A 239054-nucleotide genomic window follows, 5' to 3' on the forward strand; every position below is an offset into this window, starting at 1 on the left:
AATGTTAGCATGAGGCTCACTAAAGCCAACAGCGCTGTTGTTTATATATCTGAAGGGTTTTCCACAAAATGAAGATCACTGTAATATCAACTGGTATCAAGAAAAGCAAAAGTGGTGGATAAATAGAGTTTGTTGTCACAAAAAATCTCATACACTGAGTTCTGACGATCTAACCCTGAGCTTTGGGCTTCAAGTGCGAAAGTTTAACCTTCAGTTTAATGTATGGCTACTGTATAAACTCTGGGCTCTCCAGTGCTAAAGTTTAGGTTAGCCCATGGGCTTAGAAGATGCCAGTGTCAAAAGCCTCAGACCCAGAGTTCAATCTAAAAGACACATGAGCTGTCTGAGATTTTGCTATGGATTTGTTGGTTGTCTCTCGTACTTAAGCTAGAAGACGATAGTGGACTGTGGGCTGAATCTGGCCTTTCGCTAAAATTATTGATGTCTGGAATTTTCCTTTTTCAGCTCACAGCTCAAAACAGAATATTTCATAAATCTGTGCTGGCTAAAACTATAAATTTAAGGCCCTGTTTAATTTATCATCTGGTTTTGGTGATCAATACCTTAATTGTGGAGAGATTCAGGCAAACCGAGCCTGAGCTGCATTCTTCACCAGACTGTGAACAGCTCCTACTGAATGAGGTCTTGTAAACAGACTACATGAATACCACCTGAATAATATAACAGCTTTACTGAATAAAACTAAACCAGATCTCTAAAAATCAAACACAATTTTGACATTATTTCACCATACAGTAGAGAGACTGTACTTTTTTGCCAGTGTCAATCACAGTTAAGACAAACACACACTTTTATTGTTCATTCTTATTTGAAACTCCAGTTTTCGTGATACATTTAAGTTTGATCAATCACAGAGATCATGTCTGATCCCTCCACATCTGTCAGAATGATATTGTGATGGCTACATATCTAAGCTGCAGAAACCAGGGCAGCTGAAGCTTCAGTATCAAGCAAAATCAACCAAACAGTCGTATAAATCAAATTTATTTGCAGAAGAATATTTAGGCAGCCTAAAGTGGTCTGTTGTCTGCAGCTGTAAATCTGTGTTGTTATTGCCTCTTATTCAGTGGAAATATAAATAGATGCCAATTTCAAATTGGATCATCAAACGTTTTTGGAATGGATACCAAGCTTGAGGGTTTTTTTTTGAAGACTTGTCTCAAGAAATAGAAAGATGCAATCAGAATAAACCAAGCTTCTACTAATTGCTGAAATCCCTTTATCATGAATTGTCTGGAATTTGTCTTTTTCATGTTATAATCAACAAGTTAAACAAAAATGTTTTGCCACAGGTTATTAAAAAGCGATAAATGGGAACACTGACAGCTTAAGGCCAAATACCCAACGGTACTAAGCCATGGTATCAGTGGAGATCCTGTTTTTGATTTGGGTATAATTACACGTGTTGTCTTGGACTTAAGGGTTGTCCAATATTCTAGGTCTGTAACCGAAACCAGTCTTTGGTTACATTCACATTACAAGCAAATGTAGCCCAAATCCTTCTTTTTTTTCCTTTTTTTTCAATCAGATTAAGACATCTTTTATATGTGGGCCTAAATCCATAATGGCATATCTGATCACTGGTCATGGGACCGTTTTGAAAACAGTCATATTGTAAGTGTGTTTTCCCCCATACGTCCATGGTTTTTCCACATTCTACTTACTGTGCAGATGCAGATAAGATTGACATTACAGATTGAAACCACAGAAGGCTGTTGTAGCCATACCGCTGATGCAATAGGCTGCTAGTTGCAAGCCAATAGAACCCGACTACCAGCTTTCTGACGGAGACAGCTTTCCTACATGCTGTGACACAACACTCGTCTTCCATGCGGAAGGTCTGGGGTCGCAAGAGGTTCCCACCACCAAATCAAATGGGATCAGATTCCTTTAGGAGCCTTCAGGATAAGAGAGTAAATCCGGAATCTGAGCCAAGTCCTCAGTGAGGGTGCATCTCAAGCCTATTGTAGACAGGAGGTTCCAGACGTAAAAGTGGATTCTTTGTGACAGCGTTGTTGTGAGGTTGTGAGGCCTTCTTATTTTAAACTTGAGACCTGTAATATTTGTTATCATTGTGTCATTTTTTTGATGTAAATTGAGGGAGCAAAAGCAGTATCGGCTCCAAATATCGGCTCAAGAAAATCAGCAGTCCATAATCGGTCATCGGCTAAGGGTGATGGAAAAAAATCGGTATCGGCATCGGCCCTAAAAAATCCATATCGGTCTATCCCTATTTTGGAATGTAGCCTCGGACATCCTAAAGTTTTGGAGAAACTGTTTCTTCGTGAACCCTCCACATTGCAGCCCCACCACTCCTGACTCCTCTCCTGGCCACACCCACAACCCCTCTCCACATAGCTGCTAGCAATAACGGCTAATAGAGCGAGTGGACCAAAAGCCCATTTGTAAGACAGGCCCAAAACAAATGCCCATTCTTTAAAGAGCCATTTCTCCAAAAAATAGCTTCACCCTCTCCCAGAGAAAAGCGCATGTCTACCCACTATGTAGAATGACGTCATCAGACTTACTATGGTGATCATTGGGTATATGAAGCTTGTCCTGTTTTGCAAATGTGGCATTTCTTTGGTTGTTCCGAGGTGTATTTGTGTGACGTTATTGGTTGCATGTGAGGTGCTCCGTTCTCACTAATGTGAGATATGGGTCATTTCAAGCATGTGTTGCGAACAGCCTAGGCACGAAAGTAGGATCTGGGAGAATAATCAGAATTAAACATAAAGCCTTGTTATGTGAATATATCTATACTGTCAAAATTGAAGCAGCCTGTTTGCACATATGCCACAGTGTTTGTACTTTAGACAACAATGTGTGGTCTATAATACACCAACATAAATCCTGAAATGTATGCACTAATATAAAAAGTGAGTGTTTACCAGCAATTTACTGCAGGTCTCGAACAGCAGCTAAACACGCTGGTTGCTAAGTGACACCTGCTGTAAGTCATGCTCAGACTCTTCCAGTCAGTGCAGTAATATTTAAATTAGCTGCTGTGTGATGTATGACAGGTGCTAAAACAGAACTATCCCATTATACACGCTGTGTGGCACCGCTATTCCTGGCTGCTACAGGGTTAACAGGGTTAATGCAAAAAGTGCTGGCTTTTGTCCTGAAGGGAAAATGAGTTTTTCTGGTGAAACATCACACAAAAAAACTAAAAAGATCAAGTGATACTCGTCTGACCAGCTTTGCAACCTGATTTCCAGCACCGAGTTTAGCATCGAAGCCTAATCAGGTTATTTATTGTAACACTGGTAATGAGTAAAACAAATGCTTTAATGTGAGGCATCATACTGTGAATACTAAAAAGCAGTTTACCTCTGGGACTTGTCAGTGAGGTGTGCATAACAACCGACTGATGGATGTCTGCCGTTATTGATGGCTTCAAAAAGCTAACCTGTTTGTTCTAATGGCACCACGGTCTGATGAATACATATCCAGTAATAGAATGTGCTTGTGTGTGTGTGCGTCTGTGAGATCACATGGCTCATGAGAAATCCTCCATAGGGATAGGTTCCAGCAGATTGGGCTGCCGTTAGGGGGAAAGCACCGCCACATCCAAGAATTTAGTTCTGAGCCTCGATTTCCTCTCTGGGCGTACGGCGGTGTTTGTTTTTCCTAAACATTGTTGACTTTCTGGGGTGTGTGTGTGTGAGTGTGTGTGTGTGTGTGTGTGCACATTTGTGTTTATATTAGTTTTTCATAGATCTGACACTAAAACTGGGTGCCTGGCAGTAATAAAAATTAAATCCCTGTCGGCTTCTATTCCATGAAAAATAGATTATCCCCTCGGTGGGTAACTGACAAGGTTTGTGTCAGGTCTTTTTATTTCAGGTAATGTCTACAGTGACACAACTGATAGTGCCGACTATAAATAGCATGAATACTAAAGCCAACACTACTTCATTTACTGTGAAGTGCAGTAATTAATAGGATCCAACATCATGTGTCTTTATATCATGTCACGAGTCAAGTAGAAGATGTTAGCCAATCAGGTAAAGCCAATTAGGCCGAGGTCAAAAGGCCATTTGAGGTTATTTATGCATGCGGCTGTGCCCAGCTCTGTTTATTCACTCTTTCAAATATTTGTTTTTCAAAGACTAGCCTCTTTCCCTGCACTTAATGCGACTTTCTTCTTTGGCCTCATCAGCAAATATGAAAAAATAAAAATAAAAAATCAGGCCCGCTGGGTATGAAGTAGGTCAAACTGTTAGTAGTTAATTTGGGCTTGGCTCAGACGGGCTTGAAACAGCACTTATTTTTCTGTTCACTTAACTCCCTCTCTCTCTGGATAATAGATGATGCTGTCCAAAGCCCTTAATCTTATAACTTTGCAATATTCCAAACTTATATATTTTTTCGAAACCATAATTTCATGCTCCTGGTTAATATGAAGAGCAATTATTTGTACTGTGCGGCGCGATAAAAACACTTTGTTCTCTGCTTCATTAACTCAGGATGGTGTAATCTGGCATATGAAATGGTGTGTCGCAGACACTGAGGGCTCCGAGTGTTGTCACTGCCATTACACATGCATTGTTGATGTTGTTTCCAACCTGTCCTGCTGTGTGCGCAGCACTTGTCACTCACTTGTCATGGCATTTCAGACTCAATATCCAATCACTTCTACCACCAGGACACTTCAGTCATATCTCCCTGTCTGACGTCATTCAGTATGTGAACTATGAAATGAATGATAAGGGAGAGCAGGATCCTGGACTTCACTATGTAAATGATGAGGGACAAGTTAAATAGGTATTTTTTTTTTTTTTTGAAGCTTACAGCCTTGCACTCATGCTGCTGACCTCTCTGCCCCCCGCACTGATAACACAGTGGCTCATTAACAGGAGTTTGCTCTTCATCAGCACGGCAGGTTGATATGTCTCACGTAAGATAACTGCAGTTCTTTGTGTCATGACTTGATGAAACCATTATCACTTATGTAGTATGTATTTCATAGTCAGAGTACACAAATTGTTGTGTATTCAGGTTACCCCGGATAATCCACAGACCTTGTTGTGAGTGGTTTATATAGGAACTATTTTCTTTCTACCAGACTACACCCAAAAAATTGTTATCACCACCAGGGGTGTGCCATATCATCTCATTCACAATAATACTGGCATAATACTTAATATAATATGAAAAACTCATACCGTGATACTCGAGATATTTCAACTTGTTGACATATTACGTCATACTGTTACCCACGGCACCAACAAGCATGGCTGAAAGCGAAATTATTACCGACTCTGCGGTGGTTCCAAAAAGAGGAGCAGCTTCAGTAGCGTGTAATAAACTGTGGTGTTCTGAATGCTTTATGAACAGCCCTGGACTTCTCTGGCAGCAGCACAGCGTCTCTCTCTCTGCTTTCTCGATGTACGCGCACAGGATTTGGGGTCTTCAAATGATTTTGTTTGTGGTAGATTTTATTTTGTTGAACTATTTATACTGTATACAGAATCTGAATCTCACTCTGAGCTACTGTTTACAAACAGTATTTACAAACTGAAGAAATGAGAGATCATTTTTATTTAGTTTTTACAGAATATTTGAAGGAAAACTGTAAAACTATATCACTTATTTTGTTGCAATGCTATTTTTTTAAAAAAAATTACTAATAGAATATGTTCTTTTGCTAATTTGTTATATCCTTAAGAATATCATTATTGCAAAAATATCCCAAAATATAGTTATTGGGGATGTCCCGATCCGATATTCGGATCGGTATCGGCCACCAATATTAGCAAAAAACGTGCATCGGCATTGGATTGGACTGCATGGAAAAATGCCGATCCAAGAACTCCGATCCAGTTTGTCATGGATTCCGATCCATGTTTTCCGGCCAGCTCCGCGATTCAAGCAGTCCATTCCAATGATCCGCTCCAGCACTTACTATCAATCCACCATGCCAGCATGCAGACACACATGGAGGGAAGGGTAGGAAGAGTAGTGGTCAACTTAGTTAGCTGACTATTTGTTTTCTGCTCTGGTTTTTTGAGAGTGATATTTTTATTTGGTTTACACTCTTACTGTTTAAGTAAAGAGCACTGATGGCATTGTTTTGGGCACAATTAGTGAAATTGGAGCCATGGAGGGACTATTGCTTGTTTAAACAATTGTACAATATTGTGTGTGTTTTTTTTGTCCCCTCTGTTGGTCCCAGGAAACAGCAGCAGTAGGCTGGCACCACTGTTGCCAACTCCTCAGTAAGAAAAGTAGCTATTGGCTGTCCTAAAAGTCGCTAGAAGTCGCTAAATGACGTCATCGCCTAATTTGCATAATTGTCCATATGCATGTAATTGTAATGGCTGCTTTAGGAGAGAGGAATAATGTTGTGGGAGAGACAAAAACTGAGTAAAAAACACCCTGAATATGTTTAGAACTACAAATGAACCTTCTTTCAGTGATTTATATTAGACAAAGAAAATTTTACATTTACATCCCGCTTGGACTGTAAACCAGGTTGGGATCAGCCAGCGGCGGTTCCGCGCATGCGCGATTCACTTGCAGTCTGGATGTGGAGGGGTTAAAGTCTCCTGCTCTGACTGCTGCTGGGAGGGAGGACTGGGCCGCCTGTGAGTGCTTTGAGGCGAGAGGGGAGCCCACGGCAGCATCCGCTGCTCGTTGAGAAGAATAAGAATGATACGTGCTCTCACAACAGAATCTCCAGAAGTCTCCAATAACATCAGAAAAAGTCGCTAGATTTGTCGCTAGTCGCTTTTTTGAAAAAGAGTCGCTAGAGGGGTCTGAAAAGTCGCTAAATATAGCAACAAAGTCGCTAAGTTGGCAACACTGGCTGGCACTGACACTCCTAAAATAACTGAAAAGCAAAGGCTGCATTGCTTGTTAAATGTCAACAATGTCTTGTGGTGTTCATCTATTTTTTATTTATTAAGGGGCCAAAGCAGCCAAAGCAAACCAGCTATATTTTTTATTTAATGTTGATGTTCAAGTTTAAAGTTTGTTTATTTAACCCTGTTCACAATAAACAGGTCAGTTTCTCATACCAACTGCTGTGGATCATTCTAACTAACCTGATTAAGTAGTTGTTCTTGTTAGAGTAATATCGCTTGATCAAACCTTTTCTAACGTGACTGACAACAAAATAAGTGTATATGTATAATACGCGCTTGGATCGGATCAGTATCGGCCAAAACTCAAGGCTGTAATATCGGTATCGGATTGGAAGTGAAAAAGCTGGATCGGGACATCCCTAATAGTTATATTATTTTAGGGCCATATTGCCCACCCTGCATCTACTCATGGACCAGAGGTTCGTAACAGTGCAAGATATAAACACTAATGGCGTTCTCGTCACACACATTACTCTTGGATGGATTACTCGCGAATGCAGGCTTGCACAGAAATGCCACGCATATCACATGAAAGTGCAGGAGCAGTGCTTTCCACTGATACAACACACATCATTGTGCTGTCATCCCATCATGCTATAAATCCAGATTTATTGTCTACAAAATAAAAACCTGACAAATTTCTTCAAAATCCATTATACAGATCTTGTTATCAGTCACTTCATATAGTGAGGAATATCGTATTTTACCACGTCTTAGGCTTGGGTGTGTTTCTCCCTGTCTATCCACATTTGTAGTCCAGCTTTCAAGATGCAAATATCTCCATATTGTCCAGTTGACACTCCATCAAACTTTGTATGACAAGACCAGCCACTTCACCTTTGCGCACCCAGACAACTGTAGCGTAATTATGCATGCTGACAGGGCCGTAGTCACCATATACATTAAGGGGGACATGTGCCCCCCCCAATGCCCAAAATGCCCCCCCAATATATAACTGAAACTGAAAAACAACAACAAACTTTGTTTACTCCAAACAAAGTGGCAAATATTATCTTGGAGGACATCATTGCACTTGGTTGACTATTTTTCTATTATGTTAGATGTAAATATTGCATGTTTCCTTCAGATAAAACACATTTTTGACTTGTGAATGAGTCAAAGGAATTTCTTGCAATAATGAAAAAATACTGGCAATCATTTTCCGCCTGGCACAAACCACATGTTTTGGACAGCTGTGAAGTGACAGAATGTTCCAGCATCATGGTTCTTATATTGCCAGATTCCAGAGAGTCTCCCCTCTTCATATATGGCAGAATATGTCATTTTCCAACTTGCTATGGTGAGATACATGTAAAAATGTAAGAATTTAGTCACACAGATTTGTTTTTTCATTGATATAAAAATTAATATAAAATACAGGCACATAGAAGGACATGAAATGATGGCAAATGATCTGGTTAGCCCTGACTGACCTGAAAAAAACAAGATATAGCATGTGTATGTAGCCTTTATAATGACTGTGATTTGAGCTTAAAAGTAAAGGCAGTAAAAATACCCCAAAAATGCCTAGGGCCCATAGGGTTAATATAGCTGTATTTTTTTTTATATATTTAATTGGTTGTATTATGTTATTTGTAACCCAATTGGTGTTATAAATGGATGAGGCTGCATGTTAAAACATTTCAGTCTATATTCATGCTCATGACATGAGACTGCAGAGAATGCCTACTGCCTAACTTCTGATCAAGTTGGGTGATACCACAACATTAAGTTTACTTTCCATTGTTTGAATCATGCAAATTAAACCATGATGTTGTTTATTTGTGTTACATAAGGAACTCAAATTAAAATGTGTTACATGATATATAGTTGTAAAGGTAATTGCAGTCATTTGATACAGTTCAGTAAAACTAATTTGACCTTAGAAAAAAGATTACATGTTTACTAAACAATCTTAATAGGACATTCATGAATATCACAGTGTAGCTTCTATTTGCATGTTTTAGTCATTTGCAGAACAATCTGAAAAAAAATCATAAACTGATACAGTTCATGTTTTGTCGTGCAAGAGACACTGTGCACTGTGGACAGAATTAACTTTTGATTAACAAAAACAGACAACCATTACAATAATCACGACAGTAACAATTTTTCAAACACAAAATATGAAAAATAAGATCACTGTGAGTCACAAAAATTAAAAGCTACACAGGCGACAGTCTTTGAGGTGATAGATTACCTCACTCAGAGATGATTCAGAAATGAAACGGCTAGAACCTGAGGCTATAGGAATGAAAATGAAAATGAAAATATCATATTTTAAGACTGAATTAAAACCAAATAGAGCATTTCTCACAGTCACTTTGGGTTTTATAGTATCAGTGGTTGGCTGTCAGTTTATGTAACACTGTTTGGATTGTCTAGCATCGCTGTTATGCATTAAATTAGACATTTAATCAGGCTTTACTGGCCAATTTGATGCTTTGCTACTCATTATATAACCATAAGCCTGAATGTAGAAAGCAGTGTTTTATAGCGTTAACACCATATTCCCATTAAAAGTTAACCAAAGTTAAACTTTTCATTTATTTTAACTACTATATTTTAAAAACCAAAGGGGAGCAACACAATACAGTGTGATACATGCACAATGCACAAAGTATCTTTTCACAAAATGCACAGACAAACTCTTGCACCACACTGTTCTCAGTATCACCCACATGATTCATGGTGATATGTAGCCCACACAATAAAGATTGAATCAGCCCTTAAATTTGTCAGTTGCATTAAATTCAAAAGAGTATTGACGTGATTTATGAGATCCCAAGTTAATGCAGGCAACAGGGATGCCACACAGATGGGCTGTAACTTAGACACTAAGTGGCATATATTGGTTTTAATAGACTGAGAACTGTCACTAACGGTTGAATCCTTTGATTTAGAGCCTTTTACAGCTCCAGGTCTCAGGTGTTGCTTTGCTCACAGTCAACATTGCCAGGGATGAATTCAACCTTTATTTCTTTTTTTTTTCTTTTTTCTACTGCCACATTAAGGCTGATGTGTAAAAACAACCATATAATATCTATCTGGTTAAGAGGTGAGGTATTTTATTTTCTATATCAAAACAACCTGCATGCATTACCAAGCTTATACAGTACCATAGCTAAATACTGTATGAATAGAAAGGAAGCAGCTAATTAAATGAATAGTTCACCCACAGAATGGTTATTTGTATATCAGTTACTTACCCCATGTTACCTTGAATTTGTGAAGAAAACTTTGTCTCGCATGCCTCCACAATGAACAGAGTATCGAGAAACCAGAAAACTGTTAATGAATTGAAGTAAAAGGGGGCCACCTTAAACAAGAGCAAACCTACATCAAAACATCAGTTTACAAACTCACTCACACAACTTGTTCAGTATAATCCAAGTCTCAGTCAGCTAGTCGTATGCTCAGCACTTCCCAAACACATCATTTTCACCAGAACTATATTATTTAAAACTGCTGCACACGAGAAGCATGCCTGTGTGAGCGTGTGCATTTGAACTCTGCTTGTGCTTTCTATTAAATAGAGTTCAAACGCAGTTTCTTTCCCAGGCATGCTACTCATCTGTGCGTGAGACTGTTATGTGGAGATGTTTTAAATAGGCCTAGTAATGTTTTCCTGAAAATGCATGAGTTTGGGAAGTACTAAGCTTCCGACTGCATTAATGAGACTTGGATTACACTGCACGAGTTGCATTTGAGATTGTGAACTGATGTTTTCCAATTCGTCAAGAATTTCCTCCATTTTTTTAAATTTTTCATTGAATGCAGAGGCACGCTAGAAAGACTGATCATTGATCATTTTGTGGATTAAATATTCCTTTAAGTTAAACCAGTGAGTTAACTTATTACATCTTGACACACATACTACGTATGACATGTAAAAACTGGAATGTTGCTAATGCTAAGTGCAATCTGATATTAGCTGCATGCAGATTTAGAGAAATGGTTAAGCCGTTGACCAATCAGAAACAAGTATTTTCTGTTGCCATGGTACATTGAGTGATCAGAACAGGTACTACTGTTTGATACAAAATGCATAACAGATCTTCATTGTTTTATGTGACATTTTGGCAATGTCATTTACATATATGGAAAAGAAAACAAATAATAGACACACCAGTATTAGACTTATTGATTTTATTATTTTGTTGGTTGTTTTTTTTGTCAATAAGGTATTAATAAGATCAGCTTTTGGGTTGCCAGGTTGTGAAAAAAAAAACTTTCTGGCTGTTGAATTACTGATGAAATCAAGTCATCAACAGTCATCTGTAAAGGGTAATCAACCAGCATGTTGTTTGTTAATAGCAGTAGCATAGTATTTTTCTTGAGAGGAAAAACGGTGGCAGGGTGGCAAGGCGTTGGGGAGCGCTTCATCCCAGCTCTTCATAAAAAAAGCTCTCCAAGCACTCTTTAAAATAATGCTTTACATGTGGGTTTTGTTTCTATGACAACAATATCTTGACATTAATGTTCGCTAAAGTCAATGGTAACAGAGATTGACTGTGCAGTTAGCAACAAGCTTACAATGAGTACAGTGATTAAAGCATAACACTTGCCAGTGTCTGGCTGAGCTGCTCCCACAAATGGGCTTTACTCTTTTTGTTGTGATAGTTTGTCCTACAGCTCAATGTAGACAGTAACCTAAGGAACAGCAATGAAAAACCAGTGATACTCAGTTTACGGCCCATGGGCCAAATCTGGCCCCCTGATGGATTGCTAGTTGGGTCCCCAACCATTTTTTAATTCACAAAGAAAATAAAATGATTAACACTTGTTTTTTTTGTACTTCTACTGTAATTAAGGTACTGGAGTGCATTAAAAAACACTAAAGTACAGCTTAATTATTTAAACAAATAGTGCCAAGGAGGTTCCCTTGGACCCCCTGACTAAGGTCTTGGCTAAGCCGTGAATGTCTTAAAGTCCTAGAAATGCCACTGCATACACCTAATCTGTGAGGGGCCACTGCGACTGGCCCTCGGCCTTCTGTCATTTTGCAAAAGTGGCCCCTGGGCAATGCAAGTTGATTATTCCTGCCATAGACTGTAAAAATAATGGACATCGCTATCAAGACGTCACCCACTGGTTTGTCGAATCTTGTTATAAAGTCAGCATCTCAGTCATCCCCATCTTTTTTGGAGCCAGAAGTGACCATATATTTGGGCGAGAGGCTGGGGCAGTGGAGGAGTGTGGGAAGGATCTGACTTAGAGGCCAAGGACACTATAGGGCAGACAGCCTGCCACTGAAAATGGACCACCCTTAATTATGCATAACTTTAAGCCAGGGGTCGGCAACCTTTACTATCAAAAGAGCCATTTTTGCCCTAAAATAATAAAAACAAAATCTGTATGGAGCCACAAAATATATTTTAGCTTCATAATGAAGGTTACACAGACTATTAAATCTACATTAGCCAGTCAACATTAGCAGTAGGTCTAAATGAGCATTCATTAATAGGTTTTACTACAAGGTGGCTATTCTGCAGTGGGCAATTTATGATTATTTGGAACTTTAACTTTGCAGAGTTGGCGGTAAAAGCAAATTAAGCTATCCTCACACTGTTAGATTCTCTATTCTCCTCAGAGACTTTATTTTTTTGGATTTGGATTCCATAGGTAGCTTGGTTAGGAAGCCACCGCCCTTGAGGTTTGACAAAATTTGGAGTTGACGTAATGTTTAAACTTTTTTTTCTTTTTTTTTCTTTTTTTTTTTTTTGGTGCACAGGTGCATAATTCCTTTAGGCCTACAACAATGATAAACAAAGATTAAAATGCTATTCATTTCCATTTGATTTTTTATTTTTTTTTGGCAAAGCCACAGGGAGCATCTGAAGAAGGGCTAAAGAGCTACATGTGGCTCCAGAGTCACAGGTTGCCTCTCCCTGCTTTAAGCCTTAATCAAAAGTAAACCGATGAGTTATTTAAAAATTCACCCCATGTGCAGTTGACATGGGTGGGGAAATCAGCCATAGAGATCAAAACTGTTTCTTGTACCAGGCTGTAAACATGTTTATTTCTGCTGTAAAGTTGGGCATTTTAACGTGGGGGTCTATGGGCATGGACTGGCTGCTGGAGCCAGCCTCAAGTGGCCATTTAAAGAACTGCAGGTTTTGCCACTTTTGCGTAGGTGTCATTTTTCAGCCCTGGAGGTTTCCGCTTGGACGAAACCAGCGCCTCTCTGAGAAGTTCAGAAAATTTAAACAGGAAGCACATGGAGCCACCGCACGGAAAAGCAGGCGTTCTGAAAAAAGACACTGGGTGTGGCGCTTTTTCTTGAGACAGCTGCATGCGGATACATATGCTTTCCTTTCATTGTGAAATTCTGAAAGTGACATCACTTAACTGTAATGCAGCCTTTAAAACCAGGAAAAGAAAACACTAACGATAATTTCATATCCAAAATCAAACGTGATATCTAGTCTCATATCACAGTATTCATATAATACTGATACATTGCCCATCCCTATTATAAACCATTTATTACGTAGTTAGTAATACAATACAGCATGCAGACAAACTTTTGTATCAGATAGGGTCACCTATGTGACTCAGAGATATGCAGCCCACACAATAAAATCAGTCTAAGTTAAAAATATCCCATGTATCATATAGGAGAGATGCAGAAAATGTCACCGACAAATTGTATGGACACAAAGTCATAGCCCTGAGTCAAGTTTGTGCTGTGTCATATAGTGAAATAACAAGTTTTATAAAGCAATTTTTACTGTTTTTTGGATTGTGTCACACTGTCTGTGTACAGGTATTTGTTTACACCCATTGCAGCAGCCAACCACCTATTTTTTCTTTTTCTTTTTTAATTAGCTTAGCCTCACTGCACTGCACTGTCGTCTAGACCTTAAACACACCCACACAGACACACACACACAAAGCCTTTGTCTGGTCTGTGTTTGCTCATATGCAATATAAAATACCACTGTTACTTATGTCCTCATATGTCATCCAGTCTCATAAATCCCCCAGTCCTATAAAGGGGGTGCGGAGCAGACGCATGAGGGAGAAAAATGAACTCCATCAGGAAGCTGGATAAAATTTCTCTGACACATACAACCTTGGTCCAGTAAGAATATCTCCGTATCCTGCTGACATGTGATCTTCTGAATCTATTTGGGACAGCTTGTCTCGCTGAACTCTAAACAAGTCCTTTCAAGCTGCATCATTCATCAATTTCAGCCCCGTTTGTGGGCTACAGATGATACCCCACAAGCTCAATAGCTGGCAGACATTTAACAATATGTCATTCTCAGACAACCTACACTTAAGGCTTTTACTAATCCAACGCTCCAGGTGATGACAACATGAAACGCTTAAGGCGTCGAGCAAAGCTGATCACATACTATTGTTACCATGACAGCACTTAATCAACATCCATCGCGGGTGAGCTTTACAGAATTGTCATTACCGTTCCTGGCGAGTGAGTATGTAACTCTGCCGGCGAAGGCACAGGTTTTTTTGTTTTTTTTTTTCCTTCTTTTTAGGCTAAATCTGTCTTTGTTTGTGATGATGGTACAGTGCCGCCGAAGCACTTTTCTGCTGATGGAGAGGTTCAGCAGATAAATGATGAAAGGGATTTTCTGAGAACCGCTGTTATGGCTCTTTGAACTATTTTTACTGCCTTATTTTTCATGATTGCTGGGAGGTCCAAGTCTTCTAAGACAACCTCTCTGCACAGGCTTACGGAAAATTGTGAAGCTTGTTTACTTCTGGATGAAGATGTGGTACGGTGAAGTAATTGAGGGGCTGAATTAGATGTCCCGGAGTTTTCTGATTCTCTGCTGTGAACCATATTTACTGAGAAGCCCTATTCTCAGATGCACGCTCGGTTAATCTGATGAATGGTTCCTGTTTTATGAACAAAATTACTTTAATTGTAGTGAAACGATGGTTTGATGGGGTAACCTGCTTAGGATGTTTTCCTCCCTCGGAACAAAAAAAAGTGCAACAAAGTCAATTTATTATGTGTTGAATGAGAAATTAATTTATATTTTGATTCAACAATAATACATTTGTTTTAATGCATCTATACACTGACTGCAAATGAAGTTTGAGACTGTTTTTTCCTGACTTGATTTAACTTTCTTTTTCTACCTTTTTATTGTATTTTTTCATTACTTAATTTTTAAATGTTTTCCAGAACTATTAGAGATAACCAAGCAATTGCAACATAAATTAAATGGATTCTTTAAAGCCTGGAGCAAATGTGCTTGGCCATGACAGACACTTAAATATAATGTTTATATAACATTCACTCTCTGCATGTTCTTATACAGAAGAATACACAATTATATGTTTTACTACTTTTCTAATGGTGCTGGAAAATTAGAGAGTAAAGCAGCAGTTTATTTATCAGACATGATCTTCCTCCTAATCAAGGAGCAGACATTGGGCTGGTTGCAGCAGCTTTAAACTCGAAGTCATTGGAAAAGTCTGTCGATCTAGTATGGAATGGGCTTTGCAAAGAAAATCTTTCTAAAGGTCTGGAACAAAGAGATATCCCGATGTTCTGAAACCTGGCTCACAGAGTTCTCCTTTACTTTATATACGGAGAAAATACAATATGAGATGTCAGGGAGAGCAAGCTGGTTTAAACAGATATGGGAACCCTCAGTGACTTATATTTTTAGTTACACATTAGTCTTTATATACTTCAAAATACTTATATTTTTTGTCTTTAGGGCAGCTAATGTTCCTTATTTAACCACTGTAATGTTTTGTCTCTTTTCTTTCCAAAAAAAGTTCTAAGTAATAGTTGTTTTTGTTTTTTTTTTTAATGAAAGTCCATTTCTGGCAGATTACTTTCTTTTTACTTCCTCATTGTTTGGGGTCCTACAGAATAAGTGCAAAGTTAACTATTTTTCTTATTTTTCTGAAGCACTATTAAAATTCAATTAAAAGGTGTGACTACACATTTTGACAAATAAACGCCTGTCTCAATTAGACGCACAGTCTGGTTGCCAAGAACTTCATTTCTACCGCTACCGCTCTGACATCTCTCCAAGAACTTCATAGAAGTTCTTTGTATGAATAAAACAGGTTGCTTGAGCTAACATTAGTTAGCCGCTTAGCTCGTACTTACAAATGTAAATGTTTAAACTTTTGAAGATGCTATGTATCGTTAGCTCGGTTAGATTCTCAGTCCAGTCGTTCAGATCATTTTACTGGAACCATGAGCAGCAAAAAAGGCAGGAATTCACTGAGATTTACCTGCCGGGTAAACAAGAAAAATGAAAAAAAAAAGAAAAAAAAAAAAAGTGGTGACTCCCTACCTCTGAAGCAATCATATAGTCAGGACATGTGTCCATTCCTCCATTACCCAGGAAGATATTCATATTCCTTCATATTCCATCAAAAGAATCAAAAGGGTTTTTCATGAAAATGAATCCAAATGATAAGTATTGGTGTTGTGTCGGTATGCCTGGTGCCGCAAAACAAGGCACTCTCTCTCTGCTGCACTGTCTCTCAAATGAATGATTAATAATTGATATGTTACTCCAAGCCTACTTTTTATACAAGTAATATTCATACTGGTTTTAATAAAACAGTTTCATTGTATTTCCTGTCTTTGATAAGCAACAGTTTTGTATCAAATCAATTAAAGGCCTGTCCTAATAGATGCCTGTTGAGTGCAGTGATATAAGCAGTTAATAGTCTGGGCTGCTAATTGAAGTTTTAATCATTCTTTAAATAGCCAAGTAGTCAATCACTGACAAAGACCAGAATGTTCTAAATGTTCTAAATGTGACGTTACCTGTTTTGGATCACTTGCTGTTAGACCTCTGAAGAACACACTCGTATAAAACTCCAATAACATTCAATCATTTCAGATACCTTTTGGGGATTTGGAATGGATAAAAAGTATTGTCAACATTTAATAACAGACAAAAAGCAGATGGAAAAAATATTTAACCATGTTTTTGTGTCTGTGAGGCCCTAAATAGAAGTGATGAGTCATTCTTTTTTGTAGTTAACTCATGAAACACGTTATCAGATCAAAATCGTGTTTATATGCATGTTTGTTTTTGCACTGTTTAAAAGGGACATAAAAAGAACCTTTGAATTAATTTTAATTAACCTAATTTTTACAAAATATTCCTTTTTATATATTTTATGTGCTCCTTGAAACAATGAAAAAAAAAAGCATCTTAATTTCTTTCATCTGCAGACCAAGCTGAATCTGTTATGTACAGCACTCTGTCTCAGTGGAGCACCATACTGTATGAGGGCATAATAGAGCAGAAATATGATCCCCCATCCAACTCAAGAATGTGCTTTTGAAACGGCTTAATCGGTAGGGCTGCCATCTATTACAGTGACATGGAGAGGACTCACACCAGGAGAGACTCGCCCCAAAAGGAGGCTCAAGTATTTCCTTTGATGAACGAGGTCTGTAACATCAGTGCCTGTTGACCTGCACCATGTGGTTAAGCTCTTCTGCTGGGGTCAGTGTTTCCAATTTCCATTAATATTCTGATGTGATGTATTCGGTTTAAGAGTTGTGAGTGCCGTGTTCAGTTTGTAATGGCTTGGAGAAACTCATTATCTCAGCTAGAAATCCCCCAATGTCAATATTAAGTGGGATGTGAGGCATTTTCAGCGGCAGAATTTGTGATCTGTGCAAGTTCACCTTCTGTGATACTATTCAGAATAATTTAATTCATGTTTATATTCACATCCAGGAGCTGAGGATACAAACTGTATTAATATCCTCTGCAAAATATAACCTTATGAAAGAAGTGTGAGTGTGTTTGTGGAGATAACAGAAGAAGAAGAAGTCAGGTAAGCCTCTTGTCTACCTTTACCACTATCCTGCATCAAATTCAAGGCTGCTGCTTTTTTTTTTTTTGAATTGGCTTGATCAGTAATGCAGCCATCTGTCATTTTGGCAGGTACAGTACAGGACTCATGAGTGCAGCACTCAAAAGGAATCCGTCGTTATTTTTATGAAAGACGTCATCCGCTCAAAGTTAGCAGCACCTGTAAAACTTGCCATGTAGGATAAAAATAATCACATGGCCTTGGGTACATCCTACAGTGTGTTCTGTTTTTTTTTTCTTCACACCACAGCGATGCCATGAAAACATGTGGTTTGTGTTAAAAGAGGAAATGGAGATCAAATCTTTACACAGAGCTCAGCTAAGTTAAAGATGAACGTTAAATTCTCCACTGAGACAAATGTAATGTGCATTTGAAGTTTATACGCTCCACAGTTAAAATTTAAGCACAGTGCAAGTCATTTTCTTATCTCAGGTAAATCTTTTATATACAGATATATAATAAATGTTTCAATTATACTACATTCATTGTATTACAGACAATACTTCTGGTTCCTCTGACACTTTTCCTTTAGTTGAAAACACGACTTCATATTTCCTCTGTGGTGTTTCTTTTAGCCGGTGAGGTTATTTGCTGTAAATGTCACCTGGGACGCTGAGTGACAAAATAATGACAACCTTTTTTGAGGCAGAGCAATTTCCCAGAATTGAATGAGCAGGATGTGTGCAGAGTGAACAATATGTGCACTCGCCTCCCGATTGGTCTCTGTCAATACCGCTCTGACATCTCTCCAAGAATGTGTTCAGACAAATAGATTGGACGTCTCACAAACAGACGCCGAGAGGCAAAATAGAGATTTAAACACATACGTGCGTTGTCCACTGGCCCCTGTTTATTTTGAAACTCCCCTTAGATGAATGCAGTCAGAGGCAGAAATGGATCACATTAAGGCAATGTCAAAATATGTTGAACCGGGTTTCTCAGAAATGCATTTCTGCTGGAATATACTGTAATTGCAGCATAAATCAGAACAGAGAGCTTGCTCGTACTGTACCTACGCATTCAGAAAATATTAGTTAATTAAAGTGTCATTGAATCGGGTGGGTTGTGTGACAGAAAAATCCATTCATTCCATTAACATAGTAACTGTATCTATTTGCATGTCAAATGTCCAGGAGAGTATTGAGTTGTGATGTGACAAATACATGTCTCACTTATTCCTGTTATATGATACTTTTTACCCATGTAGTCAGTGAAGGTCGTTACATATAGGCATTTAATCCCAATTTATATATTTTGAGTCCATATGTTTACACCATTCTTTTTTACATTATGTTATTTTTAGAAGTGTAATCTGTCATGTCTTTTTTTTTTTAAACGACTTCCTCCCCCCCAGATATTTCTTGGAGGCTTGAACATGTGCTAGTGAAGGCAGGTGTGTTTGTACATCTCTGGTGTTAATTAAATGGTTCACCGGTTTTGAAAATGAATTTAAGTAGTGACACTCAGGATTTTTAAAAACTGTGTAAAATGTTACAAAATGATTACTGCTGTGAAAGGAGAGCACATTAGCAGACATCTCTCAAGTTGTTAGCAATGTTTTAAGATTATACTGTAAAACCAGCACATTTGCAACATAAGTGTACGGAGATCTGATCTTCATGAATACAGTATATTTACTACCTGCTCCCAGGAAGGTTAGGTACATTAACGTTACAGTGGTTAAAGGTATTGTGGTGCAAGTTCAGTAATGGCCAGTGGTAGAAGAAATATACATATTCTTTTGAATAAAACAATAAACCTGTGAACAAACTTTGCCGCAAGTAAAAGTCCTGTATTTAAAATGTTACTTAAACTGGCAAGAGAAAAGTTTGTTTGCTTTAATAAATCATTATAAAGTAAATGTTAATTGCTGAATATAATAGCTGTAGAGTAATGACCCCATTGGTGTTTAGATTGGTTCCCTACAAGCCTCGCTTTTACTTTGCAATTCTATCTGCCACTGAGTACGAAATCTCACGGGAAAATGTAGGCTGACTGGTGATCCAGTCAGGCTGGGCACCATTTCAATCTGCTTTCATGTCATCATAATGGGCTAATTGAATGAATTAACTCACACTTTTGTCCTGCTTTGTTGGTAGTTGTAGGAAAACTGAGAGCGATCCAGCTGTCTTTGCGACAGCGGTGTCAAAGATAATACCAGTTGGAGACAATAGGAGGAGGTTGGCTGTTTCTACACTTTAAAGGAGAATTCCGGTATTTTGCACTTTGAGCCCCATTTCTGGGATGTTTATGATGAAATAGAGTGGCTAAGACCAAAATTTTGACGACTGCTCCTTTTCTGAAACCACAGTTTGCTACAATTTTTATGTCAGAACATCAACAAACACCACTGACCACTCGGTGAGTTTCATGGCTTTGAAAACAAAAGTTTAGGGTGGTTTTAGGACAGGTTCACACATGGCCACAGGCAGCAGTGTTAAGCCAGGCAGGGGAAAGAAAATGAGCATTCATCACTCTATTTCATCATAAACAACACAGAAATGGGGCTCAGTGTGCAAAATACCAGGCTTCTCCTTTAAGGTACTAAATGGTAATAATACAAATGTTAGTATCAAAAAATAAAAGTACTCACTTACTGTAGGCCCTGATCACACAGAAAGCATTTTTTAGGTTGAAACATCAGGCACAGTACACTGCCTTTTTTTTATACATATATATAATTGAATGCCACTAGTAAAAAACACTTATTGTTGCCAGGCAACCACCCATTACCTCCTAACACTAACCTTATCGTAATCAATCTATAGTTTATTTTTTCACATTAATTGCTACTAGAATGAACAGGCAGAGGGTACCTGCTGTAGCTCTGGTGGAGGGTGAGAGGCCGTCAGCAAATAGTTTGTTGGGCACAGAGAAATGGAGATCTGTGTGGGTACGTGAGACCCTATAAAAGAGAGTGGATCACAAGGAGTACCACCAGTTGGTCCAGGAGCTTCACCACGGGCATATTTGAGGATGACTCTGGGGCAGTTTGACGACCTGTCATCTTTCATTGGGCCATATAGCTCTGGATATCCAGCAACTGCTACCACCAGTCTCTCATCCATTGTTTACCAACTGTAAACTTGTTGTCATGACCACCACAGAGGGCAAGCCTCTCAAATCATCAGATTGGACAATGGGAAAAGAGATGATGTGGGGCGCTTTTCCTTACGCAGGTAGAACAGCCTTTGTCAGTGTTGTTGTATTTTCTTATATCATTAGCGTCTTATCACTGATGCATTAAAGGTCCAGTGTGTAGTATTAAGTGGCATCTAGTGGTGAAGTTGCAGATTGCAACCAACTGAAACTTCTCCTGTATGCCAACCCTGTAGAGTGGCCAACGTGAAAACTCAAAAATCCAAATGGCCCAGTTTAGAGCTAGTGTTTGGTTTGTCCATTCTGGGCTACTGTAGAACAATATGGTGGTCTCCTTGGAAGAGAATCTGCTCCTTGTGTAGATATAAATGGCTCCCTCTAAGTTAAAGAAAACCTAGTGTTAGGTGATTAAATACTATTCAAAACACGGTTGTCACTTTTATTTTTCATCTCTGCCAATACACGTCCCTTAATTGATTCATTATTTTTTCAACAGAAGAGCAAACCATTCTCTGGTGGCAGCTTCTATGTTGTGATGATTTACCGCCTTTCTTTGTTTCATATCATTGCAAACTGATCTTTGAGCTTTGAATTGTTGATCAGACAAGAGAATACATTTGAAGTTGTTGCTTTGGACTCCAGGAAATTACAATGGATATTTTTCACTATTTCATGATGTCTGATTAAACAAATGATACTTTAGTAAGTCAGAAAGGGATTAACAGAATAATGGACAATGAAAAAAATCATTAGTTGAAGCCCTAATTTATAATATCACTTCATCTTTGATATATATAAAAAATAAAGCTATACTACACTGGAATTGTTGGTTACTGTTTGTTAAGAGTATCACCAGCGATAGCCAACCCCAGATTCACTTCCATTTGCTATATTTGTGTTTTTCGGTGCTGTCCACATTTTTCGTAGGTTCGTCTTGGATGCCTGTTGTTTTCGGTCTGTCTCCTGGTCGCTGTCTTTTAATAAAGTCCTGACCTCGCCTGTGTGCTGTGCTCAGGAACATCCCGACTGCAGCAAAACAAGAGGAAAATAGGAATATACAGGCAGAGGGCAGAGTCTCTGCAGATCAATACACCGACACACACTTCCTATAGGTCATAAGTAATGACTTGGAGGGATTACTTTTGTATGAGGCCATTGTTTGTTAGGAAAATCCAGTGTATTGTACCTTTAATAATGTAACAACCATAAAAAAAGTTCTATATTTGCCTCTGAAATAGTGAAAGTACCTCAAATTGTAGCTGAGTACAGTAGTTGAGTATATGTACGTTGCTGGTAATGGCAGATAGTCTATCTCTCCTTGAAATAAACAGCATATGTTCGTAGCTGAGTGGATGGCTGATGACAGATTGGCAAAATGTAAAAGAGATGAGGAAAATTAGGTAATTAAAAAAAGTATTATGGATGAACTTCTTTGGTTTTTTATCCCAGAATCAATGTTCAGCATTTAGAAGTAAAACTCTTTTCAAGTATTCCTTTTTTTTAAGAGATTGATCTCAAGTAATACATTTCAGGTAACATTTTCCCGAGGTTGATACATGGCATTTTGAAATGAAGCTCCTCAAATGTTAAGTGCAGCTAGCCTATGTGTTACTCGCACGCTGTCAGATCCAGCAGCTGTAGATGAGGTTCTCCTATCAGAGTCTCAGAGCAGCACTGGGAAGAACTGACACAAAAGCAGGGAGTCATAAAACATTCAACATCATTCAAAGTCTCCTCTCCCATGCACGCTTAGACAATGTGACATTCAAAACAACAAGAGGATGTCGGTCCAGGAAGCATATTTCAGGAAACCTTTTTCTTTTTCCGAGAATAATAAAATGTAGAGGAGGTGGAAAAAGAAACTCGAGGGGAAAAATGGTTTGGCTTGACACTTTTTTACTGTCACCCATTGTCTCGTGGAGAGATATGTTAAGCGGCATGTTCACGTTTCCAAGTTGGCTCCAATAAAGTCATAATATTATTCTTTGTCGGGCATACAGGATTTTGAATTAAGAGGCTTCCATTCAAGAAGGGGAAAGGAATGCAAATGCTGTTTTTATACTGAATTTCACTGAGAAAATCACACATCATTTAGATGTGATTAGATACCGCTAGAGTTTGTCTCTCTTTGAGTTTTCTTGACATTTACATTCAAAATGGTAAACAAAATGTATTCCATGTGCAAATGCATCTCCTCAGAATTAAAGTTTGCATTGAAATGTGACATTTGCAGAGTTCATTTTCCTTCTTTATTTCATTGTTTTATGAGGTCTTTAAAATGTAAGTGCTCCTTTTTCTTCCTCCTCACCTATTAGCGAACACAGCTGTGAGGCAATTCTGTGGGAGAGGAGAAAAAAAAAATCAGGTTACCATGTGTTGAACTGTTTAAGCGCTAAGCAGCGGGTTTGATGAATTACAAGTCAGTTAGTCCATTTTGCTGACAGAATGCAAATTTATTTATGACCCTGAGACTGGGAGAAAATGAAATCATCATATATTTCCACATGCAGTGTTTTAGATTAGGGGAATCTATTTGGGATGGAAACACATTCTATGAATAAATTGTTTGAATTCCCTTTTCGAAACAACTCTCAGAGCACTGCACTCCAACATTGCCTGTGCCCCTTTCAACAGTCAAGCTCTTGAACTCTCAAAGAATGTGAAGAATCTGCGTGAAAGTAAAAATCTTAATTTAAGGGCGCGACAGGACACACTGTCTTCCTCCGAGTCAGGAGAGTTGTTACTTTTGAATCAAAAACACTAAATCAAGTTTAATTTTTAGAGTGTCTGCTTTTGATTTATAGTCATGGAATAAAACGCGGCCCATTTCATATGATTTGGTGGTTATCCCATTTTACATTTTCATCAAACCACATTCTCGGGCCATATCTGTAAAATTGAGAAATCATCAGAGCTGAAGTAGTGGGATATTGGAAGTTCAGCTTCATCAGCAGTCTGTGCTGCTGAAATGAGGGACCTTCATCCTCACCCACCCTCCCCTCCGCTTTCTTCCTCTCTGTTTTTTAAACTCTCCATCTCTCGCACTCTCATTTGAGTTTGCTCCTCACTCAACTGCACAAGATGTGGTGAGATCACACTAAGGCTATTTTATCTCCGCTTGTGTGAAATAATTTAATTAAACAAAGTCACAGCTATGCATAGCCTATCCAGATCATAACATTTTTATTGGTGTATTGAGAGCTCCAGCGACGGATACAATGATCTGGAGTAAAAGCCTAAGTGTATTACTAATGTAGTGATGATGCTGGCTTTTATAGTACTTATAGATAACGCGCTTTAACATCGTTATCGTGAATCCTGAGTGAAGCATATATATATATATTTTCAGTGTCATTTCACAGAGAGTGGAGGATGTGGGTCCCCTATCCATTATAATCTACAATAGAGTGAAGGGCCCACTGGAGATGTTATAATGTTAAAGTAATACCTTCTCATCCGACATAACTGGGATTTGTTTGGCTCCCAATTAATTTCCCCAACCCCATATCAATAATATTTAATTAAATTGATACACTATTGATCATCACACAGTCATTTTGCATGGTAATTAATGGCCAAAATGCTGCGGCATGCAAATCTGAACCTCAATTTCATTCTCATTGGACTGCATCCTCATAAGTGGTTTGCAATGTAATATGCAATCCGCTGATGGCTTATTAAGATCTTTACAGTCATTTAATCTGAGACTGTGGTCAATTATATCTCTCTGGAGTAGCATTGCAGTTTAATTTGATATAAACAAAACAATAAGCTGTGAAGCTGTGGTCATGGTGGAAGTTGATACACCCTCTCTCTGTGTCTCTGAGTCTGTGCTGGAATGCAGACGGTCGGAGGCTGCACTGCTTCCTCCTCGAGGGACCCTCAGTGTTGTTTGTAAACAATAAATAATATTAATTTCATGCTGGACACCTTCATTGGATCGATGCTTATCGACCAGACGAATCAGTTGTCTTTATAGGCTGCATATGTTGAGGGTGTAATTGCGCCGTTTATGGAAGGAGCCCAGACATGGCAACAATCCGTAACATACAAATGAGCCTCATGTTTTCTTAATACTTATCGGTCACCGAGTCTGGTCTCTTTGGATTATAGCTGCCGTGAATAATTCAAGATGATACAAGAGAAATGGTGGTTCTGTCTTGGTTCAGTGATTGATTGCAGGAGAACAAGCCGCTTCAAGTCTCAGGATATTGTAACTCAAACCAATGACGGAGAGAAAATTAATTACAACGCCACAAATCGATGAACAACTAAATGTGTCAACTCCCCAAAGAGCTGTGATTGTTCATTGTAGTCTGATTGAGGCAGCGAAGGGGGTCAGGATGCCGGACCCAGAAGCATCAGCAGAAGAAAAAGGTTACGGGAGAGGTTGAGCCCTGCCTTGACTCAGCAAACACATCACAGGCAGAAAACACACTCTAATAATTCCTTTAAAAACAGCTGAAGCTGAACTTGCTCCCTGTGAGAGGATAATACAACTGACTATGCATTTATACAAACATATTCAGAGTATGCATTTATACATACACATTCTCACATCCTCATTTGAAATGCATGTAGTTTGGGGTGCTTTTTCAGGCACACACTGTGACTGGAAGAGACGCACTCCAGCTTGCACCGCCTGATAGGACACAGAGCAGATTAGCAGAATGAGAGAGATCATTACGAGCAACCTCACAAGTGACCAAGGCTGAGTCATTCTGTTGCATTTAGCTGCTGTGCCGCTGCCTTCCTCCCCACCCCTCCACATTCACAGTGCCCATCAGGATTTGATCGTAAACTATATGGCTGTTGGGGTTGTGTGTGTGTGTTTGTGTGTGTTTCTTTCTGCATGTATGCGTCTTGCGCTTTGTGCTGTCATTCTGACTGCGACTTTGACCTTTAGCAAGGGATGCTGGATGGAGAGAAGGCTTAATGAGTTTGTATAATAGCTGAGCTCTATCTGAGGAATCATCCATCTACATGAGCCCCATAATTAGCTGGTAAGACAGTGGTCCAGCTCTGTGCTTCCACTTATTATTCTGCTGACTATTATGTGGGAGGGGAGAAATGGATAAACAAAGACACAAAACCCCCATCTGAAGTGTATTAATAATCTGCTGTCGATTCTGGCAGCGTTGTAAAAAAGGCACGGCTGAACAGTCTGAAAATCACTCCACTGACACCCCCCAAGAAAATAAGGAAAAGCTATCTGGAACATAAGTCACATCCTGGTCTGAGTTTGCTGACAGGTGTACACTCTCATGGGAGTGCTAATCCTCCTGCTTCTTCATCTGTGTTTGTCCGTCACTGATGTACTGCAGCACACACACACTCACACACACACACAGAAAACCTTAAGACAAAGCAGAGGCATATGCAATTGAAACTCAATGACATGCAGATGTGATCTGTGTAAATCTGTATGCAAAGCACCGCTGTGATTCCTATCATACAGGGCTGGATGTCATATCCATCATTTTCATGTAAGGCAGGAGATATGAAAAGCACACTTTGCGAGGATGCGGATGAAATAATTTCCATTCTGTCGTGCATTGCCAATATGTGGTTAGTTATGCTTATTCAAGATATGTAAATGTTTGCTTAAGAAGAAGGAGAAAAAAAAGAGAGGATATAACAGCAGGGCGCGCTCAGGACGCTCCATTCCCAGCGAGCACGCAGGATCCGCTCCTGGTTTTGCTGCTCCGCTCATCGCAGCGTACACCTTCCCTGACTCCTCAACAGTCCAGCATTGCTGTGCAAGCAGATGTTCTTCCTCTGATGCCAATTCTTACCGTTTTCGCATTTTTTGGAGAGGGTATTCTTTTTCGCGCGAGGTGCTGCAAAGTGACAGCAAGCAACAGAAAACTGGCTCCCTCCTCGGCTCAGTGACAGAGACGGGGAGAGTTGTGAACGGATAGCTGCTTTGGAGACGTACATCACAGTGAAAGAAGAAAAAAAAAAACCCGCGGCGGAGAGAGCAAGGCAGCAGTTCATTTACCACACCTGTGATGCGTTGTTCTGAGCAACGAAGACGCACGACCGGGATACAGATGGCCACGGTACGGCAGGAGGATATGTGTTAAGGAAAAGAAAAGGACTTGGGCGTTGTGAACAAGTGCTACAGAGGACACTCTCCGGACCTTAAAAAAAGCCCTTTGTGCCGGTGTTTCTTCTTTCTGCCTTTTGAAACTTAGGTGATAAAAACCTACGAAGATGCCCTTACTTCTGGGCCCCTTTGTCCGCGCCACGCTCCTTGCGCTCTGGCTCGTCTTTGCTGGCTTCACCTGCACTGGTGAGTTTCACTATTATCATATATTCCCCCTTTTTAATTATGCTGTTTAAACATATGTGTCGCGAGAAAAAAAAAACACACTGTAAGCTGCACGTGACAAGTTGTTTGCTTTTTCCTCCTCGAAATGCAGCCGCGCGTGACGGCGCACGTTGTTGGCAGTCCTTATTGTTCTAATTTGCTAGCACTAACACTCATCAATTAGCCTGCACCTTCAAGGTTACGCAGGATAGTGTGTGTGTGTGTGTGTGTGTGTGTGTGTGTGTCGCCTCACACATGTCAGCCAAGGTTAAAACTTGAGGCAAATGTCAACTATCATTGTCATATATTTTTATGCTGGTGATATATTTATTATAAGCAGCGCCGCGCAGTGTGGAGCGTGGATTTTAAACCCACTGTCGTGACTGTAAGGGAAGTTGGAGCTACACCTGCTTGAAAGGAGCAAACCTGCACTATAATGTTTTAACACGGGCCCGTGAACAATAAAATGCGGTGCTCAGTAACATTGCGCTCCTTTCACACTGCCACATAAATAACCTTCTGTGCGTTTTTGCGAGTCTCCCTCCAATAGAAGAAGAACATCACCTCGCTAATCATTTAGTTATTAAATCTTTGTGTGGCTGCAGAGCGCACCGGGCAAACCGTATATCCACAGCCTGTATTCATCCATCTGGCTGGCTGCAAACAGGATCATTCAACTCCACGTTTCTCCCCGGCCAGGACTCGTTCCTGCTGCATTTGCAGTATGGTGACAGCTTTACGGAGTTGGTAGACGACCTACTCGCACTGATGAGTTACATTTTATGATGTAGCCTCTTGGCCAGACACTCCCGATTGCATGCAAATGTGCTTGGATGTACAAAACAATCACCAACAGTGGGGTGAGCTCAAGTGCTCTAACTGGGGGATAAGTTTCCCTCAGCAGCCTGTTTGTTAAGAGAGTGTGCAGTTTCACATTTCATTTCTGCTCAGATTTTTCATTTCAGAAATCAAATATGCTCATAGACAAGAGTCAACAACACTTTCGCAGATGACATTTAATTTTTATGACACCCCAACATGACAGAATGCTCGCCATTGACCCTTAATATAACAGGTCAGTCTGTAGTGCACAGGCAAGCCAGTCAAATCAATACAATCAATTGCTCTGTTGCCCATAATGCACCATTTCACAGTTCAGCCCTTTTTTTTTAAAAAAAAAAGAACACTTTCTTTACTCACTCTCCCTGGCGCTAAAAATCATCCAAACATGCCAAACAGCTGGAAGCAGCTGGTAAGTATATCCAAAACACGAGAGTTTTCACACATCATTTGCCTCGCGCTTGTTTCCGAACTGTTAACCTTGCTTTGGACAGAAGGCAAATATGTTAAAGTTGGTGTAATTGTGTCTCTTGCTCCAGGACACTGAGATGATGAATTAAGAGGGCTTTTCTCTTGCATTAATTAGTGTATAATTATGAATATATTAGGATTAAATAAACAGTCATGCTCCAGGGACCTCATATATCAAGCTAAGTAAGTGGCAGTGCGGTGGTATTTACAAGTCGTTTTATGATGCATGTTGAAACTGATATATTTTGATTGGGTGGCTGGGTTATATGGATGGCATCGTGGTTCAGTAGGGCGTCATCACCTCACAGCGTGAAGTTACTCTGCCTTGGTTCATGTGGGGATTGCTTGTTCTTCTTGTGTTTATATGGGTTTTCTTCCACAGTCTGAAGCTTTATGTTAGGACTCTAAATTCCCATATCTTTGATAATATGTCTGTTTCTTTGTTTGCTCTGTGATAGACTTGTGTTTCTCTGCCTTTCGCTCAGTGCATGCTGGGATAGGCTCCCAGCCTTCTGTGACCCTGACTAGAGCGAGCCAGTTAATAAAACAGATAAATACAGGGATATAGGTAAAATCTCCTTTTATTCTCTTCTGTCCTCTGTATCACATTTCCAAGCAGACCCCTCTCTCTTTTTCACTCACTCTCTATCGTATATTAGGTCAGTGCAAGCGTCCTTATGAGCTCCCATCACGGCTTACAGGCTACTTTTATAGGACAGCGTGAGTTCCAGAAATGGATCGGAAGGTAATTTGGTAGCCAATTCTTTCGACATCAGGGCTGGGACAGTCTCAGCTGAGATCAGTCGAGCTATCCTCTGTAGAGAGGCAAGGCGCTGACTCGGCATTCGTCTGTATCAAAAGCCGACTTGTCTTTTTTGCAGGGAAACATAACTCAGTCAGTAATAAAGGTAGGCCTGTCAATCTAGATTTGAGCTAGCCGAGCACTTTCCCTTTCACTGTGTTGTGAGTGATCTGACGGGCCGGACGGAGGGGGTAGGTACGCTTTCAGCCTCTGGAACAAAGAACTGTACTGCTTTGCCTGTGTGTGTGCACAGCACTTGATGTTTTCAGTATGTGAAGTGCGTGTCCGTGTGTGTGTGTGTGTATGTGTGAGTGAGTGAGAGAGGGTGTTTCCACAAGGATTTGCATGTGTGCATTTCTGCTGCATGTGTTAGGTGTACGTCTGCAGATTATTCCTTCTCCTGTTGCTGCTGTTGTTTGCCATTTATTTAAACTTGCCTGTTAGTCAGTTTCCTGTTTTTAGTCCCTTGTTACTTCCTCCAGAAAAGATCATCAAAAAGCCAGCTATCCATGCAGAGAGAATAAATCCTGGTTTTTTCTTTGTTTTTCCCTCTGCCCAATGAGAGCGTTGCCAAGCAATTGTTGTCTGGTTCAGCAAGGGAGCATGGGATTTGGTATCAGGTACCTTCCTACTTGTGTGAGCAGTCACCTCGAGCAATTTCCACGGGGTGTAAACCTTGTGATGATGCAAGGAGATGGCCATTAAATGACAACGAGCAGAAATCTATTGCATAATGCGGTGATTTGCGAGTCCCCATTTATTTGTACAGTAATATAAGGGATTCTTTTGCCAGAAGTCTCTCATCATTCTAATGTGAATCATCCCAGAGTTGTCTTTCTGGCAGCCAGTTTTGTCTCTCCTCATTGACTCACTAAAGAATGCGATAAGGAGAGCGAAAGCTGAAATTAACATAATTTATTGGGGGAAATTGCCTTCTGGTCAAAGGAATTTAAAACCACTTCGTTTCTGTCCCATAGCTAATGCATGGCAAATGATCGCCATGTATTTGCAGGGATATGGTCTTATACCGGGAAGTGATAATTTACTACCAGAAAGAGTTTTTGTTCTCTCTAGTCATGGGAGATGAATTCAAATGGCACAGACAACGGGAAGACTTGTGCACTGGGGGAGGGAATTTTTATATAGAATTATTTACTTTCTCAACAGCTTATACTCACCCAGTAAATTAGCATGATGTACAAAATGCAGAATATATCGTGCAAGGAAGCAATTACACTTAAGGAAAAAAAAGCAGGGTAAAAAAATTAAAATGATTTCACTCCTCAGGAGTACAAATGTTTGTTATGGATATGATGCCGCTTACAGAATTTGAATCGGACAATATGACAGTGAAAAAGAGAGTCTGGATTGCTTATTTGCGGCACAGAGCTGATCGAATGTACTGCTTTTTTAAATTCACTTTCCATCATGTTAATTTGTCTGAAAGAGAAAACACAGACGAACTGAATAATCGTCTTCCTGTCCAAGTTTTGCTAAATGTAATTTCTTCAGTTTGAGTTGCTGTGATTAATGGAGGCAGAGATAATAGTTCAGCATAAATGAATAAAAGGTAAACAGTGCATGTCAACACAGGTCGGCATTAAACAATGGAGGAGCATGCTCCATTTGGTGACAAATGCCCAGGCGCCTTATCTTCCAGAAGGCTATGTCCCTGCGCTTATCATTTGCAAATGGCAATCTTGAGGAGTAAAGGAAGGACACAGGCGTTGCCGAGGACACATGGAGGATGAACCTTGCAGAGGGGAGGAGTTAGGTGTTATTTTCTGCAGTCTGTGCAGAGGCCCTGCGAAGGCACTATATCTCTGTCAAACTCTGCCCTTTTGTTTCAATTACCCCATTTCTATGATTCAGGTCTATGTGAGAGCGCTTAGGGGTTGAAGTTGGGCTGTTTCCCTCCTGAAATGTGGTGCACCATAGTCACTATCTGTGCTTTTCTATCTAGGCAGCATAAAATTGACCTTTCACCTCTGATGTTGGATGGTATTACCCTATGTTTCGATGGGAAGCTGGACCATAATTCACAGAAGGCCATAGAGGCTGACAAAGTATCAGCAGTTGGGAGATTGCCCTCAATCTCTACTGTTGTGTTTCTGTCGCTGCTAACCATCGTGTGCCAGCACTCATATAGCCTCATATATCCAAGTGCCACCAATGAGAAGTCAGGATGAGCTTGTTGAACTGAGTCTTTTCTCTGGAGGGTCTGATCGAGTGTTCTTTTTCCTTGGTCATCTCTTTCCCTCTTTCTCTCTCGCGGAGAGAAAGAACATGCGATGATGACCTTGATCCTTGGATACCACTCTGCTCTCCTGCTGGGAAAAAAAAATCACCTCAGCAAAAACAATGTGACGTGAAGGTCGATGTCATAGAAGTCAATCATAATAAAAGATACTAAAACTGCCAACAGTCACTTTGCTGTAGTTTCCTTCTGTAGAATCTCTTGGCCGTAATTTTGCCAATGTTTGTTGGCCAAAAAGAAAAGTATTGCAGACAGTTTGATGTGTGCTAGCCTTACGCTAGTGGGTATAGCTGCGGCTAGAGCAGCTATAGGGCCGGGCAATATAACAACTACGTATGATATATCGATATTTTTTTCAAGCAAGATATCGATTTAGACAGTACTGTTTATATCGATATAGCCGTTCTTCCAAAAAGCCATGCCAGTGTGCATCTCTCCTTTCACACTCTCCATACAGCTCCACCCCACTCAAGTTCTCCAGCAACACAAAAAGAGACACAGTGCTGCTAGTCTGTTTAACCTGTCTGTTAATTAGTCTATTGTGCGCCATTGGTCTATATGTTGCACATGCTACACTAAATCAGGCTGTAAATGACCGCAGTATGAATGCAGTACAGCGCTGCCCTGCATGTGTGGGAGACAGAGCAGCTTGATCGTGTCAGGTGCGGGTTTGTTTGCTAGTTTGTGTGTGAGGTGGATCACAGCGCATCTCCAGTCTTCATGGTAGTTTTAGTCTATTGTGTGACACTGGGACAGCACTTGGATGCAGATGACAGATGTATTTAGAAAAAAATGCAGCAACACTGACATTTCATATACAAGATGTATATAATTTGGACAGTGTCTCATGCCCCTTCCCTTCCTGGCCATCTCTGGTGATGTTCTGTGCATGAATAAGATTAATAGCGTAAATAAATGAAAATATTTTAGTTATTTTCCAGTACTGGATCAATTTGAAAGGCCAATAAAAAATGACTTTCTAACTCCACCCACAAAGATTTTTACTTGTTTCAAACTATAATGGATTTAGGCCTACTTGATACCTTTATACTCATGTTATACTTTTATGGCCTTTGTAGCTCTAGTTCTATGTGCAAAAAGTTAATGTACAGTCCTGCTATTTATTTTATATCATTTTTCATTTACATGTTGTGCAGCTGTATTTTTTCAAACACGTCTTTGCATTTTATTTTGATCACAGCCTGTTTTTGATAAAAGTGCCTATTACATCTCAAATGTGGCTTTGACATGCAACTGAACATGCAGCCCATTTCCTAGAAAATACCCATATATATCATGTATCGTCATCCAGCCTGAAGATACAGAGATACAAATTTTTGTGCATATTGCCCAGCCCAGAGCAGCTCCATGACTTGACCATCAGCAATATGGCTCAGCCACCATACCTACACAGCTCCGTTAGCTCCTTCAGCACAAGCCGTGAAGAAAATGCTAAGTTAACGTTAGCTATAAAGTGTTATAAAGTTTAAAAGAGAGGCAGTTAAGGCCAGGTAAGGTTACATCTTGTTACTTATTAGGTGAATCATGTCTTAATGTGTAATGAAAAGTAAATAAATTAGGTGGATTATTGTTACAATGATAGCTAGCTAAACATGCCGTCAAAATTTTCACTCAGATAAACAGAGCTGTATAATCTGCTGAAAAAGTTAAGTTTTTCAACATACTCGAGATGAATTCCAGACTGAAGTTTAGCAACCACATCACAGAGGTTCCCACAGGAATGAATGGACTTGTAGTTGACTCACATACGTACACAGAGGTACGCGGAAACGAGACGTTTGATGCAGTATTTGTGTGGAAGGCCTGTCTCTTTTTTTCTTTTTGATAATGTTTGTTTTTAGTATACATGATGTGCTGTCTGGCTGCTCACTTTGTACAGTGAGAATAGCAGTGTGTTAGGAGATGTTTCCAGAATCCTTTCCTGTTCTCTCAGTGATCAATACTCTTCTCCAAATGGTTAATTGGCCATCAGTCACTGTCAGAGGAAGCGCTTAGAACCCCAGAGGTGTCTTGGTGCAGCTCATAATAAGAGAGTGTCCAGTCCTCTGGGTCCTCTCCTGGCCTTTACTTCAGGCCAGGTGGTGGCAGGGGAAAGCGGATCTGAATGCAATATGGAGAGCCATAGATTAATAGTTCCTTAGTAAGGCCACCAGGGAGCGATGTGAAAGCCACTTCCACTTCATCATATAGTGGACTGGATGGAAAGTCAACAGAGCATGCGATGGGAAAGGAACTTTAAAATGGTGTGAAGGTCATATGATGTGGACTGACATTTTGTGGATTTTAGCAGAGTTATATTGTGTAAAAATCCTTATTTTTCATCATTAATGATCTACAGTAACATTTTCATGTAATATTCAGGACAAATGATCCCATTTGAATTTTCACAAGGCTACTTTTCAGCAGCTTGTAGTTTAAAGTTATAAGATAATGACACTTTTGTCTGCTACTTCAACCTTGAAGCGAAAACACACCTCCAACCAAATGTATGGCTCATTGTTATGCTTATGCCGTTTAGCATGGCATGTAAAATACATAATTAGAAATCACCTAAGGCTACTCTCACAGCCCTGCTGGCGCTTGATTGGCAGGGTATCTGAGGGAGGTCTGGCTCAGCCGGAGCCAGAATTTGTCATCTTGAAGTGATTTTGTTGACAAGACAGGAGGCACAGTGACCTTTCCTAATTATGTGTATGTGTCCAGGCACTGATGCCTTAGGCAAGCAATTCAACTGAGTCAACAGAGCGCTGACTCTCAGAGCACATTCAAGCCCAGACAGCATGTTGTGTGATGTAAGGTTAGAATATGCTGGGTTTAGCAGCAAGCCTGTTAATAATTTAGTATTGATACAACATTACTAATGTCATTTATGTCACCTTTTGCTCATGGATGTGTAAAGAATCAAACTGAAAGATCAGATCAGATCAGACGCCTTCTTTTTGTCACCTCTGTCTTTGACTTGTACCTGAAAGCATCACCAAAAACCATCCTGATGTTATGCAACTCAAGTTGATTTGCACAAAACATGAACCATTTATCATGCACGCTAAATGTGCGCAGTGAGAGAACAGCCTCTCTGATCTATGTAGGTCCCTCTGTTATTGTTTTTCCCAAACAAACCATTTCCCGATGTGAAATGAGGTCTGAACATTACAGATTCAAAGCTTAAAGCTAAGCAGCAGATTTTCTTGGCAAGGCCATCAGGAACACCAGGCTCACGGAAAACACATTCAAGTCCTTACTCCAATAGAATTAATCATGACAACACAGCCACCATTGAGGCTAGATGCTCCCTCTTTTTACAGCATGCCTTGCACTTGATTATGGCTGCTATGGATTTAAATGTCCAGTGACAATGCATTCATGTTGAATCAAAGTGCGTTTTCATACCTGCAGTTTCTTGTCTCCAGTACTTGGATTTCAAAAGATGAGTACAGAGCAGCTCTGCTCTGGCATTGTTTTTGTTAATTAGCCGCTGATTTACAATCCTGTGTTTCAGGCACAATTAATATTGATGAATAGCGATATTCAAGGAATGGAGTATTATTCAAAGTAACAGGAGAAATGACACTGATTTCAGTCTTAAAATGTCAAAGAGCAAAGGGCATTTTAGTCTGCATTATATGGAACCTACAGTCTGGTTTATAGTCAGAGTTAACTGCCATGTGACTAAAGTATACTATATTATATTTTACAGGAAATATTTACAATAGAGCCTCCATACGTTGTAATTTTTTAGATGTTATGCTGTCTCAAATGGTGATTCTGAGCACTCTCAATTTTTTTGTAACTCTATCTCAGACATGAGCTCTAGCTCTATCCCATGAAATATTTCATGGGGTGGTGTGTTGGGGCCACTGAAAATCTTGAGCGACACACCTAAACCAAAAGCTGTTACTGAATTTCAGAAATGCAGTTGAAAACTACGTCAGTATGAAAAATGAGAACCAAGACATACTTTGGTATCTTATTTTACAGTTGACTAATACCAATACAGTTCCAAAACAATCCTGTTTTAATGTGTTAGGCGATTCATAATCAATAAGGCTCGGCTGTCAAATAGGCTGGTTGTCTGTTTTTCTATAAAAGACAAATATACAGCTTTAATTTGAGGGAGTAAATTGATTGTAAGGAGTAAAACATTTACTGGGAGCAAGCTTAGTCAAGTTGAAGATTAACACCACACAGAGGCCTCCAGTTATTTTTGATCTTTTTCTTTTTTTTTTTTTTGACGGGAAGCCAGGGCGGGGCCATGATTTCAGGGCAACCGTGGCCTCCCACTGGCTACCCCTCGGCGGCACCACTGCGTACCACCCTTGCAAACATGTAAAGTTTTCTCCTTTTCCCCGTGGTTGTCAGTGGGCCAGTTTAGTAAGTATTGGCCTACTGTAGGCACTATTTACCGAATCATTAGAAACTCATATTGGATTTGTTCAGTTAAAAGCTGGCAGGCAACTAGATCCAATATGTACTATTCTCTTGGAGAGAACATCTTGCCATAATCCACTTTTAAAAACTGACAGTGGTGAATGTTTGATCGAGCCTACGGGAGCAACTTCTGAACCAACTGTCGAAATTAAAAATTTGTTGAAATTAAATGCTCCTCTGTCAATTGCTGGTGTGCCTAGTTTTCCAGTAATTTTCTGGGTATGTTAACACTGGGTTTACTAACCAAACGTTTCACACTGGTCTCCATCCTTTCACTAGTTTTACATTGTGTTTATTTATGTACAGTAAGTATTACTTTATATTGCCGTATTGACGTTTAACTTAATTCTTTGTTTCTGCTTGCTTATTTATTTATTTATTTATTATTTTATTTTTGTTATTATTTTGCCTGAAGGGAGACTGGCAATTAAGAATTTCATTGTATGATGTAAACCACTGTGTTTTTACTGTGCATATGACAATCATCTTCTCGAATCTTGAATCTTGAATCTCTTTTCTCCCCTGTGAGTTCATATTTAAACACATCTAAAGCCCTAATTGCACGGGACTAGTATCACCAGGGGACCTCATGTGATTTAGAAATTACCCCCCAATAGTATACGTTTTGTGTGGCTCATTCGCACGGGATGAGCGAAGTCTTTGTATTACTCAAATTTACTGGCATTATCCCCTGGATATGATGTGCACAATCATTTGTAACTTCATGTCACACAACACAAACACTACACATGAACACTAACAGTGATGTCGGGAGTTAAAATCCCTTTATTTTCCTTTTATTTAAAAATGGTAGTTAAACAGAGCCGATTCTGTCATCCATCTCATCTTTTGAGATTTTGCTCTCCTGATGGATTTGAGCTTGCTCTTTCTGCGAATGGGTCTCCATGCTGTGTAGCGAGATGAGCCTCCTGCACCCAAAATGCTGTCAAAACTTTCTTTTATAATTGCAATGCCGCCTCCATAATTCCCAACTGGGAAAGAGGCAGAGAAGAGGCATGGAGAAAACAGAGGACTTTTAATATGATCCCAAATCACCAGGATGCTGATTTTAAGTAGGACTAATATTATCACATGACCTCTGATTGGCAAAATATGGCAGGTAACTTGTGGTTTGACTATTTACTTACAGATAGCAGAGTGTGGGATTAAGATCACAGATGACCCCTGCAATTATTACAAATTGCAAAATCCAGTTAAGGCTGCAACTAAAGATTATTTTCATTGTCGACTAATCTGTCAATTATTTCTTCAATTAGTCGACTAATCATTTCATCGAAAAATGTGTTAAAATGTTGAAAAATGTCTGTCTTGCCCAAACCCCAAAATTATGTCATCTAATGTCCTGTTTCGTACTCACGCCAAAGGGTTTTAGTTCACTGTCATGGGAGAGTGTGTAAAGCTGCCAATATCTGAACGTAAGAAGCTGCAGTAAGAGTATTTTGGGGTACTTTTATAGTACTTTTCTATGAAAAATGACTCAAACCGATTTAGACTCACAAGTCAGTCTTTAGACGCTTTGCTTAACTAAAGACTGACGTCTTTCTCCCCGATTTTGTGTTTAGATGGGCGGATACAATTTCAGAGTTTAAAAAAACTCCCTACGTTGCAGAACCAATAGTAAATCTGCAGGGTGGTCCTTCGGTGGCTCGCTGAACTCTTGTGCTCGTAAACATAGTCCGACTGCGTTAAAAGTTTTAAACAAAGTCGCTGTAAGTTCTTCATTTCCACAATCTTGTGGACTGAGCACACGTTTGATAAAACGAGAAAAGGGGGAGCGCACATTTCTGGGAGGGCATGTCCTTTTCAAAAATGCAAGAGGTATTGCTTTGTTGCCAGCCATTTTCTCCGGTGTGTTAAACACACTTTAGAAAGGAGTGTCCCCAGACTATCAGAAGGTGGAGATCTCTGATGGTCTGGTGGCGAGACTAAACCGATTAGTCAACTACTAAAATAGTCACAGATTATTTTAATAGTCGATTAGTCATTGATTAGTCGACTAGTCATTGCAGCCCTATCTCCAGGTAATATTGGTCCAATGGGAACATGTCCTAATTGTCTTGTCTTGACAAAAATCAAGCATTTTCCAGAACGTTCCGCTGCATCTCAAGGTTTTTAACAGCTAAAGGAGTTTGCTTCATTGTCATTGAGATGGCTCTGTTGTTGTTTGGTAAACCTCAGCATGGAATATCTGTCAAATTACAACAGTTGGTCATATTAGGATGGGTAATTGTAACCTTGTCTCTATTCAAGGGTGGTCTTTGGCACTGGATGTGAATAATTAATGTTTTTGTGTGTGCAAATTCCAACATGCAGGGTTGTGTCTGCCAGCATACAGTCTGATCTGATAGGAGATACAAAGCATTGCTCATTAGGAAAGACATTCACATGTTCACAGGCAAAACTAAACTTTGCGTCTCATTTATTTTTAATTAAGCCTCAGTCATGTACACAGTATGTTGGTATACCTTTCATTAGTGCACAACAAGTCCAGGGTTAAGTCTGCCGGGTGCAGTCATTTGACAGATATACACTGACATCAGCAAGAAATTTGGTGTGGGTGGATGGAAGATATATTGCCGTTCTTGTTAGTGTTTAAGCCTCCTCTGTCAAAAAGACAGTATGATGTCACCATACTGTAGTGTTTCCACTCTGGCCTAGCAGATGCTACTTTAGCTTAATTGGACACTGAATAATGTGTATTTGCTGGTATGCTGTTTATAGACTTGAGAGTGCTTTTACAGATTATTGATTGTAATTTTGCCGTTGCTTCTTTTGGGAGTTGGCACTGTTCAACTCATTCAGTAAAAACAACAAAGCTCAGTTCAATTTGTTCATTTAATTAGTTTGCCTAACACGCAGTCGGGGCGGGCCGACATCTGGTGACCAATAAACAAGAATATAAGGAGTTATTTGTTCGATGTGGCTGTCATTTAATGAATGTGAGCTGGTGTCCGTTTTCAAGCAGTGACTGAGTGTGCGCTGGCCTCTGACCCAGCTCGGTTCGTACAATATTGTTAACAGCTCCTCTAAGTTTATTCATCCTTTATTTCTGAGTAACTGTGGCAGATATTTTCTCCCAATTCAGATCATCTCATAACTCATAAAAAGATGATGCTTTTGAGGATTAACGATTCCAGATTTGACAATCTAACTGGAGCTGAAGAATCAATTGGTATGAACCAGGTATAACTCAGTGAAAAATTATATGGTACATTGAAGGGCTTGTGGATTTGGTTTTAAATATCCTAATAAACTCGTAGACTGATCTTAGCTTAACATGAAATATTTCTGATGTTTGCAGCATGTTCGGGCATATGCACACAAACAAGTCCTGTGGGGATCACAGATTCATCCCAAGAGTTGTCACAGTGTCGCCAAATGTCTATCTGTGCTTGATCTAATGGTGGTGCTTTTAATCATGAATACTGAGCAGCACTGTAAGTCACTCCGGATAAAAGTGTCTGCCAAATGTAAGTGTAATTGTGATGACAATAGCCGATGGAGTTTACAGGGAGGCGGAGCAAACCGGGTCTAGCTGTTTTCCCTCTACAGCTGTGTTTTCATTGGTGTCAGGACATTAAATCTTTGCTCCTGATGTTAGTGACATGTCAAGAGTCAGCAGGATACGGTCGTTTTTCCATTTTATCCCAACCACATATAACTACACGAGACTCTGTCCTTGCTTATAAGAATCCAATGTGAGGACATGTAGACAACAGGCAGTTTGGATTTCAGTTTCAATTGCAAAGGTCCTCTATTGTTTCCCCAGATGTACTGTAACAAACAGGGACATATCAACCTGTTTCTGTAGAGTCAGAAACCACAGGCCAGTCAAACCAAAATCCCCTTATCTTTACTGGAGTATTTCCATCAGACAGACTCACTCGCGCCTACGCTTAAGTCAACAGATGGTTGTTCTTGATGTCTGACAAATTTTGCAATCATCAGCCTTTAAAATTAATATGACGATTAATCCTAAAAAAAAAATAGGTCGTTTAATCTTCTTGTCTCTACTACTATAATTAATTGATTTTTTTTTTATTTTATTTTAGCTTCTGATATAATAGTTAAAAACTTTATTATAAAGCACTTTTCAAAACAAAGTTACAAAGTTATTTAAATGGTTGAACCAGGATTAAAACACCTCGAGATCTGGGCAACGAAAATCAGGCAAATTAAGTAATGAGTAAATAATAATAAGTGTATTGTTGCATAAATGCCATTTTTCTGTAACCACTTTTCCTCTTAAGGGTTTTTGGCTGGAGTGGATCCCAGCTGACACTGGGCAAGAGACACAGAAATATTCATATTCACACCTATAGGCAGTTAGGAGGGAGGAAGTTGGAGAAATCCCACACTAACACGGGGAGTACTTCAGCCTCCACACATAAGGGCCCTGGCCAGCCAACCGGCTCGAACCCAGAACTCTCTTGCTGTGATGCGACAGTGCTATTCACTGCACCACTGTGCTGCACAGAGAGTAAAAAAGACAATAAAGATAAATACTAACAGTAAAACAAATATGTGATGTTGGCAATAAACTGCCCAGAGGACTGAGGTAAAAAACAAACAATTAAAGTAACACACAAAAAAAGTGATTTTTAAGATGTCACCGATTCTTTAAACTTCAGACCCTCAGGCTGGACGTTCCAGAGCTCAGGGGCCGGCTAACCTTCAGTTTTTAGCTGGGGCTGAGGAACAGCCAGCAGAGCCTTGCCTGAGGATCTGAGGCTGCGCTCAGCTCATAGGGGAACAGCAATCCAGCAATTTAGCTGAGGGCTGTACCATGAAGTGCTTTAAAGGTGATCAGTGAAATCTTAATCAACTCTAAATATGACCCTTGGACTTTCAGCTCGGCTCTTGCAGAGATTTTTGGTGGCACGCTTCTTTTGTCCAGCCTTTGAGGCACCAGGGGGCTCCACTGTGCCAGAGTGATGTGGTGCGGCATCGAGAGGGAGGGAGGATCAGGCCCCCTTAATCTCTATCAGACATGACAACTTTATAAAGGCGCATTAATCCACAATGAACAGGCTCTCTCTGGAGGGTTCGGGGACGTTTTTTTGATTGGGAAGCAATGTCCGACTTACATTGGGGCTGCACCCTCCCGAGGGTCGGGGGAAGGCGATCCCTCTTCTTCTTTCTATATTAGTGTCTAATGAGGAAATGGAAAGAGGGAAACTAATAAATTACAAGACTAAAGAAAACAGATACAGAAGGAGGAGAGAAAGGGAAGGAAAGTGAAAAGTGTTTTTTCCTTTTCTCTTTAGGGTTGATCTGAATAGGCCAACCTAGCTGCCCCATTCTAGGATCACCACCTCCCCACCCACTTGTACCAGCTGCTGAGCCTCACTTCATTTACCTCCAGAGCCCTACCTTTGTATTTGGTAGCATATTAACACATCCACATCCACAGAACAGCTAATTATTAGACATTACTGCATATACGGATTGTTACATAAACTGTACTCAACGTCTCTTACCATTTACATTTACATATTTAAACCACTGTAATAGTTTTGTGCCTTTGACACATCAAATGAGTTTATGACCCATATATACTTGAGTGATGTAGTAAATATGCAGTGTGTGTACTTGTGTACACAAAGTGGCTTCATGATTGTCACTAAAGAAAAAAGACTTCGTTAATATGTGTTAGACTGTCTGTGACTGAGTAACCTTTTCCTTTGTTGCTGCTGGTCCTCAGTTGGAATCTCAAGTGTTGTTATGAATCATCTCATTTTCTATCGTTCACGAGTTCCCGGAGCCAGACTTCAGACCACGTCCCTGAATCACCCCCGTAATGTGTGATGGAAGTGCCACTGTGAGAATTGGGAGATTGGACAGTCCATACTTAGCTATTTAAAATCATATTTCTGGTTTTTAAATTACTCGACTGAAAACTTGGACAGATTGGTTTCAGGCTGAATCATCACAAAGCCAAATGCAATTTGGCTTATTTTCTAATTTCTTGGTCTACAACATACACTGCATATGGCTTTGCTCTGTCATTTTCACGAAAGTAATGATTAAATAATAACTTTTCTGGCTGAGTCAGATTGTTGTTGGAAATGTCACTATTAAACTTTTTTTCTCTTAGATATTTTATTTATTTATTTTCCCGCAGAAACGTTACACTGTGAAATCCTAAGCTTTTTACTCACAAGAGCGGAGGAAGTTTTAAGAAGATCATTTGCTACACACAAAAAAAGTATTTTATCTTGGTGCACTGTGCTACAAAAGTCTTCAAGTCCCTGTCCAGATTTGAAAGAGAGGATTTGTCCCACTCGTGTTCAAAGGATCAAGATAAAATTGTGAAACAAACCAGTCCCATGTAAAAAAAAAAAAAGGACTTCCTTACTTGGATAACATTTCTAAGATCTCACAAAGGCGCTTTTCTCTTGCCTGGCAGCCTTCAGCTCTCCTTTTATCAAGCTTGTCTTACCTTTCAGATTCCATTATATTAATCAACAGCATACCTTAGCTCTCCTCACTCATTAGAGGACACAGAGCATCAGACAGTAGATCATTTGGAAATAGGATTTTTGTCTGCTCTTCCATATCTCTGTAAAACTCAGACTCAGACTTCAAATGGTAAAAGCACATTTCCAGCACTGAGCAAAGTAGCACTCTTTGGTTTGGATTCACGTGTCGACTTTTTTCCAACATAAACTCAAGCATTATCTGTGCCCATCCTCTGTAACAGGCTGCCATTTTGTGTTAAGCCAGCACTGATGCATAGAGCCTCCACAGCCTGGTGGAAATTGCCAGTGCCTAAAGCAAACAGTAGGGCCCGAGGTCCCACAAGTACGAAGCAGCCAAGTAAACCCATTAACTGCCTATAGAGTGGTTTGTGGTGTTGTCTCCACGTGACGTTATCCACAAATGAACCACAAGCTGATTTACTTTGTTTGTTTGGCTGTGTTAAATAACCACAGAGGAGTCAAGACAACACTTCTCATTCTGTATCTGCTGGTGGAGGAAATAAATGTGTTCGCATTATGTAACCATTGTGATGGATGGAGCTGGGAAAAGTTCTCTGCAGTCGTACTTAATTTATAGTGTGAAAAAAACGTGTTGTGTATTACACAGTAATGCTGGTAAATCACAGCATAAGCATTTCACTTGGAAGATATAATTTGACAAGTCTGCAGCATTTCATTTTGGGGCACTGAGGCATGATACTTCCTTACACTGAATTCTTCTCTCCCCTCTCAACATATGATGCCCAACTGTACAAATTATTTGAATCGCCAGAAGGTGTTTGATTTATGCTGAGTCTGAGTTATCAGCTCCAAACAGGCCATGTAGCTCTTCTCTTATCATCCTGCCCAGCCGCTCGCAGAGTTTCTGCATGTTTTTTTGAGCTGAGCCCTAAATGTGATGACAATAGTCATGAACAGAACACAAAGACAAAAAGTGCCACTTGCAGCAAAATGAGAGCCTCCCCCTCTCGCCTAATTTTTGTGTCGGATTCTCCTGCAGTATGTTTGACAAGAAGGGCTGGCAGCTTTACGCAGTGGCACAACTCAGGCTGTCGTGGGTGCTGCCCACCCCGACCCCTGTCACACAATTAGCTTCCTGCTTTTCAGATAGCTAGAACAAAGGTGAACCCTGGGAGCCGAGGCTGTGTTCAGTCAGGGTGAAGGGGTGTGTGTGACACTCTGATGACTCCGGGGCACTTTCTTGACCAGAGGAGTCGTTGGCTGTCACTAAACATCACTGTCTCCCTCCCCACTAATGGCATCTCCAGATTGTACTATGAGGAACAAAGGCTGGTTGTATGAGATACTGAGGAAAAAATAGAGCGACCCCATTTGGGCTGCAGGCTGTGGTTAGTGACAGCGGCTGTAGACCTATAGAAGTGTCATGACAGATATGAACCAAGGAACAATTATAGGGCCATGTGCTTGAAGCTAAGCTGGCGGTTCCTTCAACAAAAGGGAGGAAAAAAAGTGTCAAATGAATAGCACAAACTCACACTCACACACACACACACACACACACACACACACACACACACACACACACACACACACACACACACACACACACACACGTACAGACAGTATATTCACATGTGTGTGACTGTCATTTTTCATCTTGCTAGGCTGTTAAAACTATTAAAATTAAGCAATGATAAAGAGGGAAATCAAATGTTAGTGTTATGTTTCCCCCCTTTTCTGTGTTATTTTATTCATGAGGTTAAATTCAGAAGGTGAGCGTGTTAACAAAACAAAACCATATGCAGAATAACAACTAAATGAAATGTTATGAAGAATAATTTGTAATTTTCCTGTGGCTACGGGAAATAAATAAATTTAATTGACAGAGCTGAATATTTTTCCTGATAATCGCTCGCTTCTGAATTAATTTTTATTATATGCAAATTTGCATTATCCTGCCAGTAATCAATCTAAAATGGCTTTTTTTTTTTTTTGTAACGCTGTCAACAGTAAAATATGAGTTAAACAGCAGGGGTGTATTGACTTGATCTTCATTCAATCTTGGTTGCTGTCACAGAGTCACTGGGAGGCAAACTAAATGTGTTTAACAACAGATAGAGAATTTTTCTGGTGTGGGCACTAAACACTTTAAGACTGTGATGAAGCATAACAGCATTAAGAGCATTTTTAAACTACAGTTGCTAATTATGAATCCATAAACTTAATCATAAACAGCTTTTTGCTATCTCTGTGGTCCTGTCTTTTTTGCAGTTTTAATACTAAGAATTATCAGTGACTGTTGGATCCAAAGCTAATTGGATTAAAAGACAAGCTCATTTGCCAAAATTGTTCCATAAAAGTGTTCATTCTCTGTATTTTAAACAGCACATATAGCCCCAAACTAACAGGAGAAACTGTGATTGACAGTAATGCACCGGTGCAGCTGTCAGTCTCTGCAGGAAGTAGTCGAACTCGGTGTTTACCGCCTTTGGTAAAGTATCTCTTGTTTTTGTCCAAGGTTGACTCATGAAACAAAAAGCATTCTCCAGTGTAGTCCCTCTTTGAGAAATGCCATCTCTCTGTTCCTTTTTTATTTTGAGTGGTAATGTTATTTTTCCACATTGCTAATTCAAGTCGGGGAATATTGTGTGCAAAGTCTGAATGTTGAATGTGCCATGTTTCTGCAAACCATTGCAGGAGTACAACACTTGGCATCAGCGTTGTCACACTAAATCTCCATCTCCATGACACTTGGAGTCAAAACACGAGCCTGGAAATGCAAGCCCTCCCAGTGTCAAGAAATATTTCTCATTTCTGGGCTGGAGTATCTCATAATTCTGACAGAATTTTAAGTTATTTGATCATTAAATTATATGTTATCAGAAAAGAAAGGATTGCAGATAGAACCACAAAGTTCGACCCGTTATTTTTCCCTTCAAAGGCAGAGTCTTATCCCGTCACTCTCTATTTCCTAGGTCACAGCATGTATGGCGGTCCATGTGTCTAAGTTTCCCTATGGAAGCTGCAGAGTCCCACTGGTTTAGCTGTAATACCCTGGTTAATTCCCCCTGCATGTCGGGTTATTGCTGTCAAAGCTCCTGTGTCAGTTTATCCTCAATTCTGGCTTATTCTTTCATTTTCACTGATGGCTTTATTACTCTGTGATACCATGAATGCCCCACCCATCAACACACATGCAGAGATACAAACAGATCTATTTGACAGTGTCTGGTCCTGTTCATTTATTTCTTTCGGTCTCTGAGTCGAGATGCAAAATGCTTCCAGCAAGACAAGAAAGTTTGAATCCCTCTCTGTGTTTCTCAGTGCAAAGTGGTGTTCATGATATGTTTATAGAAGCAGAATTGTTCACACAGTCCCCACCCACACACCCACACATTTTGTTATTCACCATGAACAGTTGGTAGCGCAGCGGTAGAAATTGAGGTTTCTGAGTTAAAATTTTCACCCCAGTTGGCAGAGTTTGTCATGGAGTTTGTGGGTTTAAATAGCAACTGATGCTCAGTTAAGCGTCTCATTTATAATTTCCACAGTGTGAGGGCTGAAATTCCATCTTACCCAAAGTGGTGTACACTGAAGAGATGTAGCATGTTCGTGAAAAACATAAGGAACTAAATCATACGTGTTCACTTGCACAGTCTCTACATTATGTGTCTGCTTTAGTTTTCCCATACATGGTGCGACAATGTCATGATTGTATTGACTTAAAAGAATCAAAATCTTCCATCGTCATTAGTGACAATTGGAACATAGATAATGAAAGTGGTATTTATAACATCACAGTGGTTATAAACACGACCCTCTCCACCGCCTCTGTGTATAAATGCCACCCAGTGATAACAGAGAGGAGCAGGCATCGCTGATATGACTTCATTAAATAAACCCTTGACCCCTGAGATGCTGGATTGATCTATTTCCTCTAAGTCCCTTTACTCCACCAGAGAATGGAGATCCCGAGCACAGATTGTGGCTGCACTATCTCCCTATCTTTAATTTAGAAATGCAGGATGACTGCACATGGGTAAGATGGTTATCCGCACTCAGTGTCTGCCTTGTCACTTCATGCATGTTAGCTCTGCAAAAGCCTCCTTTGGGACCACATAACTGTCTGTGTTGCAGTGCTCTAAAATAGTTTTCTTTGTCTGTCCTTTCCCTAATGACCGCTGATAGTGGTGATGATGTCAGAGATCCTTTCTGAAGATTTCCATCTTGGTTCTGAGGCCTCAGAGACCAGACAGCGGAGGCTAACTAGTCAAGAGAACAGCTCTAGTGTTGCAAAAGAGGAGTTCAGCGCACTGACATGAGCAGCGCTGTGTTAAAATGAGCTTTTTATGCCTTTTTCCTCCGGAGAGCTGCATGTTTGCATTGCAGCAAAGGGGTGAACACACAGGAGCAGCTCCCCTGTAGCTGCGTCTTGATCAAGGACACTTCTGCAAGGGTGTTGGTATATCAAAGCAGAGATGGTCTCTTACCACAGGGCCTCCCCAGCCTCTAGAATTATGTAGGTGGATTAGGGGAGGGTGATGCTCCTCATTCTGGGTGATGGGGAACTTTAACTTTAACAGACTCAAATGCTGTTGGTCACAGCAAAAACGCATTTCACCACATATTTGACATCCGTTTGAAATCCCTTTTTAATGGAATAGCACATACTGTACCCATGATCTTATCAAGCCTTGTAAATTATTGCAGTTTTTACATAATCTGAGTCAATTATATGCTACATCATAAGCCTGATTGGCCAATTTATTCACTGAATATGATAATTCACCAGCTTTTTCTCAATGCTGATGAATGTCTTCAAATGCAGCTCGGTGTTGGTTCTGCAGAAGGCTCTGTCTGTAGCTAAAGTTGATACAAAGTCTGCCTGTCACGGAGCATTGACGATGATGTCTCCAGGGGTTTCATCTTTGCTCTTTACATTTGCCTTCCAAACAATTGAAAGGCAGAGAAAACAGCGCAATTTGTCTAAAAGGAAGCGACTCCGATCGATAGGATTTTCATTACAGTTATGTTTTCATACTGCAGCAGAGGCAGGGTGCCGAGCTCTGATGAATGATACATTAACGTTCCCATCCCCTCTCTCCCCTGTGTCAGGCCTTGGCTCCTGAGTCCTGTCACTGCGATGATGCGGGAGCGCCGGGATGAGTTTGTGCGCTGGGACCTGATTCTCCTCAATGCCACGTCCCCAGTCAACAGCTGTCAGTTTTGTCATTGTAGATTTCAGGCGGTGTCGTGGCTTTGCAGGGGAGGGGGGGGGATACCAGAAGCCATGATCTTTCTGAGAGCTGCACGTTATTGAATTATCCCTCACTCTGTAGTCCCACTTTGAGAGGTGGAGTTAAGCAGCTTACCTGTGGCCCTGAAAAATACGTGACTGCAGTGTTCATAGTCCAGCAAGGAATTGAGTTTCCCTCCTGGTAATAAAATTCATATTCATTATGCACTTTGTGAGCTACAGGTACTAGATGACCAAAAGAGTTTGGACACTCCTGTCCACACATGTTTGTACTTTTTGTCTGAGGCAGTTTTGCTAAGCCCTTTCGTTCCAATTAAGAGAATCATAATGCAGCAGCATCCAGTAATACTTCAGACCAGTGGTTCCCAACTGGTGGGTCACAGCTCCATTCTGAATGGACTACATGTCGAATTTGTAAAAAACACTTTATTTTGTAGTACAGTGAATTTCCAGCATATAGCTTTTATTTTGAAGTGTCGTTTCCTGCTGTAGAGTGAGTGACTAATGGACTGCTACTTGACAGAGACAGCAAACTAGCTTGACGACATGGTATGACACTCAATAGACCTTTTTCACAGCAGACATTTTGCCTCGTCATTGTAGGAAAAGCACAGGTGTATTAAATGGCATCAATGATGGCTGCATTCCACTCATGACAGGCTTTGACACTGTGCATGCTGGCACACTGGAATAGCTTACTGGGACACTAATTGGAACTCAGCCACTGTTAATGTTATCAGTTTCACCTGTGCTTTTCCTCCGATGACTAGTCAAAATGTCTGCTGTGAAAAAGGTCTATATGCTTTAGACCATTGGTCCCCAACCTTTGTCTTGTGGCCCCTTAAAGTAGTGGTGGTGGTAGTAGTTTAATGTAGATGGTTTATACCAGGCAAAAACAAAAAGAGGCAAGAGGAGATAACATCATCCAGTAATTCACAAGCAGACCCTCAGGTTGGGAACCACTGCCATAGACAATAGTACGCTTCCAACTTTGCACTTCCTGCACAAAGTGAGATCCAAAAAAAGAAATTGTTTTCAGAGTTTGGTGGTGAAGAGCTTTGCTGGCCTGTACAGAGCCTAGAATTTAACCACACACTGTATCCTCATACAAGGGTATGATATCTAACTAATTAGCATCCCAGAAATGCATTATCGCAGTACATACTTAATGTAAAGTTACATAGGTTAGGTTTAGGAAAACAATCATGGTTGGGTGTCATCACGTTATGTACTTAACATGATGTTACATAGGTTGGATTTAGGAAAAGAAACATGGTGACAATATTCCTTAAAATAACTCAGTGTCACATGGGATACGAACACCAGTCTCCTGGGGGAAAGTCCAGGGTTTGTTTGACACATCCATCACCCCAATCTGCCTCCTTATGACGACTTTCACTCCTTAGACTCCTTCCTTTTTTACTTCTGTCATTGCATTTGTCACATGATTTCAATCTTCCGATGACGTAGGTTATATACATCTTCTGGTGCATTACTCTTCATAGGTATATGTGCGAATGATGCATAGCAACAGCCCGAACCACACTGTACGGCCTTGGGATGAACTTCAACTGCTTAACATCAATAGCAGACCTTACTCGTGCTCTTGTGGCTGAATGGGGGGAAATCCCTGTAGCCTAGTTCTAAAATACTGCTGTGATTTTGTAATAATACGTTCAACAGACACACTTAGGTGTAATTTAATGTACTGTCCACATACTTTTGGCCATGTGGTGCATTTGAGTATTTCGTCTAATAATAGGGTGACAGGCCCTGGCGTGCCCCTTTTTATTTTTGTTAGGTCCCCACTCATCACCTACATTAATTTGCTAACCACTACATCGTCGCATTAACATTAGCATGTACTGTCACAGCAGGCAGGTTTTAAAATGAGACACTGGAGAGGACACTGTGGTAACACCACACAGGAAATGCTGATCAGCACCCATGACAGCAGAAGGTGTAGGTGTAAACCGCAACAGCCCAGTCTCTAAATCCAATAAACCTCCCGGTGATACAGCTGTGACAGGTCAGCCAGATAATGCAACACAAAGGGCAAAACAAACCAGGCTTACTCACACAGGGTGCCTATTGCTCATTACGCCCTTGGCAATCACAAAACAAATGACCACAGGCCTACAGGTGCAACCGATACACTCTCTTGGCATATAGTCATTTACATTATCATCATTTATCACGCGTGGTGTGGCAGCCTAATATATTGGTTAGTGTTTGGTCTGCGTTTTATGTATGCACATCGCAAAACAAGGGGATATTGCACTCACTCTCACATCTCACTTTATGGACCACCACACTGGTTTTGTTGCTGTCAATAGCGAGCAAGCAGCAGCTGTGAAAAATTGTCCAGCTTAGAGAGTTTGCTGTTTCCTCCTCCTGCTCTCGCCGCTGTGCATCTGTGCACCACTTGTGTTTTAGGTTTAATTGTAATTTATTATTATTTTTCTGCAGCTGTATGTGTTTAACTATCCAGCCAGTGATTAACGATCCAGCTTTGAACTTGTGCTTTTCTGACTCGTGCGCATAAAATCTGAAGTGGGCTAATTAGGTTGTATTTTTACACAGAACAGGAGGCAGACACGATTGACCGCCGACATGCTTATAAAAAATGTATTTATGTCAGTAGATTGTTCGGAGCTGATCCAATAGTGTAGAGGAATTAGTGAAGCATTCAGTAGAAAACGAATCGTTGTGAGTTAACCATTAAGACAACAAAGAGAATTCTAGAAATCTGTAAATTAAAGAAAAGTGCAAAAGTGCTGGGGATTTAAAGTTCAACCTTGAGAACCTGTTCATAACTGGAACCAGTTCCAAATTTAAAAAAAAACAAAAAAAAAACTTGCATATGTCAAGAAACATTTTTGGTTCCCCTAATATATTCCTAAGAGCAGTGTTTGACCCACTGAGCTTTCATGGACATTTTGAGGTTACCCAATCATCAACATGCACATACACTGTAGCTAAAAAGATGATAGTTTGGTTTTTCATCAAAATGTAGCACAAATTTTAGCCACATTTTCAGAAAATTGGCAAAAGAAAGAGCAAGTTTATGCATTTTTCATCCAACAACTGCTATGCAAATGGAAAGAATACATGAACTTCAGGCACTCGTGCATGGAGCAGGTACAAATGCACTTGAATTAAGTCAAAAAACATGGCTGCTTACATTAAAACACCGACCAGTTTTGAGCCAAAGGTCTTCATCAGGGCGCAAAAGGGTGGACAGAAGTCGATCATTTTATAAACTTGTTATGCAAATATTGGGAAATGGCTTATCGAGATGAGCAATACATGGCGCTAATTCTCCAGTCAGAAGCCTGCAGAAGAAGGCACAACAAAATGTCATACTTGGCACCAGTATAACGAGTGAAAACAGTGGATGTAAAATAACCACAAGCACACTGGACAATGGAAATAGAGGGTTTTGAACAACTGATATTACAGCTCTGTGCTCTTGGAGGAGTTCTGGTAACAGCCCTGTGTGCATTTAAGCGGGGTAAAAGCCATCCAGAGATGCAAAAGAGAGCTTGCAATGGCCAGTGCAATTACAGCACATCGTGACGGTATTTCACAACCATTTCACCAACACTTCTCCAGCTCCCTGAAGCATAAAAACTTCTTTGTTTGCAGTAATTAGAATTTTTTTTTTTTTTTTTTTTTTAATTTTTGGTGTTTCCAATCAGGTTTTTTTTGTGCGCTAATTGATAATTTGTATAACAAAGGGTGGATGGAGACACACATAATATGCCAAGAATTTAAACTAAACCAGAAGAATAATCAAATTGAAAAATCTAAGTAATATTCAACACCAACAACAAGCTAAATGGAGATAGAAATAAAGTGGAACTATTTCTCTTGGAGGAAATAGAGCTGCTATATTTATTCTCATATGGACAAACACAAAAAGTATCGTGACACATTTGCAAGGTCAAAGAAAAGTACAGCGAGAGACTTTTGAAGCCTGTAGTTTGACTGCTCATCGTCATCTTGCTATTTGGAGCTAGAGGACCTAAATTCAGGCAGAGGGGTGACACAACCAGGGTGGAGTTGAGGTAGCAACAGCAACCACGGCCAAGTGTTAATACCTGAGAAAACTGCCAAATAGGCAAACACCCCAGAATATAGATGGGTTTTCCAGCGGCCATGCCCATTTGTGCTCTTGTAACTAGGGATCAAGTCATTTCTCATCACATCCAAGAACTCACTTATGGTGCAATCTTGGTTACATTGTTGCTGCTCTTAGCAGTAATTTCTCACATGAGCGCCCATGTCATGTTAGCACGAACCATCAGTCATCGATCAACCTGTCGTGTTGTTAAAAGGTTGTGGGAAAGTGAGGTTGCGTCCCATACAAATTTACATTGTTTTTGAGCAAGGTGGTGCTGAAAACAGATTCATCATTTATTAATCATTAAAGTAAGTGTTCGTTGCAGCACTAACCATGACAACCACAGTGTTTTTCATGCATCCATGAATGGTTGTGAGGCTGTCTCAAGCTACACTGTTGCCAGTAATTCAACATCTGCTGGCAACAATTGATAGCATCAGAAATACAGTAATTTTCTATGTAATATATTTTTTTGCATGATACCAAAAGTGGTTCCTCTGAGGCAATCAGATACCCCTTAGATCTCTTTTCTCTGGTCAATAACTCAACCAGCTCTTATCGTTAATGATCAAAAAGGAGAAGGTGTGCTTAGAAAGTGTGATCCACCATTGTCTCCTGGATGGGTATCCTGCTCTGATGGGTTGTAGTCCATAAGTGATAGACAGTTCTGTTGCAGCAATCTTTCATTTCTACCTTCATTTTAAAGACAGGTGAGGCAGTGAGCTGATGGAACCGCACTTTTTTCATTACTGTCTCACAGTGCAGTTTCCCTGTCTCGGCTCATTGCTGGCAGGACATGAACCCAACTTCTATGAGATCTGAGTCGTTTAGTTCATAAGCTCTCTCAGTTTTTGTCCTTTTCTTGACATCGTTTGTCAAATAGTTTGATGAATCCTAAACTTTTATAATCCCATTTTTCTTTTTTTTGTTTCTTACCCTTAACCTCTATGTAGCACTACAGCAGAAGGTGTTTTTTCCGAACAAGTTTCCCTCTCCCTACGACTACAAACACACTCCGAGTGTTCCTGATAAATTCTGAAAGCAACAATTGCCTGCTGTGGAAGAGATTAGGCCAAAGTACAGTATGCTAACATCTAATCTGTGATGATTTATGATTCTTGTTTATTATTTCCACTGAAGTCCGGTTTTCTTATCATGGTGGTTCTAGAGTAAAAATGCACGTTGCTTTTTTCTGATAAGCTTAACTTCTGCTTTTCCTTTTTATTGCCCTCATCACTTATTTATTTACCTTTATTGTGGTGACTTGTGTTGTCCTCACTGGAGGTAAATGGCAATAAGAGGCATAACCACATCTACAAGGATCCAGAGCATAACTCATTTCAGAGAGGTTACAGGGTTTATTTTGCTTTTCCACTGCGATCTTATCACCGGCCCTGTGACTGTTTTTTCTTTTGACCTTATTTGAATTCTGAGATAAGCATCCCTCCAGCAAAATTGGACCAAATTAGTCTTTTATCTGGTGTGTTTTAAGGGAATGCTTTGTCACCATGCCTGTCTGCTGAATACAGGCTTGTACAATGTAGATGTGCTCAGCTGCTGGCTCGTCTGATTTGCCCAAATTCGTTTTAGTGGCTGTCTACGCTTATTCAGGTCACAAGAGTGAACTGACCTCAGTCTGAATGTCTTTTAATGCTTTATCACACCGAGCAGAGAACCAACAAATTCTATTTTGCTTGAAAGGGATTCCAACACATTACAATGTGGAAACAAACAGTAGGATTTGTTGAGAAGTGTGTAAAAGCTTAGTACACTCCGGCATTACATTATCTCATTTATCCAAATCTGTCAGGAATTTGTTTTTTCCTTGGCTGCATAAAATATTCAGAAGCCTGAAATGTATTGAAATTATGAGCTGATGCTCAGTAGGAATGACTTACAGTACATATCATTTAAATTCTCTTAGATGCACAAATAGGGAATTTCATAGCAATTATGCACATAATCAGGATGTGTTTTGACATTGCCATGTCTCATTAACAGAGTTGTGATCAGTAAACTTAAGATTAGATTAGTTCGTGAGGTGCATTGCTCTTAATTTGAGACTTGTAAATCTCCCGACATAAAAATGTCTGTCCAGTGTTCCTTTAAAATTAATGGCAATAATCAATATGTGTTTAAACTTTAAAGTTATTTAATTCAAAGAGCATCGGGCCTCATCAACCAACCATTCTCAAGAATACATTTTATTCTTGAATTCACTCACACAGTTTTCATAAAGATTCTGACATTCTCCAATGTATTCTTATTTGGGATTTGTTCTTGGTAAAAACACAATCTATGCAGACTTGAGTGCACTCATGCACATTTTGTGCAAAATAATTAGGTGTTGCATTTTAAATAATTCTGTTGTTTAATATTATACAGTTTAAATTACAATAATTTTCATACTTAATGATCTTTTTTTAATAATTACTTTGATTAATCTTACAACAAGCAGTACAGTCTTTTAAACAGACACTACACTGACACTTCAGACCACATCAGTTATGTTATTGGGAACCGTGGCATCTAATAATTAGTGATTGATCATGTTAGGCAATATCATGGGTGGTGCGGGCCGAATAACTTACACAAACATTGCATTAAATAGTCCACCTTCACCTTCTTCACCTTCCTCTGTCTCTCTGTAAAGACACACACACTTCGGAGAGCGCCGTGACACTCGTCTCTGTCCTCAGGCCTGACATTGTATTGCTATAATGCATAAAGTTGGCAGGTCAGGTTCAGGTGGTTGATTAACGTGTATTCTTAACTTCCCATGCATCTTTGTTTGTGTTACTATATATCCACTACTGACGTCACTACATGTGACATTATTTGGCATTCACTTCCTGCAAAAGTACCTCCAGAACTATTGATTTTTTTTGTTTGTTTGGAGTTCAGTGCTCCGTCCGCATTCTAGACTTGATTCTCTCAACTTTTCCTCCTTTTCTTCTATTTCAATTCAATTCAGTTCAATAGAACTTTATTTATCCCCAAGGACATTCATGTGCCAGAGAGTGCTTCAAATTACAGTAATAGTAAGTACAGTAACCACCACAATTTTAACAATTCACAACTAGTAACAAGCAGACAACCAGTGGGTTCCCCTGGTCAGGGTCACTCATTGGGCCCAGTTTTATAACAATAGAGTATTAACAACAGAGTATTTCTGTGTGTGCAATGCTAAGTAGGATCAACCGGCACATGCTTTCAGCTTACAAGGACAAAGGGATTCATCAGCATAGGAGCATAGGCGCAAACTGTTCTGCTGTTTAAGAACATGTGGACTTATCTTAGAAACTTTCTTAAGAAAAAATAAGAAAAAAACGGGAAGATAGAGGTAGGAGGCGGAGTGATCTTATGCTTTATATCATTTTGGGTCAAGTGGGATCAAGAAACGTCAGGCTGTACAATAGATTTCCACAAAGGCTGAAATGACTAGTTAAGGATATGAAAACTACAGCAAGAAAATAACAATAGTAGTTGTCCTTTTTTCCAAACTATTGATCGATTAATGGAAACAGTAATTGCAGCAATTATTTACCCTCGTTTCTGCCCTGTATTAGTCACCAGTCCTTATTATTTCCTGTTTCAACAGTTCTGTGGCATTACATAATGGTGGTGGTTCTGTTACAGAAATGTTGAAGTTCCACTCGAGTATGACATCATTCTACTGGCAAAAGGCCCGCGACGCTGATGTGAGACAAGCTGCGAGGCGAGCCACCACCTTGTGCCGAGCACTTTCCGAGTTATCTGGTGCTGAGGCATGGAATGAGCAGATAAAACAATTCTAAAGGGGAAATGATTCTGTCCGTAATCAGATTTATTTACGCAGCCCACTGAGGAAGATTGATGTCTTATCTGTGGCTGCGGATTTCAATTCTCTATGCTACGATGCAGATAAACAATCAGTCTGCTGTCTCCAGAGCTTTTTTAATTGTGAGTTTGTGCGTGTGTGTGTGTGTGTGCCTATTAGCATGTTTTGTCTATCAGCATGTTTTTGACAACCGAGACAGTGATGTTTCAGAATAAAGTCACCGTCTCTGTCTCCCCAGCTTCTTCCATGACTATTTTTCATGGCTGTTAAATGCCAGACATATGCTCTTACATCTTTGTGACTAGCAATTGAAAAGTGGAGCTCAAGCAGAGATCAAACCACCGCTGTTGCTCCTGTCTAGCTGGGAGACATGTTTTCTCCTTTCTCGTGAGTATGAAAGGAGTAAGCCACCATTTTGACTCTGTTGTATGTCGAAATCCATGTTGTACTTTTCTTACAGTTTGCAGCGCAGTTGTATTCAGCATCCTGAGTTCCTGTGCCTCTTTGGTTAGAGCTAAATGTTAAAATGTTTTTTCCTACACAGTGACTAAGTGATCTGCTAATATGGTTTGTCAGAGAACAACAGCGGAGCACAGTATATCTGTTCACTATGAGATGAGGAGCTCATTGCTTGCATGTAGGCCTATTATTCATTTGGCACATTATGTTAATGACTGTGCCAGGGATGTAGACTATTTTAGTGTTTTTACTATCATCTAGTTATGTGGTATATTGATACTCAAGTTCAGGATAGTTTCCATGGTAGCCACTATATTCGATGGCGGTGGCTGCAGTCTGTTGCATTGGGATTTACTATGTTGTATTGGGAATTAGGAGGGGAAAGCTCTCCACATCTTAAAATAGGCCAGTCGAGGAAGGTGTGAAAAGCAAAAAACTTGGCATTACCTGCACAGACTGTTGCTCAGAAGCGAACAAATTGCACAAGCACACCTTTCCCCCCCTCATCTCTCACTCAAAGCGTAAATGTTGACAGACAGCTCTCACATTTTTTGGGGAATAAAAGATTTTGTTCCTTGCTATTAAGTTGAATTCTTATTCCTGAGGAATAAACTACAACAGAGCGGTAAGCAAGATCTGAGAAAGATTGCCCACCCACCCCTCCCCACTAAGACAGCTCGTCTTATTATCTCCTGAAATGGCAAGGTTACAGTACCTACAGGTGCAGAGGAAGGTGAGTGTGTTAGCTTTTTATCTTTAAACCAGTCAACCCTAACAGAGAAGCACAGCCACTGAAGTCTCATCAGACTCGGCGAGGAATAAACATTCTCTTATGTACAAGTTTTGCAATTCAGCTGAGCTACTTAGATGGAGAAATGGGAGAATGTTGAAATATATTAGGTGTGTTTAATGGACCTGGAGAAATACTGGGAAAAACAACCTTGGTTACCTCTGGCATTAATATAAAATTTATGAGAAGGATTTAGGCCGATCTCCTGCAGAGCCTTGAGAAGACGTTGCTTTGTCAGTCAGCACACGTTTAGCATAAATCTCTCACTTCTCCTTTTTCTGCAGCCACCTTGAATCTCCCAGCATTCACTCCTTCCTGCTGTTGGACGTGGCTCCGGTTGTCACCATTTTCTTTTCTGTCGAGGTTTTAGAAGTGTTATGTCTCGTGTCTTTTTATCTATTCTTCAAATCAGATTTTTTTTTGTCTGATATCTAGATGACCATGGGGAGAGTGATCCAAATTTTCATTTACCTCATTTGACATAATATTTTCTTAATTCATTACTGTCTGTGATATTATTCGCGAGTGCAGATTTTTTATAACAAAGTAACAAGTTAATTGCAGAAGCGATTATGTTGTCGTTTTATTTGACACATTTTTCACATTTCTAAAAAGCCCTGTTAGATTGCTGCTTTCCTATACTTAATGCACTGTATGTGATTATTATCATTTATTTAGATTTTATTAATTTGCATCCTTAAATGAATACTATGCAAGATTGTCAGTTACTGTTTATAATCACACGCCAGCAAAAGCCAACCCCAGATTCACTTGTTTGGCATTTCACCCTGCCTTTCGAGTGATTACGTTTGTATGAGTCTATACATTGTTTTTTTCCGGTGTATCTTTAATATTTGCTTTCATTATATTAATGCTTGTGACTTTGTCTTTTGCCATTTATTATTAACGACGTGTCAAAAATTGGACATATTGATTGAGCCCCATTTGCATTCACATGAAGGCGGTAATAAATTGAGCCATTTTCCTTAGTACAATAGTTAGGCTATCTGCCTGTTAATAGGAGGGACCTTTTTACAGGTGAGGCAACTGTCGTCTGTCTTAATGTGATTCATGGCTTTTGTGAATGGTCTCTAATGAGCAGCATATTTCAATCAGCTCAAGGATCAGGAGCAGGGCCCTCTCTCCCTCCTGCTGCTTTTGATGGTAATGGAAATTACCAAGCAAATGGTGTGGTACATTCCTTTCTTAAAAAGTTCACAAAGCCACTTTCACAACTATCAAAGAGGAGTTTTTCAGTCCAATTACCTTTTAGTGACCTCCATAAATAAGAGCCGGTGGAAGGCCTTCACATGTGACTCTGGTTTTCAGAGCCGTCATTTACTCATGGACTATAAATGCCCATATCTTGTATATGTCTACACATTGCTTTAAAGAAACTGTATGCTTTTAACTGTATTTAAAAATGCACTCAATGAAATTCCAGTTCTAACACACTGAGCTTTAAGCTACAATCTTTGTGGGCCAGAATTCAGCCGTGAGAGAAATGCAGAGCTATAAATGTAACACGATTAGATATTCCTGTTTAGTCAGTCTTGGCATGAGATGACCAACAACATACATCATCAGTGTCGAACAATTCCACCGGAGAATCTGGCAATTAAATCACGGGAATAGCACCGCATGTACTGTAGAAATGTATTGATTTATTGATGCTTCTTGTGTCTCCGCTGGTTATGCAAGCATTTGAAAAGACACATCAGAGAGGCAGGGGTGATGATATTTAATAGAGAACCATGTAGTCCCTCTAATGAGTTCACCGTGCTATTTATACATATATTCTGAACTTAGCAAAGGCAAGCCTTTTGCTCCTTAGTAGTCATAAATGGTTCATCCTACTCACTTTATCACCACTGGTGCATATTATCCAGAGCTCAAAATGGCTGCTGTCGGAGGCTTTGTTTGCACGCCGCCTGTGCTGTATGTAATTGCGCTCAATAGGTAGTAAATCCAGCCTCGTAAATCAGAGACCCCTCCACGGTTATGAATATGATCCAGCTCGGCCTCTGTGAGCAAACATTTACCCAGGTCTTGTGGACCATGATGCACCTGTCCCACAGAGACAAGCCGGGGATCAGGACCCGCGATGGGGTTGCTCTGTGCTGCTGGAACTGGTTCAAGGGTTTGAGCTTAAAGCTATTATTAGGACAAGGTATGCTCTATGGATTTGTTTTTACTTGGACTCTCAAATGACCACTAACACCCACTAATCCCAGTGTTTAGCTAAAATGTTTTTATCAGCAGGCAGGCTGATATTAATGGGAGGACACAGTGTTTCCAATGCTGGCCTGACACCAAACGACTTTTCAGGCAATTTCACAGTCACAGACAAATTTCCAGCGTCAGAATAAACAGTGGGACGCATGTGGACACATGAGGAATTGTTAATATGTCATAATAAGAGAGTTTGGCATAATATTTTCCACCAGGAGCAGGAAGGGGAATAATCTCAAAAGGAATCTAGCTGAGTTTGCAAATAGTGACCCTGCAAGATCTCAAGTGTTTGCAAAATCTCACAGTGTGGGACTAAAAGCTCACATTGTCTTAAGATGTGAAAGGGTGCCAGACTTTAGTCTTTTTAATGTCTCCTAGTGGATGGAAGCATCACAGTAACAGAAGCGGAGCCTTATTCAGTCTCAGGGTTTCAAGGCGGTCAACTCTCAACTGGCTTAACAGCAGTTCTACTTTTAATATGTTTACTGTTATTTCACCTCATCAGTATGCATGTATAATTGCTAACACCATCTCGTAATATTTACCATCTCCCACAATGCTTTTTTTTTTTTATTTAATTAGACAAATTGCACTCAGTCAGTCGGAGAAAGCAAATGGCATAAAACAGAAGTAAAGTTAATTGCTTCAGAATAAAGCCAGATCTTTTAATTAACCTCTTTGATGAAGGCAGTCACGTTGGAGTTGAAGGAGACACATGTCAAGAGCATACCATCAGGTTAAGAACAAAACTGATTTGATATCACAAGCTTCTCGATATTAAAAGCATTCAGCCACTTCTGTGTAATGCTGCTATTCATTCTGAGCATCGAGCGAGCATCCACGAGAGGCAGCCGTGATTAATTTACATCCGTTAGAGCTGGAAAGAGCCAACAAACACCAGGCAAGAGCCTTTTCTTTTGCACTGAGGAATGGTTTCCTAATGCCTCTTAATGCACATAGGTCAACCACGTAAAAGAAAATATCATAAATCAAAATTGCCACCATATATCTTATATTCAGGCCCTCGGGTAAATGCTGTGCATCATAATCTTCTCATAGCCACACTTTCGCCTGAGGGATGTTGCTTCCAGAAGTCATATCACCCCGTTTGTAGAATTCACTTCAGGATTTACGGCTCCTGATAAGAGTCCACTTTCCTGGTTTGCAAGAAATGACATTTACTCTATATACAGAGGTGGACACAATGATATGAAAAAAAGGACAAATGCACACTAAGTTTCACTTTATAATAAAATGCAACGGTTTAGTATGGTGAAGGGCTGCAATTAGACTGTTTCCATGACTCATTAATCTGATAAAAATGAATGTAATAGTTTTAATTGTTTGATTAGTCATTTGGTCTATATAAAGTGTCACAGAGTAAGACACACTACCCTCATAATTTCCTAAGGCCGAAGGTGATGTCATCAAATTACTCGATTTTTATGACCAACACTCTTAAATCGAAAAATATTCAGTCTGTAGCCACGTAAAACAAAGAAAAGCAGCAAATACTCACAGCTGAATTACTGAAATGTTGGGGATGTATTTTCTATTATCCATAAATCTGATAATTGTTTTACCACTTAATTGTTTAAAATTAGTGAGAAAGGTCCAACTTTGCTTGTTTTTTCCCCCCGAAACAGTTGAAAATCAAATATGGTAAATGGATTTGCATTTGTATTGCGTCTTTCTAGTCCTCTGACCACTCAAAGCACTTTTACAGTACATGTAACATTCACCCATTCATCTCACACTCACACACCGGTGGCCAAAGCTAATGTATACAATGCCACAGGCCACTCAGTTAACCATTCACATGCACTCCCGCACTGATGGAGGACTGAAGGAACTGGGGATTAAACGGATTTCCAACCCTGAGCCACAGCCGGCATTTAAATACAATGGAAACAGCTTGGATCTAAAAGCTTTGGACTGAATCATTCCTATACAAACTCTTAAATAATTTCCTTATAGTAATCAAATAGTCCATTTACACTGTTCATTTTGGGTCTTCTCATACATGACAACATATGGGGAAAAAAATATGAACTACAGTAATAGTCATGGCTGGTAGTGATGGAGACAGGAAACGATGCAAACTGGGAAATCACCTGTGGTTCAAGCCGCCCTTGTGAAGTGGATTTATAATGCAAGGTCACGTAGTGCCCCTCAGATTTTAATTAGATTGAATTGGCGCAAGAAAAATGAAGAAAAAGAAAAAAAAAATTCTGTTGTAGTGTACATCTGTTCACAGAGATCAATTTAACCTGGATAGACATGATCATTATAAGCAGTTTCACTGTATATTCAATTTACAATGAGGTAAAATAGCGAAACGCAGCAAACTGTCACACTGCAGAAGCTGAAACCAGGAATTTTCACTTGAAAGCCAACTTAAATGATTGATTGATTAAAAATATTTGATGATTATTTCTCTGCTGAGTCACTAATTGATGAACTGTTTAATCATTTCTAGTCTCTATCAAGGCACTTTTAAAAATTTGTCCAACTTGTGGGTGTCATATTTTCACCGTACGTCTATAAAACAAACACCAATGAGTGAATATTAGTATAACTGCTGTTATAAATGCTGGTATGATCCCACAGTCCCAACATCTATCTACAGATGTCTACGTTGACCGGGACTCACCCTGCTGACCGAATGACTGAAAGACTAATGAGATGGACAAGACTGAAAGCATAATGATGTCCTTAGAACCCGATGAGGCTGATGATACAGCTGACTTGAAATTGCTGTAAAGCCAGCAGGTGAATATTCATGCTGTCCCGGTCTCCCTATGAAACGTCCTGAATTCCCAAGAGAAATATCAACGCAGTTCTTCAAAAGGTTGAACTTGGTTGCACTGCTCCAACCTTCCAAGTATCTTATCAAATAGCGAAGATAATAAATTGAGTCTGGCCCAGGAGGGGGAAGCAAGCGGGACCTTTCTGTATTATTAAAAAAGTAATTTCTATAATTCACAAGTTTCTGGAGGTTAAAGAGAGTGAAATATGATTGACATGACTTTTTTTCTGCAAATTTCATGGAAGAGCAGTCAGAAAACACAAAACCATTGTCAGTCTATGAAATAACTGTCTGCTCATTCCAATAGCTGCTTAGCTGGAATGGAGGCAATGAGAAAACAAGTCATAAAGCAGGGAGAATCCCTCCTAAGGCTGTTCCAGTTGTGACGCTGCGCTGTGTACACCTGTTTCTTGAGGATTTGAGGAAGAAATTGTTTCTGGTTTAATATGCTTTGAGAAGATTTTGAGTTGCTGAGCAGGATGCTCGTTACAATATTTACTGTCTTGTTAAAATTTGCCAAGAGTTTGAGAGGAGCACTAAAACTTGCACTATTGTGTTAAAGGGACAGTTCACCCCAAAATCAAAAACACACATTTTTCCTTTTAACAAGATAGTTTTGGTGTAAGTTGCATCTACTCCTGGATAAGAGGCTCATGACTTAATGAGATGTAAACATAATGACATCCTCCTCGGCTGAACTGTATTGTTAGCTAACTCAGTGGTGCAGGTGAGCGAGCAGTAAATGCATGCTTCCTTCTGTGCGGTAATTACAGTTGTCAGGTGTAGTTCAGTAGAAAGAAAGTGGTTCCTGCATGAAAGTGTTCACAGCAGGGTCTGTGGATTATCTTAAATTGTAATTTTGTCAAAGAAACATTGCTGTTGAGTTTTTCAAATGTATTTTTGGGTGCTTTGAATTGATTGCCATCTAGTTCCACTACATACGAGAGAAGGCAGACATCTCTATGACCAATATCTCCAACACTCGGTAACGCACACCAGAACAATCTAATCCAAAGAAAATTTTGGTCAACTGAAATTCTACCTACTCTTTAACCTGTCAATTGGTTGATGGGAAAAAAGTCTACAAGTTATCTCTAGATTAACTAAATTGGCCACTGTGCACAGAGTGCACTCTAACTGGTGGCACTGTGTCCACTAAAGCATTTTTATTTACTGTCACACAGCGCTACATTAACACTTCCCCTTGGCAAGTAAACTCTGTCTTCAGGCATGTGGAATGCCTCAAGAGAAAAATAAACGTGATGTCCATTGTAATATTATCTGCAAAGTGAGTGCTGTAATGCTGGGAGTGTCCAGCTGAGCATTGAACAGGACTGATGAAAAATATCTGGAATACCAGGCCCTATAGAAGGTAACTCGGGGGCTGACAATGTCATATACAACATAACTTTACTAACGTGAAATACCTCTGTAAACACTGCATGCAAGACATTTACTAATTCCTTCCATTGAAATATTTTTAATCCAACCTTGAACTGCAATGTCTTTATGGAGACTTAGAAATATAAAGTTATAATGGTAAATCTGACACTGAATGTCCTCTGTGATTTATCTGTTTTTCCGATTTAAAAGGGTTGAAGCATGTTCAGCTATGAGTAAAATGCTGTGCCCGTCAATGTCACCGGCCATTCAGTCACAGTGGAGAAGGGGTGAGGCAAATACAACAGAGATGAACTGTCACGTAGGACCTACAAGGTCTACAAGTGCTGAACAACAACAACTGCCATTTTCAGCTGTGAGAAGAAACACTTTGGTGGACACATGCCTCATTAAAGATTGACCAACCAATCAACTAGCAAACCAGAGTATGACAGCCCTACAATCTAGATTGATTAATAGCACTACAGGTAAGGGGGAAAATATGTATTTTTGATTTTTGAGGTGAACTGTCCCTTTTAATTTAATTGCAAATTCACTTAGTGGGGACTCCTACTTTTTCACCTACTTATCTCAGGAAGTCTACCAAAACCTAGGAAGGTATGAAAGAAAAAAAAGAGTGAAGGTGACAACAAATAAAATGATGGCAGAGTGGTCAGAATAGTGGATGGCTGAATACCTTCAAGGTTAAGTGACATTTTTTGTCGCAACAAGAGAAAATGGCTTTTCTAGATAATCCAGTTTATGTAATCGACAACACAATCTGGGTCATGTAGTTTTATGATCCAGTTCTGGTTCTCCAGATACAAGCATAAATCTCTCTTCAAGTCCATATCCTCCCCTTACAAAATACAATGTTTAGGCTGCACAAAAAAGCTCTTCATACTGAGGTCAGCTTCAAAGGTTTACAAGAAAGCAAACTTTTGAGATGCTATTTATGAACTGTGTTCCTCCCACATGAATATCCCGCAGAGTTCTGTCACAGGCAGATTAAAGACATTGATTCACAATGGAGGAGAAGGGTAAAAATAAATGCATCACATAATATTAAGTCAGGGGTGGTGCAAGAATCACTGCGCGAGAGCATATTTGCTTTGTTCATCACATCTTGTTTCACTCCATGGGCCCAATCTGTCCCCCTGCAGATGGCTCGAGCAGAGGTTTGCCCGGGTGAACGGGTGCACAGGGCAGGTGGATTCAATCAAGCCATCTAATGGAATGTAAATCTAAAAGGCACCAGGACCCAGGGATCACGTCCCGCATTTAGTCATGCCCTTCGCATGGTGGCTAAGTGCAGGTGCACATCAGACGACACCCCAGTGACACAGGGGGTGAGGGAGCGATTATCTGCATGCAGAATTCAACAATCGAGCCAGAGAGACTAGAGGGTGGTGAGATCATAGTCGGGGTTATCCAAAGCTTGTGTGAGCTGGTGCGTGAAAAAAAAAAAAAGCTTACTACTTTAGTGTGCCACCTCCCTCCAAACTGTGGGTTCTTCGTTATTGTTCTTTGAGGTGAAATGTAATTACGCACACTTTGGCATGGAGGCTTCAAGTGATCCAGAGGTGGAAGTAAGCCAGCTCAATGTGGATCAGGCACACCAGCCCCAAGGAGGCCTTCGCCGACTTCAGCCTTTATGCGCTACTGAATATTCCTGCCCACTTCAATACCCCAGGGTTGTATCTGTTTATCCTGCAATGCTGATAGCACAGCATCAGAGGGAGTGAGCGCAACACAGAATGGATGCCTCTGTGATGTTGAAATGTCTTCGTAGAAATGTCTACATTTAAGGTGGTGTATCTGTGGCACAGAGCACCTAATGTGGCATGGATGGAGTGCTTAGCTGCATAGCTAAGCACACATATCAAGTGGGGTAAGAGGCGGAAGCTGAGCCTGCAAGACATTTACAAGATAAATATTACATTCAAGACAAGAACTCTGCATTCCTAAGACGTAGGCGGCACAGAATGTTTTCGTAGTGGCATTTCTGTCAGAAGAATGCCGAGGTCGTTATACATCTCCACAACCACGCTGACACGGGTTGTCCTGTTTCTGGAAGAGGAAGATTCGCTGTATTGGAGATCTTTAGTTCTGACTAAATCTCAGCCACAATGAAGTGATGGAGAGACATTGTTAGCCAGCAATATCCATCTATGGATTTACTCCCCCAGTTGCACTCTGCTGCAAACCACTTTACTGTGGGGACATCCTTGGTTGTACAGTAGCACACTCTGCTACATCATATTGTATTTGGTATCCCGATCATTTGTTTTTAATAGATTCATTTATAAATGTAGGTGCTCTGCTCTTTTTTTTGTTATTTTACAACATTTTGAAGGGAGAATGTGAAAATTCCGCTGTAGTTAAATATGTAGTATGCACAGTGCAAACATAGCTTTACATTATGTCTAATTTTAATGTAAAATCACAGTTTTAAAAGGAAAAATAAGACGTGTACTTTTCAAAGCGCTGTCAGTCTGCGCTGAATGCAGTGATTTCTCCAACTAGCCTCTTCACTGAGAGCTACTTTTGAAAAAATGAAATAAAAAGCTGTTTGGTATGCTTCTCCCACAGCCCCATCCATTTGGACTTGGTTTAAATGTGTCATTTTTGACTATCCATCTGTATAACTGACAGGATTTAATCAACAAGTCTGAACCAAAGAGCAGTTTGAACAAATACCTCAACATGTACAACCACACAATCCTTCCGTGAATTCTCTGATAAGAATTATCTATAAGTAGCAGACAGTGGTTGCCGGGAACAGACACCTGTTAACATGTGTAATGGTTCCTCTCTCTTGCAAAATTATTTAAATGAAAACTCCTTCAAAAGTACATTCAAATGACTACTTCTGGCTAGAAACACACATCAAGTTATAGCTAATTATTAAAATGATAATGTTAGTTGTCCAGAGCTTCCATTGAACAGCAAAAGTCAAACTAAGCCATCCTTTAACCCTACTAGTGAGGTCTAGGTCTCAAATGATATCTGTGTTAATTGCTCACTTACTTAGTTTATATCCAGCATGGTGAGGTTCAGAGTCCACTACTGGGGTTTGAGACTTAGGGCCAGATTCTCAAAGGCTTTTGCAGTAGTTTTAATGGTGCAGATTTGACTAATTCTGCCCAAAACACAAGTGCTGTGTTCATTAAGTGGACACACCAGACTGGAGTTGCAGTTTGTGTGTTATTCATGTGAATACCTGCAGAGTTTGCCTCTCTCCTCATTGCATATATATTTAAAGGCCCAGTGGCTTGAGGGCATCTATTGTCAGAAATGGAGTAGAATATGCCTAACTATGTTTTCTTTAGTCTATAATCACCTGAAATTTACAACAGTTGTGTTTTTGTACCTTAGAATGAGCCGTTTATATCTACATACAGAGCAGGCCCTCTTGCAAAGAGTCCATCATGTTGTTCTACAGTAGCCCAGAACAGACAAACCAAACACTGGCTCTAAATGGGGCCATTTGCGTGTATGCTTCGGCGACTGTTGTTCTTCTACATGCTTGGCACATGGGAGAAGTTTAAGTTTTGCAACCTCACCTTCTAGATGCGACTAAATCCTACAAAGAAATAACAAGAAACATGTTTACAGTGGTCAATTAAGTGTTCTGCAGTATTTACTTACCTCATGCGATTTACAGTGTCAGTTTTGCAGTGAAAATTCTTGACTTCTGAAAAAGAGGCATGAACACATCACAGATGGGATATACAAGAGCAACAAATGAAATTTGCCTCCTAATGTTTTATTAACTAGTCCATACCCATTGAGTGCACAGTTTCACATTGTGTGTGTTTGGGATACTGACAGTTCCCGTGATTATGTACAGCATACCATACCATGACTTAGTCATACCAAAAATTAGAAAAAACAAAAACATTCGGCCACAGGGGGAGGCACAGCGATGGGTCGCATTTTAGCCATTTTTAAGCATTTTTCTGTTGTTATAGCGCCACCCAGTTGCCAATTAGAGTTAAATGTCTCCAGTGACCTTGAGGCGTCCTGTTCTACATATCTACCAAGTTTAGTAAAAATCAATATGGCGGTTAGGCCTAGATAAGAAATTAGCTCTCTAGCACCCCCATTTTGTTTGATGGGGTCAATAATGGAGGGGTCCCCTCAGATTATGTGTGGTCATATGCCTACAAAGTTGTGTGGTGATCGGTGAAACCCTTGAGATGTTATACACCTTTATGTGATGAGCCACGCCCTCCGCAATATTCATCGCCTTATAGAAGCTCAGTTTTAGTAAGTTTTCCAACTTTTGCCAAGAGGGAACTTTAGATATTGGTCCCTATATTATGTTCACAGAGTTTCATGCAGATCGGTCAAACTTCCTAGGAAGAGAGCGATTTTAAGTGTTTGTCCAAAATTTCAAAATGGAGGAAAATCTGTATAACCAGAAGTTATGGGTTCTTGAGGCAAATTTGTTCCTCATGAGGAGAGGCATCTCTGTGCAAAGTTTCATGTCTCTACGACATACGGGGCATGAGATATGTCCATTCAAAGTTTGCAATTTCAATCGGTTGCTTTAGCGCCCCCCTTTGGCCATTTGATGTAATATTGCTTCATTCGCATCCTCCCATGACCCTCTACCACTGTGCCAAATTTCACATGGATTGACCTGAAGTCAGTAAGGAGAAAAACGTGGAACAGACACACAGTTTTCGTCATTATATAGTAAGATTCTGTATTGATATATATATGCTAAAGATGATATCTTTGAAAAGAAATATTGCACAAATAATATTTAACAGTGTCTGTTTTAGTTCTAGTTGGCTAAAGTCGATATTTTGTAATGAGCTTCAATGCTTTCTTTTTGAGCTTAGTGATTTCATAGCAGTCCCACCTCTAAACTTATATGGTCAGCTTCACTGGCAGAGTGTGTCTGGAGGGCAGCACCAGTCGCAGTAAATGAGCTGACAGCATAACGCTGATGCCCTAGTAAAAGCAATGGTGAATGCAAGATTGTGGCTGCAAAGTGAATGAAAGAATCTGCATATTTTGGCTTTTTTCTCAATGAATAAGGACCATTTCTAAAATGAGAATATGAACTTTCTCCGTGCTAATCAAGATGTCGAGTTAACTGAATATTTTTGTCATTGTTTGGATTATTTTATCAGGGATGAAAAAAAAAATCTGAAGGCCATCTGTCATTTTAACAGATTAACCAATACTTTAAGTAAGTCACACCCTTGTCCAGCTGTGGGCGTGTGCATATTAATTAAAGTTGTTGTCTACTCTTGTCTTTGATCTCATATACACGACCTCATTCTCTAGCAAGCTGGTAGCTATATCACTAAGTACCAATGAAAATATCAAGGCAGCTGAGTGTCTGAAGTTTCTTTACACGGTCAGTGTCTCTGTTCATCTTGTCTCTCTATGCCCTCATAAAAAGGAGTGTAGCAGTGCTGCAGCTCACCAAAACAATGTTCCACCACTTTTTTCACCATGTGAGAAAACAGAATATTTGCAGTTCTTATAATCCTGAAATTCATATACATTTTCGAGCTCTTACATCACTAAAGCGTTGTTGTTGTTGTTGTTGTTATTGTTGTTGTTGTTGTTGGTAGCTGCTGGCAGTAACTCTATAGCTAGCTATAGACTGAGAAGAAGTAAAGATGAAAAGGCGGAAAAACATCCTTTAATTTTCTGGCAATAGTTGACTAATGTTGAAAATGGATGAATCAAATTAAATGCTATCAAATATGTCTCATTATTATTATTCAAACATAAAAATTCAAATGACAGGTAATAATAAATTATGACAGTTTTTACGACTCTGTCCATCAAAATGATGGATAATGAGAGTCTGACACAACCTCTGGTCTAATCTCTCTTCAGCTGTATGTACGTGAGAATATTGTGATCAAGTACCGTACTAATGTTCAGTTAAAACTTAAGTCACCCACAAAGAGCTGCTGGCCGCAGAGTTATTGCTGTCATAATAAGCTGATCGGGGTCTCAATGAAGGCCTCTTAGTTAAAGGCAGTTACTCGTAGTTACTAGTGTTAGTCATGTTGCTTCCCTGCATTACCACCCTGCATTTGGAAGAAGTTAGTATTACATCTCCTTGAGCTTGTGCATTTATGTCCTCATGTCTGTGCTAGCAGAGCATGAGAGGATAAAGATACAGGGCCTACAGCGCCTCCACTGGTCAAAAACTCTGTAGTGTACCTTTAAAGTTTTAAGGTCATTTAGAAATACGGGAGATATTTATATTTTTAAGACTTTGTTGTGGTTCAGACTTTGATGGCAGCTGTAATGTTTCAGACTCAACACTGTCACTCTAAAGCTCGTTCATTTATTTTTAGTTAAGTGCACTGTCACTCTCTACTATGTGTCAATTAACTGGAGTGTCCACAAACGACCTTGGCCAACATCCAGTTTCTTTAGCTGTCCAGTCTGAGCTGGCACCGTGCCAGCCTCCTGTGCTCGTTGTCCAACCAGAACCAGGCAGCGCGTTAGGTAGGCCGGTCCCAACACACAGTCTGAGAGCCAGCAGGCTACCAGCAGCCTATGTTAATGTCCATATGTTCATGATTGCACTCGGCTCTTATCTCCCCTGGACACGGAGATGCTATTCAGTCATGTGTCATCCAATAGCCATCAAAAGTTAGCGGGGCCAGTTGGGACTGTTACAACACCCTGCAGGATATGGCAAGGTGTTTACACTCATGTTCAGTTGAGAAACTTAAAAGTATATCTTGAATCAACCAATTTCAGTTATGTGATGGTACATTTACTGTCCAATCGGTCACTGGCCCTCCTTCAAAGAATACTTCACCCACAAAACGATCATTTGTTAATCAATTAGTACTGCTGTGCTACCTTTAATTCATAAAGAAATTATTTTTCTTGCATGCCTCCACAGAAAATGGTGATCTGTATCATAACAAGCGTTTAGACTCTCACACAACTCGTGCAGTATAATCCAAGTCTCTTTCATGTAGTCGTATGCTCAGTGCTTCTCAAATGCATGCGTTTTTGCAGAAAAAAAAGATAATCATTGAAGTCTGGCCTTGAAGAGAGCATAGATAAATAAAGCAAGCATAAGCAAAAATGCATGTGTTTGTGAAGTATTGAACACACAACTGGAGAAATGAGACTTTGATTATACTTCATGAGCTGTGTGAGAGTTTGTATAAGGATGTTTTGATAAAGTTTTGCTGCTGTGGTCCCCAATCAATCAATAAATCAATGTGTTTGCCATTTTCAGTGGAGGCGTGTGAGAAAAACAAAAGTTTTATTCACAAAGTCAAGGTAACACAGCATGACTAATTGATTTACAAATGGTGAATTTCTGTTTGAAGTACTCCTTTAAATTCTGTATTTTTCGTTTCACCGTTTCCCCCGTTTCTACTTATTCACTGTTCCAGTTTCATCAGCCCCTCAGTCTTCAGTCAAGAGGCTAATTTTAGAAAAGTTGATTGCATGTGTGTAGTAGTCTATGTAAAACACATTCTGAAGGCTCGGAAAAGGATAATGAGGTCCAATGAAAAGACGGTGTGTAATTGGCAGTTTATTCACCGTGCCATGAAAAGGCATGGATAGCTAAAGCATGAACGTTTGGTCCAGCAGCTGCCTTATCCACTTTGATCATCCTTTACTTCTAATGTTGCATGTTTTTTTCTTCTTTTTTTACATTATGGTAAATAGCCACAAAGCATAATTCTGCCATTTATGTTATTTCATAAGCCTCCTACATGTACTTTGATGTCTCTTTAGCTACTGTTCAGCAGGCAGGTTGATGCGGTCGTATTGTAGCTGGATGGATTGCTCTTTGGTTGATTGCTGAGCTATTATGATTTGATACATTTGAGTGTTTCATGTTCCAAGTTATTTAACTGAATGCCTCCTCTTGGTCTTTCTGCAACTTTGATACAGATGCATTTTATGATTTGCCAGGTTCTGGCGCAATGATTTTTGGAGAGCCAACAAACGTGGATGTGCTTTGAAATGCAGAAAAAGTGTGTTTTGTGATGAAGTATCGTGTGTAATTACTCATAAAAGCTACTTAGTTACCGTAATGCTTGTAAATGTGATTTGTTTCTTCCACCCTTTGTGTGTATTTGTGTGTGTGTATAAGCAAGATTCCTGCCACAGGTTGGGTATGAGTAAACAGCCCTCAAGGGGAAACACTTAATTTCTTGGGGAAAGAACCACATTTCTCTGCTCACATATCATATGGCTTCTCTGTACGTATCACTCCCAGTGGCCCAATCAAAGCAGGTTAGCACATTCAGACCCACACCTTCACAATGTTTGATACTGGGTGTGATCACAGAACCGCACACTGATATTCTGTGCTGTTTTTTTCCCTTCAGACCAAGTTTATTCACTCTATACTTTACTCTGTTGTAAAGTGGTGTCCATAAAGATCACAAACACGCCCACGCAGTGCCCATCCTCAGGTGATAAATGCCTATCATTGATCTCCATCGCAGTGTAACTCGGTGCCCATTGGAGCTGATCCCTCACTGTTATTCTTACAGCGGCAGCCATATGGTTAGCACTTAGTGCCACCTGCCTCTGGTTCTAACCAGGGGAGATGGGGAATATGATGCAGGGGTGGGGGGAAGAGGGATTGGCAGGTTTGGCTGCCATGAGAGCAGGAAATCACAAAGTCTCCAAACTGACTTAATGGACTTCTTCTGGTTGGCTGTGCCATACCACATGAGGGCTTTGGCTCCAACAGCAGCCTTTTAGCAGTGGAACCAGGGTCTGCAGCAACATTAGCAGGGTTATGTTATTCTCTGTGCCTCTGTGTAATGCTGCCGCACACTACTATTATTTAGCGTACCTTTGGCTCTCTTTTATCCCATCCTTGCCCCTAGCCACATGAAAAGCAAACAATTATAATACCCTTAAAGTACTGTATAAACACAGAGCACTTAAAAATGAATCATACTTATTTGCACTTCAGCTTCTTAGCATACAATTATTTTTACCAAGTGGTGTCTGGTATAAAAGTCATCTCCTGTCTTGGCATATTAAATCTTCACTTACAGCAGGTGTATTTTATTTACTTGTTAAAAAACAACAGGATTCTTATCTTGAAACAACATCAGTCAGCAGAAGATGTGTTGAAAATGTGTTCTCTTCTTCTTTTATTATGTAATCAGATAAGCTACAGTATAGTAGCATACGTTTCCATATCTTTAAATGATTCTGTTGTTTTCTTCCCAGTCTTTAAATGAAGATAAATCATGCTGTCTGTGTACACTGTGAATTTCGCTGCAGAAGAGTAAAAATATACTGTTATCTTTGCCTCACATTTAAAAATCCCTTCTCTTAACTCCCATTGTGCACACTTTCTTTATCAGGCTCGGTCATCTTTACAATAACAGTCCCTATCTTGGCTTCCTGACTGTATTAGAACTGGATTTTGACCCCGTGCAACAGCGTCGCATCTCGAAATGTGAGCTGAATCAATACTGGAGGCAGCGAGCTGTCAGTCAAAAGACAATATCACTTCTGATGCATTAGTGTGCGTCAACTCCTTCACTGGTTATCAGCATCATATTGACAAATCACATCTGAAAAGACAATACTGAATGTCAAATCAAAGACGCTTTCTATTCACAAACGGCTTCCCGGTGCACACACGGAGAGGGCTGCTCATCAAGCGGCGACGCCACTACAGTAACGTTGTGTCATTAAAGCAGCGATTGCCGGACAATTTCTCTTTTATTCAGTTTGAATGATATAAACCAACATCTAATAGGCATCTCTGGAATCTCATGGTCGCAGATGTGTGTTACAGGACAATGCTCGATAGTCTGCTGCAGTAATGAGCAGAGACTCCTGGCCTCCTAATTGCTTGCTGGGCCTGTGCATGGCTCATCAGAGAGGGGCTTAATTGGCCATCACTACCCAGGCAAGCATGAGGCTAAGGCTAGCCCTGTTCCTCCCTGCTTGCTTTTACCAAGATGCTTGCAGAATAAGTAAGCAGCTCCATTTATTCTGCATTGCTGCCACTAATGAACACAGTTTAGCCCGGAGGTCTTGATCATTGTGTCGCACTCCATCTTGGTCTTAGTGTGTTTGGTGTGTTTGTAACCGCAGTTTGCTGGAGTTGTTCCAGTGTTTGGTCTTTTTTTTCCTTACTGTTAAGCATCAACGTAATGAAGTGCTTCCCGGTTTTGGTATTGGGGTCTCTAGTGCAAAGCTGACTCGCTGGGAGATAAGTGTCTTCAGCTGCTGGCAATCAATTTATTTGCCCTCTAATGTTGAATACGTGTGCGGAATGAATACTGAAAGACATGGAAAGATGGAAGAGGGAAAGGGTGTTGAAATTGCTGTCTATGTGCGTTCCTGTTCTCTCTGAGAAATGATCCTTTCAGAGGGACTACACAACTCTTCATGGGCCATTACGCTATCCTGAAAAATACAATCACACATGAACATGGAGCCTATTTCAATAGATGCTCAGTTATGTTAAAACATCAACAAAGAAATGACATGATTTTTTCATTTCCACACTCGAGCAATTATGCATTGTTATTACTTTTTGCTCCGCCCTGATAAGCCAGATATTGTAACCTGTGAAAAAGTTTCTGATTGTTACAGAAAGATATGGTCTGAGTGTGTTTCACCCCACACAGGCATGTGTCAGTGTTGATTTTTAGAGGGGGAAGACATTCCTGAGCCTGTCCTTGGAGAAGTTGCCACATCCCTGAAAGAAAAAAGACACCCACACATAATGCAGTATTGATTGGTGCTTAAATCAGTTTGATAACAGCTTTGTCAAATCAGCTCTTTTAACAATCAGATTAGAGCTTTTAGTACAATCGATCGGGGAGGGATTTCAAATCTTCAAGATGACAGTTACAGAGAAGCGCATAGCTAGAGCCTGGCCACCCATGAAAGGGATCTAAGCCTGCATCCACTGTTCACAATCACTTTTCTTCTACTGTGCTGCTGCTATACAGAAAGACAATCTGAAAGCAATTGCTGGAACAGAGGGAATATAGTGAGGAATTATAACCAGCCTTGTGACCTGAAACAGCAGTAGCTGCTCCAGTAACAAACTCCAAAGATTCTCTACAGTACATCACACAGATGTGGCAGCCTCATCTGCACACATCAGAAGATGAAAGTAACATTATTTTACTCTCTGCTCCCGGACAATAGAGGGCATGCAACAGGGATCAACTTGTCAGTTCACCGCGTGTCTCCCAGAACAATACCATGGTATCGATTCTTGCAGCTGAATTTGAATTAATGTCATGCGGCGTGACATCCAGATGAAACAAATGCCACTTGAAATGCCACGTACTGTAAATAAGGACAACCCCACAGCGGCCAAATCATTACAGAATAAAACTCAGTCCGCCGAGGTTGCTACCATTTACACTTAAAGCACAAGGTGTTGTGCTGCTGCATCCATTGTCTAAGTATGCAGGGTTAGCATGCACCTGGGATAAATTAAAAGTAGCTTTATGAGTCACCACATCAGTTGGCAAAATGGAGCAAGAGAATGGAGGTATTCACTGGTAATTGCTGGTATTCTCTATATTCGATGTTGAAAGGTACTCTCTTGAGCTATAATTCTGGTTGCCAAGTCAGCGAGAGGCGACTGTGAGACTGTGCTAGCTTGTCTCTCGGGCTTCTTAATTGGCTTTGTTATTGCAGACCTGTGCAGGGTGAAGGCAGCAAGAGAGAATCTGGGCTTTGGTTTATAAGATATAGAGCTTTCGACTGTGACCCTCCTCCCAGGGGCAGAGTGTTCACAGCTGCTCTCTCTGGAGAAGGTGACCTGGCTTTGGATCCCTCTCTGTGCTTCTCCCAACGGACCAACTCCCCCCCTTCTCTGCCCTCCCACCCATCCTCTACCGCCCCTTTTGTTTGCTCCTCTCCTCTCAGAGGTCATCTTCTACACCATCATTGAGTTTCTCCTGCACCCCCCACCCCCTTTTTCTCAGCACCCATTCGCTTGGCCCAGCAGGGAGTCGCTAATTCTCTCCGCTCTGCAAATTTCCACACTTTTCCGGCGTGGGATGCCAACACCTCTTCAGCACCTCACTCTGGCATCGCCACCCCTCCCACCAACACACTCTCACACACACACTAATGCATATAAGACAAAATTCTCCACACTGGCTCGACCCCGCACTCACTGGGCTTTTAGAAGTGAGAGAACACGAGTGGCGTACGTGACAGTCATAACAGAATAGCCCTGTATTATTCTGGGTCCTGCCACCGAGGCATTTGACATATTTACTAACAGTGATGTTCACTGAGCAATTCTTCTGCTGACCACTCCTTTCAAAAGCTTAAGAATAAATGACTCTCTGGCACTAGCAGCGAGCTCTCAGTGAATGATGAGGGAGCATGTATCAGTGTGTGTGTGTCTGTAGTGTTTGAGTGTACAAGAGAGAGGAAGCACAAAGTGGGTGGTTTACTATGTTAGGGCAATGCAAAAACATGTGCAATCAAATCCCTATTGTAAGTTCATCTTGACCCATTTTCTGTTACAGCTTATTATCATTAGCAGCCATGAAGCTTTCATTTCACTGTGTACCGCTGTGTTTCCTTGTGTGTGACTCATACAATATATGTAGGCATGAGAAAAAACCCCCACATAAGATACATTTTTAATTGAACTTTGCAATGACATGGGCTTCTAAAGAGCTTTCAAGTAGACATTAGTGTGCATGTGACTTGATTATGCAGCATTAGTCTATTTATTACGAGGAAACTGCTTTTGAGCTGTCACAGCTAAGGCTGTCTCGCTCCTTGTAAACACAGCTTTGGAGTCCATTTGTGGAATTAAAGTTGCAAATGAGCGTTCCTAGAACAGACCAAGACAGGGGTGTCGGAAGCAAGATAGTCATTGCACCATATATTAATACTTCTCGTACGAGGTATTAAGAGATCTTGATGTCTTGTTCAGTTTAAGCCACCCAGCATAAAATACAGTTAAATTCCAAAAGATGAGAAGCGCTAAATTATGCTACAGAGATTAATGGTCTTATTTATGAAGGATTTAGTTAAAGGAGCTGTATAGGACATCCAGAACATTAATTTAGCAGCAAACAACTAGTTCTTATGTAAAAATACAGTGGAGTAATGGCAATGGCAGTGGAGCAGGGAATGAAGTCATGCTTCCTATGTGTGCATTGTAATAAGAGCTTTCTCTGTTGTTTGTTTTGGTAGCCAGTCTGGCCGCATGTGCATGTTCATGCACGTGAGTCCCTCCATTCATGTCCTAGTGGCCACCTAATCACCACTGCTCTGCACTTCACTATGATGGTTACCGCCAATAACACAGTCTCAACGCCTGCCCTCCACTTCCCTCCCAGGTTAACGCTGTTAGTACTGTCAGCACTGTTGCTGTTGTTAGCACTGTTAGCACCATTAGCATGGCTAGATCTACTAGCCAGCATTTCAGTTCAGCCAAATCCATGTTTGCTTGTCACGTCAGAGGTGAGAGCCATGTGAGGGAAATCACTCATTCTGTGAATGTGAGTCACACATGTGCAAGTTACAAGGAAGTATCAAGTCTTACGCCTCTACCTAACATACAGTGAGTAAGCAAACCCTGGTGGATGGAGCGTTTAGAATAGTCCACATATACCACAGGAGACATCGACATTCAGGGATTTTATCAAACCCTGATTGAGTCTAAAGAACAGCTTGCTGTTAATCTAAAAATAGGTTGAAGGTGTGCAAAGGTACCTAAAAATAGAGCCAGGGCGAGCGGTTTTTCATGCAAGCGACAACATAGCTTGGCCTGTTACCTGATGCACAGAGCAGGTTTGGACATTTTCATTGGGAAAAGCTGAAACAATCTGATGTTTGCTTGTTCCTATGGCATCAAGATGTCAACCTTTTAAGTTTCAAGCAACTCCCAAGTTAATCTGGTGAGAATCAAGCTAGTCAAGTCGAGTCCCTGCCTGCAAGCAAGATATGTCGTGTCATTACTCAGGTCAAGTCATGAGTCAAGTCATATAGATTCTGGTGATGCAAATGTTAACTTTTTAGCTAACCTTTGACCAACCAAAGACACATTCATGTACCTTTGTTTTTAGTTTTGCTAGTGACGGATGAAGTTGGATGTTTTGGTGGTTGTGTAACTTAATTTTTTAGCTACAGACCTTGCTCATCGCTGTTCTTCTCTTGCTGTTATCGACAACATAATATTTGAATCCAATTTTGTTATTTTTGGATAACCCCCCTCCATGACAAAAACATATCTCAGTATCTAGCAGAATGCTAATATTTAGTTAGGGTTAGTCAAGTCCTTTTCTGTCATCTGTTTCAAGTCCACATCAAGTCTCAAGTCATGAATACAAGTCAAAGTCAAGTCTTTTGTAAGTATTAGTTAAGCAAGTGTCAAGGCCTTAAATTTGTGACTCTAGTCTGACTCCAGTCAAGTCTGCCTTTAAGACAGAATACTAAATATATAAAATAAGAACATGAACTCCCCATAAACCCACACATTGTTCCTTTTACATTTATGTGTACAGATTAAAATGTGTTACCTTTAGAGGTGCTTGTACTTTGAAAAGAGCCAGGCTAGGTGTCTCCCCCCTGCTTTCAGTCTTTACACTGAATTTAGCTAATCACTAATCTGCCTTTAAACATAACACACAAGCATGAGAGTGGTATTAATCCACTCTCAACAAGAAAACGAAGACGTGCACCATTTCCCAAAATGTCAACAAGTCCTTTAAATGCTGTAATGCAACATCAGATTTCAATTTTTAAAAAGAAGATTTTTGTTTAACTTCAACCACATGTAACACAAGGTTTTAAAAACCAAACTCGCCAGAAAGAAAACCTCCATTAAAAACTGAAGAAAAGCCGCCGATTGAAGTGGTAGAAGCTGTAATTACTGTACATACTGGTGACAATAAACTCAGAGTGATGGGCACAGAGAGTATGGTTGCAAATGGATGTCAGCATTGATATCGTGCCTCTAGTGAATACTACTGATGTGCATCAGCAGTCACATCTGCAGAGTCTGAATACAGCTAGATTTCAGCTGAAAGGCGTCTCTGAATGTTTGGCTTTTCAGCTGTTTAGGGCTCTTGTTGCAGGCTGATAAAGAATCAGAACCTTTTTTATAAGGTCTTGGTTGTTCATTTGGTGGAGTTTTGGTACATGTTGGTGTGGTTACAAAATATGAAACCTTGTTTAACAGGCGTCAGGTATTTAAATGCTGAAGTGTTTCAAGCTTTTGGTCGTGCAATCGAATGTACAATCCATGAAATATCACACATTTAAAACTACTGAGTACATCTTACTCTAAAAAACCCCCGAAAAATCTCTGTTCGTTTTTACATCTCCTGCATTCTCTCTGTCTAACATTTCAAAAAATCCTTTTGTAATTAGGTTCCTGCTCTAGAGTTCCCCTTTGTTCTCCATTTCTACAGTGGCTTCCTCCTGCCACACCAGTGAAACCAACCACAGAGGTGAAAGCAATCATCTGAAAAGCACTCAGCGAGGCCAGAAACTTGATCATGTTTCAACTAGGACACATTCATTACAAAGGCAGCATAAGTCTTCATTAATGAACTGGAAAATGGCAAGCAATCAAATCTGCGCAACATATGGAAAGAAGAGCTAAGGTAGGACTGATTAGCTGAGTATAGGGCAAGAGGAGGGTGGAGGGTAGGAGGAGTTTCAGTCGAGGAAACCACTGGTTTAAGGCCTTTGAGCTTCTGTCCTGTGTTAATCATGACCTCACATTAGCACGTTGTAATTCACTTTCACAGTGTCCCCTGAACAAGAGAAGCTCCTCCATTAGACGTGTGCACCGCCAGACAATAGGCCTGTTGAATGGTTTTCAGAATCACACTACAAAATTCCTTTAAATTTCTCGAGCAGTGCTTCAAGCGCTTATTGAATGCAACGCTCTCATCCAGAGAATAGCCTTTGTGCCCAGCCTATTGTGTGAGGCCGATATTTAGAGCAGGCTGGCCTAAAGAATCAATATCCACTGTCACCAGAAGAATGACATGTCTTTACTGAATATGCCAAATAGAGCAGTGCCAGATAACAATTTGAGCCCAATTGTTTGGTTAAGAGGACTGATCGATGTAAGTGGTGTAAGGTTTTAGTATTTGACTCCTCAAACAGATGTTGTGTTATGTGTCGTTGAATACGGGTGTGAAGTGTTGGTAATTTTTGTACGTTTTATTTTTTTTAATGAATATATTTGATTAAAACATGAATGACTATACAGTAATGCAATGCATATAACAACATATCAGGGCTTTGAGCATATTATTCATGTAATGTTTGACTAAATACATTTATAATAGTGGCATTGCATTTTGTGCCGGCTTACCTCTGCACTTGAGAGGTAAGCAATGGATCTAGATGACACTTGTCTTGTGGTACCCAAAGCACCAAACAATACATTTGAAAAGCTCAACAGCAATATCTGTTTACAGAAATCATGACCCGGTTACTCGAGATAATCTTGTTGTGAGCAGTTTGATATAGGAGCTATTTTATTTCTACCGAACTACAACTGCCAACCCAGTCTTAATTTCGTTGTCGACAACTATGTTGAAATTTTTTCTGCAACGACCTTTTTTCCATGACGAAAATGAGACTTTGTCAAAAACTAAAAACTATGCTTCATTTTCATTGATGAGATGAGACGTGATGAGAATGTTTGTGGTGGAATATCGGACATTGAAAGCCAAGAACGTCTGTGTTTACGATTGTCTTCAAATGCCGCCTGAGCGTCAGGCTGGTAAACTCCGGTAAATAGTCTGCGCTAGGATGTTTCGCTAGCCAGCACCTTGATTCTAATTTCGGATACATGAATTAGCCCTACTGGATTAGTTCAAAGATAAAAATCATATGGAAAACATGTTGACTAAAAGTTGACTAAAATGTCATGAATTTTCGTCAACTAAAATGTTTTGAGTTTTCGTTAACTAAAACTATGAAGGATTAAAATTACTATAATGTGACTAAAACTTGGTTGGGGTAGAGTTACTGCCTCAGGCAAGAGAGTTCAAGTATCTCGGAGTCTTGTTCACGAGTGAGGGTAAAATGGAGCGTGAGATGGACCGACAGTTCAGTGCGGCTTCCACAGTGATGCAGATGCTGTGCCGGACGACAAAGCTTTCGATTTACTGCTCCATCCACGTCCCAACCCTCACCTATGGTCATGAGCTCTGGGTCGTGACCAAAAGAATGAGATCGGGGATACAAGTGGTGGAAATGAGTTTCCTCCGTGGGGTGGACGCTGCTTCTTCGTGTCGAAAGGGGTCAGTTGAGGTGGTTCGGGCATCTGATCAGAATGCCTCCTGGGCGCCTCTTGCTGGAGGTGTCCCATGCACGTCCCACTGGTAGGAGGCCCCGGGGTAGACCTAGAACACACTGGAGGGATTGCATATCTCATCTGTCCTGGGAACGCCTCGGGGTCCCCCAGGAGGAGCTGGAAAGCGTAGCTGGGGAGAGGAATGTCTGGGGTGATTTTCTCGGCCTGCTGCCCCCGTGACCCGGCCCTGGATAAGCGAATGAAAATGGATGGTTGGATGGACGAAAACTGATGAGCATTTTCATCTCAAGACTAAGACTAAATCAAAAATAGCTGTCAAAATTAACACTGCACCAACTGTATCACTGCACAAAAGGAAGCACGCATCTACTGCTAGCTCACCAAGCACCACTGAGCTAGCTGGAGGAGGACACTATTAATGTTTACATCTCGCTCTGTCTTTAACATGAGCCTCTTGTCCATGAATAGATGCACGATAGTTACTAAATAAAACTGCTCACAACAAGTTGTGTGGATTATCTTGAGTAACTGGGTCATGATTTCTGGAAAGCAACATTGCTGTTGAGTTTTTAAGATGTATTTTTGATGCTTTAAGCACCACGAGCTGAGTGCCATCTAGTTCCATTATATTCAAGAGGGGGCATGTTTACGGTCGATACCTCCAACCAAAACAATCTAGATTGATAAAAAGCATTACAGGTAAGAGGACAAATAGGTATTTTTGATTTTGGGGTGAACTGTCCTTTTAAGCGTCAAAATGTTCCAGTGTATAACTAGATGTTGTTAAAGTAAAATGCACGTGTGTCATTCCAAATAAAGAGCAATTATTGAGAGATAAAGTTAAATGTTAAGTGGTGTCTTTGACACAAATACTCGAGGCAAAAGTGATTCAATCGTGTTTTGCAACTGTACTTGTCGTAGACAGCACTACCCTTCATCATGAATAATCAAGGGGATTTTTACATGGGCTTTTGTAATCCACTCAAATGAGAAATTAAATATTCCATTTTCTTTGAGAGAATCTCCTGCATATATTTGTTATGCAGAAAGTAAATTGGTGTGCATATCAGCTCCCAGCTGTGTTGTTGTCCATGTCTGTTCAGAGAAATCACAGCAGGAGACCCCATCAACATCATGGTACTAATTTGATTTATGGCATAGTGTATGCAAATGCATTGTTTGAAGGGGGCGTATTTTTCAACAAAAAGACAAAAAATGCTGAGAGAATAAATTCACTTTGCATTTTGAAAACAACTTGGGATGATTAAGCGTTTTAGTTCTATTAGAAATGCACAACACAAACACTGTACACATCAGGCAACATCAAAACACTTTTCTTTTCTTAATGCTGCAGACAGTAGGTATGACCGTTCTAGCCTGCAGTAATCATATCTGTAGGGAAGACGGTTAGTATGCAGAACATGTGAAGACTGATTGCATTCTTATGCAGTGAAGCACATTACCCAACCTTTGCCTTCCCCTCAGAAGCTATTCATATCCCTGTTTTGATTGTTAAATTCATGTCAGGGTTTTGTTTTTTTCCACAAAGCTGAGGCCATTTACTCTCAATAAGATTCAATTTTTCCTACGCCTGAAGACGCACAGAAAGCCTCCAGGCACCACCCCTGTCAGACGCTTGTGGAGGTATCCAGCGTTTTGCCAATCTTAGTACAGACATGTATTCTTGCTTTAGTGCTGCTGCTGGTTCCTAACACTTGTATACTTTAATTCGCCGCAGCTGTTTATCTTAAGAGGTATTACTGCTCAACATGTTAGGGTTGGTTATGTTTTGCACAGAAGTTAGAGAGCTGGTGCAAAAGCTGCATATGGACACAGATTTATTCCAGTAGTAAAAATAATCAATACTGTGTCAGCTAAAGTGCATCCCTGCAGTTTAATAATAGTGTTTCTTGCATTAAATTGTTATTTTTTGGTGGTATTCTCCATAAAAGTCGAGATCAAAGTTCTGGGTCTCGTATTTTAATGATACATGGTGTGAATGTACAGTCAAAGTGGAGCAGAAGAGCCGATCTTTTGAACTTTTAAACAACTAATTATCTTTTTCTCCGACACTACACAGTCATTGTTCTTCATAAGCTATATTGTGCAGGGGAGCTTGTTAGGAGCTGATGTTGTTGCTAAAACAAACATCATCACATCATTTGTAGAATTCATACAGATCATTAGCAAGTATGAAGCATTACATGATGTAAAGTACAGCCATAAAGTAGGTGCCATTGAATTAGTCAGAAACTCATCTCCCACACATACTGACCTTTTTAATAGGTTAACCAAAAGAGGAAAGGAATTACTTTTGTCCTACTTTTAGTTTCTGTGCAAGAATAATTGCATAAGTCTTATTTGAACATGTCCATAAATAGCGGTGCATTGATTAGTTTTGCCGGATTTAAACTCAAGGTTTAAACAGAGTAAATATGACAAGCTGGAGTTTGGAATACTAAAGTTATTCTGCACATAATCTGCCATTTGTTTCAGACTAGTGTTGAATTTCAATAGTAGTTCAATACATACTGGAGATCTAGCAGGCTTTGAATTTTATGAGAAAATGCTTGTGGAACTAGGAGTTGATGGACTTGTTCAGACTGTCAGCTCAAATCTGTTTTTAGCATAACCAGATTGCATCCAGATCGATTTTAGAAAGTCTGGACAGCAAAAAAAACACATGCATTTTTTGCAAATCAGATCCAAACCACATTTGGAGGTGGTTCGAGATGCGGCTCCAATCAGATTTCTACAGATGCATCTCAGTCTGGCAACTCAAATGGGATTTCCAAGTGTCTTTTGTATCACTTGCAAAATAACACACAACCAAGACATCAAATCTAACGTTCCCCAAGTGTTAGGCAGAATCCATGCTGCTGCTCGAGTGTTTGGAGGACAACATGGAGAACAACAGTTCTTGGATAGATGGCTAGATATTAATATCATATCATAAATTGTTTGGGAGAAAATGATGTACCTTCATTTCTCATGCTTGTACATTGGAGAGCATGAATAATAGACTAGAAAAAAACAGCTAGATAGTCATGCCTATGTCGTTACCACAGCAACCCTTGCAGATAGGTTGGTGATGTCTGGACACAAAAATCTGATCACTTGCAAACAACAGTGCAGACGGTCTTTCTTAAGGATCTGATCTGAGAAACAAAACTGATTAGCCTGCAGTTTGAACGTAGCCAATATTTGGAAGTTTTAATGATGGGTCTGAAATATTAACAGTATCATGCTGCAATTTTTCACAACCTTTGCAAGTTCACAGATTCCTGCTTTTCCTGGTGCGCTTCCCACACAGCCACGTTATCCATGCCTTTCGCAATCCCATCATTTCCTGTGCGGCATTTCACAGCTCTGTAGATTATGAAATGGCAAGGAGGCGATGTCGTATACCGCACTGTGACTAAAAAGCATCTGGTGAGGCTGCTCACGAGGAGCGTCGCGCTACATTTGTTACTTGTTTTCCCTTTTATCAAAACAGCTCAACATTGAAATGATGGACACACCGTAGATCGTGTCGCAGGAGGGGTTCACGTGAAGTATAGTGAAGGCAAGAAGTTGCACATTTAATTTGGCGCATTGACTTGGTAGCAGGAAAAGATTGCAACATGAAAGCACAATCTCTCTGAGTGATCGCACCAAGACAAAGGTGCTCTCAGTTCTGGGCTGTCGATACCGTCGTGCTCAGCTGAAAGATAAGTTCCTTCATGATGGAGCTGCATGCTCTGTGCTCCTCCGCTCGCTGGGCGGTGGGGCTGTTTCAGGACAGAGTCAGTGAGTAATACCGCATGCTGGCTCTCATTGCAGCCGATTACTTATCTATTGATTGAAGCCAGCGTTGTGCAGATGGATGCCTTTGGAGTGTGACAAGTGCTTTAACAACCCCGGAACCTAATGCTCCTTAACGTCACTCTGGGTCCATGTTAAATAATGTCCCATCTCTAAGTCACCAGGATTCACTCACGGTCAATCCCAGCAACGGAAAAAGGAATCCATCTTGATTGGTTGTCTTCAGGCCAAAAGATCTATGGCCGCAATTACATGTAGCCACTCCTCGCTGCAGCTGTGTGAGATGTAATAAATAGCATTAAGGACTGTGAAAATCCTTTAAATACACTTTCCTCCTTCTCTTCCTGCTTGACAGTTAGAAAGAGCAATGAATTCCCAGCGATCGTTGGAAGCAGCCTGTGAGAAGCAGAACGCTGTTTCTACTGCTTATCACTTTCACTTAAGCTGCTCGGGAGATTCAGTCTCGCACGTACTCAGATGTGTACACTCACCCACACACACACGCACATACATACACACACACACACACCCCATAACGCAGTGCCAGCCTTTTTATTGTTCATACCGGGCTGGGGATAAACCACATTGCAGTGCAGCACCCGGCTCTTTGTCCTGTTGACGGTTTCTCTCACATGGAAATGTACCTCAAGACAGCTGAGTGCTTTACTTACCGATGTGCTTCTGCATTTGGACATTTTCAACCAAATGTTTTCTTTGCTTCCTCCTGTCAGGTTCTGGCATAGGTCCATCACAGCTCCCTAACAAGTAGCCCGGGGCCAGCCAAGCCAATCAGTTGTATAATCTGTAAATGTTAAAGGCTGACACAGCTCGACGGATGTTTTAAAGTGAGTCACGACTCATCTGAAACATCAGGCTTAATATGTTTTTAAGTCAAGTTGTAAAGCAGTCTGAAATTCTGGCAGCCGATATTTTATTTGCGGGAGCCATTACTGATGTTTGTGCAGTTTGCACCAACGGAGCTTCTATCAAGTTTATTTTTCAGATATCGGCAGAATTTCAAACATAATCATCAAAGGCCGGATGACCCCGCTGCCTGCATTTTTCATGTGTTGTCTGAGAAAACAAATCATGAGTCTTCTCGTTTATAGCTCTAAGTTGACCTTTTTTTCTTCACCATGCTTTACATAGATAGATGAAAACAGACCGGATAACAAAGCAGAAGCCGAGAAGGGGCCTGTTATCTTCTCCAGTGCTGTAGCCTCTAAAAAACCATTTCCATACCAAGGGCATCCACACCCAGAGCAAGGAAGTTTTTCTGTCTCTTGTCGTCAGCAGCACCACAAACAGACACTTAATTCTCCAGTCTGCAACTTCTGTCATTGCTTAATGTGTTGCTCTCACTAATGTTTGTAATTTGACATCTGACAAAGAAATGTTTTGATTAATTGGAGTCCCCTGGCACAAATTGATTTTGCTGTTTGAAACGCACATGTAATGCCAGACTAGGTATGCGTTGTCCTGTAAAAGCATCTTTTCTCCTCACCAAACTGCACAGATCAAACTGTCATTGTATTTGAATAATTGTGACTGCAGCGTGGAAGATGCACTTTTATAAATAACAGGTGTTTATTTCCCAATGAAGATGTCAAATCTGTGGAACAAGGGAAAGGCTGTTGTGTATTTTTACTGAACTGGCTTTGCGCTGTTAGCCCTTTTATTAAATCTTCTAATTCAAGCATTATTAATTTTCAAACAATTCTTACAGGGATTCAGAGAAGGAGGATATTTTTTTTTTTTTAATCAAACATCAAAGCAGCTCATTTTCATAGAGCAACCCTTTGGCGTAGAACCCACAATAGGATTTCTGTGTTAGTTCAGGATGTTATTGCTTTCTTGTCTCATTTTTATTTTTGGCAAGATGACAATTTCTTTCAAACTCTTTTCTCACACAATTTTTGCTCACTCGAGGGTGCTTTCCATTTGCACTTTAGCAAAGCGCAGGAACAAACTTCCTCTGAGTGTGACTGGTCTTCACTTAACCACAAGCTTGAAAATAGCTGGACGCCGTGGCCTGTCTATAAAAGAATACAGTGATAACTGAATATCCTGCCGAACTAGACCATTTGCCATCTCCACTCTCTCATTTACCAAAGATTCGCCTTGATGATTTCCGCCTGAAAATCAATGATTCTCTCACTTTCAGAATAGCGGCTCCTCGGAGGGTGTTGGCTATAGGTTCTCCCAGTGGCAATGATTTCAATCAAGAGCAGTGTGAATTCTCGGGCCTCTCACAATAGAATGGAGCACTGTAATAAATTGGACAAATAAGTTATTTCTGCGGAGAAGATGGATTTAAATTGATTCATGTTGCGACCTCTCAGCGCGCATGCTTTCTAACACACATGCAGCATGTAGACGGATGTACAAACACCGTGCATGCACACATATTTGCTCACCGGCTCTGCAGGTGCAATTGCTGGCAACATTTTCCTTTCTGCTTACATTAGTTCAGAATACTGAGAGGCTGAGACTCTCCGCACCAGAATAAGGTGGTGTTACTAAAGGCTATTCCCACATACATTTCATACAGGCGCCTAACAATGTTGACCTTTATCAACTTCAGGACTGCATTTGCAATACTTGCAGCTCATAGCGTCAGAGGGAGAGAAATGAAAGGAAGGGAGAGCAACAGCAAGAAATCCGGCAACCTTCAGAGACTGTAGGAGAAGGTGGGCTATGTAAAAGCTGCTGCTGTAAATCTGCCAGAGAGGTTGGAATGGTTTTCTGCAGTGGTGCACTGTTTTACTTAAAATTATTCATCCCTTTAGAAAAGTAATCACATTACCATTCACTAAACGTTCTGATTTTTGACATATCACATTACTTTACTGTAATGAATTTATAAAAGTCATGATCACAAGATATTGCCAAAAGTAAAACTTCTTTTGTTGGTTAGACCTCAGGCTGTCTGGGTATATTAATCTGTCCACGATTATTTGATTTCTATTTTTAATGACTTAAAGGTCCAGTGTGTAGGATTTAGTGGCATCTAATGGGGAGGGTACAAACTGCAGCCAACTGAATCGTCTTCCAAAGTACGGTGGCTGATGGGCAATAGCTACTGACTACATTTACACACATTTATATTCCACTATAATTCTGAATGATAATATTCTGAATTGAATACATGTTACGAAAACAGCATTCTCCATTTGGATATTCTGAATAAGGCTTTACTCTGAATTTAACATTTTCCGATTAAGACGTGGGATTTGCTGGTATTATGTGGGTTTTAATAGCATGTAAATAACTCATTGGGAATGCGCATCTCAACTTGAGGTTTTACTGCAGTTTGCGACATACAGCCTCTTTCCTGTTACGGTCAGATCGGTGTTGTCATGGATATTTTGTACACTAACCAACTCGCCAGCAGTGTGCAAAGCTGGGGTGGAGATGCATGCCCCAAAGAAAAGCCCATTTCTGGTTGGAAGAAGAAACACACCTACTTTTTACAAGTATGAAAGACTTAGATATTGGCCTGTTTTTGGATATGTGCAAATATCACTATGCTGACCTTTTCAAGAAGGTGGTTGAAGGAATGAAAGAGGGAGGCTGTGTTCACTAGAAACTTTGAAAAAATCCTGTTTTGATGCAAAGAAGCAAAATGACACGCAGCTTCAGCCATCTACTTCTTTATTTTGACAGGATAAACAACATGTCAGCGCACGTGAATTGAAGTATTCATGAGACTATTCACGAAACAATTTAATTGGCCATGTAAACATCTAAGTAGGAATATTGTCTTTCTTAAATGAGGGCAAAAAGGGAAATATTTTGTGCATGTATGAACCAGTGGACTCAAGTGATGTCTGCGTTGTGTTGATATAAAGAGGCCCAGACCGTGGATATCTTTGGTTGGCGATCTCTGTTTATTCCTGACAACACGTTGAAAAACAAAATCCTCCGTCAATCACAACCATACAAACTTGAGCCCCTACACAAGTTAAGTGACACAAGATTATGTGCATAACAGTGCTACAACACAGAAATTACTATGAGAGCAATGCCGACAGCAAAAGGGGAGAAGCAAGGCGTGAGACACTCCTTTGTAGGTTGGGTACACCCAAAGGTGAAGGTAGGGGCACAAAAACTGAGAATCAAGCGTCCACACATTGATTACGGAGGCCTAAGCGTGTCAGGTAATAACAACTGAAACAAATTTTGTGTAATTACTATATTTGATATTCCGAATGTACACATATTACTGCTGCACAATTGACCCTGTTAAATGTACATATAGTCAGTGTTTGGTTTGTCCATTCTTGTCTACTGTGGAACAACATGAGCAACTTGGTGGAAGAGGACATGCTCTGTAGGTAGATATGAACAGCTCACCCAAATTTCATAAAAAAAAACAAACAAACAAAATGGGCCTTAGTTTCAAGTGATTATAAAGTAATGAAAACATAGTATGAATATTATACACCATTTCTGACAATTGATGCCCCTAAATCCCACACACTGGACCCTTAACAATGTCATGAGCCTCCATAATATAAAAAAAAAATGCCAAAGTCTCCTCAGAACACCTTATTATAACATGTCAGCATGAGCCTTATGTCAGAAGCCATTGGTATTGTTTTCAAGTCAGTCGTCTGACATGTTTGTCTAAAGGGCAAATTTGTACAATTAATTTGACAGCTAAGGGATGCCATGTAATGGCGCTTTAATCCTGTGAAACCACTGAGAACTGCTGGCAATTTTAATCCCATATTACCATTCAAATAAGAATGTGTTATCCAGCAGGACTAATCTTCAATCGTAACCAACAACGTGTCCAGCAAATGTCTAAAAAGCTAAAGCCTGGACGGGGCTTGATTGGACTGTTGCTTTCCTTCCCTGCTGAGATGACAGAAATCTTGCAATATGACTAGCACAGGCATGTGAATGTGGACAAGGATTAGCAGTGCGAGTGGCCCTGAATTGTTGAATAGAATCACAGTGAGAGGCAAAGGGAGCTCTAATGTCTTGATGTGTTAAAGGCAAAATGGGAGCTGTCCATGACTCCCAGTTTTTACCAAATAGGTCATGCAGTCTTAAAAGTGCATCTAAGCCTGTAGTCTTTGGCTGTGCAGAAATCTTGTTGCAAGCCGTTTTTTTTTTTTTTTTTTTTATTAATGGAGGACTTGCTGCTCCTAGCCAGGTGGAAGCGGAGCAGTAATAAATGTGGCCCAATATATCATCCGCAGCACATTACAGGGGAGCTGGGGGTGATTATTCATGCCGGCAGGGGCATGAACAGACCTTTCAGGGGTTCATGGGCTCAAACTTTGAAAAGGGCGTCTCCCTCATCTTTCTCAACAGGGTAGGTAGAGTCTTCCCGTGTCTCTGGTGTTGTTGGCTCGACTTATGTCGTAATGAATGCGGCGAAATCCGCAAGACTCGGTTAGTGGGAAATGTGTGTTTTTTTGTTTGTTTTTTCAGCTGATTACTTGATGAGTCTGGATTGGTTTTCACATGTATTTATCAAGTTCTTTTGTTTTCATGCACTTACCATAATCATCATTGAATACTTTAACCTTAATCATCAGTGTCAAACGCAGCAGCATGCAATTTGTAGTGTTTATGTTGCATTGTTAACTCTTCGCACGGCGTTCGTGCAGACCATTCTATTAAGACTCACTGAATCTTAAATCCTAGAATTAGCTTCTCAGATGGGTGCAATCAAGACTGCAATTACCGTACTCGCAGTGAATCAACTTTTCCCCCCATCAGCCACATTCTTGGACTCAATTAAAGCCGGCACTTCTACAGTCATTTAGTCAGAGGCCAGGAAATGATGGCATTGTGAGCAGCGGGACACGGGGTGAAGGTAGATGGGGCGTTATGTTTGGAGCAGCCTGTGTTTACCGTCTGTTTGTGGCTATCAGGGCACACACAGAGACAGATGAGGGACAACAGCTGGCCCTAATGCGTGTTGGGTAGGATCAGCCCGGCCCAGTCACAGCACATCAATAGACCCATACGTTAGCTGACAGGGAGAGCACTAAACTGTGCTCGTCTAGCAGGTGTCATGGGCCCGGCCCCAGCACAGGTGATAGAAAAATAGGCAATCTGTCTTCCCACTGGAGGGGTACAGGCAGGGGGGTCGGGTTGCCACCGGACATCAGATCTCTGATCCTTCACGACACACACACACGCACAAAAAAACAAAAGGACTGTTTTACACAATGACAAACATTCATAACCTCGACCAGCAGCACTTCCCTCAAATAACTGCAGGGACTAGCCAGGTGGTTGCCCTGCCTCAGTGTCAGGCAGGATGTGCAACCCAGTCCCCACAATCAGTGTTGGCATTGTATTTTTCTGCAACCAGGGATATGTTACATTTGTACATTTCAGACATAGAAGATAGGTTAAAACTAGGGATGTCAGCAGTGAACCGTTCGGTTAACCACCAAGAATATTTTTGATTGGTAGTGCATGTCTGTCATGTTCAGTTTTTGATTTTAAGATCAAGATCAAGATCAAGATTAACTTAACTGTCCTACAGAGTGGTAAATTTGTCTTGGGACCTACACCCATACTGCAGCCATAAAAATACCCAACGTATATCTCTTGAGATGACAATTTTCATGACATTAATGTTAGCTAGGTAGTTAGCGCAATGCTGCGTTAAAAGAGGGTTGACTACACAGTGTAGCAACAAGCTTACACTGGTATGGCCATAAAAGCACAACACTTACCAGCAACATCCAGTGTCCACAGGTCAATGCCAGTCCTTGCAATCACAATAGTTAACGCAAATTCAACAAAAGTCCGCACTATTTGCAGGGGCTTGCAATTTTTCAAAAGTCCCATGATTTTTCCGCGTTTTCCGGCCAACCGGAAGTCATCATTTGAAACGTCATCAGACGCGTCATCAAATGTGCTAATGGCATTGCAGTATGGAGAAACGCTCTGTACTGACATAAGAATTTGCACTGTTTAAATGCATACAATGTGTTGAATTTATAAAAATGTTATCTTTACAGAAGATGTAGCTTACATGTTGTTTTACAGTCACATTGTCTGCTTTGAGAGCTACAATATTCACTCAGGATTTTTTGCAACATTATTGGAGTCCATGTTTTGAAACTAATTAAATAAAACTAAAGAAGAGAACTATAAAAAAAATGCTATTTTTTTAATATTCAGTATGATTATTATAGCAAGTGATTTCATGGAGGTAGTAATTTTAAAAAAAATCATTTTTTTTTGTCTCCCTTGTCATTTGACGCAATTTCCTGCAAAAAAAAAACACATAAAAATTCCACAATTTGTATCGCAATTTTTGACAAAGTTGGTCACAAATTCAAGGTTTTTAACCGTGATATCCTGAAGGGACTGGTCAGTTTGCTCTCATAAATGTGCTTTTCTCTTCTTGTTGTGACAGTCACCTAGCTACAGAAGTGGTAGTGACGTCACCAACGCCTTTCTGAAAAGTTCACTGATTTAAAACCAGATGCATATGCTCACTCCTTATTGGGAACAATTGAAAAAAAGATGCTGTAGCTGAGAAAAAATAAATGCTATGTGGACACAGGCCCGTAGGAAAACATGTTTTGGTGTAAAATCCCCAGTTTGGTCACCACGGTGGTCTGCTGCTTGTCAGCTGTCTCACCTAGGTGTCATGCCGTCCACCATCCCCTCCTCCTGATGAAACTCAGCTCATATACATGTAATCTGAAATGTGTTACTGTAGAAATGTTTATGATTTGTATGAAATGTTCAAATGTCTCCTCATGTTATAGCTATATTGTATGTTGCAATCTAGATGTCTAACTGTTTCATGAAGCCTGTCTTTTACTACTTAGTCTCATGTCACCATTTAGGTTCAAAGCATCTTGTTCCTGCAGATGACCTTGTATATCATGACGTACAGTGACAGCCTATAATTTGATCAGAATGGAACAAAGAAGGATTTTTTTAATGGCATTGTCGGGAGCATTGTTTGTTTTGAAAGCTCCATAATACTGGAAATTACAAGTTTTACTGACTTGTTATTTGTCCTCAAAAAATGAAACCTGTTGAGGAGGAGGGAGCCATTACAATTTAAATTTTATGAAAGTGACTTTTAACAGATGATTACATCCTCTGATGTGATTATTTTTTCAACTACAGGTTACTAATATCTTCAAAATTACTAGTTCACGCATAATGATAATAATAACAATAGTATGCATACTTGCACTGTTTTAATGGGGTAGTAGATCTAATGCTCTTGCCATTTACCCCGGACACAAATTTATGCAGCTCAGACAGGATAATAACCACAGTACATTTATTACAAATGTGGATTTAATTACAGAACTAAAGCAGCAAAGCACTGAGTAGATCATACCACTGTATTTCTTTATCGGTGAGGTTTCATCATTAATTTTGGAAAGAAATAAAGAGTCTCTGATCCTAAAATCTGAGAACAGTGGATACAATCAGCTTTTATCTGCTGAGACATGGTGACAAGTGCTTTAACAATTCAGTCATTTGTCCAGAGGATCTTAGATATTGTGGAAATAACATGACAGTGCTGTCTGTGAAACATAATTCTGTCTGAAATATCTGTATTTTGTACTTTGTTGTTTACCACTCCTCCTTTCCTTTGTGTGTGTGTGTGTGTGTGTGTGTGTCTCATATTTAGCCACAGAACAAGTCAGTTAATTTACAGTTTTTATAATAATAATATAAGAGTTAATTTTATTTACAGTGCACAAGAAATGCAGGATTTTGTCTTGATCACATTAATTAGCTTCACAGGTAAAAATAATTTGGAGTATGTGCTGACACTGACACTCTTTACCCTCCACATCTCTACATATATCTTCCAGTTGGCTAATGATGACGCTCAGAGATTTTTTTTTTGGTGACATTTTCCACCACAAGCACCCGAATGCAACATCAAGACAGATTTTTTTCCAGCTGCGATCTGGTCCTGACTGTATTAACCACATAATGCTGATGAGAACTTGTCAAAAACATGTGCTGTTTACTTTTTGAAGGAGATGAAAAATGGCTGATGAGCCACAGACCACACTCATGGCGCACTTTTGAAAAGACAAAATGCCACTTACCATCCACAAAACCAAACTCGGAGCTGCTTGTCTTCTTGTGGAGTGACTGTGCAGACTCCTCAGCGCCAGGTGTAATAGATGAAAACATTTATTTTTTAGTGAGCACAATAAAATCACTTCATTTGCACTCTATCAATTAATTTGCACTCGGTAACGTTTGGCAGCAGCACTGTAGCCCAGAGGTACTGTTTGTTATTTCAGTTTTTTTTCCTCCCTTTTCAATAGTGTTAATCTCTTTTATTGTTACTTTTATGGATTTATTGGTGGTTTTTAATCTGTCCATTGTCTGTTCTTGTGTTTTTGTGATGTTGCAAACCAAATTCCAGTATAGGACAGTGATGAATTGGGTTGGGGGAAGAAAGAAAGAATTCTTAGTTTTGTAGCTAATGAGATACATGTAAGTAAGGCAGATTTGGAGTTGATGGAAGGCATATTTCTTTACCACCAGAAATAGGCTAACAGTTTCCCCTTGTTCAGTCTCTGAGCTAAGCTAAGATGAACATACAGTCTGGTCTTTAACCATTTCATTAAAATGCGTTCAAAACGTTTGCCTTGCTAAAGAAGACACTTCATGTTTTACCCTGCTTGTTTTGTGGATAATGACAAAGGGGAAATACAGAAAAATGGCCTCCTGATGATTTAACTTAAAGACTGGGGGCTCAATCAGATCATTTAAGGTATCTGCAATTATGCATGTCAATGCACGGATACCAAGCAATTTAATAACAAACTTTAGACCCCCCCCACCCAAGGTCGGTGATGTTGTATTTGAGATTGAAGTACTATATTTACTATTTGTGAATATCTCCGTATATGCTGCAGTCTAGAATTTTACTTTTTTTTTTTGCTTCCTGACATGGAATTGGGTTAGTAGTGTACAGCAATGGCATTGACTCAGTACTCACTATGGGCCAATATGCAAGCTCAGATACCAGACTCAGTATCCAAAAGCAAAAAAATGGTATTTAAACATGGAAATGCTAGGGAGGGTAAAGTAGAAAAGATGTCTGTTTCCGCTTAAAACTCAAAATGAAGTCGACAACTCTACTGGCTGATTTTAGTTTTTGGTACAATATTTAAAAATGAATAAATAAATATCTTTGCAGGAGTGTTGGGCCATATTTTAGTTTTGTCTGTTCTGGTTTCCTCACTGTCTTAAATCCTCGTCTTCACTCCTGCCTCACTTGACAACGACTGGCAGTGGTCTGCCCACGTTGTCTCTAATGTGTGGGTAGGCGGTTACCTGGAAGCCAAACAATGTCCTGCTGCATAGGCTGAAGTGGCCCATTATTTAGACAGAGTGTATCTTGAAGTGAAATAAGGCCTGTCACGCTACATTTAGTCTGACTAACATTTCCCCTTTTCAAATTCCAAGCTGGCATTAAAACCAAATTCAACGGGTGGTTCCTGCGCACAAGGCCTGTCAGAGTCGTCACCTGCCTTGCATTTCAAAGCAGCTCCCCAAAAAATACCTTGAGTGCCACTCCATTATCCAAATGACATTCAAATGCTCTCAGAGTGAGCCTATAGTTTGAGACTCCCATTTCCCTGCTAGTTTTACAGTCAAACAAGAAAAGCCCTAATTGCAGTTCGTCACAAGGACTCTCTTTTCTATATCGCACGCAAGAAAGAACAAGGTGACATGCTGACTCAATTTATAAAAAGCGTTCTTATTAATTTAGATAATGATCTTTTCTGCCGTTAAAGCACTCCCCCTTCTCATTCTTCACACTTTCATACGCATTGGTTGACAGCCCTGATAAGATGTCGCCACAAGACTCATGGCTTGGATTGTAGTGGTATATTTTCCTGGAGCAAAGTGCCTCTTTTCAGATATTTATTTCCAGTCACCTAATGCTTTGCTATTGTTCATGCACATTATTGGGTTGGATGTGGAAGCCATTTCTGTCCCTGTAATGTAGAGCGTGGCCATGGAGGCTCTTTATGGATTTGGAAAGGCAGGGAGGAGGAAAAACCCAGACCAGCTATTGTTGCCATTGTTGAAGGAACTCAGGAGAAAGGTCTACTGTGCTCAACATGTACACTATAATAACAAACACGCTGACTTTGTCCTCTTGGTGTTTTTTTTTAGTATTCATTGTATACACGGATGACAGATTGAAAGGCACAAGTCTCAATGGGAAGATCTCAAGGACAGCTTGAAGAATTTGTATATTGTGCATAAAGCCTTAACCCAACTGGATATGTGTGTGAGGGGGACAAGAGGCAGCTGACCATTGTGTCGATAAATTCAATTTCCCTCGGTGTCAGATGAGCCCACTGCAGCTAGGCCTCTGTGTTACAACTGCGCTGACAACTTTGTTGCACTGACGGTGACTTGAAAACAATTCATTTACAACCGAAATGGGAGTACTTAGGTGCTTACCATCCAGAAAAACACATTTATGGTGATTTTTTTTTTTCCAGGTGGATTTTATTGACTGTAGCAGAAAGGCACAGTCTGTGGAGCAGATTTAACTGTGAGTGGCATCACAGTCACCTGCTTTACTCTGCTGTAATTGTAGTTTGTCTATTTCTGAAAGTTTGGAAATGTTATTACATTCTTTCATATTAAGCAAACTGCACGGTAAATGATTTTCAATTTCCGCCACTGCACAAGCTTAGTATGATGAATTTTTAAATGTCATTTCAAATTTACTACAGAACTGAACCATTTTAAGTATCTTACGTAGGGTCACAAGAGCAATCATGTCAAAATATCACGCCATATTGTTGACCTAACTTAACACTTTACATGTCCACTACTCAATTTCAAATGGGATTCTCAAAATTAGTAAATAAAATTAGATAAGAGTGCAGAGTAGAATGTAAGACGAGAGATGAAGATTAAAATTCGCAGCACCTCCCGTACAATGAGAGCAGCTCCCTTGTTATCAGACGGTGCATGTCTTCAGCCCTTATTTGTGGTGAGGTGTTATTAGCAGCGTAGCGGCGCTGTCCCACCTCATCACATCATCTGTCAGAAGATCATCAGTTGCTGTAACAGCCCAGGAGGAGGGTTCCTGTGTGCTGCTTATCTGCCTCAGACACACGCAGCCTCTTGTCCCTGAGAGAGCAGGAAAGTAACGAAGCATATTACTCAAAAAGTAGAGTGAGTTTGATGTACTGACACTTTGATGAGTATTTGAGTATCTCCATCGTTTGCGTCGCTACACTGGGTGCGTTTACATGGACATTAATAACCTGTTTGTGATTGGGTTTTTGGAGTATCCTGCTTGTGTGAATATAGCCTCATAAACAGGTTACTAATGTCAATGTAATCAAGGGCTGTCCTAACCTTAGAATTTTGCTAGTTGACCAGTAGTCGTCATTTAGGGCCATTAGTCGACTAGTCACCTTCACATTTATGATATTAATTTAAGTATTAAATGATATCTTTTGGGTGGGGCAACACAATGGTTTGAGTTGAAGGTGTGAGAAAGAATAGTATCAGTAACATTGTTAACACTGTGCTACATTACAGAGAAATACAAAACCATACTAATGAACCTTCATTAATATAGGCCTATATTTTATCTACAAGTGCACATCACACACTTAGTGAGCCGCCTGTTAATGACGCTGTCGGCAAAGCAGTAATGATTGTGCTAAGTGGCTAATGGACACGTAGCTACTTACATGTTTCAGATGATATGTCATGTTTGTAGTCGACCGATAAAGATGAGTTTACATATCACCTTGGGTTCGTTTACCTTCTCAAAATGATCCCACACTTTGGATTTCCTGCCCGACATGTAATTAACTAGTCTGTGGAATAACCGCAGGTCGGCTGTGATTGGTTTGTAGCATGACTCCTGTCCAACTGCTGAGCGTGGCAACTTCCTGTGTCTGTCCTTTCAAATTAAATTCCCACATGTTCCAGTCATATCGGTTTTGATTTAATTAGCTCCCAAATAGTTTCATGTTTGTTTGTTGTTGTTTATTCTGTGACTAAGCGACCAATGAAATCTTTCAAACTAATGACCTTTCTGGTCGACAAACGTTTGGTCGACTATTAGGGGGAAGCCCTAATGTAATCACACTCAATGTCATTCTGTTATCTTTCCAAGAGAATCACTGTATTCTTTTGCATTACGAGTTTTCACACTACTCACTCTGCAAAGAGTTTACATACAACGTATATATAAAAACACATAAATATGATGCATTGTAAGAGTCTTAAACTACCCAACAGTACAGTATATGAAGCAGTTAGCCCAAGCACCACCAGGACCAGCTACAACACTAGAGTGCTTCTGGCATGTTAAATCAATAATTAAACATCATAAAAAAGGGGCCATTGTTTACTTTTGATATAAATATTTTATTGTACGTTTACCTTTGATAAAGTACTGGGGCACTGAAAGGATTTTAAGGTCTAGTGTAAAGGATTTAGGGGCATCTATTGGCAAAAATTAAATGTTATATTTATAGTTTTGTTTTCCTTTGTGTATAATCACCTCGAAATCAGTTACCCTAGAATGAGTCATTTATATACAAACAGCCACAGAGAGGAAGGGGATGTCAGACAATATTGAGAGACTAACACATTGTTTGCTTTGGTCTTTTTGGGTAATTGTTAAGAATTATAGAATATCACCAGGCTTATCCTTTAAATACACTCTCACCATTGGGAAATAAACAGTATATCTGTGAGTGACTAAATTCTATTGCTCCTCCTGCTAATCACAATTTCTTATTGCCCTTAATTTCCCTCCAGATTTAAAGCATTAAAATGTTATAAACCCACCGACATGCTATTTATTGTCAAACACTTTGTCTTGAAGTATCTCTTAAAAGGAAATTGATAAGGTAAAATAATCCATTTACTTTCTGGAGACAAAGTGTTAGGAAATGTCGGTCACAGGTGTGGGGAATTACACCGTGTAGGCATCAGCAGTCAGAGCCTAAAGTAGCTTAAAGCCTATAACATTACATCTGATCTGCAGGGTTAAGGCAGAACAAGCGCCGTGCTCGAGTGTGGCACCGTCTCTCCCTCTTCCTCTCTTTTATACCAGCTTCAATGTTGTTAAAGCAAAAGAAATTAGACTGTCTGGGAGACAAACAAGTAGCAACATCAGCTCCATTTTAGAAGAGGTTATTTTATTAGGGCCGCGTGGTGAGCAGCTGGTCCTTCTCTTATCCTGTTACCTTTTTTTTTTTTTAAATCTTATGTGCTGTTTATTTCAATTTCACCTCATTGACGTCTACAGTGACTGCACATCGGCCTGCATCATAATTATTGTTATTATTCACTTATTGGTGCACAGGGTTTGATGTTCTAAGGGTGCTATTTAATTTTCATCATGTGTACTCTAAGTACACGACTAGGTGAGAAGTCATGTACATATTAAAGGAGTGATTACCAATGCACAGATAAAGGCCAAGTAACATGAGTCATTCTCAAGTGAGGAGGCTAAGCTGTTGAACCAGCTGCCGTCACTGGGATTTTAACGGGACATTATCCGGATCAGTGTTGTTGTTGTTGTTTTTTTTTTACATTAGCTGGTGTGAATGTAGCATGAGGCTGCTGTCACACACTCGGAGCTTCATTTAATTCCAGAGTCGGTGCTTCACGTGTAGTTCTACTTCCTTAAATTGGCTAAGAAAACCCATTCATTCTTGGAGGTAGATTAACCTGAAATGGAGGAGGAGGTGTGTTTCCAGTAATGAAAGATGTGCTCCTTCCAAAACCGATTTGTATTCATGCATTGCTAAATCACAGACGCCCGTGTGTCTTTGCTTTTGGGTCATGATGTCAGGAGGACTGGAAGGAGCCAAAAATAAAAAAAAAAAAAAAAAAAATAAGCACGGAGAGAATAATCACAAAGCTGTTCAAGTTGAAATGAGTTCCCTCCTCTTCTCGCTGCTTCTGCCTTTTACTGCTACACTAAACACACGTGGAGTTAAGATGTGCTTTGGTTTGCTTTGCAGGGATAGTCAAATCAGATAACCAGCTGTCTTTTATTTACAGTCAGGTTCATACTTGCATAATTCCCGGTTATATTTCTCTCTCACATCCGCAGGCTCTTGATCCGAGTCCTTGCCACTCGTGAACATGTGACATTGTGGTAAACACTTTTGTCTTTTGATAGTAAAGCTGCCACATGTCTTCATTTCCTACAGCTGCAGCATCCTTTATTCTCATCATATTCATGGATTATAGGAGCTGGTGTTGGCATTTGATGTCAGTCTCTGGAATATGGATGTAGGAAATGAGAGATGTTGCAGATGACATATGGATTTGTGTTCCCATGCCTCATTAAGTGAGCAAAAACAATTTTTAGCCATGCTAGCGGCATTGTTCGAGGCATGACGGTGTCCGCCGGTTGGGTGGTCCACCAATTTGGTCCAGACTGAAAAATCTGCTGTTGGATGGATTGCCATGAAATCTTGTACAAACATTCACGGGTCCCAGAGAATTGAATTGATGCTTTGGTGTTCTCCGACTTTTCCTCCAGTGCCACCATTGGTTTGTACCCTCAGAACCCATCAACTAGCAGTATAAGAAAATATTTATACCCTTGAGTATGGGGATATTGTGATTTGTGATCATTTTAACAATTCTCAAAAACACATTATCCATTTTGGTAACACTTTACTTGAAAGTAGCTACATAAGGGTGACATGACATTGTCGTAACTATGACATGACATTGTCATGAACTTGTCATAAACATTATGTACATGTCATAAACGTTTATGACTGCTGTCATTAAGAGTCATTTGTTTTTTGTAATGACAAGTTGACATTGTTTGGGTTTTCTTGATTATGACAACTTGACATTGATTAAAGTGACATTACCAGAAGTCGTCTTTGTCATGACAAGTTGATGTTTGGGATGTCCTTATAATGACAACTTGACATTAACATAAAGACATCTTCTGGTAATGTCATCCTGGTTAATGTCAAGTTGTCATTATAAGGACATCCCAAACAAATTTAATGTCAACTTGTTATGACAAAGACAACTTCTGGTAATGTCACTTTGATTAATGTCAAGTTGTCATAATCAAGACAACCCAAACAATGTCAGCTTGTCATTACAAAAACCAAATGACACTTAATGACATCAGTCATAAACGTTTAAGACATGTACATAATGTTCATGACAGGTTCATGACTGTGCCATGTCATAGTTATGACACTATTATGTAGATACCTTCAAGTAAAGTGTTACCTCGATGGTTCTATATTTTCTTAATATGTTTGCTTAAAGAATACTGCAAGCACAGTTATTTAACATTTTTGATATAGACAAATGTTAATTCCTTTGCTAAGACTGCACAAGATGTGATGAAGATAGGGCTGAGCAGTATATTGATATTAAATCAATATCTCGATATGAGACTGGATATCATCTTAGATTTTGGATATTATAATACCGTAAGTGTTGTCTTTGTTTTAAAGGCTACATTACAGTAAAGTGATGTAATTTTACGTACTAGCTGTCTATTATTTTCCCACTCAGTCATCTCATTGTATAAATATTTTGTGAAAGCAACTATAGTCAGCTCTTCAATATGGTCTCGATATTACATTACAAGTATTTGGTCCAGAATTTTGTGATGTTTGATTTTCTCCACATTGCCCAACACTGCGTAAAAGTAATTTTTTTAGTGCATATGTTGGTGTGTTCTTCATAATATGACAGTTTTCCTAAAATTAGATTTAAAAAAAAAAGCAATATATGGCCTTGCTTACAGTATTGCAGTGTAATGAATCAAAATCCCTGTATGGTGATACAAAAGGTCAGACTCTTACCAATACACACTCCTGTATCAGCCTCCACCACTCTTTGGATTTCATGATAATTAGCCAACATTAGCACACTTAGATGGTTAATATAATCTGTAGACTCTAAAGGCCTCATTTATATATCTTGCATTAACATGTGATCTCTATCCGGATGAATTATCTGAATAATGGTATGTCATATAAACCTTGTATCATTAAACATTTTCATTATCTCAATCTAGCTGACACTGTGATCATCTCAATGCACAAATTAGTCAAGTGGGGCTAACCGACTTGTTAACAGCCACGGCACGTCTCAAGTCGAGGAAGGCAACAGGTCTTTTAGAGCATAGAAAAAAACATGGGAAAACAAAGCCAACAGGCATAGGGCATCACATGTAACAGTGGCCACACAGTCAGTGTGTTGTTGAGAGGATATATAAATGTATACCCCAAAGAAGAAACATACACAGCAAGGTGCCTAATCTGAAAAAAGAATTCCAGTAGAGGGTCCAAAATCTTATCAAACATAACACCGTTATCCTCATTTGAGAATCTCAGTCTCTCCAGATGTAATGTGTCAGCCATTTCATTTAACCATGAGAACAGAGTCCGTCTTCCACACTTCTTTGCAATCACCATTCCAAACAAAACAGACATTTTTAAGGGGCTAGTTGCTCCAAAGATAGCTGTGAGTTGATCAGGTTCCCCAAATTTCCCAAAAGCCTCAGAGAAACAGGAGAAAAATCTTCTTCCAATATGTATACAATTTACTGCATGACCAGAAAGCATGTGCTCAACTGCCATTTGTAGATTTACAGCAGTTGCAGACCGGTAAAATGGCAATAGGTGCTTTTTAAAGGTAACTCTTGCTAGATACCATATAAAAATATATATTTCAGTGCAATTGCATCTCTTCATGCAAATTCTTAACCCGTGACAACTGCACTTAAGCATGTGTTTGCATGATCTTTACACTAGACTGTGAGTGAACCAGGGAGCATAGTGTGTGTCACCACTACAGTAAGTGCTGGTGGCTTGTTAAATTGCAAAGTTGGTGCCGGCATACTGTTACAGTAATTAGAGTTGAACAGGTGATGCTTTATCTCCGCCTTGTTATGGATCATATCTTCGTGTTGTGTTCTAATTCTCTGTCTGATGCTGAGGAGCCTCCATGCTCCGTCACACTAATTAGATAGCGCAAGTCATCATCCCCCCGTTTCTTTCCACCCGCATCTTTACTGGGAGGAGGGTAAGTGATGAGACGAGGAGGAGGAGGACGAGGAAGGAATAGGCAGGTTGACAAGTGTCGCAGGGGGCCCTCACGTTTACAACGCTTTGTGTCAAAAGCTTTTGGAGCAGGCTGAATAACTTCTGCCGATATCAGCAGTTACACACTGTGCTGGTTTGTCATTGTGCCAGACTGAACCTGTGTTGTTTTTTCGGACGGTCTCAAAACTGGTGTATTTTCTGTGTGGACGTTTGGCATATTGTGTGCTGCGAGGCTGGCTCAAAGTGTTTTATCTAATTGTAAAGCTCTCAAAGTAACAATTGCAATTTGTAGTGTTTTGTTCAGTTTTTCCAACATAATAAACCATATAGATTACCAGCGATACTGACATTCCATTATTTTAAGGTTTACGGCTCTAGATCATTATGGCAGCCTGCCTCGCTTTCTGCAGTTGGAATGGTTCTACAATGCAGTGTGTGTGAAACCTCTCATTTTAGCTCGAGGCATATCCGGTAATTAAAGGATTAACTTGGTAATCTAAATTGTCTCTTGTCTTTTGCTTCCTCCTTCCTCCCATTATTTCCTAACATCCATTTCAAAGATTTAAGAATGCCTCCTTCCCCTCTCCGTCTGCGTTTCTGTTTCTTCCCATGCCGGCACTGAGTTCTGTAATCAACTTGCTTCTGGATAACCTCGTTTCCGGCTAAGCATAAGGGGACGACAAATCCGTGAGCGTGTGCGTGCCTCGGATGGCAAAGACTGCGACTGCGTCTGCCCCTCCTGACAGCTCAGGATGCCTTCAGTTCCTTTGAGGATTGCGTGTAGTTATTAAGTCAAAATGTGTTCAAATCTCTGTGACTCTTGTGAAGGAACATGCACTGAACTGCCAAACAGGTGAAGCTTTGAAGATTCTGAGCACATTCACACCTCGAGTTATGCGACGGCAAGGCATTTTGAATCTACCTCTAAAATGAGCTAAATCTATCAAGTGTTTCTCATGTCTGCGCAGGCTTTACAGAGCTTTGTGAATTTCTTAACATTCTGTGGCCTCTTGAATTTACTTTTAGGGACTTCAGCAGAAGGATCTTTGATTTTTTTTTCTTTTTTCAATGTCTTGCTTGGTTGAAGTGACCTTTATACACAAACATTAAATAGCTAAACTACAACTTCACAAAACACAGACGATTATGCAAGTTTCTGAATGATTTATCCTCTGCCTATATTATGCTGCTTTAAAGACCAGTTAATTTTTTTCCCAACTCTTTTACAGTCAAAGAGGAGCACATTAAACTGATAATGCAACTTGATCTTTGCCACGCTCTGGGTTGTGAATCATGCATTTTTAGTTTAAACTAAGCTCTTCATCTCTTGAGGAGATGCTATTTAATATGAGGGCATGATCAAAAGTTTATTCTTCATAAAGCGGCTAAATGCTCTCATACTTAATTTGGAATGCTGTAAAATTTGTAATGAAGGAGGATAGCGCGCACACAGTATGTAACTTGAGAAAAAATCCCCAAGCTTGTGTTGTCGCTGAATTATGCAGTGCAGGATTCAGAGTTTATTGGAGAGTCGCAGCCAGTGATTAAACCTCTGCTTTAGGAAACTGATTGTTTAAGAGGCTGATTCAGCCGTGAAACCGGATTGTCCGTGGAAACATCTGGAAGCGGATGGTGACAAAGCATCAGCTGTGGCACTTGAGCGATGAATATGAATATTTCTCCCATTCTTAGTCCGCACAGTGTTAATGATGCTGCCAAGAATAGTAATATGGTTTCTGAATCACAGGTCTCAGCATATAACTGTTTTAAATCGGAAAGATAAACATCTCCCGTGTTAGCGCTCTTGCTGTTATGTACACAAATTCAGGCTCCCAGCTGTTGATCTTGTTAAACATCACTTTCAGCCATTTACTCACACACATTTGCACAAACATGCACATTTGCACAGACAAATATACTCACACGCATGCGGTCTCTGTCATTTAAGCACAGTTCTCAAAATGTCAGCTCTTTTACCTTGACAGGAGCTTAAAACGGTCTCATAGGTTTCAAGGCAAAGCGCGCCTTTCAAGACGGCGTTGCCTTGAAAGGCGAACGAAGCGAAGGTGCCGGGGAGTGTCAGCGCTGGTGCCAAAGGTAGATGGAACAAAGTTGCTTCAAATAGATGATGGGAGAAATTAATAAATAAAAATCAACAAACCGGAATCAGCAGATGTGTGAGCTCCTGTTCAAAGGTGTAAGGCTCATTAATGGTGTTGCTATGCACCGTGTTTACACAACTATCAGCGCTAACTTTTTTTCCTTTTGTTTAACGACATCACTCAGGGAAAAAAAAAACAAAAAAAAAAACAGCATTTAATCATTCAAAGTGCTGCCTGTTTGAGTAGAGATGATTTATGTCGCTGGCGTTTGATGGCAATTCTCAAAGTTGACGATGTGACCCGAGCTTCAGGAACGCATCTCTCATGGAAATATTCTCATCAGGGAACAGAGTAGGCAGCGTGTTATTAGTATCCTGAATTAATGTATGCACACAGATGTACAGGCCTGCATTGATGTACATTCTTAGCAGCCAATTTTCTATTCATTTGAATAGGCAAAGATTGCAAGAACATCATGTGTGGCATGTGTGAGACTGATTTACTTACTCACCTCCCGTCCTCCCAGCCCCCACCTCTCCTTCTGTCCTTCATTCCTTCATTTTTTTTTCTTAAGCCTCTCTGCATCCTTCACCACTGATGCAAACGTGATGTGATGAAGTTTGGGTTGCCATGGGTGCCATCTCTCCTGCATGTTTATTTATTACATCTGAGCCCGTCTCTGCCGTATATTTTCCTCTGCCAGTGATTGATTGTTTTCCGGAGCGACGTTAATAAGCATGGACATTGTATGGAATCTGGCTTTGTTGACTGTTTGAGCATTTCTGCGTAAACCTGCATTTTTGGTTTGCATGCATAATTCTGTGTCTCATTGATTGAGAGGAAGACAGAGCTGTTTGTGAGCAGCTTTCCTTTTATTGCACACTTGCGGTCTATATTTTGCGTACGTGTGCATGTTTTTTAACTTTCAGCTCCCTGAATGTGTATGCGCGTGAACAATATACAGGAGAGTGTGTGTGTGTGTGTTTGACAGAGTGTGTGTGGTTGAAGGAGTGCTTGTTGAGGCATGGTTGTCTCATTGAAAAATTTATCCTGAATCCCAGACATGTGGAGGAGTAAATATTTGTCATCTGGGGACAAACATACATCAGTCAGCCGTGCTCCAGATTATATATGATGCTGGATGTTTTTTCCAGCACATCCCATTTCTGCTCCTTTCCCTGTGTTTGATCACTGCCAACAGTAATGTTGTCTGAGGCTTATTGAAAGTAACCATTCATGAGCGACGCTCCTGTTCCCAGAAACGTAATATAAGTTTATATTTAAAGCGATTACCAAATAAAGATACTCAGTGGTATAAAAGCATCCAGGAAGCCACTTGAGCACTACGAAGAAGAACACATCAAGCAACAAAGTGGCTGTGACAAATTTGATCTGGGCTTTGTTGTTAATGGCAGCTAAACATGAAATGGTTTAATAATCTGGATAGTGATTTTAATTGAATTAATTTCAGAGGACATTGTAAGGTGCTGATGGTGTCATAAAACACTTGTTATAGCTGCTGTTCATCACTGTGATGTAAATTATGCCCAGTGATTGCTCAATGATGCTTTCCATTGGGGACATGACGTTGTAAAAAAAAAAAAAATAAAAAAAAAAATTGTAATTGGCTCCAAAGGGCACACGATGTGTTGGTGCCATGAGGGAGAAACACAAAAGAGGGTTATTTTCTCTCCAGCTATGGTTTTTTTTCCTCCCTGCTGACATGCTCATACTGCGGTGCGTTCAGCAATTCTGTTCTTCGAGTAGATAATAAGGAGTGAAATTAAAAAAATAACTGCTTATTTCACAAATGGCGATAAAGCAAGTCGACAGTATGGGGCACGCTGACATGAGCAGAGCAGAAGTATGAAGAATTTGACTTCAAAATAAGACTTGAGATTTGTGTGTATCCAAAAGAAAAAAAAGATACCTACTCCTGGAAAGTGATACAGTATAAATCATTATGAAATATTGAAGATAGATGGTAATAAAAGACGTTTACAAAGCTGCAACACTTTGAAAATCTAATCCTGCGTGCTTTTTAAAATGCAGTGGTGTGTGCATATATAGTTACAGCGTTTACCGGAATTTAAATTTTTTTCTAGGTTTTTTAAATAATATATTTTGAGCATCTCTGACTGCATTATAACTTCATCTCCTCCTCTTGTGGATGTGCTTGATCCCTGACTTGGGAGTTGACGTGGTCAGCTGGACACATGAGACACTGGGGTCTGTGTGCAGCAGGAAATCTGCCCTGGACATCATGGCTCAGCACACTGACAGCTGGTGCACCCTCGTTGTGTTTGTGTGTACGCGTGCATGCGTGCGTGCCTGTTTTAGGTCAGTCGAATTGTCTCTCGAGAGAATAGCAGCTGCAGACAAATATCAGGGTCACAACCTGATGTTTTTCTTTTTAAAAAAGTACAAGTATCTAAATTCCTGTGGATCCTTCTCATGGCGATGTTTGAAGCGGTGCAGGGATGACTAATGTAATGGTTACTGGGCCCTAGCAACACATGCAGCATGATGTATCAATTAAATCATCTTCATTGGCTGAATGATCAGCAAGGGAGGCGTTGAGCATCCTGTGTTTGTTGTTTGTGTGTGTACTAAATGATCTGGCAATGGATTCAAATGCATGTGGCAATTAATGGCGGCTTTAGCCAATCACATTCAGTAGAATCTAATGCAGTGCCCATAGTGCTGCTGCTGCTGTGTGTCTATTTGATTTGTGCATTGACCTGCAACAAGTCTGTTAAGTGGCTGATACTCCCTGTGCGCGTGTGCATGTGTGTGTGTGCACGTTGACTTTGAAGTACATTGTGTCGTGACAATAATCTAAGCCAATTTACTACGCATCAGCCCTCCATTATGGGTTTGATATAAAGCGGTGCGTGACTAGAATGCCCTCCCATAAAATGACAATTTACTTCTCTGAAGAAATTACGTGTTTAACCTCATTAACCTAAAGTGCATGTACTAAAATGGAGGACTAACCCCCACCCCTTGTGACAAACACACACAAACACACGCACACAAATTGGAAACATCATTAAAAGTTGAGAGGTCATGTTGAATGTGACCCCCGCAAATGAGCAGCCAGCGGTGAGTTAACAGCATCAGGAGCTCATCAAGGCGTTCGCACGACTCGTCAGCGTCTCAGGTGGCTTTTGTTTCATTCTCTGTTTCAACATCACCTGTCCTCTATGAGATGATTAACCTGGCAGGTGTGAGGTGAGTCTCGCCCACTGTTTTAGTGAGCTGTCGTCTTCTGTCTGCGGGGAGTACAGAGGGTCAGCCCGGCCGGCTAATGGCTGTGGTCACAAAGCTGGAAGCCGGCCCATTAGAAGGAGCCGCCGTCATTAGGACCAACACACTTTCAAACAACCTGACCTACTGGTCCCGCACTGTTTATTAGCAAAGTTTGGGCTCTTGGTTAGAGCAATTATACTCGCCATTCATGATGAACTGTGGCCTTTTCCTCAACACCATGAGACAAGAAACACACACTCACATACATAGTAAATAATGTCAGGCGGCCGTGTTGTCCTGAATAGGGAGCTGCCATATTAATGACATTTTCTTCTCTGCAAATGTGTTGCAAAACGAAAATGTGCTTGGGAAAGGGGAAAGTGTCAGCAAGTGATGTATGTCGTTCATTGGACACAGAACATTTAGTTTTCATTAAGAGTTAAACATGTACACGAAACATTAATGGGGTTCAGCGGCAGCAGCAGTGGCGTGCTTCACTATCTCATCCTGATAAATTAGCAACTCAGCACACAGGGGTAAAAGAAAAATAGGAGAAGAAAGAGAGACATTAATATAATGTGTAGTGGGGGAGGAACTGACAGATAATGTCTTTATCCAAAGATTGGTGTTTTATGACGCAACGTGATATTATCCCTGACCCAGGCATCAGCAGGCTGCAAGGATGAACGGAGGCTGGGCGAGGGAGGAGAGGAAGACAGGAGAGAAAGGTCAGCGTGAGTGTTGCCGTTTCATTATGAGAGATGTGGACTCCCATCCTCTCCTGCTGCACAGGGAGTGATGGAGAAGGTTGTTAATGCCTGGTCTGTCAGCCATATTGGATTCAGGGCAGTAAATTAATATTACACTCCTTTTAAAGGGGTTTTATTTTGGGATTTGCTGGTCTCCCCTGAGTGTCGGCGGTGTAAAGAGGTTATTTCCCTCTTTCTGCTCCGCGCTGTGTCCTCTCGCTATCTCTCGTGCAAAGCTAATATGTTTAGAGAGAGGGAGACTGTGTTCATGAAGCAAGGATGTGTGCGCTGTAGGCTCCTTTGTGTCATTCAGCATTTGTGTTGAACATTTTTCAGGGAGCGTAAAAGTTTGCTGTAAATCGTGGCATTGTCCCCCTGAAGGACAGCTTCCATACCTCTGCTCAGTGAAGATGTATCTCCCCTCTTTTTTTCCTTTGCATCACCTATATACTGTAAGATTCAAGGGGAATAAAACGGCCTCTACTGTATATAGGAGGTGACTGTACGTTAACTGGCTGTCTAGCTTGTCAGTCATCTTTAACCTCCCCTGCCTCTTGCCCTCTTGCTTAATGCGGATAGAGTTAGAGTCCCGGTTGAAGAGCCGTATAACACAGTGTGAAGTGGCCTAGTCGCTGAGACGGGATTTATGGCCGCCGGTCCATCAGCGCTGATGTTAAAGGGCTGTGATTAAGAGCTGGAGTAAAGACCTGGACTCCTCTACCCCCCCCCATCCCCACCCACCCCCCGGCCCAGCCAAGAGCACACAAGGCCGAGCTCTGTCACTGCCAGCTCTCCTCCGTACAGTCCTGTCTCTCTTTTTCACCCCGTCTGTCCATCTGTCTTCTTCTGCCTCCTTTCATATGCATGATATGTATGAGTCCCAAATCACCAAGGACACTGAATCTCCGCATTAGATATCTGGTGTCTGCTGATTCCATGACAACTTGAAGACTTGAAAGTGTTTTTTATTTTGGCATCTCTCTAAAATCCCTGCTTCTCTCTCTCTCTCTCTCTTTTTTTTTTTTAAATTCCCTGAAGGTTCCGAGCACGCCACAGCAACGCTTCCTGCCTCCTTCTCGGACCTGTTACCTCACTTCTTGGTGGAGCCGGAGGATGAGTTCATTGTGAAGAACAAGCCAGTGACGCTGACCTGCCGCTCCACCCCTGCCACGCAGATATACTTCAAGTGCAACGGCGAGTGGGTTCACCAGGACGACCACTTGATCGAGCGGACTGTTGACCCAGCCACAGGTACATGCAAAAACATGTCTCCTATATAAATAATGAAGTTCTCTTTAAATTTTCACTCAAACATTTCTGTTATGCAGTGTTTTCACTTGTTGTCGGTAACCTGCACCATCCTGTGGCATCACGGTGCTTCATCCAACTTGTATTGCATTAGTAATAAGCCATAGAACAACATGATAAACATAGTATTAGGTTTAAATGTTGTAAACAGACGAACGAAGCCACTAGTGTCTGACAGGCCGTGTGCAATTTACTGCTGAGCACTGGCAACATGAAGGACATAACATTTCAATATCGGTGGGGGGTGATAAGACGAGGCATGGCAGAGTTAGTGTCTCAAGAAAACAAAAACTACACCAATATGGCAACATTTTAGATGTGAAGCTCATGAAAGTGGTGTCCTAAATGGTAGCAACATAGCACTGTCGGTTTGAGTTGAACTTTTGTCAGACGTCATGTTTCTATTTACTCCCATCGCTCACCTTGAAAGCACTGCAGGGGATGAGGAACGGCTGATTCATGAAGTTCAAATGTGGAGTTATCCTAGTGGTTCTGAACTGGTGGGTCACGGTGCAATAGTGGGTTGAAGGTCCATTCTGAATGGACCGCGAGTGACTTGCCAATGTGTCATGTTTGTAAAAAAGACACTTTATTTCTAAGTACAGTGAATTTCCGGCACAGAGCTTTTATTTTAAAGTGCTGTTTCCTGCTGCAGAGTGAGTGGGTAATGGACAGCTACTGGACAGAGACAGCGAGCTAGTTTGATGATGCTGAATGTATTAAACTGTGTTGACCTCAGTGTTGGGCAGTAACATGTTACAGTAACGCCGTTAGTTTTGGCAGTAACTAATACTCTAACGCGTTAGTTTTTAAATTCAGTAACTCAGTTACTGTTACCAAACGGTGCGTTACTCTGTTATTTTTGGCCAGGTTTTAAAACGGCGCGCAGCATGCAGGATTCCTTCACAAACTGAAGTTCCCTTTCACTAAAACATTTTAGCCCTAAACAATAAAAGATAGTCAAGTCAGATAGAAGTATATGAACAATTCTTACCAGAGCATCTTAATGAAACACGTCTCTCACCAAGTCACTGTCGACCTGCTGGCCTCACCAGAGTGCTGTAACGTTACATTAAGTGGTAGAGCTTCTGTAGATTTAGTCCCAGTAGCATTATATCCAGTGACGTGATATCCATTGTTATCCCGAGGAAGCTTTTGTTGTGGACAGACAGTGTCTGCGGTGGGCGACAGACTCGACACCATCATGTAGCTCTTCAAATGCTCTCTTTAGCTCATTTTCCATATTTGTATCCAAGTACCGTAGTTGTAAAACATTTAGCTGCCTGACAGTGAGTGACTGCACTGTAGAAGACAGTTGCATGTTTCCTGTATCGTTCAACTGTTTTGTCAAGTTGTTGTCTAACAGTCCCTTGGTTAAACTCCATCCGCTGTCGCTTAGGCGCTGTAACGTTAGCTATGAGCCAGTACAGTTAGGAAATGTTTTGGGCTGCAGGGCTGAATTTCCCAAAACATGATCCTTCTTAGCAACATTGTCTTCTTTGTGGCTTAGAAAAACTACACTGCAATTAAGAAAAGCACCTAGTGCCCTCTAGCGTCCCCACTCAGTCATCTCCAGCCAGGACGTACTCAGAGTATAGATGACACTTTTTGGTTTAAGTAACTAAGTTACTAACTGAGTTACTTTTTAATGAAATAACTAGTAACGGTAACTAGTTACTATTTTTCAGTAACTAGCACAACACTGGTTAACCTCTAACTAATGGCTAAGGAGAAATCTGGACCCCATGGCTAAACCAGTTTTGAACTACTGATCTGTACAATACCTTCATATTTCACAACAGAAACATAAGGTCTCATTAGGGAGCTGAAGGTTTCTGGTAAGGTAAATTACCATAGCTAATAACAAGCGATATTGTATTTGTGTTGTCATTTCCAGTAAATATCCCAATATAAATTGTGTGTTTTCTGTTTAAAGTAACATTACAAATGGAGGAAGATAGAAAGTAGGCTCCTCACCAATCTATGTCATCAGTCTGATCTCAAGCACACAGCTGATATTGACAAGATTTGTTTTCATGACTTAATAAAATGGCCTCTTAAAGGGCCAGTGTGTAAAATGGGTTGAAAACAGTGACATCAGTGGTCAAATTCTAGATTGCAGGGCTCACTCGCTCACCCCTCCCGTCGGGTAAATGACGGTGGCCTCGTAGGGACAAAAAGCCTTGCGCACAAGTTTTTCAGGAGTAGGTCTATCTAGCGACGAGGTGAATGTTTATTTAGAAATCTAAACCATGTTACGATATTGTAATGAATCCCTCACGAGCAGGAGACCAGACGAGCGTTCGGGAAAAGGCCCATTTATTTGAGCACTCCAGGGGGTAAAAGACTCTGTCCCAAACTCTGACTCTTCTAGCGTAACAGACACACTTCATAACTTTACACACATACTCGTTTACCATACCAAGTGGGGACCCCCCTCCCCTCTCTGCTCCACCAATCTCCAGCCCGCACACTGACTGACAGCGTAGCCGGTAAACAGAGCTCAGCTGTTTATTTAGCCTAGCGATATCTCCGAACTATAGTAGCTGCAATGGACGACTTTGAATGCGATTTTGAAGAGTTTCTTGTAGCGGACACAGTCCCAGAGCCATACCTGTTTGAGCCGGAGCATACAGATGAGGAACTCCATGTGTTTGAGGCTGAGTGGGCGAGAAGAGAGGCTGAATGCACAGAATGGGATTCGGTGCTACTGCTGCCATCGTTGGGGAAATATATCATCAGGAGGAAACGCGCCGCAGAGAGAGTGAAGTTGCGTCTTCTTTTCCTCGCAGATGACGGTTCGGGTTCATTCTCTCCTGTTGCGTGGTAAGTGTGGTCCATTCGCAAACTTTATAACTAAAAAAACTTTTCACTCTCTCTATCGACGAACTACTAACACTCTCTGCTGTTTCCTCCTCCTTCTTCCTTCCTTCCGCTGTCTTCGTTGGTTCATTTATACACACGAAAAGCGTTCTCTGGCTGGCTGGATTGTCCACTCGGGCTGCCTTACATACATGGTGGCGCAAGATGGCGACCTCTCTAAAGCAAGGCCCTTGATATATATATATATATATATATATATATATATATATATATAAACGAATTTTATTTTATAGCGATTATACACTTGTATAAACATATTATTGGGTAGAATATTCAGATTCAGATTCAGATTGACAATAAACCATGCCAAATATTACACACTGGCCCTTTAAATAGCTTTGGTGTGGACAGAGAGCTCAGATGTTGCGTGATGCGACATGATAGTCAGACGTTGGTTTGATGTTGGGACACAATGTCATTATGTTCCACTGGGGAGCTGCTGCTGCTGCTGCTGAGTCAAGTGCGACTAGATCTGTTGGTAAAGTACAGTATTCCAGTCTGAGTCAGTGTTTGGTTTGGTTTGTTTAATATAAAACCAGTTTGAACATTTTTACACCGGCCCAACCCTAGATGCATTAAGTATTTGTGCACAGAAACAAAGGTTTGCAGTTCGCCACTGATTACTGTGCTCCATCAGGCTCTTGGCTCATCCTCCAGCCTATTTAGCCTGCCAGATTCATAATAAGCACATTGGTTTCAGTCTCAGAAATCTTCTCGATCACCTTGGAGACCTGTTTGTTTTTCTCTCTGTTGTGCTGCAATCCCCCGCCTCCGCCATCAGTGTCATAAACATGTATGACACTGATGTGGTGTGATTCAGCAGCGATCTGCAAATTCAAACCACCCATTCACAGCCTGACAACTGATTGGGAAGGAGAAACATAGAAATGACAGGTTTTTTGGGGGGGGGGGAGCAGGAACGTGCACACACATGCAAATGCGCACTCTGATTTGTAGCCAAACATAACAAACACATGCATAAAACACTTAATGGACACGACAAGTGAGAACTACACAGAGGCAGACACACAGCCATCAGTGTCTGCACACAAACACACACAGAAAACAAAGGGAAAGGTGTTTAAAGCAGGAGCATCTGAAGGGGAATTTAAGCAGAGGTGTATCAATTCACATGCACACTTTGCCTCTTTGTTTTTTAGATAAAGAGCTCATTGTGCTTATATTTTATCCATCTGGTCTTCAGGGTTTGGAATTAAAATGCAGCAGCTCGGCAAATGCAGGAATAAATTGTAAAATGTCATGGGGGGAACTAACTCATAAGGCCCGTTTCCACCGGAGGAACTTCGGGGTAATTTTACGGGGCCGGGGCCGTTGGTGTGTGTCTCCACCGCAGGAACCACCCCTGAAGGACAGAATTCCGGAACTTTTACAGGGGCTAAACAAGTCCCTGCCTCGGAGTAGGTACTCAGAACGGCCCAGAGAAACTCCTGGCTGGGGCTTGGGGATTACTTGGTGCTGATTGGATATACTCAAGGCGGGATGTGACATTTTGTAAATAACAACATGGTTATCGTAGATTAGCTAGGCTAACCGTTAGCTGTTAGTGGTGTCTGTAATAACTCAATAAACGGTCCGTGAAAAAAATATTTTTTCCAGCGGATATCTTAGTTACAACATGATTGAGCTAGCAAAGCAGTTTTGTGTTGCTATGTGTGGTTTTTATTCAGTTTTGGGAAATCACGATGTCTAGAAAGCATCAGCTGACAGGGACAGCTAACAGCAGCAGCAAAGCTAACATCAGGACGTCTTCTGTCAAAAGCCTCCCATTGTTGGATACGACATGAAACTACTCCAGTTAGCTCAATCATGTTGTAAATAAGACATCCGCTGGAAAAAATATTTTTTTCACGGACCGTGACCGGAGTTATTACAGACACTGCTAATGGCTAACGGCATCCCTACGCCCCTACATCGTCCCGGTCAAAATGGTCGCGCAACGATTACATCACATACAAAGCCCGGTAACTTTACAGGAACCTTCCTCCTACTCCGCTCTCTCAGTGGAGACACGGTGGTTGAGAGGGCTGAGCGAGAGGACGTTCCTGTAGTAGTTCCTGCCCCTCAGATACTACCAGGAACACTAAACAGGCCTTTAGTGTCGATTCAATCTGTGTGTGTGCGCCTGCTCTTTTTTTCATACTAAACAAAACATATGATTTTTTTAAATCCTCTGCTTTGTGAGTGTGAGGCACAGTGAGTGATTTAAACTTGTCTGCTGTACGGGAGCTGTGTCCTTGTGCAAGTTAAAAGAGAGAAATGTGGTTGTATTTCCACTGTTGACCTGTTTTACCTTGTGTGTAAGCCACAGTTGTAGAAGCGAGAGACATTTTTAAACTCTGCTAGATAGCAGTAATAAAATAGTTAATTTGTGTTTCCCGTTTTGTGAATAGGAAGTGTAAACAGAAGGGAGCACTTGTGGATTTGGATCATTAAGAAGAAATTGTCAGTGAGTCAACACTGATAAAATTTGACCAGATCCCAACACTATCTTCCATCTTGTGTTGTTTCATTAACAGTTCTACTCTCTGTTTTTCACAGTTGTTGAGGGGAGTGATAGAAATTAAGTGTTGCCAATAACAGTCCTTCTAGGAATAAAGCCTTTTTGACTTTTTTAACAACAGGTCAAAGTCTACCAGCCATAAGTAAATGTAAATCCTTGGCAAGCCATGATCACGTATGGGAAACATACATATTTATTTTATTACTTTTCTGTGAGCACAATCTACCTTTCTTTTATTACAGTGTGTACATTTACATGCACTTAAGTGACCAGGTTGCCGTGTGCTTCCTCCTGCAAGCTGATTTCTTTAACATGTAAACAAGAAACCTGGTTTCAGTAATCAGGGTAGGGAATTTGGGAATTCTGAAGTCTCCAGGTAGATTTCTCATGAAGACCACCAAATTATCTCCCGACTCCAACAGGTCCTCCAACCCATACAACCACACATGATGTTTCTTTTCAACCCTCTAAAAGCCCCAAAGAGGTGTTTCATAAATTAGCGCCTTTACTGGTTAGCTTAGGTTTAGGAAAAGAATCATGGTTGGGCATTGTGCGTTAGACACCAAATGCTATGACACAATGTGACATGACAGTGTGATGTTAAATTTGTAACTTCAAATAACGCAACACTAATTTTTAGTTTCACAGGGAAACAAACAGTGGGCAGCTGCATGAAAGTCCTGTGTTTGTTACAACCATCCACCACCTCAACCACGTCCCTAGCGGACTTTGTCTGACCTATACGTCACCTGACGTCCGTCTTTGCTCCTGTCACTATTACTATAGCAGTGGCGGCTGCTGGTCTTTCAAACAGGGGAAGGTCACTTTAAGTTTACATCATAAGATTTGTCATATTGTAGCAAGGCAGTAACTTATAAAAGAAACATTTAATTAAAGCGGTTTTTCAACTGAGCTCGAAATGCAAAGCACTGTCAATCACAAAGGGGTTCAGCCTTTTAGACAATTCCTCCAATCATCATGCATACACCGAGCGTCCTCTCCCCACCTGCCGCTCCATTAGGTCCCAGGGAAGCTGAGTCTCCCTGAAAGTGACGATTTTGTCGCATTTATCCAATGACCATCCCACTTTGCTGCATGAAAAAAACCTGCTCAGCACTGTCTCATAGGAATGCTTGGAGGCTCCACGTCCACCGTGCTGACACGAGAATGTATGACAGGGAGGTCACGTTTGAACATCATCATTATCATGATGTTAAACGCATCCTAGCGCACGTTTAATGCAATGTAAATTCTTATTTTAATGTGAATTCAATAGTGCATATTTGACCATTTCCTCTATGAAATTTTAGGGGAAGTTCAGCCTCCCTTGTTGTCTCAGAGCAATCACCCCAGTACTATAGCCACCAAAGGTTGCTGCCTAACAATAAATTTAAACATCAGTCATAAGAAGCTGCTTGTACAAATGACCTGTAGCAGTGGCCCCCAACTGATCCAGCCAACCAGATTTCTCCTTAGTCATTAGTTCAAGGTCCACATAGTTTAATACATTCAGCATCATACTTGTGTTTGGCCATGTCATTGAGCTAGTTTGTAGTCCGAGTTAAGTTACTGTCTCTTATTCACTCACTCCACAGCCAAAAATGGCACTTCAGAACAAAAGCTCTGTGCCTGAAATTCACTGTACTTCATAATAAAGTGTGCTTTTTACAAACTTGACACATTTACAAGTCACTTGCGGTCCATTCAGAATGAACCTGCGAGCCACCAGTTGGGAACCACTGACCTATAGTGTTGTTTTTTTGTCTCTATCTGCCGTGTGTACGTGTCACAGGGTTTCTGATCGGCTTTTTACATGTGCAGGAAAACGGAGCGATGCATCACCATATTTAAAATCCCTTAAACTGATAATAACAGAAAGTAACCTGAGTGTGAGTAACTGTGTCCACTGCTGCTGCCATTTTTTAAATTCAGAAATATTCACAGTGTGAGGGAAAGTTCCTTTTTTACCTGTCCTCTCACTTCGCTGTCTGCTCCACACAGACACACAAGAAAAGGAAAAAGACAAAAAAAAAAGGCAGTGACTTGGGAGCAGGGGAGAAAACTGATTACTGACCCGCTGCAGAAACTGGTCACTACAGTGAATCTAAATGCGTTGTCTAAATGACCTGGTCTCCATGAGCAACCATTGTATTAAATACATGTAAATGAATTGATTGTATGATACATATGTTATTTGTGGCACGGGACGTAAAGGGGTGACATTGTGGAGTCGGCTGCCTAACTTTGATACGATGAATTGCATTTAGTCAGTAGCTAAAGAACACGCTGTGCCCCATAAACTGCAGAGTTTATGGGAACATCACATTACCAATGCAATGTTGCTGTGCCAACATTTAATGATGATGGGCCATTTGCCATGTGGTTATGAGCCGTTATAGTCAGCATTTATTTGTCTGTGAAACAAATCTGTCGTGCCGGGTGCCACGGACCCCTGCAGCAGCAGCGAGGGGCTCCGTCTCGAGAAACCCTGTGAAGTTCCAAGGCTTCCTCCCCCGGCTGCCCGCATCACTTCGGGGTCCCGCTGCCTTTGATGATAAATGTGTCATATGTGAGGCTGTGCGGTTATGAAGGACATGTGGTTGTCCAGAGGTATGGCTGCTCCAAGGTACCCACATCGATCTCTCAAACACTCGTGCTGTTTAATGTCAGCACTGCCCTGAGGAGTTTACTGATGGCTCCCTCTAATCCCCTTCCTGCAAGAAACATGTGAGGCACACACATCCAACTGCGGTAAAGCTCTATGTGTGTGTGTGTGTACGTGTGCAGTACAGGCTTGTCAGGCTCACACCCTGGTCGTCACAGTCACACCGGACTCTAAACTTGTACCTGTTGCTAAGCAACCAGGACTTCTGTCACACCAGAAGCTGCCCAATATCAACATCACGCGTTGAGAAAGGAGGAATGAGGAGTTTGGACACATACCCAAGTTGACAAAAATTGATTGACAATTTATACCCAGTGTAACAGTGACAAATCACCCTCTCAAAAATAACCCATTTCTCTAACTTTGAGAAATGTCCTACCTGACTGTGAGCGGTCGTCTCCGCCCACGCTTTGCGCCAAGCAGAGTCCACGCTTGTTCCCTCCATTAACAGAGACAGAGATGTAAATACTATGCACCCATGTGACCAGCCAACACGAAGTCTCCTAAGACTTCAGCCCCAGTTTCATTGGCTGGCGTGTTCACACTGATTGGGATTCTCATCAAGGATCCTCATCCCTTTGTTATGTAAATTAAAGTCGAGCTGCGGATAGAGTTAATGCTCTTAATTCCAACAGTAAAATAATGGAAATAACATGTAGACACATCAGAGTCAAGCACCACTGCTGGAGATGGTTTTTGCATTTGTTCTGCTGTTCCCTTTTCAACATGGTAATCTTTTTTTTCCCACTCTTTGATGGATGAGTGGCCCATCAACAATGGAGTGCGCATACAGATATCTGAAAATATCATTAATATTGTATTGGTATATAATAAGCAATCTTACAGATATGTAAACATTGGGCTATTGGTTCGCCAATGCATGTGTGAGAGTTTATTTTTTCATTAACAAAGAATCACAGTCTTGCTGTTAGCTCCACAAGTGATCTCAAGTTTGCTTAATTGCTTTTGAAAATGTTTCGCAAACCCTGGAGTTGCAGGATTTGCTCAACCCTTAAAGTTGCTTGATAACCATCAACTAAAAATGTCAGTAGTTTACTTATATTAAATATTTGAATTATCCGGAAGGGCCTTATTGAGATTCATTTTTCAGAGCGCTGCGGAAAATATGAGTTACAACATAAGACAGATAACACAAAATATGCCACAAAATCAGAATAAAACAGACATGCAGTTATAAAATCATGAATAAATGCTTCTAATACAACCATGCAAAAGACCTTAAATCAACCCAAGAGCTGTCCAGACCCATAAAAATAACTAAGACCAATACAAAACAATAACCGAGGCCAACACATGGGGATTCTCAAATACCCCCAGAACGCCAGCAGCCAGAAGACAGCACCAAGTTTCTGCAGCAATGATTTGAATTCACAAAGGGAAACCAAATTTAGCAATTTTAGATCTACAGTAACTGCAGAGGGTTTCAGGCAGATGGAGCCGCATACAGAAAAGCTCTCTTACCCACTTCAAGATGCTTACAGTATCAAAGATAAAGATGAGTCACAGCTATAGCATGGGGCAGCTTAAGGTTACATTTGACCAAGATGAAAAGAAATAGTGTTACAGTTCTAAATAGGACCGAGCGGCGTCATGATATACTATGAGATGATATGAATTTGTCTACCATATCATTTATACCAAGGGAGCTCTCCCGTTAACACCTGTGTGTATTAGACTTGTGTAATTGCTCTCCCTCAATCCGCTTCTATACTCTTTGTGTCTGCGGCAGGTATACAAAAATGAGGAAGTGCAATCTGCTGTTCGAGCAACAGCCCAGGAGGATTTTTGCTGGCAAATGAGCAGGGAGATCTGAGCGCTGGCAAGACGGAGGGAGGCTTACCATAGTTCATTTACACACACTACAACCAAGCTATTGTTATGATACAAAGCTGAAACAGGAAAGTATCCATTTAAGTAACAGTAATGATATGATTATCTAAATGATTATAAAAATTGCTTCATCTAATAGTCTTTTGTGTTAGAAATGTGAAAAGAAATGAGAATTGACAGAATGAAAGTTAAACTAGACAGCTTGTTTCCAAATGCGCGTCTGATCACCGGTGCACTTGAAGCAACCTTTTCGTCTGGCGCTGTGATATCTGCGCCGAGAATGTCGAGGGATTCCCACAGTCCTAATGACTGCTGTGCATGTTTTCATCAGTAAAGGATATCAAATGGGAAAACAAAGTGATCAAAGGGAGCGGAAGCCAAAATCGATAATCCCTTGACCTCCATGCAGCGGAACTGAGTTGAAGTAATATCAGAAATGTGTCTTTTTCAGAGATTAACTGGCGTGGCCCAGCACAGCAGAGGCAGTATTCAGCAAACCTCATCCATGTTCACTCCCAGCAGACTCAGACAAACGTCAGAGCAACTGGAAAGGGTTTGAATTAATAACTGACCCAGGTCTGAAGTGCAGACGTGTTTCCGTCAGACTGCTCAGTATTCAAAGTTCAGGAGGTAGAAAACAGGACATGCGGATAACCGTCTACAGCAGACGTGACCTCTGCCCTCATCAGACAGGTCTGTTTATTGAATCTGATTCAGTGCAGGAAAGACAAAGGAGCTGCTCCAGTTGACTGTGTGTACTACACAGTTACAGTTAGAGCTACTGACGCCCCCTTTGTATTCTGTGAACGCTTTGGACCCCTCTCACACACACACATACGCCAATATCCCCACACACACACACTTACACACAGTGCTCACAACACACTTACACAGTTGTCTCAGGAGCTCCTTTGAACATGGGAAAGGAAAGAGATGTCACAATTTGTCCTTCCTCTCCTGGTATCAATGTCCGATATCGATCCATCCCCGAGTCTATCGGTTCTCATTACCTGTCCTCAGTAACTTATCTGAATTGTTATGGCTGTGACTGCTTCCAAAGCCCCGCCCGACTGTGTGTCTTTCCCAGGTCATCCTTTATAGAACGGGAGAAAGAGACGTCTGGCGAGTCCTAATAAAGACATATCCCCTCCGAACAAATCAATGCTGACAGTGCAGTGTTTGCATAGATTAGGAGATTCTCCCACACTATGATTTCTCATCAGACACATGATGAGGAGAAGGGAGATTGGCATTTGAGCGGAGGATTGTTGTATAGGCCAGACTGATTTGATTGTGTTTGCATTTCATCTGCCAGCATTGATGGAAACGATTTTGATCCACGCGTTGCATTGTCACCCCTGCAGCAAACCCTCTCAGGTGGAAAATACATGCATTTCACATTGCTATTTCAATAAACCTCGGCAACTGCCTTATAAAGATGCGGGGAGATTATATTTTCTTTGTTGATTGAACCGGATGTCGACAAGGCTTCTACAATGAAAGCAGAAGATGATGGAGAAAATAATCACATGCTACACATTTGCCTTGTACCTTGTGAAGGTGATTTTTTTTTTCAGGGTTTACAGTGGAAACATAAACACAATATTAATAAACAGTTTGATATTCCTTTTTTAATACTTCACATATGATTTCAGAGCCCTATAAGCCGTTATTATTATTAGTATTAGTATTATGAGTGGTAGTTGAATTATATTGCTGCTGCTGCTAAATGGCTATCTTTACGTATGTATATATAAATCTCTTATTGGGCCGGTTCCTTCCTGTCAGTGTACTTCAGGGCAGGTACCAGGATGAAACGACTGATTAGTTCATCGGTTTAACCATGCAACAGCCTCAGAAAAACAAGATAATGTCATAAGGGTAGGCTGCTGTTTCGAAATCAAAGAATACATTAATCAATCAGAGCACTCACGTAACAACTTGCTCTAGCAAAGAGGTGAATATATTCTACATTCATGAATGATTCCATCAGATTCTCTGAACTAAGTGATGTGTTCTGTCTGTCTATCGATCTCCACCACTCCGTCTCAGTACTACACAGAGACAGGTCTGACTGCGGCCACAGCAGGGGGTTCCTTGTGTGCATGTTAGGATTGCCCACATGGATCACTGGTTTACATAGGACAGGATCGCTGATGAGCGTGATATTGACAGAAAATTTTGGGGGGAAATGCTATCAAATTTATCTTTATCTTTGTTCACCGTACGTTTCGTCTCTTTTTTGGCAAATGAATTACACTCAAGTGACGAGTGTAAGGAGGTGGAAGAGTCTGCATAACTGTACAAAAGTATGCAAAAAGAGCAATCATACTTAATGGATAGGAAAAGGGAACCAGATGGCACTGGGGGGAGAGACAAACCAAGAAAGAAGAGAGACAGAAATGATTAAGGAGCACCAGATAAAGTGCCCCAGAAATTAGTCCTAAAACCCGGAAATGAGTTAGCATTTCAGCACTCCCAGTTCCCTCGTCTCAAAGTCAGTGGGCTTTGTGAATGTGTTTTTGGTTAGATGCCTAAAATAAGGTCTGTGGTTTACACAAGCAGAAGAGACTTTGTTTTGTTCTGCAACATAAAGTGTGTCAGTAAACACCCCACTCATTTACTTCGAAGCTTTTATGTGTCTTAAGAAGGCGGTTGCTAACAAGTTACTGAACGAGACTACAGACTGTCAGTGCACCAAGCGCAGCTCTACAGCCTTGATGCGGTAGAGTTATTAAATCATACGACCTTGGTGTATTTAGTTTAAAGCCTAACGATAGCTTTCTTCTTTTGGTGATTGCATTTAGGTTCTTTTATGAAGAATATATTTCTAAACAAAACGTGTAAGTATCATAAACATTTGTTTGCCACAAATCTTATTCTTCACAATAATCCAAAATCCAATGGAAAAATCTGATAGGCTCTTAGGGAAAGCTGGGTGAAGCTAACTTCCGCTTCGGCCTGCAGAAAAAGGTCGTCCCTGGATCACACTGTTATTTACACAGTATTATTAAATGTGCATTATTAACATGATAGCAATATTGCATTTTTAAATATCACGCTTATTGGCAGCAGTTGAAGCACGCATATTCCAAGCAAGCTAACACTAAACATTTTGTTACCAACATTACCTAATTAGCATCAGCGGATGTTGAATTGCTTGCCAGAAGCTAGCTAGCTAGCAAAATAGCTACACGTTAGCTAGCTTTGTTAAGAGTGAGTTGGTACAAATTACTTACGTTAATGTAATACTAAGGAATAGCTAGTTTGCTGCATTTGTTTTGTCAAAGTCAGATATTGGTAAAATTATTAGCATTTGGCAAAAAGTGAGCTAAACCAAATAACCAAATGCATAGCTATGGATTTCACAAACAGGACAATAGAGTCCGCCAAGAATGAGTCCTAAAACCTGGAAATGAGTTAGCGTTTTACCACTCCTGGTTCCCTCATATTAAAGTCAATAGGTTTTATGAATGTGTTACATGCCTGAAATAAGTTCTGGGAGACTTTCGCGTTTTGTTCTCCAACATAAAATATGTGTCTATGTGTCTTTAAAAAGGTGGTCGCTAACAAGCGGCTAAATGAGTTCTACAGAAAGTCATCACATCGAGCCATGCCGAACATGGCTTTACAGTCTTGTTGTGGTGGTGATGTTGGGTCATGTGACCGTAGTGTATTTGTGTATATACTAATATTAGCTTTTTACTTTTGGCGATTGCAATTAGGTTTCAATAATCATGAAAATGGTCTTCATTAATGAAGATTATCTTGCTGAACAAAACGTGTAAGCTAAGTATGAGACGTTTGTTTGCCACAGAGCTTATTTTCCGCAAAAATCCCTTCGGCTGTTTGACAAGGGAACCAGTGTGATGCTTGCCTCTGCGTCGCCCTACAGAAAAATGTCATCCCTGGTGGACTCTATAGCAGTCAGTAAACTTACTAGGCAAACACAAACAAACAAACAAACAAAAAGCGGCAGTCAGCAGCTACTGGGCCTTCCTATCACACGTAAACCAATGATTTATGTGGGCGTCCTTGTCCTGTGTGACACGAACGCCCCACAGCAGCTGCACTCAGACTCTACTGCAGACTCTCGGCTGTTAGACAAAACAAACAGCACTGTCCGTTACTCCAAAACAACAGCTAAGTGATAGTCACATGTATCTCAGTCAATGATTTTGCTGTTTTTGCTGTTTCTATAGATACATAAAGCTTAAACAGAGGGCGGCAAAATAGAATTGAGTGGGCTAAGCCCCCTTAAGCGTCCGTTTAAAAACCAAAATCAATATGACCTGCACTCTTAAAGCTCTTAAATATGCTGCCTTTTCTTCCTGGAATAATGCAGGAGGACCTAAAATTGTCAGAGATGATTATTGTGGTGGAATTTAAGTCAATTTTAAGTGATTGAGAAAATAGCACTGTTGGTCAATGTGATTGCTCCTAATCATTTTAGGAAACTGTGCCTGTGTATGCATCATTAAAGCTTTTTGTTCTCGACTTTGTGTTGCATATTAACTGGATGTGTGTTCACTCACATCTGTAGTGTGTGATAGCTGTATTTATCTGTTTGAATTGTTTGTGTTGACTGATGTAACAATGTTTATGCTGCCCTCTTGGCCAGGTCAATAGTGAAAAAGAGTCTCAAATGAGACTTTTACCTGGTTGAATGAAATGTGTGTATATTCCACTTCCCATAACCTCCAGGTTTATCAGCAGCAGCTCCTGTCCTCTGTCAATCCTTTGAGGTCTAAATACCACATATGACGTAGTCAGTAAATCTCTTAAAACCATCTATCGCTTTCTGAATAGAACTAATAATGTGTTACAGCACCATGGGGCTAACCCCTGCATCTGCAAACCAGCGAGGATTCATTTGTATAAAATATGTATTTTCTGACTGACTAGATCCTGGATTGTAATGTGATGACATATTTAATTTCTGATCTAAGGGGGGAGATAAGCTAGGCTTAGCTGAAATGATCTGTAACCTTTATTTTAATACCTCAATACTTATCTGTGGTATTATAGCAGCCAATCAGCTCCCTGACTCCGACTTCCACCCCCCACCACCCCCCCACCCCACCTGCGTCCCTGTATTACACATTTTTTTCTTCTCTCTTTCTCAGTCCTGTATAGGTCAACAACATGGATGCTGATAAATACCTTTACAGGAGACTTACAGGAGGTCCCTTTACATGGATGGCATTTAGTAAGACGAGGACGTAGCAAGCAGCTCCCTGTCACTCTGTTGTTGTCAAAATTGAGGTGAATTCAGGACATAGTCTCCCTAATAGTGCTGGGGCCTCACAACAGTGATTAAACATGATCTTTAATGGAATATTGAAGAACAGCCCCACTGCAATTTAAGCAAAACCTGATAGGCCTGTAAGCCAGGATCTAATGAACAGAAGGAAATAAGAGAATCAGGGGGGAAGAGGACAATATAGTCCTAAATGAACAAAATGGCCTTGAACCACCTGCTAAGCATCGATCAGTAGCCAAGGGGACTAATTGATAATGCATTATTAGCTGCTTCCCCATAATGGGACTTGTATTTCATCCTGCCCTTGATTGCGGGACGGAGGGGGAAGGATTTGGCGATGAAGCTGCGAAAAACAGATGGCAAGGTGAATTGTTCCCGTGACACATCTGCCAACGTGTTCTATTAGGCTTCTCAGGCAGGTCAGCACAGTGTCTGCGTCCGTGTGCGTGTGTGTTTATGTGCACGGAGGCCTTCTCAAAGCGAGGCAACACACTTCAGAGCGAGAAGGGAGTCAAAGTAGATTTAATTGAAGCCTGTGTTTGTCTGGCCTTGAGACAACTGCAAGTGTGTTTGGAGCAGCGGGAGTAAAGTGAGGCAGGCAGAATTAAGAATGAACCAGCTGTGTTGATTGATCTTGCCGATAGACTCGTACAAAGGCCACACTTCTTAGTGTCCCCGACTTTGTGTAAGTTTTTATTTTGAAATCTGAAATAGGTACGGTCTGTTCCTTTGAAGTCGGTCTTGACATGCAGGAATAATGAATTTCAAAATTAACTGCAATTAGTGGAACAAAAGTGAAAAAAAAAAAGATAATTACCATTTGTCAAACAACAACGCCGGCGTTCCAATCTCCCACGCGCACAGCCTTTGTCCTCCCAGCAAAACATATCCCGCGTCAGCCCCGCGCTTTGCTTTCTCTAAAGTAATTTTGTGTTTGTCAGTCTCACAAAAGCTGTGCCCTTGCTGGAAGTTGGAATGCATTCAGCACTCTTAGTGGTTCTGTCTTTTACAACTGTCCAAGTTATTTGTTTACCCCATTTGGTAAAGACAGGCATGTTATCAATACAGTCCTTCAAGCCTGCGTTTGTAGTCTGTGTGTGCGGAGCATGGAATGCTCTGTGCAGCAAAAAGCATTTAAAAGTGATGATGTTGAATTCATCATTTTTAAATAATGATAGATTGCTGATTATTTTCTGCTGCACAGTATTTCAGCTTTGCAGAAGGAATAACAAATTGTGAATGTTCAACTACATTTCCAAAGGCACACAGTGGTCTGTGTACCTCTGTGCAAAGCATTTTGGTCCTCAGAGCGACATGGAAATATTCGCTCGGATCGGTCTAACCGTAGTTCTAAGCTTTCTGTGCCCTAACCGAGACATCTGAATAAAATGTGTTCTGTGTGCTGCAATGAAATGCAGCACATGCATTACCCAGGCCACTTGTACTGCCCTTGTGCTGAGCAAATAGAGGCCAAAGTTGCAAATGTGCTTGGATTCCACAATGTGCCTCAAAATGTGCCGTTTTAACACGGTTAGATTCAGAATGGAGCGGAGAGGAGCCGGTAAACTTCCTCCCTGCCTTGCTATTTTGATTATAAGCAATGAACTTTGATTTTTTTTTTTTTTTTTTTTTTTCATTTTACATTTTTTAACTCCAATACAATTTTATCTTTCAACTTACCTCCGCATCCCTTGGAAATGAAAGACGTGAGCGTTCTGCTGACAGAGAGAGACAGAGTGGGAGTTTGTGGTGTCAATCAACACCTGCTCCGCTCAAATTCGTTTAAAAATAGTGGAGCTGGGAGGTGTAGTGAGGGAGCTGACAGCTAAATAGTCCATGGAGATTTTTGATAGGCAGAGGAACTCAGTTGCTGACAGTTAATGCTTTGTGTGTTTGGCCCCAAGGAGACTTTCAATATAGGTATTTTACACACTCCTCGAACAAACAGCAACTCACCGTTCTCTTTTCAAACTAGAAGCTGCAGGGTGTCCTGGGTATGGAATAGTGGTGGCATTGTGAAAGGACTATTTTACGCTGCGAGGGAAGAAGAATGGCCTCGATGTCCTCATGAAGTGCTGTGTAAAATATGAAAAAGTGCTTTTTCTCTGGAAGCATCACAAATAACAGGTTGGATGCTGCTTCTATAACCAAAAGCATCTAAACCCTGTATGGTCTATACTTTAAATAGCACTTTCAATTTTCTGCACAGTCTCAAGTAAGCATACAGTGGGGGGGACTATGTGTACATGCAGCCTGCTGCACTCTGGGTCAGGTAGGTAGCAGGCAAATATGTTCTGCCTCGTGTTTCAGGGAATAAAAACCCAAGTCAATTATCAGCATGTTCCCGCCCGCATATAATACTTCTGGAGTCGGTATCGTGTGGTTACTGCGTTGACCACAAACACACAAGAAAGAAAATGCAGAGGCGACGCTGCACGAATAAAACCTTTCCAGCGGAGCGGGTGTTCAATGAGGCATGCTGACAAAAAAAGTAGCGCTCCTGGTCTAGAAGCCATCAGGAAGCAATCTTGAGGATTTTATGTGATTCAGATTAATAATGCATTCATTCTCGTTGTTTTAGACCCAGAGTTTGTTTTCTTAAGATGTTATTTTTTCTCTCTTCTGTTGTTCAAGAGATCTCAAAGCTACATGTATTTAAAGGGCAGTCAAAGGGCAGGGATTTGCTTCTCTGTATTCAATCACAGGACACACACGTACACACCGTACATGTTTGAAAATTGAATGAGAAAGAAGCAAGTTTAGGAAATAATATTGGCATGTTGTTTGTGTCCAGTCTTTTCCTTCTGATTTAGTTACACCCCCTTGTGTCAGAAATTTAATGGAGTCACTTTGAGAAAAAGTGCCAACTTTTCATTGGGTACAGCTTATCAGATGTATTCATATGCTGCTTTTCTTTGTTTTTATGAAAGCATATCAGGTGTCTTGAATGATTTTCAGGCCAAAGACTCCTTTAGCTGAAAGAAAGATGGAGCAGGGACCCCCCCACTACATATATTGTGTAAAACTGAGTTGCACTTGAGATAATTCTTTCAGTATTTTTGGATCTTTTCTGTTTGCACTTAATTGTAGCTGCTAAGTTACACACAGTAATGTCTGTACACTTGAAATAATGATAAAACTAATAGGCTTGGGCGTCGTACCCTCCTGACTTTTCATCAGCGTATACGGTGTATGACAGTAGCGGTGTGCTATGATGGTATTAATATGCTGTTTAATAGTTTCACTCTCTGCTAATGCTTGCCCGCTGTTTACAGTCCTGTCGTTATCCCTACCCCCCTCCACTCAGAGTCGTAATGTCCGTCAGCTCAGCTGCCTGTTCCACCAGTAGAGACTGGAGACTGACCTCTGGTGGCACGTGATGTGCACTACATACAGTAATTCAATAGAGATGAGTGCCTGTATTTTTGACAGCATTAAAAATCATACCTTTGGGTTTTCGAAATACAGTAGTATACCACAGTACTGTGAAACCGCCCAAGCCTAACAGCTAATTGGCTAATTTGTTTCAATTGTACGTAACTGTTTTGTAACTAGTTCACCTCATGGTTTCGGATGAGTGGCGCTAATACTTTGGATTCATGTTAATGTGTATTTTCAAGCATATTTTAATTTTTGAAAAACAAAAAACAAAACAACAACAGCAAAAAACACTAAAGTTAAAATTTGAATTATCAAATAATAATTTGGCAGCATCCCTGCAGTAACTCTAAGACCCCCTAGGGTTCACGGACCCCCCTGTTGAAGGCCTCGGCTGTGTATCTGTAGGCTATGGTTTGGACAAATTTGTCATCTTGAGCTCTAGGGTATATTTCAACATTTTCTGACATTTCATATGCTAATAAATCAGTGGTAGGCAACCCACCACATGTGTCTCTTTAATCCCTCTGCAGTAACTCCCTTTGACTTTGCATTAATATATAGAAATGAATAGTGGTTACCATTTTCATTTTTATTTATTATTGTTGGGGGCCTGAAATGATTCTTACACTCTACAGCTGTTAAAATATGTAGCCTATACACTGAATAAAATAATGTGTTAACATTTCATCAACTAAAATGTGCATCATACTTTTACAGCTTGGCACCTTTTCCTCTAAACTCTGCCGAACCTCAATAGTGATGGCTAGTCTTGAGTCTCCTAGCAAGGTTAGCTATGGATTCCGAACCCACAAAAGGAAAGTCTTGGAGGACAATAGAAAATTTAGCAGTTTGTGGAAAGATTTGTCTGCTTAAAGTAGTTATTCTGGTACGTCTGATATCAAACCAAGCTCAGGGGTTCCCTTTGTACTTTCACTCCATTTTCTCAATTTTCAGCGTCAGGTTATTTATGAAGTTCACAATACTCCGTCTTGCATCTACTGTTTTAATAATTAATACAGTCACATTTGAACAAAGAAATTAATATTTAAAGGCTCAGTCCGTGTTCGGTCTGCAGCACTTCATCCCCTCATGCGTCACGTAATCGCTGATTCACAACTCAACAACACCGTCCACACCGGAATGAGAACCATGTGGACTCAACAACATGTGACCACTAGGGCAAGTGGGAGATTGAAACAGATTACAGATTAAGGCTGTGAACATTTTCCAGGTATTATTGTTTTAAGATCTATAGCCATTATTCCATCTCCCACACCACAGGATGTGCTGCATACAGTAAAACATTTCCTTTGATGTTCTTTTGCCTTTCTTCCTTTCTTCAGCTTGATTCTTAAGGGGGAAAAACATGTATCTTTCTGAGGCTGTACTGTGAAACCTTTTTTTATCAGAAAATGCTGCTTTATTTTCACTGTTTAGTGTGGCTGCGTAGTACAGCCCATTTCAGCTGCTGTGTGCTTGTGTGTCATGGTGCGAGGGTGGTAGGCAAGACTTGAGGGTATAACTTTATCCTACACATCTTCAAGAAAGATCGATCCTGAGACAAACAGTAGTTCTCTATCTACATCACAGCACATTGTTGACGCTGACTCCCTGGAGGTTTCTCCTGATGCTTAAAGCTGGTGATTTTCATGCCATGACATTACAAACTGTCCACATATCATAAAGCAGTCTGGCTTTGACTTTTCTTCATCAGCCTCAGCTATAAGCCTTGTTTCTCCAGTACTTGTGAGGCAGGAAGGCTGCACAGTGGTTAGGTGCCAAACTATGAATTTTTAGCAGAGGCAAGAACTTGAGTTCGACGTATAACTGGAAGGTACTTGATAAAATATTCTGAGATTCTGCAGAAATTTAAAAAAGAAATCTGAATATTATCACTTGATGTTCACTAGATGATTCCTGCCTGTCAGAAGGTGTTCAAAATGACACCATTTATAAACACCTGATGAACAGGCTATTGGTTAAATCGCAGGTACAAGAAAGAAAGTGAAACAATGAGAGACAATATGTTCATTTAGTTTAAGTTTCAATATGAGTCATTATCCACAACAAGTGTATGTTATTATGAGAACAAACGTGAACTTCAGCACTTCAGAAATGTAGAAAACAAATTGTCGAGTTTTGTGGAAAGACTTTCGTAGCCTCTGTGTTCCCCTAGGCTGTTTACTGAATGCTGTTTGTTGTTGTGCTGAATATTTACATTCGCCCACACACCTTCATTGGATTACCAAAAAACCTCTGCCTTCTAACTCAGACAACACTGCTGGCCACAGGCCCAAGAGGGACCAACCAATCATGGGGAGGGAGGGGGAAACCCTAATGCAATTTGTATGGCACAGAGCACTCGGCAACCAGATGGGAGCCAGGCTGACTTACCTGAAGCAGTTTTCCTTATTTACTTCAGCGCCCAAGGCCATGTCAGACAAGAGGGAGAGAAACATGTTAGCCTGAGCAAATTATCAGGGCTTTCATGTGGGTAACGTTCTATCAGATCCGCCCACTCTGCAGAATGTAATGGAAGCAGAAGCAAAGTGCTCAAGGCCTTCACCTCCGACGTGTTCTCATTCGAGGTAGGACAAGGTGTGTGTGGGAGATAAAGGAGCAGGTCCCAGTCCCTCCCAGCCTGAAGACTGTGGCATATAGAACATCCAGCTCTTGCCAATCATCGGGGTCAGGATATTGGATGGAGAGTAATTACAGCAAGGGCACTTTGGTAAGGGCACTGTGGTAAATCACGGCCCTGCCTCTGTGTGTGTGTGTGTGTGTGTGTATGTGTGTGTGTATATGTTTGCTATTAAGGAAAGGTTAGGCAAAGTAATTATGGCGGGATAGTGTAAATAGAAAAATCCATTGCTTTTAATTAATGTTCATTTGATGTAATCTGTTGTGGCTTTTCTAAAGTGGCAGATATAAATGTGAAACATGCCAGTGATTCTAATGTCTGTCTGTGTTGTGTGCACCCGGTGACATGAGAGAGCTATTCTGAAGTTTTGTGCATCAATTCATTATCACGTTCCAAACCTGCGAACACCTGTGCAACTAAAACATGTATGTACACAGTGCTGTGCATTGTTGTGACATCCTGTGTGTGTACTTAGTGTGGTGTTGCGCCAGTGACAAATGTGGCGGTGAAATATCTTGCAGAGTGAAGATCTCACTCTCATGGGGCATGCAAAGTGTGTACATCATTATTCATCATTACTACTGAGCTCAAACGATTTCCACTCACTTCTTAGCCCTTTAGATATTGCTGTGCACATTTGAAGTCTGAATAAGCTGACTGTTAACCCTTAAATGATCTCCTCTTGCTGGTAGAGCACATCTTTGAGGCATGATATTTTGTTTAAAATGTAGGTGTTCTTACCTGAAAGGAATACGTCAGTAACCAAATTATAGTCTGTATATCACTTACTCACACCGTGTTACGTCGAATGTGGAAAATAAAACGTTTCTTTTCTTGTATACCTCCACGGTGAACGAAGAATCCAAAAAGTGATAAAATTCTTGATGAATTGAAGTCATAGGGGGCCGTCTTTAACAACAGCAAAACTGAAATACAGCACTCAACTCGTCTCAGACTCATTTATCCAGTCTTTTGCTCAGTATTTCCCAGAGACGTGCATTTTCACTGAATCATTACTATTTAAAACACATCTGTATAAAAAGTCAGTCACAAACAGGCACCCACAAATGGTGTCTCTGCACTTTCTATTTGGAAATATTTTGAATATGTTGTTTTTATTCACAATGTATGTGTTTAGAAAGTTCTGAGCATATGACTGGATAAATGAGACTTGGATTAAACTGCACGAGATGTGTCAGGGTTTGTAAACAGATGTTTTGATATAGTTTTGCGGCCCCCTATGACTTAAATTCACCAAGAATTTTTTGGATTCTTTGTTCACTGCAGAGGCATCTGAGAACAACAACTTTATCTTCCTGAATTCAATGTGACACAGCTTGAGAAACTGATATACAAAATGATCATTTGGGGGGGTGAAGTATTCCTTTAAACTGATGAAGCCATCTCAGCACTTGGTTGAAGTGTGTTAGGTGACAGGTTCCCCAAAATTCCCAGGAAGCACTTAAAGGGATAGTGCACCCAAAAATGTTTGAGTCCTCACAACACTTGCGGAGATCCAAGGGGAGAGGGGGTAGCAACACAACTTGGATCACTACGGACGAGCAGTATGGAGATATTTTGTGGTTTCAATTATGTGTTTTTGGACGTTTGGATCTGGGGCGCCGTAAGCCTCCATTAGGTGGATCTCCACAAGTGTTGTGAGGACTCTAAAACTTCACCTGAGCCTCCATCGGCATATGGGTGAGTAGATAATAGGTGAATTTTCATTTTGTGCACTATTCCTTTAAGCGAAACTAAACCTTTTCAGGTGGCACCTCTTCAGGAACCTAACTGCAGAAACTGGCATCTTTTGAGTTCCTATTTACAGTTTCGGTTTCATTGGTAAGCATTTTGTTTTTGGTTAGTTTTAGACCCTCAAAAAAGAGTGATGACTTTAGAAGTTTTTAAAAAAAAAAACAGGCTGTGCAGCTTCTGCCAAAAGTATGTGTCAAGACTGAAGTGTTAACACAGGTCAGCAATGGTTTGTAGAAAACCACAAGAAGAGAATCTGTCATCTTAAAAAAACTGTAGTGCTGCTGCACAACCACACAAGTCTGATCTAGTTCTGAAAAAAAAATAACTGCAGATTACAGCCTATGACTTTTTGTTTTTTCATTTCATTTTTCATTTCATCTTTAAAAAATCCTTCATATTTATGTTAGATGTTAAAAAAAGATTAAGTTTGGTTGGGCTTCTAATTAAAAAAAAATTCTGGATGTGACCATTAGATGGTTAAAGAGTCCTGCGCCTTTATTCACTCACTAACAGAAGCAGAATTTCAAAACAGGCATGTTAGTCCATGACTTTCATTAGTGTTTCTTCAGTCCTGCACCATTTACTCTTCTCACCTCGCCGCCGAGGCTCCACCTGAGTCTCCTTGGAGTGGCATTGGGCTGAACCTAGCCGGATTGATTGGAGCGCTACCTGCTCGCCTGTTTGTCAGCCATGAATAATCTGTAACGACATTCAGAGCATCAGCGGGGGCCTTGCAGCGTGCATTCATTGTGGAAAATGGACAGCTCAATCAAAAGAAGCTCTTGAAAAGCTGGCCATAACCGGAGGCAGAGCCTTGACCCAGAACGCTGTCCCACTGACTCGAGTCGCAACCTCACCAACAGCCCTGAATGGGAGGCCTGACTGCTGCATTCCCAGTGAACTCAGGGCTGCTTTTCGCCTCTCCCCCTCTCCTGTTCCCGTCTGTCTTGCTGTTTAATAGAGCCATGCTTCACCCAGAAGGCCACGTTATCCTTGTTAAGAGACAGATGCTTATGGCGCCACCTGCCATTCTCGGCTCTCCCCGTCAGGTAGCATGGGCCACCCATCACTGCACTGCTTTACATGGTAATGAAAGTCTGAAGACTTGACGATAAAGCAGTTATGCCCTTGGCTCTGTGACCTGAGGTTAACTTTGTATTATTTACACATGGAAATGCTGTGCAGGTTGGCATGTACCTGTGTTTTTAGACTGACTTCAACAGGCTGTTAAGCTCCAGAGTTGTGTTTTGACAGCCTGGCTCGGTGTCAGGATTTCGTCAGGATGTAGAAAAGGTAAAGTAATTGGTCTGGGGAAGAGTGAATTGCAGGTCCCTTGAAAAGAAGCTCTGGACGCTCATGGTGCTGATGATGACACTGATGCCATCCTGTACAAAGACGAACCACAGGAGGAAATGAAACACTTAGAGCCTGCTTTTGACTGGTTGCCAGGATGTGCAGACAGTGCATTCTTAAAAGCGTTCATCTGTGATGTCTCCCCTCAACCATTGTGAACTCTCTCCTTTGAAATGGTGCATTCCCCTGATGTAGAGTCACCCAACCCTAATCCCCCTATATCCACTGATGAATCCCAGCGACACACACAGTAGGGATGCCGCCTAATTGAATTTCCTTGGTCACAATGAACACACACTCAGGACCTGCAAGTTCCAGTCCTTGCCTTTGATAAGCAAATGACCCCTATGGAATTGAGGTCACAGCCTGCGAAAACAAGAGTGAGAGAGAGAGAAAAATAAAGTCCCGCACTCAGACAAGCCCAATATCGACTCACCCGGGATTGAGTCCAATGATGTTTACCCTGTGTGTGTTGAGCCCCTGTTGGCTCAGGGGGAAATTCATCCTACACACACATGCACGCACACACAAAGATGTCTGAGCTCTTGCCTCTCACGGTGTGACTTGTCCCTTTTTGTCACTGTAAGTGTGACTGTTCTTTCTGAATGGGCTACATGTGTAAATAGTCTTATCTTTGCCATGGATTATAATAAAGCAGAGTAGTGTAAATGTTTGCGTGTCCTGTGTGTGTGTGTGTGTGTGTCTAGTACTATCTTTTGTTGTACTCCGTTGCCTCAAGACTGTTCAACAAGCTCCATCATACAATGGTAGGGTCAGTTAATTCATGAACTCAGCCACTCTGCATCTCCTCCACTCTTTTTTTATTCTTCCGTTTCATTTGTTAAAACTCAGGAAGTCTTGAGGCAGAACACTGTGTTTGCTTTCGTGTCTCGAAGAGTGCACAGCCTAGATGCTTTTATAGATGCTCCTTTTAGATAAGAGCCCGGCATGCTCTCTGTCCGCTTCACACACAGACTGTTGATTAACAGAACCGTGTATGTTCAGGCGAGCTGAATCACAGGACATCAAGAGAGTCGTTTTCAAATTGGGAATGAGGTGGAGGTGTGTGTCGCCTGCACTTCTTCCCCCACACTTTTACTGCGTCAGTCAGTGTGATTTACTCACTAAAATGTCTTTTAACATTATCTACTGATTGTCCAGTCTTCAGTTATTACTCTGCACTTATAGCTGCTCAGCTTTACAGCACTGAGCACTGAGTGATTTGTAGGCTTTTTGTTATCTAATTGCTGGAGGCTGTTGGGGATGTATGCAAGCACGACTGAGAGGGGCTGAAAAGAGCACTGCCACCTTCCATGTATGTTTTTTTAGGTTAAAAAAAAAGGCATGTGATCTGTTTTTATTTAAGGGTATCACTCCTAAAAAGATGCTAGAATCACCTATCACTCAATGGACAGGAACAGTGCTCTTTATTTTTTCTTAAAGGCCATTCAGAATAAGAACAATAACAATGGCTTCAGTATCCACACTGATGAACAATAACATCCTGTAAACAGTGATGCCAAGGACGCGCTGTGTGCTCCAGCTGTGACGTCTTCTCATTTCCGTTAATAATGATAAAAAAAATAAAACACTTAGCACTGATTCGAAGAGAGCCTGATTGCATCCCAGATGTCCCCCTTCTCTATAGTGTCCTCATAAAGACTGTTTGTTTTATCAGTGTAGGGTTTTTTTTTGTTGTTGTTTTTTTTAAACCTCAGTGATGAGTCTCTAAGCAATGTCATCCACCATGTTGAACATGACGCCCTGCGAATATAGACAGATTTTGAATGGCTGTCAGTTGACTTGTTGACTGTCTGTGTTTCTGTTGTTCATCAAATCCCTTTGAGAGTGATCCCAACAATACAGATCGCTAGGGTTATAAATCACCAGTTTCATCATGATACGATATTATATTGATTCTTTGGACAATGAGAAGATATTTTCATTACAAAGTCTGCCACAATATACTGTAATTTCAAATTGATGTGATTTAGGGGTCTGCAATCAATATGATATTATATGCCCATTTAACCCAAGCGGTTACAGAAGAAGCTGCCACCTTTTTCTCTTTTGCTTTTGGCCATAAAAGTTAAAAGCAATAATGTAAATAATTGTAGCTATTAAGTGGTGTAAAGTTTACTTTAAACTGACTCCACTAGCACATAAAACAGCAAATGGGACAAGTTAACCTTCTGCCAGAGAGCCCTTTCTGGAAAAAAATCTTTTAATGTTGAATTTAACGTAAACCATCATCTGTTTCCTAAAACTTCAGGTCTATCTGGCAATAAATCGTATACCATTGAAAAGCCTCTTTATTTCCCTTTTAAATGGTGCCAAATAGCTTTTTTTGCTGTTGCTATTGACTCTTGTTTTGAGCTTCTGGCACCCCCAGGTGCTCACAATCAGGTGCCTGATTGGCACCTGATTGTGAGCACCTGTTAGCATGGGCCCTGCTACAGTGGTCAGTTGGTGTCTGCTCCAAGAATCGGCATGCCACGTTCCACTGATCTGGATAGGGCCCGTGTGAAAGGGCAACTTAAAGCTGGTGTACCGCAAAACCAAGTTGGCATTATTTGGAGTGAGCCCTAGTACCATCTTAAGGCCAAGTTCCATATCACGGGGGATGCCAGAGACAGGCTGCAAAGTAGGCGTCCTAAGAAGACAGTTTCCTCATCCTGTCGGCACTTAGGAACCATAGGCAGTCTTCTACAGATTTACAGTCATGGTTTGCAGGACGATCTGCACAGACAATCTGGAACAGACTGCACGCAGGGGTCTCATAGGGCTGCCAGGAGGCCTGCCAGCACTGCCCTCCACCGCCAGGCCCCACAACGCTCACCCCCACAGAGCGGGGTTTATCAGAAACTACCTCCAGAATTTGGGAGTGGAGACGAGGGAATGGCCTGCCAGCAGTCCTGACCTCAACCCCATTGAACACTTGTGGGATCAGCTTGGGCATGCTGTTAGTGCCCGAGTGACCAACACAGCCACGTTGGCTGACTTGTGACGAATGCTGGTTGAAGAATGCGATGCCATCTCACAGCAGTGTGTCACCAGGCTGGTGACCAGCATGAGGAGGAGGTGCCAGGCTGTTGTGTCCGTGTATGGTTCTTCCACATGCTACTGAGGCTCCTGTTTGTTAAATGAATAAATTGTTAAATTGCCAATATGTCTTGTTTCTTCAGACTTCAATCATCCAATCCACCAAACAAGAGTCAACAGCAAAAAATAGCTGTTCGGCATTGGCAGAGAAGATTTGGCAAATTTTTCATGGGCGCAACCCACATACTTAGCTCTGCTGCTCATCCCACAAATGCATGTTCCTTACAAATGTGGCACCATTTAAAAGGAGGCATTGTTACAACAAAGAAACACAAATGTCCTTACTTTTTGTGCTTAGTTGAGATAGATGTTTTTACTTTACATCTGTGGTATTGGATTGTTGATCATTAAATCAATATTGCTCCAGATCGATGGATTGTTACACCCCTACTGATCGCCACTGCCATTGTCATTATAGTTGTGGTGTGGACTCCACTATCCACTTGAGTTAGAACGATTTTTTAAACCGATACATTCATAGATACAGTTATTGAAAATACTGCATTGTTTATCACAAAGTATCTGTTCTTTGTCAAGGGAATGAAACATGATTTTAAGTAGGGTTAATGCATTAATAAAACCTGGAAACCTGGAGGACCAAAAATGAGCTTAACTTGGGGGTGGAGACTTAAGATGTTGCCATGGGTGACAACGCAGAGACCTTGTTCCACAGGGGACAAAAAGGATTCAGTGCATTAATAATGCAGCAGGTTACATAGCCTAACTTTGTTTACAGTGCTACAATGTGAAGCACTTTCCATCACTTTAACTTCAGTCTGTCCTCCACACCTCAGACACCAAACCTACACCTTCGCAGAACATGAGTCATCCAAACCTACATTCACAACCATGCTCCTGACCATAGCTCGACAAGATTCAGCAAGTTAAAAAACTTTTCTTTGTCATAAGTTAACACAGATGTTTCTAGTTTCTGTACTCTGAGTGCAGGATCACTACATTGTTCCTATAGAAACATTACAGTACAGGATTACCATAACTCTATAGTTGGTATTGACAGTGATAATAAACCATAAATTATGTTTGTTTCAGTCTCGGAGATACTAGTTTTTCTTGAGCTATCAACGACCAGCACAAACATTGCAGTGACCACACAAGAGCTGATGTAATTCTTTGGCTTCATGCTGATGAGTGTGTATGTGGGACTGCAGGTGCAAAGCCAGGTCTTATGTAGGCAGCACGAACCAGAAGTTAACATGTAACTGCCATCTGGTATCAGTGTGTTAAAGAACATGTTATGCATATTTATCAAGCCCTGTCAAACAGGGAGTTTGGGTGTGAAGTGTGATTTACTGCCAAAAGACAGGAGCTGATTTTATTGGTATTGGCACAGTTATGACTGAGCGTGAATGATACGTTCTGTGTGCAAGCATGCATTACCTCTTCATTTCGGTGCAATGTTACAAAGCTTTAGAGATGTGTATTTTCCAAATATTATGGGTAAGTACAGCTGAGTAAGTTGCCCCATTGCACTCCAATAAAAATAAACTCACCAGGGTTCCAGCTGTAAGCCCAGAATTCACACAGTGTCAATCACATAATCACCCTTTAAAATTTTAATTTCACTGAGGTTTGGGATATGAGCTAATTTATAAATGGGCCGCAGATCAAACCGAAGGCTGGGGGAATCGTGTCATGTTTTAATTATCGTTTAACAGGAACGTTAAGTGCACGTTCAGACTCTTGCAAGGAAAGGAAGTGTAAATTTCTTCTTACTCTCTTTAGTTCCTCACACCTTGGAAGCAGCTGAGCATACTTTTATGAATCGATATTGATATAATTGAGTCATAAGCGTGTCAGTTTTCAGGAAGACAAAGCTTTCTATGAATCGGTGGTGTAGTTGCTGTATCAGTCATCTGTGAGTGATGTTCATAAAGTTTTGTTTTGCTCGCAGCCCTCCCAGCGAAACAGACTTTGGAAAAACAACAGTAAACAGCAGCCTGTTCAATCATTATTAACTGCTATAAAATTACAGTCCTATTTTGTTCACAAAGTGATGAGATTATTGTGTCCTACTTATTAATTGGAGTGAAATTGGACAGAGTGACTCACAGCAGTGTTACTGGAAGGTGTCAGACACAGAAAGCAGGTAATTATGGAGACAGGAAGAGATAAGGAAACAGAATGCAATTACCCTGGCAAGCAGAGCTTCAAATTGCTCCTCTTAGGATTTCTCACTTCAGGTTGCTATTGTTCATTCTTTGCATCTCCATACTGATCTATTCCTTTCACCCTCTAGCTCAAAGAAGAGGGAAGGTTTGCATTAATCAAATGAATTTCTACCTTAAGTAGAGCCATACAAAGCACTGAACACGGCTTATTGACGAATTTTAAATTTATGTATTCAATTTTTTTTTTCTCCGAATCATTTTGTGCACATAAACTGCTGAGCTCGGTCTAAATCAGGGCCATCAGATGTTCCCATTGTTCTTCACATCCAAGGTTGTGACAGTGTCTCAGAGTTTAGTTCCATTTAGCATTCAAGTTTGAGGTTGTGTTTCAGATTAATCTTCCCTCTCTGTCTGTGACACTACAAGCGTACTGTAAGGGGTTGCGAGGGGGCTGGAGCCTATCCCAGCTGACATTGCGCAAGAGGCGGGGTACACCCTGGACAGGTTGCCAGACTATTGCAGCTAACACAAAGAGACAGACAACCATTCATGCTCACATTCACACCAACAGGCAGTTTAGAGTCTGTGGAAGGAAGCTGGAGAACCCAAAGAGAGCCCACGCTGACACAGGGAGAGAACATTCAAACTCCGCACAGAGGGGCTCCCCCACCCTAGGGTTTGAATCCTCTACCCTGGATTCGAACAGGGAACCCTCTTGCTGTGAGGCGACAATGCTAACTACTGCCCCCAGTATCCTTAAAGCAGTAGAGAAACGTCTTTTTCTACTTAATTCAATATCCATCATTTGAATGGAAGCACTCAGTTGCATACAGTGCCCCCACCATTCCTCCCCATCCAAACGATTTTCACACAAATACATTTTGAAAGTGTTCAAATTACTAAAACATTGATTAAATAACTGTACAAAACTGTACACGCTGAACTGCCAGCTCCGTCAATACACTGCACTTGACTTTACCACACCACAGACTGTATCAGTTGAAGCTGTTGCGGTCACACGGTGCATTAAATCAAAGAAAGTCTGCAGTGATTGGCTGCAAACAAAACCAGAAAGTTGTTTTTTTCTAGATCGGGGAACAAAAAGGATCGAATGCAGGTATCGTTTGACTGAAGAAGTTGTGGTACTGCTTGGTACAGGGTTATTTCAGTCCATACTTTAAGGGTATTGAGTCCCGATACCCAGCCCTAATATCAAGCACACATGTATAACAAAATATAACAACCCCCCCTCCCTAATCCCTCCCTAGTATTCAAGATGTAAATTGCACTTTGCAGCATGTACTATAAAAAGTGTATACGTAACCAACAAAAAAAAAATGCTGCTCCTGCTGCACTAGGCCTAATTTCATTTTTTTCTGTCGGTGCTGTGGCTGACTGTTTGTTTGGAATACAAAATGCAGCTGTGAGAATAACCATTGTTCTCAGATTGCATATGTAGAGATTGTGAATGCTGTTCTTGTTGTATAAGGTACCTGTTTTTTTTATTTCTTCCGTTCGAAGGGGAAAGCTAAATGCTGCCCTGCTGCTGATTCGGAGGAAGAAGAAGAGTTTCTTCTGCTCTATTTCTTCATTCTCTGCATTGCCCATTTTGTTGCTTTAGCCATTTGTTTTAGCATTTAGGTGCTCTCTCAGCCTGTGCCCCGCACTGTCTCTGCAGGCACACACACACACACACACACACACACACACACACACTGACAGAGGAGCTTGAGAGAAAAAGAAAGTCAGCAAATGAGAGTGAACTCCGCAGCCCAGCCTTTTATTTCAAACTTTTTTGACAGTTCTTTGGCTGAATTATTAAAGCCAATATGAACATACAAATATCACTTTTTCTCCTTTTTGCAGAGACGAGCATGTTGGTGAAATCCTGCATGCAGCACAGGGTGTTGTTGACGCTCAGAGTGGCGCTCCAGGGCTGGATTCACTGCACACGTACTCACATTTACTGTGATCGCATATAGCAAAATCTCCCGCATTTAGACACTAATACATGGGGGGGGGTCCGCCAGTGACCCTTACAGCTACTTATCATCATGTGGCTGCCGGCAGTGAAGCCACTCTGCTATTCTTCCTGACAGCTCATGTCACAGCCGGGCCAGCCTGCACTCACACAAGCCTTCACAGATCCATACACAGTTTGCCTCGCATTGTTTACGAAAAATCCCCCGTTATTGGTTTGATGAGCACTCCGTATCGGCACCAGTGCTTTCTGTAATTGCTGTATAGGTTTGATGGCCTGATAGGTGCCACTTAGCCAAACTTCAGTCAGCTTCAGTCTGGAGCTGGGAATGATCACTGCAGACGGATCAAGTGTGCGAGGGGAGTGTAAGAGTGTCACAAAGTGCTTTTATGTAAATGGAAGTTGAAGAGCTGCTCTCCATTGAGACTTAAATATACAGCATTGTATATGCTACTCTGTCAGTCTTGGGGATGTGTCCGCTGTGACAGTAAAATGTTCTGTGTTCATATAAAAGGTTCAACACCACTCTCTCCAGAAGACCCCAGAGAGAAAAGATGAGAGGGAGCGAGAGCCTGAAGCTGGGGAAAAAACACGGCAATCTCTTCATCAGAGTGAAGAGAAAGTAGGACACATGGAAGGGATCAAGGTCCTAGCTCAATATATCAGAGATACGTGTGGGTTACAGGTCCACATGAAAGGTCAAAGGAAAATGAAATGAAGGATTACTTCTCAAATATCAAAAAAAAAAAAGACAGACAACGTGATATTGTTTGGACGGTTTAGCAGAATGAATTTTGTCCCATTGTTCCTTTGTTTAGAGAAGCGTTGTCTTTACTTTCTTCTTGAAAAGCAATAAAGCTATTTTTGCCCTGCGTTACAGCAGCATCACTGATATATCAACACTGTTGTGGAAATGCTCCATAGAATGTGAACTCTCCCCCCCTCCTGGATTTAATAATAGAGAAGCAGGTCGTGCTGAGTATTTTTGTTTGTAGAGTGTTTGTTTAGCGCTTCCTTGTTCCTTCCCAACTGTTGGTGTTTTAACGCCTTCCAAATTACACCAAGGATAGCTGTGAGGCTCTCTTCTCATTTTCCTCGGTTAACAAGCACTCTGTTTATATATGATTATGGTTCTCCGCTTGTTTATTCTGCCTGGCTTTTTTTTAAATTACTTTGCCGGTTTAGTTCAAGGTACAAAATGCAGGAAAGGATTCAGTTGAGCTCATTTGTTTTTCTGCGGAGAAATATTTATGGTCATTTCATTCTTCGTCGCCGTCAAACGAGCTGATGGCGGGGATAAACTTGTGCTCGCTCAACCCCCCCCCCACCACCACCACCACCCTTCCCGTTCAGCACTTTGACAAAATTTTCCTGTGTTTGCTTTGCAGCGCTGCCAATCATGCAGGTGACAATTGACATTACCAGACAGCAGGTGGAGAAGATCTTCGGTCTGGATGAGTACTGGTGTCAGTGTGTCGCCTGGAGCACCACCGGGACTCAGAAGAGCCAAAAAGCGTACATCAGGATCGCTTGTGAGTTCACTTTAACACGTTCACTGTGTCATTACAGATGCACATGCTGCCTAACAAGGTGCTTACGTATTGCATGTCACTTTGTAATAAGAGGGTATTAGCACAATTTTTTTTTCTCACTTTGGGTGGTTGGGGAGGGAACTTTCATTTAACAGTTAGCCCAGAGGCCATTATGATCTGTGCACCACAGTGCATTACTGTGATTACAATTTAGTTAAATCATCTTCCTGCGATTCTCCTTACAAGAAGTAAATATTCGACCCTGGCAGGAAGAAACAGAGAGTAATGCATCTGCTTGAAGGCAGTTTTGGAAGGAGAAAAAAAAAGTGGAACACTGAATTTGAGTATTCATGAGCGTATTTTTCACTGGATACAGTATATCAGCAATGATCCCTATGAAAGTAACTGGAATAAAAACAGATTTGAAATTTATTGCTGTGCAGCAATCATAAATCTGTCTGGGGAACACAGACACATCCCTCGCTGCAGCCTCAAAAGCTTTATTAGAAGAAGCCATTTTACATTTGAGTATTTTAAAGCATTCTGCCTATTAATTCCCACATAAATATGCATTATTCCAGACAGAGCCCGACGCTGCGCTGTCTCCAAACCACCAGACGTTTTGAAAACACACATTCATTATCCAACCTTGTTTGAGAGCTCAACAAAGTCAGCTAGATGTGAGATAAGGACACACACACACACACATGCTTCAATAGGTGTGTGCGTACAGGTTCACATTCACGTGCGCACCAATACACACTCATACATGTGAGCCTTCCAGGACCGTTACATCTTAAGTCTCCTCCAGTCCCATTGTATCGGCTTTAATTAAATTGAATGTCGTGAAACTCTCTGCTTGTCTTAATGTTCCTCTTACTATGATTGGTCAGGACAGGCTCAACATCGGTTTAAAGGAATTCACTGGCGGCTCGCAACCGCACCCTCGGCCCCTCGCAACACAAGAATGCATTGCTCCGCTTTGAGTCAAAACCCGGGGTGAGCGCATCAAATTTGCGCCAACCTGCCAGCTATCAGCATCCTGTCTGACTCATCAGCTACAAAGAGCTTTGCTTTTATTTATTATTTTAAGAAATAAGCATTGCCAGCTTTACCTGTGTAATCCACAGCCTGGGCTCGCAGACAAATGTATGGCAGGGCTTGGTGCAACAGTAAGAGTATCCAATGAGACGTAATGTGAAGCCCCATGCAGTCAGCCAGGCTTGCAGGAGCTCTTGTCCAGGCGCCTCGGGGCTGTGTTTTTGTGTGGCTGCTCCAAGCCCTCATACAGATGGAAGCTGGAGGCTGGCGGATGCTGGAGAGAGAGTTGGGTGGTAGGGGAGGAGTGAGGGGTAATGCAATTGCTTTTGCTTGATGCCGGGCCCCTCTGGCAGCAGACAAGCATCTCTGAACCAGCCAGGCAGCCTGTAATAAGCAACATGGTTGGTGCCACCGATCCCTGTGTGGCTTAGGGGCCAACTGGAGTGCGACATGCGCAGCGAGGCCATGGGTGGACGTTTCAAGAATGAGGAAAATTTAGAGGCGTCGCCTAGCCAAGTTTTGTGGATAGGAGCATTTAATGTAAATCTTCCACGCTCTCACAAATATCATAATTGGTTGCGTTTCTCCCCGTCTCTTTCCCCGCAGACCTGAGAAAGAACTTTGAGGAGGAGCCGCAGGGTAAAGAGGTGGCATTGGACCAGGAGGTGTTACTGCGCTGCCATCCCCCCGAGGGAGTACCACAAGCCGAGGTGAGACACGGATACAGAAGATATTTATAGGCCCACATCTAGCATCCATTTACCCTTTCCTCACCAGGAGGACAAAGAGCAAAAAGTAGCCCGGGATCAGCTCCCCTGCATCTCTCCCTTGCTCCACCAGGGAACAGATAACCCTGTACGGATAAATTACACCTCTAATTATTCCCCATTATTGATTTATTATCTCTCTTACATCTCTGAGAAGCCGTATATCACAGCATCTCGTCACATCACTCAGGATAGGCTTGGAGGCTTCACTCCCCATTTGGCATCTCTAAAGACCTATCCATAATTAATGGGTCTATTTGCCTCTTTCTCTCCCTATCCCATTCTCCATCTCTCTGCCGTCTCTCCATGTACTGTGTCTCTCATACACTCTTGTTGTGCTCAGCTCTCTCTGTCTTCTCCTCGCATCTCTCAGTGGTGTGTGTCTGTGTTTAGAGGACCAGACTGGGGCCAGCTGTTTCACCTCGTCTGCTGCATCCTCCCGGTCCCAGATAGGCACTAACCGCTCTAATAACAACACAAGAGGAGGTTAGGCCAGCCACTCAGACAGCCCAGAGACCAGGAGCAGCAGACTAGCCAATCACAGCTTGACAGTGTAGGGACAGTTTGCAGAGAAATGGGAAGGAAGGTGCCAACCGCAGTTCAACAGAAAAGAACATCAGAGCAGAAGTCACCACGGGAGAAAACAGGGATAGCGCACAAGAGGAAGAAAGCCCAATTATATACGGCATCGCAACTGGCAGTAATACCGACAACAATGCCGCCACACCGTAGCTACTCTTGAGACGGCGCGAGGTCAAGTGAGAGCAAGAAAACAAGCAAACCAATCTGAGAGTACACCAAAATAGGAATAACATCAGTTTTTGGCTTCTGCGAGAGGGCACAGAAACTACACAAAGCATGATCAGTTTCACTCTCAGACCACCAGCAGCTACAGAGATCTCCAGCAGCTACAAAATAAAAGCTGCATTTCCCACACAAAGAGAATGAATATTAAAAGTCCGTGGGGTGTATAGATAAATTAATTCCATCTCGGTATCACTTTCATACCAAGCTGCATTTGTTCTTTTTTTTTTGTCTGTTTGATTGCATCAAAAAAAGAAGTACCTCACAGCTTTTCCTATCCATGTAGAAATGTGTAATCCACAGCATGTGTGGTCACTGTAGAGCTGCTAGGATGGCGGCGGAGGAGTGGGGGACAATTTTATTAAGTTGGAGTGAATTTTGACCCATGAAACGTATTTTCAGGTGGAGTGGCAGAGAAACGAGGATGTGATCAACCCAGCGAGCGACCCCAATTATTTCATCACAACCGACCATAATCTCGTCATCAAAAAGGCCCGGCTGGCGGACACGGGCAACTACACCTGTGTGGCCAAAAACATCGTCGCTCGCCGCAAAAGCACCTCTGCCACGGTCCTAGTCTATGGTAGGTGATAACTTCTCTCGACAGATGTCAGAGCTGTTCACACGGAGGGTAATGAGAGGTCTGGGGGTGAACGATCCCCGGCTTCAAACTCTACAAACAGCGTTAATGAATCATGTATTGCTTGCATGTTGCTTGTGTTATCCCATATGTCCACATTAACCTCTGCATGTTCTTTTGCATGGACGATACCTGGGAGCACTTCTTCTATCAAGTGGTTGTAATATTATTCTCAGATTCTACAGTGTAGTTTTAATAACAATATGCTTTGTTACACATTTGCAACATATGGTGACAACTTGCATAAGTCAGCGTTATTTTTCAGCAAACAATAAATTACCGTATCATAAATAACGACATAAAGACATAGTGGTGTATCCACACATTAATTAGCACAACTTAAAATGTTACTGGCAGACGTTCTGCCAAAGCTGGCAGTCTCCAATCTCTGGGCTGCCATCTTCCTCCTTCTCTGTAGTGAATCCAATACAAGATGAGGAATTGAATTAACAGCAAACTGTAAATAATGACTTGGCTTGATAAGCAGACTGATCTTTATTAAAATTCAGAGGAACAGCATATTTTCAATCACAGAGGGTTCCTTGGGTACTGGCACTAGTTTTGCATACGTTACAGCCACAGTTAATTCTCAGCAACATGCAAACGGGAGATGGTAATCATGTGGGGAATGCATCATGAAAGCAACTTTGGTGCATATAAAAAATGTATGATCTGGCACAATGTCTGACACAGGGTCCGTTTTTTTTGATGAGGCTGCCAGTAGGAGACGAGGCTATGATGAGCTGCAGAGTCAGAAAAAGAGTTCTTGTGTATTATCTAACACGGCGGCAGAGAAAACATATGCCACAAATATACAGCACTATGTAGGAGTATGCACACCTCTTCAGCTTTTGCAGCATTTCTTCTACTATGAAATGATTTTAAGATGCAACTGTTTCTAGTTTTTTTGCGTGAGATCCACATATATTTTCCCCAAGACTAAATATAAAAGAAAATTCAGGTTATTTTAAAGAAATTAATACATTTATAAAACAGGGGGTGCACTGTGAGTATGCATATCCCTTGTGAAATCAGGGTGTCAGTGGGTATTATTTGATCAAAATCTAATACATTGTGCAGTTCTCAAATTCAGGTTTAAGCTGCTTGAATTATAATTGAATTAATTTCCTTTTAATACTGTAGTTTCTCTGCCTAACAAATACTTCCAGTGGAATCTCGGTGGATTTTAAGGTGTGGGATGAATTTAAATTAGGAAACATGGTCATAATGTGAGAGTCACTTTGAGAGTTTATGCAACAAGGACAAAAATCTTCACTGTACTATAGCAAAAAAAATACACGTCTATAGTTTAGATAGATGAACTAGAGTGAGAACATATCTGCATATATTACTTTATTTAGAAATGTCATTATCAAATCGATATTTACCAGAGAAGATGAAATAGATTGTAAGAGAGATCACTATATATCAGATCTCTGACAAAACACTTCATGTAATTTCCTTTTAGACTGATTTTTATAATTCAGCAAACTGTGCAGACCCTGTAGGGGTTTCAAACATTTAGATAGCACTGTGTGACTGGAAGTACAGCTGAAAAATGAGGCATGTGCACTTCTACGGTGAACGGTTTTAAATGAAATGTGTCAATTTGGAGCATGCAGTCAAAACACACATTCTCATGCACTCCTCCAAGCCTCCAGCGTAAAAATGGGGGGGAAAAAAATCCCAATTATTCCTCCTGTTGATTATAATTGATTAGCTTGTTGTTGAAAGACTTGCTCTGCAGATGAAGAAATGTAGAGTTGAAATGACTGTGGAGGCAGGAGCATTCACATTCCTATTGTTTGCCTTTCTCGTATTGTCAAACAATATTTATTTTTTTTTTCGCTCTCAGACCCCGACAAATTGTGAACAAATTGCCGGGGTGCTTGCATGTGCAATTTTATTTCTTCACATCACTCTGTGTGCTTGACAAGATGACAAATGTATTACCATTGTAGTAATATTTGAGGTTAAATCAAAATAGAAGTGGTCTTGTCCAAAAGAAAGCAAAGAAAAATGCACTTACCTGAGAGCATCACAGTCCAACATGCTAGCTGATCTAGCTAGCCGTACCAAGTCATAATAACTGCTACTTTTCAAAGGGGGTTCAACGGGGGGCCAGAGATGCATTTTAACAAGGACTGGCTGGTGTGACTGCACTCTGTGCTAAGAGGTAATCAGGGGCCGAGTTGCCTGGCAATTTACCTCGCCGTGGCGGGCAATCAATCGCATAGAGAGGGCAAGGAAATGATTCAGCCGCGACAAGCACAGGAGAGAGTTAGGGGGGAAATTAGGAAAGGGAGTATGTTCAGAGAGGGAACGACGGCGCCGTTCAAGCCGATGAATCAGGATTCTCTGTATCTCGTAAGCTGAGGCAAACACAGGATATACAGGAAGGAGCTGATTAGAATTAAGCCAGCGTGATTTGATGTAATCACCTGCCGCAATCCAGCAATATAACAACAATTACATGTCAATAGACGGTTAAGGTTCAGCACACAGGCACTGGCTTTTCAAGTGCCTGAACTCTGAGTTTCAGATCTAAAAGAGGAATAAATGATACAGTGTTGTTTTCTGCAATCCAAAGAATGCTTGAGTTGAACAATGACGTGTGAAATCAGCAGTGGATGTGTGAAGGACACAATCTAAATTACTGGAACAGCCACAATATATTTATTTTTCAGTAGTGTGTTGGCATTTCCAAGGAGTAGACGTTGATTTTTTTCATTTTTATGCATTTATGACCATGAGCATTTTGCTGTAAATGGCAGTTCTTTACATGGATTATATTCCGACTGAATTATGAGTGTTTTGTGTAATGTCTTGCATTAGCTTGGTGAAATGTGGAGGGATTTTTAAAATGTCCACTAGTTACTTTGCAGAAACTGTGTCTTCCTCAGAGATAAGGTCAAAGATGGCAAGCTGTCATGTTATTTTCTGCTCCCTGTTGAAGCCATTTTGTTTTCACTGCAGTTGGCTGTAATTCCAACTCGGACACAGGAAGCAGCCCCCTTTTGCTCTTGCTCTTCCATTAGTTCACCTTGCAGTGCCGAACCAAAGAGTGTAACAGCAGTCACGATTATTCTAGCGCAACACACCTCTTTTCCTCGGTGCATGTCGGGTAATCCTGGCTGCTCTGTCCCTTCATCCATCCATCCCTCCCTCCCAACCTACCCCCCCCCCCCCCCCCCTTCTCTCACCCACTCCACCACCCCCGGCGCCGGTCTGACAGTCAACGGCGGCTGGTCCACGTGGACCACCTGGTCGTCCTGCAGTGCTGTGTGTGGGCGTGGCTGGCAGAAGAGGAGTCGGAGCTGCACCAACCCCACGCCACTGAATGGAGGCACATCCTGTGAGGGGCAGAACGTCCAGAAAAGTGCCTGCGTGGCCACCTGTCCAGGTAACTCCCAGGCAACCCCGTTTGTCCTGTGGCGCTTGGCTTCCTGTGGCTTCCTTTTTGCATTTTTTTGCATCTAGAAGTCATCAATTCATCTTTATTTTGGCTGCCTTTTGTACCTGCACCCAGGTCTTTCCTTAGATGTCAGTGCTTCTGTTGTTTCCTGCAATTAGCCTGCTTCCACAGCAATGTCAGAGTCTATTAGTCTTCACAGTAAGGCCTCATCCTGAAAGAGATTTATTATTATCACTCTTTGTTCACATCTCTCTTTATCTGCTGTGCTGTACGCAGACCCTGCTTTTATTTCAGAGACCTGTCTGCTTTAAGAGACATGGTCCCAGCCATGGCACTGTGTCAGACCAGCGAGTACATTTGTTATTGTTTGCTGCTCAAGCTATGTAGTAAATACGGGCAATAAAAAGCTGAATTATGGCGGCCTGTGTGCCATGTTTACGTGTGAGGGGTTGAGGGCGTTTCATTTGCCTGCCCGTTCTCCCTTGTGAGAGCGTCGGAGAGGCAGAGAGTGTCCTGCCTGATACTGAGCAACACATATCGATCTCCAGTAGCCTGAGATGGAAGTCAAGCTGCTTCATTTGCAGTCCCACATTAGCCCCCTGACAGAGGCAGAGATAGTGAGGGAGTGGGAGCAGGATAGGAAAAAGGAGGTGTAAGGTAAAATCAGGGATAGAGACAGATGGAATCAGATACAGTGAAAGGAAGGCATGAACAAAGCCAAGAGTGAGAGAGAGGAGAGGAAAACTGAGAAAGAAGCAGAAAAGGCCCCGAGTGTTTGTACAAGAGCTTGCTGTTTAGCTGCCAGCAGATGAGTCTGCGGACGTATAGCCGGGGCTCTGCAGCCATGCTGACCGCAGGAGAAATCTCCCACGCTCGGTAAATAGCAGAGAGGGAAATCCAACACCTCTGGCAGTGGCGGCCTCTCCGTGCCTAAAACAGAGGTTATCTTCCTCAGTGAATCAGGGCGTTGTGTTACACGTCTCCCATGTAAAGACATCACTAGATGTCAAGCGTGAGTGTAAGTAACATGGCCCACTGGAATACAGCAGGAGGAGGAAGACAAAGGAAACACAGCAATGCATGACGCTCCATCAGGACACTATCGGGATGGATTTGGAATTATTAGCGCTGGAGCAACGAGTAATGGAATTAGAGGGGTGTCCAGGGATGCTTGACATTCCCCCACAGCAAAGCAGGATACTGACCTCCATGAGCTTAAAGAGATTAATGTCAGTCCAAGCTGCTATTGTTAGACCAGACCCCGCCCTCCTCTATCGTTCTCTTGCCCCACAAGGAGAAAGTGTGTAATTTCAACCCTTAGGGTGCTGTGACAGAAATTGCATTGTGCCCTGTGAACACAGTTTGCAGACACTTTGGAAAAGAAAGAACTTCTGTTTTTTTCTCCTGATGAGAGACGCTACAACGACGTGACCTCGCTTGTACCTCTATCAGTCCTGTTGTTTGGCAACAGAGAGTAGTCTCTGCCTCCTTCCCTCAGTCGTTACCTGTCTCAGGCAGAACATCAGTGGCACAGACAGCCCCGGCTGTCAGACCCCGGAGAGGGTTCCCCTCAAGGCCCAAGTCCACCACGGCGGAGCCTTGGGATGATGGGCTGTTGTTTCCATCCACAAATTGTACCGTGGCTCTGTTGTGTACTCTGAGACATGCCTCTGAAGTCCCCCCAGATAAACTGACCGCTCCCATCATTTGTCACCCACTACACACACAATCCAGCAATGACAACCCCCAAATACATCTGAATCCTCACTTTGATTCATCAAACACATGATTAACACATGTTTGAATCATCACCCTGAATCCTTGAATAGATGTTCTCACAGAGTCACGTTCAGCGAGGGGGAACAGATGAGACCAGCCTAGCAGAGAGTATCCTTACATACTGGATAACAACTTTAATTATCACTTTGCTTAAAGCCTTTGCAGGCCTAATCCATTGCACTCACAGTAGATGGTGATTTTAGCCCATTTCAGAATAAAGAGACTTGGGAAGAATAAATTACATGGGGAGCTGTAATGCTGCAGATAGACATCATGTTATTTATTTAGACATAGCTGACATTTGGATTCAGAGGGAGTGTTTTTTTTTTTTTTTTTTTAAGTCAGCCTTGAGAGGCATTTTTTCCTCAGTGCCTTTGTTTTTGAGTTGCATTTTTAAAAATTACATGATTTAATTCAGGTCTTGTTTCAAGAGCTCATTAATTATCTAGACTCAGATTCTTTGTTGATTATAAGCTCTCTAGTGCATTTAACTTGCAGCATTAGATCTTTGAAATGAGTTACAGGAAAAATACATTTTGTTTTTTAGCCGCTTATTCTTTGTAATTTGTTGTTGCAGTCTGTTTTGTCCAAAACACATCGATGGCCTCACAGATTTGCTGTGCGCCTCTTTTGGGGATAAAGAGATGCTGTCAACTGAATGAATATTCGCTGGAAACAAATCAATTTAAATTTGGAACCAACAACATGCAAAGGCCATAATATGTCCCTGCACTGCCCGGCTAAGTCTATATATATTTCTCGTTGAAATGCCGATGGCCATGTGTTGTTCCACATTCAAAAAGTAGCAGAGCAGTTCAGCCACAGAGGGACATTTCAACACGCACGCTTCATATGAGCTTCAACAGACCGACACCATCTACACCGGCCTGTTCGTAACAGAAGTCTCCGCATGTCTTTTCACAATGACTCTTGTATCTGAATGCGAGCTCCCACCTCTCATCTGGAGAGTGAGAAACTAGGAAGGCTCATCTGTATTTTTGTCGAAGTCTCCAAAGTGTTTAATGAGAGTTGGCGGAGGCCTGTGTGGCAGATCAGATGGGCTCCATGCTGGGAGAGACACGGGGAGCTGTGGAGGAGGAGGAGGAGGAGGAGGAGGCTGAGGCTGAGGCTAAAGCCTGAGGCTCAGAGCAGAGCAGATCAACACTTGAGACAGCGAGTAGCCAAACTATGTGAGAGCTTATCTCCATTTCTCTTTCCGCTCCCTGCCTTCTCCTTTTCCTTTTGTCTCCATCTCATTGTATCCCGCTCAAGTATCCCACATAAATCTGCAGTCCATCCCTCACCCTCTGGTTGACTCTGCCCCCGTGCGGACTTGTGGTCAGAGCCAACAGTCATGGCAAAATGTCAGATCACGGCGGCATTTCCAACAAAGACGCACTACCTGAGCCAACAGCAAATAGTTAGTCCCCAGTTTTGGAAGTGACACAGTGGCAACTGCCCCACTCAAATGAATTAGAAGTGTTGCTGATGTGTTCGAGAACAGCAAACAACCTGAAGAGATTTCTAACTCGCGTGAATTATTTAAATATCGTACTGATCCCTCAGGCTTGCCAGAGGAGCCGTGAGATTTCTACTAGATGGAAAATAAACAGACTCGGGGCTGGTGTATTTGTGCACGCGTACTTGTAAGCGTGTGTTTGTGCATGTTCGTGTTGTACACATGCAAGTTAGCGCCCATATGTCTACTGTCTGCACTGCAGGCAAATGTCTAAGTCTAATTTGAAAGTAAGCATTCGCATGTCTCTGGATATTATCAGAGAGTGTTCTGGAGACTCCATATTTTATCCAAGGCAAAAAAATAAGGGCTATGGCTAATAAATGTGAGAGAAAAACACTTTAGTTCAAAAGACGGTGGCCATCTGGTGACAGTCTCGCATCGGCGCTGTTTTTAATCATTCTGTGCCATTGGTTTTGGCTCACCCTCTTCATATCTCATTCTGTCTCATTTTGGTGTGTTCTGGCGGTTCAGTCAACATAAGGGAGTACACTCAGCTTTGTACAGTTAACGATGATATACTACATCACAACCACTAACACAACTCAAACTTTTAGATATATGAAATGTGTCAGAAATACAGAATAAGGTTTGGTTATTAATCTGTGCTGCATCACCCACTTCTTTGGCTCAGATATCAACCCCCTCCATTGGCCTGTGGTTTTCTGTGGCTTTTTTTCATCAGCCTTTGAACACTAGGATTAAGGGTGGTTACTGTGCGCACATGTGTGCTGACAGGACAGTGGGAGCAGAGGGGTGGCCTGCTGGTCTCAGTGGTACTTGTCTACCTCCTCGTGTTCCCCTCAAGGACACAGAAACCATAGGTGTCCGATGATCTCGGACTGTGTCCGTCAGCAGCCATTGTCATTTTGAACAGCAAAGCCTCAAACAGGCCCTCCTACCGACCTGTACAGAATGGTCGGGGTTCTTTTGCTTCTCCCCTCTACACCATGTCCAAATGGGGGCTTGCCACTGGGCTATTGTATTACTGTCCCTCCTGAGAGACCTGCCTGACCTAAAACCTGTGGTGCTGCATGATTGAAAATCAGCTGTGGTGCCTTTTGCAGTAGAGCTAACAATCTCTTTCTGGGGATTTGATAAGGAGAACTGTGGCTGTGGACAACAATTTTCTTATGTGGATTCTGAGAAAGTAAAGGGATGAGGTTTGGTTCTGATTTCAGCCTTAAATTTGAAAGAAGGAAATCAAGGCAAGTGTCAGTTTTCTTGCTTCAATGCATTTATTTTAACCACTTGCTATCTTCCCACTTCCTTTTATGCGGTCCAAGCACTTCTCCGGTCTCGACTCCTGTGGAATATTTCTGAAATGTTTGCAACATGTGTCAGAGTCAGACAAGCTATCAAGAACTGTTTATGCATCTTCATCCCCCTTTGATTTTTCCCCAGCTTGGGTCGCGGTGCTTGTGTCCCATCCTCATTCTCATGAGCAGCACCCTGTTTCCACTCCAATCTCCTTGTTTGAAAATGTTATTTGCATGGCCATTAGTCTTGCTTTGTGGTGGAAAAGAGCAGTAGAATTTCATCACCTCATCAGGGCAGATGTTGATCTCATCTCTTTATTTCACAGTGGTGTGGATAAACTGAGGGGCGACATAATATATTCATTAGGATGTAATTCGCTATTCAATCATTCTCGTTCCCAGCCTGGATAATCAGCCCACTGGCCCACGGATGGGTCCACTCGATGCCAAACAAGGACAATTATCTGATTGGTTCTGCTCTCTCTGCCAAATGGATCTGACTGCAAAGAGGCCCAAGCTGTGTCAGCATCCCGTCACACACACACACACACACACACACACACACACACACACACACACAAAAACACTCACATTCTCCGGCAATCATTTGAGGACACAAACGGACTAACATGCAGACTTGTGTGGGAGCAGGGTCGAGTTCACACACCTGTGCTCTCTGGCCTCTGGCTCTTTTTATCTTGTTTTGCAGTTGGCTGTAAAACCAAATATCATTACTTGGTGGAGTTATGCAATAACAGGCATCCCAACCTGAGTAACTCTCACACTTGTGTTTTATTAAGTAAAGCCTCTGACCTGCAGCGGGCCAGACCTGCTCTCTTTGGGTCGCGCCCCCTGCACTATTTATTGCTAGGATTAATGAGCGCTAAGGTTTCCTTGCCCTTAGGTCAGTCAGGAGGAGGGTTACCACTGTCATAGAGGTGTGCTTGTACTCTGTGTGTGTGTGTGTGTGTGTGTGTGTGTGTGTGTGTGTGTGCAGCTCTGGTGATTCTTGTCTGGTCCTCTTCACCCTTACATTTGGGAGAGAGAACGAGCGAGACAGTGGCGTTTTTCCCCCATGAGAGCTCATTACTGCTCTTTTTCCCATTAGCCCTATGATAACCTTCCCCAGGCCTGGCACTGTGTCATTTGCAATATCACTCCCAGCCACCACCAATACCCTCTCCCCCCTACCCCCGCCACATTGCCAAATTACCCCCACCTTCGCGAAATGGCCTTCCTCTCTGCGTGTGGTAAAGCTGCTGATATTTCTTACAGCGGGGCTCGCTCGGAACAATTACCAGCCCATTTCCATTTGTTTCGTTTTGCGCGTGCTGATGGCGGTGTGTTTGAAGTTGCGGTAGACAGAAATAGGCTGCAGGTGTAATGTACATTCGTCTCTGTTCCAAGTAATACCACCTGTATCGTGTCTTGCATTCAAATGCACTGCAGGCGACGCTCGTGTTGCTACAGTAACAGCTTGTTTGACAGAGAAAATAGACCAAGGCAGATTTGTTTCCTCTCACTAATGTTAATTTAAGAGAACTTTTAAAACATATGAGCACATATAATTTGCATATTTGTGTGTACACCTACGGCATAGTCCGCATGTACATGGGTCTTTCGTCCACACGCAAGCTGTATTTGCTTGTAAAACTCCATTTAGTGTGAAAATTTTCAGAAACTCTATTTTAAATGTTGACTTGTCGACAGAGAGTTACGTTTTTGGCTTGTAACATCAGAATGTGCATTGTTATTCCTTTCGTGAGGCATCACAAATGAGACAGCATCTTGTACAATGGCGAACGTCACCAAAGTAGTGCTGGCTCTAACCTTGCTTGCAGGACTTTACACTACAGATTGTGTGATAAAGATGGGCAACATGACAACTCCCCAAAGGTGAAGCCAAAACATCTGGATCGCCCCCTGGTGGCTGGCTGCAGTACAGCTCAAAAACCCTGCCCCCTCCATGTTAGTGGATGGGACATGGGCCAGACTAAATGATCAAAGTACACATCAAATTAATGTTTCCCAAAGATGTTTTTTGTCATTTTAGGTAGCTCTTATCACTCTACTGTATAGTCAGGGCTTTGTTTTTCTGGTAAGTTTGCTTTTAATTAGTTATTTGATGATTAAAAAAAAAAAAGGGGGGGGGGGGGGGGGGGGTTTACGTCATGACTGACAGCTGTGCATGCCGATCAGTGTGATGGGGATCAGTGGCACTGCCTGCGATTTGGTCTGACAGCAGGAAGTCGATACTCTGGGGAGATCACTTGGCAAGATGGCAGTGGTCGTGTCCTAGATATTTTAGCTTCAGTTTTGTACAGTGGGAGGAAGTGGAGACATGTTGTCCATCTCCATATACAGTCATTTTGGTTTACATGTAAATGAACAGTTACTCCTCCACCATTTTCAGGAACAGAGGCGTCAAAATGTGCTACAGAAGCCAGAGCTGCAGGTGGCCTTTCGGTGATAGCTTTTGTTGGGTTTCTGATTGGCCAGCATCATCATCTTCTGCTTTGCATGGCTTTAGTATTGAGATTATATCGCCACCTGTTGGTTTAGCAGTTGTGTTTTGTGTTTTCATTTAGTTGGAGTATTTCTTATAAAAGTGCTTGTATGGACATGTTTTTTTTTTGTTTTTTTTTGATTGAACAATGAAAAAAAAATTCAGTTTGCAATAATACCTATGTACATGTAAACTTGGCCCTGGCAGTATTACCCAAGGGTCAGTTTCCTCTCCCTGTACAGATTTAGTTTGTTGACAGCTGGGCCTACCAGGCCACAACACCTTCCACAGCACACTCATACCATTGGGGTTTAGCGTAGTTGCATCTGATTTCCATGTTAAAAATAAACAAAGAAAGCAGAATAGAGACAATATGGCTCTCCTCAGCAGTTTTACACGCTTTGGTTTCCCTGTGCATCTGCTGGATTTGAGTGTGTGCAAGTGGATTTGCATGTCTTTATAATGCTTTCCCAACCAGGTTTCCATTTTAGAGCGAGTGGATTTGCACAGGATGGCAACAGAGTATTCTACCAGTTGTTCTCATCTCACACGCAAATACACCACTGCTTTTACACCGCTGCTGCATCTGAACTTCACCGTGTAGAGTTTTAACAGTTCACTCTGTTTGTAAGGAGTTACAGCTTGTTTTATCGAAACTGTTCAGCATGTTTTCCGATCAATAGTTTTTCCAGTGAACTAAGATGTAAGTGTTTGAAGTGAATCAGTTGGAGTTTTTGCTGCTGCGTGTGTGTTTGCGCTCACCCGTGTTTTTTTTGGGGTTTTTTTATGTGTGTTTGTAGTGGACGGAGGCTGGAGCGAGTGGAGCAAGTGGTCGGCGTGTGGTTCAGACTGCTCGATGTGGAGAAGCAGGGAGTGCACCCAGCCCTCACCTGGCACCGGGGGCAAAGACTGCCAGGGGCTCGACCTCCAGTCTCTCAACTGCACCAGCGAGCAGTGCCCACAGAGTGAGTGCACTCACCACCCACATACTGCAAACCATACTCTCAACTTTCAACTCAGCAGAACAATAGAAAAGATGCCGTCGCACAAGATATTTTTTTAACCACTTTTCTGCAACAGAATCAGTAGAATACGGCTTACTTACATATTTAGTTATTATAGCCGAGCTGATGAGAGGCAAATGAACATTTTAGATTCAATAAATGGACTCAAAACAACATTTGAGATCAGCTGCCATACAGTGCACCACTGATCTGATAGTGAAAAAGAAGCATAACATTATCAAGGCCAAAGTGGAAAATGTATTCAAAAAATAAAAAGCATGACGGTTCAGTCTTGCAGCCTTCATCAAATACAAGTAGATCACAAACAATACACGGAGAACAGGTGCATAGAATTAGCATCAATTAGCCCCTGAACTAAGGCAGGTACAGAGGATAGGGAGAGAGAGGCTTTTCCCTTCATGCTTCTTGTTTTTGAATACGCTTTCCTCTTTGGCATGAGGAGCGAGAGTGTTCTCCTCCTCTTTTTATTAGATCAAATAAACATTTTATGCCTCCTTATGGCATCAGCTTCTTGTGATAGATTGAGGGAAAGATGTCCATTTCATAAGACTCTTGTACCGACAGTGGAATTGTCTGCAGACCATTACTGGCTTGTTCCCACCTGCGTGACCTTTTTAGACGATCATTTCTAATAAACGCTGGTATGACACCCGTTGCTAAGATAATATACAACCTTTTCACCTGCATCAATGCTGTGATGCTCTCTGAACTATTAATAGAGCTGAGAATTAAACCATCTCTCTTCTGATTAAAACACAACCTGCCAGATAAAGTGCCACAGGTCAAATCACCGGTGAAAACACACACACAGTCGATGTGCAGGTGTGCTATGATTAGTGTTAATGTTGTGTGTTTGTATAGCTACACGGCTAATGTGTATTTTTTTTTTTTTTGTAAGGCCGCCAGTTATGTGTTCCCACTCTCCGTGTGTCATTAATAGGGCATGTGCGTACTGTCAGGATCAGAAACCGCAAAGCACGGCAGCTGAGTGGAAAGTGGCACCACAGGGTCCACTGCTGACCAGATGGACATGAAGGGGGAGCGCTGTCGCTCCCTACAGATATCAAAGACAGAAAGATATTACCGCTTCCCATCCAGAAATGATGAGTCTCAGGGTGGCGTCTCATAAGAAAATGTTATAAATAGCCCGCTCTTTGGATGATCTGCATGATAAACACTGGGTTTTAATGGGGATTCGGTTAACACGGGCCAGTGAATTAATAAACTGAATTATGTATCTTGCACTGTTTGACGTGATCAGACAGACTGATGCATGGAAAGCAGGGGGTGGATAGAGCTACTGTATGTTGCATTGTGTATGTGTGTCAGCGTAATGTGTGTCAGTATGTGTGCGTGCATGTGCGTGTGTCAACCGAATATTGGCTGGTGCAGTGAACCAGGGAGCTCAGTCGGCCCATCATCAAAGGTCAGCAGCTCCTCCCCAGAGAGGCAAGATATATACACAAAGATGCCAGTCATTGTTCCTCACACGCACACACACACACACACACACACACACTGAGTCACTCGGTATTTACACTGACAGTGCAGAGCGGAGCGCTGGCCTCTGAAGAATGCCTGTCCCAATCTGTTCCCAGCAGATGTGTTTCCATAGACAACGGCTGTGTGAAGTATTATAATAAGCAAAATAGCAAGATGGTTTTGGCTTGTCAGCAACTCCCATACTTCAACCATGTCTGCAGGCTATTAGCTGAGATGGAAAACTTCCCCCTGAAACAAAAGCCACCCTTCTCTTCTCCAGTGTAATCGAACAATACAACTGCAGAGTGAGCCAGAGTCACTCCACCACAAAAGACGTCCTCTGTCTGAGGACCTCACAAACACCTCTAATCTCCCTCATTAGGCCAGGGATGGCATACGTTAGATGAGGTTATTGTTTTGGGTATTGCATATATGAGCATCAACGTGCAGCAGCGAGCTTTGTGTTACAGCTCAAAAATAAACAGATCTGACCCAGGCAGGATCATTTTCATAAAGCAAACAAGTGAAGCCCAAGATGGAGCTCGACGAAATCTGTGCAGGGAAAATAATAAATAGGCTGGCTGGCTGCCAGAGCCAAAATGGCAGACAGGTGTTAGAGGGCACAAAAAGGATAGTGGGGAAAAATGATACTGCTCGTATTCTCAGGCACATGAAATTAGGATAACATAAAAACAATTATTTGGCTTAATGTGTGTAATGAAGGTAATGAACTTTATTTGCAGCAGCGTCCCGTTTTGGGGGTGTCTCAAATAATTGTGCAAAAACAAATTAATCCGTCTTCAGTCTGTTTTTAAATCTGGGAGCTAATTTGGCGGCGAAGGAGCTGAATGTTTTCGTCATGGGTTTGTTTGTCAGAGCGGGGTCACGGGCTGCGTGAGGAATGGCTGAACATTTATTTTGGGCCATATTTCACCAGGACCCGCTGAGGGATGGGACGACTGTATTGTGGAGATAGTAATGGTCACGTTCACTTTGAGAGTTTTAGTAGCCATATTTCCCTGACCTTAAGAACTCTTGTGTTATTCATCTTCGGGCGAGTGACTAGGATTGGCCATGGGATGAAATATATTCTCAGGTCGCTTGATAAATGCCCAGGGAGGAGGCACAGGAGGCTGCAAAGCTTTTATTTATCAATGCGGGGGAGAGAAAGGAGCAGGTAGAGAGAGTTGAGGACTATCAGGTGCAGACATTGTGCTGACTGCCAATGCAGCAAGAGTCCAAACTTCAACAGGATCCAGGTACATCGCCCCAGAGGAGATGAATTATAAGTCCATGCTGGCCCATCTCAAGTCAGAAACTCATCCCTAACCAGCCAGCCCTGGAGCGGGTCTGAGGAGCTGAACTGAAAGCTCAGGGAGAGGGGAACAAACAGAGATTGGCCCAGGGTCAACTCTGAAAACAGCTCATCACATCCACAGATTATCCGCAGGCGGGTGTCAATCATAAAGAGAGGTCACACACAAAGAGAATCAAAAGTTCTTCGCCAGCAATTACGTCAAGTGGAAATGAGCAATGGAGCACCAGGCAGCAGAGAGGAAGAGAGGTAAATTGGTGGAGTGTGCGTGTGCAGAAAGAGGGAAAGAGAGGGCGCGCTAGAGGGGGGACTAGAGTAAAGCCCATCCAATTATAAAACCTGATTAGCTATGTCAATTAAAGTGTGATGGATGTCCTTTCAATTATCGGCTGGCATCATGAAAATCAATGCACGAGGCCAGGAGGAGCTGAGAGCAGTTGCTGGTCAGGGTTGTAGTGAGCATCGGGATCGTTTCTCTGTGACACCTGGTGGGTCAGATAAAACTTCACTCAGCGATGCTCCGATAAGCCACCAGAGATTACAGACAGAATAGAGGGAGAGAGGGAGGAAGAAAGAGGGAGAGAGAGTTGTCTGATTGACTGATTTTTTTTTATTGTCTGGGTGCAATAATGGTGTGTGCAGGGGGAAAAGAAAGAGTAGAGATACTGGATCTTTGCATCAGAGGTTAGCCAGGTGCCTTTGGTTTGCCCTTAGAAAGTAAACAGCAACTGGCCAATCTAAAGCTATGTTTATCCAATCAGCACAACCCGGTTGGCCTGTCTCCTCGCTGAAGGGTGTTGTTTTGTCTTTAGTCAGACTGCACATCTCTCTGTAGACTGCAGCGCTAGGAGTCCAAATATCACAGCCTCGCCTGGCCTTTGACTCACCGAGACAATTGGATTCGGGTACTTTAATGAGAGGTCCAGCCATAGTCTCTCCTCCTTTTTTGGAGCTCATTGTTGAAGGTGGAAGGTTTAGCCCGGCTGCTTACAGTTAAGCACCTCAATGCTTCCCTGAGGAGTCAGAGGAGAGAGGCACAGGCAGGTAAATGGACAAGATGAGAGGTGGAGGAAGGGTGTATATGTATCCTGTAGGACTCTTCATGTCGTTCGTATGGTCTGTGCACATGCGCTACGAAATGTCAAGAGCAAAACACATGATCTTGTGTTTATCTTCAGCCAGTCATTCACAATTGATTGCATGTCAAGAGATCTCTGGCATTACAACGGGCCGCTGTAGAGCCCGGCTGCATATAATCCCGCTACTTAAGGTATCAGATTGTACTGAGATAATCACCCATGAAATAGATTCTGGCATTTTTCTTAAAGACTTGGGTATGTCAGGCGGCTTTGTCCGGCGAAATGGATTTTTCAAAGCAAAAGGAGAAGGCAAGGACAAACGGATGAAAGCGATGAATAGAGATGAGAGTGAGACACAGAGAAAGAATACTTTTTAGACCATTTTCTCTCTTTTTTTTCAAATTTGACTGTTAGCACTCTGGTAATTTAATTGTGCCATTCTCATATCACAGATTTACTAACACCAATTAAAACTTGTCAAATCTGTGTTTCCAAGGTTGAGCATAGTTCCTGTTGAGCGGTAGGATTACACAGTGATGGAAAAGCACCATGACAGTCTGTAGATATTCATCAAAATATGTCATATCTAATGTTAATAAGGTCGGTTTTGACACCAACCTTTTGGACGTGTTGTTGCCGCTCGTGCTGAAATGTAAATCGTACATGCTGTCAGTAACAGACACATGCTGTCTCCCCTGTTCGTCGTTATTTTTGTCCTTCTTTATTTCTAATTTGCAGTGTTGTGCGCTTGCTCTCCTCCTCCCGCTTCCGTCCTCCTTTTGTTGTCGACTCACCACACGCCAGCCTGCAGCACTTTAACCTTTGCCGTTGTTCTCCATCCCTCAAAGCTGCAGAGCTCAATGCGTCCCCTCCTTGACTGTGTTCAGCTGACAGCGCTACGCCCCCATGGCTCCCAGGGACAATGGCCCTCCACAAAGGCCCCAGGAGCATCCTCCACCTCCGCCACCAAATTCCCCCAGCCCTGGGAGACAGCCGTAGCAAATCCCATTCTCCTGCAAAACACACACGCACAATGCATACACACAAATGCAGGCACACGTTGTTTGTCTGGGCTTAGCTGTCATCTTCATACTGTACTTTTGGGAGAAAGACGCTCCTGCTCCTCTCTCATGCTTTTGAGAGAGAGAGAGACATTCAATAAGAGGTGCTAGAATTTCATAAGCAAATCCTTCATTTTTGCACTGTCTCTCTGGGGCATGTTGTGTGCTTAGAGAGAAAGAGACAGGGGAGAGAAAAAACATGTGAATATAAGATATATATATCCGGTGCAGAGATGAGGAAAGGTAGTGCTGCAAACCGGCTTGAGAAACTGGTTCTTTCTCCTCTTCCATTGTCCACAGGTTGACATTGAAGTTTTAGGAATTCAAAAAGTTATTAAAATCAAGTTGGTTTTGCCAACGCTGGCTCTCTTAACCCTGCAACAAATAGTCAAGGACAAGGTCAAGCAGTGAGATGGCAAGCAAGAAATGTGGACCATGCTATTAAACGGTTTGAAGTGAAACTTTTCGCAGAGGATTTTAAAAGATGTTCAAGCAGCACACATTGGTATTTGTCATTTAACATGTCAGTTGTGATTTATGATTTCTTTTCTTTTGTCCTCCCCTTGCAGCCGTGAGTGGTGCAGAGGACGTGGCGCTCTACGTGGGCATGGTAGCAGTGGCCCTGTGTCTGACTCTGCTGCTCATCGTGGTGGTCCTGGTCTACCGGCGCAAGAAGGAGGGCCTGGACGCCGACGTGGCGGACTCCTCCATCCTCACCACTGGCTTCCAGCCCATGGGCATCAAGCCCAGCAAGCCAGGTGTGTGGGCACCGCGGCCACGCAGGCCTCCCCCCCACAGCAGTAGGACACTGTTCTTTGTTCTACCCTCCTCTGTGCGTCCGTCGGTCTGTCCGTCTGCCCACTGTGACAGTGCAGCACCCATCTACATGTTCCACTGATCCTGTGTTTGTATGTGGTTGTGGAGGTGGTGTGAATGTGTTTACAGTGGTTTTCGGTCTGATCAAGATGTATTATATTGTGCATTTGTGTGTGTGTTGTGCACGAGCTGTTTATTTGCCTGCCTGACACATTATGTTTCGCCACCACCTCATTGTCAGGAAATGTACCCACTCTGTTTACTGCCTGTGCGGAGCCTCTGAGGTTTACCAGCGAGTAATAGAAATACAACTGTCTGAGTTGGATGGAGATGGGGAACTGGGTTGCAGTGCCTGTGATTCACCGTGAAAAAAGCCTTTTATACATTCTGGGTGCTAAGCTGTATCTGAGTTCTGTTTGGAATTGATTGTGTGGTTGCTAAACAGACAGACAGAGATAGAGGGAGAGAGAGAGAGAGAGGGGATGGGAATTGACTGGCTTTGGGTGGAATTTGTGTTTGTGGATTGTCAAGAGTATGTGAGTCTTCTGTTTTCAGCACCATGTGTCTTTCCTGTGTTTGTTTCAGTTTTCGTTGTGTGTTGCAACAGCTTGAGAGAGTGTGAGGTCTGTCTCTGTGATGTACAACACCCCCCCTTCCTCTCCTGTCACTCATGGAGTTTCACACATTTGCTTTTGTCTGTTATCTTTTTTAATATTTAAACAGAGAATTCCCATTTGCTCACCATCCAGCCCGATTTAACCACTACCACCACCAGTTACCAAGGCACCCTGCGCTCTCGCCACGACGCCACCGGGAAGTTTTCAATGACAAACGGGCCTCTGCTGGACCCGCTTCCCAACGGCTCGCACACTCTGCACAACGGGAAGCTTAACTCAGACCCTGCTGAGTTTGTGAGCAGGCTGTCCACTCAGAGCTACTTTAAAACGCTGCCCCGCGATGTAGCGAACACCTCCTATGGGACCTTCAACTTCCTGGGAGGGAGGCTAACGATTCCCAACACAGGTGGGTTCTTGGTTTATTTTAATAGGGTTCATAGATTTATGTCTCAAAGGGGGCTTTCACACATAAAGTTCAGTTCAATTTGTTTGGAAGAAGAAAATAGATTGTTGCCTTTTTAGTTTTGGTCCAGTTCGTTTTCTCACTAACTGTTTTTAAATGAACTAAGAGCTGTAAACATAAAGTCATATGGACTGCCAGGTAGGATTGGGCAGTTTTGGTGATGTCATCCTGCTTCATAATGGAGCTATATGAGAAATCAAATGACAACAATCATGAACAATCAGCAGCCTCCGAGGCTGAAAAATGAAGCTGACATGTATGTGCCAAAAACTGCAGTTCCTCTAATGACCACTTGAGACTGGCTCTAAAAAGGAGGCAATCCCCATAGACCCTCAGCTTTACAGCAGAAATAAACATGTTTACAGCCTGGTACAAAAACAGTTTTGGTCTGTAGCTAATTTCAACATTCATGTCAACTGTACAGGGGGTGAATTTTTAGATTACTCACCCATAAAAATTACCCGTAACTAAGGGTGTGGCCGCTTCGAGTGACAAGCTGTCTGCAAGGTGTCACCACAATATGTGTCATATCCACCCCTCACTCCTCTACAGCTCCACCCACTCATCCAAATTTGGTCACTTCTCGCTCCAAAAATCCAAGATGTTGACAGCCAAAAAGCCAACTCGAGGCTTCAAAATGCAAGTCCACAAACTAATGGGTGACACCATGGTGGCTACATTCATAATTTTCATACGGTCTGTAATCATGGAGCACTTTACTGCTCCTTATGTGTATTATGTGAGCTTTTTCTGACTGGGTTCTCTGGGGGTCATAGAGAGTTCAGTTTATTAGTTGAGACTGCACTTTGTACATCGATAAGAGATTAAAAAAGGACCAAAAAAAAGCATTTTCTACCTTAAGAGTGGGGTTGTGGTCTCTACATTTCCCTTGATCTTAATGACAAACTGCTAAAATGCAAACACACTTCTGAACTCCTTTCACTCTCCGACCTATTAGGAAAAATCCTACACTCACATGATGACATGCCTACATGTTATGTAATGGTTATCAAATGGTCTTCTATTAACATAGGCTGTACATTGATTTGATACACATCAGGAATCACTTTTTTAACAGATTTAATAATAATAATAATAATAATAATATAATAATAATAATAATAATAATAATAATACATTTTTAATCCTGTTTCATTTAATGATACAAAAGTATAGTTGCACTTTCAAGTAAAACAAAGTATAAAATGACACAGGAAGATAAAACAAACAGTGCAGTAAAGTGCAGCATAATGGATCAGTCCATGCAGAGAGTTGAGAGTATGGGTTTAAAACATGAGGTATAGTTGCACTTTCAAGTAATCATGCTCCTAAAGATACCTGAGAACTCTTCATGACATTCAGGAAGACTAAAAACAAACACGGTGCAGTAAAGTGCAGCATAAATTGGTATCAGTCCATGAAGCACTAATGATGTTGGAGGACAGTCCCCAAAACTGTTCAAATGATGAGTTACCTGCCAAAAGCACAGTCAGACAAATGGGTCAGAAATCTACTTGCCCAAAATAAACATTTTTTGCCCCTATACAAATTGTTTTAGTTATTAATGGTTATTAAATAGGAGTTGGAATCACCAGAGGACCCACGATACAATATTATCATATTGTACTTAGGTCACGATACAATATTATTGCGATATGTTGAGTATTGCAATAAAATATATTGTGATATATTGATATTTATTACCTTTTTTCCAACTGAAAATTATTTTCCCAATGGAAAACTTAGTCAACATCAGTTTTACCTCATAAAATAAAGTTTTCACTCTGTTCATCTGACTTAAATCATTTTTATTGCAGCAAAATATGTTGCAAAGCAGACAGACTGACCAACAGCGTCATAAAACCTGTCAGAAATACTGCATACACCTGACAAACTGAACTGTTGGCAGATTTAACGCCCTCTGCGAGGCCAGATTAAGCGCTTGAGCGAAACACTTCACATGCAGGCATCCCGCTAACTGAATGGTAACACCCACCTTAGAAGCGTTGTCTGTTACAGCGACAAGGTTTTTGTCTGCAATCCCCCATTCTTGCATTGCATTTTGCAGGAGGTCTGCAATGTTTGCTCCGGTGTGACTTTCCTGTACAGCTCTAGATCGGAGAACATGAGACAGCAGTCGCCAGTTCCTGCTGTACTCAAAGATTCCTCAACGTCATACTTCATTTCTCTGTAGAGCTTTGGTACGGCTTTGTCGGTGGAAAAACATTGGGACGGAGTCACATATCTGGGTTCCAGTGTATTTAGCATGTAGCAAAAGCCTTGCTGAACTGTGTTATCTTCTTCGCTCTCTCAGAGTTGGATGGTAGTTTTGTCAAGCTGAGTGTGTCCAGTGTTGGTTGATTTTTCGACGGAGCGGGTTTAGCATTAGCTTAGCTATTAGTGGCTAACCCTACCTGTGGACAGTGTGTGAAGTGAGCCCTCATTCTCGCAGTATTACCAGAGTATTTTTAGATGACACTGCTTGTTAATCGCACCTGTCATATCCAAGTCCTTCTTTCCTCCTGTGTTAAAAAATCCAAAAGAAGTCCTAACGGTTGATTTAAACACTGACAGTGCATTTCTGATTTCTTTCCCTGGTGCCTCCCTCTTTGTTTTGATGAACTTCCTGCCAAATGCCACTGACTGAAAAAAAACAGCACCATCTAGTGGACCAAAAAAGCAATTGATTTTATCATTTTAGTACCAAACTTTGTATTAAAATGTGTACTTGCGGGCGTCGGTAGCGTAGCAGATAGTACCGAGTCCGGTCTGCGACCATTTGCTGCGTGTCAGTCCCCACTCTCTCTCTCTGTCTCCCCATTTCACACACTGTCCTGTCAATTAAAGGCAAAAAGCCCAGAAAAATATTTTTTAAAAAAAATGTGTATGTGCAAAACCTAATAATGTATACAATAAAAGAGCGGTACTTGGCATCTGTGTAACAGTACAATATCGCCATGCAAAATATTGCGATACTATGCTGTATCAGTTTATTACTCACCCCTATTTTTAAATAACAGCAAAGACCCCATGTTATCCGCCTTGCTCTCAGACTTGTGGGAAACTGCAATGCCTAGTTTGAGGTTCCCCTACATCCTCGTCACCCAGCTAACCTCCTGTTTCCAGGATAATCGAAAGACTCACTTGCGCTTCAGCAACTTTGTCTTTAAGTGGCTGATCAGTACTGCACATCTGCAGCTCTCAACAGAGATGAAAAGAAAGCAAGATTTCTCACTCTTATCATCAGCTCTGGAAAAATACAATGTGTTTATTTCTGTTGAGTTGCTAGATTTACTAGCCTGCATGGCATTTTACTTGCCCCGGGCAATCAGGCAATCCTTATAATTGAGCCCTGCGTAAGTCTTTATGATTACAGCTCTTGGTTCATTTTAATAAACTGATGTAAACAGAAAATGGGCCCAAAGTAAAAGGCAACAATGTGGGTTTTTTTCTAGGTCCGGACCAGTTTGCCGCTTCCAACTGTAATCCTTAAATGTGATTCATGAAAACTCCAAGGCAATGAATAGAAACTAAATCTGATTCTGAAGTTGCAAAGTAAAAGCAGAGAACTTTTCACTCAGGTATTGTTTGAGTAGACACAGCATTGTAAGTCTGTGTTGTGTAAGGAAAAGGAGATTTCTGTAATCCTCTGTAGGATGTTGTGTTTGCTGCTACACATCAAACAAACAAGAAAAGTTCCATCTAAACAATGTAACATCTGCTACTACATGTAGAAATACTATGGGAACAAGTTATTTTTTTATTTGCATTGCACATTTCACACAATGTCACGTCTTGTACATAAATAACAACATTTACAGAAACTTTATTACACCTGCATAAATGACACAGTGTTTCTGGCTGGACATTAACAAGGAACATTTATCAGTAACAGTCCCATAAATGTCTCACTGTCTCATTGAAACTTACCCCGATCATTCAGCCTTTAAATCTTGTGCATGTGGGCTTCCTAATGGGTTTGTACCAGAAAAACACACATAAAAGTGTTTGAGCGCTTCATACAAAACAGCTTAGTGCACAGGCTGTGTTTCTCTCTGTGATACAAATGGGTTTTTAACTGATCTAAGGAAAAAGACGAGACACCAGCAACGCACATGAAAAGTTTCCTTGTTTAACTAAAAAGTGGACAAACAAAGAAAAGTCCGCACAAGGTTTAGTTTAATTCTTTTAGTCCAGCACCTTCTTCACTTTTTAGATGTGTGCGGCTGCTCTTTTTATATTAACTAAAAAGTGGCTAATCCCGAAGTTAAATCATACAAAAAAGCAAGGTCTCTATTATGTGTGACTGAGTAAAATGTTTTGTCAATAACACACAGTTGCAGAGTACAAATAGTCTGCGCTCAGAACAGTGACAAGACGATGAACTGTAAAATAAAGAGTCCTCTCCTCTGAAAGATTCTTGGAATAAAACCTTGAGCAAATTATTCCAATTAGGCCCCTCTCTTCTTACAGAGCTGGTTGAATGTGTAGCTGATGTCCACAAGTGTCACTTGTGTGCTACGTGCATGGACAGAGGAATAGAGATAGTCCATTAAAGATAAGTCTGATGAAAGATTTTTAAAAAAAAAAAAGCCCACCATCATTAGTCCCCTATTTTGCCTCTCGTCTTCACATTAGCTGAGTACAGAGCTTATATAATTATACTGGAAGACAGTGTTTTCACTTGGCTCATTGTAGGCTGTCCAGATTAGCCGATGACAGTGCCAGTGAGCCAGCATCTTGCGGGAGAAAAGGTCTTTTCTTCTTGTGTTTTCCTTGCCATCACTCTCTATCTCTCCCTTACTCTTTTCTCTGTCTCTCTGCCGCTCTCTTACAGATATTTTATGCATGGATTAACACAAAGCCATGTAGACTATACCACGCATTGGCACCCGTCTTCTCATTGGGACGCAGAAAAACAAAAAATCAGCTCTTGTATCCACTCAGAGGAGATATGCTGTCATTTAGCACAGTTTCAAAGCGAGCACAGAGAAGACAGTTTATAGGTTCAGACAAGGCTGTGAGTATTCAAAGCACCTTCGCCTTATTCAAACAGATGTTTTTATGGTAAACAGACCCAGTTTACAATCCCGAGACTGTTAAGACTGTGTCACACAGTCACTGTTTGTGCCACATCTTAAATAGGAATCTAAGTGGATGATTTTGGCGTGAGAATCACAACACTATTGCCACAACACTCAAACTACCTCAATAGCTCTCTCTATTCTCCAAGGTGCATTCCCACACTCTCCTGGGGAAGTGTAATTTTCCTAGAGTAGTCTGTTCCATGGTCTCAATTATCTACTTGGTGGCAGACGGAGGACATTTAAACTGCGATGCAGTGTGTGCTTTTGTCTCAGCTAATTGTTGACCGTGGGGACGCGTGCCGCCTGGGCTGCCGGTGCAGAGATTTGCATCTACTGTACCTGACGGAGGCTGCCTCTGACCTTCAGAATAGATTTGTTTTTTGTTTTTTTTCCTCTGCAGCCGTACAGTTTTGTTGAGTGGGCTGGCTTCCTTTTGTGAGATGACAAAAGCGTTGTTCAGTCAGAACAAATGAGCCTGTCCCCCTCTTCCTCACCACCACCCCTCTCTCTCCCTTTGTTGTTATTTGCATTAGGAATCAGTCTGCTCATTCCTCCCGAGGCCATCCCCAGAGGAAAGATCTATGAAATTTATCTCACTGTTCAGAGGAAGGAAGATTTAAGGTGGGTCTCTTTAACACTGCTTAACTGGCAGTCTTCCCTGGATGCCACTAGGCTGTTTGTTTTGATGCTCTACTGTTCCATTAGGAAAGGCTTAAGAGTCTGTGCCAGTGCTGTGGAGGAGGGATGTAAATAAATAACGTAGCCTTTTACCAGGGTGTGCACCATTTAAGTTAAATGAATTGTTTGGAAAACACTGTTTATCTGGCTTGCTGCGCTCAGTCTCAGAAGGCACAGTCATTGTAGCATGCTGTGATAGTGTTATGTTATCACTCAGTCATCACAACTAGGTCCAACCAGTCAGCAAGTCCAGCACGCTTTTTATTATTCTCTGTTACAGCTGCTGGATCATTTGCAGAGCTGACAGTATCACATCCTGCCTGGAAGAGACCAGTAAATTCTCACTAATAATTTGATGAGTAAAAGCACTTCATCTGAAGTCATTTCACCTCCCTCTCTCTCTCCTGGTGCAGGTTACCCCTGGCCGGCTGCCAGACTCTGCTCAGCCCCGTTGTGAGTTGTGGCCCTCCAGGGGTGGTCCTGAGCCGGCCAGTTATCCTCAGCATGGACCACTGCTCTGACGCATGCCTCGATAACTGGGCCGTCCGCCTCAAGAAGCAGAACTATGAGGGCACTTGGGAGGTGAGACAGCACTATAACTCCAGCACAAATCCTCCATAGAAAGACAAAGTTGCCACCCAGTGAATTTGTTAAGTCTTACTCAACTCACTAAGAGCTTTCTTTGAAAAAGTACAGACTTGCTCTGCAGTGACTTGAAACTGGCACTCAGTGCTACATAGAGGCAGTAGCTCTGGCCCAGCACTCATCCACTCTATAGAGTTTAAATTATATTGACCATCAGGTGTTTTCTCATTGGAACAAAAGCCTAGAAGCAGTGGCGCTCTCCAGCTCAAGGGTTGCTAGGCAACATGTTTCTCAAAACAGAAATTCTCTAAGCAAATTACTGATCCTCAAAGTACTCTCCTGAGTGCTCCTTGACCATTTTTGACCGCTGCTTCCAATTACAGAGTTCCCTCCCCGTTTTTTCTATCCATGGAATTTTAAAGTAACCAGAACTGCCAGGCTCCAATAGGATAGAGTTGGAAAGAGTGTTGGCGTCTACACACACACACGCGCGCGCACGCACACACACTCGTGCAAACAAATGCGGTTAGAGGCAGTATACACATCTTCGCAATCCGTAGAGATTGGAAAGGGTGCTGGTGGGCTTCGGAGTGTTAGTAGGTCTTCTTTCATGTTCGATATTGTGCATAAATTATTCAGCCTCCCCGTGTGTGGCGGCGGTAGGGTGTCTGTGGGATGGATTGGCCTGTCTGCAGCAGAGGTTAGACCAGCACTTTTAATCATCAGCCGGACCAAATATAGCCCAACGGCCTGACTGCGTGTCCACCAAAGGAAAAAAAAGTGCCAGGTGGACGAGAGAATGAGAGTGAAAGCGACCACAGAGAGTGTGAAGAGGAGGAAAATGAAAGAAAGGAGGCAAAGAAGGGAAAGGCACAGTGGACAAGCAGGTAATGTATATGTGGAGGAATGATTAGGAGGAATGGAGGACTGGAAATATGGCCCGGGAAAGAAGACAGAGGCATAAAGAGATGGTGAAAATGGACATGCAGAAGGAGTAGGAGAAATTAATTGCTCTTAGAGTGAGCGCTCAGTGGCGTAATCGAGCCACCCCACTCTCTGCTCCACTTGGAAGAAATATTAAGATGATGAAAAAGTGAGACTCCATTGTGGTTGCATAGCAAATGAATTGTGTCAATACTAATTCTATTGATGTAGATGGTGTCTGGTTGAATCGATCCTAGAGGGGCTTGCTGGGCATTTGGCAGGCAGAATGCTCTCTTCAGCTTGATTGGGTAATGAGAAGAGTCAGTCAATTGGCATGATGGGATTTCAGAGAAAATGTTGTCACCTTGGGTCCAATTTGTCCCCATCAAATTAGCCCGGAGAGCAGTGGAATTATCTCATAAAACCATCGCGTACTGTGATGGGATGGGATGTTTTCGCTAGTCTGTCATCTTTATTAGAGATTCAGTTGTGATATGGCACTTCGGCACTGTAACAAAGCGAGAAAAATGCAAGATGTTGCTTCTCCAACATGTTTAAATCTGTCTTTATTTTTTTTTCTGCTTGGCAAATTAAAGTACCAATTAATTCTTGTACTGCCTGTTGATGTTTGTTGTTGTTGTTGTTGTTGTTGTTGTTGTTGTTGTTTTAAATGCTTTTCGCCATCAGGCAAGAGTGCTGTTTTGCAGATAAATTGGCTAAGTTGTTTTCACCTTCCTTGGCAAATCTCAAAGGCTGAAGGAAATTCCGGAAATCCCAACAATCCGATATTTACTGCACCTCTACCGTTTTTTCTTTCCTCCAGCACCATCTATTCTTGCCAGGAATCTATTCGAGTCTCCTTTCATGTCAATTGAGTACCTCGTTCATGCATTATTAAGTAAATTGATGGTTTTCTATAGAATGTGTGTCTTTTTATGAGGCATTGTGTGGCTTCATGTCAGTATGGGGTACGTGTACTGCAGTGAAAAGGGAATCTGAGGCAAGAACAAAGGTTTTTTTTTTTTTTTTTTCCTGATCTAAACGGTTATTCAAAAGTTATGTAATATTACCTCTAAGAAATACTCCAGCCCCAGATCAGATTACCATTTGTACATCAATCATTTGCCTTGTGTTACATTGAATGCATGCCTCAACGGTCAGTGAAAAATCCAAACAGAGGAAATTCTTGTATCTTCAGTACGTCAGCTAATCTATGCTCTCTTCAAACCCAAACTCCAGCTGCTGTAAAACGCGCACCCCTTTTACTTCATCAAGACTTTTCTTCGTTTTTGGATTCTTCGTTCACCGTAGGGGCATGCGAGATAAACAGCATTTCCTTCACAAATTCAACAGAATGCAGGATGAGTAATTGATATACCAGTGATCATTTGGAGGTGAAGTATTCTTTCAAAGACCTTTGGCTAAAGCATTACTCTGTCACACAGCAGAGTTTGAGGCCTTGCTACTGCACCAAACTACCTTCCAAACAACCCATTTACAAACACACACCCACACACAAAGACATCAGGTACCCAGGCAAACACATTATCCTTGCCTCCTACATAAATTGGGTGCTTGACCTTCCATCCACACCTTGTTGTTTTTTTTTTTCTCCCACTCGCCTCCTCCAGGACGTCCTGCTGATGGGGGAGGAGCTGGTGTCGGAGCCCTATTATTGCCAGCTCGAGGCAGAAACTTGCCGGCTTTTCACGGAGCAACTGGGCACCCTCGCCCTGGTGGGAGAGTCCCTGCACATGGGCGCTGCCAAGCGCCTGAGGCTGGTGCTCTTCTCCGATGCATACTGCTCCACGCTGGAGTACAACATCAGGGTCTACTGCATGGACGACACACAAGACGTCTTTAAGGTAAATTGTGACAAATGTAGCGCTGCCTGTTATTCTGTTTGGCTGGCGGTTTCTCAGCCTGAGATTGCATGGTTGATGGGTTCTGCATCACCTGAGTGATAGGTAGGCTATTATGTGTAATAGCATTGTCTGTCACATTGGAAGGTTAGTAGAAATCAGCGCATGCATATAGGAGTTAGGCGTAGACATGGTAAATTGAACAATACTGCAGGCCTTATTACACTATGTGCAGTTCAAGGGTGTGTGATCTGTGGTGGTGATGTCTCCCCCTGAGTCTATTGAAACAATGCATATGTCCAGGTTAATCATGGTATATAGTACAATCTCTGAGTGTGTTTTGTGTGCATGCCTACAGAGATGTTTAATTCCTTTCATGCTGTCAGTGGTTCCGCTCGGCTGCCGTGGGCCAAGAAGTTTCCCATCACTTTGTTCAACAGCATATTCCGCTTCTCGTTTTTGCTCTCCACATGGACAGAGTATAATCAAGCACTAATGCCTTCCTCTCTCCCCCGAGGACTGCCTCTGAGTAGCCTGTTAAGATTTCATTTGCATGGTTAATTAGTAAATTAAAAGGAGAGCCTGCCCCAATCTTTTCCCAGCAACCCCTGTGCTCTCGCTCTTTCTCTCCGCACCTCTCTTTCTCTCTCCAAGCTGTTCCTCTTCGTCTGACACCACCCACAGCCACAAGAGCCACTTCCCACTCAAGTCCACTTTTGCCAGCTGTAATGGCTGACCTCCTTGTGCAGAGGTTCGCCACTGGCACAATCTATGGATGGCTGTGGGACATAAACAATGGGAGGCGGTGGGGGCTCAAGCTGAAATTAGCACTCTCACATTCAGGGAGCTGAAGATGAGATGAGAACTGTGCACAGGCTCTAGCTGTGGGGTGAGAATTACCAAAACCTCTCCTAGCTTACATCTGTCTTTTAGTGGCTCAATTCTGCCCCTGCTGCTATCTTTCTCTGTTTCTGACAGCTATTGCATGATAGCAGGCGCGCTCAGGGAAATTGCTGGCTGACATTCAACTGTGTTCTTACGTAGGAATAAATGTAAAATGTAGCATACAGGAGCTACAGCCTGTGCAGCTGGTGCAGCTCTGCAGAGGAAGTGGGTTTTTTTAACAGATAGATATCAACCCCTTTTGTTTACTAGCTATCAAAGCAGTTGTAATGATATGGTTGTCTTTATATATTCAGATCATCGGGTGACCCAGTGGTGTTTTGCTGCAGTGTGACTGTTGAAATGACCTTGCACGTCCTGTGTTGGATGCAGGAAGGCTGCTGGTGCACAAAAACTCTTTCTGTGTGTGTGTGTGTGTGTGTGTGTGTGTGTGTGTGTGTGTGTGTGTGTGTGTGTGTGTGTGTGTGTGTGTGTGTGTCTCCCTCTGGCTAGCTCTTGTTCTGCTATTCTCCCGATCTCTTAGCCAGGAAAAGGACATCTGAGCTTGTTGACTCCAGCACTTGTGCTGCCATACTCTGCAGCTCCCTCGACGCCCTTGAGTGCATTAGCTCCCTGTCTCTCACACAACCTGGTCCTGTGGTAAGCCACGGCGTCTCCAGGGTTTTGTAGTTTTTAGTGAGTGATTTAGAACGTGGCCCACACTGTTTAGTAATCTCGACTTCACACTGCTCTTGATGCTATTATGGAGGGAGCAGTTCATTTAGCAAGTACATTAACCACTTTGAGTGGAGATTAAACTTCCCTGGAGAGGTTCAGCCTAATCACTAATCACTATCTTTAAAATGCACCATTTATGATTACACTTTCACTATGGCTACCATTAGACTTAATTGTGGTGTGCAGCGGTGTTGGAGTAGCAGTAGGTGGTACAGTGGAGTGGCACAGCAGCATTCTTTATGTTTGAGTTGATGTACAGTGCACCTTCAGCACATGTGAATTTTATGACAGCATTTGCAGCCTGCGAAGGAACTGCGCCCCGCTTTTCAGACAAGAAGTCGACTTTCCATGCATTAAACAGGCTGTACTTTTGATGGGAGATGAAAAAAAAGCAGAACAGAAAAGGCATTTCTCTGCCTTTTCTGTTGGCTGTTCAGTGGCAGGAAGAACTGTAGAAACCAAAAGGGATACTGAGGTTTTCTCTCCACTCCCCTGGCTGGCTGTCAGTCTTCGCTGACAAGCCTCCATCAGTAAGAATGACATATTCGCACACCCACAAACACATGCGCACACACACATGCAGGCTACACTTATGCACGCTGTACCATGCAATCTCTTATCTCCCAATTACAGCAGATTAGAACCAATGTTATTGTCTTTGATCCTAAGTGTGCGGGGGCTCTGGGGAAACAGTGACATTTCCGTCTGATGCTTGCCATATGTTAGCAGGGCTCTGCCGGGACCAATTAAGTTAATATTTAATGTGTGTCCCACTCTTGATGGGCCCAGCCAAGGCTGGCGCAGCAGCAGAGGAGACATGATCAGCGTTTGGTAGCGCCCTCACTGTGCACTCAGTTGTTCCCAGCTAGACCTGTGGGAGAGCTTCACTGATGTTCTGCCATCCCACAACTGATTGAAACACCTGCAGTGAACCAAGCCTCCAACTCGGTACAGAGATAGACCTAACACCGTCATGTAATTAAACTGGAAGGGTGCCGACCAAGGTGTCTTTTTAGGATCGGAATACGGTGCTGCTAGTTTTTTTTTTTTTTTCCTACATTAAGCTGCGATATTCAGAAGCTGTCAGCTTTTGGTGTGGGGGATAAAATGTTCATGTTCACCACTGAGCATAATCCACGTTTGAATAGTGGAACAATAACAAAATATCCCGGTGTTTATTGATAACCAAATGTTCTCCCTTTACACCCACTTGTCTGTGTTTTGTGAGGCCAGTGTTGTTGTACAGTATAAAAAAACATGACGAATGATTTATAAACCACCCACTTTCTGTCAGATTTATTTTTTACAGAGGTTGAAGCACAAGTCAGTTTTTCTGTATTGAGTGCTAGACTTTTTTGAGGGACCACCAGAAATACTAATCCACTAGATTTTGCAATGAATACCTAGATATTTTTTCCTGTGTTACCAAAGCTCTATGGATGGCAATGTTGATCCGGACAGAATATCTCAGCAACTATTGGATGGATTCCCATTAAATTTTGCTTTGACATTTATATCCCCCAGAGGATGAATCATACTGTCTTTTGTGATCCCTTAATCTCGCATAGCCAGACCTATCTCAAGCTGTGTGGGTTGTGTGTATCTCTTTAAACCAATCACAATTGTCAAGGGCGTCGCCAAGCCTAGATGCAGCAACAGTGCCCTTCCCAAATACTTTTGCAGGTGTGAACACCAAACTCCTGAGAAAGACAATACACATAAAACATTAAAAGACATTTGAGCGTGTTTGCTGCTAGCTCGGATGTTGTTTCACACGCAGCGTCTGGCTATGTGAGACTAGTTTCACGCATCAATGGGGATTTTGAAAGCAGAGGCTTGTTACTATCCGGGAGGGGAGGCCAATGACATACTTTGTACCCACAGTCTACATCCTGTGAGCCAGACTAATGACGCCCTGACTTTACCTCTAAAAGAGCGATGCCAATGACTCTGAAAACCTTGGAATGAGTTTGCACTTTTCCACTTCTGATTCCCTTGACTTTAAGTTAGTGTATTTTTAATGTGTTTTTGGTCAGATGCTTGAAATAAGGTCTGTGGTTAACACAAGCTTAAGAGACTTTCAGGTTTTGTTCTACAACATAAAATATGTCAGTAAATACCACACTTGTAATTTCTAAAGCTTTTACATGCTTTAAAAAAGGCAGTTAACAAGTGGCAAAAGTAGACTATAACAGGCTTATTGTGATGGTGATGGCGATGATGAAGTCGTGATCATGGTGTAGGTTTTTTATAGCTTTACTTATGTTTTTACTTCTGGCAACAGCATGTGCACTTCAAAAATCATGAAATTGGTGTTCATTTGTGAGGATTATCTTGTTGAACAAAACAAGTAAGTGTCATAAAGCATCTTGTTTGCTACCAGGGTTGCAGCAGTATACTGGTTTGAAGATATACTGAGGTATGACAACTGATGGTTATCATACCTTGTACTTTTCTGCAGTATTGGAAAAAAAAATGCAACTGGACAGAGAATTTCACCAGCGGATGCGCATCTCCTTCCCTCCTTGACTGCATGTCAAACTTAGAGTTTCAGTTATGATAAATAATTTAATCAACCAAAAAAATCCTATTTTTATCATTTCCTTACGGTTGTTGTTACTGATAATAACCATAATAATTGTGTACCATATACCGTGATACTATTGTTGCCTCACAGCAAGAGGGTTCCTGGTTCGAACCCAGGGTGGGGGAGCCCTTATGTGTGGAGTTTACATGTTCTCCCCGTGTCAGCATGGGTTTTCTCCAGGTACTCCAGCTTCCTCCCACAGCCCAAAGGCATGCAGGTTAATTGATAACTCTAAATTGTCCGTAGGTGTGAATGTGAGTGTGAATGGTTGTCTGACTCTATGTGTCAGCCCTGTGATAGTCTGGTAACCTGTCCAGGGTGTACCCTGCCTCTCGCTCAATGTCAGCTGGGATAGGCTCCAGCCCCCCCTGCGACCCCTAACACGATAAGTGGTTACGGTAAATGAATGAATACTGTGGAACTATTCAACCATGGTATTTTCTAAGACAGTTATCATACAGTTCAATCTCAAACTGTTGTAACCCTTTATGCCACAGAGCTTCATTTCTGCAATAATCCAGAATCCAATGGAAAAATCCTGCTGGCTTCTTTGTCAAGGGAACCAGTGCAATGTAAATTTCTGGGATGGCCTTCAAAATAGCATCGCTGCAACACCCACTCACCAAATAACACTCCCATCAGCTTTACTTTAGTGCTATTTAGCTAATGATGCTAACACACTAAACTCAGACAATTAACACGGTATACCTGTTTAACATCAGCATGTCAGCACTGTCACTGTGAGCAATGAGCATGGGAGCATGCTGAGGTTAGCATTTAGCTCAAAGCAGTGCTGTGCCTGAGAGTGGAGTCTCACAGAGCCTCTAGCACGGCTGTAGACCCTTTAATCATCATTGTAGTGAATTTAAATGACATTTAACAGCCATAAAATTCCCCAAATGGTGAAAAAAACTGTTTGAGTTGACTCTCTTTGTACTCTCAGTATTGTATTTCAGACTACAGAATTTACGCTTTCATCAATATTCATGTAATGAGGCCGATACATTCAGCTTTTTGTCTCTTGATTGTAAAAATGTATGTTCTGGTGTTAAATGGCTGTTTAATTGATGTCCAACTGGTTAAACAGTGGCTCCTGGAGTCTTTTATACAGTGTTTGACCTCAAGCTATTATTCTTATTTGCGTATAAAAGGGCTCATAAACAGTTTATGTGCTCCCTTCCACTATCGCGTTCTCCTCCTGAGCTCCTGAGGAGCAGGCTACATTTGAGCTGAAACTTTTTTTGCTTTAATGTATCAGAGGAGAGAGACCCAGCATTTAGAGAGTGTAATATAAACCGTTTTTCTGATCCCTCCATCAGAATAGTTACTGGCAAGGAATTCTAGGGAAAAAAAAAACAAGAGCATAGCCCAGTAATTGCTGGCATTAAGTTAAACAAGACAGTCAGCTTTATCACTGAGCCCAGCAGAGAAATTGTTTCCATATTATATTTCTGTGTTCCTGTGTGCTGTTTTTTTCCCCCCGTCCTGCTCTGTGATTTATCAGGCAGAATGTGCATCTTTTCCCTAGCAAACACAGTCCCCATTTATAACTGAGCAGACAAGTCCCTTCTATTTGTAGTTATTAATCAGAGTTGACTGTAGCGGGCACGGCCACTGGAGCTCAGACTGATAGACTCTCAGTCAGAGAGGAAAAGCCTGTCACATCCTGCTGACAAATACACAGATTTATGGAGCCCACATAGCCAGGCTACTCTCTATAAACAAATGCATTTGCCTGAAAAGAGCAGCTCTGAAAACGGATCGTCGGCTATGAATGCACACTTTTAAGCACATGAGGACACAACATTGCAAAGAGCAGGGGGGCGGGGGGGGTGAGGACGAGTTTATGAGGATATTAAAGGTTGTGTATCTCTCCGTGTTTCGGATGACATGTAGCTTCACTAATTAACTGATCAAACGTTACTTATAATCCCCATCCGAGCTAGTTATTGTAAGTTAATCGGTTTATTACAACCAATCCAGAACAATAGAGGACCACATGTAGCAGCATGAACTTGCTGTGCGGAAAGTAGCCTGTTTTAATCTGGAGCTTTGAACCAGTCTGGTTCTTTTCATGTATCTATCTATATATATAGGCCGCTGCTAATACTTTGATTTGTTTAGACTGTGTTTCTCTCCTGCATCCGATGGCTGGCTGTTTTTGTTGCAAGAGAGAGTTTGGTGCAGCCGCTAACCTCTTTCTGTCAGCACCAGCCCAAAGAGATTAGCTGTATGAGTGTCTCTTGTTTCCCAGTGGAGCCCAGCCCCAGTCCATCACAGTCCCAGCTCTGGTCCAAGCCGAGAGGATGAGGGGATGGGTGAGGAGCGTGGTGGGAGATGAGTGAGGGTGGGAAGGGGGTTGAAGTCATAGAAAAACTGTGGCCATGATTGCAGTAATCCTGTTATCTCTCCTGCTAAAGCTGGCCACTCTAGTGACCTGGAGACACAAATGTTAAGCTGCCTCTGTCTCTCTTCTCTCTTGCTCCTACTCTTTTCTCTCCTCCATGCTCTATCTCACTCTCTTTAGCCAGCCTCATTGAATGTCAGGGGGTGGTCTTGGCTCTGCCTGACTCTAAATTCACAGTCTTCACACACACCACAGGCTATCTCGAATTCCGTCAGAACAAAAGGGGTTTTTCTCCTGCAGTACTTGAACTTCTCGCCCATCTCATGCATCTTAATGGTGCCACAGTTGTACAGGGTCAGGGTGTCTTAAGGAGAAACCGCTCTCCTTATCTCCACTAAATGGAAACACAATTTAGCTGCGAGTTGATTAATATGTGATTTGATAAACTTGTTTAAAACCTTGCATTGTTTTCCCTCAGAAAGAGTAAATAATATGGTCAAATTTAGCTTCTCATCTATTAGCTCGCTCACACTGTCATTTGTTAACAGGATAATGGGGCGTAAAGAGGGCCATTATTCTCTCAGTCCAGAACATATGCTGAAACCCTGCACAAAAACACACTCTAATACACACACTCAGATACACATAAACAACACACAAGCGAGGCAGTTGAAAGCGAGGACATGTCCACACTTTAAAGTATCACCCTGTGTTGTGTATTTTCCCTCAGTGAGCTCAGTGTCCCTGTCAGGCAGCAGGAGTGCCATGCCCTAGACCCTGTTTGATTGTAATCCTGCCGTGTCAGCCTTGAACCTGACAAAGTGCTAGACAGGCGAGTTAGTATTCATTCTAGTAGCTATATGTTGATAATTAGATAATTGGCATGCTGCACGCCTCCTCTTGCTAGCAGGCCTAAAGATCTGCTGCTATAGGTCAAAGACCTGATCAAAGTCCACCCGCCCCAATTTGCAATGCTAATCACCCCCAACAAATAATTGTGCTTAAGAACTCTGTTAAATGAACCTCTCTGGAAGCCCTCAAAATGTGCCTTTTGTCTGCGTAAGAGACATAATAACAGAGGGCTTTTAATTCTGCAGAGAATGCACTGCCCCCTGTTATTAACTCATTAGACCTCGACGCTTTGATTCAGAGCCATTGTCTGACCTTCCCTCTCTGAGTAAGTGGGCTGGGTAACATCACAAGGCTCCGGCGTGGCAGCACAGTGAGGAGAATATTCCAGCATGCTACATACAGTCAGATCATCACACATCTTTAATGTGCTGTGGCATTTTGGTTGAAAGAAATAAAGCAGTGTAAATGCAGGAACGGAGATGGATAATCACAGGGGGCATAATATTCGTGTTAACAAGAAGATAAGCAGTAAGCAAACATGGAAATTAGCAATGCGCTGAGCAAACATGGAAATGCAATTCTCAGGCCGAGCCTGAAAAAGTGCTCATTCAGTGAAGGAGGGAGCACATCAAATAACAAAAGCAGGTAGAGATTCCAAATGGATAATTAACAGCTTCCTTTCCATTATAATTGGAATCAGTCTAGCCCATTCCTGGGAAAGAGGGCAGAAAATTGAATCTGTGTTGTGCAGATCGAAATTACTGCCATTCTCCACCTTAATTAGATGTCTTTGCTGAAATCATACCATGGGCAACCATGCTGGCATGCAGCGCTCAACATATGGCCACTATCTATACGCACATCTCCCTCTTGGAGCCTTTGTCTTTGAGATATGTCTCCTAGCCTCTGAGGCGCATTCTGGCTGCCTGTTTTCCCTCTGCTGCCATCTTGTTTCCCTCTTCAGACAGATTAAAAGAGCATATCTTATTTCTGAGGTCTTTTCACACTACTAATTTCGGAGGTCTGTTTGTTGTTGTTGTAATATGCTCCTCTGATTGGAGGTAGCGCATGTGAACGCCATCCAAAGTGTCGGATTCTTACAGACTTGTTCAGCACAAAGCATCCCGCTCAAAATGAATTGATAGATCAGAGGAAAATGCGGCGGATATTATCATCCCATTCCAGATGGTCATTTGGATGGCAACAAATGGTCCACTGAGCAAGTCCCACAGAGATTAAAATATTAAGCATGCATTTACAAATCTCTCCTGGCACAAAAACAAAAATGAAATTAAGGAGATTCGCCATGCGAGAACAATGAGCAGTTGACTAATGGCTCGTTCACTTACTTCATCACAGCCCAGGTAGCTAGTAGGCTGGGATGGCTGCAGTATTTGCATGCTAATAATGCAGTTGCTGGAAGCTGGGCGCGTGCACACACACACACACACACACACACACACATACACACACACACACACACACTGAGGCAGGGGATCAACCTTGTGGTGACATTAAAGCGCTGTGGAGACAAGTTGGTCCAGCCCGCTGCGGCCGCATGCAGGGACACTATCTTCCTGTCCTAAGATGTGCCGTACCCCCGCCTCATGCTCGTGCTGTGTTTGTGTTGCAGTGTGTGTGAGGAAGCAAGCCTTTGTGTGCAAGTGTGTGTGTATGTATGAGTGTGTTCCCACCATTACCTTCTTTTGTATGACTTTGTATTTCTCCCAGTGTGTACACGCAGACAAATTTTGTTCCTAACTGTACAGCTTTGTGTGAGTGAGGCACCATAAAACGTGTAAACAGGAAACCTACACAGTTATGGATTGTTTTGCACATTTTCACTTACCTCTGTGACTGTGATGGTAAATGTGTTTGCTCTGAGCCCTGATGCCTCTCCTCTCCCCGCCTCTCTCCCTCTTTCATCAGGAGGTGATGCAGATGGAGCGGCAGCTCGGGGGTCGGCTGATTGACGAGCCCCACGTCCTGCTTTTCAAAGACAGCTACCACAACCTGCGCCTGTCCATCCATGACATGCCCCAGGCGCACTGGAGGAGCAAGCTGCTAGCCGGCTACCAGGTGTGTTGGGGCGGCCCTCGGGGGCCGCAGGGGCAGGGAGTCACTCCAGATCAGAGCGGGAGCACGGAGATGTAATAGAAGTGCCTGACCGAATCTGTCAAATTTGTGTGTCAGCGGTTACAGGGCTCTCTAATGTGTTTGTTTCTACTCTCAATTTAAAATCCATGTTGTCTCGAGTTATTTTAAATTAGCCATCCAGAGAAATTAAAGAAGAATGGACTACGTGTCGGCAAAAGCAGTGTTACTGAGTAATCAAAAGTTCTTCAGAAACAACTTTTTATTGTTAATGAGGGTCTCTCTGGAAAGTTGTTTTAATTTTAGTTGGTTCAGAGTTTTAATTAAGTATGTTTTGGTTTGGCTTCAGCAGATCACTTTAAAGATTCACACAGAGGAGTGTTTTTGGGTCTGTTACTGCAGGACTCCTCTGTCCAATAACCTTTCCATTCTTGGCACTGTGTGCAACTTCAAGTCATTTGCTGGAGTCGAGGGAACGTTCTTTGTGTGTGCGCGCGTGTGTGTGTGTGTGTGTGTGTGTGTGTGTGTGTGTGTGTGTGTGTGTGTGTGTGTGTGTGTGTGTGTGCGAGCACGCGCATCACTGTGCACAGGCTGTGCATGATTGTGTCTGCTTGTGCTTCAGCGTGAGGTGTGTATGTGTGCATAATGGAGCTGGGTTGTGTGCACTAACCCAGAGCTGCCAGCTGATTGATTATCCTGGCTGTCGCTCTCTCAAAGGGAGCTCAGATGAAATATAGAGCAGTATGTAAATATCTGAAACTTCCCAACCTGAATCTTGGAACCTCTGCTGCACTCCCCACACCTGCGTGGCGGCCCACTGCACTGCAGCCCAGCGACAACATGAGACATGAGGGCTGTTTAAAGAACTAGAAAATGCTCTGGCTGTAACTCTGTAAGCACTGAGCACCAGGTCCCCATAGAGAACACACAGGCTGTGCCAAGCAAGCAGCGGCAGCAACAATGCACCCAGAACAGAGGCTTATTCCTCTGGACTGTGCCTGTTCATTTGGAAGTGTTATTCCCCTCTCAGCAGTGCGGTCAAAAAAGGCCTTTAGTCTCCCTGGGGCCCCTGTGAAGACTTTTGTGCGTTTCACCCTGCTCCCTCCGTCACCCATCTGCCTGGGTAACAGTGCCCCCGTTTGGTTAGCAGCATGATCTGCAGCCCCGCTCCCCTCTCAGACTGAGTTCTTGTCAGCTGTTGAACCCAGGGTGATGTGAGAAGTTGGTGTGCCCTGCTTCTCTCTTTTTTTTTCAGGGTTACCACTTTGCTTCTCTTGGGATATGCAAATGAGGCATGAATATGGAGCAACAGAGAGAAAGATGTAGAAATTGTCAGCCTTGAATAAATTCTGGCAAACACTCCCTGGTAGACAGAAGCTAGTGCTGTTCAGCGGTACTACTCGAAGCCATTATGCATGCATATACATCTCTATGTCACATGATGTGTTTTAGATTCAAAGAGGAGCTGTGATGTTTCAGCTTGGACACCATTAGCATCGTTTGTAGCTCTGCCCAGAATTGCACACACAGCACATACAAAGAGAGGCTGAAAAATAAACAGAGAATGTTTCTCGTGCCAGAGATGAAGACATGTCGTGCTGTCTCTTAAAATATGACTGTTTACTTGTGTAATCAGCTCAGACAGATAGGAACTCCTTCCCTCAAAAACGGCCCATTATTCCCTTTAACTTACCTGTCTGTTGTCAGTCTGTTCCCTTCAACATATTTAGCCATTCTCACCTAACGATGACAGCTGATGTCAGTGTAATTAATGATGATCTCAGTGTAGTGTAGGCAGGCGGTCCTGTTACGCCGTGTTTCAGACATGCAGTTCTAACTGTGCCACTGTGTTACCGTTTGTGTGTGCTGTGTGTGTTTTTTTTCTGCAGGAGATCCCATTCTATCACATCTGGAACGGTTCCCAGCGGTACCTGCACTGCACGTTCACTCTGGAGCGGCTCAGCCTAAGCACCTGTGAGCTCACCTGCCAGCTGTGCGTGTGGCAGGTGGAGGGGGAGGGACAGAGCTTTGGCCTCGACTTTAACATTGCCAAGGTAACGTTCAGCATAACTACTCGCTTGGAGGCAGCAGTTTGATTACGCAGCCGCCATTATTCAGCATTTTCATTAGCCATGGAGGGATTGTTTCTATACTGTGCTTTTCTGAAGGCTGTGCTTTACGGCTGTCATTCCTACCAGGACACCCGAGCTGTGGACTCTGAGTTCCTGTTAATGGACAGTAATGCCACAGCTCTGGCAGGACCCAGCGCCTTCCAGATCCCGTACCTCATCAGGCAGAAGATCTGCAGCAGCCTGGACGCCCCCTGTCCCAACGGAGCCGACTGGAGAATGCTAGCACAAAGACTTAAACTTGAGAGGTAAATACCGACTGCACAATACCATAATGCCTTATCTGATCGCTGATTAGCGGCAAGGCAGCTTACACAAAGGCTCTCAAGAAATGTAGCAGAGCCTCATTTATCCAAACCCCTGGAGAACAGAGGTTGCACAGAAGTATACGCACAACACTCAGCTTGTTTAAAATAATGTAATCACACTGATTGTAAGGGGGTCACACAGTTAACATGTAACTATGACTAAAGTGCATCACTGCAGTTGAGTGTTTTCCCTAAAGTTCAGGTAAACAAAGTTCTGCCTAAGCAAACTAATCCTCATTTGACACAGCTAACGTTATAGGATTAATGTGGACTTGATGGATACAGCTATCACTTCTGGGGGAAAACACGACACCCTTTTTTTTTTTCTCCTCAGGAACAGGTAAGCTGCTTAAAGTCTGCAGCTAAACTTGTACCTGCTACATTCTGCTTAGCAGTTGTAACTGGAAAGGTAGCAAGCTAGCTGCCCATCAGCGGCAAAAAAAACACGACAGAATGGGTTTGGATCTGTGCCGACCTCAATTCGTTCTCACAGTTACTGTACTTTATCACCGGAGCACCTGTAGCCGAGAGGAGCCAGGTATTGATCCCTTATCCTCCACCAATTTAATTTCTACCTCGTAATGAAATCAAATAGGTACACTTAATTTGTCCAATCAACTTTATTTAGCCCAATTAATCACAAACTGAATTGATGCACTACAGGTTTAATTAGCAATGTTTTGCTCAACATAATCAATTCTCATTTAGGACTCAGGAAGGAACAACTGCTCCGTTGTTTGATCTGTCCTTAACAACATGTTTTCCCAAAAAAAAGCAGCAGCTCCTTGGCGCTCCGTCATGCTGTATTTCTGTGTTTGTTTCTGTGGGTATAAAGCGTTGAGACCGAGCGGAACGGGACCAATCAATAAAACTTAAAATGCCAAGAACCTTTTATTTGATCTTTCTCTCCTAAGACTGAGCAAACGGCTGTGTCTGAGCCATACAAGATAAGCTCGTGTTTCACACAGCGAGGTGAATAAGCGGGGCTGACACATCGGACGCTAAGCTCTGTCTTTTTTATCTGAATAATGACACAGAGGTTCGTTTCCCAGACAATTTTTTTTTTTGACCAACACTCTTCTTTGTTGTGCTCTCTCGACGCAGAGGGAAGGCTGTGCGCGCTATAAAAATCCAATTGACTGAAAATAGCAGAGTGGCACTGTGTTCTCAGTGCTAGTGTGCACTGCCAAAGCAGCCACATGTTTATAACCATCACAGAACGCTTCACTAGGCAGACAGAAGATACGAGGAAGTAATGGACTCTGACCTTTCTCAAGGTGAAAATGGTGTTGTGGGCTTCTTGTCTCACCTCCCTCCAACCCCGCAAAAAACACTCACACAACACAGTTCCCCTTTGTGCAAAGAGTTTACGCTGTTCTCCTTTTTTTTTAATGCCATGTGTGCTCTACATAACAGTTAAGGCCCCAGACATTTGGAGAACAGAAAAAGGCCATTAAATCAAACAAGCATCTTCGGGTACCGCGGGGATCAGGTCCCACTCAACATCAAATATACAGCTGGCCGGGGCCACTGCTTTGTTGTCATTGATTGGGTTTGATCGTAAAGGTTCTGCTCCTAAAATGGAAAAGGTCACTTCCGACTTAACTGTGAAAAGTCTATATAGGATTTACTATATGGGATTTAGGGCCAATTTCAACATCAAATAAAGAGGAATGAGGCTTATGCTGTTAAGCTTCAAATGAAAATTGCCTCAGATTCTGTATTTGATGGCAGTTTCAGCAGCCAGACTGTCTTCTTATACCTTTTATCATTTTTTTACTTAGTGCTCCAACACAGCATATCGGGATGTGGCAATATAACACACAATAAAACCTGACATTGACGGAGTTACAAGAAGCATTGGCGCTATAAAATACCAGCTGAAAAGGTTTTCCTAAGACTCTGTTATTGTAGAGAAAATGAGAGACTGTCCGTTTTGATATGTGCACATCGCTTGATTTAATAGAAGAAAAAAAAGTCTCATTGTTCCCTCACTGTTATTTTTGTCTCCTCCTCCTGTCTGTGCTCCTCTCCTCTCTGCAGACACATGAGTTTCTTTGCATCCAAAGCGAGCCCAACCTCTGTGATCCTGGACCTGTGGGAGGCACAACATTTCCACAGCGGCAACATCAACCAGCTGGCCACGGTCATGGCTGACATTGGCAAACAAGAAGCCATGATATTCCTGGTCTCTGATGGCGAGTGCTAACCCAGAAAAGGGGGAGAGACTGGTGCAGAGGAAAAAAAAACAACAAAAAAAAAAGTACAGAACACAACAACAAAACACACAAAAACAACAATTACAGCAGCAGGAATCGAAGAGCAGAGCTGTCCCCATGTCCCTCTTCTTCACTTTAGAAGGCAGTAAAGGGTTTATGTAGGATCGAGTCCCTATATCCCATGGAACACAGTGAAAGTCTTTAAAAGACAGACCAAATGAGAGTTTGGGTGTGTGGGGAAATGTATTCATGAAGTCAATAAAGAAACTACCCTTTATTTTCCATCAAGTTTAATTAGTCCACACCCTGCTTTAAAGACAGCGTTAAATTAACTTAATGCCTTTTATAGAAATAGGCCATTTATGGCTAATAAGGAGCAATATGCAAACGTAATGCTACTACTGATAGCCAATACTGCAGATTAAAAAACTTTGATTCTGAAATATTAAATATTGAATAAAAGGGATGTGACAAAAGGTGCCAAGCATTTCAGGTTAAAGAGAACAGGCGACATATGCAATTGGCAGGTTTGTTATATGACATCATCTCAGATACTTTCATCAAGGTCATCAGGGTCTGTGAACGTCCCCTCCCGAGCCCAGCGACTCTCTGTAGGTGCGCGCCTCATATGTGTCGTTATCTGTTTCTAAAAACACACACAGACAGCTTGTAGCACATCCTGGACTCGCAGGTTTAAAATAGATTGTATGTCAGAGGCCCAAAAACCCATCTCATCTTGTTTGTGTTTTAGTTCAGCCGGTATCACTACTGTGAATGTAACATCTTGACATCTTGATTCAGCGAGACGCTTCGCAGCTTCCCTGCTTCTGAATCAATATATGTGGGGTTTGGGTGCTTTGAACTTTTTTTTTTTTTTTTTTGAGGGAGGAGTGAGTAATATCTTCACTAAAGTCATATTTCAGAAACCATTTCTATTCAAAGCTTGTGATTTTGATCCGTGCAGTTTATTTCACGTCTCGCATTACCCCCCCAGTCGTTCATCGTGGCGTTTTTCTGTTTCAAATTCCACCGCTAATGAAGGAGCCATAGGGCCGAAAGGCGTTCCAGCTGCATATATGTGAACACTGAATGTCGTCAAAACTCATTTCTGAAATGACATTTTCCCCCTGATTACATTAATTCTGTAGCAGAACATAAAAATATAGCCAAAAGGGTTATTATCCTGCATGAATAATGCAGAACGGTCTCCCCGCAGAAAAAAAAATCTGACAACAAATTCTTCAAAATCTTCACCAGATTACTCACGACGAAAGGGTCGTTGTGCAGCTTTGTTTTTATAATTCATAAAGCAATGTTGGTGGGAATTCTATATGTGCTGTGTGGCAAACAGTATTTCCACATCAAAGAAACGCCTGTCTCTCAGAGAAAGTTAAGAGCTGCTTATTCATAATGTCACGCCTCTGCTCACAAAAGATGCTTTGAAAGGATTTTTTTTCCTTTTAGTTATTTCCAGCCAGGATGGACAAAAATGATCCAGCAGAGTCATGCAACAAACTGCAGATTTGCTTTGTTATATTATGCCACTTTGCATTAATTTACACAGTTCTTCTTCTTATTTTTTTATTAATGGATGTGTCAGGTCTGGCAACACAGAAACACAGAGTATCTTTAAAGTCCACTGTTTCAGTAATTATGCTTTGAAAAAGGTGTGAGCAATCCCAGATTAGCCATAGTTCTCTCTCCGTCTGCCTCAGGGTTGCATGTGAAGTTGTCTGTTAAAGTTCTAAAGAGAGCCCTTTTCATTAAGTCCCTTCTTATTCAAACAGCTAGCACAGCCCATCCTACCAGCTCCTGTGGCTTCAACCTTTAACACTAACTGGAGCCTCTTTTATGATTGTCAGATATTTGGAATGTACATTTATGTTTCCTTGTAGTGGGGGAAAAAGTACGTCTCCTTTTTTAAGAAGTTACTTTGTTTTTTCGTGCGGCATCTCGGCACCTGTTAGCTCTTTTTCATCCTGATACTAAACACGCCTCCTCTTGACCGACAAGTTTTTACAAGCCCCTGTACGATTTGATGCAGAGATGCCATAAAATAAAAATTTACCTTTTTTATTACCTTTTAAAAAAAACAACCTGGGATCAAGCCCCCTTTCAGACAAAATGGCGATTATCACCTTAATCGAGTCTTTTCATGTTGAAATGGATCATCGTCACATGTAATATGTAAATACTTTTTCTATACCAGCCGTGTGCTGTCACTTTGCATACTGTATATCAGCAGAATTGGTAACCAAAGTTTTATGAGTATCAGCTGAGGCCACTACATCCTCATATTGTATCCACTGAATATTGTTTCAGCATTGTTTTTACTTGCAGCTAGTATAGAATAAGTCAGAGTTGCTGTCTCTTCTAAACTGCGGGGCTTAAAAAGTCCGAATCGTTTCTTTCTCTCATTTCTTCGCTTTTGTCTTTGAGGCAAGTTGAAGCTGTTTGTTCGAGCAGTAATATGTGTCAGTTCATCACTTTGTAAAGAAATGTAAATTATATTTTAATATAAAGCCAAAAAAAAAGACACTTAACTGGCGCAGCATTTGTCAAGTCTAAACCGTGACGTGTTTGCCTATATACTGTTCTTTGGCGATCTAGCAGTGAAGACTTTTTGCAGTGTTAAGGGTCTAGAGACTGTTTTACAGGAAGTTTCTATACATATTTTGTTCGTCCTTACTCTGCATATGTCTACCTGATTATTTCTCTAACTGTAAGCATTTAAATACAAGGTGGAAATAGTCACTAATGCTTAGTGAATCACTACACTGGGACTGTGCGGAGGCTAATTGGAGAAGGAGGACATCAGTTCTTGGACACTGACAAGCCAGTGTTGACACAGCACGTTTAGATGAGCCATGGCAGTTGTACAGTCAGACTGTGTGTGTGTGAAATTTTATCACCCCCGTCATTGTCTTGGATGTGTTGTCTAAGCACATTTCAGTAATGTAATTCACCAGCCGCCAGGATGCTCAGCATCTATCTTCACATCTAACTTGTCCAACAAATCTGCAATTACTGCGTGTGTGATGAATACAGTTCCCTTCATGACGAAGTCCGGGCCTGATAGTTGTGTGCGACTCGTGTCGGTAACACACATGCGCTTCGTTCAAGGGTTTATATGTTTATCCCTGAGTTATGGGGGAAAATTGTTACATCTCACAACTGTACTTTTTATGTCACTCATTACTATTCAGTGTCAAGGACGTGTGTGTGTGTGTGTGTGTGTGTGTGTGTGTGTGTGTGTGAGAGAGAGAGAGTTAGACTGGGTGTGTGCGTAACACCCTGTCACTCTGACTGAATGGTTTTCTTTTGAACCAAGAACAATAGACTTCTGTACTTGTGAATGGTTTTTCTATTTAGTTCCTTGATTCAATGTTCCTTGCCTTTCTGCAAGTCAAAAATGCTGTATTTATTACATGCCACAGCGCTTATGCAATTGTATAATCCTTTTATTGTTTGTTTGTTTTTTTCTTCTGTTTGTTTTTTTAACCTTTTGTGTTCCTTATCGTCAATGTAAATTGTTGTCAAAACTTTTGTGGCAATGGAAAAACTTCTGCTAAAGGAGATTTTCTGTACTTTTTGGACAATGATATGGATTTGTGGGTAGAATTTTGGAAATTCGTTTCTAAGTGCTTTCAAGTATTTACTTGGCCTTATGTATATATATCTATCTATGACATTTCAGAAAGGTATGTATAGTAATTCAACCTGAAATTGTTGTAAATAAATTATATATTGTTAAATCAAGGACTGGATCTTTCACTTGAAACATTAAGTGGTGTTGTTAAGGGTTTGATTTTAAGGGACCATACAGGTGCTACTAAATGTTAATAGGTCACTGGTTTGTTTTATATTGTCAGGCTTCAAAGATTCGCTATCACTTGGACTATAAAATGTTTAGTTTAAGGGAATACTTTGACATTTTGGAAAACACTTAATCACTTTTTTGGTTAGAGTTTGATCACAATGTTGCATTAAGTGATAAGTATTTATTTAATTTGGTTAACATTTGGAGTAAAAAAAAAAAAAAAATTGAGATGACAGTTTCCAAATGGTAGTATTGTTAGCGCCTCTGTCGCAAAGACAGCAGCATTGCTTTCCACTTTCCTCAGAGCCTAGTAACTGCTAACAACAAAGGACACACTGCCTTTTGTTTTCTATATTTGCATTGGTTGTTCCCCATTTCTGCTACTGGAGACAGTAGCTGCAAAGAACTTGCACGGATACTCTGGTCACCGGGGTTAGCTACCAGGGAAAACAAAAGTGCTATCCCCTTCCTGTTTTGGTTGTGCAATGGGATGGGATGTAGCTTTGCAGAGATAATCTAAAGAAAGAAACGTTAGCCCAAATCTGACTCATGATATTTCATTTCGTCTTAAAATGATATCAGCACCCAACTCATCTGTCCTTTTCCAGATTTCTTTATCTGGCTGACATTGGTGATCTGACATTAAGGCAACTTCTCTTGATGTAGGTTAGCTAGCATTTTGCTAAAATTTGCAAACTTAAATGGAAACTTTGGTGCTTCTGAACCTGAACACTATTTCCCCACATTTTGTCATTACTAAATGACCAATGGAGACAACAATTTTAAAATCATTCCACTACTGAGAGTGTTGCAGCAACATCAGAAAAACAGGCTGCAGTATAACCCCTGCCGGCAATCGTGCACTCACTTTTCGGTCTTTATAGCACATTGTTTTTGTGACCGACAGGCTCAGATGGTCATTTTAAGTGTCTGACAACATTATGTGTAACCAAGTCTTCACCCAAGGAGAAGTCTCATTCTCAAATCTTGCATTCAGCCATGAAACAAAGTACTTTAGACAACACTAAGCCACGCTGTCCGTACTCCAACAACAACCAGCACTTCCTGGTACTCCTCTCTCCAACTCTCACTTATGTTTCCACCATTGTTTTCCTGCAAGAAGTCACCTCTTGCGAGATTTCAGAAAGAGCCTTCTTTCTGAGGGAGACTTCATTACAATGATAAACAGACCAGCGAAAGGTAAGGAACTTTGCATTACTCTGTAGGGTCTTTTCTGTAATGTTGTCAGTCACTTCAAATAACAATCTGAACCTGTCAGAGGCAAAAACAAGCACTTCAAATGGACTTTGAAACTGATTGACTTAAATTGACAATGCACAATTGCTGCAAAGGATTAGATTGCAGTCTCTGTTACCAGGGGATCTGACAGCTACCAAGCTTACTCAAATGTTATTAGAGCAAAAGAAAAAGGGCCGGCTTTAGGAAGGGTCAATTGCAAAGTCAGACCAAGGCTTATAGGGAACCAATCTAAATCTGAAGTTTTGCTCCAGGTGGTATTTTGTTTCTGCTCGACTGTTTCCAACCTGCCAGTCGGGTCACAAACTCTCATTTTACAGCTAAACAGCCCACTAAAATATCTTTCAGACCGCATATATGGTGAGAAATAAGCAATGCAGCTACAGAATCTTGATTCATATTTGATCAGCGTTGTCTAGTTTTTTTTTTTCAGAGATTATCAGTCTCATTTAGTGCTTTGTGAATATGGTGAGTTTTCGCAATATGATGTATCAAATTATTTTTTTATAAAAAGTTACCAAATAACAGCTTTAAAGCAAAAAATGTGTCTATGTCCACTTTAATGACTGGCTATTATAAAATTATTAACATCCACATGGAGAACATTGTACGATTCACTTAGGTCTGTTACAGCAGCAAAGCTGTTTAAGTTATGTTAAAAAAACAAACACTTATTGTACTCACAAAAAACAGAGCAAAAACATTAGAAAGTCCATTGTCCTCTTCTTGGGGAGCAGGTGTTGGTGAAGGCAAAGACAGCCAAAACCTCAGCCAGTACAAACTCTTACAGATGGGTTCACCTCAAAAGAACACTTCAGCCCAGTGTTTTGCCCCAGCGCTTGGCATTACTGAATTATTTTATTTGAAACGTCCAACAGCTATAAAAACAACACTTACAGGCCCATTCTGAAGCAATATAAATACATATTCAACCATGACATGAAAGTACTCTAAGGAAATATCACAATATCATTGTAACATGAGGGACAAAATCATCTGAGGTTTCTTTTCTTACATTACAATGTCCAATAAATGCTGATAATCTCAAAAGACTTATCTCCTTATCTTAGGAGTGAAACATTTAAAAACAAGAATAGCATTTCCTTTCTGTCACCCACATTGGATTATTAAAATTGGATCGACTGAGGATTGTTAAATGACTCAAAATTACAGTTATTAACTGCTTCTCACGTTGGCTCTGGCAAATCAGAGCTCATACTGCAGTTAGTGCTTCTGCGGAGAGGTGAAGGGGTCCAGTCAAGCAGAAATGGGACACCCCCCTTTATGCTTGACTGGACCCCATTACGTTAATAGGCACTGCAGTAAGAGTCAGTGAGTGGGCCAGGGTCCTGAATTGGGCCACCACTTCCCAACACTTAGTACAGCAGCAGTGGCAGATCATTACTGCAATATGTGAGATTATTAAAGGCTAAATGACTCCTTCAACTTGGAAGATACTGACTTGATCTCACTTCAGACTGAACAAGGCTGAGATTAGTAGAGTCGTGAGAATTCGTCACTTACTGCTACAATTAAATCTAGATGAACTGCAGCTGCACTTTTTAATGTCTTATCTAAAAAAAATTACTTGAGAGTCAAAAAGTTAGTGATGACATGAAACAATTCCTTGACTACTTCCAGTTATACAACACAGCATTTGGTATTACAGGCAGTAACATGTGAACCGTCCTTTTCGCACAGGAAACTAACAGTACGTGAAGCTAACATTAAAGGGACAGTTCACTCCAAAATCAAAAGTACATGTTTTTCCTTTTGTCTGCAGTGCTATCAGTCTAGATTATTTTGAGGTGAGTTGCAGAGTGTTGGAGATATCGGTTGTCTGCTGACTTCCCTCTTGAATGTAAGGGAACTAGATGGCCAAAAAATACATTTGAAAACCTCAACAGCAATGTCTCTTTTCAGAAACCATGACCTGGTTACTCAAGACCTTGTTAAGTTCAGTTTCATGTAGGAACTATTTTCTTTCTACCAAACTACGCCCGCCAACTGTATCACCATGCAGAAGGAAGCATGCATCCACTGCTAGCTCACCTGGCAACACTGAGCTAACTTATGTTAGAGCTGAGCCGAGGATCTGTGTACATCTTGCGCTTTTACAAGCATAAGCCTCCATAAGCGCTTCTTTCTGCACAATGATTCGGATGGTGGTTGTAGTCTAGTGGAAAGGAAATAGTTCTGACATGAAACTGCTCACAACAAGGTCTGTGGATTGTCTTGAGTAACTGGGTCATGATCTCTAGAAAGAGACATTGGGGTTGAGTTTTCAAATGTTTTTTTTTTTCTGTTGCTTTGAGCACCACAAGCCGAGTGCCGTCTAGTTCCATTATATCTGAGAGAGAGCAGACATCTCTATGGCTGATATCGCAAACACTCAGCAACTCACACCAAAACAATCCAGACTGATAAACAGCTCTATAAGTAACGGAAAAAATATGTATTTTTGATTTGGGGTTGAATTGTCTCTCTGAGCCTCAAATGTAGAAACAAAGGATAGAAAAAAAGAAAAACGGAGTGTAACTAGGTGTGTGGTTGGTGAAGAGAAGAGATGTAGAGTGTGTACGAGTGTGCCGGAGGGCGGAGTGGGGTAAAGAGGAGGGAGAGAGAGAAGTGTTGCTTCCTCTGAAGATGAAGCTTGCTCTCTCACACTGGAGCAAAGGCATGGCCTTTGCACAGGGGCTTATCCTTCTTCGAGTAGAACGTCTTCCCCTCCAGGTTGATTTGGCAGAGCTTTAAAGATGAAAGGAGACAGACAGACAGAGAGAGACAGATTGAGAAACCAGGGCAGACTTGATATCACAGCCCAACATTGCCAATGTGAATTTACACTGTTTCCTACTGACCACAGCGGGCGCAGAGTATTTACTCAACTGCATTCACGTTCAGTTTTCTTTACAGAATGACAGAGAGATGGAGAGAAGAGATAGACTGCAGGTGACAGGGTGAAAGAGAGAGACGAAGAGGAAAGCTCGAGGTCCAGAGATGGAGGTGGATTTTTTTTTCCAGGTGGCATTGTGCTGGGACAGCCAGAAGAGATGGGGCAAAGAGAGCCCCACAGGGAGCCATATCAATCAAAATGACTTACAGCACAGACGAAGCACGTATCGTGCCAGCTGTAGCCCAAGGCCTCCAGAAAGCGATCCCCGGCATCAATCTTAAAGTCACAGCCATGGCATTTGGTGCCAAACATCTTCTCATAGTCTAGAAGAGAGAAAATGTGAGAGGAGGAGAGGTGGTGAGCGGCGGAGATATGCTAGACAGCCGTCAGAATAAAAAAAAATAAAACAAATTCAAAAGAGCTTTTATCGTCCTCCGGATCAGGTCAAGCATCCGCCATGGCCTCCACAATCACCATATGTAAACATCACTTAACCTTTATAGGATGTTGTTGAGCAGAGTGTGAAATAGGTTTCCACCTCTTTCATCTTTTAAAAGAACTGGAGGCTTTTACTCTTGTAGAGAACTAATATCCCACCACACACACACACATTTGAGGACGGGAATGGCGGCAATAGAGATGGATGAAGCTGTTTCGAAGCCAAACGTTGGCGCCTCTCCTCATTGGGCACCTGATACTTTGCTGTTTATGTTATTTTGTCCACCCTGTGTACCTCAGTGCCTTTCCAGAGTGTAAGGGAGGGATTAGGATGAGGGGAAATTGCTCCAGATACTTAACTGGATTTGCCAGTCTCTTTCATCACAAGGACTCTGGGGAAAGTGTCAGGTTATAATGCTGCTTCTCAAGAGTGAGTGGGTGAGAGCTGCCGCACAATCCCTGAAAGATGCTGAGGCAGCAGAATGTTTATCAGAGCTAAAGGCATTATTCAGAGCATGAGTACTCAGGTTCTGGCTTCGCCTCTGATAGAGCAGCGATCCACGTCAGAGCCTCAGTAGTGAGCGAGAAGCACGCCACCCTGCTAAATCATTTACAGCATAATAGAAGAGCACACACCATTCATAAAATCCAATAGAGAAATGTATGAAGTAAACTGGAGCTAAATAGATTATAGCAGATGAAAACATCACACTTTATGATTGACTGTGGTACGCGCCAAAAAGATTCATGATGTCGGCCCACGCCAAACCCCACAGCAATAATACAACAACGCAATGTTTTACAAATAGCTTTATGAAATAAAATATAAAATGGCTCAAGCAAAACAGGAGAAGGAACACCCTGCAGTGAGCTATTTTTTTTTGTCTTTTTCAAAAGAACTTTATCACAAAATGCACTCGGTGAGACCTGTGAATCACCCAGTGGCTGCTTCTCTGTTTTCCTACCCCAGCTTTTGTTGTGTACCTTGAACTACACTGTACGTCGCTACGACATCCATTTAAAGTAAAAAGGATGAAACATTTTTCATCAAATAAGCTCGATCACAAACTTAATGCTGCGTGGCGGGGTGTCAGTTCTCCCTCTGTTCATTCGTGTACTCCTAAGACAGATTTACGATAAATATGTAAGGCTTGATCCATGTGTTAACTTACAGGGGGTCTTACATGGGTGGAGATGTTCTCAGTTGGCAGTGAAACCAATCAATCTGCACACTGGGGACTTTGAGGTTCCTTTTTTTTTTCACTTTTGCCAGTGTTTCATATTTTCTGCCCTTTGAAAACCGCCAGCCTTTTATTCAGGTTTGCATTTTCTATTAAAGCTGCGGTTTGTTCAGCCATGGTGGCGAGTGCTGCAAGTTTTTTCTTAAATTCTTCTCTTAGAAACCACATCAATATGATGTTTCCCTTTGTTTCCAGCGGAGGATTTTTCACCATGGAGATTCCTTCATCTCTTTTATGAAGCCTCAAGGATGTGTGACAGGGAACGTTGTATTATTATGAAAGAGAGGAAGGACATTCAAACTAACATTCAGTGAGGTTATTGTTTGTTTTAAAGACATACTAAGTAGTATTTTCCTTTAAAAAAAACAGTTTACAGACTCATACAATAGTAATCCCTCTCAATTATTATTTATGATACAATAAAAGTATGTGGCTGTGTTTTTATTTGTAGAGACTCTGCCCTCTGCCTGTGTTTTAGTTATGGGCATGTACCCCCCCACAGCACTCAGGTGAGGTTGGGGCTTTATAGAAAGGTAGCAACCAGCTGCCAGACTGTAAGCCATAATTACTGTCGCAGCAGCCTGATGTTTTTACATTATTATTAATACTTACAGGTATTGTTTTCCACCAGATACATGTGATGGGAGCACTTCACAGTTTGCTGTTGAGTACAGCTGAAAAGGACAATTTAAATGGACTGATTATAAGCATCAGATTACACGAGTACGGGAGGGGCTGGAGCCAATCACGGCTGACAGGCGGTGTACACCCTGGACAGGTCGCCAGACACAGAGACAGACAACCATTCACACTCACATTCACACCTACGGGCAATTTAGAGTCACCAATTAACCTGCATGTATTTGGACTGTGGGAGAAGGTTGGAACACGTGGAGAAAAACCACGCTGACACAGGGAGAACATGCAAACTCTGCACAGAAGGGCCCCAGCTAGCCAGTGAGTTCGAACCTGGAACCCTAATGCTGTAAGCCAGACTAACTACTGTGCCACCATGACGCCCATAATGTATTTATCAAGTTAATTTAGAAGCACATCTTTCCCCATGCTTTACACACGAACTGTATAAAAGAAATGGACAAAAAGTGAAGTCGATGCTTAAGTGCTTCAAACCTGCAGTCTTTCTAATGGCCAGCAGGGGGCGGCTCCACTGGCTGCAAAATGAAGTCTGATTGTGTATAAGTCAACGAGACTTGATTTATGACCTCGGTAAACACTTTCCTATTAGGTTTATGGTCTCGATTGCTAGTTTTAAGTCTTCTTCAATACAGCATGATGTTCATTGTGTAAATTATGGTCCTATTATTAGTAAAATGGACAGTAAGGCAGGGTATGCTTCAGGGCATGGCTACGTTGTGACTGATGACCTGTCAATCAGGATAGAGATGTAGCAATGTAGAGTCTTCTCCCAAGCTCCACCCTCTTGTCTAAATATGCTCACTTCTGGTTCCAAAAAAACCAAGATGGGAACAGCCAAAATGCCAAACAACGCTTTAAAACATAAGTCCGATAACCAATGGGTGATGTCCAGAGAGTATTGCTGGTATCATTGACACAAAACAGCAGAACTGGATATAAATAATCTGTGTCTTTAATACATTTAAGTGTGTAACCATCTTGTCCTAGAATTTCCGGAAAGAGATATTCACTTCTTTAAAGACCATTTTATATCATTTTTTGTACCTATTTTCAATTGTTATACAAGAAAAGGCCAAAGAACGGTCAGGTTAGGGAGCAAGAGTTCAGTCTCTCACCTTTCTCACAGTAGGGTTCGCCTTCCTCCATGTAGAAGGCTTGATTCCTGATGGGAGTCTTGCACGCTGCACACTTGAAACACTCGACATGGTAGGTCATCTTCAGGGCGTGCATGATTTCCTGATGAAAGGAGACAAGGTTGTTCATTTTTTATTTTCAGCTCAGCTGGTGTTGCTGGAGTACAGTGGAGGAGACATCCATATATTCTCGTACAAAGAAAAAGAAAAAACCTTTCATGTTTTTGGGTTTGTGTTTTGATTTTGTTCAACACAGCACTGCGGTTCTCACCCCTGTGATCTTCTTTTTGCACTTGGCACAGTTCGGAGCGTATCGGTTATCGTGGCACTTGGTACAGTAGACAGACCCTCTCTCCTCGAAGAAGCCCCCCTCATCCAGGACCGCCTTGCACTGTGAACAAGTAAACTCCTCTGGGTGCCAAGAACGCCCCAGCGCTACCAGGTACCGACCTCTGGAAAACACACACACATTAACAGCACATCAGAGGCATTGAAATCTGCTGAATCACTTTCCAGATTAACAGGGGAAACAAGGACAGCTCAGTTGGAAATGTCAGCACATGAATAACAACACACAGGAAAAGCACACTGGTCCCTCTTTGTGAAACACCAACAAAAACTAGAGACGTGTTTTTTAGCTCTACTCAGAACTTTGCACCTTCATTTGTTGAGAAACATTTCTTCTGTTTTCTTGAAATAGTGACCAGAATAAGAACTAAGGTTTCCCTGTTATCTGTGAAATGTGTGAAATGAGATTTAAATTATTTCAAAGTCAGCATAATGCTTGTCTCCAGTGATAACACCATGTCTCCAAACTGTGTTAATTATGCTGACTGACTAAATTTGCTGCAGACATACAGTCTGTCATTGCGTACCTCAACTGCGTTAAGTGATGTGTCACTTCTCTAACAGGACTTTGAAAGGAGCAAACATTCAGAGTATTAACTGGTAAAATTAATCTAACTGTCACTGCAGACGTGGCGGTGCGGTCTCACCTTATGATTTTGTTGCATGCACCGCATACCGGGGTCCTCCCGCTGTCTTCGGGTGCCTGCTGCGCTGCCTGCAGGATGGAGCTGCGGTTCTCCATTGGCGTCGGCTGGACCGGCTGCTGGTGCTGGGTCACGACAGTGCTGGTCTTGTCAGGGCGGAAGCGGTCGGCGAAAGTGGGGTCAGTGACCCACGGTGGTCGACAGGAAGGACCTGAACGGCCTGCTGCTGCAGCTGCAGTCTTGGAGCCTGAACCAGAAAAAAAAAACCAGGAGATTTGTTTTTGGAAATGCAGCACTTAGAAAAACTTGGCTGTGACTTTGAATAATTTCACAATGGGAGGGAGCCACTTTCTCTATAATGTGCGTGCTCCCTTCAGATGTATGTTGTGACAGGTTTGCATGTCGTGTTGTTGCTGCTGATGCTCATGTACTGACACTTAATAAGAATCTATTAGCACAACCTCTACTGGATGCTGCTGGGGTTCTTTATACGCATCAGCAGGAGCAGAAACTCACCATCTGGTTTATCTGCTGCCTGGGCCTTGGCAGGTGAGGGAGTTGGCTCAAGGCTGTGGGGAGAAAATGACTAATTAGAAGAGGCACACACACACATACACACACCTCAGTAACCATGGTTACTACTCAACGAACGTCATGTTTGGAATCAGCAGCCATGGCTGTCACCGTAGTGTTGTGCCACAGATTACTTTCTGTGTGAACGATCATAAGCATCCTCATCATTAATATTAATCAGCATCAACAAGATTAGCATGGGTTCCTAACCTGTTGTGGCAAGACGAGCTGGTTGAGCAGATCCAGGTGGATGTTAAAAGAAAAACACTGTAACAGAACTGGAATTGATTTGCAGGCCGTTTCACATGATAACACAGGTCGTTATGACACAAAATCAATCACCTAATTCAACTGATCGATGCTGAACAACAGATATCGTGGTGTGCATCCCGTAAAGACATTATAGCTCTGCATCGAGATGGTTCAAGAGCCGCTACTCTAATGAGAGCAATCAGACACCTGAACGTCTCAGATTGATTGACATCACTCACAGGCAAAAGTTAAAGAACGAGAAACTCAAGATGCGTTGTGCTGTCAGATTTGGATGCAGACGAGTTTCGCTTCAAGCCTGCATGTGCAGAAGTGTTGAAATAAAGAGTTGTTTCTACATTTCAAAGTTCTGTTACCCGCAGCAAGCGTCACTATATTCAGAAAATCTTCAAACCATGACTGAGAAGGAAAAACAACTTCTGAGCCAAGACAGTGAGCTCTGGAGACGTCTTATCTTGGGAAAAAATATAACACCGCCTTAGGCATCCATCATGTTTACATCATCAACTGTGCCATCTACAATACACTAATGAAAGATGATGAAATCGTTTCTCATTTGCAAAGTAAAAGAAAATGTGAAATGAATTACCCTGCGACAGCCTTGTACTATAGCATCGCCTGTATCAGGTTAAGTCTGCCTATCAATTATACTCCTTGTGTAGCCAAACAACTAAACAGAAGAAGTTACAGAGGCAGGAGAAGTTAAAGATTTACAGCTGGGAGCCATCTAGCAAGGGGGAGAATAAAAACAGTCTGCTATTTTCCAGCAGAATACTCTGAATAATAAAAGGACATTAAATCCCTTTGCAATAGCAGGGAGATGGCTTGCAGGGCTGGTGACAGAGAGGAAGTTAAATCTTTCTAAATTAAGGAAGGTAAGACCCCCTTCTTACCAGGAGATTTTTGAAAAGAAACTACAGCACAACAGAGTCAAAGTAGAGAGGAGGCTGGCTGAGAAGGATCACTGGCGGCTGGGTCAAGCAAAGGACAGGACAATCCTGTTCCAGCCTGTTTGACACACAGACCCTGGGTCAGCTGCCCTTCGCCCCACACACTGGCAAGCCTGCCATCAGGGACCCCACCGAACAACTCGCAAAACACATCCTGGGCTACACAGCAGCCCCAGCTACACTCCCTTGTCGTGCTGCCCTACATGACAACAGGCCAGTGGATCTGACTCCTCAAACACCTTTGAGATGTTTGTTTGGCTGCATCTCACTCTGGTGAAGGTTGCAGGTGCAAATTGGAGAACATCCTCTACAGCTGCTTATTCCCACCTGGTGCGGCCTGGATCATGTTTCCTTGACATTTTCGCCGGTTTCAACATCCTCCTCCCCCGCCTGCTCAGTGAGATGCAGGGGCAAAATTCCTGCATCAAAGGCCGCGCAGACAGGAGGGTTTGTTTTTTCCTTCTACAGAGTTTTGGACATGCTGCAGAGCAGCACCCCAGTATTCCCATGGAACATTTCCTTGACATTTCCTGTTCACTCTTTACACCTCTGGTTTTAGATTCACCTGGGGTTTTTTTTGGCTTCCTCTCCCGTGGGATGCATCGACCTGAGCAATGAGGAAAGTAGGAGTTTGTTGGCAGCTCAACATCCGGCTGAGAAAGGAGCAGGTTTTGATTTTAGATGGAGCAAGAAGCCACTGACATCTGTCACCCACCACAGTGTGGAGGTAAAAATGATGCAGCTCTGCAAGAACTCGAATGTGACAACTGACAAAATGTGAAACAAGGGTGGCACACGTCTGAGAGGGCAGAGAGAGGCAAAGCTTTTCTACAGGCTGCTTTTTATGTTTCTGTCATCTCTAGCTCTTCATTTTTTACAAAGCATACAATGTCAAGAAAATGATTTTGCAGTTAATACAATAAGAGACGACACTGCAGGTGAAGAGAGATTTTTCTATCACAAGTTTTCAGAAATTTTACATTTAAATATGCAAATGATGCATTATCTAATTAAGTATGTGCCTTTTGCATACATTTTCAGAAGAGAAATCTGAGCACTGAATAAAGCCAGTTTACGTTTCAATTTATTAACATATAAGAATCAAAGATTTTTTTTACAGGGGGTTTTGGACGATTCTTTATTAATCCATAAACCAGAAAATATTGTGAACACCCTTCAAAGAACAACATTTTTTGCCATTTTTTTAAGGAAAAAAGTCTTATGTCATCATTCATAGTCTGTATAAATCAGGCTATGAATACTATATGAACAAATCCCTCAGTAAAAACCTTCAGAATATAGATGGAAATGAAACTGCAAAGTTTAACGTATGAAAACGCTACTGATGTGGAGATTTCTGGCTCAGAGTATGACAAAATATCATTTTGAGAAAATGGCTTTTTATGAAATCTATTGTGAAATTCCATACATTCAAGACCAAAGATAAGATGCTACAGGTGAATAGGGTGAATGTGTTAATCAACAGATGTCACCATGACACTTCCCTAGTTAAATACTTCCATACATAGAATTATTTTTTTGTATTACAAGTTTTCTGAAATGTTTGTTGTTGTTTTGTTACATGTGGCATGTCTACCTATTACACACCTTGTTTCCCACTCTCCTGCTACTGTTGTCTGCTGTGATTCCTCCACATGCTTTTGTTGGCTGACTCCTCCTGACTTAACAAATTTGACATTAAGTGCATGACAAAGCCGCCTGCCTGCTGTCTTGATCCCCTTATTGGCACAGACATGATAGTTAAATGTTTGTCACTTTATATAGTCACTTTTTTATTTGGTAATACTGTCAAGAATGATTTAATTACCACTGACAAAATTATAGCTGAACCTTAATATCCATTTTCTGTGTGTGAAAACCCCCCAAAAACATTTCCCTTTTTTAATATAACCTACTCTTTTCTTCTTTAAAATAGCACAACTATCTTGTTTCCTGCTGCCATTATATTCTTTGTTTCTTTAAACTGTGCAAGGCCGAGCACTATTATTCACATGTTTTTATCACAAACCATTAGGCAGTATCGCTTCAACCCTCCCACATTTTTCTCCTGGCCACCGAAAGGACAAAGTACATTTTGTGCCTTGTCTGACAAACATGGTTTTAATAGTTTCCAGTTGTTTTCCCAAACGTTATCAGGGGTAATGCATGGTACATAACCACCAAAACATTAAGTCAAAGTCTTGAGTGCAACTTGCTATTAGATATTGCGGTAACTCTTTATTTAGATAGTCCGCCTACAGATAGTAGTATTTGTAACACTTCAAAATTTTATTAGTTGAGGTTTAACTGTTTTGCTTAGGCTGTAGATAAAGTATATGCGACAATTCATGAGGATACCTACATATTCTCTGAATAATTCAGTCGAATTTGAACCATTTACTCAACCTATGCAGCCACTTAAGTGAATACTTAAATTTCAACTAAATTATTCTGAGAATGTGTGTTGAATTCTCACATATACTGCAAAAATGAACATCTAGAGAATAAAGAAAGAGTTGAATTGTTAAATCTCAACTAATAAGCCACTGAAATGTTACAAATACTCCATAAACCATCTGTAGGCGGACTCTCCAAACAAAGTGGTGCCGGTATTTTCTCTCTGATAAAGGCCACTGCACTACTGAAGCAATTACTTGGCTGAACTCTAGCTATGATAATGTTGTTCTTTTTATGAGGTTTTAAATACTCTTGGATATTTCTTATTCAGGACTAAAGGCTGCAATTCCTCACCGTGCACCTCTGCACTGGTTTTATACCTGACTGCACAACAATTTTCTCTCCGAGGCAATAAAAGTAAACCTTGAACCCCCATCTTTGAGAAGGAACACCATTAATTCAGATCTGCATACATACAGAGGAAACCCTGGCTTCTACATAATCATCTCAGTATAATAGGTATAGACGCTGTTGTGACTCAGCAAAAGAAAGAGAAGTCAGACATCACAGATTTATCCTTTTAAGCTGGAATAGTGAATAAACAAGAAGAAAGGAAACACAGAAGAAAGGACAGGGAAGCTTGAGTTGCTTTTTTTCCAGATGTTTTATATTTTTGATGACAGCAGAAAAAAAACAAAAGTACAGATTTATCTTCCTTTTCTTTAATGGTTGGAGAAGCCTACAAGATGAGGGGATCACAAATGAAAACTCTAAAGAATGAATGGAAACAGGCAGAGAGAGTGAGATAGAGAGACAGACAGAGATCAAAGGAGGGTCTGAACTTCACATTCAAAAAGAAGAATAACGAACAGAAAGGCGCTTCCCACTGCTGAGACCCCCCTTCCCACCTTCCCACAGCTCAACTCCAAGTAAGGCAGTGTGAAATGGAAAACAGGGCCGCAGACACAGTGGTCCACAGTGTTGTCAACAATCATCAAGTCAGAGATTCAGAGGGAGATCTTACACTTAGGCTCAGTATGCAAGGTTCCACTTTAGGCTTTGTCATCTAGGCTATGTTTCTTCTATTTTTGGTTTGCTTTTCTTTTCTTTTTTTTCCTCAAAACTTCTTTTTTCACCCCATCTGTATCTGAAAGGTGAATTTGTTAACTGCCATTGGACGGTCGGCTATCTTCGTCGTCTTTGTCACGTAGTCGTTGCGGTGTGGCTATCGCTAGCAGGCTCTTGCTGGGCTCTGCATCCCATGGCGTCTAGGATGTCGCTCAGGATTTGATATTGAGGGCGCGAGCAGACCTGTCGTGGTGCCAATCCCTCAGACGGGCATAGCGGGGACTCTGAATCTCAGTGAGGAACTTTTCCCTGACCGCCAGCAACAGAGATATGAAACAGAGATAGACAGGAAGGAAATAGATTGTAGGGGAGAGAATAAATAAGAAAGGGAGCATGAGGGAGCAGAAAGTGGAGCAAAGTGCACAAAAGGTGAAAAAGTAGCAGATAGATGAAACAGGTGAACCAGCATACACAATAAGGATATGATAGGTCTGGAAGGCAAATGTTAAAGTGAAGGCATAGTTTCACATTTTGGGAGATATGCTTATTTACTTTCTTGCCAAGAGTTAGATGAGACGATTGAGTCTTATCTGTTTGTTGAATACGAAGCTACAGCCAGCAGCCAGTTGCTGATTTTAGTACAAAGACTGGAAACGGGGGAACAGCTGGCTCTATTGGAAGGTAACAAAATCCACCCACCAGCAACTCTGAAGCTCATTAATTATAGTTATAACTTGTTTATTTAACCATACAAACAAGTGTAAAAATAACACTGGTTTCAAGGTGCATAACACCCTTTACCCAACATACAGTGAGCGAGCGAACTCTGGTGGATGGAGCGAAAACTTGTCTTGATATATGACAAGCGATGTCGCAGCACAACTGTATGTAAAGACTGCATATCTTGTATATAACTTTATATCTTTACATACAGTCAATGATTTTGACCAGTGGTTTTTCAAACGAGTGACATATTGCTTTGCTGTTTGCTGACGCACAGAGCAGGTTAGGACATCTACTTTGTGAAAAACTGAAACAATAATAAGTTTGCTCGTTCACATCACGTCCACTTCGATAGAGGTGTCACACTTAGCTGGGCACAGTCACTTCCCGAAGTCTCGGCTGGTTGACTGGCAACCTCACAGTAAAGACACCAGGAAGTTAATGCACTTGGCTCAGGGTTCCAGGAATACTGGTCAGCCTTGCAGCCAATTTCCCCCAGTGGCCACTCATGGTATTACAATGAAAAATCCCCTGCAGACCAAAAAGCATTTACCCCATAGACCACCAACACCTCAAACTGCAACCAAGGTCAATTATGGCTCTTTCTATTATAAATTTTTGATCCATGGAAGTTTAATATTTGTAATACTTTCCTCAAGTGAAGAAAAGCATTTTAAAAATCCACCACATCATCCCAATGTACAGTCTTTGAGCCAAGTGGGAACTCGCAGGCAGGGTCAGCAGCAGAAATAGGCTTCTATTGCACCTATTCAGTGGCCTATATACCGCAAAGTAAACCTGGAAGCTACCAACTTTGGCATATGCGCCAGACGAGCAATTCCATTGGAATAGGTACTATCTTCTATCATCTACCAAGAAATTATTATTATAAATCTATGGCTTGGCTGAGAAATAGTCAGGTCATTGGATTTTGGTCGGTTAGCAGCTTCCTGTTTCCAGTCTATGCTAAGCTCAGCTAATGGGTGCCTGGCTTATCGGTTAGACTGCAGACATGAGGATGGTATCAATCGTCCCATTTATGTCACAGCAAGACAGCAAATAAACACATTTCCCCAGTGTTGACCTATTCCTTAGAAGAAGCAGATTAAAGTCACTTTATGCAACATTCAAAGTCCTGAGCAGAGAATTAAGTCACACTACGTTTGTGTACTGTAATCCGAGCTTCTATGTTAGAGTTGTGGTAGACGATCTGGCTGTGCATGCATGTTAATGTCATGTGGGTCCCTGTGCGTGTATTCCATTCTAGCTAATCGCCAGCGCTCTGCACTGCAGAGGTGTAACGCTAACCCCCGTGTTTCCCCCTCTGGTAACAATGTTAGCTCTGTCAGCACTGTTGCCATTGTTAGTACTGTAAATAGAGTTAGCACCATTAGCTGCTAGCCAGCTCAGCTACCTCTATGTTGACATGACAGTGTGCAGGCAATCACACCACAGACTGAGTCATAGATATGCTCTCAATGCTGCATACAACTCCTTAAATGTTCTAATAATACATGTAGAAATCACACCACACATGCTGGTATTTAAAGCAGCAAAATTCCAATAACATATGTAAGGGTTGATTTAAAGTTGATGTAATTTCAAATATATTTGCCAAACGGAAGCTCCCACACGTGAATGTGCAAACACTTGCAAAGGAGGAGGCCTTTACCTGGACCTCTTCATGATTTCATCATCTGGGTCCTGCACTGAGAGATCCAGGAGAGACACACATTAGCATGCCTTACTGATGAAGAAGCTGCTTTTCACAGACAAATAGATCAAACAGGTGATCATGTGCCAACCCAAACGCCTTAAGTAATGGTCTACATTAAACGGTGCTGTTCCTACACAGTCTCTGTTTAATAAATGTGTAGATCCATTTGTCAGGCTGGTTACAGTCATGACAAAATCTACGTGACTGAAGACAGCAGCCACCTGACAGTTGAGGCCCACAGCTGAAAAATGGACAACCCTGTTATCCACCTTTCCTGTGTCGCTCACTCTGCTGTCACTCTCACCGATAGTCACTATGATCATATCACATCACAGCTCAACTATTCAGTCACAGGCCTCCACCCACACTTCATCTTGACTACCAGAGAAGCCTCCCCGTAACCCATCACTCTGTGACGTCTCACTCTCCTGAGTATGCCAGGCCCGGTCCACGACTTACTGAAGTCGGTGCCCGTGAGCTGGGCCAGGATGCGGAAGGAGCGGGACTGGGTGGTGCCGGTGCGGGGCTGCCAGTCCTCAGTGTCCTGGATCAGCCTCTTCTTGCTGCGGTCGTTGGGGATGAAACAGGGCAGGGTCTCCATCCTGAGGCCGTGCCTGCACACATACCCAGCAGCAGCACACGGCAGGTGTGGTTAACACAATCCCATCTAGGGACTACCCACTCACACCAACTCAGCTAATCAGATGACCTTGAAAACAGAGGACATCCTGAACAGATCATGCAATACTTAATGCTCAGCATCACAGCCACGCAATAAGCGAGCTAATGGATATCCATTACCTAGATTTCTCATGGGCACACTGTAGACGCTCATAAATGGACATTACCACATTAGAGATCGTATTTATAACTGTCATTAGAATCAATGGGAGAAAATCTGCCAGACTGAAGTACCTGGCCTAAGTTGTGGACATTACTCCATATTAGCTTTTATTTTGGACAACTCAAGAAGCAGCACAAAAAAATGCTTTTCATTTTTAACATATCGTTTCAACATGGTTGCAGGTCAACTGCAGTATGCATCTACCAACAAGCAAGGAGAGGATGAAAGATAGATGGCTACTAAAGAACTGGCATCTCTCTTTGTTTGTTCTGTAAACCTAATAAGCTGACAAACCAGCATGCACACAGCTGCCCCTTACTTGGACGCTTGGTACGCATCATCATAGAAAGTTGCTTCACCCCTGTAGAACAGACCAAAGGTTGTATGAAGTTAACAAAGGAGAGACAGCAGAAATAGGGGACGTTTATAAAATGTAAGATATTTTAAAGAGCTTTTAGACATTGCATTTCTAGTTTTATCCTGATTGCAACTTAAAACTGTCCAATATAAAGAGTGGGGCAGTAGATGATCCAGTTTAACTGGTGAATTATAAGGAAATAGTTACATGGATTGTCGAAGAGCAGATAATATCAATACATTTGAATATCGCGATATTATTTTGTGATACTGTATCAATTCTCAGAGACACTGTTTTGATTTTTAATTGTTTGCTATGTTGTATTTCCTTAATTTATTTACCTAGAGAGTCCTGTGAGGATTTTTTATTTTTGTTTTTTCACGGCTATAGTTAGATGTTAAATCCTTTGTCCAGAGTGCACAAAAGATACTGCTATGTTGCTGAATGTTACGGGGACTGTGATAAATACAAATAAATATCTTGCTGTTCTGATTGCATTAATTCCAAAAGGAGTGGTGATATAAACCTGATGATGAAGATATGTTTGTTTTTAGACTTTCCTTTAATCTTTGGCTTTTTCTTGTTATTCAAATATCTATTATTTTCTAAATCACAACTGCTTACAACCAGTAAGCATATGCAAACAAGCACACATTATTATCATACTTCTACCATTATTGTACACACATGATTGTCATTGTCACATGCATATACTAATATCTACATTATTATTATTTCATTATTACTAAAATCAATGTTATCGTAGCTATTGTCATTAGTGCCTGCCCTGCATCTCTCTCTGTCTTCCACTCTTTTGGTGTCATTTTATCACACAGATCACTGTTAATTTATTATGTTGATCTGCTCTGTACACACAACATCTGTTGCACGTCTGTCCGTCCTGGAAGAGAGATCCCTCCCCAGTTCCTGAGGTTTCTACCATTTTTTCCCTTTTAAAGGGTTTTTTGGCGAGTTTTTCCTTATCTGCTGTGAGGGTTTAAGGACAGAGGGCTTCCATTTGCTCTAAAGCCCTCTGAGGCAAACTGTGATTTGTGATATTGGGCTTTATAAATAAAATTGAGTTGAATTAAGCAAAGAAGCACAAAACAAAAAGTTGGGAAACACTATAATAAAGGATTGGAATTATTGTGACTGTTAATGAAAAAAAGAAATATACTAACTTTTCAGGAGCTTCCACCTGCAGCATTAAAAGAAAAAAGAAAAACAGAAGTTGAGTAAAAGAATTCAGAGTTAAACAGAAAGAAAAGCAGAACATGTCAATGTGCGGCAGAGGTTGTGCACAAGTGAAGATCAAAAATGCTGAAGGATGCAACAAGCATGCAAGAGGTTTCCATGAGACATGCCGTGATTGTCAACAGGGTCTGTGAGAGAAAGACAGCATTGTTTATCTGTCAAATCAGCCATTGTCACCCTGACCCAAAATGACTCGGTAGATTTGGCACAAACCTTTGTCCAACGTTCCTCTTACTCATGTGCACAAATGCTTTACAGAGTTATGTAAATGGCTACAACATTTGCCAAAAAAGAAAAGAAAAAACCTGATTCCTGAGCCATCGCAGTAAATCTTATTTTTCCTCAAGCTCTGAAACCCCATCAACAATGATAAATGCCAGAGTGGTGACGCATCATGATGTCAGGGTAAGCTCTGCACAAACAACATCACACAAAACCTGTTTCAATACGACAGATCTGGACATATTAGACATATGCTGTTTGCATCGAACTGTTTACCGTCTGGAGAAATCCAACAATGTCTTCATCAAAAGTGGGCTGGCAGTTATAATCAGGCTCTACTCTTCTCAAAAATGGCCGGAGGAATGAGGTTCGGCCATCTGCAGAGAAACTTCACAACCATGCGAGCCCTCTTGAGACGAAGCAAGTATGGCTGCTTAAATAATCCAGCACCAGGGCAGTAAAAGCTGCTGAGAACACAGCAGAATTTATGAGTGGGGCTAAATACAGTGACAGGCCACATCTCAGCGATGGCTGCAGCTAGGCCGTGCTACCACGAACATGACCCAAATTACAGGAATCACACTGGCCTATCCTTGAAGACCATTTCCAGCCATACTGCAACTTTCTAGATCATTTAAAAAATGCATTTGATCCATTTCTGGGATCCTTGTAAAGTCTGAAAGGTAATAATAAAAAAACTGAAGAATTCTGACTTTCATGCAATTATAGCAGCAAGAGTTCAGTCATGGGAGCGTTAACTTCATTTTTAATACACCGCAGGGATCATAGCAGCATTGCAACAGCTTCAAAATAGTCAGCTCTGCAACCAAGCTACTGTTTATTTCAATTATTTACCATAAAAAGCTCAGAGGCCAAACTGATCAATGAAGTTTTCAAGGAGAGAGAGTGAGGATTCACTTTTCCAACACAACAGATCGAATTTTTACTTGAGGGACAACGGGGCTCCGTCTTTGAGCTGGTTTAGCCGCTTTACCTTGGCCCATGAAATTTATTTCATTCAATTAAGTTCCTTCCAGGCTTTAAAAGCAAAGAGTAAACAGATGCTGTGTGATTGAGACTTCCGATCATTACTCCTGGGAGGTGGTGACAAATAACTAGCTGTATGGCCTTGTCGCTGAAGTAAATGCAGAGAGAATCAGTGGTTTGAAAATAAAACTATTAAAGAAGAGGAAGTTTAAACTACTGATATTTTGAATTGGGGGTGCCGCGATATACCAGTATTGACAATAACTGAACTTTAAAAATTAAATATTGATATTATGGTAATAATACACATATCATAGCAATGTGTAAATAAGCCAGCACCTTTTAAATCATTTCCAAGTCTTTCTGTTCTTGCTTTGTCTCCAAATGATTGCCTTTTTATTATCCATCAAGTGTAACTGCACTTTTCGTACACTTGTGCACAGTTATGATGACAAACTTTCTCATCACTCGTATTTTGAGTGTAATTTATTTTCCAAAAACAGATAAAACTTACAATAAAGATAAAGATATAAGATAAATTTGACTGACAGCATTATTAGTAGTAGTATTTTTTCAAATTTTCTATAGTTATCAAAATGAGCAGTTATCGTGAACATTTCTGGCAATGACAATCTTGCAGTGAAAATCTAATACTGTGCCAGCCCTATATTTAAGCGTAATGTAAACAGAGAGATGTAATGTAATCTCTAGTGATAAAAAAGCGAGGACCATGACACACTGCTTTTAACAGCTGAGAAATACTGGACCTGAAAATCCAATCTGCCATTTCTCCACAGCACACCGCTGACTGGAGAAGCAAGATAGAAGTAATAATCACAGTCGGTCAATAACTCATCTGTTGAAATAGCAAATCAGTTTGGAGAGATGGACTGTTTTACAAGAAATCATACATTACTCAAAGCTTCAAAAGTCTTACTTTCTGGTATTTCTCCATCTCTCTCTTACACACACAAACACGAAGTGAGGATGATGGGAATAAAACAGGGTAAGATGGGAAAAAAATCTATTTGCACAAACATAAATCACAACGTCTACACTGGCCAAAAAAAGCAAAACACCAGCTTTAAAAAACTGCGACTGATTATTGACACATCTCTCACTAATCTCTGTAAAGCTGTTTTCGTCGTCCGATAAAATCCACTGCAGAGGTCTTTCAGCTGGATGAGGAAGCCATCTTGAATTGCATATGTCAGCTAAATATCCCCTGCTAAGTGTTTGCTTTCATCTGGATGATAAAAGCCAACAAGATAATTTAGACGTGTTTCCAAAAAAAGATTTGACAGACACCTCCATCTGCACATTTCTGCAGAAATTAACATTTCTATCAACTGCACAGCTCTTTCACTTTATTCAGCTATATTGTGTATATTTTGTATAGTATTTTTTTTTACACTTTTATCATAATATTCTTCTACTTTATATTTATGTTTCTTGAACTGTTGCTTTTATTTTTAATTTTATTTTCTCTTACTAAGTCTCTGTTATGCAGCAAAATGCCTCAGGAAATTCCTTGAATGTGAAAACCTACTTGGCAATAACCCAGATTCTGATTTGTCTTTTCCCCCCAAATTATTCTATGGCCAGAGTCTCTCATGATGCAGTGTATAATGGCAGCTTATTACTGCTGGTGTTTTAAACAACAGCATAAGTTTACACAAAAGGCATTGTATGTTTGCCATCTTGTTTGTTACATTACTGGCAGTGGCAGACAATGGAGTAATTAAGAAGATCCCAGCAGTGAGTCAGCACACAATCCTTACGTTCATCTTCTCTGGAAGGTTTCTTAAAATCTGTGACGTGATTTTGCCAATGTTCTGAAATAAATCTGTAACACAATGCAATTTGGAAATCCCGACGGAGTTATTTTCTCTTTAGTGTAAAGCCAGAATAATGAGATGTCAGAAATACCATTAAATCCACATTAGTCACATTGTGGTTCCACAGGGAACAGTGTTTATTCATTCACCTACCCATTCTGTGGCTGCTGCATACTGGCACGGCCCTGTGAGCTCGGGGTGTTAAGTTTAGGAGAGTAGGCCACAGGTTTAATAGCAGGTCCTGAGTTGGCACTACCACCACCTGCCGCAAATGGCCTCGCCATCTTGTTAATGGTTGAGCTGGGGGCAAAGGAGTACTTTGGCAGAACAGAAGCCGCAGCGAGCGAGTCCTACGAGGGTGTGGGAGAGGGAGACAATGCAGCACAGCGCACAACATGCAGTTAGAGATTTCTGACACACACAGTGAAAGTTCCCTCTGCTTTTGCACAATCCCTAGCTTTATATTAAGTAAGCTTCCAGTGCAGACCGGTATTTTTTTTTCATTGCAAATTATTACTCCGGGCTCTGTCAAAGCCCGCAGGCTTTTCTCTGTGCACGGAAGAAGTGCTTAAGAAGTGTGAACACAGCCATTTTATTTGTGTTGGCAGTCTGCCACGGACTGGCCAAAGTAATCTGCTACTGCTGGTAAAAAGGAAAAATGCTCAAAGTGAAAAATTGTCATATTTGACTGACATGTCTCACTAATGAGATTTCTTACTGAGCATTACGTCTGGACTGCAAAAGAACACCTACCAAAATAGAACACTGACTTTGTGGAAAGTATTATGTTCCTGGTGCTTTGCTGAAAACAGCGTGCAGCACAAAGCAGTTCGTGACACCGCTGTACTATTCACACCGTGATCAGCCGGGCAAGTAGCTCTCAAGAGGGCTGACAGTGAAACTAAATGCACCGGTATTACTCTGGCTTCAGGGATTGTGCAAGGCATCGCAAACTGAACCACAGGAAATTCCAAAAGCAATATTCACAACACTCCATCCAGCAAACAACTCATTTAGCGACTCAGTGATGCTTCGCTAATGCACAGTGCATGGACTCTGTGAGAGCTTGACAGGTGACTCGGGTGAATCAGATGAATTTAAACGCAAAGTGACAGAACACACTGTTAAGGCCAATCGTGAGCAACGATTAAAGGAAGTTTCAAATTCAATCATTGTCACTGTAGTCCAGTAGCAGACCATGCCAAAGCCTCTGAGTGTTCATACAGAGGTGAGCTCAGTGATTCAGACAAATGCAGTCTTACCTTCTGGTTTTCGCCAGCTTTGAAGGCTCTGTGAAGACAAGACAGGGGCAATTATTAGAACATATACTTACAACAAACTCACTCTCACACATTCAAGTTACAATACTGAACAGCCATTTTCAAATTTCTCAAAGTCTGCAATGTTTCTATCACAGGAAAAGTTGTGTTTGTGTCATTCTATCAAATTTAATTATTGATTCCAGACATTAGACTTTGTGCAGCATGATGTCGACATCTCCCCAAATTAAAGATAACAATGTAAGTGGTTGTGTAATGTAATGCAAGTCTTGTTGTTGTAGCTTTGGCCATCTTTCCCATTAGTTAAGACAACATTCAGACTACAAGCTTAAGTGCTTCAACAGGAAGTTGCGGGAACTCCACTTGAGACCGTTTTACAAGGCGTGTTGCAAACAAGCGATCAGGCGGCTTTTAAACAAGCTCAGTTTAACCCATTTATCTAAACCACTCACAGATGCCTGAATGAAAGAGAATGCACCCAAACTGTCCATTATCATGATCCAGTGCATCATAAAACTACATGAGCACATGTGCGGCTGAAGTAAGACGTAGCCTTGCAGATTCTGCTGTTGGATTCAGGATGCTGACAGTTTGGTCATAACTTAGTTTTGTTTTCATATCTTAACATGTGGTTTAGATAAGGGGGTTGAACTGGACTTGTTTGCTCATACTGCTTTTGTCTGTAATGCCAAATGGACTCCACTGCAATGCTGTCTCAAGCAGAGTCCCCCTACGTTCATATTTCAACAGCTAACCTAATCAAAAGATGGGAGAAGTGATAGATATGATATAACGAATACAAGATGCATCTGGATACAGGGGTTGATATTCAATATACTGCAATATATTGCAATACTGTAAGCAAGGTGACACTTTGCAGTTTTTTCAATCTAATTTTGGAGACTGTCAGAGTATAAAAACACAATGCTATGCACAGGTTGCCCTGTTAAAAATGTAATAAGTATTTTAATTATTTTAACCACTTCACACTTGAGGTGATGTGTCTTATTATATTTGATTAGCTCCACCAGAAAAAGGCAATCCTGCATGGCAAAAAGATGCATATCTCCATATCAACTACTTATCGAAAAGAATATATTTGGATATAGATTAAAACCTCTTTGTAATCCCCTTCATTTTAAAAGTAACTGTAATTTAATTACATATTTTTTCCTCAGTAACTGTAACTAAATACCATTTATTTTGTTATTTAATTCCATGTACATAGTTACCCCCTAACACCATATGTGCTTAAAAAGTAAACTTACTTTATGCAGTCAGGGCCTGCATTTGTATTTATCACTGTCCCTGTGACATCCAACTTCATGGCACTATGCACTACTGTGCAGTCTGAGCAGAGGTATTAACATTTTCCTGTTGTTGTTTTTTTAAGCAATATCTATATCAATTTTCAAATACTTTATAAGAACTGGGAAGTGACTGTGTTCTCATCCATAAGAATGCTAAAAGCACAGAGATTATTGTCCAACAACAAAGTGAAGTGTTCCCTTACATGTCAAACATTTTAAAGATTACAAAATGCAAACAATAATAATAATTGATTATACATAATAAAATAAACCAATGAAAAAAGAGGTTTCTCTGTTTTCCAAAGAGGGTTCCCATATTGTTATATACATGTCATGCTTTCATTATTTGTACCTTGAATCAAACTGTAAGACATAGTTCAAATGGAACACACCAGTACAATCAAGTATTACTGGAGTTGAATAATTCAGGCAACTGCAGAGGACCGCTACATGTATAACTCGTCCGCAACATTTGTCACAATACTTAAATCAGCAGTCTCCATATATTGTAGGAAAGGTCCCCAAATGTTTTTAAAGAGTGATTGTTTCCCTTTAATGATGCGTCATCTTCTCCGGAGGTAGAGTTATGGCTAACTCTTTAATCCAACTAATGGACTTCAGTTTACTGGACTTTTTCCAAGAGAGTGAGATCACATTTTCCTGTATAAGTAAAAATTAAAATAAAGGGCTTGAAGGAAAAAAAAAAAAAGTAAACCATTAAAACAAAATTGACTGTGTTTCAGAATCAATATACAGTACCACAAAACATAATATTGTGATACTCAAATGTATCAGTGTTTTCTTACCACCCTAGAAGTGATGAGAGAAAAGAACCAGGGTGTGAAATTCTGATATATTTCCCTGCTGTGGCTTTCACAAACACCAACCCCTTCTTCACATAATCTTGGACTGTCCGCAGATTCACCCACTCAACTAAAAATACTGCGAGTGTCACAGTGTAGTACCCTTCTTAACTCTAATCCCAGGATTCACATTACTGCGGTGCCTTTGCTGACTGGAGCAACACGGCAGACGGTTCATTAAAATATCTTGACGCGTTAAACATGGAGGCCCTCAGCCTTACATCGCTGCTGGCTCCTTCAATAAAAAAAGAAAAAAGAAAAACATAAACCACCATCATCCCCTGCCCAGCGTTTGCATGCCACACAAAGCTACAGGAGGGTTGAACCAGCCCTGCAGTCACCCTCATTGTCTCAGGCTACAGTCATACGCTCACAAAACAATGGGCAGCGCTTCCTGCGACAATGAGAAATGAATAACGGCTCATGTCATTGCCTGCTCAGCCGCTGATAGAGCAATGTTAAAGACAGGATGACAACAGGGCTGTATAGATACTGAGAGGAGAGGAGCGAGGGGAAGGCATACCGACATGTCCGTGCGTGTCACACTTGTGGGAAGACAAATCAATGTGACATTCATAGCGCTTCAGCTCGCCTTAACCCACAATCAGATGAGTCACACTTAAAGGCGGGGATACACAGGGAATGTGTGTGACAGCTGCCATGTACTGTATTCATTTCGGCAAACTGGCCTTAAATGAACAAATGTGGGGATGATTAAGTCACTGTTTCGTGGAATATGTTAGTTCGCCTGGACCTGTGCTGAAACTAAATATGCACACTATGAGATCATTTCCTGCCTCATTTCACGGGTCACTTATCTTAACTGATGCATGCTTGGCTTTCAAGCTGATGTGAGATAAAGTCAGAGATTTCGCCACAGGAGAAAAAAAAAAAACCTCCCAAGATACCGTAATCACCAGAACCACAACCCTCTGGGCCAATCACTGACAGAGAGCACTGAAATATGGACCTAGTGTGTCCCTGTAGCTGCTACGTGTCCTCCTCTCTTTGAAGCCGAGAATCTATTGCCCATATTTTTTGGATTTCCGCTCCCTAGAAAAGGCTCTGGGTACAGCCTAAACCTTCCCCATAAAAATGACACCAAATGATTATTGGTGTTGAACAAAATGAGGCACTAAACCAAACAATAGACCATATCTCATCACCGTGCAGCTGTCCTCCTCTCTTGACATAAAAGAAACTGTGGATGGCAGCCAAGATACGAATAAATAAAACTGACAATAGCTCCGCTCTGAGAAGCGTTTCGGGAAAACAATATTTGCTTGTCTTACAATATAATAACAATAGGAGAGGGCGAGATGAAGAGAGGAGACTGGGGATTCATGGGAAGGGAGTCATGGGTAAAAAGCAAAAAAAAAAAAACAAGAACGGAAGAATGTGAAATGTTTACAATAGCTGGACTCCACATGGAGATGAGAAATAGAGGAGGCAAACCACAGAAAGCAGGAAAAAAGTATGGCTGATGTTAAGTAAACATGCCGGCTTATTACGGGCCTATCAAAACATTACACCACTCCCTGGGAGATAAAGGTAACACAAGAGAGCCTTGCTTTCATTAAAAAAGCTTCTAAAATGCACAGCAACAATATTTTCTGCCAATAACATTCTGTTTTAAATAATATTTCACACACAAAGCCACAGTTGGATTTGGTATATAATCCCTCTTAACACATGTCACACGTCAACACCCTGTCTTCATCTTCCTTCACAGGATAAAAAAATTCTCTAACCTACAGGGAAATAACTACAGCAAACTTTCGCTGCGATGAAGTGTGTTATGGTTACACAAAGAACATATTGTGACGAGCAAATCATCTTCTGTGTGTGAAATAGCAGAAATACCAGTGTATGTTTCCATAATTCATTTTCAGAGCAGACGCGCGAGAAAACAGCAAGGAGGCAAGCCTCACAGAAGAATCGCATCCCGGCTTCAAAATATGTTTGTGGGCTATGTCTTAACAAGGTGTCATTAATAATCAAAGACTGAGTTTGAGGTCTGAATCTCTGTTGGACAGACAGGGGGCACATCAGGCTCATGGATGAAAACTAACCAGGGGTGGGCAGTTATTCATTACAAGTTAAGAATATGTTAAAAAGTAGGAGGAGTAAATACTTTTCATGCTCTTTTTTAAACTGTGCTTATACTCTTTACTTTATGGGTTAATTCATGAGCCAGTAATCATCTTTTTACTTCACATTTGCCATTGATCCCTTTGTTACAACTAGTCTGCTGTAAATGCAGGGATTGAGTGTAGGGAGAAAGCAAGGAGAACCTCAAGTTGCCGGCTACCTGAAGAAAAAGCAGCACCACCCGTATTTTAAACACAATGTGATGATGACGGAGTAAAACCCAAAACAAGAGGCAGTTTCCATTGACAGTCCCTAACCACACCTGGCCACACTTGTCATACCATAATCTAATAAGACTAACAGCCAAAACACAGTGGGCACGGATGAAACATGTCATGTAGGTGGAATGGAGCAGGGTTTTTCACCTGCTATACCAACTTTGGGTGCATTCTGAATCGCATACTTTTTCTTTTTACTTTATGTAGGTGCTGAAGCTGCCCTTAAAACGTACGTACTGTTGCATGGAGTATGCACACAATCTGAACATACTACTTCCTCATAACGTTATGCCCTGAACTTTGACCCTCTCGCTCATATATCCGTTACCATGGAGATAAAACAAAATGCTGTTCACCGAGCTCGCCAGGGATGGAGGTCAACCCACAGAGCTCTAATGTTTTTATTCTGCAATAAGAAGACGTACATAGTAGATTCTAACATATCATAATAGTAAAATTACATAGGCTATCTGTTTATATTATTGGTTATATCTATGATCATTTGATTACTTGATTACTGATTAATTATTTAACTAAACAATTAACATCCCCATTATTACTAATCGACTGGTCAAAAGTCAGCTGAATGCACTGTCATGCGTCATTAGGACTTCTGACAGTCGATGTGACGAATCTTGTGCTACGCAGAGGATTGTCAGAGAAGCATGCTGGCTTGTATACTGCAAAATCCGACCGGATGTAGTAGAACATCCCGGTATTTTTGACATACTATGGAACACTATGCAGTATCTTAGTATGGGTATTGGAACGCAAAGTTTGTCTTTACAGCGTGCGGTTAGAGGCAGCTTCACTTTGTGTGTATTGAGTTTTGCCAATTGAAAACACAGTTGGTTATGTAGGGTTTGGAAGCCTATAGGCTTTATTAACTGGTACTGAATTGATAAACTGGATTGCTTTAACTGCAGGATACATTGATTTGATTAATTTATTTCAATTATAAATGTAACGACACCAACAAGGTTGCTCTGCTGCTTTGCATTTCCTCTGGTACAAGCAGGCATTCAATTTAATCTTTCTTTAATAAGACTGTACAGATTTTTTTTTTTTTAATACACAGGTCTGTGTAGTCTTTACTACTGTTGGAGGGCCGCAGAGCCACATGTGGAAAAAAAGAAATACACCAGCCAAGTAAAATTATGGCTTCCATGGTCACTGTAACACTGCACGCCCACTATCCGTGACCACATGTGACCAGAAATTTGCTCCCATTCATTGTGTATTGGAAGCCACTGATTCACTGCGATGCAGATCAAATTGGTGATGCAAAGAGGGAGCCTGACAATGTCAAAAATTCAAATGGTGCTCGATCGGCGGGACGGGGCAGACGCTCTGCTGAGTCAGACGTGTCGTGCTGCGACCGTGTCCCATGTATTTTGGCCATAAGATGTCTGCTTCTACAAACTCTTCTTCTAACCTCTGCATGCATACTGAAGTAAGTGACACATACTGTAGGTGAAAATGTAGTTAGCTAGCTAAGGTTAGCTGTGTTCACTTCTCAGGTGTGACATTAATCTTTAGTGTCATGATATGAAAGAGAGGGCTAGAGAGGAAGAGATGGTTCGTATGTCAGTTTTATAGGCTTTCCTTATCTGCTTGATTAACCTACCTGCTCTACTTCATTAAAAAAGTTTTATCAGCAATTCATCTTTTTTATTATTTGCCTGAATCATTTATTAACCAGGAACTATTTTACTTTTACTTGAGTAGATTTCTCAAGTGGTAATTTTCACATTTACTTGGGTGATTTTTTTATGGGAGTAATTGTACTTTTACTTAAGTATAGATTTACAGTACTCTACCCAGCGATGCAACTAACCCTCCTCCGCCCCTGTGCAGAGAGCATGACGTCTTATCCCCTCACCACAAAAGCCAACGAGATTCTCGATGTCTCTTTTCTAATTCTCCTTTCCTTTTCCATCTCACTCTGGAAAACCCCACCCATGATTCTACTGCTCTCTCTCCCTTACACTCCTTTTAAGGCATTTAGTAGGTCGAAGTGTAGCGTGTGTGTGTGTGTGTGTGTGTGTGTGTGACCTCTTTCTGCAGAAAAAAAAAATACATGCAACATCAGCAATGTGTCTTGATGGCTGCATGGAAAAAGGAGTTGCAGCCCTTTGTTAGCAACGATAGCATTATCTTTTATAACATCTCTGCAAGATACAGTAGCTCTCATCATCGCTGGGCACAATGTGACATAACCTCCTGCAATATTTACTAACACCACATACTACACACAAGATTGCAGCAGTGGTGACATTCAACAAAGCCTTGGCATCTTCTTCCCCACCTCAATCGTCTGCATTTGATCCCTCATGTTTAATAATCTCTGTACTCTGCTCAACCTTCACCTACCGCTCCCCTCCTCATCTCTTCATCTTCCCTCCATGACTTTCTGTCGTCTTCTCTCTTTTAGTGTTTTCTCACCTCTTTTCAAGCTATATTCTCACTAGATTAATATCTGCTTTGCTATATTTAGCGATTTAGTATTGTGTCTCAATATTAAAGTCAACACCACCACTATGTGTCATGTTCACTGTTTGTATTAGGGCTGCAACTGATGATTATTTTCATTATAGATTTATCTGTTGATTACTTTTAAATGTCACAAAATAAAGTGAAAAAAGGCTATTATTATTGTTCTCACAGCCTGAGCTTATTGCCCGAATAACAGTCCAAAAACCATTCAGATTTTTATCATGTATGACAAAGAAAAGCAACATCCTCACATTTCAGAGGCTGGAGCCAACTCACATCTGGCATTTTTCCATAAAAAAAAAAACGACTAATCAATCATATCAACTATTCACAGCAGCTGTGTTTTATGAAATTTTAACTTCCTGTCTCCAAATTTCATGTTGCGAAACCAATAAACCCATTTTAAAAAGGGAACACACAAACCGGTAAGCCCACTGGATTTAGTGATGTGAGCAGAAACATCTATATTGTATGAAAATGAGAGGAGTGAGGCTTAATATCTACAATGATCTCCACATCTGAAAGTATTATTTTATGTCCTAACTGTTTTCTTGTTGAAAGCCATAGAAATGACCCGCGGCTGTTCTGACGCTCAACAAACTAAGCGGACGAAGACGATTTGTCAGAACTTACATGTAACAGCTGAGTCTCTTGGCAGGCAACAACAAAATGAACTAGATGTGAAAATAGCCGTCGTACAGCCGGGATCACAACCTCTTTACTTTTTGATTTGGGGATACTTAGAAGTGGTCCCATGACGCCAGCGAGGCTCATCTTTATTCCTGAACAAGTCAGTACCTTCTCATTTCTGAGGGCTCTAGACTCTTGGATGGTTACGTTCCATCTTTTTTTTTTGGGAGAGAAATCTCTTTTTCTAATAATTAAGCTCCTGATGAAACATTTGGCTTGTACTCTACAGAGAGACTTTATCAGTCAGGAATTTCTGGCAGGAGTTGTGTGAGCAGGTATGAGAGCTGCCTGTTTGTGGGTTATCCAGTGCTAATTAAAATAATTGAAGCTAAATTAAGAAAAAAATTGATTTTCCCTGGCTCATATGTAACAACAAAGTGTTTTAATTTGAAGAAAGAGTTTCACTAATTTCATTATAAAGCTGAGACATAATGTTAAATATCTGTGGCTCCTCTGAAAACGCTTTATTTCAGCCAAACAAAGGCCGGCGTATCCACCTGACAGTACTTGGCATGCATATCTGCTGCTGAGTGCAGACTGCTAACCCCGGCTCTTGCTTCATTTGAATGATGAGGACAGATATTACTGTAACACTGAGACGGAAAGAATTCAGAGAGCATGTAGCTCCAAGACTGCACAATCCTCTTTTCACTTTAATAAATGGTTCGGAGCTAGAGGAGCTTTTTCATAGTCCTAAGAATCGCCCTTTTAGTTGTGTCCGCAATGTAAGAACTAGAAACTCATAGTTCCTAGGACATCTTTTTGAGGGACTTTTCTAGCTCCTTGTTCAGAATAGGTACTCTTGCGGCCCAAGAGGACCCATGAATAACGTAAGTGTACATTGACTGGTTGAACACAGACAATGTAGCCACGGCAATCGCCATTTTTTAAAAACCTGTTAGCCGTTGAAACCACAGACAACACAAAACACAAACAGCAGCTCGTAACGTACCCGACAGTGAAGTCCAGGATTAACTGAGCATATATGCGACAGTGGAACTGCAACACGAATTTGACTTGTCAAAGCTAAAGTGAGGCGGCTACACCAACTGCCAGCTGGCTTACAGTACGTCTCGTCTATTGGCAGTGGGAATGCAAACCAAAAAAGCCCTTAAAAGGTTTGCACTTCTTGCGGGAGCTTCTCTGTTTGGTCTGAAAACACCTCCTGATTAATGATAATGCTGAATTTTGGAAAATACCTAACTCCTGGTACCATAGACCTTGTACAAAAAAGTATGTCAAATTCATGACCACTAAGTTATCGCCACTTAAACAAGGTATCTTTGCCTGTTCGTTACCTATGACCAAATTTGCCTCATATTTTGCAGGATTGCTTTGGGTTGATATGAGCACCTGTCTTATGACTGTGGTTGCGACAGCAGAATGCACTCATTAAATCTGGCAATTTATTTTAACTTGGCAATGCTAGCGATACCTTGGCAAACATTTGCAGGAAAACAGCATGGGATAAACATCAAAACCTAAATATGGATCACCTAAATATGCTGTGCACGGTAACAATTTTGTGGAGATTGGGTACAATTTGTGAAAGGAGTAATGAAAAAGCAGTGTGGGTGGAATTGGGCACACCTTTATGCAAAGATACAGGTTGGACCAAGAATCCAGGGAAACTGTTTTTTTTTCTGCTAAACCTCATGGTTCAGGATTAATGAGCAAAAGCATAACATGCTTTACAAGTGACCATATGGTCATGCTATCCGTACCAAAACCAGGGTAGTTCTTTTTTTGGCTGATGAACTAACTTTTCATCAAAATCCACTGAAATCTGTTCAGCAGGTTTTCAAATATCCTACTGACTACTACAGGATTGAGAGCTTAACCTCCACGGCAGAAATAATTACTTTTTTTGTCCTGATTAGCTTCTACTGTGACTTATGAGTCAAATTAAATTCAAGTCCAGGTCTAAACTTAAAACTAAGCCTGAAGGGAAATGAAATAATGGCATGTGTATGTGTGTGTATGTGTATGTATGTGTGTGTGTGTGTGTGTGTGTGTGTAACTTTAATACAAAGTGCTTTGCAACCATCTGTCATACTGAGTCAAATTTCAAGGACATAGGGGCATTTTTATCTCTCCACAGAATAAAAGGAGGATATGCGTTTTGTGGTGATTTATGCTGCTGTGTTTGACCGAGATAAAGTGCAGAGCGGGGCCATCATGTAGTGTTTTGTTGCATCATGCGTCGCCAGATGACTTACTTGCTGAGGGTGAGGGTGAGGGAGTCTGTTGCTGCTCTGATCTTGTTTTGTGCCTCCACATGGGTCATCTCCTCTGCATTGGTGTCACTGATGGACACCACCCAGTCTCCCACCCCGACGCCGGCCTGAGCTGCCTTTCCGCCCGGGGTCAGCTGGAATAAAGAAAACACAGGAACAAAAACCAGACAGACGTTAGAGATACGTGAGGAGGAGGAGATGAGGAGATGACAGCTATGTGGATGAAAACGTGTCCTAACAGAAGCGCTGTGGAAAGAATGCACATAAAAATCGCATAGCTACTGATCTTTTAAGTGGACAAATATCTAAATATTAAGAACTTGACAACAGACACTTTAATTTAACGCTTTTAAAAACCTTGTTAGGATCATTTTAACCAGATTTAAGTAAAAAAAAAATACACTGTTGTATTTCAGTTTTAGTCTGGCTCCTGTTTACACTGTTTAAACATGAAATTATGAAGACCGAGAGTTAACTCACTGATTACACAGTTTCGGTGATTCCTATCCTGCATCATCAGGACCCACGTGATGAAATAAAATTCCAGTGACTGACAAAAGTTTATGCAGCACATAAATGCTTCTGGTTTGCATATTTATGGTCTTTAGCGTCACAAAGATCTCATAAGGAAATAAACGATTATAAGCCTTTTTAATGATATAAGATTGCAAACTGATCACATGTTATGAATAAAGACTTACAGATAGTGATAGTACAAAAAGGATGAGTCTTGTATAGTAATTATTCGGGGCTTATTATTGTGGGATCACTGTCACTAACTTTTTAACAGGCTTAATGAACTGACAAAGTACAGAGTCGGATAAAGGCGAAGCAGTTTTAACAGCTCAGGGAAAATAACCACGCTGACATTCACACATGTAACCATGGTTACCAAATGATTTGCATAGTTTATAATCATAGCCTTATACAGATCAATTGTAAAACTGTAGACGGTTTTAGTCAAGCTGGTAGGTCTTGTCTCAAGAAAAAAAATGTATATAGTACTTAAGTACTTGAAAATGTCATTGTGTTACTACACTACCTATCATTATGTTGTACAGACCAGCAGATCAAAGCAAAATGCAGGTAATCTAAACAAACAAAAAGTCATGTTCAGTTGACTTTGCTGCAATATCTGTTAACAACACTTAACAATCAACCCGGGGAGTCAGTGTGTCTGGGTCTGACAAGCCAGATGAGATATTTCACTCATCACTACGGGAACAGGCATTATAGGTCATCATGATGTCATCAGTCATCAGCGTGTGATTTGCTGCAGATGTGACTCAAGACTATGAAAGGAACCCTTGAAAGCTGCAGACAGGGAGCATATGTTACAAATACTCACATCATTTACGGGAAGAACCCATCGAAACAGGTAAGTCACTGAGAAGTTTCACTGACAAAACAATGACATCATCCTCTCGGGCTGTCATGCAGCCTGCAGACACATTGAGTCAGAGCAAAGAGCTGGAGTCTTGTTACCAACAGGAAGAGCAAGACATAGTCTACATAGGTAGTGGGTTTTTTACATGTACAAAGTGGTTCAAAAGGACATGGCAGACAGTGTAGTCTAATTTATAGAGCACAGATGCCAAATCGTGTTTAGTAAGGGCTTAGTCAGCTTGCCCATGCGGCTTAATGAAACTCGAGACTTGTGTCAAAGACTCAGATAACTGGAGTACAAAGTGTTCAGCATCAGATAAGTGAGCGGGTGCCAGGATTTCTGGCAAAAAAACCTATTAGGATTACTCTCTGATGTCATGGATCCCTGCAAATGTTAGCTCATCAAAAGCTCAGAGGACTCAGCGGTTCAATCAATAGTTTTCTGCCATGTTCAGCTAAGCTATCATACTCGCCGCTTTGATTCTGCACATTAAACATAAACACTTGTGCGAGCAGGGAGGTAATATGCTCTGTAAACTGATGACAGCTCAGGCTGAGAAACTACTCAGCACCCCGAGAAGACAACAAAGTTAAAGCCTGCCTCGAATCAAAACACGGCAAAGTTAAAAATAGGAAAGAAATGCATTCCTCAGGGGTAATCCAGGCTACACTTATTTTACAGCCGAGTTCAAACATCACTTTAATTGCCTTTGATTTGCACTCACTGGAAGCAATTAGAGGGGTTAAGAAAGAAATAATTTCTCCGGTTAGGAAGAACTTGAAAGAGCCTGAACAGTGCACACTGGAGGAAAACAACTGTGACATGGACACAAGTGACATTTTGTGAAAAGGGGGCACAGCCTGGCATCATGCCACTGAGGTTCACTACAGAGAGCCGCACAACACTTTTTGCTTCTACACTGCATTGTAAAACTTGAGCACAAAACAATGCTTTTATTAGCATTTAACAACAAAAAATCCCATGAGCGTTAGCCACAGAAGCACCGTCAAAGCCTCAAGGGAGCTGTAGTTGTTTAAATCTAATAAAATCTCTGTTAAAATAAAGACATGTTAAAATATTACTAGCCAGTGCGGCAATAGATACCAATGCAGTGCAGAACATGAACAGAAAACCCCATCATTGTGAGTCATCTTTTCAGAAAGAATAATAAAATAAAGAACTCCTTATGAGGATTAAATTGAGCAATGAAAGCTAATGCAAGCCAAGCCTGAAGTGGGGTGGGACTTTGGGTCTGTGCAAAGAGCTGAAAAGTTAGTCTATTTTTAATAGAATAACAGGGGAGATGCAGACAGGTGACGAATTAAAAAGGAAATCTATGAATAAATGAGGAATGCAAGAAAGAAAGGAATGCAAATGTTTTCATACAGAGCACAAAGGATCAGTGAGTAGCTTGATGAATATGAAAATAATGAAGCAGAGTTTCAGAGACTTGAGGAATCTAAATCAAGGAGCATTAAAGCTGCTTTGGAGGCTCATGGTGGCCCAAAACCCATCGGTGCCCCCGGAAATGTTTAATAGGCGTGGCAAGATGGGGCCGATGAAAATCTTGGGGTGGCACACCAAAACCAAGGCTATTCAAGAGAAGGCTGAGACACGGGGTCAAACATGGGGGGACTGCACATGCATGCGCAGTGTAACTTGAGCTGCGATGCTGGAGGGTGACAGCAGGGGCGCTGGATAAAAAGCGCAGGATCCACTCAGGCGATCAAGGAGTGCGCTTGGTGCGGTCTGCTTGGACTTTTGGACGGCAGCTGCCTGAAGTTGTCGGAATTGCATCTCTGTCATTCTCACCCACAACGCAGGCCACCAGTGACAGTCCAGTAATAAGCTGTGAAAATGACATGCATGCATATCCCTCTTATTCCGCGGTCTCACACCATCTACTGAGCCTTTGAGGAAGTGCAGACCAGATTTTACTGTGCATGTGCAATCCCCCCATGTTTGACCCCGTGTCTCAGCCTTCTCTTGAATAGTCTTGACCAAAACCAAAAGCCCCAACTGAATTGTGATGCTATTTTAGCATGTAGGCTAATTAAAAACTATGTCGTTGTTGGTGTCCTTTTCCTTGAAAAGATAAACATACAGCTTTAATTTGAAGGAGTACACTGATCATGAGCAAAACAAAACAAAACACGTACTGGAGCCGAGCCTTCTCAAGATTAGGGGACACACATGGGTGTCCACAGAACCCATTTTCATTCCCTTTAAAAATGGCCATGCCAGTTGTTCCATTGCCAAAATTTAGCTTAACTCTGGAGCATTATTTAGCCCTTCCCAAAAAGCTATGCCAACATGGTTGGTACCAATGGATGCTATAGGTTGTCTAGTTTCACAGGATACCACTAACTTGGCACACTCTTGAAAAATGATCGCACCACCATCTCTTCAACTATATGTTCAAACCAACAGTGACCAGAGCTTCCAAAACGGCAAAAGTCATGAATTGTCAATGAGAGCTCAGCGACTCGGGCGACCTGGTCATCAGCCGCGCATCTGGGGCAACCAAAGCGACCGGAGCGGGTCCGGAGGGGGAGTTAAAACTCGTTTAACTTTATGGTAATGAGCTCTGACACGGTTCGGCGACAACTACTCAGAATGCTGACGTGCTTCGTTGAAGCGGGTCCCAGAGAACAAGCCATGTAACTTTGGTTCCTACAGCACGCTTGTTCCGAGAATGAATATCGAGAAGTTTTTTACTTGCGTTCGCGCCCACTCAGTCCTTTATAATGTGTTGCTGTTCGGTTACAGAGACCAAAATAAAAAGAATGAGGCTTGGGACCGCGTCGCGGTTGGTTGGTCTGGTGAGTTTTAAAGTGCGTAATGTTAGTAATAGAAGAGAGAATTGTAGGCTAATGTTGCGACGCAGCATGCAAGTCTTCCTTGCTTGGTTTCAATGGGATGACATACGTTTTCTGTTTTCATTGACCAAACATAACTTTCTGCAGGCCAACTATGAGCTTTTTGACTGGACAACAGCAAGCGGCAACTACGCTGCTTTCAAGCCAGTAGTCCGCTTTGCGGCTCCTTTAAATTGACAAGCACGATCCAATGTTCAGTGATTCTCATGATGAGCGACTAGAGCGACAGAAGCTGCCAAATATTTTTGACAGTCGTGCTTCTTGGGCGTCCGCGAGAGACTTTGCCTCTTTGGAAGCTTCTTGTTTGTACGTACAATAAGACAGTAATGTCAATCCTCCAAGAAATTTTACCTGTGAAGGCCCCCCCTTCTTGGAGGCTCCACTCCTAAACCCTTACCAAGACATTTTATGTTGGATTTGCCTTCAATTTGTCGCCCATCTGAAGGTAGTCTAAAATTAAATATCATCATCCAAGATTTTACCTTTATAGCTGACCTCCAAATGTAAAGGTGAGATCAAGAGAAAAAGAAGAGGTTATGAAGTCATACAGATTGCAGATTGTATTTGTATGTGCATGTGTGAGCTGAGTTACTGATGGACACAGACACCTGTGCTCCTGGCTCAGGTTCAGAGTGCAGCTGCTCCCTCACTTGAGAAGGCAGCAGTTAAAGTTGCTGCGCTCAGACCTTTGGATGGTAGGGGGTGAACAGGAAACCCTATACCCACCCTGCAGTTTGTCAATACGATGAAGGACAGTGGAAAACATGTTTCTGACGGCTTCACACTGCACAGTACCACACAACAACCGCTGTATGTACGATAACATCATGTAGCAGCTACACCACGAAGAAGGCTCTTTAATTTGAAGTATTCCTGTGATGCACGTAACAAACGAAGAGGCAGACTCATCCTGTCATAAATTATTTGGTGCAAACATGACTGTAGCTTACTTCACACTAATGGCATGACGTTAGTGCAACTGAAGGTATTCACAACCACCGAATTAGCCCAACAGTTAGCCTGTTTCAAGGCTTTTTGGCAGAGCAGAGCAGCAGAGCAGTTTTGGTATGCTATCAAATTTCAAAGCATGAGCCAGCCTTTCAAAATGCAACGTCTTGAATTCACCTTTGAAGTGCTCCCCTTGACTGACCCTACAGGTGAGCCAGGACCTCATACTCGCTCCAGGCTGGCCACACTCGTTTTTGGTTAAACTAATAATGCACTAAAGTTTATCTACAGCTGTAGATATACCAGCCGTGTAACTCTGCACCAGCGCACTTTTATTCTTTCCACGGCTATTTGGGGGCCGAGAGACAGTCTGTCCTTACATCATTCACACAGCACAGCTGATGCAAAGCCATAAATATCCCTCTGAGAAATGGAAAACCAAACCTGCAAGTATGTGGTCCCCCTGAAACGGCTGCAGTGGAACACCTAGCACTAACTCACCTTAAAACACTGCTGCACTGATCACAACATAAGACATTCACATCCAACTAGCCACACATGAAATGCCCCCCTGCGGGCGATCTATCAGCAACTACTGAATTATTAATTTACCCCTCTAACAAGGCCTCTTTTCCCTGAGTCTGTGTGTGTATGAGGAAGGGATGGTGTTTAAGAGTATAGAAGTGATAAAGCAACAGATGGCCTACGAGCCAGACAGAAACAGGAATAAAAGCACTCGATGACACATCCAGCTGCGGTGGCGGGGAGACATTCACATATCTCCTCACTCGCTTGTTGACTTGACATCATGTGCAATTTCCTCCAAACATTTGATTTCAGTGTTGTGGCATGTGTTTGTCTATAGAAACCAGATGGTGCTCTGGAGGCTCCGTTATGGTATCATAATGTTTATGGAATCACGATGGCACGAGATCTGGGGCAGATATATGAAGGAACTCCTCAGAGGAGTTGCAGGGCTGCCACAAACTGGGGGTGGACTCGACTGGAACGGCAACGGTATTACGACATCATGCTTCCTAAATTTTATGCCTTTCCTTTTGAAAACAGGATGTTGGGGCAGACGTGGGGAGAGAGATATAATTTTACTTAAGTATACCTCAGTGTTCCCAAGGTCACGGAAGTCCAGAGAAATTAGAGAGAAACAGTTGGCACAAGGGATGGTCAGAGAAAGTAAAGACACAGCACATTGTTTCTGGAGGCAGGACCAAACAACAACTCAACCGACTGTCGAAAGATTTTTTACAAATATGCAGTGTGAAATTTAACTTTTGTAATGAAAAATACCATCAAATTGCCTTAATGGGAAATGTAGGATCCAGTATTTTTGGAGCTTGGCCCATACTAGGGACTGAAGTTGGGATATCTTGGCCTTCATGAAAGTACAATACATTACAATACAGTACAAATAACATTTGAAAGTACAATACATTACAATACAGTACAAATAACATTTGAATGCAAAGAACATTACATTACCAACCCTAATAGTCATGTCAGTGCACCAGTGCCAAGCAGCATCCAACTTATGTTCATCCCAGGCTGGGAGGAGAGTCTACTGACACACACAGCTGTGCCCAGTATCACTGTGTCTAGAGCTGCAACAATTAATCAATTACTTGTCAACTATCAAATTAATCGCCATCTAATGTGATAACTGATTAATCAGTTTGAGTTACCGCCTCATGGATACAGTTACAGTTTACATCCATGTCTGTGCAGACTCATATGTAGCCATGACATTAGACACAGCTTCAAATATGGATGCTGCTGCAAAGAAGCTACAAATTCTAAAATGCAATACGCATCTTCAGCCCGGCAACGCAGAACATCTATACAATCACCACAGTTTTAGGGTGGGCACCCAAGATCAGTGTCACCAAGTCAGTATCTGACCAAAAGTCTCCCTTTCTGTTTCTAAATTGTGACGTTAAATTAAAGCCAGAGAAGTGTTTTCGCAGAACATTGTGATGTCACAGCTAAGTTCACCTTGGACCTGTTGGATATGAAATGTCATCACATTGTCATTTCATCCTATTAGATATGTATGTGAAATCTTGCCATAATTAGGGTATGAATTCTTGACTTATGGCCAAAAGCATGACCTCTGTGGTCACCTCAACAACCGATATCTCATCAGTTCATCCCTCAGGTGGACGTTTGTGCCAAATTTGATGAAATTCACTCAATACATTCTTAAAATATTGTGTTCAGAATGGGATGGATGGACGGACAGATGGATGGACAAACAGCCTGAGGTCATAATCCCCATGCACCGGTACATAAAAAGTCAAAATTCTCTGATAAAAATCATTAGTTGAAGCCTTAACTGTGTCAGCTAATAAGGAATACAATAATAATTCAGTCTTTTTTTTCCCAAATGGGATGATTAAGAGTCACGATGAGTGCTCGGTGCTGATTTCACTGATTAGAAGTTTTCATACGTCTAACACGAGGCTAAGAAAACAAAAAGTGTGATATTAATACTAAAGAGTCAAATAAAAGTTATGTACACATTTTTTTCAGCACATATTGTGCTAAGGTCAAAAAGTTATTTTTCCTTTCACAGTGACCTAACAGTTTGTCTTGGCATGGTCCCCTCATCTCTGATCTCACTGGAAAACTATTCCAGTAAGATTGTGGGAGTCCATCATACGCATTAGAATAAGTGAGTGTTGAAGACATATTAGACACAGAGGGAGACAAGAGGATTGTCTGTTGGCAGCGGCCGGGTGGATACGAGAAAAATCCCAGGAATGCTGAGAAAGCATAGCTTTGCATACTCGCAGACAGAGGAGGAAGGAAACAAGAGCATTCATAGAGCATGGAAACATATATACCACCTCACACACACACACACACACACACACACACGAGGTTACAAGTCACCCACAACTTTCCAAATTAATAGAAAGATCTCCATTTATGGTCAAACAAAAAGAGGGGAAATGTTAAATATGAAGTTATTGATGCGATTCAGTAAGACCAAACGCATATGACCTAAATAACCATGAGCTCTGAATAAATCTCAACAACACTGGCTGTCATCTAATCTGTACAAAAACACTTAAACACGCTGATCTTCCAGGAGTTATCACTTGCAATCTTTTTGCCTTGCAGCGTTTAACTGAGCCCTTTTTTCCCCCGTCACTCCACATGTTCCTCATTGTGTAAATCGCTTCTAAGCGACTGTCTGGGCTGAGATTCTTATCTCATCAGCTACAAACCAGCAAAGAAAGACCGCCCATTAAAATCATCCAATGTAAGCCAAGCGAGCGCAGGCCCCACTTGTCTTCCTGTTACTAAGGGATACTGTATATCTTTGAGGTTTACATCCCCTGGCTGGGTTGTTTTCATCCTCTGCGACTGTGTGATTCACTGTCCATTCTTTTTATGACAATCGCGAGGAGAGCCAAGAAGTAAAGAGAGCAAACCTGTCACATCTTTATAACTCCTGTACCCTGAGGCCTGGTGGACTGCTGGAACAAGCCACAAAGATATTAGCCACCGACCAGTCGTTAAGGCTCCAATCTTAGCAGTACTGTGGGGTTTGGTTTTTCACAGAATGGGAGCCATTATCAATTTCACACCAAGCTGCTTAGACGAACCTGGGTCTAACAAAATGTATGGAGAGACACGCAGACTGCAATACAGAAAATGCAAGCCATATTTCTGTCAGCGAGGAAAATAATCAGCATGCGTAATGTACCTGGATTGCAGTCAAACTGGCCTCCTGCACCGGCTGATTAGTCAAGGTAATTCAACTATAACTACTGACGCACCCGCATGACATTCACCCCACAGTACGCCATGCCAGTCTACACTGAAAGTCAACACCTACATCCCACCAAGAATCCTTATTTTGTTTTGGGCAATTCATCAAATGGGGTTTTTACATCTGTTTGGTCTTTTATGGGTAGAAGAAAATGTTTCTTGTCATGAATCCAAGGGGAACATTGTGTTTCTGACTGTGTTGCCTGCCAGAACGCTGAAACAAGACATGTACTGACAAGGCTGGTGATAACTGCTGCCCTCGCCACAGGATTACGTCAACTCTACAGACACCTCAATGCGATGCTACTTACGACACACACTGGACTCTTTAGGCCGTGCTAATCAAAGCAGTGCAACACTCGTTTGCAGCTTTTCATTTTAATGTTACATTAAACCTAACTTCTTGGCAGCTACAAAGAAACAAAGCGTTTAAAGTGTTTGAGAGGCTATGCGGAGTAACCTCATGAGACCTGACCCGTATATAATTACCTATTAACTCCTAATTATCTCTGAAATAAGAAACTGCACATACTGAACATAATTGATGATTTAATAAATGTAAATCAGTCTAACACTTATATATCACCCCAGCCTCTAAGGTAGCAATATAACAACGTCAATGGGGAATGAGTACATGATAGGAAGTTAGATCTGTGTGTGCAATAGCTGGCAGCAACGTAGGAATGATTTTATGTGTGCGCATGCGTGCGTGGCTGCAAGTGTGAGTCTGTGTGTTTGTCAGGCAAAGCAGCAGTGCACTTATAAGGCCTGGAAAGTGGTTGCTGCTCTCTTCAATAGCAACAGTAGTTTATCGAGCTTTTAAAATTCATTGAGTGATGTGGTAGGGACCAACCATGGAGAGCACAAAGCACTGAGAAACAAACAGCACGTCCTTGTGACCAATTAAAACTATTAATCCAAAAGGTACTGCATGTTGAGAGTGACTGGATGAAGGCTGGCATGTGCACCATAAAAGTGTGAGTGATATGAAAATGAACACCACAGTCTGCAGACAATCCTTCACTGAGGAGGCCTGATAAAAGATGACATGCATATGCTCGGGTAATGTGGAGACCTAGACTACTGAACAATAACAAAATCTTGTAAATAAGCTCTCATATAGAAGCATGGAGGAACACAAAATACTTAACAGGGTGATCCTCTGTGCAAACCTTCAAGTAGAGCGTAAATACATCACTGATTACCGATGCAGAGAAGTACAAAACTCCAATAACAAACAGTTTCTTACCCTTGACACAGTGAGGGGCATGCTGAAGTCCTTGCCACCCTGCAGCCTGAAGCCCCAAGGCGCTGGGCCACTGAGGGTTACGGAGTATACGTTCATAGCCTTGGGGGAAGAGAAAGGAGGAAACGGTGTGTTAATTAGTCAGAATGCCCGGAAAAGGTTTTCAGGGCCACACGTCCTATTCTCCCTTATCCAAGGAGCTGAACTGCTGGTTGTTTCCAACACAAACATCCCACACAGAAACTCACGCTGAAGTTGTTTTCTTTCACAGTATGTACTGTTAAATCTTTAAAAAGTTCTGTATTAACAATAACTTTGGGTGGATATAATGAATTGTTCTATTTGAATAAGGCTATCTGCATTAACTTACAAAATGATAAAATACCAGATGTGCCGCTGGGACACAACGTTCCTACATTCATCAACACATAGTTGTGTTATAATCTCAGGTGAGCACTCATATAGTGGCCCAGTTTAGAGTGTAAAAACTATACTATACTGCGACTGAGCATTAGAAATCAACTGGACAATTTGAACAATGGCAACAGTCAACAGTTATCCTCTGTCTTTCAATGGGAATACAACCAACTCATCGTATATAAACTATTATGAAACACTGGAGCACTTCCCCACAGCATACAAACTTGCCTTAACATTTTTGAATATTTTACATAATTAGTACAGCTGTGGAACCAAGACAACAGTGTCAAACAACTTCCCCAGAACTAATTAGTGACATACAATGGCAGGGTCACAAAATAACCAGGTAATTTTAAGAACCAAACGCAACTTGAGACACTGGCCTATGTCACTTGCTCTGCTCTGCTCTGCTCTGCTCTTCCTTGTGAGCTACAGTTGCACCACTGACCTCTGTACCTGCACCCCTTAACACACCTCCTGCCTCACCCCTACCAAGTGTCATCGCTTTTGGTGACACACACCTAGCTTCCTGAGATGCTACCATGCAAAACCTACCTTGTCCTCAAGGGCTGGCCTGTCGCCCAAAACCTGGGAGAAAGCTAAAGAGTCAGTCAGCTAGAGCAAGCAGATTCTCTCCCCGTTGGCAAACCCTACCCCCGACACTGTCTGCGACACAGGCAAGCCCTCGCCTCTGCTCACTCCTCAGAGGCTATATAAGGAATGTAAAACTACACCAAACTATTTCAGCCCAACACCCACATGAGTCACAGAGAGAGAGAGAGAGGGGGGTAGAGGAGGACGGAGAGAGGTAACGTCAACTACCCCTATATTCTGGTAAAAGCCTACTTACATCAAAGTCAATGGATTTTTTTTTTTTAAAGTGTACTTGAGAAGCAGCAGACGGCCACAACTGAGGCAAAGCTTAGGGAATTCTACATTCCTTCTGGAGGGCATGAAGCCCAGTGCCACCAAACCGGCAATTATATTTAAAGTTCTTAAAGCAACAGAGGAGCTCACATATACACACACACACACACACACACACATATATATATATATAGTAAAAACTGAAACAGGGCTAATTGATAAGAGAAAAAAACAATGGCAGTACAGTTCTTATCTTACTATAAAGCAACCAAAATACCTCAACCCACAAAACCTGCTAATTAGAAAAGCGAAATTCTTTAAAAAGTTTCAATTTGCAGAAGACTGTCTAACTAAATGCACTTCCTAAATGACATAAACAGCCTTAATTACCAAAACTTGGATAAGTTAACTGTCACTTTTCTCATATTTATACCTCCTACAAATAAGTCTAAGAAATGCTATTATAATAGCAATTATGCGACAGACAGCTTGTGACAATAACTGCAAAGACCCACAGCAGCAACAGGTAATGGAGGTTAGATTGTACTTGTGTTAACAGCACAATGCAAATTGATTTAGTTGCTTTTAAAAGGATTACAATAAAACAGTAAAAGCAAGAGCAGGAATCTGGATGCTTTTCAGTTAATTAAATACCACTCATTATATTAAAGTGGAGAGAAATCATCTACTAAAGCCAGTGAATATGCTTGTAATGCCTGTGGTACTCATTCAAGTGGGTGCCCCTGTTTATGGTGTTGCTATTTATAATCTATGGTGTCAATATAATATATCTATAGGGTCTTGTTGTACAGCAATACACTGAATTATAGGCTTTTTTCTCTTACATACTACATAATTATGACTTTATATAGCTTACTTTAATTGAGTTCAGTGACAATCATTTGCAGCAGGTAATGAAAGACTGCAGGCTGGTTGTGCCACTACAGTGCAGACCTTGCAATGAACATTCACAATGGAAGGAGCAGGAAGAGACACGAAAACCTAAAGTAAAGCAAAGTACTTTGCACCGCTACAGACCGACAGTGTTTCGCAGCAGCTAAGCCAAACTGTGTGGGGGCACAACACAGCCCATACAATAAGTTGTACTGTGAAGAAGTTGGCGTCAGAAAGTTACTCCACACACACACACACACACACACACATACACACACATAGACGAAGGAATGCATTTAAATGTGTGGATATAATGAATCAGCTTACCTCCTGGCCCTCGCTGTGTTCGCCAGACATCACGAGTCGGTCTACCGGATAAGAAGAAGTCAATCGGTAAGAAGGCTAAAGTTTCGGACTTCCTCAAAGCGGACGTCAGGAAGCCACCGTGGATCCCCTTGGTGAGCTGCAGGATCATTCCCTCAAATTCTTTTTAGTAGGACTCGGCTGAAACGTCAGAAGTCACATGGGCCGCTGCTTCATTTCATACTCGGGCTGTAAACCACAAGAGGCCGTGCTCTGTCTGCAGACATTATCAATCATGATGGCTTTAATGCCACTTTAAAAACCAGTTCAGTGTCCTTTGTGTTGGAAAAAGACAACAATAAATCACTGCACAAACAACCCAACAAATACCTAATATAGCTGATTTATTTTTCAGCAACAATAAGCTTTTTAATAGAAACTCCAGCACTGGTGTTGAGTGATATCTCAAGAGCGGCTGTTAAATGTGTTTATAATGATTACTGAGTGGCCACAGGTGTGTGCAATCAACCACTGATTAGGCAAATAAGGGATTAAAAATCTGGATGTATGTTTTGTTTGTTTGTTTTATTGTTCTACATTCATATGATTGCTGTTACTGTTACTTTTAAGAGCAATATTTTACACACAGAACATATAATGCGCTTAAAAACATGTAATGCATAGTAATAGATTACAAAATAGCTCCACCCCACTTCCACCAGCAACATTGCACAGATGTTTTGTAGCACCTCCTGTGAAGGCATAGGCCTACATTATAAAGGGTTTAAATTAAAACACGGTTTTGCTTATATTTATTAAATAATAACAATAAAAAAAAAATCATAGTTCTCTGGTATGAAAAGCTTTAAGGTTGCCTCCTTGTAAAGATAAATCCACTTGGCTAGTGTCTTTCTTTCCAAGGAGTCATTCTGCATAATTGCTTTGATTTTAATTGCCAGACTTTTCTCAACTCAAACGTATTTATAAAGCACGTTTAAAAACAACTCATGCTGACCAAAGTGCTGTACAAAAGGAATAAAGTGCTAAAAATGCATACATGAGAGGCAACATAACTGTCAGGTACACAACTCACACATTTGGAGAGACAACACACACAGGCACTCATCAGGGAAAATCACATCAGGAGGACTCAATGCTAATGAAGTAGATTTTGAACCTGGACTTAAATGAGTCAATGGTGGGGGCAGATTTGATTGGGAGGGGGGTGCTGTTCCACAGTCTGGAGGCAGTAACAGCGAGGCACAATCACCCCTGAGCTTAAGTCTGGAGTGTGGGACAGCCAGGAGCCCCAGGTCAACTGACCTAAGGGACCTGGGTGTAGAATAGGGGGTTAGAAGGTCTGCGATGTAGGATGGGGCCAGATCATTAAGGGTCTGTACACAAACAAGAGAACTGATCCAACCACGGGTCCAGATTTCTCCCTAGTCATTAGTTCAAGGTCCACACAGTTTGATACATTCAGTGTCATACTTGCATTTGACCGTATTTCTCAGATGGCACACAGTAACATGTCCCATCCACTATTACATATTAATGAATATGAGTCAGGGAGGAAATATGTGTTATTTTAACACACAGGCTACAACTGTTATTTAATATTTTAACTGTTG

The 239054-nt window shown here is 41.4% G+C and overlaps 2 protein-coding genes across 5 annotated transcripts; one reads left to right on the top strand and one right to left on the bottom strand.

The window, feature by feature from the left end:
* The first annotated feature begins 26517 nt into the window (after positions 1 to 26517).
* unc5a (unc-5 netrin receptor A) lies at positions 26518 to 191562 on the top strand. Of its 4 annotated transcripts, none has more exons than XM_049586475.1 (16): positions 26518 to 27129; positions 109604 to 109816; positions 142787 to 142930; positions 144578 to 144681; positions 145945 to 146125; positions 149418 to 149585; positions 157458 to 157622; positions 163189 to 163419; positions 164159 to 164458; positions 170136 to 170223; positions 170694 to 170862; positions 173421 to 173654; positions 182987 to 183136; positions 185041 to 185205; positions 185350 to 185528; positions 187632 to 191562. In XM_049586475.1, the coding sequence occupies exons 1-16, from the start codon at positions 27051 to 27053 to the stop codon at positions 187795 to 187797; spliced, it is 2736 nt and encodes a 911-aa protein (XP_049442432.1). In that variant the 5' UTR covers positions 26518 to 27050; the 3' UTR covers positions 187798 to 191562. The 4 variants fall into 4 exon arrangements, with proteins under 4 accessions (XP_049442432.1, XP_049442433.1, XP_049442434.1 ...); XM_049586476.1 differs by having other exon boundaries at positions 163189 to 163377; XM_049586477.1 differs by lacking the exon at positions 149418 to 149585.
* Positions 191563 to 193427: 1865 nt separating this feature from the next.
* Positions 193428 to 237606, bottom strand: pdlim7 (PDZ and LIM domain 7). Its single transcript, XM_049586813.1, has 15 exons — positions 237448 to 237606; positions 234943 to 235041; positions 224670 to 224821; positions 215594 to 215612; positions 212542 to 212553; positions 210319 to 210339; positions 208399 to 208534; positions 207895 to 207931; positions 205713 to 205808; positions 200758 to 200810; positions 200245 to 200488; positions 199521 to 199701; positions 199232 to 199352; positions 195988 to 196103; positions 193428 to 195632 (listed from the first exon to the last, which is right to left on the bottom strand). Exons 1-15 carry the CDS (start codon positions 237475 to 237477, stop codon positions 195546 to 195548), a joined length of 1404 nt encoding a protein of 467 aa, XP_049442770.1. The 5' UTR covers positions 237478 to 237606; the 3' UTR covers positions 193428 to 195545.
* Positions 237607 to 239054: the final 1448 nt, after the last annotated feature.

This window comes from Epinephelus fuscoguttatus, linkage group LG9, assembly GCF_011397635.1.
Source record: "Epinephelus fuscoguttatus linkage group LG9, E.fuscoguttatus.final_Chr_v1".
NCBI classification, from domain to species: domain Eukaryota; kingdom Metazoa; phylum Chordata; class Actinopteri; order Perciformes; family Serranidae; genus Epinephelus; species Epinephelus fuscoguttatus.

Bases quoted from the DNA above. Each gene is read 5' to 3' on its own strand.
- unc5a (XM_049586475.1), top strand. From the start codon at position 27,051: ATGCCCTTACTTCTGGGCCCCTTTGTCCGCGCCACGCTCCTTGCGCTC. The intron at 27,130-109,603 runs GTGAGTTTCACT...AATTCCCTGAAG, and splicing joins TGCTGGCTTCACCTGCACTG to GTTCCGAGCACGCCACAGCA. The intron at 173,655-182,986 runs GTAAATTGTGAC...CTCTTTCATCAG, and splicing joins ACACACAAGACGTCTTTAAG to GAGGTGATGCAGATGGAGCG.
- pdlim7 (XM_049586813.1), bottom strand. From the start codon at position 237,477: ATGTCTGGCGAACACAGCGAGGGCCAGGAG. The intron at 200,811-205,712 runs AGCGACATCCTA...TTCTCCCCACAG, and splicing joins GCCCTCAATATCAAATCCTG to CCTTGAGCCAACTCCCTCAC. The intron at 199,702-200,244 runs GTGAGACCGCAC...TGTGTTTTCCAG, and splicing joins GCATGCAACAAAATCATAAG to AGGTCGGTACCTGGTAGCGC.